General features: G+C 43.5%; 3 protein-coding genes across 12 annotated transcripts; 1 reads left to right on the top strand and 2 right to left on the bottom strand.

The window, feature by feature from the left end:
• Positions 1–72,598: 72,598 nt before the first annotated feature.
• On the top strand, positions 72,599–80,177 carry Ccdc190 (coiled-coil domain containing 190). 2 transcript variants are annotated; one of them, NM_001429864.1, is given in 4 exon segments: positions 72,599–72,834; positions 73,766–74,007; positions 78,782–78,905; positions 79,163–80,177. In NM_001429864.1, coding segments are annotated over 3 exon segments (870 nt in total). In that variant the 5' UTR covers positions 72,599–72,834; positions 73,766–73,820; the 3' UTR covers positions 79,722–80,177.
• A 15,214-nt stretch (positions 80,178–95,391) lies between these two features.
• Positions 95,392–115,270, bottom strand: Hsd17b7 (hydroxysteroid (17-beta) dehydrogenase 7). 4 transcript variants are annotated; one of them, NM_001429540.1, is made up of 10 exons: positions 115,167–115,266; positions 113,409–113,612; positions 111,897–111,989; positions 110,607–110,721; positions 107,263–107,457; positions 106,034–106,138; positions 105,772–105,828; positions 102,002–102,100; positions 99,109–99,250; positions 95,392–98,136 (listed from the first exon to the last, which is right to left on the bottom strand). In NM_001429540.1, exons 1-9 carry the CDS (start codon positions 115,199–115,201, stop codon positions 99,149–99,151), a joined length of 1,005 nt encoding a protein of 334 aa, NP_001416469.1. In that variant the 5' UTR covers positions 115,202–115,266; the 3' UTR covers positions 95,392–98,136; positions 99,109–99,148. The 4 variants fall into 4 exon arrangements, with proteins under 4 accessions (NP_001416469.1, NP_001416468.1, NP_001416467.1 ...); NM_001429539.1 differs by having other exon boundaries at positions 95,392–98,142; NM_001429538.1 differs by having other exon boundaries at positions 95,392–99,025.
• Positions 115,271–118,913: 3,643 nt separating this feature from the next.
• Positions 118,914–243,576, bottom strand: Ddr2 (discoidin domain receptor tyrosine kinase 2). Of its 6 annotated transcripts, none has more exon segments than NM_001443623.1 (19): positions 118,914–124,751; positions 128,113–128,262; positions 130,154–130,388; positions 130,659–130,847; positions 132,950–133,077; positions 134,334–134,557; positions 135,926–136,136; positions 138,950–139,080; positions 139,918–139,980; positions 142,512–142,755; positions 146,250–146,433; positions 149,289–149,394; positions 149,780–149,927; positions 150,220–150,451; positions 151,918–152,020; positions 168,734–168,842; positions 223,057–223,206; positions 242,569–242,825; positions 243,088–243,576. In NM_001443623.1, coding segments are annotated over 16 exon segments (2,565 nt in total). In that variant the 5' UTR covers positions 168,816–168,842; positions 223,057–223,206; positions 242,569–242,825; positions 243,088–243,576; the 3' UTR covers positions 118,914–124,616.
• Positions 243,577–258,961: the final 15,385 nt, after the last annotated feature.

A 258,961-nucleotide genomic window follows, 5' to 3' on the forward strand; every position in this document is an offset into this window, starting at 1 on the left:
TGACAAAGGAACTAAAACCATCCAATGGGAAAAAAGACAGCATTTTCAACAATGGTGCTGGTTCATCTGGAGGTAGAAGAATGCAAATTGATCCATTCTTATCACCCTGTACAAAGCTCAAGTCCAAGTGGATTAAGAACCTTCACATAAAACCAGATACACTGAATATAATAGAAGAGAAAGTGGGAAAGAGCCTTGAACACATGGGAACAGGGGAAATTTTCCTGAACAGAGCACCAATGTTCTCATGTTCTAAGATCAACAATTGACAAATGGAACCTCATGAAACTGAAAAGCTTCTGTCAAATAAAGAGCAATGTCAATCAGACAAAAGAACAACCCACAGATTGGGAAAAGATCTTTACCAACCCTACATCTTATAGAGAGCTAATATCCAGTATATTAAAAAAAAACTCAAAGAAGTTAGACTCCAGAGAATCAAATAACCCTATTAAAAATGGGGTACAGAGCTAAACAAATAATTCTCAACTGAGGAATCTTGAATGTCCAAGAAGCACCTAAAGAACATCCTTAGTCACCAGGGAAATGCAAAACGACCCTAAGTTCCACCTCATACTAATAAAAGTGGCTAAGATAAAAATCCTCAGGTGATAACAGATGCTGATGAGGATATGGAGAGAGGGGAACACTCCTCTTCTGCTGTCAGGATTGCAAGCTGGTAAAACCACTTTGGAAAACAATCTGGCAGTTCCTCAGAAAATTGGAAATAGTTCTACCTGAGGACCCAGCTATCCCACTACTGGGCATATACCCAAAAGATGTTCCAACATATAACAAGGCAACATAGTCCACTATGTTCATAGTAACCTTATTTATAATAGCCACAATGTGGAAAGAACCCAGATGTCCTTCAACAGAGGATGGATACAGCAAATGTGGTATATTTTCAAAATGGAGTACTATTCAACCATTAAACACAATGACTTCATGAAATTCATGGGCAAATGGATATAACTAGAAAATATCACCCTCAGTGAGGTAACCTAGATATAAAAGAGCACATATGGTATGTACTCGCTGATAAGTGGATATTAGCCCAAAAGCTCAGAAAACCTACAATACAACTCACAGACCAAATGAAGCTTAAGAAGAAGGAAGACCAAAGTGTGGATGCTTCAGTTCTACTTTAAAGGGGGAACAAAATAACTATAGGAGGTAGAGGGAGGGAGGGATCTGGGAGGAAGAGAGGAGGGGAAGAGACAAAAGGCAGCAGGATCAGGTTTGGAAAGAGACAGGAGAGAAGTCCAGAGGATGAGGAAAATGAATAGAAACATGTGCAATGGGGGAGGGAGAGGACTGGGTGAAACCACTAGAAAATCCCAGACACCAGGGAAGCAACTGAATCCCAAGACCCAACAGCAATGTCATTCAAGGAAATACCCAATAGAGCCGGGAGATAGACATGGCCCCCAGATAAAGGATGAGGCCACCCATCCACCTATCTCAAAATCTCTAACCCAGAATTGCTCCTGTCTAAAGGAAACACAGGGACTAATTAATAGTGGAGCAGAGACTGAAGGAAAGGTCATCCAGATACTGTCCCACCTAGGGATCCATCCCATCGGCAGACACCAAACCCCAACATTATTGCCAAGAAGTGCTTGCAGACCACAGATGCAGATACTCACAACCAACTATTGGACTGAGCCCAGGAACCCCAATAGAAGAGTTAGGAGAAGTATTGAAGGAGCTGAAGTGGATTGCAACCCCATAGGAAGAACGATTACCTCAACTAACCAGACCCCTCAGAGCTCCCAGGGACTAAACCACAGAGCAAAGAGTATACATGGGTGGGTCCATGGCTCCAGCCACATATGTAGCAGAGGATGGCATTGTCTGAATGGAATGCTAGAGGGGTGAGGCAGGAGTGGGTAGGTGAGTAGGGGAGCACCCTCTTAGACACAAAGGGGAGGGGGAATGGGATGGGGAGTTTGTGGAGGGGAGACCAGGAAGGGAGACAACATTTGAAATGTAAATAAATAAAATAATTACTAAAAAAAAAAAGAATTGAATAGGAAAAGGAAGGTCCTATTTATGTTCCTGTTTAGACACTTAGTTGCAGGGTGTGGAAGGCATCCGCTTTCAATTCATGAGAAAAACACTCATGGCATAAGAATTATTACAGTCTACTTGCTGCTTAATGAACGGCAGATAATGCGTGTGCACGCACACGTGTGGGCATATATAAAATCCATTAAGTTATATGGCACTTAGTAATTCATTGACAGCGAATAATAAAGAGTCTGTGATGTAGGTAGGTGTAATTACCACCATTTAACAAATAAAAAACAAACGAACCCTTAAAAGATTAGTGACTTGCTTAACAACAAACCATGGGACTTAAGTCCAGCCTTAGACCAGCTCTCTTTGCTCTCAGTCTTGTATTTTTCCACAAATCTGTATGTTCAACTTGGTAGTGTGTTAGTAAACTAGACTAAACATTTTTAAATTCTAAGTGTCAGCAAAGATCTCCAAAATTGCTGCCCTTTATGCTTTGTCCCTCACAGGCTCCTACATTGTAAAACTGATTGCCAGTGTGGCAAGGTTGAGAGATGGTGGGCACCTCAAGAAATAGACCTGGGTCAAAGGTGTCATGGTTGCAGAGGCAACACATCTTAAAAAGGTTGATGTCTGTCCAGAGACTGGGTCTGTTTCCTCAGGACTGAATTACATCTGGTAAGAGCGAGGTAGGGCTCACAGGACTGGATTAGTTACAAGAATGGTCATTATTGTATTACATTCCAAGTGAGCCAGCCTCCCTTTGTCTCTCTCACACAGAGTCCTTCCTCCCTTGCTAAACTTCCTCCTTCTGCTTCTATGCCATCCCATGGTTCAGTGCAGCCTGGTCCCATCCCAGAAGCAGAAGCAGATGTTGGCCCCGTGCTGTTAAGCCTGCCTGTATTCAGTCTGTTAGATAAAGTAAACTTTGTCTCTTCATAATTTACCCAGCGTAGTGTTGATCACAGCAACCCATAATAGACTAAGGCATCAAAGAAGCAAATACAGAGGGGACACACACGTGAAGTTTCCTGAGCAGTAGGAGTAGGGCGACCACACCTAGCCACTCCTCTGCCTAGAACATCTTCAGTCCTAAATTCTTTTACTGTCCACCCTACATCCCCACATCACAATCACCCCTTCCTCCAAGAAGCCTTCCCAGGTCTGCAGGCCTGGGAATCTTCTCTTCCTGTATTTAGTGGGGGGGGGGGGGGGGCTCAAGGTCATTGCTGCACACACACCATGTTGTAAATGTCTCTATAGAACTCCTGTCCTTTCCCAGATACAATGTGAGCTCCTAGAGACAGGAAATGTGCCCCCCTTTACTTCGACTTGGCACTTTTGAAATATTCAAAAAGTATTCCTAGTTTGAATCTTCTGCATACGTTTGCTGGTGGGACTGCATGCAACCGGCCAAGGCTAGAAATGAAATCTGCCTCCCTCAGAAAGAATCCCGGCACCTTGCACCAATCCTCTGTACTAAGCCCTAATCTCCTGTGTGTGAGTCATCACCAGAGCAACTGCATGAAGAGGCTTTGCCCTTCTCTCGCAGAGCCATAATAAAGGTTAGTTTACTTTAAGCAAATAGTGTTTTCTTTCCTCCTTCTATTTTTTTTTTTCGGGAGCTATTTTTTCCTTCTATTTACTTAACCAGTGGCGGTAAGAAAAGAAAAATGACTCCAATTTCTATTTAGATATTTGATATGCAGCACACTTAGATAAGGATAGCTATAAATTGCCAGCTAGGCACCATTTGGATACCCGAACTGTGTTCCTTCTATTTTAGATCTCAATATAGCAGAGACAAGGTCTGTGGGGGAGGAACATGCATACTACTTAGAGATGTAAAGGTTTAAAACTGTATCATTCCTGATGCAGTGTTTGAGCTTGTGATCAGCATTGCACACTGAAAGAAATGCACGCCTCACAGAAACTGAAAGATGGCAGCAATCTTCAGAATTCAATGCAGACAGCATTGCCTGAGCACTGGTTCTAACCTAACCACAAAATGGCTATGTGAGCCCAAGAGAGGTGCCGACTGTTCTGGGCCTGCTTTGTCTCTTGGAAAAGGAGTTAGGGGTGGATAAGACTTGGAAAACCCAAGTTCGCTTATTTCTACCAGGAGTTGTGTGGTTTGCCTTGCTCTGTTATTTGGGTGAATCACATGTCCAGTGTTCCGGTGTTGTCTCTATTGGAGATGCACACTCCCACTCTCTGGAAATGTCTTGACTCTGCTCACCACATGCATGCTCTAGTGATCTTTCCCTTTTTTGGAATTACTCAGAGATCAGACATGGCTGCTTGAAAGATGACCCCTTGGATTAATTGTGTTTCTCGGTGCATTGAAAATATTTGATACTTGAACTGGATTCATCTGAGACATTTGATCTTCATACATTTACAGGCAAACCTGTGAAACAGTTGACCCTGGACTTCCTCAGAAATCCCCACTCTCAACTAACAGATTAGCTATGTGTATACACTTCCAGACCTGAAGAGACATCAAGAATCTCACGCGCACACTTTCATGCCAAAGTTTGTTACTCACAAATGGTCTTTGACCTCCCATTGTCTTCAGAATAGAGTTCAACATCTCCTCTTCTCCCTTCCCTTCCCCTCCCTCCCCTCCCTTCCTCCTCCCCCCCCCTCTCTCTCTCCCCCTGGGTAGCATTTCCCCACTGCTTTCTTTTGTGATAAACTATCTCGTGCCCTACCTTTTCGTGCTACACTCTGAGCTTCCCCACCCCCATCATTCAGACCATGCCTTTCTCCAGTGCCTCTGCAGGCAATTAAATGGCATGGCGTCCATCACGATTGTCAGCCCAGCATCTATAACTTGCAATAGATAACAGACTTTAGTGTTCTCATTCCTTCCTGTTTTCTTCATCCATTTGTGGATGACTTCGTTGACTAAGTGTGGCTCTGGTTACACAGAGGGAATTAGAGCAGAATAGCTGTGGAATGTGTCGGTAGAGTACAAAATGTTAGTTTAGGCTTTTGGAAAAAAAAACATAATTTGCAGGTAGTAGCAGTATACATCATAAACACAGGGCCCTGGTAAGTACAGAGAGAAGTACGGAGATTACATACCTTGGCTCAGAGAAGGTCGTTGTTGTGATAGGTAAGTAAAAACAAACTCTATGTGATACATTTAGTGCTGTGATGTGGATAAGGAGGGGACCCTGAGGAAGTGGACGTGGTTAAGAATGGCTCAACCCTTGCTAGGAGTTGAAGGGTGGGAGGTTTCGAGAAGATGTTATGGAAGGAAGTAGCATGTAAACTCACTTGTGTACTTCAAACTGGAATGGAAAAATAAGGGGAATAAAGAGTAAGAAGAAATCAAAAGGTAAATAGCTCAATGCTAAATAAAAACAGGAAAAACACCACAATGTTACTGTGAGACCACATCCTGCCCCACTGCTGGGCAAGGCCACTGGGGAAGTGAAATGCAGGTGGCTAAGCATGTGCTGGGCTTTAGGGAAGCACAGTCTGAGGTGTGAGAAAGCCGGAGCTAGTATTCCCTGGCTCCAAAATTCCTGGACATTCAGGCTCCACTTAGCCGTGAGGAGTTGAGAGCAGAGTCAGGGCCAGCGGGCTGAGGGCAGAGTCTAGCCCAGGGCAGGGTAGAATGGGAAGCTCCGGCTTTGCCCATCAGTGAAGGTCCTTAGCTTGGCTATGGTTGTGGCTAGAAGTATAGAGGGGCCTTCTGCGGGAGGCTTTAGGCTGCAGCTTGGTAGTCAAAGACCCCTTCCGTACTCCCCATGGTGGTTCTTGATGAAAGAGACTGTCCTTGGTTCTAAACCGTTTATTGGTTGTTCATCATGGGAAAAGGATGTGTACAGTACCAACTTCTCAGGGTGGACCCGAGATTAAATACCTTTTGCAAGGAGGAATGTCTGGGAAGGATGCTTATTGGCCAAACCCTCAGGGCTTCTAGTCACCTCATTAGCATGGAGAACTCTATTCTGGGCCTCTGTGACCACAAGTCACATATCCTTATGTGGGAAGTGTAGCTCTCATTCCAGGCAGGAAGCAGGGAGGCGCCTACCTGTCAGGTATGCGTTTCTCAACTCGCTCTACCCACCAATCTTCCTGGCATGGTTACCATCCCACAGTCCAAATTATACATATGCTGGAAGAGTCTCAAACATTTTTGACAGTGGATCACAGAAATAAATGTGCACTTTGACCCAATACAGATTGAAACAAAATGTCACCACACCGCATACAGTATATTTGCTCTTTCATGGTGTTACCTAAATTTGTAACCCATAATATGTATGAATGGCCTTACTTTCAGGACTACGTAAAGTGCCACCTTCCTACTAAGTCACCTAGGCCTCTCAGACTTAAGCTACCTGGATCCCTGAGTTCATGTCTGTGGACATTTAGATTTCTGCTGCCGTACATCACCTATGGTGCTATCATGTAAAGGCAACTTCAGGTGTTTGGTGTCAATCAGGTTCTGGTAAATGCTGCAGGCAGTCCATTGTCCTCCTCAATCTTTATAGCCACCATCTTAGGACCACCAGCCTGCTCTGACTGGTCATTTCTGGCAGCTTACCTACCTCGTTCTTGCTAACGAGTTCAAGGAGAATCCTTGGCCTCAAATGAACAGATGCTTGCCCATGGGGCAGCCTGGCACACACCAACAATCCCAGCAGTAGGGAACTAGCAGAATGGAGACCAGAAATATGTGAACATTTCTTGTCTAAAACATAAATAAATATGGCATTGGGATAGAGAAAATCAGTTTATAGAGTGACACTACGTTACTACACTACACATATACACTATGTATGTTAACTATTCTAGGAAAGCTCTCATGCTCAGGAGTAGTTGGTGTGTGTGTGTGTGTGTGTGTGTGTGTGTGTGTGTGTGTGTGTGTGCTTTTAATATGGTTAGACTGGTGGAATCTTTTGCTTTTTTTCTATCTTTTTCGATGTGGTTTTATTTTGTTTTCTTGGTTGGGGTGGGGGGAAGTTGCATTGGGTTTTTGGGTTCTTTTTAAACAACCTTAAAGTTGGGTGGGTAGGAAGGAGGAGAGGAATATTATCAAGTGATATTTAAGCTCAAAATAAAAAGACACAGGGTAGGGGTACACGTCAGTGCTAAAGTGCTCACCTGTGTGAGGCTTTTGCACTTGTCCTCAGTACCACAAGCAACAACAAAATAGACCCCTTTCCTTGATGCACTCTGGAATTAATATCCAACCAGTCTGATTCTGTGTGATATCTTCTCAGTGCTTTTCATTAATCTTACATCAAATTCTAGACATCTATTTCCAAGACCTCACGGTATCAAAGCAGTCTGTAGAACCAGCCTTTAGTAAAAGATAAATTGCTCTGACCATGAATTTGCATGGTTTAATACTTCAATGATGGAGGAAAATTTAAGAGCCATTAAAAAAAAAACATTGTGTTACTAGAACTTTCACATTCGTGTTGTTATTATGAAGACTTTAAATATATCTATGAAGCAAGGATCCCTGTTCTTACCTGCTCCCGTCTGATAAGTGATCACAGCATTCATTGTGTCTGATTCAAAGGTCACACTTTTCCATTATGCTAATCAAAGGACAGCTCTGACGGGCTGTGCTGAACAAAGGGCCAGCTGAACTGCACAGCCAGCGACCCCACCCTGGGCAGGAGCGTTCATTTACCCAGAGAAAGCCCGTAGCCGAGCACAGCGCCTTGCTTCCTAGTTATACGCTGCTACACAATGACTCCAGGCTCCCTTACTAACTTGGCAATGACTACTTCGCCCTGGTGCTCTGTCAGGGTCACAGGCCTATTTCGGAAGTTACACTGGATACGGAATGTCAGATTCTAAAGGTTAGACATCCCACTTCAGTCATTTATTTGTTAATTTATGGGCCTAGTCTGCATTATTTTCCCTTTAGTGACAGAAGACAAAGAAAAGCCCTTGCTTGCCCGAGGCGGCATGGGGGTCAATAAAAGCTAGACGAAAGAAAGAGCACGTGTTCTCAGAGACTTTGCCCTGTCCCACTGGCTTATACCAACTTTTAGGAAAACAAGAGACCAACTTCCCACCACAGAGACCAGGTTCGCATACCCCTGCATCTTCAGGGGCAGAAATCGCTCTTCTGAAGCTCCACCCCATGTGTGTAATTGAGATAAAATCGCACTACGGGGTAAGCCCGGGTTAATAAGAATGTTACAGTATGGAGGAAAGAGGAAGCTATGTCCAATTGAATTAAGGGTATTTGTGCTAGAGGGTAACATGGGGAGTGGAAAGAACTTAAACTGGGAAGCAGGATGGCTGGTTCCAGTGTCTGCAGAGTGAAGTACTTCTCAAAGTGTAGCTGGAAACGCAGCACCAGCAGGAGGGCTCCCGACTCATGATGCTGAACAGTGAGCTGGGGGGAATCAGGAGTTTCAACTCTTGATCTGGGTAGGCTCAGAAGCTCGGAGGTTCAGAGAAAGAGTTACAACTGCCTATGACCAAGCCAGGGTTACACCTCACACCTTCAGGTAAGAGTACAAGGCAAGGAAATAATGCATGTGGCCTCTAGATACTCCTTACTGCTTATAACTAATATACCCAAACCTTTTTTCATATAAAATAAGGACTGCATTGAGACCTGGGTACGTGTTTGGGACTTTGAGTCTAAGGGAACCTGATATGGATAAGATCCTTCCTAAGCTCTTGGGTGAGAAGTCATGTCTACCTCCTTTGTAGATCAAGACTTTCTTGGGCATTGTTTAACTCTGACAGGACTCAAGTTCCTCCCTGACAAGCTTTGCTAACACCAAACTCCTCATCTCTCCCCAGCAGGCATTGCTCTGTCTCAGCGCACAGCAATTCCAAGGTAGAAAGAAGGGTCCCATATACCGTCACCACTTGCATGCTGCAATCTTTGGGAAGCCCAGATGAGTTATTTCCACAATTATTGCTAGACTTGTAGAAGCATAAGGTACTGATCACTTGTACCTGCAGTCTAGAATCAGAGCAAACAGGAAGTGGGGTGGCTCTATAAACCTTCAAGGCTTACCCTTAGTAATCCACCTCTTCCTAAAGGGTCCACAGTTTTTCAAAGCAGCACCAGTAACTGGGGACCAAGTGTCCAGACACCTGAGACTCACAGAGGACAGTTTTAACACTGAGAATGTGACTTAAACTGAGCAAGTAAGTTCTATAATAACAGCTTCTACAAGAAGCTCAGCCTGTTGCCTTGTTGTTGTTATTGCTTTTGCTGTTGTTGTGGTGGTGGTGGTGGTGTTTTGCTGTTGTTTGCTGATGGTGGTGGTGGTAATGGTGATTGGGCATAGAGACAGGGTTTCAGCATGCAACTCATGCAGGCTTTCAACCTGATATACACTTATCTTACCTTCCCAGTTCTGGTATTCAGGTACGCGCCACCATGCTCAGACCAGTAACTTTGTGTGTTTGGTTTGGTTTTGTCTTTTTTTTTTCTTTTTCTTTTTTTTGGAGCTGGGGACCGAACCCAGGGCCTTGTGTTTGCTAGGCAAGCGCTCTACCACTGAGCTAAATCCCCAACCCCGGTTTGGTTTTTGTCTTAAGTCAGAGGCCTCACAAATTACACAAAAGATCTTGCATGACGTTAAAGCTACCACCTACTTTGAGAATGCCACACCTAACGGCTGTCACCCTCCCCTCCTAACAACACCTGCACACTGGTAAGTTGGATAATTGCCCGAAGTTCCCATATTCCTTTTCCTTCATAACTTAGAAACCTTTAGCCAAATGGGTTTCCACGACGTAAAATATGCAGAAAGGGCACTGAGTGCTCATCTTAGACCAAATATGAATTATTAATGTGGTGTTATCTAAATAATTCATCCAATTCAGTGTAGCTCAAGGTCTCTAATTCAGACGAAATGCAGAAGTGTCTGTGCTTTCCTAGTCTTTCACATCACTTTCGTATTTTGCTTGAGTTTCTTTAGTAAAGTTTCAATACGAACAACTGCCTACTTCTCCATTCAGCAATTACTCATGCCAAGGATTTCCCTGGGCTTCTGCAAACAGAGCAGCGAACAAAGAGACAAAGCCATTAATAAATATTTATTGTTCCAGGTACTTTGCTAGACATGCAGATGGAGAACTGCGCTGTCTCTGTCCTCAACGGGTGCCATAGATGAAAGAAACGTAAGATGCAGAGACTCATAAACAGGAGACGAGACTGCAAATCAGAGGCCAGAGGGAAGGGTTTCAGAGAAAGGATGGAAGAGAATTGACTGACTTGTGTTGTATTGGGTAGACAAGTTACCGAGCCCTGTATACAGGCTTGATTGTGAAAATCTGCCCAAAGTATGCAGACAGATGCTGATTAAATTGGGCAACTGGCGAAGACTTTAAATATTGAATTTTCAGTAAACAAGTGAGTCATGAAAACATGCTTTTATGGTCATTTAAATCAGGAATGTTGGTTTGCAACAACAATCTACGGCTCAGTTAAGCAGAGGGATAATTCAGTAGATGGCTGCCTTAAATCTACAAGAGAGAAAACACAGGAATATAAATATATTGCCAGCTTTGTTTCCAGAAAACAACGGAGTCCTCCTTATAAAAAAAAAAAAAAAAACAAACTGAGAGGTTGGGGATTTGATACCATGGAGCTTGGGTTTAAGGGACAAGCTGGGTTCATTATGAGACTGTGCACAATTAGAAATGGAGAGGAATGAGATGCAGGCCTGCTGTGGTGCATGAATCTAGAGCATACCATTCATACGAATTTCCAACGTGAGTGACAGGCTTAGTTTAATGTAAATGGTACCTCTGGGTAAGAGCATCCTCACCAGCACAGAGGAAATCTGAGACTGGCACACTGGAGGACAACAGTTCAGCAGGAACTTAATGCCAAGGAAAATGTGGTGGCTTCGTATATTGAGTAGAGGTGGCTTTTAATGAGACAAGGCAAGGGCTATATATGTGTTACCCACAAGTAACAGCACTCTTTCAAGTCTTATTTTAAAAGAGACTGACTGTGTGTCATAAACACCAATCACCGATGTCCACCAAATCCAAACTACCCATTCTGGAAACTCAAGTCTAGATATCAGGTGTCCATCAAGAGCTACCTGCTCCAAATGGCACCCTTAGAATGGACAGCTCAGAGTAGCTTTCCCTGTGGCCTCTCAAAACACAAAGAAACTGAATGAGTTCGATTGTAATTGCTTCAGAGATTCCCTAGAAAAAGGTCTGAGGCAGAGTGCTAAGAGAGTCCCAGCCGTGCCTACATTCACATATTTTACACAGGATACAAACTTGGCTGATAAGCTGGGGAGGAAGCTAGTGGTCTTTCTTTAGAGGATTTGAAGGAAAATTAATTGAACAGTACATCAAAAGCACTAATTGGATTTTTGTTACAATGTTGCTATTCAAGCAATGCTAGGTGTTTCATGGTCCTTGGTTTTCTAAAAAGCATGTGGATCTACATACATGCACTGGTGGTGTATGTAGACCTACAGACCATTGCATCATAAGAACTCTGATCTAGTGAGAGGTAGCAAAAGGCAGGAGGCTGGATCCAATTGGAGGAAGCAAGTCACTAGGATCCTGACTGTGGGGCTGAATCTCACACTGACTCCTCACTACCTGTCCTTTTCTCTGCTTGCTGCCCACCATGCTGGAGCTGTCCTTCTCTACCTGGTCCTCCCCTTTATGATGGACTGACACCTCTGCGACTGAGAGACAAATAAATGTGTCCTCTTCTCATAGCTACACAGACGAAACCAGTGCAGCAAGAGCATGTGAGTGTGCACGTACATCCGGGTGCTCATGGACATGGAGGTCATGGGCGCCTCCAAACCCAGGACACCCCCCAAAATGCTCAGGAGCAAGAGAGTAATGAGAGGGCCAACTAAGACAAAAAAGCTTGTCATCGTGCTGGATGTGATGGTCCCTTGCTCTTCATCAGAGTCCCCGTCTATATTTAACCGAGCGTTTCTTTCAGTAAGTTGTTTCACATTATTTTAAAGAACGGAGGATTTTTTTTCTATACATTAAATTGCTGGAATGTATGTCAAGCTGATGTAAATTACATGATATCCTTGGTAGCTGCCACTGTGTTTAGCCCTAATACTCAAAACCATCAAATCAAGGAGTACGGAGGTCACTCTCCACACTCAGTGCAGTCTCAGACATGCTCTGCTGCAATCTGGAGTCTGTCTGTAGGTTTGATGGTTGGTTGCCTTCTCTTTATACTATTCAGAAAGTATTAAGAGGAGTGTGTCTGATAACCTGAGAACTCAGCTCCGAGTAATTATTCTTGGACAAGAATTTTACCCAGAGCTCTCTTGACTCTGAAATGTTATATTGCTATGGTTCTTTAGCTAGAACCCAGTATGGCAGTTCTGGAATGGCTTAAGAGCATACTAAGAGAGAGAACACACACACACACACACACACACACACACACACACACACACACACACACATCAGTCAAGGCAATTCTTTAAAAAGAATGAGAAATATTTGGATTTATTTCCAGAAGTTTGAGCTTTCGGCAGGGTACTACTACCACTGAGATTTCAGAGTTAATGATCATAAATTTAGAAGAAAAATGAAGCAATACAGGAGGGTAGCCTAGAGCAGGAGCTCACAGGAAAGGGCTGGTCTACCTGGGGGACCTTCTGTCAGAACGTTGCAGACTCAGAAGCAACATCACATTGCAAGTGAGAGATTTTTCACAGCAATTTAATGTGCAAAAAGCTCCCTCAGAAACCCTTCAACCATGTGGAAGGGACTGCTCACGGGTGTGAAGGTTGTTTGTGTGTTCTGGATTTTAGAATTTTAGGTCAAGGAAGCAGATATTAAAATCTGTGCTAAGAATCAAATTGAACTCGACTTTAACCCCTAATGCTAATCTTCACAATTTGTGAATGGCTCAGAAAAAAAAAAAGTCTGTGTTTCATTGTGCCACAAACCACAGCAAAGTTGCATTGTGTTGCTCTAGTTTGTAATTGTTTTGTACATTCACAGACAGCAATAATGGCCAACCTAGCAAAGTTTCTCAATAGCAGCCATGTCTAAACTATAAGGGTTTCTTTTCTCTCTCATTCACTGTTGAGATCCACTGGTTTACCCACTGCAAGCCCAGGCCCTTGATCAATATGTTTTGAAGCAAAAAGAGCCCTTATCCCCTCCACAATCTGGATGAACTAAAACTAACAGCCACTCCCCCATCTTTCCTTGGTCCTTCAGCTGCCTCAACTATGCAAACCGCAAAATCACAATTGTCTTTGAAAGTCATCTTGTCACTCTCCTCTGCTGTACCTGGACTAGCGACCCTTGGGCCTGGCCCACAGACACTGCGCTCTCTGTTCATCATGTACACAAAGAAAACTGCCACAGGAATCAGCTCTGGGATTCTAATTACAAGGTTGATAGGGCATTCCCTGAGTTTAACCCATTTATTTTGAGGCTAAAGACCCCTTTCTTTAGACATAGTCATATGTACACCAAAAAGCCATGAAGGAGATTTGACCCAAAGGGACCAAAACGTAACCGCCTCTTATACAAGACGCAGTTGAGTCTTTTTTTAAAACAGCTTCTTTCGTTCCTCAGACTGAATCACAGTTCTTTCAAAGAGAATTTGTCAAGTGGCCCCATAACTATTTTTGTTTGGTGCCTGTACTTGGCTACTCTCATTTTCTGTCTCGGCTGTGTTTCTTAGGTGAATGTGTCTTTTTTAAAAGTGTCATGATCTATAGAAACAACAAGAGACGTTATACGCACTGAAATAGCAGCTCCCCGCCTTCATTCGCCAGGAATGTGGCTTTGACAACACAGCTTCATGTCAGGGCCCCAATTTTCCATCTATAAAAAGAGAGGGGAAAAGTTCTTACAAGGTCTTACAGGAAATATTAAGCTGAAAGGCAAAGTGATCAAATCCTGTGCACTTTTTATGTCATTGAATTTAAATTGATACATACAGGACCCTAGTCTGCCAAGAGATAGAAACTTCTTCAGTTTGGTGACCAACATCCGGCAACTTCCTCAGGGTCTGTCTAGTTTCTGAGGAGAGATTGTATAAAGTTGAGCCATAGTCAGGGTACAGACCAGCGGAGTCAAAAGGAAGAGGAACACCTGGCCTGGGCTTCTGGAGAGGCTCATTCCTAATTGGGTCAGTTAGGTCCCTGCAAACTCCCCAAGCACCGTTCACTCAGGATTCCTTGTGATAGTCCTCAGTAAATGCTTCCGGGTCCCTGTCACTTCAGGGTTCACTAAATCTGTTGAACCCACAGAAGCAGGACAACCCAGGGCCTTGTGTCAAACTTCTGCTTCCTGCTGACTTCACTTTTCACCCCCATATCGTGATGAGCAATGGCGATCCTCAGAGCTTCTCAGATCCAAGAGAATAGACCTTCCTCACAGTTCATCCATCGTGAACCCCGTCCTGGTCTCCGCCTGAAGGTGGAGTCCTGGATTCTTTCTGCAAATGGACCCTCCCTGCTGGAATGAGAGCACCTACTCATTCCTAGCTTCCTCTGAGACTTCTGCCTCCCTTGTCTCATCTCTCTCTCTCTCTCTCTCTCTCTCTCTCTCTCTCTCTCTCTCTCTCTCTCTCTCTCTCCCTCCCTCCCTCCCTCTCTCTCTCTCTCTCACTCTCTCTCTCTCTCTCTCTCTCTCTCTCACACACACACACACACACACACACACACACACACACACACACACACACACACACACCACTATTCTAATAAACCTTAAGTAATGTTAGGCATGAGAAACATACCTGACTCATTTTTGAGTTTTCTGTGTTTTGTCTCAAAGCTTAGGAATCTAAAATTCTAGATCCTTCTCCTCTTCCAGTACCATATTTCCTAATGTTTATAATGTAGTCGCTCAAATGAAGAATTCTGAGAAAATTGGAAGTGCTCTGAGAGAAATAAAATATATCAGCCTTCTACTTTTCTCTGATTTTTTAAAATAATGTAATTAATAACCTTAATAACAAGGCTGAGGTGTTGTTGACTGCTCTCCAAAGATTCTAACCAGATTGTGAATGCCGGTAGATCTTCATATAAAGTAAGAAAATGAAAAATAAAATATGGAGTTCGACAATTAGAAAAATCTTAAGAAGAACTAATACAATCTTTCTTTTCTTTTCTTTTCTTTTCTTTTCTTTTTTTTTTTTTTCCGGAGCTGGGGACCGAACCCAGGGCCTTGTGCCTGCTAGGCAAGCGCTCTACCACTGAACTAAATCCCCAACCCCACAATCTTTGTTTCCAAGCTTTTCCCACTAAGAATTCCCTAAAATTCTCTTTGTTTGAGGTAGCATTGTTGATTTGAATGATAGTATGCACTATCTATACAGGATTTTTTTCTTTTTCTTTTCTTTTTTCTTTCTTTCTTTTTTTTTTTTTTTGTTGTTGTTGTTAATAAATCTGAAAATCAAGGTGTGGCCAGAACTACCAGTACCACTCATGAGAAGTAAGACTAGGTAGACTGAGAAAATGGCTTCCATTCCCTTACATCTTGTGTGAGCCAACCCCTCCCCACTCACCCCTGGGCTACCCCATGTTCTCTCACAGAAGACCCTGAGCAACATCCAGGAGTCTTCATGTTCCTCATATACTGTGTGGCCTTCCCTCTGGAGTTCTTAAGTCTTTCTATAACCATCCCCTTGGCTTGGTCCTCAACCCTATCCCTCACCTTGTTCTGGGTGGCTATTTTTAAAAGCAGGAACATCTACCCTCCTGACCCATATTCCTCCTGCCCTGACCCATATTCCTCCTGCCCTGACCCATATTCTTCTTACTACCAAGGTCAATGATCATTCTTAATCCAGATAATTGACTAAGCTGAAACTCTTCAAGCACGCAGCAGACAAACTTCAGAACAACTCACTTATTTAATAACACCCTAATTGAAGTGTGCTGATTTATAACTCTACAGCATATCTGATCTCATTGCATTTCTTAAGAATTCTATTACATTGGCCTTCTGCCTATCAAAACATCTATCACGGTAATTTTTGTGTCTCCTTTAACAGAGAAACCTCCTTCCAAAGCACGGTTGCACAGCTGATGTCACTCGCCTGGCTTCCAGCAGGAGGACTCGTGATGTTGTAGGAAGAGGCACGACTTTCTAAAGTAAAATAAATCTGAGCTCATATCCGAAATTCACCGCAGCCGGGCTCAGTGATAACCACTAGCTCTTTGGCCTCTCAGAACTCACATGTCTTTATCTGCAGATGATTGATAATGATATCAACTGCAGTGTTGTTTTGAGGATTTAAGAACCGCATCTGTGCTGGCCTCCCTGCTGCCTGTCATCGGTAATGAAAGCAATCCGATGCTTTCAGAATTAGCTGTCTATTGGCAGGATGTAGAACGGGAAGCATACCAAAGTCCTCTATCCTAATCCCGGCTCTGCTTGAATTAGCTTGGTAGCTGGGATAAATGTCTTCCGTTAGAGAAGTGGGTGGTGGTAAGATGCTATTTTTCAGATTCCTTATGCTTGCTTCCATGTGTGGGGGGCCTCTTGGCTCCCTCCCACTTGCTCATTCACTCTTGACCATGGTGTGAAAGCCAACATGGCTTTTCTCTCCCTTGCGTGGGGGATGGGGTGGGGGCATGGTTCTACTCTATCCCTGAATGTGTAGCTTTCCTGCCCCTCGTCCCTGGCCTGGCGTGAGATATATACCTTCATGAGCTGACCTGCCTACTATTCAGAACTCCATAGCAAGAAGTCCATTTGTTCACAGACATGAAACATGTCATACTATGTCAGAGTGTGTCAGCAATATCAGTACTACTTGGACTCCAATTGATTGGCTCTTTCGTCTCATCTTCTTTCAACTATTGAGAACTTGGAAAGAAAACGAAGAAAGTTCGTCTAGCCCTTTCTGGAGTTCAAGCCAAGCATTGTCCATGGTCAACTCTCATTCGAAGGTTGTGATCTGAGGGAGATAATGTATGACTGCTTCTTACACAGGACTCTGTGGAGGAGACTGTTCAGCAAGGTGATGCTTTCCCATCCACAGGTAAGCAGTACAGAGAGCGGAGCTCATCATTGGAACTAGTCTTTGTTTTACAGAACAGAAATCCTTTTCCCCCTAGAGCTTCCCAAAGACCTCAGCTCACAGAGGACTTCAAAAGCCAGCCAAATCAGCGTGTATACACTCTCACTAATTAAACGATTTATGTGTACCAGGGTCTTAAACAAGCAGGCCTTGGGAAGATTAATCTAGTTATAAGATATTCTCCTATAATAGCATATGAGATGTAAGGTAGGCATCTAATTTACTTCTCATCTAAATGGATAATTCAGATGTATTATTAACAACTGAAGAGATAGAAATCGTAGGTCCCAATTCATAGTGGCTAAAAATCAGAGCAGTCAAGGGAAATCAAGGCTGAAATTGTTCTCTTCCTTCAGTCTTTACTCTGGTTGGCTCCTGTCAGAGCTGTGGTGATTTCCCCTCTCGTGAGCTTCATTGGTTTCCTTGTGAGCACCTCACCAGTGACAGCTTCTCCATGTTCTGGAATTCTCACCTCCACGCTCTGCTGTTACAAGTCCTTCCTCTTAATTAAATCTATTTTAGTTGAAACATAAAATAAATGTATTATAGATTATTGTGTGGTGTTCCATGGTATTCGTGTTTAAATTTTAGTTTGTGGAGTTTTACTTTCTTTTTTATTCCTTTTATTGAAAATAGTTTTTTCTCCTCCCATAATATACACCTTCCCTCCCATCTACTCCTCATCTCCTTCCCTCCCAGCCGGAGCCATGTCCTTTCTGTCTTTCATTAGAAAAGAGATATGTTTCTAAGAAATAACAATAAAAGGAAATATAATATACAATTTTAAAAACCCACATTGGAATAGGACAAAACAAACAGAAGGAAAAGAGCCCAAGAAAAGACATATGAAACAGATAAGGATGCAGAGACACACTCCTTCACACACTATGGAATCCCATAACACTAAACTGAAACCATAAAATATACACAAAGGAGCTATAGGGTAAAAAGATATATAATAAAATATTAAATAATTAAAGAAGAAAAGAAAAGGTCTTGCCATGACAATATGAGACAAGAAACCTCTAAAGATGTCACTGAGTTTGTTTTCTCTTGGCCACTTCCGGCTAGGCAGGCACCCTACCCTCAAGAGTAAATTATTTTCCCAGTGTAACACCCATGGAGAAAACTAAATTTCTATTTGCAAGTCCCTATCGATTGGAGATAGCTTCCGGGTTAAGAACACAGAAATATGTATACTTTCTTTTTCAGCTCTAGGACCCCATGTGATGTAGACCTGTGCAGGCCCTGTGCATGCTACCTCAGTTTCTGTTAGTTTATTGAAACAAATACATATCGTATTTGCCTTGCTGGGTCGAGTTTACCTCATTCAGGATGATCATTTTTCTAGTTCCATCTATTTACCTAGAATTTTCCTTTTTTTTTTTTTTTTTTTTTTTTGATGGCTGAGTAACAGTCTATTGTGTTAATAGAGCACATGTCTTTATTCACTCTGTTGAGGGGAATCTAAGTAGCTCCCAGTTCTGGCTGTTATGAATAGAACAGAACTGAACATGGTTGAACAAGTGTCTCTGTGGTAGGATGAAGCATTCTTTGGATATATGGCCAAGAGTAGTGGTAGCTGAACCTTGAGATAGGTCATCTTGCCTCTTCCTGAAGAATCATCACTGATTTTCATAGTGGCTGTACAAGTTTACAGTCCCACCAGCAATGGAGGAGTACTCCCCGTCTTCCATATCATCACCAACATGAGCTGCCACTTGTATACTTTGATTTTAGCCATTCAGACAGGGGTAGGAGAAAATCTCAGTCATTTTGATTGGCATTTCCCTGGTGACTAGGGATGTTGAGCATTTCCTTAAGTGTTTCTCAACCATTTGAGTTTCCTCTTGAGAGATCTCTGTTTAGATATGTAAGCCATTTTTAATTGTGTTACCTGTTTCCTTGCTATCTAGTTTTTGGAGTTCTCTCTGAATTTTGGAAATTAGTCCTCTATCACATGTGGAGTTCAGAAAAATTTTTTATCCCATTCTATAGGCTGCTGCTTTGTCTGAATGCAGTGTCCTGCATGTAGAAGTTTTTTAGTTTCATGGTTTTGTTTATTAATTATTGATCTAAGTGCCTGTGATGACAATGTCTGTTCAGAGACTTTTCCTGTGCCAGTGAGTTCAAAGCTCACTCTTTCGTTGGATTTAGTGTATCTAGCTTTACGTTGAGGTCTTTGATCCAAGTATGGATTCTATATACAGTGGTCCATTTGTGGAAGATGGTCTTTTTTTCTAATGTGTATTTCTGGCTTCTTTATCAAAGTCAGGTGTACATAAGTGTGTGGATTTATTTCTGGGTCTTTAATTTGATTCTATTGATCAAAAAACTGTTTTTGTGCTGATACCAAGCTGTTTTTATTATATCTTTGTAGTACAACTTGAGCTCAGGAATGGTGAGACCTCAAACTATTCTTTTATTATTCTAGGGTGTTTCAGCTAGCTTGTGTTGTTTTGCTTAGTTTTGTTTGCATATGAAGTTGAGTATTGTCCTTTCAATATTTGTGAAGAATTGCGTTGAAATTTTGATGGGGATTGCATTGAATCCATAGTTTGCCTTTTTTTTTTAAAGATTTATTCATTTATTATATATAAGTACACTGTAGCTGTCTTCAGATACACCAGAAGAGGGAATCGGATCTCTTTACAGATGGTTGTGAGCCACCATGTGGTTGCTGGGAATTGAACTCATGACCTCTGGAAGAGCAGTCGGGTGCTCTTAACCCCTGAGCCATCTCTCCAGCCCCATAGTTTGCCTTTAGAAGGATAGCTATTTTTATTATATCAGAGCTACTTATCCATGAGCATGGGAGATCTATTCATCTACTGATATCTTCTTCAATTTCTTTCTTCAATGTCTTCAAAGTATTTATCATACAAGTCTTTCATTTGCCTGGTCAGGATCACCCTAAAATTTTTAATTTTATTTTATTTGAGGCTACTGTAAAAGATGTTGTTTCCATGATTTCTTTTTCATTTTATTTGCTATGTGTATATAAAGTTACTGTTTTGTGTGTGTGTGTGTGTGTATGTGTATGTGTGTGTGTGCACATGCATATGTTTATGTATGTGTTAATTTTGTAACCTGACACTTTGTTGAGAGTACTTATCAGCTGTAGATTTTTCCTGGGTGATGTGAAAGATTCTGGATATGTCTGGTAATGGAGACTCACCTCACGTGGTGTTTTGCTAATACAGACTCATGTGATATTTTGCTAAGGCAAAACCATGGAAGAACACATGTTGTTTGGAGAGAGTATAAGTAGAACTTAACAGACAATGACAGTGTGCTTGCATAGCTAGCTTTGCAACAATCTTCACTTCCTTGAGAGAGGCATACCAGAGAACTCCTGGTGTCCTAGGTGGTCCTAGTTGCTACTGCTGACTAGATCAGATTAGGCAGAGGCCTGGCTTTTTCTGCTGGATTGTGCCACTGCTGCTGATTTGTGTTTGGTATCCTGACACTTCTGAACTGGAATGCTGATATCCTGAAAAACAGAGATTGGAATTTTCCCAAAGAACTACTTCTAAACAGGTCCACATCCCCTAGTCCTATTTATCATCTTTTCTCCACTACCTCTTGACAGTGGGCTACAAGGGGAGGTCAACGCATTTGAAAATTCTTATTAAAAGTTGTCTTTGAAAAATCTAAGCCTACACCTGGGTTTTGTTTTTAGTTGTGTGTGTGTGTGTGTGTGTGTGTGTGTGTGTGTGTGTGTGTGTGTGTACATGAGAGACCAGAAGAGGGCATTAAATCCCCTGGAGCTGGAGTTACAGGCAATTATGAACTGCCTGTTGGGAACAAAATTTAGAGATCCTCTGAGAAACCCCAACATTTCTCAATTTGTCATGATGAAAATATACAAACCCTTTCTTACAGCTTTTTGAAATATACAGTATATGCCACTGTGCAACAGCACACAGGGGTCACTTACTCCCATCTAACTCTAACTTGCTACCCCCTGATAAATCTCTCCTGCTTCCCCTTTCTCTTCACTCTCCCTGCTCAGCCTCTCAACTCCTATCAACACTTTCCATCCCAAATGTAAACACAATTTAGTGGTGTTTATCCTCCTGTGCCCAATGTCCTTCACTTGACAGAAGGCTCCCTGGTTTCATCCATCTTGACACAAATGGCAACATCTTCTTGGTTTTTGCCTGATAGTATTCCGTATGTCTATGAACCATATAGCCTTTGGTCTTCCATGTGTATATGTACCATATTGTCTTTGCTGATGCCCATTTCAGTTGATCATGTTTTTTAATTCTTGGCAATAGTTGGTCAATAAACATGGAGTACAGTTTTGGCTTCTAATGGTCAGGTATGTTGACCATCATCTATGCATCTCGTCTTAGAAATGTCTTTTGTAAGTCAATTGCCCAGTTTCAAAAATCAAGTTGTTTCTCCTTTTCCATTTTGCTACTGAAGCTTTTAAAGCTCATTCCGTTTCCTGGCTATTGCCCCACAACCAGATGTTTGGTTTGCTTTCTGTCACCGTGTAGGTTGTCTGTTTACTTAGTCAGCTTTTTCCTTCACAGTGCATAAACATTTTAGTTTTAGCTTGGCAGAGTCCTTGCCTGTTTTTCATTTTGTCTCCTGTTCTTTTGTATCTTACCCCCCAAAAAATTCCCACCCATTTTAATGCCCTCAGCTGTTTCCCTCATGTATTTTCCTCCAGAAGTTCCACCATTTCAAATATTAAGTGTTTGAATAACTTGGAGTTCATGTTTTTAACTGTCAAGAGATGTGTTTTAATTTCATTCTTTGCATATATGTTAGATAGCCAGTATTCACAGGGCCTTTTATTTAAAATATAATCCTTTCTCTATTGTAGGTCCTTGCACTTTTGTCAAAACTCACGATTCCATAGTCCATGTATAGGTTCTCTGCTCTGATTCCTGAACACGTTTGCCTTTCTGCCAATACCACATGGACTTGACAGCTACATTTTTGTTATTTTTTGCTCTACCTGGTTTTGGCTATTTGGGTGTTTAATGGCTACATTCAAATTTTATGATTCTTAATAGTTCTATGAAAATGTTATTGGCATTTTGATAGGGATTGAGTTGAATCCACTAGGCAACCATTCTACCACTGAGCGACATCTCCAGAATTCATTAAACTTGTAGACTGCTTTGGGTACTAAGGTTGTTTTGTGAATCTTGATTCTCCCACATCATAAACACAGGATGTCTTTTCATTTGTTTGTTTCTTCTTCTGTTTCTTTCACTAATGTCTTCCATGTTCATAAGGACTTTCATTTCATTGGTTAAATTTATTCCTAAGTATTCCTGTAACTTGCAAATGAGATTGCTTTCTTGATTTCTCTTTCAGACAGATAAAAGTCAGTGTTAGCAACACTACTGATTTTTTTAAAGATTAATTTTATATGCAGAAACATTGCTGACTTAATTAATTCTGTCAGACTTCTTGTGAGCCTTTGAGGTTGTCAATGTATGTCACGAGCTCACTACCAGACTTCCTCTCTTTTTAACTTGAGTGTTTTTGAATGGTCTGACTAGGAGTTCCAGCATGATATTGAAGAAAACCCCACCCTGTTTTAAAGCACCCTTTTCTCATTCCAGATAGAAGGAAATTTTACAGCTTTTCTCCACTCAGTGTGGTGTGAGCTGTGGAGTTTTTGATGAGATCTTATTAAGCTAAATTCTATTCGTTCTATGCCTAATTTGTTCAGAGTTTACATCATGAAAGGATGTTGAATTTTATCAAATGCTTTTATGGCATGTATCTGGATGCTCATTGAATTTTGTATCAGTCTGCTGATGTGTTGTATCACACTTACTAATTTGCATATGCAAACCATTAGCTCAGCTATCCTACTCTCCCCTTGGACACAGTGAATAATCTCACTAAGCTGTTGGATTTAGTCTTTGGTGTTTTCCCATTCAGGATATTAATATGTTGAATTCTTTTCTTGAATTCTTGTTTGATTTTGGTTTCTGGTAAATGTCAACTCTGTAGAAGTATTGGAGGGATGCCATCCTCTCCAGTTTTTAAGAATAATTCCAGAAGAATTAATATTGATTCTTTACAATTTTATAGCATTTGGCAGTGAAGTCATCTGGTTCTGGGCTTTGCTTTGACGGAAATTGTCTTTATTATGGTTTCAATCATTTTACTATTGATCTGTACAAATTCCTTTATGATTCAGTCTTTCTAATACTATTTGTGGGATGGATAATAGGACAACAACATGTCTGGTACCCAAGATTTCTGTCAGATGCATCTCAATTGGTTTGAGGAAATGAAGGATACTTCTGAATCTCTTCCAGATAATTCTTCCCTTCCATCTTGCAAAGCTATGTGTGAGCTATTTCTAGATTTAAAATGTCCATCTGATCCACCCAAGATTCTGATTCATAACCCACTATTTCTATATCCTCCATATGGAATCTGATCTTACTGGTGTATTTATCTGATAGACAAATGGATATATAGGGAAAGGGGATGGGTTACTGGGTATCAGAACCCTGGGTATGAACCTGACCATGTCATGATGGTCATTCTTCCTTGGGGATAACAGCTAACTTCTCAGTTGAAATTATTTCCATATAATAATGTCATAGTGACAAATCAATTTCAACTTCACTGGTGTATAAGTTTGGATTTTGACTCAGCAACATAACAGGAAACCTAAGCTAACAGTAGTCTAAATGATGCATGCACCCTAAGTCTCATATAGATGTCTAGGTAGACAATCCAGGAGGAGCTTCTTTTTGTTGCTCTACAATCCCCCGTGGTTTTGTTTCTTAATGTAAGTGAGTTTCAACTGCCCACACACTCACATTATTTCTACCCTTTAGTTAGTTACAGGTAGGAAGGAAGAACCAGGGAAAGAAGTAGCCCTATTTAGAGAGGTATCATTCAAAAGCCAAAAGCTGGGGAATATGACCAGAGAAAATGGTCAAGAACTTCCATAAACTCTTTTGTCCACAACTAAAATGACTTTTAATCCTTTTTGTCCACTCTGGAAATGAGCCAGTGGCTTACACAATCCTGGAAACATCTAATCAGAAGAGAAAATAAAATCCCAAGAAGAGCAATAAGTGTCCTGGTGTTTTAATGCACTCAAACCTCATCTCCCTGTCTTCACCTCCACAGTATCTTTAAAAACTAATAACTTTTGTTTGAAATGAAAACTAGGACCTTGGAAGCTACAGGAGGAAAGAAAGAGAGTTATGGTTCCTTTGAAGTCTCGTTTCCATAGAATCATCATCATTTGTCTTGCCTTGTGGTTCTCTAGAAGGTTCTTTGTGAAAAGCTGTCTGCATTCAATTTGATTCAGATGGAGTCATCCAGGTTGGAGAAAGAAAAACATTTTTTTTCTAGGCTCTTTGATTGAAAGTAATTATAGGCAATTATTTACCTCACAGCAATCTCAGACACTGGGTAACAATTATATCAATCAGCAGGCTAACCAAGAAAATCAACAGGGAATTGGGGAATAAGATGTCAGTGGAGGCTTTAAAGATCTCTGACATCTTTCTAGGAATATAGAAAGCCACTTCCATATTGTCCGAGTTTGATAAATGGGGTCACATAAAACTAAAACAGTGTGTGTGTGTTTCTTATTTTATGAAGCACTGAGTTTAATCGTGCCCGTCTTTGTGACCATGGATCTGGGCACACCCACTGAAGCCTGACATGTTCACTAGTGAGTACACAACAGAAAATGCCTTCTCATCTCCCAGAATACATTAGTTGCCACCAATTCAGCAAGGTCCTCCTCAACCCTTCCTCAGTCCATATCTGACTATTTCAGGCCAATTCTTGTGCAGACTCAGTGCAAGCAACCATAGATGTTGTGATCTCTATGGCTGTGCCCTGCTCATAAGGTGGAGTTTTGCCACCCTGTTTCCTACTTTCTAGTTTATAGATATTGCCACCCCTCTTCTGCAAGTTTCTTTGAGCCCGAAGAGGGAGGTGGATTTGTTCATGGCTGACTATTTAATTGTGAGTTACTCTCAACACCTTGAGCAGTCATGGGTCTCCGCATTCACTGCTGTTTCCTAGAAAGAGGGGCTTCTCTGATTGTGGCTGAGGGAAGCTTCTGTCTATGAATGTAAACATAGATACTTAAAAGATAGTTTAACTGTCAATTTTTCTAGACAACAATAGCATTAGGTTCACCTCCTTGACTATATGACAGGTTCAGACTTAGTTCTTTGATTTACAGTACCAGGCATGGATTCTCTCCTGTGGAGCAGAACTCGAATGCAAAATGCAGTTGGTTACGCCTATAACAGTTACACCACTAGTACACAAATGTGCCCTCATTTTGACTAACAGGTTAGTATTATAGTTTGCAGGGTTCTCGGATGGATAAGACTAAGGAGTTAGAGAAAAGATTGAAGGAGCGGAAAAGGTTTGCAACCCCATAAGAACAGCAATACCAACCAACCAGAGCTCTCAGGGACTAAACCACCATCCAAAGAGTACACATTGACAAATCCATGGCTCCAACTGCATATGTAGCAGAGGATGGCCTTGTTAGACACCAATGGGAGAAGTAACCCTTGGTCCTCCCAAGGCTGGACCCGCCCATCCCCCCGAGTGTAGGGGAATGTCAGGGCAGGAAGGCAGGAAAGGGTGGGTGGATGGGTGGGGGAACACCCTCAAAGAAGAAGGGGGAGGGGAGATGGGATAGGAGGGTTATGGACAGGAAACTGGGAAAGAGGATAACATTGGAAATATAAATAAAAATATTAAATAAAAAAAGTAAAAGAAAATTTAAAAAAAAAAAAGAAGACTGTTCTTTCTCCCCTATCAGCTAAAATACCACCTCCTGCTACTAGGAAAGCTGCCCAAAGAAAGAAAGCTTCCAGTTTAGTTGTGATTCAATTTCTTTATATCTTGAAGTCAAAATAGATGGTATCTCCAGTCGTAGGACCTCATCGACTCTTTCTGTGAGCAACTAAGAAGAAGGGCAGAAGTGGGTATTGTTTGGGGGTCAGGACTTCTGTAGACTAAAACCCCTGGAACTGGGGTTTTTGTTTAATATCCCACAACTTCTAGGAGCAGCATTTCCCATGAGAATATAGGATTGTAGGTCTCTATATGGCTTTTTCATAATCTTTGGACTTAGTTAACTATTCCTCCCACCCTCTTGTCCCCATAATCCCCAACCCCTTCTCGCTTAGACTTTCTCTAATATTTCCCATCTCTACTTTCACATTACCCATGTCCTACTATCCTCCCTTCCTTAAGGTAACCCCTTTCAATGGCCTCTTTCTGGCCTTCTGGCTTCTACAGGTGTTCCCAACTGAACACACTCAATTAGGAAGTCAAAGCTAGGATCCATATATGAGAAAATGTATGGGGCATTTGGTTTTAGTGCCTGGTAACCCTCACTTAATACACTTTTTCCAGTTCTACCAATTTATTTTCAAACTTTATCATTTCATTTTTTATAGATGAATGAAACTCTATTTTCTTTTTTTTTTATTGTACCTTCTTTTTTTTTTTTTTATTAACTTGAGTATTTCTTATATACATTTCGAGTGTTATTCCCTTTCCCGGTTTCCGGGCAAACATCCCCCTCCCCCCTCCCCTTCCTTATGGGTGTTCCCCTCCCAACCCTCCCCCCATTGCCGCCCTCCCCCCATAGACTAGTTCACTGTGGGTTCAGTCTTAGCAGGACCCAGGGCTTCCCCTTCCACTGGTGCTCTTACTAGGATATTCATTGCTACCTATGGGGTCAGAGTCCAGGGTCAGTCCATGTATAGTCTTTAGGTAGTGGCTTAGTCCCTGGAAGCTCTGGTTGCTTGGCATTGTTGTACTTTTGGGGTCTCGAGCCCCTTCAAGCTCTTCCAGTTCTTTCTCTGATTCCTTCAATATGGGACCTATTCTCAGTTCAGTGGTTTGCTGCTGGCATTCGCCTCTATATTTGCTGTATTCTGGCTGTGTCTCTCAGGAGCGATCTACATCCGGCTCCTGTCGGTCTGCACTTCTTTGCTTCATCCATCTTGTCTAATTGGGTGGCTGTATATGTATGGGCCACATGTGGGGCAGGCTCTGAATGGGTGTTCCTTCAGTCTCTGTTTTAATCTTTGCCTCTCCCTTCCCTGCCAAGGGTATTCTTTTTCCTCATTTAAAGAAGGAGTGAAGCATTCACATTTTGATCATCCGTCTTGAGTTTCGTTTGTTCTAGGGATCTAGGGTAATTCAAGCATTTGGGCTAATAGCCACTTATCAATGAGTGCATACCATGTATGTCTTTCTGTGATTGGGTTAGCTCACTCAGGATGATATTTTCCAGTTCCAACCATTTGCCTACGAATTTCATAAACTCGTTGTTTTTGATAGCTGAGTAATATTCCATTGTGTAGATGTACCACATTTTCTGTATCCATTCCTCTGTTGAAGGGCATCTGGGTTCTTTCCAGCTTCTGGCTATTATAAATAAGGCTGCGATGAACATAGTGGAGCACGTGTCTCTTTTATATGTTGAGGCATCTTTTGGGTATATGCCCAAGAGAGGTATAGCTGGATCATCAGGCAGTTCAATGTCCAATTTTCTGAGGAACCTCCAGACTGATTTCCAGAATGGTTTTACCAGTCTGCAATCCCACCAACAATGGAGGAGTGTTCCTCTTTCTCCACATCCTCGCCAGCATCTGCTGTCACCTGAGTTTTTGATCTTAGCCAATCGCACTGGTGTGAGGTGAAATCTCAGGGTTGTTTTGATTTGCATTTCCCTTATGACTAAAGATGTTGAACATTTCTTTAGGTGTTTCTCAGCCATTCGGCATTCCTCAGCTGTGAATTCTTTGTTTAGCTCTGAACCCCATTTTTTAATAGGGTTATTTGTTTCCCTGCGGTCTAACTTCTTGAGTTCTTTGTATATTTTGGAAATAAGGCCTCTATCTGTTGTAGGATTGGTAAAGATCTTTTCCCAATCTGTTGGTTGCCGTTTTGTCCTAACCACAGTGTCCTTTGCCTTACAGAAGCTTTGCAGTTTTATGAGATCCCATTTGTCGATTCTTGATCTTAGAGCATAAGCCATTGGTGTTTTGTTCAGGAAATTTTTTCCAGTGCCCATGTGTTCCAGATGCTTCCCTAGTTTTTCTTCTATTAGTTTGAGTGTATCTGGTTTGATGTGGAGGTCCTTGATCCACTTGGACTTAAGCTTTGTACAGGGTGATAAGGATGGATCGATCTGCATTCTTCTACATGTTGCCCTCCAGTTGAACCAGCACCATTTGCTGAAAATACTATCTTTTTTCCATTGGATGGTTTTGGCTCCTTTGTCAAAAATCAAGTGACCATAGGTGTGTGGGTTCATTTCTGGGTCTTCAATTCTATTCCATTGGTCTATCTGTCTGTCTCTGTACCAATACCACGCAGTTTTTATCACTATTGCTCTGTAATACTGCTTGAGTTCAGGGATAGTGATTCCCCCTGAAGTCCTTTTATTGTTGAGGATAGCTTTAGCTATCCTAGGTTTTTTGTTATTCCAGATGAATTTGCAAATTGTTCTGTCTAACTCTTTGAAGAATTGGATTGGTATTTTGATGGGGATTGCATTGAATCTGTAGATTGCTTTTGGTAAAATGGCCATTTTTACCATATTAATCCTGCCAATCCATGAGCGTGGGAGATCTTTCCATCTTCTGAGGTCTTCTTCAATTTCTTTCCTCAGTGTCTTGAAGTTCTTATTGTACAGATCTTTTACTTGCTTGGTTAAAGTCACACCGAGGTACTTTATATTATTTGGGTCTATTATGAAGGGTGTCGTTTCCCTAATTTCTTTCTCGGCTTGTTTCTCTTTTGTATAGAGGAAGGCAACTGATTTATTTGAGTTAATTTTATACCCAGCCACTTTGCTGAAGTTGTTTATCAGCTTTAGTAGTTCTCTGGTGGAACTTTTGGGATCACTTAAATATACTATCATGTCATCTGCAAATAGTGATATTTTGACCTCTTCTTTTCCGATCTGTATCCCTTTGATCTCCTTTTGTTGTCTGATTGCTCTGGCTAGAACTTCAAGAACTATATTGAATAAGTAGGGAGAGAGTGGGCAGCCTTGTCTAGTCCCTGATTTTAGTGGGATTGCTTCAAGTTTCTCTCCATTTAGTTTAATGTTAGCAACTGGTTTGCTGTATATGGCTTTTACTATGTTTAGGTATGGGCCTTGAATTCCTATTCTTTCCAGGACTTTTATCATGAAGGGGTGTTGAATTTTGTCAAATGCTTTCTCAGCATCTAATGAAATGATCATGTGGTTCTGTTCTTTCAGTTTGTTTATATAATGGATCACGTTGATGGTTTTCCGTATATTAAACCATCCCTGCATGCCTGGGATGAAGCCTACTTGATCATGGTGGATGATTGTTTTGATGTGCTCTTGAATTCGGTTTGCCAGAATTTTATTGAGTATTTTTGCGTCGATATTCATAAGGGAAATTGGTCTGAAGTTCTCTTTCTTTGTTGTGTCTTTGTGTGGTTTAGGTATAAGAGTAATTGTGGCTTCATAGAAGGAATTCGGTAGGGCTCCATCTGTTTCAATTTTGTGGAATAGTTTGGATAATATTGGTATGAGGTCTTCTATGAAGGTTTGATAGAATTCTGCACTAAACCCGTCTGGACCTGGGCTCTTTTTGGTTGGGAGACCTTTAATGACTGCTTCTATTTCCTTAGGAGTTATGGGGTTGTTTAACTGGTTTATCTGTTCCTGATTTAACTTCGATACCTGGTATCTGTCTAGGAAATTGTCCATTTCCTGAAGATTTTCAAATTTTGTTGAATATAGGTTTTTATAGTAAGATCTGATGATTTTTTGAATTTCCTCCGGATCTGTAGTTATGTCTCCCTTTTCATTTCTGATTTTGTTAATTTGGACACACTCTCTGTGTCCTCTCGTTAGTCTGGCTAAGGGTTTATCTATCTTGTTGATTTTCTCAAAGAACCAACTTTTGGTTCTGTTGATTCTTTCTATGGTCCTTTTTGTTTCTACTTGGTTGATTTCAGCTCTGAGTTTGATTATTTCCTGCCTTCTACTCCTCCTGGGTGTATTTGCTTCTTTTTGTTCTAGAGCTTTTAGGTGTGCTGTCAAGCTGCTGACATATGCTCTTTCCTGTTTCTTTCTGCAGGCACTCAGCGATATGAGTTTTCCTCTTAGCACAGCTTTCATTGTGTCCCATAAGTTTGAGTATGTTGTATCTTCATTTTCATTAAATTCTAAAAAGTTTTTAATTTCTTTCTTTATTTCTTCCTTGACCAGGTTATCATTGAGTAGAGCATTGTTCAATTTCCACGTATATGTGGGCATTCTTCCCTTATTGTTATTGAAGACCAGTTTTAGGCCGTGGTGGTCCGATAGCACGCATGGGATTATTTCTATCTTTCTGTACCTGTTGAGGCCCGTTTTTTGACCAATTATATGGTCAATTTTGGAGAAAGTACCATGAGGAGCTGAGAAGAAGGTATATCCTTTTGCTTTAGGATAGAATGTTCTATAAATATCCGTTAAGTCCATTTGGCTCATGACTTCTCTTAGTCTGTCTACATCACTGTTTAATTTCTGTTTCCATGATCTGTCCATTGATGAGAGTGGGGTGTTGAAATCTCCCACTATTATTGTGTGAGGTGCAATGTGTGTTTTGAGCTTTAGTAAGGTTTCTTTTACATATGTAGGTGCCCTTGTATTTGGGGCATAGATATTTAGGATTGAGAGTTCATCTTGGTTGATTTTTCCTTTGATGAATATGAAGTGTCCTTCCTTATCTTTTTTGATGACTTTTAGTTGGAAATTGATTTTATTTGATATTAGAATGGCTACTCCAGCTTGCTTCTTCTGACCATTTGCTTGGAAAGTTGTTTTCCAGCCTTTCACTCTGAGGTAGTGTCTGTCTTTGTCTCTGAGGTGTGTTTCCTGTAGGCAGCAGAATGCAGGGTCCTCGTTGCGTATCCAGTTTGTTAATCTATGTCTTTTTATTGGGGAGTTGAGGCCATTGATATTGAGAGATATTAAGGAATAGTGATTATTGCTTCCCGTTATATTCATATTTGATGTGAGGTTATGTTTGTGTGCTTTCATTCTCTTTGTTTTGTTGCCAAGACGATTAGTTTCTTGCTTCTTCTAGGGTATAGCTTGCCTCCTTATGTTGGGCTTTACCATTTATTATCCTTTGTAGTGCTGGATTTGTAGAAAGATATTGTGTAAATTTGGTTTTGTCATGGAATATCTTGGTTTCTCCATCAATGTTAATTGAGAGTTTTGCTGGATACAGTAATCTGGGCTGGCATTTGTGTTCTCTTAGGGTCTGTATAACATCAGTCCAGGATCTTCTGGCCTTCATAGTTTCTGGCGAGAAGTCTGGTGTGATTCTGATAGGTCTCCCTTTATATGTTACTTGACCTTTTTCCCTTACTGCTTTTAATATTCTTTCTTTATTTTGTGCGTTTGGTGTTTTGACAATTATGTGACGGGAGGTGTTTCTTTTCTGGTCCAATCTATTTGGAGTTCTGTAGGCTTCCTGTATGTCTATGGGTATCTCTTTTTTTAGGTTAGGGAAGTTTTCTTCTATGATTTTGTTGAAGATATTTACTGGTCCTTTGAGCTGGGAGTCTTCACTCTCTTCTATACCTATTATCCTTAGGTTTGATCTTCTCATTGAGTCCTGGATTTCCTGTATGTTTTGGACCAGTAGCTTTTTCCGCTTTACATTATCTTTGACAGTTGAGTCAATGATTTCTATGGAATCTTCTGCTCCTGAGATTCTCTCTTCCATCTCTTGTATTCTGTTGGTGAAGCTTGTATCTACAGCTCCTTGTCTCTTCTTTTGGTTTTCTATATCCAGGGTTGTTTCCATGTGTTCTTTCTTGATTGCTTCTATTTCCATTTTTAATTCCTTCAACTGTTTGATTGTGTTTTCCTGGAATTCTTTCAGGGATTTTTGCGATTCCTCTCTGTAGGCTTTTACTTGTTTATTAATGTTTTCCTGTGCTTCCCTAAGTGTGTTCAGGTCTTTCCTGAAGTCCTCCAGCATCATGATCAAATATGATTTTGAAACTAGATCTTGCTTTTCTGGTGTGTTTGGATATTCCATGTTTGTTTTGGTGGGAGAATTGGGCTCCGATGATGGCATGTAGTCTTGGTTTCTGTTGCTTGGGTTCCTGCGCTTGCCTCTCGCCATCAGATTATCTCTAGTGTTACTTTGTTCTGCTATTTCTGACAGTGGCTAGACTGTCCTATAAGCCTGTGTGTCAGGAGTGCTGTAGACCTGTTTTCCTCTCTTTCAGTCAGTTATGGGGACAGAGTGTTCTGCTTTCGGGCGTGTAGTTTTTCCTCTCTACAGGTCTTCAGCTGTTCCTGTGGGCCTGTGTCTTGAGTTCACCAGGCAGCTTTCTTGCAGCAGAAAATTTGGCCTTACCTGTGGTCCCGAGGCTCAGGTTTGCTCGTGGGGTGCTGTCCAGGGGCTCTCTGCAGCGGCAGCAACCAGGAAGACCTGTGCCGCCCCTTCCGGGAGCTTCAGTGCACCAGGGTTCCAGATGGTCTTTGGCTTTTTCCTTTGGCGTCCGAGATGTGTGTGTAGAGAGCAGTCTCTTCTGGTTTCCCAGGCTTGTCTGCCTCTCTGAAGGTTCAGCTCTCCCTCCCACGGGATTTGGGTGCAGAGAACTGTTTATCAGGTCTGTTTCCTTCTGGTTCTGGTGGTGTCTTAGGCACAGGGGTCCTGCCGCTCCTGGGCCCTCCCCCACGGGAGCCCAGAGGCCTTATACAGTTTCCTCTTGGGCCAGGGATGTGGGCAGGGGTGAGCAGTGTTGGTGGTCTCTTCCGCTCTGCAGCCTCAGGAGTGCCCACCTGACCAGGCGGTTGGGTCTCTCTCTCACCGGGTCTGGGAGCAGAGAGCTGCTGCGGGCCGGGATCCGCGGGTGTGGGACTTCCGGTAAACACAGAACGTGCCCGGTTCTAGAGAAATTCTGCTTCCGTGTGTCCCAAGCTCACCAGGCAGCTTTCTTGCAGCAGAAAATTTGGTCTTACTTGTGGTCTCGAGGCTCAAGTTCGCTCGTGGGGTGCTGCCCAGGGGCTCTCTGCAGCGGCAGCAACCAGGAAGGAAACTCTATTTTCATACATAGCACATTTTCATTATCCATTCATCAGCCAATTGACATCTAGACTAATGTTATTTCCTAGCTGTTATGATTAGCACTGCAGTGAACATGTAAAATGAAGTATCTATAACAAGATATAGAATCCTTTGGACATATGCCTGGGAGTGGTATATCTAGATCATATGGTAGTTCTATTTCTACCTTGCTGACGGACAAGCACACTGATTTGCACAGAGTCCATATCAATTTAAAGTCCCATACATCCTGTTACTGATTTCCACAGAGGCCATACCAATCTAAAGTCCCATACATCCTGTTACTGATTTCCACAGAGGCCATACCAATCTAAAGTCCCATACATCCTGTTATAAATGTTCCTCTTTCCTCATGTCTTCAACATTTTCTGTCATTCAATTCCTCAATGTCAGCCATTCTGACTAGACTGAGAAAGATTCTTAATCGAGTTTTGATTTACATTTGCCTGACATAGTTACTGACATTGAACAATCTTAAATGTTTATTAAACAAAACAAAAACTAAATACACTTTAAAGCAGAATTTATTACTAGGAACAAGGCAGATTTTATAGTTTTTGTTCCTGTCACAAGGATTCTTTTTTCCAAGACCACCTCAGGACCTCTCCTACACTTACTTGGTGCCCTACAAGTCAATTCAATTCCATAGTGACTACTTAGTTTCAGACTCAACAGGTTAAGAGCTCAGACATACCTTCATCCCAGATGCCCCTTCTAAGTATAAAATTCCTCAGTTAACCAAATTTCCTTCTAATCAGGCTATAAATATGCATTTCCCATAATATCCCCTATCCAGTTTCAACAATTTTCAAGAAAATAATCACGGGAAGATGGATTTCTAGACCACCTGATCAGAAGGCAAACAAAATAGGGAGAGTGTGACACAGAGTCCCCATGCACTCTGAGTACAACACTGTCCTCGCCCTGGGGTACAGTCCACCTTTAGAGTTTTTACGGAAGTCTCATTCCATAGGCCTGATTGATTAAGTCACTGGCCATTGGTGATCAACAGACCTCCCTCCTGCCTGGGTTTGAGGTGTATGGCTGAAATCTCTCTTTATAATCAATACTTGGATTTTTAATAACTAACCCCATCCCAAAACTATCTAAGAGCCTGACTGCAGGAGTCACCTGATGTGGTGTCCATTCCTGGTTGCAACTTGACTATATCTGGAATGAACTACAATCCAGAAATGGAAGGCACACCTGGACCCAGATCTTGAGGCTGGAAGATACAATTTTCTGATCTGGGTCTTAAGATGGAGGAGATCTTGAGGCATAGTGGCCATGAAAAGCTTAGGCCCAGGCAAGCTAATACATGCCTTTAATCCCAGGAGACTGAGGCAAGCAGCTCTCTGAGTTCAAGGTCAGCCTAGAACAAAGCAAGATCCAGATCCAGGTATGGTGGTACTTTTTTAATCTGGGTCACACCTTCTACTGGAGGCTTACATAAGGACATTGGAAGAAGGAAGACTCACTCACTCTTCGCCTGCTTGCGTTTACTTGCCGGCACATCTGTTGGAACCTCCTTCTACAGAAGACCAGCTGAAACAACTAGTGTCATGGGACTGAGCAACTGCTAGATTCATGGATTTCCTGTTCCCAGCTGCCCATTGTTGGGCTACAGACTGTAAGTCATTACAATAAATTCCCTTGATAGATAGAGACAGTTCATATGTTCTGTGACTCTAGAGAACCCTGACTAAGACACCTCAGTAGAACAAGTGACAGTTGACAGTCCTGTCAATCATTCAGGATATCTCTGCTCCAATAGGTTAATACAAATCCTGAATAGCATCCATTTACACCACAAGAATGCCTTTTGTCAAGAGGAGATAATATGTCCCCAAAGGTTCCTAACAACAACACCCCAAAACGCAGAGCAAAATTTGTTAGAATCAAGAGGCAAAATAGGTGACTGCACGCAATACAACTATGACTATTTAACAACTACAACCAGACAGAAGACCAACAGAGAAGTAGAAGGTGTCAACATCTATGTAAACCAGCAAGACTAATCCATAAAGCCAATAGCTCCTCCCAATAGCAACGGAACATGCAGCCTTCTCAGGAGTATGAGGAACATCATCCAGACTGATCTTGAGTTAGTCAACCCATGAAACAAAAGTTTCAAATGACGTAAAGAAACTTAAATCAAACAAGGCATATTCTCCAGATGTAAATTTGAGAGACTTCTGCGAGGTGAAAATGAAACAACAAACTTCTAACTAACTACTGGATCACTGTGCTGGCTTGAAGAAAAATGCCCCCCCCCCCCGGTAGGCTCACAGGGAGTAGCACTATTAGCAGGTACGGCCTTGTTTGAGGAAATGTGTCACTGGGGAGTAGGCTTGGAGGTTTCAGATGTTCAAGTCAGGCCCAATAGGTCACTCTCTCTTCCTCTGCCCAAGGATCCAGATGTATAACTTTCAGCCCTTCTCCAGCACCATGTCTGCCCGCACTCTAACAGGCATCCCACCAAAACAATTATGAACTAAACCCTTGAACTGTAAGCCAGCCCCAGTTAAATGTTTCCTTTTTAAGAGTTGACGGGACATATGTAGACAGGACCGACTGCCTTGTCTAGCCCCAGTGGGAGAGGATATGCTTAATCCTGTAAAGACTCGATGCTCCAGGGACATGGGATGTCCTGGGGAGGGCACCCTCTCAAAGGTGAAGGGAAGGGGGGAAGGGGTGAAAAACTCTGGAGGAAGGCAACATTTGGAATGTAAACAAATAAAATAATTAATTAAAAAAAGAAGAGTTGCCCTGGTTATAGTGTCTCTTCACAGCAATAGAAATACTAAGACAAAAGAAATGATAAGGCAATCTTCAGGGCTGCAAGCATCCGTTTCTCCTGTGTGTACCTCAGCATGGATGTGCATAGCCACAACTCCAGTGCTCAGAGGTGCCATCGGTCTGAAAAGCTATCCAAACAATGCAGCTTACATTACTGTGAGGAAACATGAAGCAATGTAAATAGGAAAATATCGATCAATCAACATCTGCCACACTGGATTTTGTGGGGACCAAATACAATAAGACGTAGTGAGACCTTTGCCATTTATAATGCATTACACAAAGATGAGTCACTGCTTCTGCTCGGCTGTTCAGGTTGGCAGACATTCCATCTAGACCCAGGGCTGACTCAACCTCTAATTAAACAAGCTCTGAAAGGAAAAAGAAAACGAAAAGAAAGGAAGAAAAATAGATCATTGTATTGAATTCAATATTTGCCAGCCAACATTTCAACTTTAATCCAAGCACAGGAGTGCATTTCTCCACAAGGCTGAGGAGATTCTGGCTTTGTGGGAGCAGAGGACTACAATGGTAGGCATTACCAAACACAAAAGAACCTTCATAGCACCTAGGTGCCCTCTCTCTTGCAGATGGCCTTGCCTTGATGGAACACAGTTCCTCGTTTTTCTCAAAGATTTTAAGTAATGTCTTTTTATGTTGGAAAAAAAAAGCAATGACTGTAACTGAGATGGGACTGAATAAAATTCCCCAGTCTTGATTTATAAATGCAGGCAGAACACACATGGCGACACACACACACACACACACACACACACACACACACACCTATGATCTCACTCAGGAGGCACAGTGGAGTGAGTTCAAGGCCATTTGGGGCAATGTAGCAAGACCCTGTGTAATATACATGTATTCAGGCAGAGATTTGAAGTGTGCAGAGTCTTATCTTGGACCTATGCCATCAGGTATATAATATCCTCCTCCGAATATGGCATATATACAGCTCATCCCTCAGAGGAAGTGAGAAACAGCTTGTGTGACGTCAGAATGTAAAACAATTTTATATATTGGAGAAAGAGTAAAACTTGAATACTTTCACATACTCCCCTCCAGGATTTCCCATCAAGATATCATTTTAAGACATAACATGGCTCAAAATAGCCTTGGCATTTGGCCCAGTTCATTTACCACAACTGAGAAATTTCTTTGGCATTCCATTTTATTGTAAAATTTCATGGATCTTCAAAAATATTTCTGTATCTATCTTTATGATAAAATCGATTCTCTTTTTTCCTCTTCCCCCTCACTCCCTCCCTCTCACTTCCTCTCCCTCCCTCTCCTTCCCTTTTTGTGTCTGTGTCTGTGTGTGTGTGTGTGTGTTCCTACCCTAGAGACAGGTATCTTTCTCCCTCACTCTCCACCTTACTTATTGAGACAGTCTCTGTTTGGCTAGGCTGAAAGGACAATGAACTCTGGGGATCCACTTGTCTCTGCTCCCCCAGAGCAGGGATTGTAGAAGACACAGATGAATATAATACTTGACAATTTTGTAGGTATCGGGACTCAAACACAGGTCCTCCTATATGCATGGCAGCCACTTTACCAATGGAACCAGCTCCCCAATCCCCTCCTTCCCTGTTCTTTCTCCTCCCTCCCTCCCACTTTAAAATAAAAAGTATTTCAAGTGTCTTCATGTAATAACAATGCTCTGAAGAGGATCAGCCTGTGTAACTTCCAGCAACAGCTTCATACCACCCTGCACTCCCCATTTTAGAACTTTGGGATAGTGCAGCGTGAGAATCCTGCTGCCCCCCTCTCCCAGATCCTCCCCTGATGTAAAGCCTTGTTTAAAATTCTGGGAAAGCATGTCTGAAGGTACTATTATGGCATGCTTCTCGGGGCTCTCTGTAGATTGTTGGGGCTCAGCGTAGCCAGTGTGTTCTGCTCACTGATGTGTCATCCCTCCGTGCTCAGTGCTGGGCTGAGCATATTGGAGGTGTTCTACTGACATTCATTGGATGACTAATACTGTCCAGGGATCTTTTTATCAAATCCTTTGTTCCAAGAAATAATAATGTATCCCAAAATAAAATATCGAACAGGATCTATTGCTTATTGGGGTTTAGGGCTAGGTGTGTACAAATGGTCATCACATCGTTTGTGGACAGGAAAAATGGACAAGCAGTATGGTGCATTGACTGCCGGTTTGGAGTGATCAGCTGCCTCAAGCTCCCTAACTTCCCTTTGGGGATGGCCCATAACCTGAAACTCCATGCACATTCAGGGCTTAAAGACTCATCATCTGTGGCTGGCAAGATGTTCAGTGGGGAAAGTCACTTACAGAATGCATCTCTCTCTCTCTCTCTCTCTCTCTCTCTCTCTCTCTCTCTCACAGACACAGAGAGAGAGAGAGAGAGAGAGAGAGAGAGAGAGAGAGAGAGAGAGAGAACAGAGACAGAGGCAGAAGAAAGGTGAGAGGAGTAAGACCAGGAATAACTGTCTGAAATGAAGGCTCACTCCTGTTAGCCTCAAGGACTCACCTCTCAGGAGGAAATGAAGGCCAGAGATGACAAAGGGATGAACTATTCATTTCTGCAAAACGTCAGAAGGGTTATTGACATAGCTTGACTGAAATGGTGTAGCATTTGAATATCTAACACCTTAGTGGGTCAACCTGGGACCTCCTTGTACCTCATGGCTCTGTAGAGACAACCCAGTTAGAAGCTACTAAGTACATGCGTGGATTCAGCTGAACTGAGTACATCCTTACAGCTATCTAAATATAAAATAACACACTAGACTTTGAAGGCTTTGGAGGAGAAGAGAAATGTAAAATAATCTCAATAATTTCCCATTGATTGTACGTTGAAATGACAACAACCTCGCATTGATCATGTCCGTCTACTCTCTTCTAAACAGGAAAGTGGGCCCAATTAACGTCTAGAATTTCTGCATCTGAGAGAAAATGCTAAGTCACTTTAGGTTAATTGTCAACAAATAGCCTCTGAAGGGATTTTGAAGGGATCATAAGCAAATAAAGTCTTTGTAAATTAAATATATGCGTAAGCATATAATAATCCAATGATCTAGAAGACATGTCACAGTGGCTGTTTGGAGGAGTGACAGAAGATTCGAGAATTAATCTAAAAAGAAATAAACTAATAATCTATGTTTATTACTTTTCTTATTATTACGACAAAATATCCAAGAAATTCACCTTAAGGAAAGAAGTATAGTGTATGAGACAGGGACGGCAGTGTGGCGTGAGGCCCCAGTCACTCTGTGTAGCTGGAGCATGAGAGGAAATGAGTGTTCAGTTACTCTTCTTCTTTCGCACATTTCTGGACCCACCTTGTGGAATTGTGCCAAATGTATCCCAGACTCAATTAAACCAGTCCAGACACTTCTTTCCGGGCATGCCCAGAGACTTGTCACCTAGGTGATTCTAGAGTTGGCCAAGTTGACAGTCAATATTAGCCAGCACGGGACCCTTGCACAAAATGAAGATAGTAGCTTGCCATAAACTAGGGTTTGTCAAACGTTTGCATATAAAGTTCTAGAAATTAAATATTATCATTCATAAAATGTATTGGTCTGCAAGGGCTCCCTGCTCGGTGTAGAAAAGCTGGAAGCACCAAGAGAAACAAATAGATCAGAAAGATGGCAGACACACCTGTCCTTAGGGTCCCAGACAACAACCCTAAATGCTAAGTAACACAAGTCTCACCTGGGACCACAAGCTACAGACATCCAGTCCTTTCTCTGTTCACAGAGCAGGAAAAAAAACCATTTAAAAAGCTTTCTCTGACTTTACATAATGAGACATTAGGTAAAGAATGGACTTTATTTCAGGGATGGTACTGACCAGAGCAAACAGCGATAAGGAGAAATGATTAAAAACATGCCAATCACATTTGTGCCTCGGAGCATACAGTGTGTACACAAACCTCACCCCATCAGTGGTTACTCCAGGCACCAAATCCACTAACAGGCTGGCATTGAAAACAAATCAGGTGACCATCTGAGCATACACTGACTTGCTTCAGGGGCTGGATGAAGGAGGTATTTTCATCAGCACCATCTGTTAAGACTTTGCTCATTTGCAAGTTAACAAAAAAAGCAACAAGATTATCTTGACAGTTGTCTTCTGATATCCTCCGTTGTGAATTACACTGCATCTTCTCAAAATTCATACCTTTAAGTCCTAACGCCCAGCACCCTAGAAAATGACCTTATTTGCAAACAGGTTCAATGCCAGTATGACTAAGTTAAGGTCAAACTACAGCAGTTACTGGCATCATTTTTAGAAGGAATTCAGACAGAGTTGGGGGGGTGAGGAGGATGGGTAGAGGGAGACAGAGACAGGGAGAGAGAGAGAGAGAGAGAGAGAGAGAGAGAGAGAGAGAGAGAGAGAGAACTGTGTGACAGTGAAGGAATGAAGAAATGACAATTCCACAAACCAAGAACCCTAAAGAATGACAGTGAAACACCAGGCACCAGGAGAGGTGCCTGAGGACTAAGTTCTTCCTCACAGCTCTCAGAAGGGATAACCCTGGCAACCTTGATCTCTGAACTCTAAAAACTGTAAGAAAATGTATTCATCTGTGAAACCACTGAGTTTATGATACCCTCTTAAGCTGTGCATAGGAAATGAATGAACATAAGCCCACAACTTCAAATGAGGACTGGTTTTAAAAAAAAAAACTATCTTCCACTGACCCTGAGACACAGCAGACTCTGCTGAAAAGCCAAGTCAGGAAATAGCCTAGCTCCATAATCGCCTGGAAGCTATGAAGCTGAAAAAATACTTCACAGCCTTCAGCACTCCAGTCTTCTGAATTGAAAAGTAGGTGCATTACCTGATGGGATGAAAAAGAGCAATTTGAAAATTCATCTGAAATAACAAAAAAGCCAGGATAGCCAAAACTATCCTCAAGAATAAAAGATTTTCTGGGGAAATCACCATCCATAACCTCCAGCTGCATTACAGAACAATAGTGATAAAAAAACTGTATGGTATTGGTAGATCAATGGAATAGAATTGAAGACCCAGAAATGAACCCACACATCTATGGTCACTTGATCTTTGAGAAAGGAGCTAAAACCATCCAATGGAAGAAAGATAGCATTTTCAACAAATGGGGTTGGTTCAACTGGCAGTCAGCATGTAGAAGAATGCAAATTGATCCATCCTTCTCTCCTTGTACAAAGATCAAGTCCAAGTGGATCTTGGACCTCCACATAAAACCAGATACACTCAAACGAATAAAAGAAAGTGGGCAAGAACCTCAAACACATGGGCACAGGGGAAATTTTCCTGAACAGAACACCAGTAGCTTACACTCTAAGATCAAGAATAGACAAATGGTATCTCATAAGATTGCAAAGCTTCTGTAAGGTGAAGGACACTGTCATTAGGACAAAATGGCAACCAACACATTGGGAAAATATCTTTACCAATCCTACATTTGATAGAAAGCTAATATCCAATAAATACAAAGAACTCAAGAAGTTAGACTCCAGAGAATCAAATAACCCTTTAAAAATGGACTACAGAGCTAAACAAAGAATTCCCAACTGAAGAATATTGAATGGCCAAGAAATACCTAAGGAAATGTTCAACATCCTTAGTCATCAGGAAAATGCAAATCAAAACAACTCTGAGATTATACCTCACACCAGTCAAAATGGCTAAGATCAAAAACTCAGGTGAAAACAGATACTGGCAAGAATGTGGAGAAAGAGGAACACTCCTCCACATTGGGACAATCATTCTGGAAATCAGTCTTCAGAAAATTGGACATAGCTATACTACTCCTGGGTATATATCCGAAAGATGCTCCAACATAAAACACACATGCTCCACTATGTTCATAGCAGCCACACACATTATATTCACACACACACACACACACACACACACACACACACACACACACACACGGTATACAATCACTGATAAGTAGATATTAGCCCAAAAGCTCAGAATATTGTATCTTGGGATACAATTCACAAACCACCTGAAGCTCAAGAAGAAGAAAGACCAAAGTGCAGATGCTTCAGTCCTTTTTAGACGGGCAACAACAATACTTACAGGAGAAAATATGGAGACAAAGTGTGGAGCAAAAACTGAAAGTTCATCCAGAGACTGCCCCACCTGGGGATGCATACCATATACAGCCACTAAACCCAGACAATATTGCAGATGCCAAAAAGTGCATTCTCACAGGAGCCTGATATAGCTGTCTCCTGAGAGGCCGTGCCAGAACCTAACAAATATGGAGGCAGATGCTCGCAGTCAACCATTGAAATGAGAACAGGGGGGTCCCCAATGGAGGAGTTAGGGAAAGGAGTGAAGAAGCTGAAGGGGTTTGCAACCCCATAAGAACAACAATACCAACCAACCTGACCCCCCCAGAGCTCCCAGGGACTCAACCACCATCCCAAGAGAACACAAAGATGGACCTATGGCTTCATTCACTTATGTAGCAGAGGACGGTCTTGTCGGGCATCAATGGGAGGAGAGGCCCTTGGCCCTGTCAAGGCTCGATGACCCAGTGTAGGGAAATGTCATGGTGGAGAAGTAGGAGTGGGTGGGTGGGTGAGGAAGCACCCTCATAGAAGCAGGGTGGTGGGATAGCAGGTTTCTGGAGGGGAGTTGGGGAAAAGAAGATAGCATTTAAAATGTAAATTTAAAATGCAATAAAAGGAAAAAGAATATATGCCCACTGCCTGGCTTATATTCTGCACTTAGAAAATATTAGCTATTCTTACTAATTAGGTACATTGTAAGTTATAAAATCCTTTCTTGTGTATTTTTTCTTTCTTCAGATTCCAAGAGCATCAGGTTGTTATTTATATTTTCCAAGTAGATTGTAAATCTCACGGATTTAACTAGGAATCTGGTGGAACTGAGATACGAATGGTTGGAAGCCTGCCTGACCCACCTCCTCTTTCAGTGACTTTGGACACATTTTCTGACCACATCTGGGTACAAGACCGTTCATACAGTGAGCCCATTGAGTTCTTCATCATCACAGGAGTCTTCTGATGTCTGTGGTAAATGAATGCAATGTGAGGAAGATTGCACAATTTTTCTGTCTTGGAGATAAAGAAAAGCATCTGGGAGCCAATGAATGGAGTCTTCCCAAGGCACTGGAAAGGGGAAGCGAACTAGTTCTTCGGAATTCTGAAGTCTGCAGACAGGAAACTAGCTTTCCGTCAGAAACTGTGCTATCACAGGACCCTTGCTCTCCTGACTTTCAGAACAGTTAGATGATAACTCTCTAATGCTTAAGCCACTAAGTTGGTGACAACTCCTTACAATATGCTGCAAACTAACACATGGCTACTCATATCTACATCTGTATACCTCTTCAAGGGGCTTCTTCATTTTCTCTCTCTCTCCCCCCCTCTATATATCTCTCCCCCTTCCCCCTCTCCCCTCTCCCTTCTCCTCTCTTCCCTCTCCCCCTCCCCTCTCTCTCCTCTCCCCTCTTTCCCCTTCCCCTAACCCCTCCCCCTCCCCTCTTCCTCTCCTTCCCCTCTCCCTTTCTCTCTCCTTCTCCCTCTCTCCCTCCCTCTCTCTCCTACCAGTAAATTGCCCCAAAGTCCATTCCTATTCTTAATATGGGACACATCTCCTCCATATGAACTAAATAACCCATTGTACATCTAAAAATCTGCCCCTCTCCCTCAGTGCTATCACTCAGGGTCCCTCTGGTGAAATAAAACCATGGACCATTTTCTGATCCTCTTACACACTAGGATGACTCATTTGTCATCCCATCTTTGGCTCCCATGACAAATTCACACAAAACAAATAGTCTTAAGTAATAAATATTTATTTTATCAAAATTCTAGAGGCCCGAAAGTCCTAAGTGAACCTATCAGCAGGTTGCACTCCTTTGTTAAAGACAGTCATTCCCTTCCTCTCTCCTACTCAGTAGTGGCTGTAGATGATCCTAGGCATCTCTTGGCATGTAGATTTGCCCACCTCTTCTCTACCTTTCTCTTCAAATTGCCTTCTCCTTAGTGTATCGATCTTCTCTTTTGTGTCTTATAAGTACAAATGTCATTGGATATAAAACCAACCAGGGTAACCCAAGTCCTTTGCTCCATGCTAAACCAACTACCCATGAGCCAATTTCATCCTTTTCTGTCTTCTACCAAAGTGGCCATAAGGATGAACAGAACATGTGTGATGTGACAGCCGTGGGTGGCACGGAAGTCCATTTTCTCTGCTTGCTTGTACCCTATCCCTATTTATACCCAAGTGCCAACGTACCACTTACATATTATGATGAACTGCTGTAGGGGTCATCCAGCACTGTACTTCAAGAGGATTGTCAAAAGCACAGCTCATTTTGGACAATTCTGGCTGCCCAGTAACTTAATATCTTACCATCAGATGGTTTCATTTGTGCCAGGGCTGTAAAGACTGCCAGGAGCTATTTTCAAAAAATTATGTCTAGTTCTATGCTGCAAATAGCTTGACTATATGCCAGAACCCAAGACATCTATGCTGTGATTTTCTTTTTTTTATTGTGATAATTTTTTAATTTTTTTATTTTTTTTAATTTATTTAATACTTAATAATAATTCTTTGGTTTCCGGGCAAACATCCCCCTCCTTCCTCCCCTTCCTTATGGGTGTTCCCCTCCCAACTTTGCCGCCCTCCCCCCAACAGTCTAGTTCACTGGGGGTTCAGTCTTAGCAGGAACCAGGGCTTCCCCTTCCACTGGTGCTCTTACTAGGATATTCATTGCTACCTATGAGGTCAGACATCTATGCTGTGATTTTCTTATCAGCGTTTGGTAGAAACCATGCACATGTCTCAGTGCTACAGTCTATCTCATGATGTAATCCAAACGGAAAGACTGATCGCTGGTGCAGGTTGGGTTTTCTGCTGAGCCTTCTCCTGTTTGAGGCTCCACTAAGAGATGGCAGCCTTTCACATAGCCTGGTAAATAGTTCAGAGCATGTTCTCAAGTATGAAAAATTATAAATATATGGAGAAGTCTACGGGATGGAATACCTCTACCATCATGAGGGAATATGGAAGACATATTTGTCCTTGTTGGGAATGGTTATCTCACCATGCCCAGACTCTTAGACTCCTAGGACTGCTTCTAATGGAGCAGAGAATTTTTGCAGGGTTTATGTCCCGCACTCTAGGACATATTCATGGCCTCATCCTACTTTACACCTCCTCCTTAGCTGATATCAGAAAACTTCTGTGAATAGGTAGAATGGTGTGTGTCGTCCCTTTGGACTGCATCATAACTGGAGGTTACACAGCAAACATGCCTTACACGAGGCCATAAGTATATTCAGTTATAAATGAGAAATGCTTCTACTTTTATATCAAGGCTGATAAAGAACATTGATGTCAGCTTGGTGGCTGACAGCATTTGTATCATGAATTCAAAATTGTGGCAATCTCCTCCAACACGGCAAATGCAATATAGCTGAGGTGAGGGTAGTCCACTGATAGCCATTTAAGTCCATCTGAGTTCTGTAGGAAACAAGCTGAAGAATGCCAATATGATGAAGGCCACCACCCACACATCCTTTATTTCCTCAGAGTGGTAGTTATCCCTCCTAGACTCCAAGCTGGTGTTGGAAGGGGTAGATTAGAGGAAATTTCAGAAACTATTATAGGACCTTCCCCTCTATTGTGGGATAGTTTTAATTCCACAGCTTAAAGACCAAAGTATGTGAATTCTGCTGCAAATATTCCCATTCTAATAACATATAGGGAAACTCCTATCAAGTAGTTCAATAGAGCAACAGGACCCAATGTGTGGCAGACTTAGACTAGCATTTTTTTCATGACATCATCTTCGTGTACTCAGCCATACTGAGGTAATGTAAAATCAACTCATGTCCCTATGTATCTTTCTTCATCCAGTCCCTGCACACAGCCTCAGTGGATAAGGATGCTTGCCATCAAGCCAGAGTTCAATGGTAGAAGGAGAGAACCAGGTCCCACAAGTTGTCCTCTGACTTCTACACTGTACTAAGCATGTACCCCCGTCCTCCATAAATTAAAAAATATACTAAGAAAACTTACTTTATTTTATGTGTGAATGATTTTCCTGCATGTGTATCTATGTACCATGTGTGTGCCTGGTGGCTGAAGAGGCCAGAGGAGGGGGCTGGATTCCCTAGAACGAAAGTTACAGTCAAATGTAAGCCACCATGTCGTTGCAGGGAATCAAATTCAGGTCCTCTGGAAAAGCAGTCAGTGTTCCTAACCACTGAGATATCTCTCTATAGCCATTGATCTTACTTTTGACATTGCCAAGACTTATTATTTTGCTAAACTTTCTTCAGGCAAATTATCCCACTTTTTCTATGTAGCTGATTTTTGTCTTTTACGTAAAGACCAGTCAGTGTACCAACCAATGCTTTCTTTGGGAAGTGTTGTGAGTCATTTTTTTTATGTTTAAAGCTGAAAGCCATCTGCAATTCCAATTTTACTTTCACAGGAAGAACAAGGGACATTTTTGAAGAGGTTTTCTAAAATATTCTGCATTTCATTAAATGGGAAAGAAAAAGACCAAATATTCTAATTCTGTTTCCTTTTGCATGATAATTTCTATTAAATTATAAATGTATCATTTATGGAAGAAAATTTGGAACATACAGGAAAATAGGCAAGAAATTTGGAGAATAAGAAAGAAAACAACCAAAAGATCAAAAGTAAGACCACCAGTAAGAAATAATGACAATGAATGTTACAGTTTATTCTCACCATGTCTAGAAAACCTTTTCTAAAACTGGGATTATACATTATATATACAATTGATTTGTGGTATTATCAATTTATTACCATCTCAGCAGGCTGTAGGTTTTGAAAGCATAGTCTTGAAAGGCTATGTAATATTTCACATGCATTAGTATAATGATAACCATGCCAACAATTTGGGAGAAGATCAATAAAAGAAATTAAGAAATCATGGGCTGGAGAGATGGATCAGTCATTAAAAGCTAACCAAAAATTTAAGAAACCAAAAATTTGTGCATGTTGAAAATATCTTTAAATAACTTCTAATATGTAATAATGATTTTGCTATCTGCCAACTGTACTTAAGAGTATTCTCCTCAAACTGTTTTTTCTTTTAATCTCTGCAAGTTTGAAAGATGGCAAATGGTTTATTGTTAGGAACCTTTTAAATACCATATGATTGCCCAGAAAAATGTCTCCCCAGGGGTGTCCAAGGATTAAAGAAAAAAAAACTTTAAAGTCCTCAAGCCCTCAAATCGTTCAGTTCTGAGAAAAATATAAAACCAGTTTCCTGTGTATACTTTTGAACAAAGAATGCAAAGAAAGAAATGCCCACACCCACACCAAGTGCGCTGTCCTTTGGGTTACTGTGACTCAGAGAAGTTGTGTGTCCTGGTTCTACCTGTCCCTTGAGTAGGGAACCTAAGTTTAGATCCTCTGAATTAGCAGGGGATAATGCAGAGGAGAGAGGAGGTCAGAGGACAAGAAGAAAAACAGGAAGATGTTACTGGGTCTTACTCCTGACTCTTCCTCACTATGGATCTGAAGATGCCCAATGGCTAGAGCTCAGATGAGAGGTTGTGCTGCTTAGATGTTTTTGTTGACTTGATACAAAGCTAGCCATACTAGAGTAAAGATCATCTCAACATAGGAATTGTCGCCAGAGTTTGACCTATCAGCAAATCTCTGGGAGCATCCTGTTAATTGATGATTTATGTGAGAGGACACAACAAACTGTAGACGTGGGGGCATGCTGTGATAACCCCATCCCTGGGCAGGCTGTCCTGGGTTGTATGAGGAGGCAAACTGATCCAGCTGTGGAGAGCAAGCCAATAAGCAGCATTTCTCTAGGTTCCCTCCATTTGTTCCTGCCTCCAGGTTCCTGCTTTGTGTTCCTGTCCTGATTTCTCTTCATGAGGGATTCTAATCTGTATGGTGAAATAAACCCTTGCCTTCATACCCCACACTGCTTTTCGTCATGGTATGTATCACAGGGTTAGAAAGCAAACTGAGGCAGAGACTCACTGGGGGAGTGGCTGTTTGTCAAGAAGGCCTTTATCCCCGCCTGTGATGACGTAAGTGGAGCAGTCATGAGATAAAGCAGCATCAGGAGGGAATAGATGAGGGCCATTAAACAGTAACAACCCCCAAGCTTTCTGGTTAGTAGATCCCAACCCCACCCCACCCCGACTGAGTACAGAAGTCATTCACATCTACTAACCTCCGGGTTTGCACTTATAAACTAAAGGTAAGAAGACAGAAGAGAACGAGAGTGACACACACGTGGGTTTTGTATGCTTGTTATTTTACATGGGAAAGACAGAGGCCCTAAGAAAGGTTAAGAGAATGGATACAATTATAAACTTAGAAAATAAATGACAGGTTTTAAATACTGATGTCTGACTAGCTCCCGAAATTCTAGTCTCATCTTGAGCAGATGGTTTAATTTCTGGGTTCTTGACCAGCTTAGCTTTAATTGGAAGAAGCAGAACTAATCATGTATTGTCCAGGGCATAAGAGGGTGTTTGGAAACTTGATTATAGTGAAGTCCCTCTGTTTGCAGAGTCATAACATGAGAGAGCTCCTGGCTCAACATTTAATTTACCCCCGTGATTACCTATTTATATCCCAGGAAGCCAGCATGATCTATAAATAGAGGATAATAAAATCTTACTGTAAAGCTTCATAAATGTAAATTAATACTTGCTACGTATGTTCCATCAATGATCAGCTCTCCAGTTAAAATTATGTCAATGTTATCCAATGATTACAGCAAACCTCTCAGGACAGGAAAGTTACTGTGGTGGGCCCTGTCTACCTGTTGCCCCTGCCCTTTTACCCCTCAGTACCTCTACCCACTGCAGTTCTGTTCTCCCCTTGCTCACTGATGAACTCTCATAGCTCTTCAGAGACAGAGAGACAGAGAGACTGTATATCTGTGTGTGCCTGTTTATGTGTCTGTATATATCTGTGTGTGTTTGTATGTGTGTGTGTATCTGTCTGTGTGTGTGCATGTGACTGTGGATCTGTGTATGTGTCTGTATATATGTGTTTGTGTGTGTTTGTGTTTGTGTGTGTGCCTGTATGTGTGTCTCTGTGTCTCTGCATGTCTCTGTCTCCGTGTGTATTTAAGTCTGTATGTGTATATGTGTGTGTGCGTGTGCATGTGTTCACATTAGAAGGTGACTTTGGGTGTCTTCCTCTATCACTCTCTACTTCAATGTTTGAAGACAGGAACATTCACTGAACTTGAAGCTCACTGGCTGGGCAAGACTAGCCAGCCAGCAAGCCCTGGGGAACTCTCCTTTCTCTAACTCCTGCTTGCCCAGTACTGAAATTACAGGATGTTCCTGAGGTCTTGGGGATTAAATCCAAGCCCTCCTTGTGCTTGCACAACAAACATTTTATCAAGAGAACTATCTCCCCAGCCCTCAGAATTTATTTTCCACTGGACATTTGGGCTAGGTGTCCCCAGCTCACTCTGGAGAGCACAGCAGCAGAGAACAAGGACAGAGCGGGGAATAAAGGAAAGAAGAGAGATGCTGGGCTTTGTCTATATGCTGACAAAGGCCATACACTTAAAACAGCCCCTAGAATGAGAGAAAGGGAGAGGAGTTAGGGTCTTCTATTCTCTAATGTCACACAGGATGGAGAAAAAAAACAACTCCTGTCCTTCTGTCCTTGAGGCTTTAGTCTAAAGCCTGAGGCAGATCTCTCTCTCTCTCTCTCTCTCTCTCTCTCTCTCTCTCTCTCTCTCTCCACACACACACACACACACACACACACACACACACAGAGAGAGAGAGAGAGAGAGAGAGAGAGAGAGCCTTTATATTCTCAACTACAGACTTGGAGTGCTTACATCACAATTTTTGAGTATCTTTTTATTGTAACTTTGTAGGATTCTAGTATTGGGGATTTTAGCATGTGGATTAAAGGTAATTCTGTGTATAACTGACCAACATACCGGTTACTTTTTTAAACTTTATTTTTATTTGATATGTTTGCCTGTTTTGCCTGTGTACATCACATGTGTGGCCTGCAGAGGCAAAAGTGGGTGCCAGATGCCCTGGACTTCTAGCTGCAGAAGAGTAAGAGTGATCAGTGCTCTAAACCAGAGAGCCCCTCTCCAGAGCCCTAGAACAGTATTTTCAAGACAAGCTCCAGAAGGAAGCATCCCTTTTTCTGGCACTTGGACTGAATCTCTGCAGTCTGAGATTAAACCATTTTTGATTTTCCCCCCAATTCCTACCACCTGATATCACTTCCACTACAACCTGGGGAGACCTCCTAGGGCCACATGCCTTCCTTTCTCACATCACAAGTGGTCTCCTCGCATCAGTGGACAGTCATACGAGACAGGCATGTGCTTTCCTCTGATATGGGGCAGAACACTGGGACAAGAGCAATGGCAGAACCTCACCCTTGGCACAGTCCAGTGGGACATCAAAGGGACCCTGTGTGCAAAGATACATGTAGATTATAAAAGGGAGTTGAAATGGGGGCAAGAAAGAGAAGACACTCATTCCACCAAGCCATTTACTGTTGCTCAATACAAGTTATTGATTATACATATTGATTATATTTATAATACAAGTTTTATCCCACAGTTATTTAACTGGTATACATTTCCTTAAGTCAGAATCTTGCACTTACTAGAAGACTCTTTATTTTCCATTTTCCCATTCCTTTTTACTTTATTGTTTTTAATCTCCATTTTCTCTTGCTATCTAAGAGTAGAGTGCTTCTACCTTTGGCTAAAAAGCTGGTGGTAGTCATGTGGCTTTTCTGTTCAAAATAAATCCCAATTGCTCTTGTGATCTTCCTAGGCAATGACAGGCATCGCTCCTCGTGGTGGTGTGAATAGGAATGGTCCCCTGTAGGCCATATGTTGAATGCTTCGTTATTAGGGAATGGCCGAAGTTGAGAGAGATTAGAAGGTGTTACCCCTGGAGTAGGTGTAGCCCTGTTGGAAGAAGTTGTGTCACTGAGGGTGAGCTTTGGGGTTTCAAAAGACTCAAGCCAGGCCCAGAGTCTCTCTTTTCCTGCTACCTGGAAATCTGGATAGAGAACTCTCTGTTACTTCTCTCTTCCTGATGCTTTTGGGCCCAGAGGTTGAACTCTCGTCTACCATGCCTGCCTGCAAGCTTCCCTGCTTCCTGCCACGAAGACGACGGAATAAAACTCTGAAACTGTAAGCCAGCCCCAAGTAAGGCTGTCTTTGGTAAGAGTTGCCATGGTCATGGTGCCTTCTCACGGCAATAGAATCCTGATTAAGGCTCTCCTTTTGATAAAAAGGCTCCACTGTTCTTTCAGTCACCTGGTGCCATGTGAACTCACTGTGGTCCCATGATTCTGAGGGGTGTAGAAAGAACTAACTCAAAAAAAGTAAGCACTCTATGCCATAGGGTGTGTTTTTTCTGTGAAATAAAATTAGTAACAGCACCTTACTGCTCCATTACATTCTGACAATTATAGAAGATGATCCACTAATGTGCTTCCAAGAGTCTGTCATATCCGCACAGTAATTGCGGAGAACATCCGATTGCTTTGCTCCAAAGGCAGCATTTTAAAAGGAAGAAGACAGGAGGTGGGACAGCACCAGTGGTCTGCGGGCCTTTTGGCTGACCTGTAACATGTGCTGACAGCAAGCAAGCCACACTTGAAACCAGCAAGCATCCTCTAGGAAGTAACACCGTCTCCACGACATGTCGTCGTAATCTGAGTCCCTGCCGTATCTCAAACCACTGCCACCCCCAATCCCTCTGAGATGACACACGTCTACCTACCCTCCTCTTCGGAGAAGCTTGGTCTCCCAGTTCCCCAGGCCTCTCCTTCCCCTGCCCAACAGCTCCAATCACAGCTGTGAAAGTGCGGCTGCTAGTGGAAGGGCGGGGCTTGGCTTCTCTCCCAACATAAACAATCAGGCAAGCATTAACTTCCCTTAATGGGCAAAGCAACATTAAGCATATGGAAGCCCAGACTCGGGTCACTCTGCAGAGAGCCCAAGCTGTGATGGGGGTTGCCGTCTTCGAATATGATCTCCAAATTGAAACTTAATTGGTCACTAATGGAATTTATCTAATTAAAAATACTTGTAATTAAGGATGAAGAAGAAAAGAAGCCTGATTTTGGTCCTGGAAGGAGAACTACATTGGACGTGGTCATTAAGCCCACACTTAAGAATATATTCAATGTTACACTGTCTTTATTTGTGCTTAGCACACGAGGGAGCCTACTACAGTAACCCCACCTAAGCCCTCGGGCTTTCCGTCCTCAATCCAGAAACTTTGATAAGAGAACCAATCCCACAGTATCTCCTGAGCTCCACACACACACACACACAGAGAGAGAGAGAGAGAGAGAGAGAGAGAGAGAGAGAGAGAGAGAGAGAGAGGGTTAAGGTAAGAGACTCAGCAGTCAGCAGCAATCTAAGGCTTTATCGTTATCCTGCTTCGCCATTGCCCAGATACTTGGAGGAATAAACTAAGGCTGGCTAGTGAAAGCACATTGGTTCTATAAGGTACAGATGAATAAGCCTAACTGCATCCTCTTGTGTGTATCAATGGCACCATTAATCCAAACATCACAATGGAACTCCTGTCCTTAATATGAGCCTGAAACACAAGCTCAGGTGTCACACGGTGTAGTAGACTGGCTACCAATGCAAGCTTTGGGGCCAGAATGCATGAGCCATAGCTCGACCCTGCTGTTTATGAACCATGTGATCTTTGAGCAAATTGCTTCTCAACAGGTCAGTTTTTTCCACCTGTGAAATGGAGAGAATAATAGTCCTATAGGTTTGGATTCATGTATAAAGTGCTTTTGAATGGTGCCTAATGCAAACTAAGTGTTCATGGTAGCTGTCATTGTTCATTTGACAAGATCGACAAGTCTTTCCCCACAACCTCCTTTCCCTGAGAGGTCCTCAAAATCTGTGTGCTTAGTGGCATTTGTAATCAAATCCCCCATAGAAACTCTCTCAATGCAAGCGTGGAGTCAACATGCTGATGTCATCCAGGGGGTGGGGTCTCCAGTCTGAAAAATCCTGAATAATTTGCCTTTGTGAGTTTGGCAGGAGAGTGAGCCATGTGCTGGGCATTTGAAGGCCTGTCTCACATAGAACCTTGTCCCCTGTCCTTTGTCACTTCCAAGATCCACACACAGTCTTAGCTTTCTTTATGTCACCTGTATCCTCAGACCGAGGACTTCATCTGCCTGGAATGACTGGACCATTGTGCCATCCCCTCTGCCTGCTTAGTCCTGATATAGATGAGAAGAGAGTGGTGCTGGCATGTGTCCAAGCTGGGGCAGAACAGCCGCCAGCCAGCCACACACAGGCTCGTAGCACCAAAGAGACGTGAAGGGTGAGTATGGAAGGTGGCTTGTGGGAAACAGAAGTGGCTCTGGCTTTATGATCCTGTAACATCCTTGCCCACCAGCAAAGGGAGCACGGGACCATGAGAGGAGCAATTGGTCTTCCTGATCTTTGGTTAGGGTCCATGTTCTCACCATACACTGAGTTAACACATTAGACACTGAGCTCTGACAATTTCTCAGGACCATTGCCCTCGGCAATGTGTATTACGTTTATTACAACTTTGCTCCTACCACTGAGTTATGTTCTACTATGATAATCTCAATACACCTGGGTCTTCCCTTCTATCTGCAACAACCTCAGAATAGCTGAAATCACAGGCAGTCTATGTGGCTTCAGAGTGCTAAAATTCTGAAAGAGGATAACAGGATTCCATCAACTCAGAGTCCCATTGTGGTATTAACAGCAATAGCAAATAGGTCTGAGTGCCACAGATGACCTTTTTCTTCCACATCTGTAACTCATTACTGAACAAGCTGCTTGAAGCAGCTTTGATAATGGGAATGCCAAGAAAATCAGGCTGAGATTCTTGTCAATTCAATCAGCTACACAGAGCCTTGGAAAAACTTTGACCAGTAGAATCATTTTCTTAAGCAGAAAATAAACATAATTAAGGCCAACCTTCAGGTCATTTCTTTGGCTTTAATGTCTAGAGAGCAGCCTCAGTACCATAATCATATTCTGGAAAACAAGACTCAAGCTGTAATCTCATTGGTTTTCCAGTGCTCCTTAAATGTGTTTAGAGTCTGGTTGACTGGAAGACATCTGTACCTAAAGATGTCCGTGAACCATCAGCCATCCTAACCGGACAGGACAGATGAGGGGCTTTCTAAGAAATCGTGTACTTTCCTAAATGCACCATGATCTAACAGGACCATCCCATTCATTTTCTACCATCCTCTTCTGGAAGCTAAATGCTATAATTAAATCCTGTTCTTTTTGTTTTTATTGTTTTCTGTGCTGGGAGCTTAAGAATTCTTTCTGTTGGTTGGGTGGGTGGGTGGTTGTTTGGTGGGTTTATAATTGGTGTGTTTTTGAGTGCTTTTATTTGTTTGTTTTGTTTTAGTACTTTGGGCTTCCTTACTCTTTCTCTAAATTTCTCTAAAGCTCCCCACCCCACCATGAACCCTTTCCCCAAACAGGGATCTCTCCCACCAATTTAAAAGAATTTTTTCTCTGAGATTTATTTTACACACAGGGAGGAATGAATATGGCCATCCTGAGATGCCTCCCAAGTAAGGATCGGCATGCGTGGGTTTCCTTTGGTGTTGCCCTGCTAAATGTGCAGCCAGACACAGAGGAAGCTCAACAGCTCCAGCTGAAATGATGATGCATCAGGCGCTGAGATAGCAGAGGTCAGGTCAACTATCCCTCTCACAGAACTGGACTTCATATGTGAGTTTGGTCACGAAAACCTCAGGCGTCTCAGGAAAAACCCAGATGAGTGGGTCCCTTTGCTTACTTATCAGGAGCTTCCTGTGGCCTCTGGTATCTGTAAGGCCTACAGATCAACCCTTTTTAGTTGCATAAGGGCAAGAATACGCAGACATGCTTGTCAGAACTAACTCCAGGGAACAGGGAAAGGGGACTCAGCCACCCATGTGATGGCTTCCCTTTCTATTCTGTCTCCGTAAAGGAGAGGCAGGACAAAGTTAAACAAAACATTGACACTGACAGCCCAGCCCCCACATTGACACACCCCGCCCTATCACCCCTCCCCTGTTATCAGAGACCTCTGCACTGGTCATAGCAGTTGGCCTGGCCATGCTACCATTTGATTCCAGGAAGTCTCTTGGCTTGAATCCCTCTCTGGCCCATCAGAGAAAATGCACAGACTGACCCCCTCTAATCTCAGGCTGGGTTATTCTTATCAATGCTCTTTGATTGTGGTGCAGACAGCATTCATGTGATCTAGTCTGGGGTCCTTCCCCCATATATACCAGGCACCAAGTGGTTTGCTCAGTAACCACTCTTGGACCCTGATGGGTATCTGTCTCGAGCAGACTCTGAACAAAGAAAATATATGACCATAAGCTCTCTCAAGAAAGATATATCTGGATTTTTAACAACACAGACATGTGAGTCTTAGAAAAACACAAGCCTGTTTTTGTTGTTGTTGTCTTTTGTTTTCTTTTGTGTTTTATTTTTCCTCAGCACAAATGCACCCTTGTCATCAAATAGACGACAGGAAACTACAAACTCCAGCCTAGGTTGCCACTGCTTGGTGGCTCTCTAGTCTCCAGAGGAAAGTGCCCTACAAGCATGAAAACTCAGTTCTTAAATTCTAGAACGAACTGCTCCTTTAAGGGGCATGCATATCTGTTATTGCCCTCACAGATACAATGCAGGTAAATACAACCCGTCACTTTTCAAAAGAGTTTCAATACTAAGAAAGCCAGAGGATTTTACATTATTCTGGTAACTGAAACGTTTTCCCATCATGGGGGCATTTTGATATGGAGGGTTGTTTCACAGTCCTCAGAGTATGGCCCCGAATTATAGACGTATCATACAGACACTGGCTAGAAATAATATATATGTGTGTGTGTGTGTGTATGTGTATGTGTATAAGTATATGTATATGTATATGTGTGTATATGTTCATGTATGTGTATATGTATATGTATATATGTGTGTATATGTATATGTATGTATGTGTATATGTATATGTATATATATGTGTGTATGTATATATGTATATGTATATGTGTGTGTATGTATATATGTGTGTGTATGTATATATGTGTGTATATGTATATGTATGTGTATGTGTGTATGTGTATATGTATATGTGTGTGTGTCTGCGTGTGTGTCTGTGTGTGTGTGTGTATGTGTGTGTGTGTGTGTGTGTGTGTGTGTGTGTGAGTGGGTGTTTTTCTGGGCCCACTTCAAACCATTCTCTTCTAATTAGTGTCAGACATCATCTGGGAACTACAAATTATGAAAAACCCAGGCAATTTTAAAAAATAATTTTTAATTTATTTATTTTTGTGAGGAATACTGGATAATACAATTTGAAGGTGTTGTTTCTCTCCCTCTACCACGTGAGTCCCAGAGAGAAAACTCAAGGCTTCACCTTCATGGCAGGTGCCTTTACCAGATACGGCATCCTACTGGCTGGCCCAATTTTTGTCTTGTTTTTATGATAAAGGGCCCCACATAGCCCAGGCTGGCCTCCAACTCACTACATATCCAGGGTGACCTTGAAGTCTTCATCCTCCTGCCAGTTCCCTCTGAACGCTGAGAGGGCAAGCATACACCAATGTGCCTGGCTCTCCTCTGATTTTAACCACTCAGTTCAGTAATTGATTCCCCCCAAGTCTCCAGTCACTCTCTGTATCCAGCATTTTCAGTCATTTCAGTGTTTACTCTCTCTCGCCTTTCAAACGCACTGACAAGATTCTGATAGGAAGGTTGCCTCTACAGCAAGGTCTGGGTGCTGAGGCCTGGGTTAAACAGCAGTTCCTGCTAGGTCTATGGGAAATGTAGGCTCAGAAGCAGCAGATAATTTGCCATGCAGCAGATAATTATTATTTGAAGATAAAACTATGGTCATTGAAAACTGGAAATGTAGTTTGGTGGTCAAGAACCCACATCAGTTCCCAGAACCCACATCAGGTGACTCCCAAAAGCCTGTAACTCCAGATCCAGGGGATCCAACACCCTCTGGCCACCAAAGGCACCTGCATACATGTGTACACATGAACTCATGGGGATATGTCTATCAAATAAAAATGTGAAAATATCCTTACTGAACCAAGTAAATAAATAGTAGTAAGTGCTACTAATTTCTAACCGTTTGTTTTAAAGTGAATAAAATGGAAAAATATTTGATATGATCTAATAAATTTCCCATTAGCATTCAATTCTCCTAACTCACTCTGTCTTGTGTTTCCGAGACACAAACTTTCTCAGCAATCTAACATAAACTTCTAGGTTCTTCTGTCTCAAAATAATCCTATCTTGCCTCTTCCCAACCATACACTGTGTCCTGTTTCAATCAGGGACGATCCTACCTATGGTTGAGATCCTCTGAGTTCAAGAAAAGGTATCCTATTGGTTTTTTCAATGCAGCAACACAATGGAAACTTCTGAGAGATGCCAGGCATGGGAATGAGGTAAGGGCAAAGGCCTGAGGGAGGTGCACGCATGTGTGCAACAGAGAAGCATGGGAGGAGTAAGTAGGGGAATAGCCCTGGGTTTAGTGTGGAGATGGGATGCCTAGTGGAAGTAGAGAAAAGCAGAAAGGATAAAAGTCTCAAAATCCCAGGAAACAATGCTCCAACTATCGGAGACAAGAACCAGGAGTCTCTGCACCCTCCAAGGAAGAGAACATTGTGATGCATAGATAGATGGATAGACACACAGAACAATGAACCTGGGGATTTAGACTGAGCCAACTCTGAGTGGAGAACAGATCCAGTCATCTGTTCATGTCTTCAATGAAATGTCTCTCATGTTCAGTCTGTTCTAAGCTAGACTTGGCTTCTGCAAGGATAAGGAAGAACATAGAAAATCAAGCTGCAGAGTCCAAGCTGACCTAGTAGAAGGGAAGGGAATGTTGTAAACTGCCATTGCTGATTTGTGGCATAAAAATAGGCTTGAACCTCTTCCTGGATCTAATAGCTTATAATTCTCTACTACTGACCCAGTGTGCGCTACAGCCTGCTTTCATGCTCTCAGAAGAGAACCTAGTATCCTAGCTGAGGGTAAAATGGGACACACCACACACACACACACACACACACACACACACACACACAGAAGAGAGAGAGAGAGAGAGAGAGAGAGAGAGAGAGAGAGAGAGAGAGAGAGAGAGAGAGGAATGAGCTGGAAATCTGGATTTTGATCTTCATCTTACTTTAACTGCATATGAGTGAATCATTTTAAATTATGTTCCCTAAGAGATGAGGTAAACAGGAGAGAAGAAAAGCTCCTGTAAGTAAATCTGTAACCTTGAAGACAGAAGTTCCCCATAGTAGATATTTTATTACATATATGTATATACATATATATTTATATACATACACACACATATATGTACATGGAGAGAGACAGACAGAGAGAGAGACAGAGACAGAGAGGAAGACAGACAGACAAACAGACAGGCAGGTTTGATTTCCACATGTGAGAACACACAGGACGCTCCCTATCTCTAAATTCTGTATGCAGCCTAGTGGCTTCATAAATGTTCTCAAGATCATCATACAAATGGGAAGTAGCCCTGATCTTTTGAACTATTGGTAGGCACAAAAGGACAAGGCTGCAGCTACCCTCCTCAGCAGACTCCGAGGACAGTCTCACACGACTCATGGAGGAATTTTCCACAAGGAAGGCCTGTGCTCTGCCATCACAGGAAGAGAAGCAGCAGGCGCCTCATGTCTGGTTCAAGCTCTGGTCTCTGTGCATTTGGGATGGGGGAGAGAGGAGGGGGTGGTCGGGGAGGCTGAGCACCAGGAGAGAAGAATCCCAGATGCTGCTCGAAGAGTGTGCTGTAAACAGCCCCGTAAGTCCCTTCCATCATCACGTCCCCCAAAGGGACATCTCCAGAACTCCAGCCAGCTACGTGCTTCTCTGCATTCTCAGCCAGATGTAAGCTGGCCAAGGGGTGGCCATCTGGACTCAGAGAGCCCATTAGAGCTATAACAGGCAACCAGTCTGGTTATAAACACCAGCCTCTCTCAAGCCAGCTGTCTCGCGCTTTGCAATTACACCCTTGGGAGGCATCTGGTTTGGGACAGGAGACGTCTCTCCCATGGGCTTCAGAGGCAAGGAGCCTGGGGAATATGGCCCAGGCAGCAGGAGGCTTCTGGCAGAAGGCTATCTCTTTCATCTCCTCCCGCCCTGCTCTCTAATCTTTGCCCACCTACCTGTAAGCCTGCACGTACACAGTTTTGGAATTATTTTTTCAAGAACACTGTAGACTTTAATTAAAATAGGGATAAGTGAGAGATTGGAGGACATCTGGGACTGTCGAGTATAAAGCCATTTGGACGAAGAATAGTCACATCTGTAGGCAGCCCAGGCCTTAGATATAAAAAAAAAAAAAATAGGAGTCTGTCTGGGGTCACTTGGGTGTGAGCAAACACACCTGCACTCTCCCCTGCTGTAGGTGGACAAAATGAGGCAGGAAACCGGTTGAAAGCCACACATGAACGGAAATCCCACCTCACTGTTCCTGTGAAACCCAGAATGAGAGCTGTTACTCAACAACTATCCACACTCTTCTCTTGCTTCTGCCACAGCTCTGCCCACGACTCCTAATTAAAAGGAGCACACCGTTTCTCGGTTATTAATTAGATTCTGTCCCCCTTCCCTTATCCTTAAGCTGCTGAGGGAAGGAGATTGCAGACAGTTGGTTCTCGCTACCTCCATGACAAGGTAAGTATTACGAAACAGGTATGCGAAAATGAAGTCAATCAAATGGACGAGAAAGCCTCGGCAAGTGATGCCTGCCATTGAATGGGTGGTAACTGTGCACTGGGCACGTTGCTAACGGCTTTGCTTGAGCTGTAAAGTGGGGTTTTTACATCTAAACACACCTAAACACACACATTCGCTGCCTCATAAGTCTGCCTCTAAGATTCACCAAGGACAAGAACTAGATGTTGAAGCCCTAAGCAAAGGAAAATGAACTAAGTGGAGAAGTGGGGGCAAGAATGATTCATCCTGTGCAGAGTTTGAGAGACAGAAGAGACAGCCATCTGCAAGGAGGCCAGAAGCACAAAAGAAGGGACCGCTGGGTCACCTGGGCATTTGGGAAAGGAGGCTTACCCTCAAATAAAGACACAAAATGCCCCTCAGATGTCTGAACCCTGAGGTGTTCCTTAAAGTGAGAAACTGGGGTACAGGTGGTTGGATGAACCCAATTCCAAGCTGCAAAACTGACAAAGCTTCGGTTACAGCCAAGGGAAGAGGCATAGAGAGCCATCTAGAGGGAGGCAGGGACCATACCCAAGGAAGCTGTGCTGGAAGACAAAGGATCACATTCTCCCAACTATGGGGTGGGGGCTGTCCCTGAATTTGTTGTCTGCCTGTGGATCTGCTTTCCACTAACTGGGCTGCCTTGTCTGGCCTCAGTGAGAGAGGATGCTCCTTGTCTTGCAATGACAGACGCTGGGGGTAGGGGTGGGGGAATCCAGGGAGAGCTCCCCCTTCTCAGAGGAGAAGGGGATGGGGCATAGGAGCTGGAAGAGGAGGAAACTGGGAGAAGAGGACTGGCATCAGGACATAAAGCGAATAAATAAATTAATTTATAAAAAGAATATTAAAGGAGCAATATTTCCTGTACCAATAAATGCTTCCTGGAGACAACAACGTTCTTTCTACGAGAGAGAGAGAGAGAGAGAGAGAGACAGAGACAGAGACAGAGACAGAGACAGAGACAGAGAGACAGAGACAGAGAGACAGAGACAGAGAGACAGAGACAGAGAGAGACAGAGAGAGACAGAGAGAGACAGAGAGAGACAGAGAGAGGAAGAAAAGACAGACAGAAGGGAAGGATGGAAGGATGGATGGAAGGAAAGAAGGAAGGAAAGAAAAGAAAGAAAGTAAGAAAGTCTTCAGTGACATTAAGCACCTCAGGCTGAGGTAGGTAAATACTACAACAGCAGTCTGCAGGAGGTTTTTTTGTTGTTGTTTTTCATTGGGGGGGGCAATGTTTGTTTGGTTTGGTTTTTTTGTTTTGTTTTGTTTTGTTTTTGTTTTTCAGCATGTGGATATTTTTTAATGGCCTCATTTTTATTGTATGAGCTTCACTCAAAATGACTTCTGGAGTTTAGAAGGAAAAATTGACATGAACTTTTAGCAGGACCCTCTAGAAACAGAATTTATTTTAAATTGGCACTAAAAAAAATCTTTATTTTATTTGCTACTCTGACAAAAGAAAATCGATTCTCAACACATAATTAATTCTGTGTTTTGCCAAGTGAAGTTGCATAGGCTTATGTCCCTGCAGTTGGGACGTTGAAGAAGGAATATTACAAGTTCCAGGACAGCCTGTATTACAAAAGTCCCTGTCTCAAAAGCCAATCGACAGCACTGAAAAAGAAGGGAGTTTAAATGCTTCCAAAGTTCTAGCAGAGTACAATTAAGCTTCCACATAAGAGGTCTTAAAGCATGAAAACCCAACTCTGGGAAACAGTATACTATGCTTTCAGAAGAAATAAATCATCGTCGTAAAGGGAACTGGAAAGGATCAGTTGTTAGGCCAGAGATGGTCTCTTAAGTTTCTGAATGGATTCAGTTTCCGAAGGTCTGTTTCCTCTCCGCTAAGCAGGGGGTACGTGGTTTTGGAGCGCCATCCGGTGCCAGTATCGGAAACTACAACAAACTTTCACAAGGCAGGAATTAAAGGAATCCACCTGAAAATCCAGCCTTGGTTACTTCTGTAGCCCGTGCACCTAAAATTCCAATACAAGTTCAAACTTCAACAGCTCTGAATTGAATGATTTCAAACTCTGTCAAGAAGCACAACAGAATCTGAGAGCTGGGTCTCCGCAGCTTTCTAATGGCAAACTCAACCTAATACAAGGAGCCTCAATGGGCTGGCTTTAAAAAAGTAGAAGCACTCCGTTCCCTAAGGATACTCCTCTTTGCAATTCTGCCATCCTCTCTTGATCCCCACGCTTCAAAGAGCAGCTTACTGTATTAGAGAACTCTGATGCCTCAGGCGGAAGCTGAACCTCTGGCCCATAAGGACGGAGAAGAAGAAATCGGTGGCTTTAGGCTCAGGGATACTAAACCAGTAATTGTGCTAGGGTAGACTAGAATGGAGAGAGGCAACAGCAGGCATTTTACATCAATGTGCCATTTCTATTATTACTTTTTAATTCACCTTAAATGCCCACAGAGACTCATGTAATTCTTCCTTTAAATGTCTGCAATTCTGTATGTAAATCAATACCTTTTGACCTCATTGCTACGAAGTCCATTGTATTTCTTGGCTTTAATTACCAATGGCACCATCACTGACTAGGACGCCACTGCTAATTCCAGAATAAACACCATTTAGGGTGAAGGCATTTGTTCCTAAGTATCATTTTGTTAACACAAGGCCTGTTTTGACCATGTTCCTTGTTCACAGAAGCTTTGACAGAGATAAACAAACCCCTAATACCTTCTTCCTTCCACTGGCTGTGTCCCTGTTGGAGCGCCACTTTTTTGTTGGTTTTATTTCATCCTTCGAAACAGGGCTTGTCTGTGTAGCGTTGGCTGTCCTAGAACTAGCTCTGTAGAGCAGGCTGGGCTGGAACTCACAGAGATCCACCTGCCTCTGCCTCCCAAGTGCTGGGATTAAAGGCGTGTGGCCTACCTCAGTCATCACAACCACCACCACCACCAGCGGCTGGTCTTCACTTCTCACAGAAAGAGTCATTTGCATATCTCTATCTATCTATCTATCTATCTATCTATCTATCTATCTATCTCGATAGTGCAGTGCAATGCTCAAGGCCTATGTGTGGAATCAAACCCAGTTACGATGATAGTTGTGTCTGAAGGATGTTTCTTGATTTTGGCAGAAACAGTTCTTCAATGGATGTTCAAGAGAGAGAGAGAGAGAGAATGAATCCTTCCTTGGCTCTAAGACTTAAGCATGAACAGTTAGGGGCTGAAAAAAAATGGCTCAGTGGTTTAGAGAGGTTGCTTCCAGAAGGCCAAGTTCAGTCCCCAGCAGCTACAATCAGGCAGTTCATAACCACCTGGAACACTAGCTCCAGGAAATCCAACACCCTCTGGCCACTATAGGCACCTACACACATGGGCACATACCCATAAACAGACACACATACATACTCATAATTTAAAATAAAATATATAATCTTTTAAAAGAATGAATGGTTATGAAAAGAAGCAATCAATCTTGACAAAGCACTCGAGTTTTTCAAACAACGGTATCTTCCCTAATCCAGATTTCAGCTTTTTGGCTTAGTCCTTCTGTACCGCGTTCCACAGACTTCCACAGACATGGTAGCTTACAAACAATAAAATCTTATTTCTTATAGTGCTGGAGGCTGAGATCACAGTATGAGCGGATTTGGTGCCAGGTGGGTGGGGACTCCTTTTCTGGTCCACAAATCACTTTCTCCTTGTGTTCTCATTTGATAAAAGGGGTGAGGAAAGCTCTCCGGGTCTGCTATAGTAGAGCTCTAATCCCACTAGTAAACGCTCTGCCCTACTGACTGTAAAATATTAAATGAGAGCAGAGCACGATCCTGCGGGCATCATTACTTCCCGATGTGGTCATGTGACTAACTGCTTCCTGCTCCCATCGCCTTGACTTCCTTAGCATATGGTGCTGTAACCACAAACTGTGCACTGAAGTAAACCCTTTCTCCCTTAAGTCGCTTTGGCTGGAGTACTTTATTACAAGAGAAAAATGAAAAGACGATGTTTAGAAATAGGGTCTTTGTGACTGTGATCTAATCGAGACGACTGCACAAAGCAGTGGCTAGCCAAACATGCCGGGGGATTTTACAAGGTAACAAGAGACAGAAAAACAGACATGAGAGGGAGAAGGCCGTGAAAAGTTCCAAGTAGAACTTAGAATTGTGTTCCCACAAAGCCAGCCTCTAACCCAGACAATCTCAAACTTCTGAATGCTGCAACCCTTAATACGGTTTAGTTCTTCATGTTGCAGTGACCCCCACCCCAACAATAAAGTTATTTAGTTGTGTTTCATAACTGTAAATGTTGCTACTATGAAGGCTATCTGATACCCTCTTTGGGGGATCAGGACCCACAGTTTGAGACCGGTGCTCTAGAGCTACCAGAAACTGGGAAAGATGGGTGTAATTCTCTTGAAAGACTGCAGGTGGCGTAGCCGCTAGGGCGTCTGGGTTTCAGTCTGTGGCTTCCACCACTAAGAAACAAATCATTTTCACTGTTTCAAACCAGCCAGTTAGGGTAACTTGATATGGCAGCCACAGAAAATTCATACCCTTTCTGCTCAGCACGTAGAGCAGGGGGGAAAGGTGGCTGCTCAGTTCTAGGTGAGGTGGGTAGTACAGGACTGTTATCACTATGGAGACGATGCATTATCTAAAGTTACTCATTAAACCCACGAAGAGATTAGGAGTTTGTTAGTTTAATAAATGTGTGTACTTTGTCTGCAATAAGGGTGGCCACTGCTGTTATCTGATCACTATTGACTACAGGTTGAAAGTTGTTACCAGAAACGGAGGCCTGCCTGGTGGCTTTCCTGGCATAGCTATCCCTGGGAAAGAACCAAGGTATCCTGACTCCTTGCTGCACCCTGAGGGAAAACAGCTGGTCTCCTAAACTCAGCAAGGTCCCTGAGCACTAAGGCCACCAGCAGAGAAGCTGGGCTGTGTATCCAGGATGAGCAAATTAGGGGCTTGTGAAATTTGGGAAATGAACCAACCTACAGCCAGTGTGAACTGATTCACAATGAGCCTATGAAAATCTGAGCTACTATGGTTTGAAATCCTTATTGCTAATTGGCATTATTTTAAAAGCACGCTTATCTTTCTGGTTTCATTTACATAAGCACTAGTGAGGGTTTTTGTTTGTTTGTTTGTTTTGCTTTGCTTTGCCTAGCAGTTAATAGAAAATTAAAAGGCTGTTGCATAAGTTTCCAGTGAAGTTTATTTAAATTGCTTTTCTTCTAATACTTCATTCAGCAAATGTTTATTGAACACTTATGAGAGAGACACTGCTCGGTGAAGAAAAATAAATAAATTCCTTCCTTAAAAGAGTTGGCGACAACAGTAGAATGAGTGTGAAGGTCTGGATTTTTGTTTTTTAATTGTTTTTTAATTGTCGGAAGACTTAGTGTGGATATCAATGTCAAATGTGTTCTGTACTTCAGGCATTATAAACGCAGTGCAGAGAAAAGAATATGAGTAATCCCAAACGCCAAAATAGACAGGATAATCAGAAGAGGGAAATAAGCTAGCCTGTGCCATGACCAAGAGTATTGGGGTCCACGTGGTCTTAGGAAAATGCAAATATTTCAGGGGGAAAATAAGACAGAGATCATCTCCTCAAAATGTATTACTCTCTCGCTCTTTTTTTTTTTCAGGCTGGTACCCAAAAGCCAAATGAGGCTACTTTGTAAATTTCGTCTTTACAAGAATATTTATGTGAATGCATATTTGCCTCATTTCAAATGTAATCTTAAAAAGCAGCACAATCTGACCATTTGCTTACCCATCTTATATGTTAGCATATGTTATATGTTAATTTTAGACTTTGCATTCATGTTTTTAAGAGTGCTTGTGTCTATTACATATTAAAGTGGTGAGCAGACAACAATCTAATTGTTATATGCATATGCCAGTCTGTCTGGCAGAAATTTTTCTTCAAATAAAAAAAAATAATCACATTGTTCAGACTCCCTTGCAGCTAGATGTGACCAAGCATCTATAAACTATACACAAATATCTTGGTAGCTCCTGATAACCTGTCTTTAAAGGTGTGTGTGTGGGGGTGTGTGTGTGTGGGGGTGTGTGTGTGTGTATTTAACCTTCAAGTGTCCCACATCCTCACTAATTTTCAGGTTCCCAACTGACTTTGTCATTACTGCTGTAGTAAACCTCCATTATGATTCTGGAAGTACATTTTTTTCTTGCAGTTATTTCAAGTTTCAGTTTCTGTACTTGGAGGTAGCAATACCAGAATATTCTGTATTACCTCAACAGCCACCATTTATCTGGGGGAAAAAAAAAACCTCACACACACTCTTACTACTTCCATTTGAATTTGTATTTATAACCATTTGTTCCTTGTACTGTTGCCTCACATTTTTAACTCAAACTGGCAGTTTGATTGTTCAGCAAAACAATTACTCATTTGCATGAGTAACTATAGAGATATTTGAACTTAAATTTCCGTTCCATCTTCTACACTGTTTTCCCTGTCTCTCCACCTTAGATTCATTGCTTTGTGGGTGTGTTTTGATTCTCTTTTGCCAATTCTTTTTCTTGAATTTAAACTTTGAGTTGTCACCCAAGAAATTATAGCATGAATCGCAATTTATAAAAGTAAAATGTTTATGAATGGTCCTTAGGTTTCTCTTGGAAAATAAAAGCAAAATCTGGCAAACATTTCTGATCTACTTTTTTAAACCACCGTTTTAAAACATCCACGTATTGGATGTTTTACTTTCCCGAGTCCCAACTTCATTAATCCAGTCTTCACTTACACGTCAGCATAGGTGCAGCTCCCACACCCACCATCCCTCTGCACCCCAGCCTTACACCAGAAACGTTTTTCTGTCTCAGACACATCTGTAGGGCATAAGTTTTTCTCAACCTACTTTAATAAGCATTCAATCTCCCCTCTAGCACCCACCAGAGGTAATGTGAAAGTAAGGTTATTAGGATGCAGGGGAATTGGATCTGTTTAGAAATAGTTCTTTGGAGCGAATCCAATCTTCATTGTTCTCAGTCTAGTCCACTAGCAAACACCAAACATGAATCAGCAGCTGCAGTCCAGTCCACCTGGTGGACACCACACACAAATCAGCAAGGGCAGTTCAGTCCAGAAGAAACCTCAAGGCTTGCCAACCAGCCTGAGGCTGTGGAAACAGTGAGGAGTCACGGGAACCTCGAGAGAACTTCGCTGGCAAGTTTCTCTCTATGACATCACCACAAGTAAAGCTCAACAACGTAATATGTCTCTCGCTATCGTCTCGCCAGCAAGAATGCACGCGGACACCAGGATCCTTCTGCAGCAAAGTGTTTATTATCTTGAAGAGGAGACGCCGTGGCCCCAGAGAGCCTTAGCTTTATATCCCCCAAAGCAATGTGTTCCTTCCTGATTGGCCGCATAGCCGTGATCTCATTGGCACGCCCCGGGGTGGGCAAAGACTTGGCACAAACACACCCTTGCGCATGCGCACTGCGTCCTTCGGGGGTGGACAACAGCTGTGCCCTGTACTAACAGACAACAGCTGGTACGGGTGGCTACCAACATCTCCCCCTCTCAAATAATATAAAGAACAAGTTCGATCAACCATTGGGCTCTTGTAGGACCCTCAGGGTTCGAGACCTTGAATGGATGTGACAAGGGCAAGGTACCTTCCTGGGTGCAATGGGACTAACCCTGCAGGGTGCAAAGGCTACCTTTAGGTGTAGGACACCCAATCCTGGTACGATGTCTCAAAGGACTCAGAGTGCATGGGCTGTCTGAACACAATCCCATTGTCAATCCTTAAGCATGTTTAACCAAACCGAGGGAGATGAGCCCACATCAAGTGCTGCAAGGGCCTGCGCAATGACCACTTTGTCACGTTGCTGTTGGGCACGTAGCTTACACACCAACCAGAGCATAAACACTATCCCTCCACACAAAAGCATGCCAACCCCAATTATTCCCGCCCACTCCTTGAAGTGGGTCATGGCATATGTGATCCAGGAAGATAGTCCCTCTGCGAAAGAAGCATCAACTCTTGTGGAATTCACGGTTACAATGGCCACACGCAGCTGCTCCATCAAATTGTCAAATTCACTAGTCCAATTTCTTTGGCTGTCGAGACGGCGTAGGCCCCTCCTGTCTGGTCGGCCACCAGCCAGAAATCCAGGTGGCATTCAGCTTTTACAGGGCCCAGATGAATCCCGTGGCAAATTAAACCACGCTGCAGTCTGATTCTTATCTAACGGCAAAAGGGGCAAACAACTTTGGAAAGCAAAACTGAACCTCCAACAAACAATCTAGTCTCCAAAATCCAGTCTCCAAGACATCGAGTCTATACAAGGTTCGACTGTCAATTCTTACATATGAATGCATGATGGTGCGGTCTCCAATACCTCAACAAAGAGACATTGCCCTTAAAATCTTTTAGAAGCCTGGTTTCTAAGATAAGAGTTCCATAAAAATATTGTCCCAATTTAGACCTATTTCCCTAGACTGGCTCATGCCACATGTTGTCTAGAATAACTCCATCCAAATCAACAGTTTTATGTCAACTTTGTTACCAATGTTACATTTTTTTAACCATAGTGGCAGCCGCAAAATCGAAAACCAAAAGAAAAAGAATGAGCGCTGCCAAAACAATAACAAAAGCTTCCACCGCATCTTCTAATGGGGGAGAGAGATGAGAGAGATCAAGACCAAACATGCCTCTCAGAGCTTACCTTCGTCCTGCAGTTCTGAATCCTCTCCGCGAGCGGAGGGTCTCCTCGGCGCTGGCGATGGTGATGGTGAGGCGTTTGTTCCCGGGTTTCGGCACCAAATGTCCCGTGCTATTGTCTCACCAGCAAGAATGCATGTGGACACCAGGATCCTTCTGCAGCAAAGCGTTTATTATCTTGAAGAGGAGACGCCGCGGCCCCAGAGAGCCTTAGCTTTATATCCCCCAAAGCAACGTGTTCCTTCCTGATTGGCCGCATAGCCGTGATCTCATTGGCACACCCCGGGGTGGGCAAAGACTTGGCGCGAACACACCCTTGCGCATGCACGCTGCATCCTTCGGGGGTGGACAACAGCTGTGCCCTGTACTAACAGACAACAGCTGGTATGGGTGGCTACCAACAGTAATATAAGGTGAACCAATACAGTGTGTGTTCAGCAAAGACTACTGAGGTGGAGCAAGGCGAACCAATGCTTTTGCTCCGACAGCCTGCGGAGTCATATTTATATTCCTTCTAAACATCATGCATCCTCTCACCTGTGTGCCCCAGAAGAGAAAGCATCATTGGACATAACTGACTTTCCAAATAAACCAGAAGTTTCCACTTCACACATCCCTGTAGAAGTTAATTTAGCAAAGACATGATATTTTTCTTCCTTTTCAGTCTTGTCTGAAACTATCTTTGTTACCCAGGTGTAGAATTTTGGGTTGAATTTTGGTTTGGTTTGGTTTGGTTGTGTTCAGAACATTGCAACTATTCTGCTCCTCACCCTACATTGTCACTATTGACAAGTCAGCTAAAAGGCTGTCACTCCTTTAAACACTAATATTTGCCTCTATCCTGCAATCTAAGCCTTTTTTAAATATAGGTAATTTGAAGCATACTCAAAATTAGAAAGAATTAACTATTATATGCATTTGTTCTCATAGTCCAGCTTCAATAATGATCACTATTTTACAACTTTTGTGTCATTTATTCCTGCGTACAAAGTCACGTATATACTTGTTTGGGTATTTTTTTTAATGGAGTGTTTTAGAGTACATTAAAGGTTGTGTTGATTAATGTGTATATCCAGCTGTGAAGGACCATGTTGGCATGACCACAAAGCTGTGAGATGGGACTCTCTATCCTAACAGTTCAGACACTGAAACCTTTTGTCACCGATGTCTTAATCTTAAAAGGTGAAGCTTTCCAAAATCGACTGCATCATGGCACAGGTGACATCATGAATGAGGCAGGTGCCCTTAGGAGAAATGGCCCACTGAACTGTCTTGTTCTTCCCACTAGAGAGGACACCATATGGCTATCTATAAACTAGGACTCCCAATCTGCCAGCATCTTCAATCTTAAGTTTACTGGCATCATCATCATCATCATCATCATCAACAACAACAACAACAACAACAACAACACACACACACACACACACACACACACACACAAGTCCACATACTGTTTGGTTGTCAGTATAAGCAGCTTCTGTATAATCCTTAAGGCTTTTAATAGTTAGCTATTGATTTGTCAACAGAATCAGTTCTCTAAGATGATCTGTGTGTTTTTAACAGGCCTTCTCACATTGTTTATTAATTTCATTGTAAGTCTCTGAATGGTAGTCAGAACCCAGGCTTAGCATAAATTCAGTGTAAGAGTGCTTCATGAGTTGGTTGTGGTGCCACACGCTGGTAGAATTGCTGAAGGAATCAGAGGCAGGAGGATCACGAGTTCAAGGCCAGCCTGGGCTACACATTTGGGGTGGGGGTGCTTTATGTAAGTACATTTCTCAGCCCTTGTCTTTGTGACACAATTAGCCGGTGGGTTGAAGTGGTGTCAGCTGAAGCTTCACTATGAATCTTCCCCTGAAGCTTTCATGATAGGGATGGGCTAGAACTGTTGCCTAGCCCCATTACCTCCTGTAGGTTTGGCATTTACGGGCTTGCCTCTGCACGCATGAGCTACAGGTCCCATAATCTTCCCCTCACCAATCCTTTAACTTAAAAACACAGTTCATGAGGGAACACAAGGCAGATGCTCAGGCCCTGAACTGTTGCCCAAGCAGTCCAAAAGTAGCCAGCCCGTGGTGGCTTTTCATAACAATGCCTGAGTCTCTGCAATACTGGGGATTGAAGCAAGGATTTGCCATACACTAGGGAGGCGCTGGATCACTAAGCTACAACCCTTTAACTATATATTTTGGGTGTTTTCATTTTATTTGTTTATTGTTTATTAGCATTTGTGCATGCACCGATGCCACAGTGTGTGTGTGTGTGTGTGTGTGTGTGTGTGTGTGTGTGTGTGTGTAGGGCAGAGGACAACTTGCAAGATTTGGTTTTCTCCTTCCATCATGTGAGTCCCAGGGACTGAGCCCATGTTGCTGTCTATAAGAAGCCTCAGCCTGCTTGAAAGATCCACTCTCATCTGCAGGTCAGACCTTCCCTCCCTATAGTCTAGGTATGTGGGCAAGAGGGTGGAGAGTGATGGCCTGTCATCCTTCTTCTCCCATTGGTGGGGCAGAGTGAGAATGGGCTCATGCATGTGTGCATGTGTGTATGGGGGCATATATGTTCACCTACATGCATGTAGTAGTCAGAGATGGCATGAGGTGGCTTCTTCAGCAACTTTTTGTCTTACGGTTTGGGGCAGACTCTCTCATACAACCTAGACTACATTTATTCAGCGAGGCAAGATGGCCACTGAGCTTTGGGTCTGTCTGGTTCTTCCTCTTCCTGCAGTGGAGTTAGAGCCATACACCACCATGCCTAGCCTTTTCAAATGGTACTGGAGGTTCAAACGCATGTCCTCATGCTTGTGTGGTAAACACATGACTGAGCTCCCTCCCCAGCCCCAAGATGCTCTTTTTGATGCCCCCGTTCCCTGTCTTTCTGATCCTAGCCAGGCTATGGAACTAGGAGAAGAATCGGAATACAAGTGCAAGGCCTGTTTCTGGCGTTCCTGCTGCATTTGATTGCTTGGGCTTCACAACTCTTCCTCTGCCCCTCTTCTGTTCTGTGTGCTCCTGGCCACCTCTGCTTTAAGATGTGTGGTTCTCTGGAGGAAGTTCATCTTCACCCAAATCCTGCTCAGGCCCTGCTCCTGCTTCTGTGTCGTCTCTGTTGAAGCATTTCCCCTCCAACAGACAGACGTGCCACGGGTACGTCACGGTTTCCACTCCCTCGAATGGAGTCGGTGCCTCCAAGGCACTCTCAAGAGGACCAGAGGATCATGGTACCTGCTACACTAAGGGCCCTTCATGTGGCTAGTTCTGCAAGCTTCTCCCCATCAGCACTTTGTCAGGATGTATGAGAAGTGCCACGATGTCTTCAGCCATAGGAGAAGCAAAGCTATGTACTTCATGGGGTCTCCAGATGGGGAACGGAATGCCAGTTTCCTTTATGTGGCACCCCACTTTCTGTAGTAATTGTCTTGGAGCCTACACCCTATTTGTTTACATCCGGGAGATGAACTTGCACATGGGAGAAGAAGCTCTGGGAAGGCAGAATTTCCTACTTAGAGAACAATGACTCCCCTCCCTCTCTCCTCTCCCCAGTAATCTCTTTAGAATAGTTTGTTTGCCTGGTGGTGACTGTGGGTAGCAGGGGCTGCTTAGCTGCCTTTCAGAAACTCTGAGGGGATTACTGGGCCCCAGTGTCTTTAGACTGTGGGGTATTACTGCCTCTTATTTTCAGAAGGATCCCCAAGGAAACAGTAAGAGTCCCGTCCATTGTATTCTTCTATAACCAATGGTTCAACTCTACTCTTCGCCACAGCTATCCAAACATGAAGACAAAAGTTGATTCAAAAAATATATCGCTTCATTTCGTGCTATGGCCAATCCTTTGAAAATCTAAATAAACGTCAAAATGCACCAAGCAAGGCTGGTAGACTGGAAACACTCGGCATGGAGTACAATAACATCGAATAAGCAAATTAAATGCCCTTCTGTGCAAAATGTGCTCCGTCATGAATGGGAAGGTCAGGGTGCTTTCTTTTCGTTTCCAAGAAGCAAAGTGGGTGGGAGAAGGGGTTAAGGGGGAGGTACAAGAGAAGCAGGGGGAGGTGGAAGAGACTGGTTACAAATAGTGAGGGACTCTTTGCTTTCATTCTTGGCTCCCATGGACACGGTCTCGGAGCACAGCAGGCCTCTCTGGGGAGGGCTGGAAGTTGGCAAGCTTCCTTTATTCTCAAAACACGTTAGAGATGTGGCCTCTTCCAGAGGGATTGGTACCCATGGAGTACCAAGGAGGCGGCATTCCTAACCAGGGGACCCAGGAGGAAAGGGCAGAGCTTTCAAGTGTAATCAGCCTTCTCCTAGCACCCCCCTCCAAAAGCCCTCCTCCCCCGCTTTACACAGGCTCACAAGTTTAATGAAGGAAACAAGTTCAGCAAAGCAGACTTTGCCTGCTGTAGCCCAAGAAACAGGTTCTCCTGGTGAGAGGCTGGGTTTGCAGGTAAGTGCTACCCACCTTGTTCTTCCGTGAAGCTTTAGTCTGTTCTTTAGAATCTAAATCAAGTTGACTTGAATTAGGCTCTTAAATTAGAGCTGACTTGTGTCTGGCCCTCCCACCCCCACACCCTTTATGGACATTTCAATTCTTTTTTGTTTTTACTTATTCGCTTTATATTCTACTGTATCCCTGACCCCCATCCGTCCCTCTCACCCCTCCCACAATCCTTCCTCCCTTCACCCCTTCTCTCTGACTCCCCCCCCCCAATCCTCCTACCCTGACACTTCAAGTCTCTGTGAGGCTAGATGCGTCCTCTCCCACTGAGGTCAGACAAGGCAGCCCAGCTAGAAGAACATATTCCATGTACAGGCAACAGCTCTTGGGATAGTCCCTGCTCCAGTTGTTCGTGATCCACATAAAGACCAAGCTGTACATCTGTTACCTGTGTGTAGAGGCCTAAGTCCAGCCCCTTTATGTTCTTTGGTTGGCACGTCAGTCTCTGAGAGCCCTAATAGTTGACTCTGTTCATAGTCTTCCTGTGGAGTTCCTATCACCTTAGGGGCTGTAATCCTTCCTCCTATTCTTCCATAAGAGTCCCCGAGCTCCATCCACTGTTTGGCTGTGGGTGTCTGCCTTCTTTATTGGTAATCTTTTCCTGAATTACTACCATGAGTGCTGACCGCTACCCTGCACACATTCTATGTAGTCGCCCTGAAGGTGAGTATTGTCAGGGAGTCACCTTAGGTCTCAAACTTAACATCTCAAAGATGTGTCCCTTCCTGGGAGTGTTATTGGGTGGGATTAAGAAGGTAGAAGTGTGGGTTTGGATATGGGGACTTCATCTGACTAGGCAGTTTAAGAGTTAATAAAATTAGATTTCAAACTAATCGGTGACCAATGACCAGAGGCCACCATCTTGGCCTTGCTCTTTCAGGTTGTCTGTGGTACCCGGAAGACCCTTCCTTTACTGTCTCCAACCTGCGAGGAAGATGGAGAGAAACATGGTGAGGGGACCTCTGTATAAGCAGTTCGACTTAGAGAGAAAGGGTGCCAGGCAAGCTGAAGCCAGACTCAGCCTTAGACTGCAAAGGCTCGAGGTCATCTGCCTCTATCACGTGAAGTCGCTCGCCAGGGAGCAGAGGCAGCTTCAGAGAGAACTGCAGCGCCTGCAGCAAGGTGAGGCTCCGTCTTGAGGAGTGATGAGCCCCCACTTCCGTTCCTAAGGAACAATTTACAGGGGGAGGTGGGGGAGGGCAGCAACTCTCACCCCACAATGGGACGTGAAGGGTTGTCTCATGCCAGGGTCCTTCAGAGTCCTGGTTGGCCAGCATGACAACCGTCTCCATATCTCTGTGGATTTAAGCAGGCTCAACCCTCCTGGTCCTCCATGCTGTCCCCAAACTCCACTGCTTCCCCTGCCGCCCGGTCCCCAGTTTCCTTGAGCTGACTTTCCTTAGTTTCCAGGGTAGTCATCTTTCCAGTTTGTTTTCTTTCTAGTTTCCGGCCTTCCTTGAAGAAAGCTTCCAGCTTTCAATTGTTTGATTCTTCACACCGTGATCTCTTCCCTCTATCCAAGCCATCTCTCTCTTTAGGATCTGTTGGCCACTTATCTGACTACTAAAGTATAAGGCACTGCCCTCGCCCATTTTGCGAAAGGAAAGTTAAAAAGAAAACCAGAACGCCTTTCTCTGGGATGTTGACCTCAGGTTCCTCTGATGAGGAATAGTCCTGACGATGACCGTCTGGTGAAGTTATCTGAGCTTTCAATGAGGATCTGGCACAAACGTAAGCCCAAAGCATTTGGTTAGGACTTGACAACTTTAATTTACTCAGATCAGAAATGCAAAGCTATTTCAGAATGAAACCACTCCCGCTGCCTTGTCGGGGACGTTTCTGTCGTGTGGTTTGTAGAAACCAGCACTCCTCTTTTTTTTTCTGTTCAATAATTGGGTTTCAACATTACTTCAGAATTACACTTTTTCAGGACATTCCTGACATAAGCCAGGTTCGAGAACTTGGGATCCTCTTCTGGATAGGGTGTGGCCTGTTCAGGAGGAAAGCCAGCTGACGTGTCCAAGTGCAGGACCCTCCATGTCTACACAGTTTCAATCACAGGCACACAAACCAAACGCAGTGTCCAAACGCTGGCCTGGAAACTAATTCTCAACTATTCCTAATTACGTAATGGTCTCTAGCTTCCTTGAACTTGAACCAGGCTCCTGTCTGAACGAAACTCTGTTTTCCGTTTCCCTGTCTACAACAAGGGTTGGCACCAACTTGGAGTAAGAACAAGGCTTAGAAACCAGCTGGTTGGTTCTCACTTTAATTCTCAGAAAGAAATTCTCTCAGCTGGGAGCAGGCATCCATGTGCCCGAGAGCTGCAGCTGCCTCTGCTGCATAGAGAGGATGTCCCAGGTGCGTGGAAAGGGCCTGGAGCAAGGGACATGAGAGGTCAAGGTCTCCCAGTTCTGTATCCCTCGAGGGTCATGTCAAGAACAGAGAAGGAAAAACTGTGTGTCCTCTGGGGGGTCTCAAAACACAGTATTCAGCAAGAGCTGTCAATGATTTATTCCGTGGGACTGCTATCCCAAAGAGCAACTGTCTGCCCACTAGTGGGTTGCTTCTCGGGCACATTGCCTGCCCTCATCTTGGAGCGTAGGATGAGTCTGTAGGAATAATGTAGGCTTAGGATTGAAAGTCAACGTTCTTTTCACTGATGTTCAGATGAGTTCTTTAAGCTCACTTGCTTTGCTCAACGATTGGTTGGTTGTCTGGTTTGGTTTGGTTTTGAAATTGAGTCTCACTATAGAACCCGGATTGGCTTCAAGATCAGGTACTCCCTGCTTCAGTCTTTGTTGCGTTAAAACGAGAAAAGGGGGCAGAACCGATTCCCTCTTGTACTCTTGCAGTCTGGTTCCCACTAGTTCCCGCTCCAGCGGGCCACTGGGACTAACGCTAATCTATCTCAGAGGCTCCACGCTGCCCCCAAAGCTCTCTCTGAGCCAGATGGGTCCATGCCACGCCAGTTTCACACGGAGACTGCCTATCTCGCAGCTCTCTTACTGCGGACTCTGTTTACATTTCCAACATCTGCCCCCTGATAGTTATGGCGTAAACTCCCAACAGCCCATTAAAATCAAGACTCAATAAACTGTAACCCAACAATCAGATTTATATGTTAAATTCTCAATCCACAATACATCCACACAATAAACTTACAACCAATGAATAAAGATATAAACCGCCCACCTAGATAAGGTAAATTTGTCTACAGAAATTCATCCTAACTACCTTGGCAATTCAAGACCACCAGGATCTGGGTCATCTTTCTCCGTCTCCATCTTGATTCTCCTTCCTTCTCCGTCTCTCCCGCCTTAAAGAAATTCTGTCCCTGCCTTAAATTTTTACTGTCCAATCATGGCCGTGACCTAACTGGTGCCACCCCTCACCTGCATATTGACATCCACCTACAAGTCTCCTCAACTGTGCGATTACAAATATGGGCCCTCACCCCTGGCTATGGGTCACTCTGAGCCTGAGATGGAAAATTTAGAAAATATGGTCTCTCCACGGTGAGATGCTTATTTACATAGTCGGGTAGCCGAGTGTTTATAAGATTGATATAAAAAGAAATAACCTGTGCTTTTGTAAATCTCAAAAAAAAAAAATTCTCAAGGCTAAAATGGAGTTACTTCTACAGGAAGGAGGGAGAATGGGAAGCCTCCGGTCCCTACAGAAAGGCTCTGATGAGCATCTCCCCCACCCCCAAAGAAGGGTTGTGTGACCAGAACCCTAGGAGCAGAGGTGATGCAGGAAAGGGGAAGTCGCCGAGTGAGTGCTGCGCGCGGAGCAGGGTACCAACCAACCATCCTCGGAAAGAAAGGAAGAGTATGTGCAAAGGGATAGAAAGAGTACGGCTTGCCACAAACAGTCCCCTACGGCTGAAATGCTCGTGCTTTCAGAGCCCATGCTAACCAGGCAAGTGGCTCCAGCCAGAGCTCCTCAAGGGCGGAGCCCGCCTTACAGGAACCAGGTGCAGGACGTTTGGCGTTCTCGGTTTAGAGACACGGTTCTGACTACAGTGCTTATGAAAAAATAAAGCTTGGGACACAGCCAGAGCAGACCTGATAGAATTCCAAAGGCAGGGCTTTATGTAACAGGCTTACACTAGAACATTGACAGGAGAGAACAGGGAGACGGGTCTTTCAAGAGATTGGGAAAGTAGAATGGTCAGGGTTCCGTGACGTGAGACGTCCAAGCATAAAGGAAACCAGAGCATATTGCCCAGTTCAAGGTGGTCCATCCAACGTACGGAGATAATCGGGAAGGTACAATGCCATGCCATTGGTGAAGACCGCTGAGAAGGCTGAGGCCACAGAGGAAAGATGTTCTTTTCTGAACCTATTGGCTCTGCTGACTCAGCTGTAAATGAGTGGGCGGAGAACTAGCAAATCCCTTTACTTTATTGAAAGTGGGTCAAAACATAAAAAAATACCTCAATGTAGCCCCAAGGAGACAATAAAGCAAAGGACTCAAAGAGGTAACCCCAAGAGTTTTGTGTGACATTCATGCCCCTTGAATGGTTGGGAGCCCTTATCCCTGCTGCCCAATACATTCTAACCACAGTTGGGTGCTTCTCGGGAGGGCTGTGGTCTGGTTTTTGTTTGGTGACGGTGGTTTGATGTGTGTTTGGTTGATATTCTTGACTGGGATTTCTGGTTTGGGTTTAGTAGGGAGGCAGTTGGCGTAGTGCTTAGGTTTGAATCCGGGCCTTCTGCATGTTTAGCAAGCAAGCAGTCTGCCACTAAACAACGCCCCCAGCCTTATCCACTGTGACCTTAAGTGATTTCCATTGAAACACAAACCAATGCGAGATTTTTCCATTCCGAATGATTCAGTCTTAAATGCCTTGAAAACTAAGAGGGTCAGTGTGTTCTCTTCAGCTGTGACTTTAGAACCCAGAACATCACCTGGAGAAACGGAGAGTTCACTGAATCCTGGCCTCTGGCAGCTGCAAGCCCTTGCCCTGGGTAGAAGGCAGGCAGGCACACAACTGTGGTAAACAGACAAAAAGCTCACACCCGGTTATTTTCTTTTTTAAACACTTGTGTCTGCCAAGTGAAACATTAGAACAAAGCCCACCAGGCCTGAGGCAGTTGCAACATCTGATCTTGGTGTCTAAATCCTCTTGACATGTTCTAGGCAAACAGTCTGGCCTGTGGAACCTTGCTGTTTCCGTCCCCTGTGTCCGAGTATTGCAACACGGGAAGGGAACCCGGCATCCTCATGGACCAGCTCTGAAAGCCCAGACCCAGCTTCCATTTTTCCTCTCCTATTACACTCGTTTTCTAGGGCTGCACAGCAAAGTGCACCCACCTCAACCCAGGCACCTTCATCGTGTCCACCTCAGAAGCACAGACGTCAGCATGGGTGTGTGAGCAGGGTTGGTTCCCTGGGGTGTGAGGCAGGAGAAGGCTTTCTCTTTGGTGTGTAGATGACAGGTCCCTTCATATGCGTGTCTGCTCAAATTGCTGTTGTCGTAAGGACCCCATTGCAATGGTCAGAACCGACCATGACGACTTCGTTTTAAATTGATCATCTCTACAAAGAGCAAGCAATGTCATAATCTCAAGTACTAAGGACCAGGACCCCCCCAAAATGAAATTTTATGTAATTCCACATTAACCTATTTTAAGCTTTATTTTATTTATGTACACCTATGTCTATATGGACATCTGATTGAGTGTATGAGCGCGTGTGCGTGTGAATACTGACAGAGGCCAAAAGAGAGCATCAGATCCCTTGGAGCTGGAGTTAGAGATGTCTGTGAGCGGTGGATGTGGATGCTGGGATCCGGACTCTTGCTCCTCATGATAGAGCATGGAACGCTGGAACGCTCTCAACAGAGGAGCCATCCCCCCCAGTCTATTGTTTGTTGGTCATTTCTTAGCAGATATCGTCAAGAAAAGTTTCTCTTCTTATGTGGGGCGTGAAATTCAGAAGAGATCGGAAGAGGTCACCACATTCTCGCCACAAACAGGACGGAGGCACACAGTCCTGGAGCCTAAAATTAGGTAAGAATATGATGACGCGCTTGGGTATCACACTGAATCCCTCTTCCCAGCCCATCTCTCTTAACATCCCCTTCCGTCTGAGAAGGTCCTTTCTGCTCCTTCCTAGATAAATAGACTTCCATCCTCCCCCTCTGCCCCTTCCCGTCCACTTTACTGACGGGAACCACAGTCTAATAACCAGAAAGATCTAAGGAGGAGCCTCTTAATTTTTCAAAGACATTTATTCTTCCTTTTCATCTCCACCCCCCAACTCCCAGAGTACTGAAAACCAATATTACCCAAGAAGTTAAAAATAAGATTCGGGTGCCCTCTTTACATGACCCTGCCCTCAAAGATGCCCCGAGAAGCCAAGAGCGCCTTCCATCTCAAAACGAGAGAACCAGACGCTGCAAGGAAGGGAACTCACAAGCCCGGAAGGGAGAGGCTGCAAATCCACTCAAGGACACGGAGCTCAGCAAGGACGTCTCTGTCCCATGTCATGACCAAGAGGTTTCCACCGACAAGGCAGAAGACAGCTGCATGTCCAGCTCAGACGGCGAGAGAGGATCAGCATTGGCTGATGAGATCAGATCCGAAAATGCCAATCGAAAGCCACAGGGCGATGCTGGGGTACAAAATCCCCCCAGCTCCGTGGACTATGCAGGAAGCGTCAAAGAAGAGCGCACAAAACCAACCTTCCTAGAGCTGTTCGAAAAGGCCAAAAAGGCCCACTACCTCCGCCACAGGGTGCCGCCCGAGTCTGAGAGATTACTTAGCATCGGGGAGATATTTGGCCACAGAGACTACTCACTACCCAGAGCAGGGGGAAAACTGTAAGAATGGTGCCAAGTTCCTTCCTCTCTGGCTGTGTAATGTCGCCTGGCCAGAAGATAATCTCTAATCACTATGGAAATGTGACCCTTCAAATAGCTGTCATAGCGATGCACAGAAATAAACAGAAATGCATGACAAACTTCTTTGACAACCTCAGGGGCCCCTGCCTTTTTATATGGTCTTTCTCTTAATAAGCAAGGAAAAGAAAGGAGAGGGAAAATATTGTGAAAATATTTTAAGTCGTGAACTTGGGCTTACTTGGAAGGAGATCTCGTTTGCCGGAAGGTCGGTCCTGTGTAGGGGGGGGGGGGGGGGGGGGGGACGCTTACAGTGCCATCTGCTGGCCAAATGGCATAGCTATTTGCCTGATTTCCTTTCTTTGAGGTTTTGTATGGGAACCCAACTGAAATCCTGTACAGTGAGTGACAAGGAGGTTTCCAAATAAAACCTGTTCTTTCCACAGTTCTCGTCTCTTTTGGAAGCATCTCCTCTCTCCTTCCCTTTGTTTCTCTTTCCTTCCCTCTCTCCTTCCTCCCCTCCTCTCCCCTTCTCTTCCCTCCTTTTCTTCTTTTCAGTTGGGTTTCTCTTTCCTAATAAAAGAAATTAATCTGTGTCCTTTTCTCTTTTCCCTAATCAAAATATCTTACGACCCCCAGCACACTTTCAGGTCTATTCGAGGTTCAGTCGATAACTAACCATCTCACAATAAAATAAGAATAAGTTCCATTTAAAAAACCATTGCTTTGGGTTCGGTCCCCAGCTCAAAAAAAAAATTGCTTTAAGCTAGTTGTGATGCCATGTGTTTACAACCCCAGTATCCCAGTATTTGGGAAGCTGATGCAGAAGGATTAACAGAGACCAATGAGAGGTACATAGCAAAACCCTGTCAGGAAAAACTCTCTTAGAAAGTAGGTCAGCATAACCTGGGTCCCACTGTAAATGAATTAAGTTAACTTCGTTCCCCATCCAGATGGCCTGAATTTCACACTTAAAACAAATGGCTTCATCCGTCATCAGAAAAAAAAGCAGCTCATGGCTAATACATTTAAATCCTATTGCTTACCTAATACACACCAAATAAATAATTTCACTTTTATCATTTAATTATTATTTATATTGACTTCATTAGAAAAGCTAGCTTTTACTTTTAAGTCCAAGATCAAATAGCAACTGTTAAATTCACGCTTTCAACCCTATAGCAAACTCGGACAGCAAAAGAATAAATTCAGGACTTATATATCTGCTTTGCACCTACGTATTTACTTTGGATTAGTTTTTTTTTTTTTTTTTTTTGAGACGGCGGTTAAACTGTGCTGTCTTGGGTTGGCCATGAACTCCCAGGTTCAGTGATCCTCCTGCCTCACCCTCCTGAGAACCTGGGATTGGAGACTCTTACCCCCAGAACCTATTTACAATTAGGCAAACATATTTGTTGCAGTCTAGCTTGAGGACATCTTGAAAAAATAAAAACTATTTGTATCAAAAATGATGAAGGACCCAGTCGTCTAATACTAAAGCTCCTAGGGGTTAAATTAATTTGAGTTTAATGACAAAGTAGAAATTAATTGCATTTAGTTTAATAACACTATTTAATTCCCATTTGCAATGCCTGGTGTTTAAATTCATAACTCATAATAGCTCCCATTTTCCAGCATCTCCTGCTGTCCCGAGTTTTCCACAGGGCATCTCAATTGCTCCTCAGAACTCTGCAAATAGTTTCCTTTTGGTCCTCATTTTACAGATAAACAATGTCAAGCAGAAAATGTCCTCTGATGGGTCTACACTCTGTCATACTTGCTTTATCTACCTTGCTACCTTCTAGTTGAAGACAAAAGATTGCCTTGGTCTTGCAAAAATCAGTTTTAGCCCAGTCTTTGGTCTTCAATGACAAGGCAATAGTTTATAGTTTATAGTAGAAATAACATAAAATTTTCCTTTTTAATGTGTTCTTTAAAAAAAAAGATTTATTTATTTTATGTATATGACTGTACTGTCCTTGACACACCAGAAGATGGCATCAGATCCAATTACAGATGGTTGTGAGCCACCATGTGGTTGCTGGGAATTGAACTCATGACCTTTGGAAGAGCAGCCAGTGCTCTTAACCTGTGAGCCACCTCTCCAGTCCTAATGTGTTCTTTAATGGGGAAGGCAGGTCAGGGGCAAAACTCAATGGTTCACAAACAATTTACACTGATCATGAGGCAGGGACTCCCAGATCAGAGAACTACCTTTGCAAAATGCCCAACTACTGGGGAGAGATCTGTTCCATCTCCACTCCCTGATGAAAAAGGAGCTTTCTCCTTCACTGTATAACCCAAATGCCTTCTATGTGGAGGGCATCTACTCTTCACCTGGAGACAGGGTAGTGACTGAGCCCCTCTCAACTTGCCCTAAGCTGTGACACAAAAACTCCATCAGTTCTGCAAGGGAATCTTAAAACTGATCAAGAACAACAAAAGGTGACATCTAAAGGGAAGCTGGCTCAGTAAGAAGCTTGCTGTCCAAGCACGGAAGACAGGGAAGCAGGTCCCTGCCATCTACATAAAAGTCCAATGTGACCAAATATACCTGTAGTCCTAGCACTGTGGGGAACGGGGTGGGAGGGCAGAGACAGATATCTCAGGGGCTCACTGGTCATCTGGTCTACCAGAAATAGCAAGGCTCGGTGAGATTCGAATCGGGGAAGGCACTGACTTCCACACCCTTCCGCATGAGTAAGCAAATCTGCACACAGGTGACAGCTTCATTAAATTAAAACATTTACAGCAAAGGAGTAAGGAATACCAGGACAATCGTAAGTGAAACTGGTGACAGTTACTGTGGGAGAAAATGGGAACCATTGTGCTTCCCCGTCACCAGGCTGAGACTGTTCACTTCCTGAGGTAGAGAGGCACGTGCCAAGCCACAGCCACTATCAAGATTACAAGGTTGAGGGCAACCTGTGAGGCCCTGTCCCAAGAAAGTCCCTTGCTCAAATTTTTAAAAAATTACATGTCTTTAGTACAGTCTTCACCTCACCTGTGGCTTGGAATATGGATCGCTTGAGATTGCTAGGAAAAAAAGGTTTCACCTGATTGGGCATAATGTGAAACACACCCCAAATGTCTCCACTTTCCCACAACTACCGTGAACAGGTTCCCGTTACATCCCCTAATAATAGCCACCCATCAATTACAGTATAAATTAACTTCAATATCATTAGCCATGCTATTTTGAATGGCTTGAGTTTAATTGTATAAAAATTGTTCCATGGAATTGAGCCATAGGGAAATCTCATCGGACTCTAAGTGACACACATGCATTTGATCCACACTGACATGATCACTGAAGAAACTCTTAATTCAAAATTTAACCCATGAAAAACAGAAAAATGTATGTAAGCTATGTAGAGCGATAGTTCATCGCCCAACTGGCAGTGAGAACCTTTTTGTGTATTTTTGTCGAGGACTCTGCCTGTGTTCGAGTGGGAGGAGACAAAGAATGTTAAGTAGGTTGACCAAACAGACTCACCTCATGGTGGGGGGTGAGTGTGTGTGTGTGTGTGTGTGTGTGTGTGTGTGTGTGTGTGTGTATGTGAAGGAACAGACAGAAAACAAGTGTATTCTTTTCTCCAACTCCAGAAAATAGGATGCTAATAATGAGAAGGTCCAGCGGAGTCTGTTGATGGGTCTGTCACTTTTAAATTTAGTTCAACATGAGGCTGGTGATGGATCAGAGGACTGGTGGGTGGGGAGAGGGGCTTCTCCATCTCCTCTCCCTGATGAAAAGAGAGCTTTCACCTTTTTTTACTTCAGAAAGGCCAGCGTATGTGTTCAGAATCTCAGAGGTAGTAGGCCTCAGAAGCAGAATGCAAGCAGGGACCCAAGCCTGCATCAGCATCACCCCACCACATTCAGCTACCCCAGCAGGCTCTGAAAGCCTGTAGCCAGCCAGCCTCAAATACAGAGGTTGTGTTGGGTACCAGACAACAGCCCCAGAAGCTATGGTTGTTGAGCAGATCCACCAAAGAAAGGGAGAAGGCTTGGACTTAAAGAAGCAGAAAAGGGTTAGAAAATATATGTGAGGGCTACAGAGAAGGCCCAACAGGTATAAGAGTGCTGGCCACCAGAGGACCTGGTCTCTATTCCTAACAGTCACAGGGCAGCAAACTACTATCTGTCATTCCAGTTCCAGGGGATCCAACTCTCTCCTCCTCTGGCCTTTATGCACTGCACACACGTGGGGCAACAGACGTGCATGCAGGCAAAATATCCACACACATAAAGCAAAAGTTAAAAAAAAATAGTTTTACAAGCTATATATAAGAGCTCACACCTGCATGATTTCCTTATGCTCAATTATCTTAGGGAATATGAACAGGATCATGCACACACACACACACACACACACACACACACATGCACACATTCAGTACTTTCTTTAGGAATAAAAGTAAAGAGAAGTGCCCCCATGGTTTCACAATGGCTCACTATAAAAGTGCACAGCGGCAATGTTGCGCTAGTGGGAGGCGAATGTGTTGGGATATGTTGGTGAATGGCGATCCTAACACAGTGGGTTTGATTACTCTTGCTATACGACTGAAGCTAGTCTCAAACTCCCAGTCCTGCTCTCCAGCCTCCCGAGTCCTTGAGTTAAAGGTGTGTCCCATTAATATGGCAACTAGATTTTTTTCAAGTTCCAGAAAACTTGGTACAGATTTTGCCCGTGTTTTCATCCACATTCATCTTAAGAATAACAAACTCAGTGTAAGTTGGGTCCTAACTGTAAAGGAAAATGAGACCGATAAGATTTGAACTAGAAAGAAAGGTACACAGAAAGAGAACTGGGCAGAGCCCAGGCTGGCAGCTTCTCTGGGGATCTCTAAGGACACGGGATAGGCTGCCTCACTGCTGACCCCATTCCTAGCAAACCGAGCCAGTGTGCACACAACCTGGCTGCCCCCCAATAGCTTGTGTCTGGAGCAGCAGCATTACCTAATGGGGTCCTATTCAACAGTGAACAAAAACCCTGCTGGATAGAACAGCAGGTGCCCCAACCATAAAGTCAAATCTGTTCTATGATTGTATTCACTGCAGTAAGGTGATTATCTCTTCATCATAAGGACTGATTCTCAGTAGACACCCTTTCACTATACAAGACAGATACCTACTTCCCTTTTACCTGGAAACAACTCTTCTGAGGCTGAAAAGTGTTCACCCACAGGAAAATGTGCCCTATGTCAGCAATCAGATGCCTAGGTGCACAAGCTCACAGCTCATCCTTGCTCTGCCGTTTAATCCTGAATAGCACACAGATAAGAATAACAAGGACAGAAGAATATCAAGGACAGAAGGAATATCTTATTATCCTCCTGGAAGTTTACCGAGGGTCCCAGAGTGGGTAGGGGATACAGAGATTAGTCAGTTCAACCCCAGTTCAAATACGTGAAACGGCCTCTTAAAAGTAGACCATGAAAGTGCTTATTTGGGTGTAATTTTAGTCAGTGAATTTTGTTTTAGAATGGAAATTTGTTCACAGTATACGTTTCAATGCTGCCCCCTAGTGGTAAAGATGGCCCATTCAGGAAGAATTACCATGAGAGTCAAGAAGGTAGCTATTATACTAACATAATTTCTCAAAGGGTTTTTCCAAGAAATCTTACAAAGTGCTATTAGGGAAAGACCTAGAGTTGAAATAAGTCTGGAGAAATCTGGGTTAGATAATTGGAATCGATTTCTCTAGATGGGACTTCTCTTAAGTCTTTAATATGTTAATTTCAGGATGAGCATCCAACGGGGAAATTAAAAGAAGCTAAATTGCCCCAAATGATATGACCAAGGAAACTTTGTCCACACATAATCTTCAGCAACTTTGGTGACCCACTAAACACATTTTAGAAACATTATCTTGGAATAAAAGCTTTTTATGTCATAAGGATCAAATAATCAACAAAAATCTCATACATTTCAGAAGGTAATGACAAGAAAGGGCATTTTTTGAGGGGATGTTTTCCTTTGTTATCCTATGAGTATTCCCAGGAGCACCTCCTACATATATGCAAATATGCTCATGCAAATGCAGCAATAACCCTGTTTAGAAATCTTAGCATAAGAGAGACAGAAATGATGTGGTCAGGAAATAAACAGATAGTTTGCCCATCCAACTGGTGTCAAGGGTCACCACTTCACTTCATTTGACAGCTGAGAAATCTGAAGGGAGAGATCTGAAATACAGGATCCTGGGTAGATTCTGAATAAACAGCAAATAAAACTGGGAATCCAATCTATTTCTGATCATCTCCAAGTCCCATGTTGGACACTGACACCACCTTGCTTCCTTCCACAGGAAAACTAAAGAAAGAGGCAGTCTCTGGTCTGAGGATCCTGATATCTACTGACATAAATGGTTCACAGAAGAAATTCCACTCAGGCACTGAGTCAGGAGTCAGTGTTTTTAACCCATTCCCCAACATCTTTTCTACCGAAAGTGATTAACCAAAGCCCACCACGGTCATTCTGTAATTCACTCCAAATGGGGTGTGTGGCTTGGTCCTTTCCAGTTGGACAGGAGACATCTACCAATTGCTTCTGAGAAAAGTACCCCAATTCCAAAGAGAAAGAAGCAGAGAGAGTAGGACAGGACTTCCTGTCGTGGTGAGGTCATCTTGTTCCAGGCTGAGGAGGAGACACAGAAAGCATCCAGCAGGAGACAAAGCTGAGACACTGGCAGAAGTCAGCTAACAAAAGGATTCCTATTAAGGCTGTCCTGTGATCTCTCGCACAAACTGGAAGGCTTCTGAGAATGGGAAAGATGCTACTAAAAATAAGTTAATCCAGAAGACAGAAAATGGATGAACCAGGCTACATATGATGTAATGAGGCCTAGGAAGCCAAGGCCAGGGGCTGGAATCAGGGCAAAGCTGCAGGTGCGGTTGAAATGAGACATTGACTCTTAACTGAGCCTGAATGCAGAGAGGTACAGTGAAGGGAGGCAGATTACAACAATGGTTAAGAGCAAAATAATAAAAACTCTCTATATAATAATGATATAAATAATAGTTGGGATTATTAAGTTATTGTTAAATATAATTAGGATAAAATAACACTCTTAATTTCCAGATGACTGCTTAGGTCTGAAAGGATGAAATCAATAGATGGCACCTGGGTCCATTTCTGGGACTGGGAGCTCATGAATGTCACCTTACTCTGGGTTCTTCAAGGCAGCAAAGTCTCTGGACAGAATGAAAGGTGCAGTGCCTGAGCCTGCTCAGTGGGCACAGATATAAGAAGCCATCTTGAGAGGCTGGAGAGATGGCTCAGCGGTTAAGAGCACCGACTGCTCTTCCAGAGGTCCTGAGTTCAATTCCCAGCGACCACATGGTGGTTCACAACCATCTGTAATGGGATCCGGTGCCCTCTTCTGATGTGTCTGAAGACAGTGACAGTGTAGTCACATACATAAAATAAATAAATAAATCTAAAAAAAAAGTCATCTTGATGTAGGAAGGAACCTGGAAATGAGGAGTGGCTCTGTCCAGATGAGATCAACAATAAAAGAATCCAATTGGTGCCCAGGAGCCCAGGAGATGCTGTGATCACAGAGAGATTGGGGTTAACATATGTGGGGCCCAGGATGTGTGGAGGAGATAAAAATCCTGCTCCTGTTATCAAGAGCATGCCCCTCCCCGGGATTTAATACCTCATTTATACTTTGTGTTTCTTCAAATTGTTCTTCCAGGAAATAATCTCTATTACCCCCATTTTCCTTCTTATCAGCTTTAATATATCTAGAGGGGCTATGTTTTATTTATCACACTGTGGTAATTGTCTCACTGGTAAAAAATAAATAAATAAATCCATTGATCCTCCTAGAGAAGTTATCCAGTGATATGCAAGGCCTTGTGTACAAGCCTCAATCTCACACACACACACACACACACACACACACACACACACACACGCCTATCCTATCCTCCAGGTATTATGACTTGTACCAAGAATGTCAGCACTGGGGAGGTCTGTGATTAGACCCATGAGAGGAGCACTGTAGTCTGCTACTCTAAGCTTGCCTTTACGATGACCAGGGCAGGATGGCCGAAGATGGGGGAACATGAAGCACTGGCTTCAGATAAACGCTTGAGGCCTGAAAGAAAACTGAGACTCAGTGTTCGGCATGAAACGCTTTTCCTGGATCCCCTCTGTCCAGAAAGATCTGCCCTACATGGAAATTCTCAACCTGCACAAAACTTACAGTGGTGACTTTCAGCTTCTCGCTCCCACGTAAAGGTGCTTTTAGCAGCTGAAGTGTGAGTCAGTTTTCTAGGGTGCTCACCTCGTATGCAAAAAGCCCTGGGTCCCAGCCAAGCATTACCTGATCCGGACATGGTGGCACACATCTATAATCCCAACACTCACGAGGTAGAGCCAGGAAGGTCAGAAGTTCAAAGCTATCCACAGCTGTGTAGTAAATTTGAGACCACCATGGTATACCTGAGCCCCTGTCTCAAGAATATATAAAATCATGGCACTACTAGATCTGAAGTGACTTGCTAGCCACGAAGAGTTGCTTCTGTGTTTTATAATGGTTTAATTTTCAATTATTTGTTATTATCATATGTGGGGCGTGTGCGCACACGTGGCATGTGTGTGTCCGTGTGTCCGTGTCCGTGTGTGTGTGTGTGTGTGTGTGTGTGTGTGTGTGTGTGTGTGTGTAGGGATTCTCATATGCCATGCCACGTGTGTAGAGGCCACAGGACTGCTTGGTGGACTCTGTTTTCTCCTTCCACCTTTATGTGGATTCTGGAGCTCGCCCTCAGGTTCTCAAGTTTGGTTGGAAGAGACTTTACTGGCTGAGCCGTTTCTCCGGCTCACATAAGGAATGAGGTTAAAATTCAGTTTAATTTTGATGACTTACTTTAGTTATTGATCACTTAAGAGCACTTATTTTACACCTTCATTTTAACTTATTACTTTAAAATTAATAATTAGGTATAACCATAATAGAAACTACATATAATATTGCATGTAATTATATGTAATAATACATGTGATTACATGTTATTTTGCACTAATTTATTTTAATGTTACCCTTAGTTTTGTCTTAATCTTAGTTGTAGCCATTTAAGTGAAGAATAGGAAAGGTGCTGCAAACGAGAGTCTATGTGTAGCCAATGTCCCAGATTAAAGGCCTTTGTGGCCCTGCTCAACAGTGCATCATGCAAAGTGCCTTCCCTTTAAGTTTTTACATAGCTAAGCAAGAATTTATGACCTCCGGAGAGGATCAGGTGACTCACCTTGGACTCAATATCACAGCTCTTGGAGACTCATTATTTATTAATTTTTAATTTATTTTAGTAAGCACTAAGAGCAAAATCGTAACTGCCATATACCAGATCCTGTGCTCAGCGTTCCATAAATGCCAATCCAGGACTCATGTCTCAGAAGCAGAACGAGCCTTGTCTTGGGGAATGCTCAGAAGAGCTGAGAGAGCTGTGTTTCCATTTTATTTTTAGAACTAACCTAGTTGAGGAAATTATGAACTAAGTAAGGTCATGTAAGTCAGTGTTGGATACAAAGTAACTGAACGGGCAGCCAAATCTTGCTGGGCCACGCACTATAGTCACACCATGAGTTTAATTCAGAAGAGAGGCAAGATCCTGAGACGTTCCGTGAGGGGCACTTCGCGTTGCATAGCTCTAATATCCAGCCTCTGTGAACCCCAACAACTACTGATAAGGTAAACCCCTCTACGGGAGTTTTCTAGTTCCACTCTCTATCTGGGCCTTTATCAACAGACTCTTCAGAAAGGAGTGTCTTCGCAGGACCTCATTCCTGACATGACAATTAATTTCCACTGTCAGCTACATTAGCTGAGGAAACATGTAGGCAGCCATGGGGCACTCTTGGGTGTGTCAGAGAGGGTTCACTGAAGAAAAAGCTCCACTTTGAATATAAGTAGTCCCATCCCATGGGCTGGGGTCCCAGACCAAATAAACAAAGAAAGCCTGCAAATCTGTCAGCATCCATCTCTACCTCCTGATCTGCCCAGGGTCTCTACCCAGTGCCCGGAGCAGTGCTAGACTGCATTCCCCACAAAGCATTGGCCAAAAGACATTCTTTCTCATCCAAGATGCTTCTTACAGAAATGTGGTCAGAGAGACATAAAAAGTAACAAACACATATAAAAAGGGTCTCCATTCTCCCTTGAGGATTAAGACTCAAATCAAACACAAGATTCCCTCCAAGGACAAGTAACATATTATGACCCTGCCCAATTCCAGCTAAATTTGTACAGAACAAACCAGGATAAACTATATTCAAAGAAGAGTGAAAGGGACCAGCTGAAATTACTCCCCCCACCAGAGTGCCAGTTACATCTGCAGACAGCATGGGGGTCAGCTGTGTTAAATGACTGCAGGAGCCGAAGGGCATGAAAGAGGGCCCGGGATCAGATACAGGGCTCAGTAACAGATGCTTAAGCTAGACAGTGCCCTGAAGTCAAATCATGGGTCTGATCTGGTAGCCTGTGTTCTGCTCAAGACAGCTTTCCAGACTGCTCTGTCCCTGTTCTGTGTGCTTGCTCTCTCTGTCTCTCTGTCTCTGTCTCTGTCTCTTTCTCTCTCTGTCTCTGTCTCTGTCTCTCTGTCTCTGTCTCTCTGTCTCTGTCTCTCTCTCTGTCTCTCTCTCTGTCTCTCTCTCTGTCTCTCTCTCTGTCTCTCTCTCTCTCTCTCTCTCTCTCTCTCTCTCTCTCTCTCTCTCTCTCTCTCTCTCTCTCTCCCTCTCTCTCTCTCTCCCCTCTGCTCAAGACAGTTCTCCAAGCTGTTCTCTCCTGCTATTCTAAAAACTTCTCTGGATAGCTCAACTCTTGCAGACCCTAAGCCCAGTCTTTTATTTTACTTATCAATCCACTCATTGACTCCAGGTTCCCTTTTGATTATCCTGTGAATCAGCATCTCTTGACCTCAGCCCTCCCCCTTCCCCCAATTCTTAAGAGGTAGCAAGCACACTTTTTTTATTGCAAAAGAAAATACAGAGATCTGTCTGCCTTTGTTAAGCACAGACAATAAGCTAGCTGGGTAGGACCCTGACCTGGAAATTACCATTTCCACCATGCCAGGGCCTGGACTCACTGTGTCCCAGTCTGACCTTGAACTCAGGAATCCACCTGCCTTTGATCTTTCTGACAAGCGGGCTTGTTAATGCAGCTGCCTCTGCTATTCCAGATCTGCCAAGCCCCTCATATAATTCATATTGCATTCTTATTTTTGGCATAGTTGAGAAATTATATGTTTTTGAACCCATGTTTTTATAGTTCTTTTCCACAGCCTTATGGGTTGTCTTGAAGGTTCCAGCATTTACCATTTTGCTAAGATATTAGCCACCTCTTTGAACCCTGGACTCATGCTACTCTGATTATCATGGAATCATTAACATTAACGGAGAACGTTCCTTGAAGTCGGAACATGGAAATATGTACATTATTATACAAACGAGCCTTATGCCCCAACAACTGTCAACACTCGTGGAGGCCCACGCCCTGCTGGCTCTGCTCCAGGGGCAGGAAAACATGTCACACTGTCCCTTCTAAGAGCCATGCCAGCCCCCAGCCAGAACAGTACATACATGAAGGACCATTCTTAGAAAATCGCCAGGAGAATAAAATATATGAGAATGACGCAGAAGCCAAGAGATTAGCCAGAACTGAGATCTACCAACAGAAAACTTCCACACACAAACGAGAGGTTAAAAAGGGAAATCTGACAGACATATTGTCTTAGTTAGGATCAGTATTGCTGTGATGAAGCACCAGAACCTTGAGGAGGAAGGGGTTTATCCAGCTTTTGCTTCCATATCACCGTTCCTCATCTCAGGAAACTAGGACAGGGACTCAGGCAGGACAGGGATCTGGAGACAGCCACTGAAGCAGAGGCCATGGAGGGATGCTGCTTACTGGCTTGCTTGCCATGGTTTGCTCAGCCTGTTTTCTTATAGATCTGAGTTTGTAGATGAAGGACCACCAGCTTAGGAGTGCCCCCACCACAGTGGACTGCCCCCCCATCAGTCATCAATTAAGAAAATGCCCTGCAGACTTGTCCGCAGCCCGATCTTGTAGAGATACTTTTCCAGTTAAGGTTCCCTCCTCTCAAATGACTTTTGTTTGTGTCGAGTTAATATAAAACTATCCAGCACACACATATACAAGGATTGGGCCTCATCACATGGTAGGCTGAAGACCAGCTCCTAGGCCTATCAAGGTTGACTCTAAGATAACCTGGGGACAATGGGAGAATCTCCTGATGTATGTTTAGCCAGGCTCACTTTTTTATCAAACCACACTAGGGAGGTCAATACAAACACAGCAACTTTAGCCCGATTGGGAAGAATTCCACCCAGGCATCAAGAGGTCTGCTGCCCTAGGTCTACTTCCCCTGCTCACAATAGCCAAGCCAGTTATGCACCAAGCTGGGGTGAAGGGAGGGAGGCTTATTGGGGTACAAGCAGGTACAATGCAGGTTTTCAGTTGAAGATGAGTGTGAGCTCAGTTTATTAGGAGGAAGAGGGTATTTATGCCAGAGTCTCTGGGGCAAGGTTTGTGTAGCTGTGTACTATTGGCCATGGTAGGGGTGTTGCATAATGCTTCATCTACAAACTCAGGAGCTGGAGCATGGTAGTGATGTGCAAACAAGGTTTGAAGCCTTGTAACCATCAGGGTAATAGATTCTTGCTACAGTTGGTTGCAGGAGGGGAGGGGACTTTCTAGTGCCAGGTTTTAAGTGGGAAAGGCTCTTGCCATCATATTTGAGGTCTCTGAGGTTGAAGCTTCCTGCCTTGACCCTTCCTCCATAACTCTGGGCCAATATGGTCCCTCAGAAGTCTGGGCATAGGGCAGGCCAGGCCATGAGTTCTGTGCTTGGGACAGCCTGTTTCTCCCACATGTCATTAGACAGAGCTAGGTATGGACATGGGGCACCATCACAGAAGAAAGAAATTAAAACTTTTCGAATGGCCTCGGGGCAATGAAGGGAGTTCCATTGGCAAAGGCAAGATTGTAGACTATAAAGGGACAAAATGGAATGCCTCATTTGATACTTTCTGACAGAAAATGGGTTTAGAAGAATCTTCCTCCAAATGGAACAAAGCACCTTACTCACAACATTTGATTGCTTCTGTATGTTTTCTGTATGTTAAACAGCCCCCTGGGGTGGGCCAAAAATGCCAGCTATGCTGAAAATCCAAGGTTTTCTTTCTTCCCTCCCCCTTTACGACCTATTCTTTTATCTCCTATTGGACCCACTCTCTTCTTTCTGGTTACTGCAAAGTCATCCCCGCATGGGTTTTTGTAATTTAAGGAGTGGAGCCTGAAGTTTGCATTTAATGATGCTATAAGGATCCATGGTTCAGAGTTTTTATAGACTTGGGGTGCAAAGTAAGTGCTACACCAAGTCTGTAGCCTGCTCATCAAATAAGCTCTTTATAGAACAGATCCCAAGAGAACTGGAGTTGGATCAACTCACCCAGATTCCCAAGGGGGCAACACTGGTGCAGTGGCAGTGAGGGGACAGCTTAGATGCTGTAGAGAGCGTCCCCAGGCAGCTGAAGGTACGGCCTAAAGTCACAGGCCAAGACAGTAGAGAGTAAGATTACGGGACACCAGGAGAACCCCACTTAGCTGAGATCTACTTGACCAGCAGACTGAGACATGGGAGGTAAAATGGCCAAGCACGTGGTCATCACTCCAGAGTCCTTACTAGGATTTTAGTCTGCAGATACACCAGGTAGAATTCTGAGTTGTTCCAAGGCAAGCATGGTGGAAAGGAGTTCAGCTGGGTGGATCCTCCCCTCTTGCCTTAGTCACCCCAATAAGTGTCATCAGCATAGTGCACTCGAAAATCGACTACTCGGCCTAGAACACCAGCAGAAGTTTCCCAAGTAAGAATCCATGGGCAACTGACCGTAAGCCCTTAACCACAGCTCAGCCATCCATCCCTCAGTGGTACCTCAGAACAGTAAGTAGTCTGGGTTCGGTCCTGCAATCACCCAAAGATGACTACTTGACCCAGAAGCCACAGAGCCAGGGTGACCTCTGCTGGCTGAGAGGTATCACAGAAACCTGCCTGCCACCTGCTATCCTGGACTGTTCTACAAGCCCTACCACTGCTAAATCATGTACACAGGTCTGGTATCACATGAGGATCCGCTTTCCGAGTTGTCAGTCTGTCTCTCTGTCTGTCCGTCTCTTTTGGTGGGCTAGATCTTATTTCATCTGCATTTGGTCCTCCTCTTCCTTCTGCATATAAAAATCTGGAGGTCACGAGTTAATCAATTTCCAATATCATCTCCTTTGCTTTTTCCGCCTTTACGCTGAGCAGGGAGCTGTGCAAACAGTCCTCCCTGGTCCCCTGTTGTTGTTTTTCTGACCCTGGGTTATTCATTTTAGGAATATATTTCCTGGTCATAATTAACTCAATCCCATTATGTCTCTGGGGAACCAAGTAAGCTCAATGGAAGATTAGGTGTGACTAATCAAGACTCTTTATTAAATACACGAGACCTTCCAGAAAGACAGGTTCTACAGATGAAGTGATGGGAAAATGTATGATAAGGGTCTGGGGGATACACCAGTGCAGTCTCCACCACACAGACAATGTGAGGGTCATATTGTCCACTCAGCACATTGTCCTATTCGGCAGGTCCACTCCCAGTCTTCTGGGAAGTTATGCACCCCCTCCTTGTGAAGGAACAGCCCTGTGTGCTCACCATTCCAGGGTCCCCTAGTGCAATGGTCCTCAACCTGTAGGGACTGCATGACTCTTTCATAAGGGCCCCCTTATGACATCTGCATATTAGACATTTACATTATGATTCGTAACAGTAGCAAAATTATACATAACAACAAAAATAATTTTATGGTCGGGGTCATCACAATAAGGAACTGTAGTAAAGAGTGGAAGGGGTTTGGAAGGTTGAGACCCACTGCCCTGGGCTTGTCTGTGAGCACACGAAGTCCTCCCTGCCTTCTGCAGCATCTAGTTTTACTCATTTAACCCAGACAGACCTACCTCATCCCTTTTTACCTTTTAATACTTCTACCTTTAGTGTGTTTTATGGAAACGACATCATTCTGTGTCCAATACCCTAAAGACCGGATACACATGCTTACATTCTTTATATTCTCCTGATGTTAATGGAAAAAGATGCTACAGTGAACATTGTTACACTGGTCTAAAATCCCTTACCTGCAGTTTCAAAGTCCAAACCGCTTAGAAATCTGAACATCTTTTCAAAAGGTTTAGCATACTCCTTGGCAGCTAAGCCCACCCAAGCTGCTAAGCGGCTATTCATAGTTCTTATCCTGCTTTAATGTGAATCCATGTATCTTTTTCGCTGACACACAACTGACTCTGATTATAGGCTGTTACCCCAACTCCCTCTAGGGCTGTTATAAAACATACTGTGTTGTGTGCACTGACGTATCTTTCCAAAGAACAAGCAATTTTAATTTTCGAAGACTATTCAGCACCAAGAGTTTCCAACAGGTGACAGTAACCCTGACACTTTGTATGTATTCGAGGTCTATCTTTAGGTTAAATTTAGAACCGCTGAATTGCTGAAGGCCCATGTGCTTTTAACTTGTGAGTGATAGGTGTCAATTTGTCCAAGCGTTAACTTACAAAATACAGACAACAATGACATGAGAAGGAAGTATATTTATTAGGATGACATAACGTTCTAAGATTGGAAAATAATGACAGAGTCTCGGTAAACTCCAGCTTGGTATTCTGAACGTTATTCCAAAGAAAGATACAGTGTAGCTTTTTGAAATGTGGCATAAGAAAAATCAGCCGGGTCTAAGACAACTGAGCCTAGACCAAGTAGCATGATACTTTTATTCAAATAAATGCTTGCTCAATCAACTGTTCATATATTCATCAAGGAAGTGGCAATCATTGATCAAAGATTAGAAACACAAGGAGGAACAATAGTAAAAGGTCTTGGTGCTGATCCTTTGGAATATTAAAGGACAATAAACAAGTGAGGTAAGCACGAATGTCAGATAAGTAAATGATATTTCAGGCAAGAGCTTCATTCTCTATTATATAGATTCGCCCATTATCAAAGGTGGAAAATCAAATAAGAAATGGTGAAAGACGTGAACACACAGTTTGACACAAAAATAGGTAATTTTTTTTAAGCACCCTCTATCGATACAAGGAAAATAAGTTGTTCAAGGCTGGTATGTGTCTGTAAGAATGAGAATTATGTTCATGGCTTCAGATGTGGCTAGGATCCTGCAGGAGGGATGGAGGGGTACACTCCAGGTTAGCTTGGAACAGGGCAAGAAAAGGAACGGGGTGGGGGTGGGGCAGTAGCCCGCGTCTAATGTTTATCAGGAAGCATTCAGGGCAAGGAGGCAAGATCTGGTGATACGCACAGATTTTAGCTTCATCGCAACTTTACCCCCAACCCCATTAATGGGTTTTATTATGGGTTTAAGACTCAACTTTTACTTTTGTGTGTATGGGTGTTTTTCCTGAACATATGTCTATGCACCACTTGTGTGCCCAGTGACCATGAGACAAGAACACTGGGTCCCCTGGAACAAGAGGTACAGATGACTGTAAGAGAGCTGGGTCCTCTGGAGGAACAGACAGCGCTCTTAAAGGCTGAGCCATCTCTTCAGCCCTCAAATAAGTATTTTGTTTTGTTTTTACAAGGTAGATAAGGATCATAAAACCCGAGGGACATGATGAATTTTTAGATTCAGTAACTATCAAAGACCTTATTGAGGACTGAAGAAAACAAAATTCGAAAAACGAACCAGCCAAACAAAAGCTTTAGTTGACAGGTAAGATACAGTGTTCCTCCCTAGAGAATCAACTACAGGGAGAAGGAAGACAGCTCCAAGGCCCTGAATTCGACATGCCTGAGCATGCAAAATAAATACATCAAAATAAATTAAGAATAAAAGGAATCAACATTTCAAAACTAAAACCAGAAATGGCCACAGAATAATTAAAAGCTGACTGAACACAGGAAAGTGTCGGAAGAGTAAAAACGGAGTAGAAACGGAGATGGCGTAAAGGTGCAAAGGTAAACAGAGCAGTGTGGCCCTTCCAGACAAGGCTTGCCTGCAGAGCAACTGTGAACTCTGCACAAATGCAGAGAACAATCCAGAGCGTTCCAAGGAGGAAATACGAGCTGGCATGGTGTGGAGAAAAACCCACAGACTAATCATTCAAGCACCTGTGGTACCCAGAGAGGCCAGAAGAGGGCATCACATCCCCTAGAACTGGAGTTAGAGATCTTGTGAGCCACCAGAACAAGGCGCTAGGATTACAACCTGGATCCTCTGAAAGAGTAGCCAGTGATCTCAACCACTAAGCCATCTTCCCAGCCAAATATCAATCTTTTCTATCTCTAAAGATATGAACATTAAACATCGCTTAATAACTCATAAAAGGAAACCCCAACAGAAATTAATAAAATAATCTGTGGTTGAAAGAAAGAGAGAGCAGGACAGCATGTCAGCAAATGTGGGGTGCAGTTAAGTCAGGCTAAGAATGGTATGTATGTAATTAAATGCTTATAGTTAAATGCTTCCAGTGGCAATCAAGAAAAATTTCCAAATAAGGAGCCTAAGTTTTCACTCAAGGAACTAGAAAAGGCTTACTTTAAACCAAAGAAAACAAAAGGAAGATACTTAAAATAAGCAGAGCTAAAACTCTGTATGGATAATGTGTAAGTAATGAGGAAGGACAAGAAAAAAAAATGAGGCAGAAACATGGTTCTCTGCAAACATCACCAACATGGGAAACTCCTGCCCTACTGACAGTGGGAAGACAGCAGGATCAGGACTAAAAGGGAGGGAATCACTAATGTAGCCAGCAAAAGAATAAAGATACTCTATGAATAACTTGATGTTTATAAGTTGACAACCCCAGCAAAGGATGTTTTCCCCAAACTCACAAATGAGCAAAACCCAAGCTTTCTCTAAATCCACTCTGACTACCCAGCCACAGGGCCCCTAGAGCTCCCCACACCATCCTGCAGAGCTCTGTGCTGTCTCCTAGAAACACGCGGGGGACAGAGCAGACCCTCCGTCAGACGGGCAGTGGGCGATGCCTAGACCTTGGCACACTGGCTTCCTGATCTCTAAGAAACCTCACCATTCTCAACCAAAATGAGGAATTCTCACGGTTCACTCAGCAAGGATCCAGTCCTCAAGCATGCTGCCCGCGAGGAGGACAGGTCCTCAAGCACGCTGCCCGTGAGGAACGGAGCAAAGAGGGGACTGCTTTGCTTTGCAGATGAGACACATGAGTTCCCCTGGAGCCTTTTCCAAATGGGAGCTCACTCAGGATGAAGAATCTCAGGATGAACCATCTCTTGTGTCCCAGAGAGAGAAGAGGAGTCCGAGGGCGTGGGCTCATCCTCACCTGTATCTTTACAAAAAAACCTCTTGGTCAACAAAATTAAAGAAACTCTAACCAGAAGGTTTTCATACCCACAAGCCGTAGGGAGATTATATTTACGTATCACTTTTTTCTCACTTCCATTCAGACTTTTACTGACTTGATTGTATCCCGAGTGACAGGATGCCTTTATGATATAAATGCCTGGCCATCTCTAGCATTTTGGTTCATAACAAAGGATGCTCAGGTGTGGTTCTTTAAGATTTATGGAGAAAAGGTTTGAAAAACTCCATCATCTTACACATAAAAACGAACGCTTTTCTTCTGTGTCCACTGTGCACTGGATGGCTTCCTAGCAGTTTCTCAAGTTTTTTTTTTTTTAATTTTATTGAAACACAAAGAAATAGATGTTTGCTACAAGTTTAATTCCAGTGAACTATGATCGTGACGATAAGCTGTTCATAATGAATACATCTGTGGATGTTATTAAAGATCAGAAACCATGCTTGTGGCCCAAACACAAACATACTTTGTTCCTGAAAATGACTGCGTGGGCGGTCACGTGGGGCCACGTGCTCAGACAACGTATGAGATTATCCGAAGCAGCATATGAAGAATGTAAAGAGAGTTAAAAAAAAAAAAAAGGGATCATGGAGAAAAGCAAAGGAAGTAGAAGTCCTAGTCAGTAGCATTGCCTCTCCTCGCTGGGACTAAAAGAAGATTCAGGCTGTACTGTGTCCCCATCACGCAAGTCTAAACTACTGGGCTCCGGGTGGCAGAATGCTATCCGAGGATGCTCTGCGGGAAGCCTCTAGCAATTCTGACAGGACACTACTCTGGAGGGTATTCAGCTGGCCCCTCTGCTTTGCGACGCCTTTCTCACAAGTGCACCCACGCAGTCTTGGAGACCATTCTAAAAAGTAGGAGGAGAGATCATCATGGCTTATGGTTTACTACAAACATGTATCACCCAGTATGATAGAAAGCTGCGCGCACCAGGGCGTACGCGGACTGGATGCTCTGGGGAACGTCGCTGTCAGCTGTGGTGATCTGATTTCTGAATGGTGATCCTGACTTGCTTTTCTAGCTCCAGTAAGGTCTTGTAGAACTTTTCTGCAGTGTCTTCATCTACGTCCATCTGGAAAACAAGCACAGATAGAGATGGCTGCAAAAGAAAAATAAAACACACTACAGGTGAGCAAAGGGAGGTGTCCCCGCAGGGACAATAGGAAGGGGCAGGAAGGGGCCATCCAGGGGCTGCTGGGAAACACCTGAGGACATAAATGCTCAAGCAAAAGGTACCTGCCAAACCTCCCGCTGCTTGCTTTAGGCAGAGAGACCCAATGTAAGCATTATTTCCTATTCTGACTCCTTTCATCCAATCAACTGCTAAGGGAACCGGGGAGGGTAGGGGGAGTGGGGGGTGTGAAGGGGTGGGGGTTTCACATCTGAATTCCTGTAGACGCTCACCCCCTTCCTAAGGGCTTCTATGTGCAAGAAACTGGAGATTCATTCTTACATCACTTTTATTTTGTATTCTTGTTTTTCCTGCAGAAACTCTTACTTTAACTGAACACAAGAACCACCTTTCAGCTCCTGAAAACAGGATCTCTTTGTGTTCTAACCAACAAGGGGCCTAAACCTCAAAAAAGCCAGGCTCCTCTTAAACGCTAGGGATCAAGGAAACCTTTCGACATTTTGGAAATGACATTTATCCTCATTTGCTCTTTTTCGTTATTCGGATTGAATCTGCAAATGTGACAGATCTCTCTGGTTCAAACTCACCTTTATTTAAATGTATCCCATGACAAACCTGCATTCTGATGACATTCATCCTCCCTGCCTCTCTCATCCCCCGTCCTACTCCTCCCCGCCTGTCCCGCTTTCAGATCATTTTGGTTTATTTTGGGACACACTGGGTTTATCCAACGTGGTCCAAATGTGCATGGGTGTGGCATTCGACTGCAGCATGGCGGGCTCAGCAATGGATACACAACTGAAGGCAGTGACCCCACCCCCACCCCCTACCTCCCCACCCCCCCCACCCCCCAGCCCCAAGATCTTTGAGCAGCCACTAGCTCCCCTGACCCTTTAACAGAGAGGAAGGATGATTTCCCCAAGTGAATTCAAAGCTAAGGTCTTCTCTTCAATGTATCTCACAGAACATTAATGAAATACTTGGGTTTGTGGAATTAAACATTTTCTCCCCTTGATAAGTAAATTGTTCCCTGTAAGGTTATCAGGTTAAATAAACTCTAAAAGCCCCAAAGTGAGCTTAGTAAGTTGCATCAGAGTTTTCTAAAAGTATATCATTTTGTATATTAAGGATTATAAATTAATACAAACTTGAGTTATTAAAAAGAGAGAGGGAGAGAGAGAGATGCATGGTAGTGGGCATCTTCAATCCCAGTACTCAGGAGGCAGAGGCAGGCGGATCTCTGTGATCTGCCTCTGTGGGTGAACCTGGTTTATAACTGGTCTGTGCTGCCTAATTTCATGCCATCTTGACACAGCTGTCATTTGTGAAGAGGTGACATGAGCTGAGGAAAATGCTCCCCCCACGTTGGCTTGTAGGCAAGCCTGTGGCTCATCTTCTTGGTTGATGAATGATGTGGGAGTGCTCAGCTCACGGTGGGCAGCGCCATCCCTGGGATGATGGTCCTGGTGCTAGCCATAAGGAAACAAGCCAATACCTGGCAGCACTGCTCTGTAGCCTCCGCTTCAGCTCCCGACCCCAGGCTCCGGCCTTGACCTCCTGCCCTGACTCCCCTCACGACAGACTATGGTGTGGAAGTATAAGATGAGTAAATCTTTTCCACCCAAAGTTGCTTCTATCATGCTGTTTTACCACAGTAGCAGAAACCCTCTCGCTAAGACACTCAGGCCAGCCACAAGGTTTTAGTGAGACCTTGCCTTAAAACAAAACAATTCATGCAGGAAAGAACGATCTGTAAACACCCAGATCAACCATGTTGTTTCTGTTTAACTGAAATTTTCAAAGCGATCCTGGGTTAATACACCGCGGTGAGCTAGCCCAGCAAGGGGTAGACAGCCAAGAAGCACCACACGACTCTACCTGCCTGAGGAGCTGTTTCTCGAAAATGTTTTCCAGTCGCTAGTAACCAATACGATGTATTTCAAAATCTCAGAAAGGCTGATTTTTACCTCACTTTGCATCCTCAGTAGGCTGGGTGGAGAAAAACAGGAGGCTACAACAGACCTTGCTTGTGACAAAGCTACAGCATGTTCCTGTAGTCCCGAGAACATGTTCTCATCCCCCCACCTCACCCCGCCCCACTCCCGTGCAATTCTACTTGATTTCTTTTTAGATGAGACTCTGAAAGACTTAATACCAATTTGATTTTCTCTATTCTATTCCCTGACTCTTCAAAATAGCTGTCTGACAGAGCTGACAATTATCTCACACAGAGTGTACATTCAAAGAGGAGTTGACTTCACACAGAAGTATTCTGTGTTCCATACAACTCTATTTATTCATTAGGAGACGGCACACAAGGGAAACAGGTACGTTCCCCCCCCTCCCCCTGCAAAGCTTATCCTGGCAGGGGCATGTGAGGGTGTGTTTCACAGAACAGGTACTGGAGACCCCACCACAGGTCATAGGCCCTGTTCTAAAGAGACAGAGAAGGTGGGGAAGAAGCTGAGTTCTGAAGGATAACGGGCATGAACAAGAACACGGGTGAGAGAGGCTTAGCAGAAAGAAGATATGCCCAGAGCAATGAGACAGGAGAAAGCAGTGAGATGGACCATGGTAACACGAGAGCGAAGACTCAGGCACAGAAGCCACTCGACTGGGTTGTCAACACCACAGGCCCAGAGCATCGTCGGCCGGGCCGCATCTCACACGTGACAGCATCAAAGGATTTACCTTTTGGCCCTTGACATAATTAGTCCCTAATCCTGTGGTGCCGCTCAAGTATTTGGTCAGAGGGTTGAGAGACTCCGGTTTTTGGTGGAAAAGCCACACCTGGAAGAGAAGAGCATGTCAGTGACATCGGTGACATTGCTCCTGCCCCAAGCAGGTGAGATTTGCCATCAGTACTCAATGAAATCGTCAAAGTCTTCTCAAAAAGCACTAGTCAATCTCAGTGCCTTAGGAACCACTATCATATTTAAGTCAGCCTGCTCCAAAGTCGACTTTGAGAGCTAATCTAAGCAAAATAACAAAACAGAACAAAAAAAAAAAAAAAAAAGTCCTTACTTTGGCCATCTTCTCCCTCAATTCCCATATGAATCCATGTCTCATCCACGGGCTTAGTCAATGTCATGCTTAGCACACGCCACAGCAGAGCACAGGTCACTAGGCCAATATTTTACCAGTGAGAAGATGCTTATGACCAAAAGATTTACACGTTACACAAAGGAAGTCGTCCTCTCGTTCCAATTTTGCAGCTACACAGCGGCCATCTCTGAGAGTAACCCACTGTTCTATCGTGTGGCCATGCAAAGAACTCTCTCTTCATTCAGTTAACACATATCCTTCTCTCTTAAACCGAAGTATGCATGACACATGGAAGTTTTCACTTTAACATCATACCTTCGATTTTTCAAACCTATGTATACTGATCTGCTTCATTTGCTTTTGAAAGCACAGAATCCCATCCCGGGCAGCTGTAACTGGTACTTTCAGCTTTTAGTGAAAAAAACACATGCAGTAGACTGCAGCCTTTGTGATTACAAACTAAACCATGGGGGTGGTGAGTGCAACATTTCACAAGAGCCTCACAGAAGCTGCGTAGCTCGGGCGAGGTCTCATGTCCTTATCACTAGCCATCAGAGCCTTGCACCAAACGTCCGAGTCTTTGCTAATCGGAGCTGGGCTCTGAATTATAGATTTAGTTTGCTCCTCTCTTAGTATCAGAGGCCAGGCATCTTTATTCATGGTTGAACCTCTTCAGAGTCTTTGACTCTGGCTTTTGCCTGTGATTCCAACAAATGCTGTTTTCCCTTGCTGGAGTCTTGATTTACTAAGGAAATATTTACCTATTGTGTAAGGCAGATGTTTGTATTCTACTCTGTGCTTTTTTTGTAGTAGAGTTTGGGCTCAGGTCAACTTTATTTTAATTTTCACTTGCTTAGAGATTCCACATTCTGACAAGCAATCCTTCACATTCTGAAACTTCATTTAATTCCCCTATATTTTCTTCTAATACTTTTATATTTTAATTTTGACATACAGACCTCTTCAATTAACTAGAACATTATATATGTCCTTCTGGCAACAACCTCGCTTGAAAAGCCCATCTCTTCCCTCTACTGATGGTCATTCTCATAAACTAAATCTCTGCGTTTGGGCCTTCAAAACGTTCTATTCTGTCCCACTGAGTTGTCACATTGTTTTTGTTATGATTTAAATTCATTGTTGAAAAATCTGACCTGTTACAGAGTCCACCACCATGCCCTGCCTCTGCTCACTGCTCTCCTTCTACACACACACACACACACACACACACACACACACACACACACACACACACACACATATACATATGATAAAAGCCTAGATGCATGGAGCCATGCTCAAGGGTTCCAAGCCAGGAACTGTAGAACTCGGATGGGAATGCTTACTGTAATTCTGACACACTCACAGTGGGCCTATGCTTCAGCTCAAGTTCATGCTCCCCTCATAAGGAGACAAAATGTACAGAGGAATTGAAAGAGATCCTCTGCTCATGTGACGAGCACCACCCTTCATCCTCCCTATCAGCCTCTCCAGACATCAGTGAGTCAGAGGTCTGGGGTGACGGCCATTTACGCATGTACGTTTAGAAAACTGGAGTATCACGACGGGTCTTGTTTTAACTTTTATTTTTGTTCTATGGGTTCTGCCTGCTGAATGTGTGCACCTTAAAAAGGCATTAGACTCCTTTGGAAGCAGAGCTACAGACGGTTGTGAGCTGCCACGTGGGTGCTGGGGACTGAGCTGGGGTTCTCAACGAGGGCAGCAAGTACTATGAAGCCCTGAGTTGTTTCTCTAGCCCTTCACGATGAAGTTCAAACCTGAACACCAGGATCATGGGGCTCACCCTATCCAAATCACCCGGCCCCTCGGAGTCGAGATCTCGTTCCACTCTCATGGAAGTCAGCTCTAACTACCCAGCCCCGGTGGGTCCTAGCTTCCCTGTGCAAAGAACAGTCCCTACCTAATGACAAGATGTCTTGTTTCCTTACCTATTTTATGGATTCGTTACTTTCCCAAACATACTTCTAAGCTGCTTCACAACAGGGGGGTTTCCTCTTTTAAATACACCCCACACCATTGGTGCTCAATATACACCTGACACCTAGACAAGACTTCCACACCACAGATGTGCAGAATGAGGAACCCCTAAGGCACCACATGAATGCCTCATATCTTGGCCACTATACCAATATGGTCTAACAACATGTTTCCACAATCAGTTTGTGTCCTCCCAAAAGAACGATTAGATTCTTTAATATTATTCCCTTCATGTTTCCCTCAAAACTCAATTTGGTCAAGATTTAAGAAATAGCCAGGCCTGGACACTAGAGTACTGGCCGTCAAGTTTCTGGGATAAAAGCCCTGTCTCGGTGGATTGAGTACACCCTTCAAAACTAAGACAACGGATTCCAATCCAATGGCAGCTCTCTTCTCAGGTGAGATTCTGACCCTTCAGAGCTTTGGGGCTAAGTTGAGAAATGTGCAAAGGCATTACTAACAGACAGAAGAGAACAGAAGTTTGGCTCCTGAGTAAGGCCTGTCACAAATGAGGAAACACACACAGCCCAACTGTCAGGCATCCTTTAAGGAAATCCTATTGGTGAGGATGTGGAGAAAATGGAGCACCCCTCCACTGCTGGCAGGAGTGCAAACTTGTGCTTGGTTTCCTAATACAGCAGCTTGATCCTCTAACACCAAGAGAGGAAGAAGAATCTTTACATTTTTTCTTTAGATTTATTTTATGTACCTAAGGGCTTTGCTTGCATGGATGTCAGTGTACCACAAGCATTCCGCGTGCCTGTGGAGGGCAGGAGAGGGTGTTGGATCTCCTGAAACCAGAGTTATGCATACTTGTGGGCTGCCACGTGGGGGCTGAGAATCAAACTGGGTCACGTACGAGAACAAGTGAGCTACCTCTCCCGCTCCAGGAAGAAAAACCTTTACATAAGACACCAGGTCTTGTTGCCCCTACTTTGACTGACTTTTGTAGTGGCCTATCCCTTCTCCTGCAGCTCCTGGTGCATCTTGCTTCTACAGAAGTGTGTTCTCTATATAGTCGTATCGACTGGCATGCTAGCAGGTGTCAAATGCCAAGCTTCTAACATTGTAACATGGTACTTACTTTAGTCTCAAATGGAATTTGCTTGTCCATGAACCTTGTTCCATTATAGCACCGATTCTCAACTTTCTTAGTGCTGAGACCCTCTAATACACTCTCCTGTTGTGGTGACCCATGACCATAAAATTAACTCATTGTTACTTAAGTGTGGTTTTGCCGCGGTTGTGAATTGTGATGTAAATATTTGTATTCTCCAGTGGTCTAGGTGACCCCCAAAAGGGTTGTTCGACCCACAGGCTGTTACCTTACACGCGCCCCCAACACACCATTCACTGCCATCAGTGAGCTTACCCTCCCATCACAACGCTACTATACAGACAATGAACTGGTAACGTACCAATGCCTCTGCACCATTGTACGGTGTCACAGTGAACGCATGTGCAAAAAAGCGAAGCTGATGGGAAAAAAAAAAAACAGTATTATTATGTGGCCGTTTAGAGCAGTAATGACAACAACAACAAATTTCAATTTAAGAGGGAAAATTCAAATTTATGATCGCAGCACATCAAAAACCTCAAGTCAAGTGGCAGTCTGTCTCGACTTGAATTCTTCAATTTCCTAACTCCGCATTAAAAATAAAATAAGTGTTTGCCACTTACGAGCCATATCACCGGGAGAAGCAACGTCCAAACAAAGGGGGGCAGAATCCCATACGTCAGATTGGTCATTACGACCCCTGGACACGTCACACTGGAATACAGACCCTGGGGGCACAGAGCACAGTCACAGTGACATTCCGATTTGACGCAAAGTGACTTAGTTCAAGGATGAACTTAGGGAATGGCAGCGTTTGGACTCTCAGTTGTCCTTGATGCTTAGTAGGACCACTTAAGTCTAAAATCACTTACAGGGGTGAGGGTGCAAAAGTCAACAAGAACTGAGGCTCTAACTCAAGTGGCACTGCACCGAGTACAAAGGCCAGGGCTTGATCACCAGCATCAAAAATACTAAAATAATAATAATAATATTGTTAAAAAAGTAAACCAAAAATTTGGAAAGATGGAATCCCCCAATTTAATTCTAAAACTGTCTTTCCTGGGACACTGAGAAAGAGGAATCGTGAGCTAAAAACAAGTCCCATGTTTTACTTGACAACTAAAATGCAAAAGAAATCCCAGAGCTTTCTATGAAACACGGAACAAATTCAGCTTGACCCTGCCCTCGGAAAGGAATGTCAAGGGGACTTTGAAGCAGCCATGACAAATTCTAAAGACCTCAAGATGTTAGGAGGACAACTCAAGAGTTGGACCAACACTCTGAATCTAAGCTGTAATGACAACCAGAACATGCCAATGGGGAAGCCAAGGATTCTGGTGAAGATTTTGGACCTGGCCAACCGTTCACTCAAAGCGGCAGTGACTCCAGGTGACTGTGACTGGTAAGGGGTATCTTCTCGTTTATATAAAACCCTCGCACTCTGTAAGCTCAGAGACAGAGCTACAGAGCCTCATCATCCACTTCCACAAGGTTTACAACGACTGACAGCCTTTTAGTCATCAACATGACAGAGGCTTGGAGGCGGGAGGCTCAGAACAAAGTCCAAGGGACACGTGACCATTGAGTACACGACTCGACTTTCTCACCTGAAAACCCAGACGGTGTGAGCCACCTAGCTGCAGGCAGACAGAAGCACAGACAGCACTAGAAGTACTTAGTGGCTGTACTGGAGTAAACACGTGTCATTCTATTAGCAGAGGACCAGAGTTCTTGAAGAGTACAGAACAGGAAATAAATGCCATTTTTCTAAAAGGGTGGGTGCTGCTTATCTCTGCCCTAAGGAAAGGGCAACCCTGACTGTTAACATCTGCACCTCCGAGACGGGCCTTGCCTTCTGATTGAAATTCCTGTTCAAAGCTACATTCAGGAGGTCAGTAGCGTATTTGGAAGAGCTGTAAGGTTCCTGGCCTTTGGCGTGCTGGATGTCCTCAAGACTGAAGTTAGACTTCTTTGCATTTCGAGAAGACGTCCAGATGAGCTGAGAGGGGTTGTCACTGTGGCAGAGAAGTGGTTCCAGTTCCCGAATCTGAATGAGGATGACACAGAACAAAAGGTGTCACGATCTGCTAGGGGTATGTGCTAAGAAGTTAAAACTTCTGTCTATGTATACCAGAATCTAACAAGTAAATGCATGGGGCTATGGTAGCAAGGAGCAGGTGCTTTACTGTTGCGAGAGCAAGAAGCTAGAAGGGCTACAGGCAGCAGTGGGTAAAAGTTACAGACATTAGTGTTGTCTCATCTTAGAGCGATTACTTGTATGTATAAATATGTATGCGGTCATGAGTTAGTATACACGCATTTATCTCCATGGTTTATTCGCTGAGAGGACCTGGAGCTATTAACATCTAAGAAGAAACAAGAACCCAGATTGTCGATTCTAGTAACAGTTTGTCTTGGTTTCCATTCTAAAATAAAAAAAATAAAATCAGGAAAAAACGGGCTGGATGGTCACGTGAGTGCACGTAATTACCATCTTATGGCATATAGAATAAGTAGGATATGTGACAGAGACAAAAGGAGAAATATCATTTTTAAATAAGAGACTCTGATACATAAATATATAAGCATGATTCCACATGACTACCAAATGAATTGAATTTTAAAAATGGAAGAGAGAAATTTTCCCGTTGGAAAAATTCCAACCAATTTCTGTAGGTAATCCATCCTTTAAAAGGTGACGTTCAACCCCTTGGTGTGGGTTAGACAGAGCAAGAGTCTTCTGAACACCACACTACGGAGACAGAAGCATGACTTCACAGTGGAGAAGCCTGGCAAGCCGCCTCAACCAGGTGACCAAGGTCAGCATGGAAAGGTCACGGGCTGCAGTCCTTATCATCGAGCCAGGCTCTCACTCTGCATCTCAGTAAGCATAGCACAGGCTAGCTCTGGACTCTGTCTCCCTGCCTCCATACCCCAAGTGCTGGGATTATAAGCGCCTGTCAGACATGCCTGGCCTTGGAATATGCAATCTTGATGTGAGGTGATGACACAGGGACTTTGTATCTACTGTCTTTCTGAAAAAAATTCCCAATCTCGCCATGAGACAACATCAGAGAAATTAACTGAGAGACCAACTATGAAACACCAGGGCAGCAAACCTGAACGGTCAGGGTCACCAAAACCAAAGGAGGTCTGTGAAACTTCCACAACAAAGGACCCAAGGAGCCTTGACAACTAAATGCAATGTGATGCCCTGGATAGAACCCCAGAGCTAAAAACGAGATGTAATAAAACTGGCAACCTTAGTATACGCCTTACTTAATGACTTATCAGTGCCGTATCGCATATCTTCACAACTGCACAGTACTGATATAAAATGGAAATTAGAGAAGATACTGAATATAGAATGCAGAACTCTCTGTACCATCCTTTCAAAAGCTCTGTAAATATACCACAACCGAAAACCATTAGTTCATTAAAAGGAGCTCGACCAATGAAGCTTCCAGGTGTGGCCCATGCTGCAGTGTTTACTAAGACAAACAAGAAAACCCCATACACATGAGTCTGAGTCAGTTACCCACTCCTAACGGGTACCACTTCAAGGAACGTGTAACGCACCGAAAGGATCCCTACTCTTTATAACAACTCATAGCGCCTGGTCATTATTTTTATATGGTAGCCAAACTAGAAGGGGATCCATTTCTTCATTTACACATGAACCATGAACTCAAGTTTGTATTTTATGAAATCTGGTCAGATTCCTAAACATAACTGACGTAGAAGGCATTGTGCTCATAGTTTTGGCATCCTTTTATCGGGTAAGTGGGTTCTGAAACACCCCCCCCCCCCCGATGATACGGTCTACCTAGACGAAGACATGCTATGACAACCGAGGTATCTGCCCCACAGCCACAGTTCTCATTTACGTTCCGAACAACTTAACTTTGTAAACAGCAGATTCATCAAAACGCAAGATTACAATATTATTAATGAATTAATTCTCTATCATTACCAGTTTATTTTATTTTAATATCGTTTGTTTGTTTGTTTGTTTGTTTTGAGAAAGGGGCTCCTCACGCGGTAGCCCTGGATGGGTTTGGCCTTGCAGCAATCCTCCTATCTCAGGCTAAGTGTTGGGAGAAAGGTGTGAGCCACCACTTCTCAATGACTGTCTTACTTAATAATTCAAAAAGACAGCAAAGAAACAGGAGAAGATTCTAAGGAGATCAAGGACACCTTAGATGACGGCCTTTATAAAGTTATTTAAGAAAAGATCAGATAAGAATCCTATTCTAACCTTGTATTTTAGTACATCATTGTCATTAAGGATGTGACACTCCACAGCCCTAAAACCCAAACAGTACTAAAATTCAGAGAATAAAATATGCATCTTCCACTCATTCCTAACATCCTGGTACCTAAGTTCATCGATGGTAACCAGTTCTCCGTTTCATCTTTTCTTGTTAATACAAATGAGGGTACACTATTCATATTATACTTTTCTATGTTTTCTTAAGAAAATACCCAAGGCTACCACACAGGCCCCAAATATTTATCTCACTCACTTCCTTTAATGATTAGTCCATACTAGTGTTCCACATACCAATTTCTAATAAACACATGGTAGGCCTTAAATGGGGTCTAATTAAGAGACTTGGGATCAAAGAAAAGAGGTCAGAAATAAGAGACACAGGTTCTACCCAGACAAACAGCATCAAATTTCTCCCAGCACCAATGAGCTATCATGGCTGGCCACTTACTCTTGATATTCAGGCCAGCCCATGAGAGTGATCCAGAGGCGATACCACAGGACACACTAGACAAGCCACACAGCCTCATGATGACTCCTTCATATATGCCTAGGATTGTACATCCAAGTATGGAGGCTTAAGAAGAAGCCATGATAAGGAAAAGTCAACTATGCGTCAGTGTTTAATGGCAGCACACTTTATCCCAGGCTAGATGATACCAAGCCTAGTTTGTAGAACTACTTAGAACAGAACTAACATACTTTTTCTGCTGCTATGTACATTGTTTTAATATGAGACTGTATATCTGCCAATCTACCTCCTCCATTCTCTAAGGAAGCAGCATTTTCTAAGGCCAGTGATCAGATGTAAATACTCAAAGATTAAATGCTAACCACAAACTAATGAGCTTCACAGAACAGAAATATGTCCACGCACACCCTCATGATCACAGCAGTCAGTATGGAACTAGTATTAGTATTTATACCAGGATAAAGTGGCCAAAGAGATTGGTTTCAAACACCTCCTGGAACCCATCAGCAGTAATCTTGTCATTCTGGGTCAAAAGTCCTTCCGCTGTGGAGAACATATGAATCACATTTCTGAAACAACAGAAGACAGTAGTGACTTTTTAAAGCTCCTGAAACTGAAAACACCAAAGACGTTACACACACCTTCTTTGATTCTATAATGACAAAACACCAATTCCTTGGACATTTGTATTAAATGAGATATCAAATACTCCTCTCCCCCAAATTCCCAGGTGTACTTAACCTACTTTCCCGCACCCACAACCCAGTCAGATTAGAGGGAAACTGTTCTTAGGCAATCACAGCTGTGCTAATGAAAAAGTCTTCGCCCAGATTGAGTGCGTTTAACTACAGAAAAAAGTTAACCAGATTGTCTCTTTCACTAGAAATCCTAAGAGCATTGAACACATTAGCAGAGTGTGTTGCTGTGAGATCGGTTTAATAGTGGGATGGATGCGTGTTTTGTTTTCCTGGAAGAAAAGTAAAGAGAAAGTGAGCAGGTCGCCTGCATCAAAAACCTCTATGAATTAATGCACTGGGTGCAAACACGGCTATTTCTGCGTCTGGCTTGTGGTTAGATAGCTTTGAAAGCCATTTTATGTGTGTGCTGAGAATCTCTCAGGCAGACATTCATTTCCTGTATTCCCTCAACTCACTAGCCAGAGTTCCTGACACAGAGCCGGCCATCTTGCAACACAGCCTCCTAGATGCTGGATGCTCTCTAGGAATGCCGCCTTATCAAGAAGAGTTCTGAGACCAGCACATTCAGCCACATCAACATGAACCATCTGACCACATGGAATGTTCCAGAAACTTAGACCATTATGAAAACCATGACCACATGCAGTGCTCCCCACAAAAACGAATACTTGACTTGCCCGCTGTGGTACCAACTCCTCCTTTCCGTTCATCTCCATCCTTCTCAGCATTCCCCAACTCAACATACACACCAAAGGCAAATGGTAGCAACAAAGTGAATACCTTCCTTGTATTCAGTTAGTGGTTCTCATCCTTCCTAATGCTATAACCCTTTACTATAGCTCCTCATGTTGTGGTGATTCCCCAACCATAAAATTATTTCATTGCTACTTTGTAAATGTAATTTTCTACTGTTATGAATCGTAATGTAAATATCTGATACTCGGGATACCTGATAGGTGACCCCTTCTGAAAGGGTCATGCGCCCCTCCCCACAAGGAGTCTCCACCCACAGGTTTAGAACCACTGATCTAGACTGTGAAAATTACCTTGAAAAGATACCACAGAAAAACGCTTTGAGGTTTAGCTGGGGGTTAGGCATGATTCCGGCGTTCAGGTATAAGTAGTCTAATCTTTGAAACCTGCAAGTAAGATACAAAAAATGGCATTGTTAGGAAAGATGGGACAAAACTGCACTCCACCTCTAGTACACCGAAGGGCCAAGGACAGAGAAACCCTTTCCAAACCAAGGAAGATGACCACAATGTAACATCGGGGTTTCAATGGCTCTTTCTTGGCAGTGTCTCTAGCCACAGTGGGGACCTGAGTATCCTTTGCTCGGGGTGGTTTCCATGGGCTTTGATGTTAAATCTCTAGCCGGAAATCCAACTGCAGCCCACCAATCAAGCACTGGAGTACCCTCAATCAAACCCATCTTCCTCCTGATCTCTTTTTCACTAGTTCGCACCCTCCCAAGTTGGCAAGTTAAAGTCACATAATATCCAGCAGGTCCTGCCCTGTGATCTGGATGGCCAGGAAGCTACCAAAACAGAAGACCCAAGTGGAAACCACTCAGAGCTCATGGCCGGGAGCTATGTACCATAAACTGATGAAAGGTTAACTCATGCCCTAAAACTGTAAATATTCTAGGGGAATTAGGTAGTCTCGGTGGGCTTGCTCTAGAATACGTGTCATGGAGGAGCCAAGAAATGAGTTCAGAAGCCTGAATGTATGTGCACCCCTTTGGAATGGGATCAAGGCCGGCAGTTCCTGCTCCCATGACACTCAGGCGACACTCATTCTCAGTGTCTCCCAGAATCCTAGGCACCATATCGTGTCTTCTATGTGACCCAGGAGCCACAGCTAATAACACCAGACTTTGAGATATATATTTGGTTGACGACAGAGACTGTGCATCAGTATTTCTTGATCATACAATGACCACATGGCTCGAATTACTAAAATGGCCACTTTAAGTAATGACAGTGTTGTGCTTTAGCTGTCATTTGTCATGCAAGTGAAGCCAGTGGGACCTCAGATTAATTAACACATTATCTACTTTACGAACTTTAGCGATAGCAGCTTATTTTGCTAGGCACGAAGAAGCAATGCTTGGTAAAGCGTGGAAATTAAGTTCTGGCTTCAATCAAACAGCATAATTAGTACATTCAAAATCGAAAGGATTGCCATAGTGTGTGTCTATCTCCAGATAAAATAGCATCACAATTTCGTATGTGTTCTAACGGGACGGAATACAGCAGAACACAGACCTCGTGTCAGACAGAATGGTGCTTTTGCCAACTGGAAAGGATATTTCCAAGTTCTCAGGGCTCTAACGCCATTCTGTGCGGACTCCCTCAGCACGACTCGTTTTATATACACTATACCCATTACCTTTTCATATTTCCCTGTCCTGTCCAGTTTGATTAAAAGCCATGCTATGGTACCACATAAGAAAGCACACTCGTTTTACACAATAGCCATTAACTTTCCATACTTTCCTGCCTTTTCTGATTTGACTGATTTTACGATAGGCAGCAATCCATCAAAAAAAGACTCACCTTCGCTTGACTTCCTCTGCTCCCCGGACCACCGACTGCAAGTTGCTGACATCCATCTGCACAATGCTGACCTCGGCGGAGGGGTGAGAGGCCAGCAGGGCATCACGGACAGCTCCTGCTTTGCTCAGGTTCCTACACGCCAAACACAGGTGAAGGTCATCGTCTTCTGCCAACAGCCGACCGCAAAGGGCCAGCCCAATGCCACTGAAAGGACAATTCAGGCACAAGCGTGAGTTCCTTGAAATGGTGTTAAATGAAGGCAGTTGTCTCTGGCTCAGAAAATTGACTGTGTTGATATGAGCTGCAATGAGAAGCCCAGGCAGAGAGAAAATACCCAAACGTTATATGAAGGAGGAATCCCTCCTGATAAGTCACACTGATAAGCAACATCCAGTTGTTCCCCTCTAATACAGTTCAATGACACAGTAAGTGAGGTTTGGGGTACCTGTTGGAGTGTGATTTAACATATCCCGAGAGGGTTTTAGCAACTGTTTATTGTGCCCCCATATTCTTGTGCTGCCAAGGGTTCTCACTGTTGCTACTAGGAGGGCTGTAAATCCTAGTAAGTGAACCAGTGAGGTTTTGATTTGGGGTTTGGGTTGTTTTTGGTGTTTCTTTTGTTATTCAAGAGACTACACAGTAGCACAGCAGAATAACCAACAGTAAGAAAAAAGCCCTCAATGAAAGTAGACAGAGAGCAGAAATAGCAATCAGATGGTGCCAAAGACAGAGAAGCAGAGCCCAGAGGCTTTAGATACACTGGGTCCGAGTGATATCAAAGTGCCCAGCAGATGGGGCCCACTGCTGGCAGCAATGCCATCCCGGGTTACAAATTCTCACGCAGACTGCCAGCAAAGGGAGCCCCAATGTGAGTCTAGAACCCACATAATCTGGTGGCCTGCTAGCAAAGTATCAAACATAGTATGGGCCTAGTCATCCTTACTTCAACTATCAGACCTTTAATATAAGTTGCACACAGCACGGTATATCGAAATCACACAAAATCGGGCCCGACTTTATAGGCACTTTCCTTGTAAGAACCACCAAAAACCAGTTGACCTAAAGGAGAATTCACACTAACAAAAAGCCCAGGGCAGACCCCTTCCTACACTGGTTTAGTTAACGTAGATGTAATTGGATCACTGAAACAGGCTTCGGTGGCATTTAGCAAATCCTGTATTAACTCCTCAAAAATACCAGTGCAACCAGCTGGGGGAATCCTCCATTCTTTGTGAACAAATGACAAGCCTACTAGGCAATAAAGCGGATCAAGGGTTAAGTGGGCAAGCCTGGAGTGACTGAACTGACACCTGGATTAGCACAAGTCATAGCCACAAGACTGATCGTTCTGTATGTTCCTGGGGATAGTATGCGAAATGTACTGCAGTAATGAAATTTCCCAATTGTCCTAAAGTTCATGGGCGCTAACATTTAAACACCCGGAGTGTACGACGCGCCACTGCGCCTAGGGTTAAAAGTGAACTGTGGGCACCTACAATTAATTACTCTCCCGAGACTGACGGTCCCTTGAGAGCATAGGGTCGGCATCACTGCGGGGCTGATCAGTCACTTTCCATTGTCATGTTTAATTCAAAGCGCCTGTCACCGAGCACCCAGTGAGGCAGGCATGACCACACCTCTTGAAAAAGTCAGAGAAGGGAGGGATGGTGTCACTGTGGACCCTACCGAGGTGAGTCACCGACCTACGCTTCTCCAAACCCCGGAACCTAACCTCCAGGGTTCCACGGGAGACCTCACCTGCTCGCCCCGGTAATCAAAACCACCTTCCGCATCATTCACGCCTTGCAGCGGAGTTCCACCCCGTCCACGGTTCTCAGCAGCTCTCAGCCAGAACCACGATCCCTGACCACGCGCACCCCGACCAATCAAGGCTCAACCAGGCCCCACCTCTCCTGCGTCATCCGTTCCCCGCGCTGGGCCCGCCAATCGCAACTCGGCGTCTTCTCTCCACGCCCACACCGGGTGAGGTGAGATAGGCCGAGGGGCGGAGCCACGCGACCCAGGAGCCCTAGCCAATCCAGGAAGTCCCCGCCCCCAGTCTGCTCAAGCCAGCGGGCAGTGGGTGTCACTGTAGGGCGGAGTCTTTGTTCTGAGTGAGGCGAGCCTGGCTCAGCCGGGTTTCCCAGGGAGAGGCTGGGCTGCAGGAATCCAAGTCAAAGGTGGCTCCTTGGGGCGTGTAGATCCACCTTCCTATCCTTTTCTAAAGCTTCGTCTTTGAGAAAGAGAACGTGGATTTCATTGACTTTTATTTATGTCGAATCACTGGTAAATTAGCAATTTCAGTCTCTGAGTGTGGAATGAAAACCAGAGTCTCAAAACTCTAAAGGAATGGGAACTGTCATCTCCTTCAGTGCCTATCAGGCTGCTGTAATGTTTTTTGTTTGGTTGGTTGCTTTTTGTTTTGTTTTTTTGGTTTTTGTTGTTGTTGTTGTTGTTGTTGTTGTTGTTTTTCGTTTTGGTTTGGTTTGGTGGGGGGGGGAACGCCAAACTATCCCAGATGAGGGCTTCGGAGGGGGTGAGGCTAGGTATTGAGAGAGGGAAGGGCAAGTGCATACATAACTCCCAATTTTCATTAAATTCACTTCACATAAAAGTATCCCGCACAGCTGTTAATCGTTATTCCAGCTTTCGCTACTTACAGTTAACCTTGAGTGAACGAACTAATACATAGGGTGACTGAACAAACTTTATGCCTCTTTCAAAGCTGTACTTAACGATGAATAGCTGTGATCCTAAATGACTGATAACACCTTTTCTGGACTTTAATCGATATGTTTCGATTAATGACACCAACGAACTGCTAAAACTTAAGAAAACTGATCATTTCAGCTGTTCGTCAAAGATGGTAACAACACATTTCCTAAAGCCTTGGAGTGAAAAATAAAGATCCTCCACCTTGAGATTCCATGCCCAGATGATCCTTTTAAGCCCTGGAGGTCAGAAGTGGCTGCAAAAGAGCAGCGGAAAAAATGCTCGCTTTTTAAAAGAAACGGGAGAGTGGGGAGTCTAGGGTGGGACAGGTGTATGCACTGCACCCTAGGGCGGCTACCAAAGTGGCCCACCGCCCAACTGTAAACTCAGTGGACGTATTACAAGGTCTATTTTGAGATGTTTTTGAAAGCTGTGTCGTGCAACTGTTTGCATGGATGCCGTGCTTGAAGACCCTCAGGAGGCTGCGTGTGTCGGGGAGGGGTTCAGCCTCTCCACTGTCTCGGATGAGAACCGGTGCAGGGCTGACCGGCTCTGAGTTAGACGAGGCCCGGAAGACTTCAGAGAAAGTCTCTCCTCCTCCACCACTTCTGTCCTAGCCCGGTGAGGAAATCCGGGTGTCTTCCTCGTTTGGTTGTACTCTAAGTTGCTGCTTCCAAAGCTCTGTGACCATCAAGGGATGGACTGGACTGTTAATCTAGAGTGCTTTCTTTTTAAAGTAATTTGTCATAGGAGAGTCACAACCTAGAACAATCGAAATATATTTTAATTCACAATTGAGTGTTGGGTTTTGGTTTTTTTGTTTTTACTTCACTCCAAACTACTCATCTTAGGTTTGTGTTGTTTGAGGGCTTCTGCTGTTGGGTACCAGAACAGTTTGGTACACAGTGAGTCTACCCATCACTGGCAAGCCTTGGTATGAGTTGAGCAGGTGTCAGCAACTCTCTCTCTCTCTCTCTCTCTCTCTCTCTCTCTATATATATATATATATATATATATATATATATATATATGTATGTATGTATATGTATGTATGTATAATAAATCCATATAATAAATCTGTCTCTACACTAAATTTGGACACTGATCTCTTCCTTTTATGATACAGTAGGTAAGGATGTGTCCTTTGCTCTGATAATAAAACTCTACTCTTGGTTCTTAGAAATATTCCCAGAATTGACGGCCTCTAATTTGCAAACAGGACTGATGAATAACTGTCAGTTGGGGCTGTGGAGTTTTTCTTGTTCATATTTTTCAACCCTCTTCCCTCAAAAAAAAAAAAAACCCACATTCAGTCTGGCTCAAAACTAACTCAGAATTTTACCCAACTTATTGATGGTAAAGGGTCACGTGTTGCCCTGTGTAGGATCCAAGGACTGTGGAAGAGAAGGATTTACAGATGTGAATCCTTCAAATAGGAAATGAATATAAAACTATAAATGGGAAACAGTTTTCTTGTTCTCTACAACTTAACCAATCCCATGCAAACTGCTAATGAAAAACTGAATGGACATAATTTCCATCCTCAGTAATGACCTACATACAAATAACTCATCTGTGCGTTTGTGTCTGAGTGTGCACAGATGCAAGGCATCACTCATGTCTGCCTTGGCACTACGTGTTGACAGCGGAATTATCTCTCTGAACATCTCCAATCCCCCTGTTCCCTTTCCTTCCATCCTGCTTCCACCACTCAGGTGTATAAGTTCCTGGTCTTGGGTCCTGAGACAGGAGGCGCACTCATGAACATGTTTCTTTGTTGAGAATTCATACCTAGTCTCTTTCCACGATGACACTGCTGGAAGAAGAGTGCTCATGTTACTCGGAAATTCTGCAGGTTAAAGTAAAATGCAGTTGGGATCCTTCCTCCCTAATCTCTGTTGCGAAGTTTGCATCTGGATCCCAGGTGTATACAGTCTTGTTAATGTATGCTTGTGTGACCAGCTGCCTGAGACAGACCATATTTGGATTTAGCAAGGGTTTCTGTTCCTTTAAAGAAGAAGAAGAGGAAGAAGAAGAAGAAGAAGAAGAAGAAGAAGAAGAAGAAGAAGAAGAAGAAGAAGAAGAAGAAGAAGAAGAAGAAGAAGAAACAGCCCTGTAGGAGGACCAGCAGTCTCAATTAATCTAGACCCCAGAGATCTTTCAGACACTGGATCACCAACCAGGCAGCACACACCAGCTGAGATGAGGCCCCCAACACATATACAGCAGAGGACTCCCAGGTCTGGGTTCAATCAGAGAAGATGCACCTAACCCTCAAAAGAGACTGGAGGCCTCAGGAAGTTTAGAGGTCTGGTGGGGTGGGTGGAGTAGTGACATCCTTGTGGAGATGGGGGAGGTGGGAAGGAGGTATGGGATGTGGAACAGTCAGAGGGTGGACCTGGAGGGGAATAAAATCTGGAATGTTAAAAATAAATATAAATAAATGGATAAATAAACAAACCAACGAAACAAACCAACACCACAGTAATGACAATGAAGGCTCTCAAAATAACCCTGGAAACTCAGCCTCCCAGAAGTGGCCCAATAAGGTGAAGATATGAAACAAGGTTTCTACTCCGTCGGGGACACACAGCCATGTGAGTTAGCTGTCAACTGATATCTAACAGAAGCCTTTTCACGTGGCCCTCTGTCAGACAGCCCTGACCAGCATGTCCGTGCTGCATGCACCCACTACAGCTCTTTTCCTGTGTCTCTCACCACTCCACAAATCGTGTGAAGGAGAAAGATAGCAGCGACCAGAACTGTTGTCCCGGAGACAGAAAGAAGACTGCATCAGTAGCATGACTCTTTAATCACTGGTATTTACAATTTATCATCTGACAGACTTACAGGGAATAAATAAAGAAAAATACAATTGGCACCGCGCTCCATTCCGTTTTCTAATACAGAGGATTTTTATGTGTCCGTTTCAGAATGACTGTGACCGTTTTAAGCAGAAATTAAATCCATCTGCTATTTAGCCCTTGACAAAACACATTACCCACCACAGGCTATTGAAAAACACCCAGAGGTTGTCTCCTCATAGAAGAGTCCACCGTATTACTACAGGAAGTAGCTCCTCAGGAACAGGACATGGGGCAAGAAGAAGGGAATCCAGAAACAGCAAAGAACCATTTTGCACTGAAAGGAATGTTTTCTTGATGGACAGCTGTGGTTGCAGATCAGCCTCGGAACTTAGGTCTGCCCTCCTGTAAGACCTGTAAGGTTACTGGCAAGGTGTCTGTAGGAGAAACTAAATAGCTTTCTTCAGAGGGCTGAGTTTGGAGCCAGAGTCGTCTTCTCTCTCTCTCTCTCTCTCTCTCTCTCTCTCTCTCTCTCTCTCTCTCTCTCTCTCTCCCTTACAAAGACTACAAGGGTATACACTGCCTGAGGGCACTTTTTTCTTTCTCTTTTTAATTGAGAATAAGCCCTCTATGTTATAAAGCACTTCTCCCCCAAATTAACACAAGTGATACATACTTTCTCCATACTTTATTCATTAAAAACATAAAATTCACAAAATATTCACTTGTGAGCTAGGAACTTCATAAGCCACAGACTTAAGGGCTATTTTCCTGTAGTCCTTAAGAAAGTCAGGGTAAAAGTGTCTAACAGAAAACCCAAGGTCTAGGAGATTACAGTTTCAAATGTTCCCCAGGAAACTGTTGTGCTTGCATTTAGTTTAACAGCTAAGCAAGGACAAACAGTTAAGCAAACGAAGTTTCTCTGGTACTCGGAAGACAGCATTTAACCTCACATTAGGGGTTTATATTTGTGTCGTATGTGTCTTATTCCAGCCCCATTAAGTGCTTCCATTCCATCCCATTTAATTCTTGACCAAAGTACTGCTTTCTCCTAGACCCCTCTCACCAACAGGTGTCCTGTTCTTCTGTTTGGAATCCCTTTCCACTTAAAAGCCCTTTATAATGTTACTCTTCTTAAGTTGTTCTTGGAGTGTTTGGGATACCAAACAGAGAGCTAAACACTGCACGTGACTCCTTTGTGATGCTGTGGCCATTCTGGGTCCAGCAAGGAAGAACTTTATTTGAAAGTGGATTCAGCAAAAAGGTGGAGTATTGTTCACTGATAAAAGAGCTTGTCCGTTTGATGTTCTCTCTCATTTGTATCAGTTTGATGTTCTCTCTCAGGTGTAGAGTAATACCTAGACAGACTCTTTATCCTGTATGCCACCAAAGCCAGGTTACAAACCAAGAAAGGGTCATAATAGCCAGTGAGCAAATGGGTACAAGGTAGGAAAACTGGCACAAGCCAAGTCAGGCCTAGAGTTCAGTTTTGAAAATGGGTCAAAACAGACCATGGTTTCAGTGGAGGAAAATAGACTAAAATATTTTCAGTGGTTGGGGGGCGGACTAGATTCAGGCTAAGGCTATTCTGCACTGATTCTTTTGTAACTTATTTCAAGTCTCAGATAATTGCAAATTAAAAAATTTCTGAAAAACTTGGGACAACTAAATGGTCCTTCCCTAGTCTTTTCCTGCCAGCCTACTCAAGTCCTGAGTAACTATCCGGTTTCCTTTCTTCTTAACTCAGGATCCCAGTTAATTCACCAAGCACCAATGACATTCATCCGTTGCCAGAATAGGAAACTTCAAAAAGGATTTCCCAGAGTACACCAGAATGTGCATCTTGCAAAAACATTAGGTGCTTACCTCACATAGTGCCCAAGGGCATAGGCTTCAAAACAAAACAAAACAAAAAGACTATACTGCAAGCGCAGGCCCAAGAATTCAACTTAGCATCAAAGTTGCAAAAACCAGTGGGTTGCAATTCTTTTCTTTTTGTCCTGGATGAAACCTGACACTGTTCAGTTTTCTAGTACATGTCTTTAGAACATCTTCCCACATTTCCTTCATCCTGACACGCCCCCCATCTCCTCTTTACTTAAAACATATGGCCTAGGACCACATCACGCTTTTCTCGTGGGATGCCGGGGTGGCAGATTGATGAACTTGTTTCCAATATGACACACAGCTCGATCAAAGATCCGACAAAAGTTAGTGTTGTCTAACTTACACCTACCGTTCCCATGTTCGCTGTGGCCATTTTAGACCAAGCTATGCTGAGCATTTCTGAAAGTGGATTCAGTACTTCATGCCCAAACAGCACATGGAACACCAAGTCCCGTGCACAGACAGCACTGTCACCGGCCCTAGATGTGGTCTAGAACTCACAGGAGAGCAAACTGCTTTCTGTACCCACTTCTCCAAGACGAGGAGGTCACTCCCTGATGGCTCGGGTGGCTACATGTTTCTATATCCGTGAAGACCATGTGCTCCCTCAACTCTGCAAAAATCCCTTGCATTGCCTATCATGTACCCACTATCGGTTTAATAGATTCAGGCCCCCTCACCCAGCATTTCTCCTTTACTTCCTTACCCTCCATTCTTTCCAAGTCACTTATTCTAGCCTCGCTCAGATCTCTTTTCAGGTATCAGCATTGACTTCATAGCCTCCAGCCAGCCCTGTCTCAACCACGTCTGACTTGCCTCACCCTGTGTCTTCCCCATAACCTCTCCTTGCCTCTCTATATGGCACCTTCCTTTTCATTTTCCCCCCATCCTCTCCATCCAGCCGCACATACACACATCCGTGTAACCACTTTTAAAAAACACTACCCACAGACTTGTGTACAGCCCTCTTTTGTTATACAATTTTGAGCATTCACAGACAATCTTTCCACAGCCCCAACAAGGCATGCTGTCCTCAGGACCCTCGTTTCCATTCCAGGTCACATACGTGACATAGTTACATATTTGCCTGGTCAACAGATCAAGATTTGAACATAGATACTAGGCTATAGATCTATAATGTAGAGAGAGATATCGATCCATGCCTAGCAAATGTGAGCTCTGGGTATGATTCCCTAACACTGAAAAATAAATGGACCTGGCTATTGTATGTATGCATTCATCAACAAAGCTATGAACTGAAATATGACCGTCTAAAAAGGACATCTTGACACAAATGATCCACATGTATTGTGATCACAAATAACTTGGGGAAATAACAATAACCCACAGTTTCTCATCCGTTTCTGCTTTCTTTAGATTTAGATTTGAACTACTTGTAAGTCTTTTGAGTAAGCCCGTATCATCTACCATGGTCGTCACTCAGACCTGTACTGCTAAAGTCTACTACTGTAAATAGAAACTAAAACTGTGTCTATAATACAAAGGTTTCAGTGCCAGAAGGTGGAGCCTTCTTCATACCAAAAAAAAAAAAAAAGTGCCTGTACATGATGATACATATTTGATAGCCATCTGGAATAGATTAGTTCCATAAAGCAAAGACCTGGAAATTTCATTTTTAAAGGGATACAGTGAACTGGGGGCAGGATCTTGAAGAGAATATAGACAAGAGTTGTGAAAGAAGCATGTCTGACCATAGAACTATCAAATGAGATAACATGAAGGCGTACCTGTTCACTCTAAAGCAGATATAAGGCAGGCGGTGGTGTTACTTAAATGATGTCTCTGAGGATTACTATCACCAGCCACAATTCTCTGTGCAGAAACTGAACCTACATCAAGCACAAGTCTGTTCTCCAGCAAGCACAAACCATAGCAGAACTCCAAGAGATTACTAGATCACCTAAGTCCATTTTTCTTGTGAGACAGTTAAGGAAACAAATTCAGAGAGACAGCAAGACTTGGGAAGATGGCATACTTGGCTTGTGGCAGAAAGAGGGCCAGAGTTCCCAACCCAATGCTCTCTCTTACCTCTCTGATCAAAGTTAGCCTCGGGAAAGACAAAAGCTGAGAATGGTAGAAAAGGAGAGATAAATTTGCTATGAGTGAATGGGATCCACGAATTAAGACTTAGGGTTATACCTATGCTGTGTCCTGTAGCCATGCTGAACCAAGAAGCACTCGGGTTTCTAAGAGACCGTGGAGCAAGCTGAAAGGATAAACATAAGCAAGCCACCATTATTATACCTTGACTTGGGAAGCTTATTTGATAATCTTTTTTTTGGTTTCCCTCTTTAGGATTTAAGGGGTTTGTAATCTAGATTTCTGCTGAATCTTAGAGTCTGTGGAGGATGAAAACTTAGGATCTGCTCTAAGATGACTCCTGCTTGATTGTGCATCAGTTCTCATGAATCCTGAAGCCAGAGCTTCATGCTTTGCCACTGGCCAACCTCTCTTTGGCAAAACCACTGTCAGTAACACCGAATGGTCATCCTTTTATTATCCCATATGTAGCCAGTAGTCAAGAACCTCTTCCTTGCATACTTCTTCAGCTAGTATCAGAAACTTCTCAGAGATGAGAGACTCCCCATCTCTGGGGAAGCCCATTCACCTGTGTATGTTCTATTTCTATAATTTCCCAAGTAAAGAGTGGAAATCAGTCTTCCTACAACTTCTTTCATGGGTCTTGGCTAAACTTTTGAGAACACTCCAAACATGTCTCTTGTATGTTGGACATGACTTTGGATACTTATGTTTGAGAAGTTGAAAACCTAGCCTAAAGAGTCCCACAAAGGCATCGCGTATTGAAAGAAATAGAATTGGACAAGAGGAACCAAAGAAGCAACCATTAAAATCAAAATGCTAGGCTTTACTGATTAAAGTCAAGTTGTCACTAAAACACACAGATGAAGACCTTCACATGTTACCAACAAATAGTACACTTGTTAGTCATCCTCCAAGGACCTCCTTTCCTATAACCACAGTCTACTGGGAATCTTGTGCAATCTTTCCCTTCTGTGTCCTTCTGTCCTTCCAGCTTTACAACAGACATTTCTTTCTACCCATATGCCCTGTTTCATAGGTAGGCCACGACCTCTGGCCATGATTGAAGAAAACTTTCATTCCAAGAAACAAGGTAGAGATTTTTAAGTACATGGCACTCACTTTGAGGAAATAGATAGATAGATAGATAGATAGATAGATAGATAGATAGATAGACAGACAGATGGATAGACAAATAGACAGACAGAGACAGAGAAATCTGAGAGTCATGTCCAAATCAGAAAATCACCCATTAGTTGTGGAATGCCAAGTCCTGCAATTCTTCATGACTACTAAGTATTTTCCTTAAGCCTAATCTCATGGTTCCCAAGACATTCATATTCTTCAAGTTTTTTTCTTTCTAAAGGTATTTTTACAGAAAGTGACATGGAAAAATATTGTAGGATCTGCACACTTATAAACATAAGCATAACTTTTATAAATTATCTTGAGTTTCTAGTCTTCATTATCTAACCCTTCGGTATATCAAGTAACACTTCTTTTACTAATATCTGCTCTATATTTTTTCTTTTTTAGTTATTTCATGTAAAAAAAAGTATATATGAGTCAATGGTAGGGAACAGGGAAGTGCAGTGGAGGAGGTGAGGAACAGAGAGGGCAGAGTGACTAATTCTCTGTCTCTCGGGTCCATTGACTGTCCAGCTGGAGTGGCTTAGATGTGGGTGAGCGGTAGGTCTTGTGGGGAGGATCTGGGCCACAGGAACACTGCCAGGTACCGATGGCATCACTCAGCTCCTTGTTGAAGAAGCAGAAGGTGTATTTCTTGGAAGGATGGTCGGTGCTTGGTTTCTCTTCTCCAGCAACTGAGCATCAGCTTATACACAGAGTCGGGGCAAACGGCTGGTTGAGGGAGATAGATCTTTGGGAACACAAATTTGAAAAGAGAGAAAATTATGTATTAGGAGGCAGGAGGAGAATGGGCTATAGCATAACTCGATGTGTACCCTCGGCACTTTATTGAACTTAGTGACAGACATGGGTGCTATTCTCACAGCACAAGAGCTCTATCTCATCAGCCCATTTCTTATCACCTTCTTCTTCTCTAGCCCTCTCAAGCAGTATTTCGTGATGGGCCATCCTGTGGGCCCTGCCTTCCTGCCAAAGGTTACACCAATGCAAAAGGGACTCTGCTCTGCCATCAATGAGGGCAACTCTTGGCTGAGCCAATATGACAGAAATAAAGTACATTTGTAGCTTCAGCTCCATAAAGAATTTGAGGTTTTATTGCAATTTTGATCGGAACAATATTTCAGCCAGATGTAGAAGTTGGGAAGCAGGCTGTATCCTAGCAATGCCCACCATTGCTCTCTGTGTTTCCCCTCCTCTGTTCTGTTCTCATTTAGATGAGATTAGATTGCACTAACAGGCATATTTGAGATGCCCTAATTCCAGCCTATGATGCTACTCTGAAGTTGCCAGTTACCATCTCCACAAGCAAGATTCTACTCTGCTGGCTCCCAATCCACCTTCTGCATTTTATAATTTATTACTATCAGCTCCTTAACTGTACTTTTTAATACCACGCTATATTGACAGATTACTAAACCATACTTAACTTTTCCATGATCCCTGAACCATCAAAGTATCATTGCCTTTGCTGAACCCAATCTCTGTACCTAGTTAGTTCCCATTGCCCTGTCTTATCTCATACAACACCAGCCTGTATTCTGTATCATAGGAGCTGGGCTTTACCCGGAGTCTTATAATCACGTATGCCCATCAACTCTTCACTGACAATAAAAAAGACCAATAGGCAAAAATATTTGACTTCTGCTAAAATAGCAAATTAGATGACTATTAAATCAGATACAACAAAGTTGAAGTCAGAATTACAAAGCAATGGCTACAAAATACCAGGCGTTAGGAAGTAACCATTACTGATAATTGGCATTCTCAGATATTACTGATAAACATAAAATTGCTGGGCTCTTTCTGAGAACTTTAGAAAAAAAAGTATTATAATCACTTTAAGTTCCAGGTGTGGTAGTGGCAGGCCCAGAGTCCTAGCACTTGGGAGGCTCAGACAGGAGGATCTGAATTCAAAATCACCTTGGAAATGTGCAAGACTCAACCTCAAAGGCAACAACAGCAATAACAATTTCACTTGAGAAGTTCCAGTTACATTTCATAAGACTTCTTATCACACATATCCATTTGTGATCTCTTGTAACACCAAAGTAAAATTTAAAGCGATTGAATTTTAGTAACTAAGTTCTATTCATACCGTGAGCAATCAAGAAAAATGCCATCTGGAATTTCTTCACACCTTGTGATTATAAATTGAACACAAAAATGCCAGATGCACTTTTTTTTTTGTTTCTTTTTTTTTTAAATTTTTTCCCCACTTTTAATGGTTGGAATTTTTGCTGCGGACATTTAAGCATTTGAAATTTAGAATTCCTATCAGCCACACTGTCCTCCTTCCGGGTATCTCCTGTGCCCAGGAGGTTGGATGAACTAAGGAAATGGCCGTATCATATTTGTGTAGCTCAGGGACTACAGAAGCCTTGGAGAAGACGATAAAGACAGCACTGTCTATATCTGCTCAGATCAAATTCTAGAACACGAATACTGGAATTTCAACTATAAACACAATAGTAATCAAATTTTACCGAATCTAACACATTTGTATTTAACCAGCTATTTACATTTGACATGCCAAATTCAGAAATTTCTTCCTCAAAACTTAGAGTTGTAACTGAGACATGACCCAGTACGTGATGGTCATATTTGCTTTTGGCCTGGATTCAGTCAAATCCCTGACTCTTGCCCCTAATCCCAGGGAGATGGTCAGATGTGTGTGTGGTACACTGCTAGTACCCTGTAGGTAAAAATTAGTGGTTCTTTTTACATAGACTGCCTAAAACTAAATAAGAAAAGTAAAGTTCTAAAAGTTATTATAAATGAGAATTGCTATCATTTTCAATTGGTTAAAATTGCCATGTTCTTATAAAGCTGCATAACAGAGTTGAAATACCATTTGATGGCTTAGTGAACATTTTTAATATGGTGAACACTAATATAAAACTAACAGAATGCAGGAAAGGACTTGGCCTTCCTCTTGTGGCATGGGTGGCAGTCTTGTTTAAAAACCGACTCTGCGGGGCTGGGGATTTAGCTCAGTGGTAGAGCGCTTACCTAGGAAGCGCAAGGCCCTGGGTTCGGTCCCCAGCTCCGAAAAAAAGAACCAAAAAAAAAAAAAAAAAAAAAAAAAAACTGACTCTGCAGGATTTCTGTTGAGAATCATTTGAAGAAAACCAAGAGGCTCACAATGACCCCACTTTTGCCTATGATTCTAGGAATTACTCGAGCTAAGACTATTATTTCAACGAGTGGGATCCATTTCCTAATTGAGCACACAACTTTTAACTTGACATGTGTGGTTTAAATGCATTAATCTAAGAAAGAAAAGCTTTCTTCTTAGTCCACTGCCTATTTCATAAAGACAAGAGCAAATCTTTGCTTTATCACAATAAGAGAGCAGTTATCTCCTGTGCTGGATAGTTTTCGGTCAACTTGACACAAGCTAAGGACCTTAATTATGAAATCTAGGGGACCTCAATTAAGATAAGATCTCCATAAGATCTGTCTGTATGCAAGCCTATGGGGCATTTTCTTGATAAGTGATTGATTAGGGATTACCCAGTCTACTGTGGGTAGAGTCATCCCTTGGCATGTGGTCCTGGATTCTATAAGAAAGCAGACTGAGCAAGCTATAAGGGGTAGGCCAGCAATCAGCAGCCTCTGAATGAATATGGAAGCATAAACCAAATAAGTGCTGTAGATGAGCATTAAAAACTTAGCCAACCAAAGAAAGCTTGGTATCTCAGGGAGTCAGGACTCTGCATGAGTTTGAGGGCTCAGCTGTCCATCGCCTACAAGAGGATCAATTGGCAGGCCCAGAGGCACGTCCCCAGAGAAGGACCAGGGCACACCAGTCCTTTTGAGAATGTCCAAGTCCAGAAACATTGTTCACCAGCCCAAACCCCCATCATATCTTATTCTGATGGTTTTTTTTAAGCAAACACCATTGACTCCCCTCACTCCTCTTTTTACCACCAAGTAGACTTCCTGGACGATCTAGATTTACAAATAGACTTAACCTAAGATGGAGAATTTTGTTGCCATCCTTGAGCTGGGGCCTTCCGACATAGTCAGGACCGTCCTTTCTCCTTCCCTTGAGAGAGAGCACCCAAGTCCGTATTCCCCACAGTCCGTACCTGCCTCCCCTGGTCTCGGAAGAACTCTCCAGTATTCTCAATAACCTGCTCGTCCGACAGCTGGGAATAGGGCTGCTCCTGGCAAAAGGTGAAAGTCTCCCACAGAGTCACCCCAAAGGCCCACACATCACTTGCCGTGGTGAATTTGCCCTGTTGAAGGAGAGGGGGGAAAAAAGTCAGAGCAAGCCAGGCCCACAAACAAAGAGCCTGTTCCATGCCGGTCATCGGAAATCAATCTTCCTTCCCCCGACAAGGGCGAGCAATGCAGACACTGCCGAGATGTGCACGGAGGAACTAGAAGTGGTTACTGGAAAGCCGTCTGCTCTCCCATCCCTGTGACCTCAGCTTAGGCCTGCTTCTCTTGGACATGTAATCCAAGAGCTGTGAGGATGCAGTTCCTAAGCCCCTGGACTGAGCGTGAGAACAGAGGCCTCTGGGCTACCAGCTCTCTGAACGCTAGAAGGTCACCTGGAGGATATAGACCACTTTGGGAAAAGCCTAAGTTAGCATGAGAAATCGATTGTTTTGATGGTAGGAATAAAGAAAGGCTTTTAAGGGCCTGGAATTAGGCCTGGTGGATCCAGGATTCTCACTTCCCTATTCATTGATGGCCCCAGTCTTGAAGATTACTTTATCAAATAACAACACTGAGATCAGATGGGATCAGTGCTCAATAAACACACATTTTTCTATTTAATAAAGATAGTGGTACAGACATGTAAAGGGTATTGATTTTTTAGATCAGAAAAATAAAAGGAGTGGTTCACTAAATTATTCCAGTTAATAAGTCCATTAACAATTTAACAACTGATTAGGAAACATAGTCCTCTGAAGGTAACCCCATGTGTCTCTTTTGAATACCACACAGCTGCTCCTTTAGATTAAAAATAATGCTTACATATGTTAGAAGTTGATAAAATAAAGGTTCACATATATGGATGAAAAGGTCACCGGGTTTTTATACAATGGCAACTATTATATCATCATTCTTGCTCATTTTCTTTCTTTCTTTTTTTTTTTTGATCCAGGATCTCGCTATCTAAACCATGTGTGTGTCTAACAGCAATTCTCCTAGTTCAGCCTCCCATGTATTAGGAAAACAGGCAGACAGAAGTATTTATTCATCTTCCAAAGGACCTGAGGTCAGTGCCCAGCACCCTGTAACTGCCTGCAACCCCAGCTCCAGGGGATCTGACATGCTCCCTGGCCTTTGTAACCATGTGTCCTTACATGCACATCCCTACTTACTACAAATGCACATGTACACATGTACACACATATGCACACACACACACACACACATGCATGCACATGCACACAAACACACACACTTGTATACTTAAAAATAAAAAATCAGGGTCGGGGATTTAGCTCAGTGGTAGAGCGCTTGCCTAGCAAGCGCAAGGCCCTGGGTTCGGTCCCCAGCTCTGAAAAAAAAAAAATCAAAGACATTACATATAAGACATGCATACAGGAGAAAAACCATCAAAGGCAAGATTCCAAAGCATTAACTTATCTCCGTGGTGATGTTCATTTTTTTATTGCAAAATTAACTTATGAATCCTGAATGATTATCAGGTAGAAATAAGCAGATGAAGTAGAAATGAACAAAATCAAACCGGGCTCAGACTTTTCTCTGATTCTCTGAATATTATGGAAGACAACCAAGGTAACATTGTAGAAAGTGAGAATTTATGGTTTAATAATTGATAAGGGGCATGGTCATAAACTTAATATGGAAAATATATTACAACATATTTTTTAACAGATAAGGGTTTTAGTGCCCAGAATGAAGACCATTCAATGGGGAGAGCTAAAGTTTCTAGAGTGGTACATTACCGTTTCCCAGAAGAAGTAGGCAAGTCTATAATAATAATGACAGCAAAACAACAATAATAAAATGCTCAGAGAAGACCCTCTCAAATCAGGGGAAAATGTCAAAGTCTATGGGGCTCGCCTCCTGCCACCTCCAGTTTGTCCCGCTTCACACCTGAACAGCAGGTCAGTTGCTGGGACGAGGCTCACAGATGTAGAAACTCACCAGCAAGATGCTTTCCCAGGACATCCAGCGGATGGGGAGCACTGCCCGGCCCTGGATCCGGTAGTAGTCACCACTGTACAGGTTTCTGCTCATTCCAAAGTCAGCTATCTTGATGGTGTAGTTCTTGCCCACTAAGCAGTTGCGTGTGGCCAGATCTCGGTGGACAAAGTTGAGAGATGAAAGGTACTTCATCCCAGAGGCAATCTGGGTAGCCATAAACTTGAGGTTGGCGTAACTAGTGGCACACGTAAGAAAAAAGAAAGCAGCTATGGACAGGGCATATACTAAGCAACAAACCAGGGTTGAACCATATCCTGCCTCCACTCCCATAGAATGTTTGATTTCCCTTAAAGGGTAACTGCCCCATCATCCACCGCACATGAATTGATTCCCCATGCTAACCCCACGACGACTGATACCTTAACATTTACCACTCCCCGTTTTCAGGCCCTGGAGTTACTCTCATGGCTGCACAGTAAAGACACAAAGGACCTGACTCATTTACCTGACTGTGGCATTGCTAGAACCAGAACTTAGAGGCTCGTGGCGAGAAAGAAACTGATTGAGGTCTCCGTTTTCCATGTATTCCGTGATCATGCAGAGCGGGTCCTCAGTGATGCACACAGCTAAGAGACGGATGATGTTTGCGTCCTTGAGCCGAGACATAATCTTTATCTCCTTAAGAAAATCATTCCTTTGGAGGGTGTGATTGTAGATAAAGTCAGGGGTTGTCAGAGTCAGGACTGAGAAAGGAAGGAAGCACGGCAGCGCCCCTTCCTACCCATCGCACCAAGCCTGGCTCCCCATTGGATAATCTTTGAGATAACAGACAAACAGGCACCCAGGCCTATCCCAACCAACTTCTCCATGAACGCAAAGGACCTTTATTTAATTGATGATAATGTTTTCAAGGAAAAGCTCTATGACTCGCTTTTATATCCCTAGTATTTGGCAAAATGTCCACTAAATAGACTGTTGTTAATATTACAGATGCAGGTGGGTGTCGCTTAAAACCACCCTGCAAATGGGCTTTCCATTAAAGACCAACTCAAGTGCTTTAAGATATTTGCCTCTCTCTCTCTCTCTCTCTCTCTCTCTCTCTCTCTCTCTCTCTCTCTCTCTTTTTTTTTTTTTTTTTTTTTTTTTTGGAGCTGGGGACCAAACCCAGGGCCTTGCACTTGCTAGACAAGCGCTCTACCACTGAGCTAAATCCCCAACCGATATTTGCCTCTTTCAAAGGCTACTAAGTCATAATCTTAATAAAGTGAAGCCACTTTTTTTACAAAGTGGATAATCACCCTCTTCATTATCTGATCATTATTTTTTTATTTGCTCCTACCGGCTTTTCCCAATACCATCTGCACTGGCAGTCAGCCATAGCACACAGGGGATATGGTAGCCTGCTCAGAGTTGTTTGAAAGCCATTTGGGCCAAACTGGTAATGGTGTGAGTTCATAGCGACAGCCGCATTTGAGTTGTACATTGCCAACATGGAGCCAATAGCCTACATTCCCAAAAACTACATGGGCCAATCAGAAGTCTCCAGTGAGTTTTACAGGAATTCTGCACTGAAAGTCAAATTCTGTCGATATAAATTCTTGGAACCAATGTAGTCCTGATTCAGCGTCTCCCCTGTCCTTTTCCTGTGAAATCCCAGGTCATGGGTTTTGGTGATGTGTGAGGATCCAGAACTTAGGCAATCCATCACTACCAAACAAGAGAGTATAGATAGAATCTGCAAATCTCACCAACCCAAGCAGCCCAGAAATACATTGTCTTATCTCACACAGTGTTTTTATTCCCATTTGCCACCCTCTGCTGCCCTGTGAGAATATTAATATGGAGAAGATCCCATCTCATGTTAATATTCGTAAGACAAAGCTCTTGGTTAACATGCGAAAGCCCACACAGAGTCACTTCCTCACCTTTGTCTCCGCTCCAGTCCACATCCTGCCCACCGTAAGACTTTTAATGAAACCTATCATCACTTTTGAATTTACAATAATTTAGGGACCTAGGAATAATAAACTTCCTCTTGGGGTGCATATCAGCGAGACATATCAAGACAACACTCATGGGAAGATGCATGTGGTATCCAGATGTTCAGGTTTCCCGGGACAAACAATTAGTTTCCCACCGGCATGGCTCTCTGGGTGAGAATGAACTCATCGTGACTGTAAGAGCAAGACTGTCAGAGAGCAATGCAGCATTCTACAAACTGCAGTCTATGTAGTAAAGGACCCAAGAGACCACTAGCCAGTTGGGGACCCTGCTAAAGGACTGTGGATTCTTTTGCTCAGAGGTCCACGGATGTGTTTCCACGTAGAAGTAACTTCTCTTTTGTGAGGGGCTGCAGAAGAAAAGGAGCATTAAAGAGAAAAAGAAAAACAGGATGAGAATGTAAACAGAGATGTGGGAAAATGGAGAATCCAAAGATGTAGGGAGAAAGGTGTTTGCCATTAGGAAAAGCCAAGCCAGAGGAGAGGGTGATGTTCAAGATTATGTCTGGGTTTCATAAGGGAAGAATATATTTGGGCTGTTGTGTGACAGGTGAGGGGACTTAAGTAAGTATATAGCAAATATAATATAAATGCATACATTTGTGTTTGAAAGAGACAGAGAAAAAGATGGGCACTTCTGGTCAGGACCTATAAAGCCTTAGAGTGGGACAGCTTGTGGGACAGCTCACAGCCCTTCCCATCTCAAGAGAGGAAAGAAAAATAAAAGCTCGGAAACGTTCAGGAATATTTCTAACCCTAACCATGAAGCAAGCAAAGGAAAATTCAAAATGCAGACCTGGCATTCTTGTTGGCATCTGCTCGAAGCATTTTCACGGCCACCAGGACAGGCTGGTTAGCACTGACGTCTAGTGCGAAATCTTTGTCTTTGAATTTTTCCATTCCCTCCACTTCACAGAGATGAACCTAGGCAAAAGTCATCCAGTCTTAGCGTCATTCAATCTCCGGGAGATGCCTCGGTATTCTCGCTGGGCATGTCCTGGAGATTAACTCTTATGACTTGGGCAAAATAATCAGTGACCAATAAGAGGCTATGGGTGACATAAATTTGATTCAAGGAATTGTCAGAATTAATAAACAATGCTAAAGGACCCAGCTATTATGATACATCGGTGCCCTACAAAAATGTACATTGAATGGACTATTGATAGGAAAGGAATGAAGCTATAATGTAGTATTTTATCACAGCGTGTCACTAGAAAATAACATTTGACATAATTGCTTCCACTTTGATTTGAGAAAGTTAATCCCTTGATCATATAAATATAATGCAATTCCCTAAAATAATCCCTTAAATGAGGAGAATGGTGTAAATTATGCCTATGAGTTAGAAATAGTATAGTGAGCATAGAATTTCAACCCAAGGGACAGGATGAGTCCATGAGACAGTACAGCCAAATGTCCGGGGTCTCTCTGCCTTCTCTGACACCAAACCCCCCAGAAGGAGAATACTTGACCCATACTGGAAATCAACATCATATTCATTGGAAACCAAGTGTTGCATTTGATGATGTAACACTTAAATAACAGGACTCAAAGATTCCCATTACAGCTGAAAACATTGCTCTGAATTCTCTCAAGGTTCTGATGACTTACGTAAGAATTAAGAGGCAAATGTCTAATATTTCATGCACCATTCTGAGAACTCAGAAGAGGGCTCCTCCTTATCTTTGTGGTGATTTCATTCCTCTGTGGTTAATTCCAGGACCAAAAACAGGGGCGAGGTTGGTTTGGTTTTTGGTTTTTTTTTAAAACCATGTTGACATATAACTCTCATTAAGAGGGAAAAATTGTAGCAAGCAGCTGGGTGTTCCTAGAGAATCCACAAAAGATGATGATATCCATGCTCCCCACCCTCAGAAACCTATTGTAAACAGTGTTTGAAAGCTTGGGGGAGTTTTCAGGATAGCTGAACTCTTGTGGCTCTCTTCGTTTTAAATTTTTGTATAAAAAACGGAAATTCTAGGAAATCTACAGCTCTTACCCAAAGATGAGATTGACCATTAACTATCTAGAGAGCAATGCAGACAAACAGGGAAGGGAGACCTCTGGCTGAGAACCCACTTCTAGGTAAACACTTGTTCTACTGATCCTTTTTATCCCCACCCTCCACTTCCTTCAAGTCATCAAGGACAGGGGTCTCATTCCAAAAACCAACTCACCTCCCCAAACTGGCCTTCTCCCAGCTTCTCTTTGAAGGCTAACAGTTTCCTGGGGAACTCTTCCACAGCCACATCTTTTCCCGAGAGCAGGTCCATGGTGACGGCAGGCACAGAGTAGGTGTTGCCACCTGTTACTCCCTGGAGATTCACTATATCGGCTTCTGCATAGTGGGGCACGCCCTCAGGTCCATTGGGCTGGGCCGGCTTCACAACACCACTGCAACCTGAGAAGACACGGGCCCTGAGTCTTGTTCCCAAGGGTTTTAAGAAGATCTGAGAGGATAGCAAGAACTCAGCCCCATGGCAGCCTAACCGTCTTCATACATACTTACATGCAGACAGTTGTGCTTCCTCTAGACACCTTTCTTTTGGACTTCAGAATGTAGGCTGCTATTTTGTTTTTCACTTTTCCTACAGGGCACTGTCATGAACGAGTTCCCTGACTAATCCTGTGGAATTGTGTAGCTAAGCCTTAGGAAGGTGTATGCTGCTGTATTGGGATGGTACTCTTGAAGGTTGGAAGTTTAAGAGCAAATTTCTTTAATTTCAGAATGCTACCATTAATCTAACAGTCCAGTTTGGGAAAGAAAACATCGTATTAAATTTATAGACTAGTGTTTACCATAATTGTAGAAAGTTAGAATAGAATTGATATGGGAGACATGGATCTTAGGAAATAGGTTAATTACTTTGGTTCTGTTAAGAAAATGAATTCATATGTAGTCTTTAGTTTTGCTGTTTCTAGGAATTAGATGAATTCAGTGGTCTCTTCCTATGATTTTTACCCCATCAGTGATAAGGTGGATGTTAATTTCCCTTCTTCTTTCTGCATATTTATTCCTGAATGAGCTTTTGTGTTTCTATTTAGTCACACCACCTGGCTCAGGCCTTCCTCTCCTGGATATAAGTCCTCTGCTGCTGATCCTGTCACCTCTAGGCTGATGACCATGGACTGCTTCTGAGGATACCATCGGTGACCCAGTACCACTTCTTATGTAGCACTTTTCAAAGGAGACTGGGCTTTGAAGCAACTGGCATTATATACCTTATTCAATACTTTTACTGAGAAGAGCCAAAAACATATTTACTATAAAAATAAAATCTTATACTAGTGTGATGATGATTTTACCAAAGAGAAGTCAACAAATTAAGCCATTCGACTATCCAGAGAGTTACCCAGAGATGTAGAATGCCTTTGGCTTCATGTCTCTTTTCTCTTCCCATTGTAATTTCCAGTCTAGAATTTACCCCCAGTAAAGTCTGCTCTCAAGTGAGCACAGAATGGGCCTTCTCTCCCATTACACACGGAACAAGAAGGTTATCTGGATGAGACTGCTCAACTTCTTCTGGTAACACCTCAATAACGCTTTGACAGTGTGGGGGTCCCTCTGAACATCTTATGTTAAGAATAAAAGAAAGGGTCTCAGAATAGACTAGAAGCAGCTGCAATCAAACCTCAAGGCAGACTGTGCACTTCTCCAGATGCTGGCACAGACTTAGTAGACTTGGTTAACCCGTAAAAAGACTGTTATGCCTCTACCATATCAACCAAAACTTCTCTTTCAACCCCCTGCCTATTATTTCATCCTTACCAGACTCTTCCTCTCCTGGAGCAAATTCTGGGAGCTTTCGGATCAGTCTGGATGGCTCCTGGTAGTCAGGGCGAAGGGGAAAGATTCGATCATAAGTAGAGTTGGACTCCTGTTCACTTGGTGATGAGGAGTGGTTGTTATTGAACATGCTGGACTCGCTGGGCAGGGAAAGGCTAACTGTCATTTCATCATCCAGCATCCTCCGTGAAGCCTGAAAGTCATGGATAGAGAGGGTCGTCACTCATTCTTTCTAAAATCCAGCCCTCCTGCTCAGTTTACACCTTCACCACCACCCCTACCCCCAGGAACACTGTAGCTGGCAGGGAGGCAGGCTGGCACCATGGATTCCCATGTTACAGAAATTTAGCAAAAGGTTCCTCTTTAGATGGCGGACTTTAACCATCTAACTCCTGCGTCGGCAACATTCATAAGCATCTACTGGAACACTCGTCAGCCTCATTTACACAGCACAGTGAGATCCTATAAGTAGCCAAAACTTTCTCCGGTTTTTAGAGTTATGGGAGTTCTATTAAATAACGGGTTTTGTTGACTTGTGCTTTAACCTTTTGATCTGTAGAGCCATAAACTGAAATGTCCATTAACTTGGGAGTTCTAAAACAGTAAATTAACAGTATATCTGATCACCCTAGTACTATCAGTTAGAATAACATGCTAGGTTTCACTAACCCCTAAACAGAATGACGAGTTACATCTAAAACAGGAAGAGACAGCGGCAAAAAACCAGCCGTAGTGGCATACATAGTGTCTAATGTGACTGCCAACGTCTAATGTGACTGCCATCTTCAACGAAAGAAAACCGCTGGCATCTGGTGGGTGTAGTATTTGAATCTGAACATGTAAAATATTCCATTTTACTAAACACACATACACAGCATCTTAGATCTTTCTACTAGACCAGCCAGTTCTGTGTAGCAGTAACATACTCAGAACAAACATGGAACCCAGCACATAGTAGGTTCTCTATCAATATGGGTTGACTTTCTCAAAGAAGTATTGCTGAAGACACCATCCAAAGTATCAACAAAAATTGGTATGGACTAAAAATATATTTAGTAGTGCTGTTGGTATGTGTATGTAAGCTTTTCTACACAGACAAAAAAAATTAGATATTATCCCAGCAAGAAATCCAGAATACCATCCTGGGGCACTGTGAGTCATTCTATAGGGCTATATACAGTAGTAGAAAGAATTTCTTGAAGGATCAAGTTAAAGATCCAAAGGCAAAAACTGCTTCCCAGACTGGCTTGGATCTCCCAGGTGAGGAAGATGTTCAGCAGATTTCAGAAGAAAGACCCGGAGACGGGTGGTAAATTCTAGATCAAATAAAGAGGGGCAAAAAGTCCAGAATAGAGAATGTAGAGTCTCTCTCTTTTTTCCTTCAAGTGGAATGTAGTCCTACTAGACTATTCAGTAAGAGCATATACTAGTTCTCCATCCCTAGCTGAGGAAATACTGAATGGAGAGTCAGTCAGTTTTCTTGAAGGTTATGACTTCTGCTAGGTTGACCACCCTCCATTGGACAGTCCACACCTATGACTACATGAACAACACAACAGGCCCACACAGTAGGTTAATTTTTTTAAAAAGAAAGAAAAAAGAAAGATAAGATCGCTCCTGAGAGACACAGCCAGAATACAGCAAATACAGAGGCGAATGCCAGCAGCAAACCACTGAACTGAGAATAGGTCCCCCGTTGAAGGAATCAGAGAAAGAACTGGAAGAGCTTGAAGGGGCTCGAGACCCCAAAAGTACAACAATGTCAAGCAACCAGAGCTTCCAGGGACTAAGCCACTACCTAAAGACTATACATGGACTGACCCTGGACTCTGACCCCATAGGTAGCAATGAATATCCTAGTAAGATCACCAGTGGAAGGGGAAGCCCTGGGTCCTGCTAAGACTGAACCCCCAGTGAACTAGACTATGGGGGGAGGGCGGCAATGGGGGGAGGGTTGGGAGGGGAACACCCATAAGGAAGGGGAGGGGGAGGGGGATGTTTGCCCAGAAACCGGGAAAGGGAATAACACTTGAAATGTATATAAGAAATACTCAAGTTAATAAAAAAAAAAAGAAGAAGAAGAAGTTGGGGGGGGTTGGGGATTTAGCTCAGTGGTAGAGCGCTTGCCTAGGAAGCGCAAAACCCTGGGTTCGGTCCCCAGCTCCGGAAAAAAAGAACAAAAAAAAAAAAAAAAAAGAAGTTGGGAGGGGTGGGGTGGTGGCATTAGATCTGGGAGGAGTTCAGGGAGGAGTGCAGTGGATAGAGATGATTGAAACATGTTGTATGAAATTCTCAAGGAACTAATCCAAATATATATAGTTTTAAAGAGTATATGTTAGTTTCAAGCAGCCAAAAGAAACCTTAGTCAAGCAGCTTTTTCTGCCACAAACTGCCTATTTGCTGCCTTCCTGTTGGAGTTACCTAGGTAGATAGGAGTGCATTTCAGTCTTCTGAAAAAGGAAAAGTCTTAGCGCTTCACGCTGGCGCCTTGAAACATGCACGTGCCCTTGAGGGCTCTGTGCTCTGCTTTTCGACTCTTTAGATTTCGATAATGGGTTTAGGCTTCATTTTGTCTTTTCTTTCTGATGGTAAGGGCTTTGTGAGATGCAAAGAGATTTCCTCTTCTATGAACTATTCCTGCCCCAAATCCTTAAAACTAACTTTGTGGAGCAGTTCAGAAAGGACCACAGGTGACTTGCTCGATTGAAAACACACACAGGTGCCTTCACTCTACCTCAAACCCAATAAACCGGATTCTTCATGGGAAATGCCCAAGTGGAGGTTTAATGCCTTAGAAAATGTTTCCTAAGATTTCGAGGCAGATTCCAAAATCTTCACTCCGTAGGTGAGAAACTACACTCAGCTAATGCCTTTCTGGGCTCCCTTCACCAGCCTTTCCACACCTCTGTTTCTTTAGTAACTTTTTGGAGTTTGGCCTTTGCTCCTGGTGTCATGGTCACACAGGAAATGGAAGTACAGCTTCCTGTTCATACTGCACATCCTCACCTTCTCTAGCATCTTCTGCCAGAATTGCCTCCACAGGATGATGACGATGACAGCCAGCAGGATGAAGATGATGGCCACCAAGCAGCCAATCAGGATCCGAGTGTTGCTGTCATCGACTTTAAGCATGGGATCTGTGACCAAGCAGAGAAGCAAAGAAAAGAATCACTTCCTAGGGCAAGTAAGAGCAGAAGGGACTAGAGCTGAGCATGGAGACAATCCCTGTTCCTTCAGGAGGATTCCAGAAGGTTCCGTCCTCATGTGTATGCTCTTTATTGCTCATTCTTACTTAGCTCCTATTTCCTAGTGAGCTCCATCCTCCATGGGCCACCCCCCTCCCTCTCTCTGTGTCTCAGACTAAATAGCAAGCGGGTTTCATACACATTCCCACATTTTGCATTCCCATATTTTGTCTGTGTTGTCATGGTGTGGTACAGGCTCTTTTAATGCTTGTGAAGATATAGGCGAGGAATGAGGTGCACTCTTCATTCTGAAGATGGGCCAAGGGAGCTGAGATTCCTCTCAGAAGAAACCCAATCAAGCACATTTCCAGATTGCTGGCTGTTACAGCCAGTAACTCGGCCAAGCAAGGACTGTACTTGGCGCGTTCCTCGACGGAGAGATAGAAAGCTTTTTGTTCCACGGACTCCTTGTCCATGAGATCGCTGTTACAGGTCTCATATAGGAATGCCTCCTTACTTGTTTCTCCTCCAAGCTTCCTAAACATCCATGGAGCAGTTGGAACACTCTAGCTTCTGCCCCTCTCAGCTGAAGAAACTCATGAAGGGTGACAGAGTAACCTTGGGTCCTTCACTTTGGGGGGTGGACCATTCTTCCTTTACCACACAAATATTCATTCAGAGCCACATAGAATCAGGCCACTCATACACAGTGAAGAGTTGTAGTCTCTCTTGTTCTTTGTCCAGGAGGTAACTTCATCTTAATATTGTACAATTATTAATCATACATACCAAAGGTTGTGGGTGCCATAGGAGAGGTGGGGAGTGCTCCAGAGTTATTATACATTGCAGCATCTGTCACAGAAAAAAGAGTGAATTAGAGACTGGGAGCAGACAGCCAGGCAATGGCACATCTGAAGATAGCCTAAGACCTAGTACATTGTAAAAATCGATATAGTGGGTTACCAATAGTGTTTTTAAAAGTTATACATGTATTAACTCATGACACCAAAGCCTGTAAATGCAAAATGTATAATGTCTCTGAAAAACAAAATAAGAAATAGTCCACAAATACATTCAATAAAGTAGAACTACCTGTACAATAAAGACTTTTTTTTCTGGTGCCAAACCAAAATTGTTGTAAATATTATATATTGTCACAATATAAAAAGTTAACACACGGTGTGTCAGAGGGCTTTGGTCATAGATCATCATAAAACGTGCATGGAAAGAAGGGCCTAGAGTCAATACTATGTAGTGTGAATTCAGTGGATATATGGGCATGAAATAAACCTATTATAAAGGCAGTCATTCCTCCCTAGAATTTAATCAATTAAACAATAAAGAAATCAAATGATTTAAATTGTTTTCTAAAGGATTTTTTCATTGTGCTTCATTGTCCTAATTCTCAACTTAAGGCTTCATTCATCCCTTGAGATAGAAAACTGTCTTTGAAGTGTCCTATACTGTGATGCTGTGGCTTTAAAAGAGAGACCCCAAAGTGTAATGCCCATACTGACATTGGTAATCAATTTTTACCTCTCATCTGTCAAGAATTAAAATATGAATTTCTCTTCTACGTGATAGTCTTTCAATAAATCCTAAGTTTTGTTAGCATTATTATACAATTAAAGAGCTTCTGGTGTCATCTGAATATGCTAAGTTCTCAAGAATCTAGAAGAAAATGACATTACCAAGACATACGATTTTAAACTTAAGAGAATCCTAGGAATCTAAAACTTAGTTCAAGCCATACTTGGCCAAAATAAGACAAATGTGCCAATCGCTCTGCCAAGATTACCCAAGAATACAAGTAGGTGGACATCTGTGTGTTCTCCCAGATGATTTCCAAGGATGTGAGTATTTACCTTCAGATTGTTATTACAATCTAAGCACCCCTTCTTTTGAGCATATACAATTCTGCTCTGAATATATTATATGAACCAATTAGTCTGTTTGCTTTTAAATACATTGGCATAGAGAGCATTTAGGCACCAGTGCTTTCTAAATATGCACACACCCTCTTACCCTATTAGCATAGCCTCATAAATGAACCATCGTGACATTTTCTTCTTTAGAAATACATCAAGTCAGGGGTTGGAGAGATGGCTCAGACATTAAAGGCCAAGCTCACAACTAAAATTAAGAAAAAAAAAATCAAGCCAGCAAGGCTGTTATCTTCTAATCCATGGCTGGGCTGCTCTCTCTCTCTCTCTCTCTCTCTCTCTCTCTCTCTCTCTCTCTCTCTCTCTCTCTCATTTTATTTTATGCTTGTACTTTTCGTCAGGTTAGATGCAGTCACACCATTGGCACTATTTAGGAAAGCCCATGGTTTGGTTCCCTGCTCTTCCTGATTGCTTGGGCTTGGTGGCACTCTGGACTAATTCTAAAAAAAAAAGCCATTTTTGTCTTCCAAAGTAAAACCCAGTGGCATAGATGAAGTCACAAATTCCACTTAACTTTTCAAGGCTTGGTGCAGGACAGGGTTTCCATGAACCCTACACTATACTCAAGGATGATTAAGTCATTTTTAGACTGTACTGGCAAATGTTTTGAGTTGTTATAATGAATGACATTGTATTCAAGAAGCTATTTCTTAGATGCATTCCTAAATGCTAGTAATAAAGCTAAATATGTTTCAGATTTGTTTTCTTTTCTTGTAGTATAGAATAGAATTTATTCAGGGCATGGGGAGGGGGATTCAGAGGGTAGTCGGGGCAGAGAAAGGCAGAGAGAGAGTGAGAGAGCGAGAGAGTGAGAGCAAAGAGGAGAGGAGAGGAGAGGAGAGGAGAGAAGAGAAGAGAAGAGAAGAGAAGAGAAGAGAAGAGAAGAGAAGAGAAGAGAAGAGAAGAGAAGAGAAGAGAAGTAGAAGAATAGAGGCTGGCCATGAACACATAGAGAGAAGGGGGGAAGGAAATGGGGGAGGAGAGCAAGAGTCAGATTTCTTTTCAAATATTACAGCAACAAAGAATAAACAAAGATGACAAAAGATTAGTAATGAAAGCGAGTGATAGGAGTCCATTGTTCTCGTTACTTTTGTACATAATATTTAGGGATTTTTATTTGAATTCTTTGATAGTACTTAAATGCTTCCTATTAGTAGTCTTAATTTGTATCGCTTTTGGCACATTTTAACAATCTTTTCCCATTAATTTTTTCTAGACAAACATGTAAAAGAGTCTAATAGAGTTTGTACTGTTCCCCTCTGCTTCCTTACAATTGCATAAATTAAAACTAGAAACGCAAAGGATTCTCTCTTTCAAAAAAAATGTAAGTCATCTAGGAAACCCCGTTCCTCTCCGAGACCTGACAAGAGGCAGCATGGATGCCCTTCCTACCTCCTGTATTAACCTACTTTCTTCCCTGTGGGGCCCAAGGTTTTCTACCTGATTGAAAAGTGATCTCGCTGAACATCATCCATGTGTCGGCAAAATGGTATTGGCATTTGATGGCACTAGCCATTCGATGGTGGAGGGGCACCGTGACAAACCGAGCACTGGGGTTCACATCATCCAGGACAAGGGGAAAGTAGACAGCAGTAGGTTCCCATTCGCTGGTTTCAGAGCGGAAGTAACATTGGACCTCCTTAAAGATCTTCACACCTTTAGCGAACATGTTATTGCAGTGGACCTGGCAGAGAAGGGGACATGTGAGAAACACGCTGGTTCTTCTGGGTTACATAGGAAACCCTAGGCCTGCCCATTTCTCTGAAAACTACCCATAATTCAATCTTCTGGGCAGTGGCAATGATACCTATGTTATAAAACTTAGGATGCTGCCTCGATTTCCATTGCAACTTTGTGCTCCGGTCACCTGGTTCATGGTTCTAGTCTCCAGTATCCTCACTCACCTGTTCAGTGGGGGCTAGATCAGCATCTTCCCAAATCTGTCTGTCCTCCACAGGAATTCTCTTGGCTCTGCTATCTTAAATCATACTTGATATCTGCCCGTACTTGAGCTATTCTCAACCTAACATCCTACTTTCTCCCAGGTACCTTCCAAAACTAGACCATTCTTTTTCAGGAAGGCTATGTGGGACACTTGAAAGAAAATAATATTCAACCAAACACAATTTCATCTTTCTTTATGAAAATCTCACTTGGAATGCCATGGACTGGCACTTTCAGCCAGAGACACAGACTTAAATTTTGTCTAAGTAGAGCCTTTCAGATGGGAGCATCCAGTCTTTCTCATTGATAGTATCTAAGATGAGACAAGAAGTTAGTTGGAAGGTACCCGGCATCTCTCCTGAAGCATGACCCTTTCAGAGAGATGCTTGTTTGGCCTGTGAGGTCATCAAGAGCAAAAATTCCACAACCAGTCTTTCAGCAACCCACAAAAAAAAAAATGCAATGTGCATATTAGCAACTGACTCAGGGCCCTTACAGCAATTCATCTCCATTTCCTCTGACTCACTCTTAACATGGAAAACAGATCTTTCCTGGCCATTGTCCCTCAAGAGCTTCACGGCCTGGAAAGGCATGACTGCCATTCATGGATGGTATTCCTGTTTTCTTAGGCCTGCTTAGGCCCTGAGTTGTACTGTGTGACTCCTGTAAGTCCTCTAGGTAGGCAGTGCAGGACTACCAGACTGAATTCACTTTTTAGATGGAGAAAGAGTAATAATGAAAGAGACATCAGACAGAGAACTGGAACAGAGATATTCTAAGGGTAGACCATGAGAGCTACTAAAGGGTGCAAACGCCTTCTAGACCAAGTCTATGTACTGACAAGACAGGGGTACTCACATATTTTCCTGACCTATGGTTAGTCTGCAACACAATTGGAAGGAGAACCCTAGACATCTAATCAATGCCCTTACACCACACAGAAATGTAGCCATCACCCTAACTTTTCCATTTAGATTTTTTTTCTCCACAGGTTTTACTGATGAACACATGTGTTAATATCTTCCTTGGAGTGAAGTGAATTTTAGTTTATTGACCCCAAGTGGATGGAGTGAGGCTAAAGGAAAATAAAATCAAAGAAATACCATCTCTAGCTTCAATAGGTTTTTCAGATGTTCTGAAATCTGCAAAGAGTTGGATAAGTACCCTGCAGGGAAGGTAATAATCTTTCCTACAGATGGTTCAAGAATTCTTCTGGAATGCAAATAAATAGCATAGGGTTTCACTCCAATGTGAGCTTACATATTTATTTATTAAAATAATATACTTTGAATGCATGAATAAGCTTTAGTGGTATTTTTTAACCATTCTTCAAAGCAAGAGATGAAGAGTAATTTGCCTCACAAAGAAACCTGATCTATAAAAGGTATTAGTGCCCTGGAAGTCATTGTTTTGTTTTGTTTTGTTTTGTTTTTTTTACTTTTTTGCCCAGGAAAATTAAACCATGTGGAGGCCCTGTTTGCCTGGAGAGACTGTGCTGAATCTCCTACTTAGAAACTTCTACTTCTTGATATAAGCTCTTGAATCATTTTGAGCTGTAGTAAACGAGCTAAAAAGAATCCTGGAGTTTTCTGATGAAATGTTATAAGGTCACAGATAGCTTTAGAATTTGTTTAATCATTTGTTAAACTACAAATCCTCCCCACCACGTATAAACTTACAAATCTATGTGTATGTTCACAGGTATATGAAAAAGGAATACAAAAATAATTTCTCCTACAGCATATTTTTGTTGTTATGCATATTTCCTTCCTTTTCCCCTTCCTACTTCCTATCTACAAAAACTCTCTCAGGAATAATGTGTTACTTGTGCACACGTATGCTTTACACTTGCCAAAGATCCTCCAACAGCAAACCAACAGAATAGGCATATGTTGTTCTTTCTGTTCTCATCTTAAATGTTTTGTTCATTTTATGAGTAACTGTTAATCTGGTTAAGAGGTAATCATAGCATCTAGGAGGAATATAAAAGACATGTATTTTTTAAATCTAGTTTGTCTAAGGAATAAAATATTTGCATTAGAAGGAACCCTCAATGATGACTGATGATGTATATTTCCTTCTTCTGGGTCCTATATTACCTTGCACACACTCGCAAATTAATCTTGCCTTTCCTACTGATATTGTGACCAGTATTTCTCAAGATAGGGACTATGCTCTACTCAGAATCTAGCATGCTATGCTCCAACTGTAGTTGTGGAACCAATAACAAGCACAGATGACCAGATAAATTTTAATTATATAATATAATTATTATCTCTTCCATTTAACCAAGGAAACAGCTGTAGTCTGCAGACTACTGAGGAAGGCTTACCGAGTTTTTAGACTACTACTACACAAGACTATAAATATGAAAAAGGGCAGATAAATGAACATCTATGTAGAAGGCCAGATTTATTTGCCCACCCTTTCCTGAGACTTTTATTGAGGTTTCCTCTTGCCTTTTTATAGACTAATAAGAGTTTATACCCAAACCATTTAAGATGCTGCAGCCTCATCCTTCACTGAATACAAAGGCTTTCCTTCACACTCCTGGCGAGAATTTAGATTTAGCATCCAATCCAGTTACTTTTTGCATGAACTTTTTTTCTTCTTTTTTATGCCCTTCTCTCTAAAAGAGACCCAGGGTGGAATGAGGGCAAAGGGGAATAATGATTTAAAGTACACACCAGGAAACCCTTTATGTTATAGCAATGACATTATCAAAGGTGGCATCAGGATTTGGCGCCCAGGTAGGGCCTTACTTCAGAGAAAATGAGATATAGGACTTAAGCTTCCTTCCTCAAATCCCTTCAAATATTGATATTTGAGGTGGTCCATCACACACCAGCCTTCCAGGGCAGCCATGACCAAGCCTTTGGCTTCCATCCCACTACTCAACCATAATCACCAATTTCCACCTAACTGTTCTGCAATAACATACTCATGAAATAACTGTTATGCCTAATTAGATGGAAATGTTTGGCTCTGGTGTTAGGAAAGGAAGAAGCAAAGGAGGGAGGGAGGGAGTAACTCAAAAATAATGGACCTAACTTAAGCTGACACAGAACTAACACGTGAAGGAACAACCTTTAAAAAATGACGTGACTCTGAATTCATCTATACTTGTAGTAGTGGAATATATCTTAAAATCTAGTTCTGTTAACATCAGCACATCAAACATTTCCCCCCCCAATATGATGATTTTGGATTTCTTGAAGAAAATCTTCCACTGACCTTCATGGTGGTAAAATTCCTGACTCGGTCAAATTCAAACATGATCTCTATGAAACCATTGGTAGCACTCTCATTCCGCCATCCCACGTAGTCATAGCCGGGCCACACATGGTATTCATGGGTCTGGGTAAAATCATCCAGGCCAGATACCCCATCAGTCAACTGGCCTAGCCCTTCAGTCATACTGCTCAGGCCAAGGGAAGAGGAGAGAAGAGAAAAGCCTGGAGTCACTCACAGATCCACAGAAGAACTTTTCAGCCCACTGATTCACCGCTGGATTTTGTAAGAGCTGATAGTCTCAGAGGTGGAGGGATTAGGAGAAATCATTCAAATGCACTTTGCCTAGTGGTTCCCTTTTCTGAATTGTGTAGTACAAGAAGGGTCGCAAATGCTTCCCACCAGTGACTATTGGTCACTGATGGGTCAAGGGCTGTGTTCTTTATGCTATTCTCCTATGAATGAGCTAATTTAAATACCGCTGATAATGGTGAACCATCATATCAAGACACCATATTGATAAGTATAGGGAAGGATATAAGGGGAAATGAAGGCTTGTCATAAAAACTAATAAAACCGCACTTCAAAGTTTCATTGCTAACCCAGTAAACACTCGCTATTTTATAACATTTGTTGATGTGAAACTCTGAGTTCTCCATTGATTCAGGGAAAGAGTTCATTAGGGTAATATTAATTCGATTAGATGCTTGTAATCCCCAAATGAATATTTCTTACCTATTTTCTTTCCAAGAGTACCATTGTGGCCTTGGCTATTAGTTCATTTTTACATCATAGAATCTGGGATTTTAAAATATACCTCATTAGAACTTACATCTAATCTCTGTCAGCTGCCTGCTTAATCTGCCTGAAACATAGCTCCAATCACACCCTTCCCCAACTTTTAGAATCATCAATGAACCACTGTATTGATGATGCTGAAAGGAACCCCCGCCCCTTCATTCCCACCCCACTTCTTCATATCCTTCTTACTATTCCCAGTCCTGGCACTCAAGCCTCCACCACCATGAACATTGTTATACTATACCTTCTCCTGCCGAGGAATCATGAACTAAACTGAATCTTTCTTCTCCAAGTTGTTTACTGTCAGGTATTTGGACATAACAATGAAAAAAGTTGCTAATGCATAGAATAATTAATCCACTCACATAGCCACTGACCCGAACTATGAATACCTCAAGCATAAGACCCATGACTTTATTTTTCTCAAACACCCATATCACCTAGCCAACTCTACACACATGGTAACAACTGACTAGCAAAGATCGGTTGATCTGGATTCGGTCGATGTCTCATTTCTTGTGTGCCTTGAGTATAGGCTAGCTAGGGTGTGACCGAGTCAAATGATGTGAAGACGATGTAAGGAAGTGGAGGAGGAGTGAGTGACTAAGTAGATAGAAGGGGACTAAGTAAGACTAGAAGACTAGTTGAGTCGGGACTTCGCACATGGGCTGGCAGATGAGGGCAGCCATTCATTCTTTACCCCGAACCAGTAGAAGGGCTGTCATTCTACAAGATGCATCCTGAGACTCGCTAATGTAGATTGATGTCTTTATGCAGGTGAAGACGGGCACGAGATAAGGCAAGGCCTGTGATTGGGCAGTGAAAAAGTAAGGCAGAGACAGAGATTTTGTAAGACAGGAGAGAGGAAAAGAAAAGAAGAAGAACCAAGTTGGAGGCAGAGAAGGACCACCCAGATCCGTGTGGCCTTAAATGGCCACCGGTAGTTTTGAATATTTCAAAAGGGATGGATTTTTATAGAACAATCGGTCTTATCTAGGTGGGCAGTTTATATCATTATCAATTGGTTGTGAGTTTACTTTGTAGATATTTTGTGGATTGAGAATTTAAGATATAAATCTGATTGCTAAATTACAAGCCTATTGAGTTTTGCTTTTAATGGATTACTGGGAGTTGAGACTATAACCACATGGGGGCAGATGCTGGGAATGTGAGCAGAGTCTGCAGTAAGAGAGCCACAGGGTAGGCGGTCTCTGCATGAAACTGTCGTGGCAGCGACCCGCCTTGGGAACTAGATGGGATTGCTGCCAAGCTCAGAGAGTAGCTGTTGGCAGCATGAGATGGGATGGAACTTAGCGGGCGAGACGCTTGGCTGATTGAGATTAAAATACCCCGCAGATGCCATGTGGCCCTACGGTGCTGGCACTAGCCTGAGTTGGTAGATCCCTTTTGAATATTTACTGCAACAACTAATATGTTTCTTTTTGAACCCCTAAAAACTTTATTGTAAGATCTGAGTTTCACAATATTCTGACCTCCCTCCTAGGCCCAATCAGTACAGAAAAACAGCGAACTAAGAAAGTGGGAGTTTAGGAATTGGGCCAGAAGAAGAATGCAATGATTGAGTGGATAGGCACGTGTCTTTCCCAGCTCTGTACCCCAATGTGTCTGATGATATTTTTCAACCACAGCTTTCCATCCATCCACTTCAGGCCTCTCTGCTGCTCTCACCCGTTACTGCCACGATCACCAATGTTGTCCTCTGTTTCTTCCTCTCCACCCCTCTACCTACAGTTCCCTGCTTTCCTTACCATTGTATCCTAAAAGCTTCTCTTATCTATTATAAACCTCAATAGTCCCTTCTTTTCACAGTTTCCAAAGTACTATATTATGGAGTCCATTGTTTCTCAACTTTGTGGCCTGACCAATCTTTATATTTTGTCCCATAGCTAAGTTAGCCTTTAGGTTGGAATGTACATCCTCATTCCAGGTTCAAAACTATAGCTCCCACATTCATAGACATATCACAAAGTTCAGCTCTCGCTTTGTGTAAGTTCTTCCTGTCTACTATATTACTATTTTGTTTTCCAAAAGTCAGCTACCAAATGGAGATAAGCACCATATAGTTTACTACATCTAAGTTATTTCGCAGTATATCACACGTGCGCATAATACCAGTGGGTTGATTGATTCTTTGATTATTGGTGAAATCCCAGTAACAAAAGTTATTCATTATGGCCATTTCCCCTACTCTGGTGATTATTTAAATCTCCTAGACTTTACCTGTACCCAACAGCTCCATCATAGACAGAATCATTCAGATAAATGATGGAGCCTCCAGGGAGTACAAACTGCTGCCCAGCGGGTGCATTGTAAGATACCAAGCCATCTGCCAAAGGAAACACAGCGGTCAGTGTCTCTGGTAAGGAGATGCACCTGCTGCCTAACCAATTATCCCGGGAAGCTACTTAAGTTTCCAAGGAAGTACAATCGTGTGCATTCTGTCCACTGGGGTTCCATCTGGGCTCATAGTTGAGCACGGTTGGGAGGCACACCTCAATGGCAGTTACCTGAATAACTGAATATATCGTTACCAGCATAGGGTACCAAGCCCTGGGTGGATGAGTGTGATTCATTTTTTCTCTTTTAACCCAAAGGGAAAAATTCCATTCCAAAGGTGAATCGACTTCAGCCCTTTCTGATTGGTTGGTTTTTAGTTTTTAGGGCTTAGAAGTTTCTATGTGGTTCATAAGGTTTCTGTGGTAGAGACTTACCTAGCCAGACACAACCATAAAGCTCGACCCTCATGCACACGTTCATGGAGTGGTCAGTGACTGGGATAAGGCGAACAAATCTAGCTACAATGGGTGGCTCCAAATCCTTCAGGAAAACATCATAAGGGTTACTGTTCCCATCAAGCACCTGGGAGAGAGACAAGAAGAAGCAGAGATCTTATAAAACCATGCCTGCCTTTCTTCTCACATCATACATTTGATGGACACTTTGTTCCTCATTCATGAGCAGAATGAAGCCACTCAGCTCTCTCAGCAGAGCTAATGGATCCTCTGTGCCAACTCCATTGTAAATGGGTCACATTTACAATGTCATATCAGGCTTGAACATACACAGTTTGAACTACTGACTATTGAACTATTGAACTATATTGACTATTATGAGTCCTATATTCCCCCGAACATGGACATTTTCTTCTTACCTGTTTCCCATGTCGGTTACGCCAGGAGATCCAGCGGTTGCCATCCCGACTGTAGTTGATCTTGTACATGGGTGCAAATTCAATGCCATGACCCCCTGCATGGCGTCCCTGGGTCCCCACAAGAGTGATAAAGTGTAGGGTTCGTAAATCAATCTGCAGAAATTCCTTCAGGTCATCGGGTTGCACTGGAATCTCAGGGCACCAAGCTCCATCCCCTTCTTCAGAGTCCAGCCTTGAGAAGAAGGGAAGGGGAGAGAGGGCACAATTGTATAACAAGAGACACTCACCAGCTCACAGTAGGCAGCTGCCCTGCGCCTGATGACAGAGTGAAAACCTGCAGTCTAGACCAGAGGGACTTGGGGGACCTCCCCATGGTGTCTGTCTGTCCTCGTTTGTGGTCAGTTTCCTGTCTCTGAAGCACCACACAGCCCAGGGAGAGCCACCACAAGCGAGCTGGGGCTTTCCAAAGCACATGAAGCCTCGTCTTGATTTAAAGAACTCTAGGGAAATGAAACTCTTTCCACTCATGTTCCTCTGTGGAATTCTTTCACCATCCCCCTTCCATTCCTCAGCCACAATCTTACAAAGTTGGCCGCTTGTGGCTTGGGTATCAAGTTATAGGAGGGAGGAGGGAAGGGGGGGAAGGAGGTGGGAAGAAGGAGGAGAGAGGAGGAGGAAAGGTAGGGTCTTCGGTGTGGGCTGTACAATGTGGTGGAATGCTAGCCAGCAGGATGGGAGTGGTCACCCAGCAAAAGCCATGGGAACCAGGGTGAAAATGAGTATGAAAAAACGTGTGAGGGAATGTCCAATAACCTGGTTTTATTTACTACTCCAGGCTAGACCTAAACAGCCTTGAGAAATCACCCTAAGGTTTGTTGGGGGACCCTCTGAGTTGTCTCCCTCTACCCTAGAACACCCCCTTTCCTCACAGATGTTTACAGTCATTTCTTGCTCCCCACTAACTCCACCAGCCATTACTCTCATTGATCAAACACTAAGACAGGTATGATGAGGGAAGCTACAAGGGTCGATTGCCTCATCAGTGACTTCATTTTAACAAAATCAATACTAAATTTACATGAAATAATTAGCGTCTAGCAAAAAGAGGAGGCATTGGTCAGCAGCATAGCTTCTGAGTTGGGAGTCTGTTCATTTGGGGGCCTTGGGAAATACATACTCCACATAGAATTTGCTCTGTTTATAGATGAGGATGGCCCTTCTGTGTGAGGTTTCCTTGAGGGAGGAAAGAACTTACTGGAAACCTCAGAGTCTGGTTTCACCATAGATGCTCTGCCCAGTGACATTTCAGACACCTCCTGAGGAGCAGGCATCACTCACTGCCAGTATCCTACACAGTCTAAACCTCTCAGTACCTGCACCCTTGGCCTTTCTCCGACAACAGCCCACAGTGAGGTCCAGTAAGGCAAAGCCACTGCTTATCAAGGACCCCATTCACAGTGGGTGGTGTGGCTCTGAGGCCTCTGTGGTTGGGAAGAGGTTTCCAGGCCAGTGACTACAGCTAAGTCTTGGCCTCTCTTTGAAACATTCCAAGCAGCACAAACCCCTTCACATCTCTCTTTCAGTCTCACAAGCTCTCATCAGCTCTAGCCCTTCCCCCCCCAGCATCTTGAGTTCTGGCTGTGTGTCCAGTCCCCCCAACCCTTGGCAACTCAGGCCTTCTTGATAAAGCTATCTCACCTCCCATATTTGGCAGCTGTGGATTCTGACCACTGACTTGAAGCTGTGATGTCCTCATCTGGAATGTGGCCTCCTGACATGCCCAGAGGATAGCGACATATGGCTGGAACAAGGAAACAAAGAGAAAACAGAGAATGTGCTTTCCTTTTTAGCCCAGAGTCCCTCAGAAGGTTGAAACTGGTAACAGAACAGGAACTGGGGTACTTAAAATTTTCCTATATTCCTCGATGACCCCAGTTGAGCTACTCTGATGCTACAGAACTTCTTCCTAACCCTAGTATCCAAATACCTCCAAGATTTAACCAACAACCAAACTTACATTCTGGCCCAAATTCTAATGCCTAATGTAATATAGTTTAATGCACAAATTTCATCTCTTATTGACTAATAACTCCTAATAGTCCCAGCTGTAGTCCCTTACTAGCAGATATTAAATCAATTTCCTAAAAGTAGCTTTATCCTTGTAGCCAGCAGGTAGCCCTGGGTCCATAGCATTCTGGTTTCCTAGGGAGCTGATTGTATGAGACTGTGAAACAACCCAATATACTGACCCATGGTAGTATTGAGCATGCTGGTCCTGGTTAAAAACAATAGTTTCAGGGGTGGGCTTCACTTTCAACAAAGAGAATAAAACAGAACATATGAAATTCCCTAGGGGAAATAATCCAGCTTTCACACAATGGGCACCAGACAACAATGGACCCCCTCTCTGAGAGCTGAGAAACAAGGAAGGACCCAACGGATGAGCCAGCAACTGCCTGATGGCGCCAGTTACGGCAAGCGAGTGAGAACTCAGGCAAGATTGAGTGGACTGCCTGAGTTATAAAGACAAAACAAGTAAATATAAGTACTTTGAAGTCATCACATTCTGTACAATAAAAAAAGACTAGGTGGATAAAACAGAGAAAGGAATTGTTGTGAGAAAGGAAAAGAAAGAATGACTTTTCAACAGTAATTTTTCTAGAAATATGAAGGCACAAAAGACCTTGCAAACAAACAAACAACAACAAAAACCAAACCCCAAACCCCAAACCCTGGACTATTCTTTAAAAAGGAGAATAGCTATTAGGAGTCTAGATATCAAAATATATCACAAAGCTATAATAATTAAAGCAGTCTTACATTTAAAAATATGACCAATGAAACAGAATGGAAAGCCCAGACATAATCCCACATATACAAGGTCAACTGATCTTCAATATAGGTTCCACAAAAGTGCATAGCTCCGGGGAGGGGAGAAAAGTCTTGCCAACCAAGGCACTGAAAAAATTTTAATATTTACATGCCCAAGAGTGAAATTGGACCCTCATGTTACATGTACACACACACACACACACACACACACACACACACACACACACACACAGAATTCTTTTTAGACTAGCTTACATGACCAAAGGCTGGATGATCCCTCAATGCCCATCTGCAGGCAGCAGAGAGAGGAGAACTAGGGGCTGCTCAATTTGAGTAGTGAGAAAATTAAAGCAAAGAAAAGCCAGGGATACAGCTCCCATGTAAGGCTGAAAGCCTGAGAACCCCTTGCCTCCAAAGCCTGACGAACCTGAAGTACGCTCTGAATGACTGCCAACAGAAAGCACACCTGCCCAGAAAGACAAACTGAGAGCAAGAGTTAGTCCCCCACCTTTGCTTTTTCTGTTCCATTTTGGCCCTGAGCCTGACCCATGGTGTTGCCTGCATTTGAAGATTTTTGCCATCTTAACTCTAACGTATCTGAAAGCTAAATCTGGGAGCTGCTTGTTGGTAAAGACGCAGTTAGTCTGCTGCGGGTTTGGGCTCAGAGCTCTACTCCCAGATCCTGGATGGAGAATGATGCTGAGGGACCGTGCTGGCAGCTGTGGAATAGAACATCCACAGTCCCATCCATCATACATCTCCAGATGTGGGGCTATAAATGTAATGAGAACCTCTGTCCTCTGGGACATGTGAGGTAAGCCAGACATTGGGGAGAGCCAACAAGGTGAGTCATGATGTTATCATAAATAACTTCCCACCGTGGGGCCTGCTGGTCTGTGGGACAAAAACCAAGACACTGCCACTGCCCCTATAATGTACCTTGGTAGGACAGTATGTCCAGGAAATCCTTTTCCTGTCATGTCCTAATGGACTCCGTGCAAGAATATTTCCCTATTTAACAGATAGATTAAAAATTAAATAAAAGAAATCGGAAGTATGCTTGACAGGCAGACAGAGGGAGTGATAGAGAAAGACCACATAGGATTCTCTGTGATGTGGTGTCAGAGAATTGCTGAGTTCTTCCCAGAGGCTTAAAGACATCATCTTGGGAATTCATCCAAGGGAAACCTTGAGTCATGCAGACAACCAATCAAAACGGATTCCCCATAATTCTGAGCATTACTTACTTAACTGCAATCTATCCATTCTCACATTAACAGATGTGCCCATTAATGAGTGTTCTTGTATTTATGTAGTCAGTCAGTAGTGAATAAGACACAAGTTGATTTCTCTCCTAGACCTCCATTAGGGTCCAAGAGACAAATGGGAAACAATAGGTTTTCAGACATCGAATAGATTCTACAGTTGCTTACCGCCTTGATGGTTGCTATCATGGTCTCAAAGAATCTGACAAAGTATCAAAAAATGCCAAACTATGGTGTCAGGATACAAGTGACAGGTTCTTTTTTCTTGTGACAGGTTCTTTTAAGAAATACTTTTCATTGTGAATTTTCTTGCACCTCTTGATCTTCCTAAGCACACTGATCATGTTGGATTCCTTGCCCCTTTCAACCTGTTGACTCACAGCCCTGATTAGGTGTTCAACATACATCAGGCAAACAGCTAAGTATGGAAGTCGAAGAGACAGGTAGATAGATGGAAATGTTCAGACAGAAGAATGGAAACATTCAGCTTCACACGCTAGATCTTGAAAGGCACACACAGTAGAGGATTTCTAGAACTTCCCGAGTGAGTTGTCATCTGTGGGGTTCAGCAAGTATTTGTCAGGCAGTAGCTAACCCAGTTGTCTCTCAGCAGGCAGAGACATAGTTCAACAGTAGGGGTATACTATGTGTAGGAGAGGAAGAGAAGCCACAACACAGATTTGAGCGCTGCTGGATACCTAGTCACAAAGATCCACTGGGGAAGAGGTTTGGGTGTTTGGTTGGAAGAGGCTCTGATGACTAGAGACCTGAGAGATGACAAGAATCTTGTTCTGTGCTGGGATGTGAACCCTCAGATCAATGTTAGAGTAAGTGCTGGGCCACAAGGGTCACAGCAGATTCCCACTCATCAGACGGGGATATTTTCCAATGGTTGGCTGAAACAGCTGATAGGACAAAGCCCTCTACAAACTGTTTTGGTTTTCCCTGTATATGCATTCCTATGATGAAGTTTAACTTAGAAATTAATCATAGTAAGAGAGAAACAACACTTAATAGTAAATGGAACGATTATGATATTCCATAGTAAAAGTTATGTGAATGTAGCTCTCACATGTTTTCTAAATGTTTATTTTGTTTATTTATGTTTATTTATATGCACACACATGTATGCAGGTGTGTGGACTTGTATGCACTGAGATCTGAAAGGATTTAATGCCTCTGAGCTTGAGTTACAGGCAGCTGTGGGATGCCCAGATTGCTCTATGGATTTGGATGCAGGTCTTTATGATGCCCAGCAAGGTCTCGTAACCTCTGAGCCCTCTCTCCAACCTCTCTCCCATCCTATTGAACCACACCCACTGTCTGGAGAAGACAACATGGCACTTATATAGGGAGATGAAGTGCAGTGCATGATAGGCACTGGGTGTGACAGAGGAGGAGGGGGGTCAAGATTTAGCCATCTGAGTCCCAACCACTACATTTAAGATTTGTGAATTAGTTCTGACTTAGTCCATCTAATATTTTCAGACTGTGATTGACTGTGAATTGAAACCAAGGGAAGCAAAAACCATAGAAAAGGAGTGGTTAACTTCTCAGCCATCCTAAGACGATGGGAGTTGGGTTAGTGATCTAGAAATCAGATGCAAGGGCTATAATGTGGCTGAAGTCAGGGAAGTCAGAGGCTAGTCAAGTAGCAGTGTAACATAAAATAAGTAAGCAGACTTTCTCCCTGAGTCAGTGTTCCCAGGGGCCTCACGGGAAGGGCAGAGGAAGAGGACGAGCTGATCTTGGATAGCCTTACCCACCCCGCTGGGTCTTTGGAACCAGAAGAAACCTTGGCCCAGAGAACCCAACGTGGCACTTCCCTACAGCCCCAGTGTGGTTTTCTTATTGAATGTGCCTATTTTGGGTAACTCGTGGAAGGGATCCCAGCTATTTGGGAAGATACAGAACTACAACGCTGGCTCAAATCCTAGACGTCAGACCCCTTTCTTTCTCCCAAGCCCCCTTCCCCATTCACTAGATTACAGCCCCCGTCTTCAGCCCACATTCCGAGATGTAAAGAAATATGTACAGAGAGCAGCGTGTCACCGGAAGCAAGAGTCACTGCAGCAACCGATTTTGCTTGCTGAGTTGTCTTGGTGGCTTCCGGATGCTTCCGCTACCCACCAGTCTCCTGACAGAGATGCCAAGGGACGCTTCCCGTTTCCCAGAGTGGAAAACTACCAGCACGAGCCACAGTCGGCCCAGCTGAGAGCTCTGTCCATCCCAAACTCCAGACGGCGTTGGCAAGCCGGCTGAGGAGGAACAGCTGCCACCAGGTCGCAGCTTCCCAAGAATTACTTTTCATACTCTGGAGCCAAGGCTGTGAGGCTGAAAGCATTTTTTGTTCCAAGATGTTTACCACCGGCAGCCGGCTCCAGCCCACGGCCTGCCTGCCAGCGAGTATCCTATATGCGGCTTCCAGGAAAACACGGGGCACATGAATGTTCTAAGCACTGAAGTATGACTCCTAGCTTTCTCCAGTCACACACGTTGGATAGAGGGAGATTATCAGGGTCAGGGGGGTAGGGTAAGCCAGTCTAATGTCTATCTATGACTGCAAAAGTTAAGAGCCAGTTAACTTACTGAACCCTAGAGTTCTATATTCAACATCAGAACCTGTGAGTCCCAGAAAGGTGAACGGACTCGCTCAGAAACTCACAGATGACCAATGTAACCATGACTGAAATCCAATGTTCTCGGCTCTGGTTCTTCTCGGGACACTTCAATCTACTTCTTCCAGTTCTAAAAAGAAGAAGCCCAGTCAAAGGCGTCACGTGGGCCTTGCTTCCCACGAACTGCATACAGTTTATCTGCACTGAGGCTGCCTCCCTCAGGATGGGGTGTTCTTTTACACGTAGGTCTATTTCTCAAAGACTGCTTTCCCTTAGTTGCCACTCCCTTAGGAATAGCCCTTTGGGATTGCCCTGGGAGCTCAAAATAGTTTTTAGAAACAAATATTAAAGACGGGAAAGAAATCTGAATGCATGGGCTTTAGGGTACGGAGGTACAAATTGGATGACATGCTCTTCCTTCGTTACATATGTGAGCCAGTAGATGGGAAGGAATTATGCTTTTTGTCCCAACAAGGAAGGAAAACTCAAAAGAAACAACTGGGTTAGAAATAACATGGAGCTCAGTAGATGGTAGGAAATACCGCTTGTGGCTCAGCATATAATAATTCTCTGTTTCACTAGCAGAGCTTTTGAAGTCCCACAGAAGAAGGGGAAGAAGGATTGTAGGAACCAGAGGGGTCAAGGAGTCAACTAAGCAGGGATCACAGGGACTCACAAAGACCGAACCAACACTCACAGGTCCTGTATGAGTTAAGTCCCCGGCATATATGTTATGGTTGTGTAGTTTGCTGTTCTTACTGGGACTCCTACCAATGGGAACGAGGTCTGTTTCTGACTCTTCTCTCTGCTTTTGGGACCCTTTTCCTCCTACTGGGCTGCCTCATCCAGCCTTGACGTGAGGATTACTACCTGGTCTTATTGCACCTTCTTAGGCCATATTTGGTTGATGTCTCTGGGAGGTCCGCTCTTTTCTGAAGGGAAATGGAGGAGGTCTAGGAGAGAGGGGAGTTGTGGGGGGCAGAGAGGAGAGGATGGAGGGGAAACTACAGCCAGGAGGTAATATATGGGAGAAGAAGAAATAAACATAACAATTCTGTGTTTCAAACCTGATTCTGTCCTTCTAACATGGACGCACAAGGCTGGTTACTACATCCGGTCCCTTTGGGGACTTTAGATTCCTTGTCTTCGGTCATGGATTGACTGTGAAGTGTCCCTCCCAGGCTCTTATATTTGAACACTGCGCCAAACTGATGGCATTGTTCTGGTAAGTTTTAGAACTTTGGGGACTGTACTCTACTTAGCAGAAGTGTGCTGTTAGACCTTAAAGGTAGTATCGACTTCTAGTTCCAGCCAGAGCTTTTTGCTTCTCCATCCTCCGCCTTACAAGGATCCTCTTGCATATGTTCCGACCACCATGAACTCTGCCAGACCTTCCTCACCATTATGGAATGTACCTTTAAAACTATGAGTCAAAATAAATTCTCACCCCCCTTCAAGTTGCTTCTATCAGGTATCAGTCCCAGCAGCATAAAAAATAAGCAACATTTCCTTAACGATCCTTAATAATCCCCATCCTTAATAATAAGCAGGGTTATTATGGAAATTATTAAAATACAAACCACAGCACATTCTATGTGATGTAATGGTGCTCTGCTGCTTCTGATATCCAGAAGGGAAAAGGGAACTGTGTGTTTCAAATACCACACACATCCTTTCTTAAAGCAGCATGGAAATTTTATGGTCTTTTAAGCTCGTGTTCTCTGCTTAATCATAATAATAGTACTTCTTTATGGCAGTGCATAAAAACAGCATTCTTCCAAAGTTAGAGCGATGAAGTTTAGTAATATTTAGGTACTCGTAATTCTCTGGTTATTTTTATTATGACTCCTTCTAGTAAAAGATTGCAACTGGCCTCCAGAGAGTTGCATAGGATAAAAATAAATAAGTAAGTAAGGGGAGGGGAAGAGACTAGGGATAATAATAATAATAAGGTGACGTTAATATTCAAAGCTGCACTTTTTTCGTGGTGTTTGGTGGAGGCCAGGCCTTGCGTGCATGTAAGGAAAGCATTCTAACACTGAGTCCAACCTCAGCAACACTTTGCATTCCCCCCTTGACTGGTGGGAGCTTTTCACTTTGGTTCTGCTTAGAAGTCAATTCAAAAAGTGGAACAGCCGAGTGTGATGGCTCAGGGGATAAAGGCACTTGCTGTGCAAGCCTGGTGGCCTGAGTTCAATTCCCCAGAACCCACGTGAAAATGGATTCATAAGTTCTCTGACCTTTAGATGTATGCCACGGCACATGCAACACACACACACACACACACACACACACACACTTACATTATGTGTACCCAAATAGATAATAATAATAATAATAATAATAATAATAATAATAATAATAATAATACAGTATATGTTAAGTGAAACATAAGAATTTAAGAGTCATAGTGGACTGGAGAGATGGCTCAGCGGTTAAGAGCACTGACTGCTCTTCCAAAGGTCCTGACTTCCATTCCCAGCAACCACATGGTGGTTCACAACCATCTGTAATGGAGTCTGATGCCCTCTTCTGGTGTGTCTGAAGACAGTGACAGTGCACTCATATAAAACAGATAAATCTTTTTAAAAAAAAAGAGGAATCATAGTGACAACAGGAGATGTTAACTTTTGATACCTGTTCCCAGGTGGGGTAGAATAGCTTGTGATAATCAATGCTGACGCCTCCCCCCAAGAGTAGCTGGAAAAGCTGGGTACATTTGATAAACGCTCTACTCAAAAGTGCCTTATTGATGAGGCAGGGAGAGTGGGACAACTAAGACCTTAGAGAAGAGAGCAGTCTCAGAGAGGAGAAAGAATTCTTGCAGTCACTTTCACCCTCCACCAGACTGGGACAGGGACAAGTGGCGGATATTGCTGTGGCACCTGCCGGGGCCGCTATGAGGAAAAATGGCAGTGCCGATAAGGATCTGGAGGGAGCTGCGCACAAAGCTCTTCCGCTCAGCCATGTGCCTGATGCTGAGCCAAACCAAGCAGGAATGAGGAAGCCCAAGGATTCAAGATTTGCCAGGGAGAGAAACTCACGAGGGGCGGGGAGGTGAGGGGAGGTTCTGGAGACGCTCTCAGTAACCAGGGATCCCAGCTTAGGCCCTACCAACTCCGCAGACAGAAGGTGTACCATTCTGCCAAATACAGGTAGATCTAGCTGCTCCACCAATGGCCAATCTGGATTCGGGTTCCCAGTTCTTCCAGAAGCCAAAGATCCAACAGCATGCTCCCAGAGCTAGCCAGCCCAGCTCCACAGGAATGCAGGCTATGCCAGCTCTACCACTACACCACCGGTTTCTCAGTAACTCCTCAGAACGAATGAGGTGCCGAAATGTGCCCAAATCCTTTACTCTCATGTGTAAACCCTTACTCTTGGAAAAGTTCCAGTTCACTCTTTTGGGCGCTGTAAGCTGTTAAGATGTAACAATCAAGTATGTTTTCCGTGTGCAAGGAGTACTAGCAGCTACGGAAAGGCTACCTTCTCGGGACAGAAATTAGGCATTTGTTTGATTTAATCAAGAAAGGCATGATGGTAAACACCTATAGTCCCAGCCGAAGGTGGGGATAGGAGAAGGAAGAGCTCAAGGCCAGGCGTACCTCCACGGGAAGTTCAACCTCAGCCCAGGCTATAGGAGACCCTGCATCAACACAAAATCAAAAAGAAAGAAAAGAAGAGAGGAGAGAATAAAAAGAGGTGGGGGAGTGAAAGACAGACAGTCAGTCAGACAGACAGAAACACACAGGCTTATTTGGTGGCATATACCTACAGTCTAAGTATCTGAGAGGCCAAGGCATGACAATGATTTGTAAGTTGAGGCCAGCCTGAGTTAAACAGCAAATTCCGAGACAGCCTTGGCTATATAGTTTGATCTTGACTCAAAGTCAAACAAACAAACAAACAAAAAAAAAAACCCCAAAACCCAGAAAAACAAAGGAAAGAAACACACCAGTAGCCAAAGATAGAATTGTGGGGCCATCATTAACTTAATTGGCGGGAGGAAGGACTATCTATCACTATCAAGAAAGGTCCTAACATGAAAATTGATTATTAATCTTAAATGTTGATCAAATCTACTAAAAGAAAACAAATTAAAAGCATACTTTTCTAAATTACATTTGCCCCCATCTCCACAGTCAGGACTTATTCCACACCAGGGTTAGTGATAACACATGGGGCAGACTTCTTTGCCTTTTATCTTTACTGTGGTTGTAACCCTCAGCTGTAACAAATGCCAAGAGTCATAGATACCAAATGCAACCAGAGCCTCCTTTATCTATAAACCTCCAAATATTCATCCTGTAGGACCATAGGAGGGGAAACTTGGGTATTTAAGAAGAGGCAGGGGCCTCTCACTCCTGTATGGCCAGGGCTCATCCACCCCTCCACCTGGAAAGAGGGTGTCTCCACTCACACCTGAGGAGACTGGGAATTAACTACAGCTAGGAGACCTCAGTTCACCCTCCCCCATCTGATTTACTACTCTTAGTATCCCACTGTTAAACCTCAGCTTCCATAACGGCTTCCTGAAATGAAGTTTCACATGATACAATTTACATTTTTTTCCCTTGGAGAAAAACAAAGAGGAGCCTTAAGGTCCCTTGACTTTCATTTCTACCCTTGCTGCCCTTGTTACTCAAGTATTTACTGATTGCCTTCATAAGCCAAGCATGGTGACCGGCACCCGTCATGGTCATGAGTGTGTGGGAGATCATCACCACAGAAAAAGAGATAAAAGCCGAAGCCAGAAACGTCTTCCAATCAGAAGGAAAGGTTGCATATTATTTAACAATTTATCACCACCCACATAAGCCCATAAAAAACACACACAAACCTCAAAGATTTAACGACTGTAACTTTGTTTTACTTTAACTGTGCATGTGTCCAAACCACCAAAAACTCTGAAAGGTTTATTTTGCTACATCTTTGCTCTTCAGAGACTTGCTAGAAGCAAAAGCCAAGTCAACAATCGCCCTACCCTAGAACACATACACCACTTTTGCTCTGTCACTTTGGGGTCAGGATGACCACAGCCCAGGGCTGGCAGAGGTCTCATTGCCCACTAACAACTCCAGTCTTTCTTGGAGACCGGAGGCAAAAAAAAAGTGGTCACGTGTATCTCCATTTCCTACCCTGCTATCTACTTGGCACGAATTTTGTATGTAGGGTGTCTGGATTACTTTGATTCCTTTCTTTTCCCAAAGTCACAAATGGCAATTTAATATTTGCATGGAACTTTCCAAGGTCCCTCACTTACTACATTCTCTATATCCCAGAGTTCCCCACCCCCACCCCCAGGTAATCTTGTGAATGTAAATGATAAAGTTACATCCTCCACCTTATAATTGAGTAAAGCCAGTGCCCTTTGGGTTTTGTTTGTTCCCCAGAGGCCTACATAACAGACCAGAAACTTTGACCCCAAAGTGGAAATCTGGAAACTGGAGGAACGTTGAGAAGTGAGGACTCCTGGGTTGTCCTTTGATCATTGAGGGTCCCACCTTCAGAAAGTAAGTTCACTCTCACGGGACCCCCTGGTAGGTTGTTATCAAAGACTGAATTCATTTAGCTCTCTTCTTGAACACTCTTCGGCTAGGTCATCCACCTTGCTCTTGACTCTCCACACTATGAGAACAAACACGTTTTCTTCATAACATCATCCATTCTGCCTCAGGTATTTTATCATACCAACAAAGAGCTGGTGATTACAGTGAGGTACAAAGATTTACTGTAGTGTTTAAGGTCGTAACATTGACCTATGTCAGAACTAGAACTAGCAAACAGTTGACACATTGTCCTAAGCATGATCTCAAAGGTCAGGAAGACCTCCAAGGGGAGAAACAATCTGGAGAGAAAGCTCAAGGAAGGCTATTACTGATTAAAACTTTACAATGCCCTGGAGCCAGAGACATTGAAATGTAATAGCACAAGAAACCTGCCTCTTGCAGACAGGGAGACAGCAATGATCTTAGCCCTAGATGAAGATAAGAACTGTGGTCACAAAATATTTGGCATATGCCAAAGATTTCAAAACTGTTTCTCCTGCTTATTACACCACCCTGGTACACCTTGGCCCTTGTGATGTCTTATTGACCCATTCCTGCCTTCCTATTTTGTTCTTCAAGTGTGCTCCCATGCCTTTCCTTACCCTCAAATGCATCACTTTCCTCTTGTTACCTGGCCTGGCATATTTCCTCAGCAGTAGCTCACTGCTACTGCTTTCAACCAGCAAGACACTGGAGAGTTGACAACCCAGGCACCATGTGAGCATAATTGTAAATATACAAATAAATTAACTGGGCGTGGCAGTATGTACATATCTCAAGTTCAAAGCTAGCCTGGGCTATGTAGTGTGCTTGGAGCCAGTCTGAGCAGTTTAGCAAAGCCCTTCATTAAAACAAATAATAATTAAAATTAGAAGAACTAAAGATTTACGTCAGTGGTTGAGCATTGCCGGCATGAATGAGAACTTAAATTTAATCTTAGCATCACACACACACACACACACACACACACACACACACACACAACTACACCTATTGTATAACTTAATGATACAGGCTTCAAGGTCTTGGAGTTTTTGTCAGTTTTTAGAAAAGCCATTGCTAAGCAAGAATGTTGTAGCTCATTAATGATGCTTATCCCTAGGCACCTCAATGCTACATCCCCACAGTGACCGGAAACACTGACATCTTGTATGTTCCTGGCAGGATTGAGGATCCTCTTGTAGTCTCTTGGCCTCTCAACAAAGCAACCTTGAGTTCTCAGTTGGTGGCAAAGAAAGGAGGCCCATGAACGGAACTTGAAGTGGTGCTCTGATGGCAATACATGCTCCTGGCCCTCTGCCTTAGCCTAAGTCTCCAAGGGTTCTGACTCCATGACCCCAGGAAGAGAAGTTCTAACTTCTCTTGCACTCCAACAACTGTCTGCCTCTTGAAAGTCTGAGACCTGAGTCTCAAGAGTATAAAATAACAAAATACAAGCAACACTTCAGAGTGTTGACAAGAATCCACCAGATACATGGGGGGTAAAATGCTGTTTGCCCAAAAATTGCACTTGGAACTCCTTCATCCTAAGACGCCAGGTCCTTTACATGCATTATATTGTTCTTTGCAATAACCCTAACCCTAACCCCTAACCCTAACACCCTAACCCTAACACCTAACCCTAACCCTAACCCCTAACCCTAACCCCCTAACCCTAACCCTAACCCTAACCCTAACCCTAACCCTAACCCTAACCCTAACCCTAACCCTAACCCTAACCCTAACCCTAACCCTAACCCAATGATTGATAAGAGACTGAAAACCCTGCTATATTCACGCATACAGTCAGGTTCAAAGTTAGAGGGGAGCGGTACGTTTTTCAATGCATGTTACCTCCCATCATTTTGTCTCTGTGAACCTGTGTCCCGATTAATTTTAAATTCCAGTGTGCCATACTCTAGAATCAGCTAGGAAGACAGCCTCATAAAGGAATTGCCTAGGTCAGGCCGGCCTATCCGCATATCTGCAAGGGATTGTCTTGTTTGTTAATTGACTCGGACCACTGTGGGTGGCACCATACCCTAGGCAGTGGGTTCCGAGCTATATAATAATGAAAAAAGATAGCTGAGCAAAAGCAAGCAGCAAGACACATTTATTTCTCTCTACTCTTGACTATGGGTGCTACTTGAGTTCCTGTGTTGATTTTTCCTTCAGTGATAGACTATTACCTCCGACTACAAACCAAACTTGTCTCCTGTGTTCCTTTTGTTCAGAGCATTTTACTACAGACAGAGAAATGATGCAGCCATAACACTCAGTTTCCTCATCTACAGAAGACTAGATTAAACTAGTCTTTCTTGAGCTTTCTGAGAATTGGCCTCAGAGTCCTTAATTATCCAATAACAGAGAAGTTTTATTTTACAAAATGCACTTTTGCCTCCACAAATCAAGCTTTGAGATTCAATTTCAGTGTCTTCTCAGATTCTAGTATCGATGCCCACACAGCTGGCCCAAGACTCACAGACACCTCTACATTGTTTTTTGTTCGTTTGTCTCACTATCTTCAGGAGGCAGTGGAGCTCAAAAGTCAAAGTCTATCATCCCGACCACACTAGATGGGATCCCATCTAGGCTACTCTGATTCCTCTATAACATTTAATTTTCACAGGACATTTGTGGGCCCCCACTTCCCCTCTGTAAGACTAGAATAATAAGACTGCATACTCTTTATTACATTCTGAAGATTACATTGTTAGCACAACTTAAAATAGTGCCAAGAATGTATAGCATGGTCTTTGAATAGCAGTCGATGCTTTTGTTGATCTCTTCAACTAACAATCTCTTTCCCTACTTGGTGTAATCAGAAGAGCTCGAGAGACAGTTGAGTTTCTGCTGTCCCCAGAGGAAGATTCTTTTACTGGAAGAAAGGATACCAGGGGCCAACTGTGGCTAGACTTGACAAACAGACATGCAAGAAAGAAAGAAACCATCTAGCATAGCTCTTGAGAGAAATTCATCCAGGAAGGTCTCTTTTTTGCTTATTATATCCAGGGCTCTGTTCCAATCATCAGAGAAAGAGAGCAAGAGAGGGAGAGAGGGAGAAAAGGAGAGACAGAAATAGAGAGACCACTAAACTCTCAGCATTTCTCTCCAGATATGAGTAGTGAGAACTCAGGGAAATAAAAATAATTTTTTAATTTGGAAATAGACAACATACATCAGCTTTGATGGAAGTCAAGGATTTGGGAGTAGGGGGACAACTTGTTACAGAAGGGACCCAGAGCGTCCCCATTGCTTCAATTTCTTTGGCAGGGTGAACCCGCCCAGAAGGTCTTCTGCCTCAAGACTTCCTCACTTAGCTCGATGAAGAGTCCAAGGTTCCAAGTATGAGCTCTTTGTACCCCTCTTAGCTTTTTGCTATTTTTTTTTGGCTTCAAGTTGAACCTCAAACTTAATCAACTTTTAGTTATAAGATAATTAAATAAATAATAAATGAATGAATAAATAAACACTAATGTAAAGTACTTTTCTAAATGAACTTTACACTGTTCATTAGAATTTTCTAAATTAAGATGTCTGATTCTTTGTGCTGGCAGAAAGACCCAACGAAAATGCCTAACAGCAAGACAGGGAGTAAAAGTGCCTTCTGGCAGCCTACTTCCTACTCACAGCTTGTATTCTAACAGTAGAAGCTGGTTTTCCAGGTTTAATTGCTTAAAAGGGCCCAGGGACACCAGTCTCCATGACATCACCAGCACCTATATTGTGTGCACTCTTCTTTGGAGCTCAGAGAAGAAAATCCATAAGAGGAGATAAGAGGAGACAACCAAACTTTAGAGGGTAAGAGGGATACCCAGCAGAAATATAAAAAGCTGCCAGAGTTATGATCTGAGGTGCCCTCACAAAGCTAATAATAATAATAATAAAAAATAATAATAATAATAATAATAATAATAATAATAATAATAATGGAAAAGGGTATTGAATCCACTCAAACAGCAATTCTTTGATTTTTTTAGGAGTTTTGATCATGTTTCCTATTAAGGGCATAAAGAATAGCCCATGGACATGGACTTGGTTGGAAGAAGCACTCTCACAAATGTACCATTATGCCAGTACAAAGACAAGATGAACGTACCCTTGATAATGTAATTATAGCTGGCTGAAAATTTGAACCCCACATACTATTGTGGGAGGATAAGTGGGTAAAAAAAAATCACTTTGGAAAACTCTATGGCATTATGAAGAATATTAAATGACATGTTACAAGCAAACCCAGGAATCCCACTTCTGCATATAAACCCCAGAAAACTGAGTATATGTCCTGACCACAAACTCTATGCAAGAACATGGAAGATTCTTCACAATAGGCCCAAACTTTAAACTGCCCAAATCCCCATCCTTAGTAGCCCACGTAAATGAAGTATACGCAGTAATATTATACAACAGCGTGGCTAGAGAGTCAACCACGACTTGTAGCCATGCAATAAATGCCATGCAGAAAATGTTCAGTTCAAGAAGCTAGGCACACATGTATTAGGTGTCTCCATTTATATAAAATACAAGCAGGAAGAAGTCATCTTTCTTGCTAGAAAGCAACACAATGGCTGTCACCAGGGCGGGGTTGGAGAGAGCTTTCCACAATGCTTCTGTTTCTTACACATGAGGTGTAGCTCACTGCCAGGGCTGTCCAACCTTTGATATTGCCACACAATGTCATCATCTACAAAGTTCACATTCAGCGACAGCACAATCAAAAAGATGGCATGCAGAAAACCCTCATGTTTTATGTAAATGTACAATTTGTGTTGGCCTACATTCATAGTTAGATTCTGCTTCAAGTTAGACAGGACTGAATGGAATATGTTGGGTTTGTAAAAGTCCAACAAACTGAACACAAAGATATGTGTACTTTCATATATTTATATTTGTGGAAGAATAAAAAATATGACTTAAAATCTTTACCTATCTCTTTACTATATATATTGTTTCGTACTTATGGACTCTGAGCGCATATATGTAACTTACTTCAACCAGTGAGGTCCCCCCTCAGTGCTAGGAATTGAAACAGGGCCATATATATATATATATATATATATATATATATATATATATATATTATTTTAGAGATTTATTTACTTATTTTATGTATGTGAATACACTGTCGCTCTCTTCAGACACACCAGAAGAGGGCATCGGATCCCATTACAGATGGTTGTGAGCCACCATGTGGCTGCTGGGAATTCAACTCAGGACCTCTGGAAGAGCAGTCAGTGCTCTTAACTGCTGAGCCATCTCTCCAGCTCAAAACAGGGTCTTCTTAGTAGGACAAGCACCACCAAGCTACAGACTTCACCCCTCCTAATAAGGTCTTCAGTTACAGCCCTCATCTCTGCTGATACAGTCTTAAAAAACATAATTTGAGCAGTGGATTGAAGGATTGTTGTCATATCCTGCTTCTACTCAGGTTCTTGTGCAATTACCACAAAAACATGGCCAGGCTAGTCTGCTAGAGGAATCCACAGAACACCAACCAAACTACCCTTCATCAGGGCCAAAGTAACTCTAGATGAGCCAATAGCCAGCTGAATCCCAGAAAGGTAAATGCACTGAGAGATCAAAGTACAGTAGACTCACGCACAGCATAAACCATCAAACTATAAGCTTGTGAGCAAAACAAACACTCACTTTAAAGTCACTAAGCTATTGAAGACTGTCAAGCAACATTGTTGTGTATCAGACGGATGATACAATTATACACTTTAGATTAAAATGTGAAGATATATGAACTACAACAATACAAAAATACTGACTTAAAAGAGTCATTTCACACATCAGTTTGGAACAGAGCCACATCCTATGAGAACGAGAGCCTACCTGGGATCCTGGGAACCTGGCATCCCACAGAATCAGCATCCTAAAAGTCTAACAGGACACTCAATTAAAACCCAGACCCAAGGCATCCAATGGATGATCCAACCAAAAGAAGCTCTCTAACACACCTGAAGTTTCCCATTTTCCCCAAAATACACAGCAGCAAATAGTCATTCCTTCTCCCAACCTCTTTTTTAAAATGGCATTTAAATGGCTCTGCTCTACATAAAATCTCTCATATAATAATACCCAACACATTATATAAGGAGAGAGGGACCTATATGATTTTCTATTTCTGACATGGCCACATTTCGCCACACAGGGGAAAGCAACTGACTGTGGAGTTCCTTGGCAGAACTCTTTCTTAGATAACCACTGGCAGAGGTGTGTGCAGGCACCTGGTCCTCAGCATCCAACTGAGGAAGGGCTGTGTTACCTGGATTAACCTGAGCTTTTGCAGAACCCAGGATGAGCAGGAGCAGCAGCAGCACCAGAGGCATTCTGGGAATCAGGATCATTTCAGAAGATGGAGTTGGATCTGGAGTCTGCAGGCCACCAATAATGCAAGGAAACAGAAAGAGGGAAGAGAAATGAGTAACGCAGATTTCACCAGCACACGGGAACACGGTCTTCACAGGCAATCTGGGACTCTTGTGAAGTTTTTTCCATATTTAAAACTTCAAATCCCACCCAGGGATCATTTAATGCAATAATTTTCCAATTCTATTAGATTAAACACTCACTCCTGGAATTAAAAGTCAGCAAACTATCCACAGGGAGCAACATATTACTGAGGCAAATACCAAATGGTAGTAACAAAGTAAAATTTATATTTATGGTGTCAGCTAATATATATTAGCAACATTAATTCCAACATTAAACCAGGGAAAACATTCAGTAACTTTAATCTGTTTTTAAAGCTCTATAAGTTCAACACTCATCTTGATCCATTAGCTTTGAAGTGATATTTGGGACTTTGGGGATTTTTCTTTTTTTCTTTTCATTATTTTTTTAAGGTTTCCTACAAGTGATCGTGTGACAATGGATTAGATACAGACTTACTAATATATATCCAGACTTAGTTCAACAGTGACATAGGTAGTTACATTGTAATTACCTATCTACGTTGTAGCTACTTGTATGTATACAAGTGCATATAATACACATGCACTGGCCTTTCACCCAGTCAGCTGAAAGGCCCTGGAGGCAGCAGCATCCCAGCGGTGAGCATCCATTGACAATGCAAACCTGGTGCCCAGATCTTGACTTCTAATCCCATCTTCCAATAAAAGGAATCAGAGTTCTTTAGAAAAAAATGGTCGATTCTACGACTGGATCAGGAAATACACAAGATGCCTGGAATATATGTCATATGCACACGCATGTGCACACACACACACACATACATGTGTGCACACACATGCACTCAATGAAATATATCAAAAGCACATTGAAGTCAACTGAAAGTTCTCCCAGTAACAAAAGCTGGAACAATTTGATCAACAAAACAAACAGAGGAGTGTTAGATTATAACTCAGAGTATAAAACAAATATCCACAAATCCACGTTGATGTAAATAAATGACTGAATAAACAAACAAGGGAGAACAGCCCATTTTCCATGAAAAGGAATTCCAAATAATTTATGTAGCTAATCCAATTTTAAGCAAGTGGGGTCTCCTCACCACCCACTCCTAACTCCTCACATATAAGCTGCACACAGTAATTTGGTTCCAAAGAAAGCAGCATGAGCCGAGGAAGGAGAAGAGAGCATCTTTTCAGTGGAGAAATCTGCCAAACCACTTGGTGCCAAGAGATTGTAGTTAACATCGGCATTGGAAAGTCATCATGACAGTGTGTGTCCTAGATAGGATGTGATGGGAAGTCACATGAGGTCAGTGGTCCCAACCCACAAACCATGGCCTTTGTCTGTTCCTGGGGAAAACAGCAGACAAATAATAAGTGAGGAACTTTCTACAGAATTCCTAACTGATCCTTGGTGCTGTCAGTTTTCCAAAACAAGAAAGTCTGAGAAGCCATCACAGCTCAGGGGCAGGGGACAGCTAAAGAGAATGTAATGTGTGGCACACTGTTTGGGTCCTCGACTAGAAAAGGACATTGGGAAAAACTGAGGAAGTCAGAGTAAGCTGTGGATTTTAGTAATGAATGTATCTGCCATGTTGATTCGCTCATTTTGACAAAAACATCATAGTAATGAAAGATGTCGGGAACACAGGAATTCTACATAATCGATAATGTTTCTGTAAATATAAAACTGTTCTATCATGTCGATCCATTTGAAAAATGTTTTTATTTGCTTTTATTTGGGGTGTGTGTGTGTGTGTGTGTGTGTGTGTGTGTGTGTGTGTGTGTGTGAAAACTTGTAGGAATCAGCTCTCACCTTCTGTCACATGTGTCCTGGAATTCAAACTCAAGCCATTAGGCTTGACAGAAAGTGCCTTCACCCTTTAAGCCCCCTTATCAGCCCCTTAACATATCTTTTTAAAATGTCTACGTTTGCTCATTCATTCATTCATTCATACACCATTTACTGTGTCCACATGAATGCATGTGGTGGTTGGAGAACAAGTTGCGACAGCCCATTCCATGTGGGTTCCAAGGATCCAACTCAGACCATCAGGTTTGGTGGCAATCACCTATACGCACTGACCCATTTCAACAGCCCAGAAAAAAAATTTAAGTCAGATATTCTGATGGTTTCCTTTAAAGAAAATGGAGCCAAAGCAAGACAAGTGGAAGATATAAATGAGACTCTGCAATGTGCCATGTAGGGCTTGCGAGATCACAAGGGGTGGTGTGCGTGTCTTTATTTCACTGACTCAGGTGTGACAGACACCTTAGTTATTTCTAGGAACTCCTGGAAAATATGCTTTCAAAGAGTCTCCCAGAAAACACTCTCAGAAGGAAAAACATAGAAGTAAGTGTTGCTCATGACCATGGTCTAAGGATGTCCTCCCACAGAGATCTGAGCTCCTGTGTGTAGCCAGCTAGCAAGTGCTGAGGTCCAGATGTATCTTCTCCTGCAGGCTTTTGACTCCATAGCACACACTCTCCCTTTTGTGGCATCTTACTCAAGAGTTTCTGGTCATACACTTCTATTCTCCAGAACCCTTCCCAGTTCTATGGAAAATATCTTCTATACCTCATGTCTCCTTCTCTTCACCAAACCACATGCCAAATTGATCTCTGTGTTATTATAACTTTATCTGTTAATCATTAGCTTCTTATACAAAATGGGTTTTAATTGAACTAAACCAGACTTAAACGTAATATATTTTTTTAAAAAAAATGATGATTTCCCTTTTGATATTGCTGCTTGATTTCAGACTGTGAGTCTCTAAAACCAGTGATGATTTTCCCCTTTTCTTAAAAATCAAGGTGAACAGTAGCTAACCAACAATCACAGAAGGACAAACAGGCCTATATGTCCTATCCTTGTACCAAGCATTTCTAATGTCCAAGGAACCATTTCACCAACATTCGCTGAATGGCATATGCTTTCACTGACAGTGTAGCTGAGGAGGATGTGGCTAAAGCTCCATGTCACAGCATACAGAAGCAAACAGGCACATGGGTCTAGGGTTCTCATGACTCCAGAGTCTGCCTGGGGTCGCTGATATTGTCATCATCCCTTTAACCTGTTATTCTATTTGATCCATTTGCCCTCACTTTCCAGCTCAGTCCTGCTGGAGCTTCTCGTTTATTTCTTCTATTTGCTTTTGCCTACTGGCCTCTGGCAAGCTCTTTCCTCTTTAACTGCCCAAGTCTCTATTCAATGGTTACTTCTGCAGCTAAGTGTTCTGACTCAGTTGCTCGATGCAGTGAAAACATTGTTTTTCATATAGTAATGATCTTAGTTTCAACTAAGTATGATCACTGTGACTATTTAGTGTCCTTTCTATAAGCTCCATGTTACAGAGAGGCTTGATAAATACCATCATAGACCCAAATACTTGGTGATTATACCTAGCTAATCAGAAATGTTTTGCCCTAAAAGGAACTTTCCTCAAGGATGCCAGTGAGCAGACAAAACCCTTTGAATCAATGTCCCAAGAATTCAGCATTTACCCATGTGGCACATGACAGAGCCCAGAGCAATTGTGGAAACATGATAGCACTTGAGAAAGTCCTCCTCTGTGCACTTTTGTGACTAATGACATGAACTCCTTTGACAAACACTTTATGCAAATGTGCCTGGCCAGAACATTGCCTTCTACCTGTTTTTTTAGTGATTATTTTAGAAATGTCATTCGCATGGTATAAAGGCATCCTAAATGTCAGAGAGGGGCTGGGTCAATGGCACAGGCAGTAATGTACTCTACAGAAGCATGAGGACCTGAGTTTGATCTCCCAGTATCCGAGTCACTAAAATACATCTACAGTTACAAAGTCCAGTACTGGGGAGACAAAGACAAGAAAAGGATCCTTTACTCTCACTCTCCAGGGAATCTAGTCAAATCAGTGAACTCTGGGTTCAATAAGAGACCTTGACTCAAAAAAAAGAAAGAGAGGGAGAGGGGAAGGGAAAGGGGAGAAAGAGAGAGAGAGAGAGAAAGAGAGAGAGAGAGAGAGAGAGAGAGAGAGAGAGAGAGGAGAGGAGAAGAGAAAAGAAGAGAAAAGAAAAAATCAAACAAACAAACAAAAAGAGCAAAGTGAAGTGTGATCAAGGAACGTATCTAACATTGACCTCTGATCTTCATACATATATGTATGGACACATAAATAAAAATAAACAAGTCAGACAAGAGAACCATCGTCATAGAGCTTATAGTATAGAAATAAATGAATAAAAGTATGCAAAGATACAGAGACAGAAACTGACAGGCCAAATGCTCTAAACCATTTCTTCCTCTTTTAATCTTATAATAAACAAGACGCTGGAGAGGATGAAGAGGATCTGTGTACAATAAAGAAAACAAGATTGACAACTGCAGAGGTGGGTAAGCTGTTCCAGGAAGCATGCCAGTGGCTCAGAGGCAGATAAGCAGAACAGGGAAGAGGCTGGCAGTCCGAAGCCATTCACGAATAAACAAACATTTGATAAATAGTCCTGTGATCAATCAACGATGGTTCCAGTGGCTCAGTGGCCTTTTCAAAAGCAAGAACAAGGATATATCCACGTCTCAGATGAAAATATAGAGCCCATGGGTTGGGGATTTAGCTCAGCGGTAGAGCACTTGCCTAGCGAGCGCAAGGCCCTGGGTTCGGTCCCCAGCTTTGAAAAAAAAGAAAAGGGAAAAAAAAAAAGAAAAAGAAAATATAGAGCCCAAAATGTAAAGTCAGAACAATGAAAGGACCTCAAGAAATATAAGAATTTTCTATAGACTTAGGAAAGGCTGGCATGAAAAAGACACTAAAAGCAAACTTCCATAGAAGGAAAAAGAAGTGGTAACATTTCCCATAAAAATCTAAAACATCCTAGGAGCAAGAAAGATATTACAAACTTAACTGATAAGCAAGGAACAAAGTTAAACATTTGAAACTATGAAACAAAACAACTTGTGTTGTAAAACGTCACTAGAAATCTGGGTCAAGTAAATAAAGACTATTTGACCATGGGGGCAGTTAATTGCATCCCAAAGTATTTTAATTCGGAAAAATCCAAAAAAATTCAAGCATCAAGGCAGTCACTGAATCAGTCTCACAAGCTTTTCAACCATGATGACGGCCTGACACTTAACAATGGTGTGAAATGCGTGCTCTACAGCTAAAAATGCACCATGCTTCCCACATGTTATGTATCCTAGAAACCAAGTTGCAGGTATATACAGAGTATGTGTATAAACAAGCGCTCTGCAGGATGTTTCCCAAGTAACAAAACTCGGGAAGATGTTGATCAACAGGGGGATGCTATAAACTATGCTGTTCCTTTATGATGGTGAAAAAAAAGAATAAATTCTAGGGGCTGGAGAGATGGGTCAGCATATACCAGTATGGGCTGATCTAACAGAAGACTCAGTTTACCTCCTAGCCACCTCCCCCCACCCCATGTCAACTCACAACTAACTGTAGCTCCAGTTCCACAGGGATCCAGTGCACTCTTCTGGCCTCTGTGGACATCACACACATGTGGTACTATACATACACATGGACAAACTACACACATAATACACACAAAATAACTCATTAAAATAAAAAGAGGGAGTTCCAGCTATGTGTGATCACATGGATTGCCACTCATGACCTGTTTTTAGGTGAACAAGAAGGCCGCAAAGTCTCTATGGAGCATTCTATGTGTTCTTATGGGCACACACATTTATATATTCATAATATATAAATAATATTCTGATAACAGTGAAGCCTTCAGACCTGGAGATGCTAGATAAAGGGCAAATTTTGGCCAGCAGACTTCTGAATGACTGCAATTACGGACACTGCCTTGTTCACAGTAATTCTATTTTTTTCATGTCTGTGTGTATGTGGTGTATGCACATGCATGTTTGTGTACCTGTGTGTAGAGAAGAGAGGTTGGCATTGACTGTCTTCCTGGATCATTCTTCACTTTATCAGCTGAAGCAGACTCTCTCATTGAACAGGCGCTCATGGACATAGCTAGTCTGACTAGCTTTCTTGCTCCAGGAAGTCCCTGTATGCACGGAGATTCCAGCAGGCTGCCACATCCACCCACCTGGAATTTATGTGAGTTCTGGAAACCCAAACTTCAGTCTTTATACTTCTATGAGAAGCCCATTATACACTGAGCCATCTTCCTGGTTCATGATTTGATTTTTTTTAAAGGGGGAATGTGGTTTTGGTTAATGTCACTTATAAGAGCATTTCTGGAAAAAAATGAAAACATTATTCTTGGCATAAGGCTATCAGAATCTTGAGACACTTTCCAGGCAACCCTGCATGTTCTAGAATGGGAGGTGTTGGAGCAGCATGACCTGCATCTCCAAAAGACACTGGACTACTCCGAGATACTACTGGTCAGTATACCCCACCAGTGGGAGCACAAAAATGGTTGAGATTCACCTTGTGTCTTTCTAGTTTAGAATGTCGAGTCGCTTCCAAATGTATAATATCATGGTCATCACGCTCATGGAAAGAGGAATTACCATCTTTCTTCTACAGATCTAGGAAGCACAGTTGCTTCACTCACAGCCTGGACATTCTCACCTGGCCCGGCTGCTGATTCCCATCCACCACTCTGAGTACAGTTCTCTTCTTAACCCATCTGGCTGCCTGGCTGTCTGTCTACCAAGTCAGACTATGAGTCATGTAAGATCAGGGTTCCTGCTTCCTCTGCTTCAAAACAAGGTTGATTTTTACTGCCCTGGGCAATGAAGATAGGAGGAAAGACAGTTAACGTTGATTCACTAACCCTATTGCCAAGGCCAGTACTTTTCTGCCCATGGTTCGACACTTCCTAAGGAGCATCAGTGGGCATGTGGCTCAAAGAGACTACGTAGTAAAGAATCCCTTTTTCCCTTTCTAATTGAACATTTCTAATTGAACTAGAGGAAACCACAGCTCAGGACTTCCCATAAACTCTACAAGATCTTCCAGAAGATTATTGCCTCTACACACAGAAATGAGTAACTCTTCAAGAGGGTACAGAAACAAGAGTACGGGAAGTCCAACTAATTACACATGAACTCAGATGAGCTTACAGAAGCCTCTGTCAACCTCAGCAAGGTCACGTCATAGTGACAGGTCAAGCCTGTTCTACAGAAGGTTCCCATAGATGTCTGACTCTTAGCCAGTCCTAAGGTTCCTGAACTGAAGGGTTATGCACCCCTATACGCATACCTGTCTCTTACAACTGTTTAGTTACGTCAGAGTACCTCACTGAGAACAAGATTCACAGTACTGATCAAGTAAGAGAGCAAAAGAACCTTGATAGACAGCAATGACATCATGATTGAGTTTCTAAGTAAACAGAAAGCTAATGTCACCGTCTTATCTAATGTGTATGTTCCATAATCTCAGAACAAGGTTGGTCTCTCTGTGCTGTTGGGAACCACATTCTTTGGCAGTCCAAGCCACAAACCCCACTGAAAAGTCTATTCTTCCATATAGAACTAAATATATGTGATAGATAATAGGTGAAATGGAAGGGTAGATAGGTGGATAGATGAATAAATGGTAGATAGAGGGACAGGCAGGAGAGCAGACAGGAAGATAATAAGCAGATATATGATAAATGTTGATTGATAGATGATAGATATATACATACATAGAAAAATAACTGATAGATGATAGAGATAGATAGATAGATAGATAGATAGATAGATAGATAGATAGATAGATAGATAGATGGATGGATGGATGGATGGATGGATGGATGGATGGATGGGTGGGTGGGTGGGTGGGTGGGTGGGTGGGTGGATGGATAGATAGATAGATAGATAGATAGATAGATAGATAGATAGATAGGGTAATGTTGACTCAGATGATAGAAAAAATAAATAGTAAATGATGGGTGAATAAAAAATAAATTGACAAATGGTTGATGGATTATAAATTATAGGTAGATAAGAAAGGACAGATGATAGATGATAGATAAGTGGATGATAAAAGATAGAAGACAGATAATAAATTAAGCTAGATGGCATGTAGAAGGCAGGTAGGAAAATAAACCGATTTAGATGATACAGACGTACATATAGTTATAAGCAGAAATCCCTTTATAAACATAGTTAGAATAAGAAACATTGTTTTTTTTTTAAGTAACCTCTTATTTCCAGCCTGCCATAATGTGAAAAGTAAGAAGGCCAGGCAACCGTTGGGGTCTTCTGACCTAACGAAATGGGAAGTTTTAACAACTCTGTCCTTCCCAGGCTAAACCCACAGATGGTAGCATACTTTGTACCTTCCTGAATGAACATTAGCATAACTCATCTTTTTCGCTCAAGCAGAAGTGGAGGTATAGGCATCCCACCTTACGAAATGTCTGAGCATACTTAATGTGAAAAGCATTAAACTCTTATCCCGATCACAGAGGAGTACTTTTCAAAAGAGGGTTGCTGGATGATGTTGAGTAGCAAATTCCACATAGTACATTTAAAATAACATTTGTTGTTTTAAAGTGTTCCATCTACTCATCAAAACTGCAAGACACCGAATGAGTAGCCAACACTGCTAAAACATCTAGGACCTGGTATTCTTAAACAGAACATCCTTTCAGTGCATTCGAAATAATACTCAGTGCACAAAAATGCAATTTATAGCTAACTTTTCGGGTCTACAGCATGTCAGATTTAGCAGACGGTCCTTCTTCCCAAACCCAATAGCTGGGGAGGACCTGAGATGATGCTGGATTTGGTGAAGAATCTGTCTCTGTAGATTTCCTCTAAGGGCCTCAGTGAGGCCTGTGTCAGGGACCACAGAAGTGCTGCCGTCCTGGACAAGCAGCTCGGTCCAGGGTATGGATGAAAGGCCAGGGAATGAAGAGAAATGAAAGAAAAGGACTTGTGACAAGCTGACACTGGCACATGAGCACAAATACAACTACATGGCACCTCTGTGTACATGTGCAGACAATTAGGCTTTGGTGAGGAGAAATCTCATTCTCGTATTCAATTCAGAGGACACTGGAGGTCATTCAAGACTTGTTTTTCCTCTCTGCTGAGTCATTTCAAATTTAACACACATGAAGAGTAATCTTTGGAGTATTTCATATTCAGCATAAAAATATGCAGAAATGACTTTGGTTTGGGTAAGAAGTCCCCAGACACATATATACACACAAACAACAGAACCTCCCAAACATCTTCGTGTTTATCTTGATTCCCGAGGACGTGTCCAAAGTCTTCTTCACTCCCAACTTCCCCCTGGGTCTCCTGGCCTATTCTTCTCTATATGATGTCCTCAACCCTGAGCCAAAATCCTTGAGTGGCCCCACATATGCTTAAGGACTTGAGATGTGACCCAGGTGACCTGGGGTTACCAGCTCTACTTGCACGGAGCAGCAAATACTCCTTCTGCCTTTGTCAGAGGAGGAATTTGTTTCCCTCTACCTCTGTCTTTCCTATCTGTAAAATGGAGACAGCTAGAATTTGTGAAGTAGTTGAAGAGTGATCTGGATGGCGTGCGTCACCTCATTCTCCTCAGAACAGGAGCTGGTAAAGAGCAAAGTCACCGTTGTGGAAGATGCACCCTCTTCCGAGGCAGAGGGTGGTCACCAACCACACACCGTATAATACCATTCACCTCCTTCATTTGTACATTACACCCCACTGGGGCGTTAAACCTAAATGCTGTCACAGGATTTCCAGAAGGAAGAGGTAGATAGCATAGGTGCTAAACAGAGATCTTTCCAAACATACAACAGTGGTCAGCAGTACACACAGTGCACTATCCCAAGACCTTAGACATGACCTTGCTGAGTTTCAACAGGCCCTGGGTCACACACACACACACACACACACACACACACACACACACACACACACACACACACACATACCCCTGACTCCCAAACAGGATTCCACATGTGTATCTCCCACCTACCCAGTCTTTCTTGTTTAACCACCCCACCCCTACCCCAACTCCTCAGCCCTTCAAAGCATGAGCTCATGAGCAGAGGGCTGTCTCTCCAAGGCTTGAGACACAGGAGATTCAGTATGTGGGATGGTGATATGAGGGCTTAGAAGGTGCCAGAGGAACTTGCTAGTCCTCCAAAACCACAGAACCACAACAGTGAAAGCTTTAAGGGACCCGAGACCTTGTCTTTCCCAATGTTTTCTTGTTACATGATCTTTCTCTGGGCCCCAGAGGCGGGGTCAGACTTCTAGTTATCTAGTTCAGCAGTCCTCTGTTACTCTGTCTCTCCTGGCCCAGCTACCTGATCTTCCTTCCTAAAATGTAAAGCCATACACAAGATGTTTAGGTCTGGTCTGTCTGTCTGTCTATCTGCCTGTCTGTCTTAAAACCAGCAGAATAGTTACTAGGGAAACCTCTATGGCAGTTTTAAAGAATCTTCACAGATAGTTGTTACATTCTAGCGCCTAACTGTACATAACTTAACTGAGTCAATATAAACTTAACTGAGTCACATCTAGCAAAATGAAAGGGTAGAAAATGATGCTTGTGGAACAGTATCTGGTCTCTCCCCTAGGACTGCTGCCCTGGAACCCCAGGCACCATGCTGTGACAAAGCCCAGACCACACAAAGAAGCCCTATGTAGGTGTTCCTGCTGGCCATCCAAGCTGAGGTCCCATGGGACAACAGATTCCATTCTCACACTTTGGAAAGAGGAGAGCTTCCAGCAGAGCCCCACCACAGCTACTGCCAGGAACGTCAATGTAGGCCCCGAGCGAGGACAGCTGAGCCAAGTCACCCACGCAGAGCCAAGAGAGAAACGGTGGCTGTTGCTTTGTCTCACTAAGCTTTGAGGTGACAGAATGTAAAGCAAAAAGTAACCGCAATGAGCCACACAGGCGAAGCTTGCCTCTCACAAACTGAAGTGCCCGTTTTCTTTGCCTGGTGTTTGGTTGACCAGTCTGTTTGTGCCCTTGCAATGTAGCATGAGGACTTGGGTCATAGGGTAAAGGAGTCAAATGGGAAAGACTGACAAGCAAGGACTCTTGAGTGAGGTGACAAACTGCCTTTCTCTCGAGGTCTCAGAAGTGACATTTTTCTCATTATTTTATTTGACCTCTGGGCTGTGCCCTTGATGCCCCCTCTCCCCCTCCAGGCTGCTCTTCTTAGTCATCTTGTGTTTGCCAGGCTCTGTGGAGTGTTATCTCTACCTCACCAGCTAACGGGCCTGGGCACACCTGAGCCTTGGCACCTTTGTCCTCATCTGTGAGAATGAGAGTAATAATGGCACTTGTCCCTCAGCAATGTTGTAAGGACAGCACACAAGAAGGGATTTAGAATACTGTGTGTGAATGTGAACAACTATTTTAATCTCTCTCATATATAGACACACATGTGCAAGTTCCTGCTTGCCAATATACGGTGTCTTACTCATGCTCCTCCTCACTATTGGTGAAATGAAGCTTGTTGATTCAGCTAACCTAGCTAGCCACCAATCACCAGATATCCTACTATCTCTGCCTCCCCAGTGATGGGATTGCAGGCATGTTTTAGTCACTCTTCTATTGCTGATAGACACCATGACCAAGGCAACACTTAAAAGAAAGCATTTAGTTGGGGGCTTGTTTATAGTTTCAAAGGTTTGATCCATGATCATCATGGCAGGGAACATGGTGGCAAGTGTGGCACTGGAGTAGTAGCTGAGAGCTACATCCCAATCTTCAGGCCAAGAGAGCAAGACTGGGTCAGGCCCACATCCTGTGACATCCTTCTTCCAACAAGGTCACGCCTCCTAATCCTTCTAATCCTTTCAAACAGTTCCATTCCCTGCCGACTAAACACTCAAACATATGAGCATACGGGGCATTCCTATCCTCATAGTAGTACAAGCCACTCTCTTTTAATGTGTGTGTGTGTGTGTGCATGCGTGCGCGTGCATGCGCGTGCGTGTGTGTGTGTGTGTGTGTGTGTGTGTGTCATATAAATGGGATATATATATACTATATACATAACATATATACATAATATATGTATATATAATATACATAACATATATACCATGTAAATAACACACAAACACACATATATAACATACATATACCAATATGTACATATTGGTACTAGGGGGTCAAACCCAAGTTCTACTAAAGGAAGATAAAACACAATCATCTTCCGTAAATTCCCAGTGCAGAACACCGCGTATGATGATAATCAGTGAATGTGTTGGGCAGATGACAAGATGGTATGGGGTTCCTTGATGATCTGAAATATCCGCTGGCCTGTTAACCTCAATGCCAAGAAAGGAGGAGACAGAGAACACATGCTTCTTCCATGAAGTTCCTCCCTCCTTGTAGGCGATCATAGTATATCTCTTCCATTGCCAAACCCATTGACTCAGCAGATAGCCTCATGGTAACCTGTACCTTACAACTTCCCAGTTGTGTTCATGTATGACCATGAGTGTTATGAGTCCTCAACAAAACTTTAACCATCTCAAGGGCACAGATATCTTGCTCCTCTAAGTTTTTCTTAGAGTGATGATACATGATAATTGAGCACTTACTAAATACCAGGCAGTGTACTAGGCCTTGTATACATTTTTCTCATTTCATGCAGAACCCCTGAAGGATCCTGGGCCAGTGAGGACAGAAAGAGAAGTTACCAGCAAACCCACCCATGGGCCTGAGTTCTAGCTTCAGCCCTACCACAAATCCCCCTAGAGTCTGGGCAGTGGTGCAGTTCCCTTAAAGGGCCAGCTCTCTCTTCACTGAAGGAATTGGGATCAATGAGAATGGAAGGATTCCAAGTTGTCTCTCAGCTCCAATGTTCTACATTATTAGAGTAATATTTTAATTTATTTTTTAATATTCTTATATGTGTATACAATATTACAATATATCTTTAGTATATGAACCCCAACCCACCATCCCATTTCTCCTGTCCTTCCTTGTCCCTGCTCCCACCCTAATGTCCTCTTCTTTCTTTATAGCCATTGATTCAAATTAGAGCTCCTGCATGCATGTGGTTGAGGGCACTGGGATATATATATACATAATCTATCATCATGTAAACCTCTCCAAACAGACACCCCTCTACATCCATCAACTGCAACTGTGGGTGGGGTCTCACATGTGCCTCCCCCATTCATGATAAAATGCTGACCGGCTTGATCTAGTGCAGGTTTTATGCAGGGGACCCTAGTTGCTGTGAATTCATCAGTGTGACAGCCATGTCCTATCTAGAGGATAGCATTTCATAGCACTCCCTCCACCCTCTCTAGCTCTTAGATTCTTTCAGCCCCTTCTGTGATGCTCCCTGAGCTTAGGGTGAGGAGCATCTTGACATAGATGCCCCATTTAGGGATGGCCACTCAACAGTCACTTATTCTTATCACTTTGACCACTTGTGAGTGTCTGCATTACCCATTGTCCATTGGGAGCAGGGGCGGGGGACGGAGCCTCTCTGACCGAGGTTGCTGATACTCGCCAGGATGTCACTCATGGTTCCAAACACTGCATAGGAGCCACCACAGCTTAGCAGAGCTGTCCCCAACTCAGGAGGGATACAGTTGCTATACAGCCCAGGCACATGCCATCTGAGAGCAATAAGAGCTCTACATACCACAAAGCACCGGGACAGCCTGGTTTCGTCAATACTCCTTGGCCAGTTCACAGAGGAAATCTCTGCCAGACCCAGGCCAGAGTGGAGACGGTGAGAGACGCCCACTCATTCCATTTCCGAAACCCATTGGCTCCCGTCTGGAATGAAAATCACCAATAGTAAAGGTTGCTAAGAGTCTGTCTGCTGGGTGGCTCGAAAGGTTACTCTGGGACAGAGAGGAGGCCCTGGCTGGAGTCAGATTTGAGATCTGAACTCACCAGGGAGAAGCTGATGCCAAACCTGAGGCTTTGAGAACCACAGCCTCTCACCTCTGGGAGAGACAGCAGAAGTCCAGCCAAAGATCTCCACAGAGACAAAGCTATCAGGGCTTCCTCTGAGTCAAAGTAGAGCCTACATCAGAAGAAAGCGAGGCAAGTGCAGAAAGGACTGGAATAGGAGACTTGCTCTCTCCGAGCTGTGCTCCAGGGCATGGCTTCAAGAAGCTGTGGTAGACCTAGAAGCAGAAGCTAAAATCAATGCCTTTTGGTTCGCCATAGAGAGCACATAGTAAATTCATCCTGGAGACTGGCCATTCCGAGGTCTCATAGACAGGGTTAAGTGTTGATGTGACTCTGAAATTCACGGTGAGACGCTGGCCTAGCTGTGCAAGTATACTGAAGCGGGTGCTAAGTTACCCCTTTGTGACAGAGATCTTTCGGTATCTTTATAAAAGATAATAAGTACTTTCATTTCTCTTTCAAGAGACTCCAAAGCCAGGGCTTGGTGGTGCCCAGCTAGAATCCCAGCACTTGGGAGGCTAAGACAGGATGGCTGCTGGAAGATGAGGGCCAACTAGGCTACCCTGTGACCCCGTCTGAAAACCTTAATAGAGAACACAACAAGACCCCATAGAGCTCCTCTCGCCATGCCACACTATGTGAGAACAGTGAGAAGGAGCCATCTGTAGTGACACCATAACAGCCCTGAACTAATGAGACCGCCTCTGTTGTGCTGTTTCCTCCCTGTGTTCTGCAAGCACATGGTAAAGTGTCCCTATCCTTCCGGTTCTTTTTCCATGCCTCAGTTCTGAGTCCTGAATGATTCATCAGGGTGTTGACTGCTACTGAAACACAAGTTCCCACTGCTCGGCGTTTCTCTGGTTTCTTTTCGCCACCCCATACTGAGTGATAAGCTGCAGAAGAGAAAGCAGTTGGTCTAGTTGCAAGGCATAAAGTTTCCTTCTCTGCCTTGAACACTAGCTATAAGCGATTATAGGGGCATGAGCCGTGTATGTGTCGTTCTCCACTGTGCCCTAGAAGTGCTCCCTGAGCTCAGGTAACATGACAGTGTCTTCTCAGTACTACTCCTTCCAATGCCTTGCCATGACCCCAAGTCTCAAAAGTCCCAAAGCATCGAGAATTTCTGCTAGAGTATGCGTTTTAGCATGTTTGGCAACAGAACTGTCGTACGCTCATGCTTCTGGACAAATACACCCTATTGTGTAGAAGTTCACCTGTACATGATGGATGCTTAGTTGAATCATGTGATTAAAATCTTTGAAAGCTTGATGCTTTCCTAGAGTCCTGGCACTGCCTTCACAAGAAAAGAACTTCTCCTCTAGGCATGGATCTTCAGAAAAACTGCATGATGATCCTGACCCACACCCTGAAAGGGGGTGTAGTATAGGAAATAGGGCCTAGACCAGTGTCCTAGAGTCCACAGTAGCCTGGTAGGCATGGTGTTCACCATGACCTGAACCAAGGTATAAGATCCAGCAATGGGGAGAATGGCAAACTCAAATGATTCTGTCATACAGAACGTTATGCCAAATGTCAAGTGAGAGGTAGGCTGAGCCTAAAAACGGGACTGAAGATCATGTGGTTAGAATCTCATGATACTGGAAAATTGATAAGCGATGGGCTCCAGGCGAATGTCATGGTCACCGCTATGATGATGGTTACCACCTCTGCATGCCCTCTGCATAGCCTGTGGCTGTAGAGTGAAGCACTCTCCTGAGTAGCCATGTTTGTTTGCAAAGAGAGCATAGAGGCTTCTGCTAAGGTTAAGGCTTGTGTAGGACAATACTCTCCTAACAGCTTCAATCAAACTGATGGGACATGGTGAGATGAGAGCACCTTACCTTAGCTAATAGGATTGAAGAGCTCTTTCCAAGGCTTGTCTAAATCAAGCGTGCGCAAACCCCATGCTCTCAGCATTTAGGTTTAAGAATTTTAAAAAGAAGTTTGACTCTCATGTTTTTATGTGTAGGTTATGGAGCTAAGCCTGGGTCTCTCTCTCTCTCTCTGTCTCTGTCTCTGTCTCTGTCTCTCTCTCTCTCTCTTTCTCTCTCTCTGTGTCTGTCTGCTTGTCTCTCTCTGTGTGTTTCTATGTTTCTGTGTCTCTCTGTCTCTGTCTATCTCTGCCTCTCTCTGTCTCTGCCTCTCTCTACCTGTCTCTGTCTCTGTCTCTGTGTGTGTGTGTCTGTCTGTCTGTTTGCCTATCTCTCTCTGTGTGTGTGTGTCTTTCTGTGTTTCTGTGTCTCTCTGTCTCTGAGTCTGTCTATCTCTGCCTCTCTCTGCCTCTCTCTCTGCCTCTCTCTCTCTCTCTCTCTCTCTCTCTCTCTCTCTCTCTCCCTCCCTCCCTCCCTCCCTCCCTCCCTCCCTCCAGTACTCAGCAGAGGGCTTTGTTTAGGCAAGCATACGAGCCTAGAACACCCACCATAGTTTTTCATTATGCTTCACTTTTAGACAGTATCTCATTAAGAGACCCTGGCTAACCCTGAGCTCACCCTTCTGCCTTCGAACTTTTGATCCTTTTGCCTCTGCCTCTTAAATGGGTAAAAAAACAGGCCTGTGCCACTGGCCTGACTCAAACTGGCTTTCACTTTCACAAAACTGATGGTATTTGTAGGAATAACTAATGATTTTTTTTACAGAAAGGAAGTTGAAATGAACTTATGAGAAACACGTTTTAACAAATACATTTTAACAAAATATAGTAACAGCTCGATGTTATACAATGTCCAGATGGATAGTTTGCAGAGACCAGATCACAGAACCACAGTCACTCTCACACAGTTCACCAACCATAAAACCTCTGTAGTTTTCAAAACCATCATTTAAAACAACTACTGCAGTCAGGTCTTTGGGAGAGAGTAAACCCTGTTTCTTACTTGAGTGACACTGAGAAGTAGGAACAGTATTTATCCAGGAATATAAGACAGAATTAAGCGAGCATTAGCAACACCATGCCTGGCCAGCCTCAAGTGCGCACATCGCACCAGCAGAGGACCAACCCTCAGGACCAGCAAAGCATCCACCTGGACAACTTCTGCTTGAGCGCCTTATCCCACCTACCTCTGCCATCTGATCCTTCTGCCCTCCAACTCTCCTCCCTTCTCATTTTTCTCCTTAGTTGACGCCAGTATCCTGTTTCATCAGCAACATTCTAAGAAAGACCAGTCTCAGGCAGATAAACAAGTGGACAAGTTACAAACATCGGTGACTAATGAAAGAGAAAGTTCTCTTTTCAGTCCCAAAGGGGATGTCCTTAGTTGGTAGTTGTCACTATTATCGATAAGGGAAGTTCATGGGGTTAGGATATAAAAGCCCAGCCCATCTGAACCTATGACAACACACTGCACATCATAACTCAGCGGTTGAGATGCAGGCTTTAGAACAAGCTACCTCACCTTTGACTTCAACTCTGGCCTTGACTGACTGTACGATTGTAAGCAAGTTGGTAAATGGTTATGCCTGAGCTTTCTTATCTAAAAGTGGAAGCTAATAGCAGTCCTGTCTGAAAAGACCAGCCTAGGGACGAAACGAGTTAATCCTTAAAGCACTGCTTGGCATCAATCCTCTCAACTATTATTACAACTGGAGCTGTTTAAATGACTGGAACCAATCTCATTTCACAGCAAATGCATTCTGATTCTCTCTCCTACATGGCGCGGAGGTTCATACATATTAAACAATCCTGACATTACAACACACCTTGGCAGCAGAAACAAACACACCAAAAGCAAACAAAAAAGCCCATCCTCCTCTGCTCTCATAAGAAGCAGCCCAGGTTAGCATGCAGAGCTGTCAGACTAAATCTCTTACCGGGACTTATTTTCCAAGTGTATCTAAGCCTACGCTCATTAGAAATGCGGAATACTTCCATTGTCAGCAGACGCCCTCGGGAGACTCTATAGAGTTTTACTTTTGCCTGCCAAGGGGTTCTTAGGACCTGGATCTTATGACTTCTCTAGCAGACCAGTTAAGCCCAATATTTGGGCTGTTTTCTAAACCGCTGGGGCACGTGGGGGCCGGGGGGTCTTGGTTCTTTTTCAAATGGTCTGGAATTCCACCCTTTCTAAGGAATATATCTTCTAGCTGGTAATCCCAGCCTATAAAATCTCTGAAATTCAAACGTGGAGAGAAGGAGCTGTCACAAGTGGGTCCTTTACTGAGCTCCCCTGATGAGACATTGACTCAAGATCTTGGTAAGATGTTGCATGAGAATGGGAGACCCACAGAATAGGTGGGCAGCACAAAGAGAAGGGCATAGCAAGACAGTGGAGATACTAGGCCCCCAGTAGAGCTGGGGCATGTATTCAGCAATAGGATGGGAAGAAGATCTGTACCCCTAAACAGAAGACTCCACAGGTAGGCCTTTTTAACACAGAGGAGGCAGAAGTGGCCAAGTGAGAAGCAGGGGCAGGGAAAGAGGCTTGGAGGGGCATAGCTACCTTGGGTTTCTGCAGAAAGAGCTAGGCAAACAGCAGGGGTGTCAGGGAAGAAGAGTGGAAGGGGCCTCTCTGAAGAAGGCTGGGTCTTTGCTCCCATCAGGAGGGTACACCTGTCAATTTCATTTGGGGCCAGGGATCAGTGAGTTGCCTGACCACCCATCACCTCCACCAAATGTGCATCCAATCAGTGTCATCTTTCAAACCCTTGCCCAGATCTGGCTAGAAGGGCAGCCATGCAAGCCAGAGGCTCAGACTAAAGCCTGCAGAATCCCAGAGCTCTGTGGCGGCTCAGCTCATGAAATAAGACACCCAGAAAGAGAAGTGGAGGGGAGAGTCACAGCCAAGCAAACACACCCTCAGCCTGTGAGCTCTGAGCCCAGAGGCCTGAGAGGGCGTAGGGACTACAGGGAAGGGTGGCCAGATGTTCCCTCTCAGTTCCTCTACAGGGTCATCATTTGCTCAGAGTGTTGTACTGCCCCTCCCACATTTCCGAGTGCTTCAGTCGTGAACTTCAGCTAGGTGAAGCCTATGTTAGTGTTGCCTGCTATAAGCGATGCTGTTTCTGTGTCCCCCTGTGGGTCAGATGCTCTGCTGTATCCATGGAATTCACCGATCCCTTCTCCCCTGCCCTTTAAACAGCACTGGAGGACAATGGCTGCATGACGTATCCATAATCTACAGCAATAAGCAGAGGGAAGATGTGCATAGCTCCAGAATGAGTCAGCTCATATGTTTTCAATATGAGAGATGTAGAACCTACTGACATGCGCTCTGGTCCATTTCAAGCCAGAAGCACTGGGTTCATTAGCTCAATGCTACTACTGACCTGCGGCATGACCCAGGAGAGCTCACTCAAACTCACTCAGCCTCAAATAACCTGTAAGATGGGATGATGACATGGACCCCAAATGATGACTATTAGAATTAAATAATACAGTCTGCTTCAAGCTGTTTGACATCTGGAGCATAGCAGTTGCTCAATGAATGGTGGCTATGGACAGAGAATCGGATACTTACGTCTTTATAACTCTCCAGTTAAACCTGTTGAAGCGAACTTGCAAAGAGTTTGATGCTAGCTCCAAGACACCATGATAAGCTCCTACTTAACTCTCTCCCAGTCTCATACCTCACAGTGATTGAAAGCTTCGTCTCTCACTCAATACAAAGACTTCCTTCTGCTCTCTGACCTCTGCCATTCTCTCAAATGTGAGAAGCATCCATTTCTCGATGAAGGGACAGTGACAAATTGGAAGGGATGTCCACTTACCTTGCCAAACACAAACACTTGACAGACATTCAGAATACTTTTTCTAGAAAGAAATGAGACACTGAACAATATTGTCCTGGAGGCAGAGTGAGACAAGTAATCTCTTTGAATGAATTACTCCTCACAGATACAAAGTTCCATAAACTAAAATTGCATGCCTGTGTTGGAGGAGGGGTATGATTTATGCACATGAAAATTTAGAGAACACACAATTACCAGGAATAAAAGAAAGGCATAAAAATAGTCTGGTTTTTCTAAATTAATAAACAATGTTTGGATTGTAGATATTTCTATCAGCTATGAAGGAAGATATTTCTAGGCCCTTACCAAATAGTTAATACTTAGTGAGCAATCGCTCAGGGCCAGTAACTAAGTACCCAGGATACAAACTGAGGCAATCACTGCCTGTTCAGCCCTTTAGAGTGGAGGGTTCAGAAAAATAATTACAGAACGATTTGAGGAGGTAGCACTGGGGAAACGCTGCCAGTCCGTTGAATATCTGACTGAGTTCAGAAGTGCTTGTTAGAGTAACTTTCCGGATGAAAAGGGCACCCAAGGTAAGCCCTGGGGTAAAACTAATGTCACAATGTGAGGCAGGCAAACAGTATGTATGTATGGGTCTAGGTTTATGTATGAATGTACACACACACACACACACACACACACACACACACACACACACACACACACACATATATATACATAAACTTTTGCATATAAAATTTTTTACATGGTATTCTTTTGAGTCTGGCCCCTCTGACTCACAATTACCTCTTTGAGATACATTCATATCACCGTACAGAATGACACTCGATGCTTCCTCACAGCTGTATGGCACACCACCATACACCATGGTCCATGGTGTATCTCTACTATAGATCCACACACGGCTTTCCCGACTTGGAATCATTGTTAATGATGGACTATGAATGGGCATTCTGGTATAAGCCGTAGGGTAACACCTATGTGATCTTTTTTAGCTACATAAGGGAACAATTAGTATGTACAAGCATAATTTTAATAAATGCTACCAAAAGGCTTATGGAAAGATTGTCCAATCTTCCCTCTCACTGACGCTGTTGTTATTGTCACTCTATATCTGTACTCGCTCTTGCCTGTGAGGTTGGGAGCCTTCTCTGTTATTCTGACCTCAAGCCCTTACTGAAAGGATGAGCATCGATATCTCCCCTGATTATGCTGTCTGCCTTTCCCCTTTCGACAGTAACGTGACGAACCCAAATGATTGACTTTACTGTAGCCCACTGTGGCACTTTCCTCTCGTGGCGGTGCTGTCTGAGAGTGGGAATTCCATGCACAGGAAGGCTAAACAAGGCAGGGAGGTGAAAGGAAACCACCCCTGAGGGAGGAGCCTCCAGGAGCAAGGGAAGGACAGGTAGGTCTCAGGACTGGAAGCAGCACTCTGGGCTGGCCAGAGTAGAAGGTCTGTATCAGCCAGTGAGGGAATGAACCTAGGTTGGTAGGATGTAGCTGATAGGCCAGGAACCTTAAAGCCAGTCCAAGGCCTTTTCTCTTGGCTTAAAGGCAGAGAGAATGTTTTGAAAGGTCACTGACTGTCTCCATCTCCCTAGAATTCTTTCTTACTATCCCAGCTGTGTTAGTCTGAACTACCTGGATATGCTCGCCACAGAGACGAGTCACTACCCCTTGGAGAAACTTTCTATCTGTTTGTCTAGCTCTGAGAGCAAACACTGGAAGAAGTTTCGGCACCAACTTTTCTACAGGCTCCTAAGAGATGATTCTCATATGCTCAGAAATTTTGGCCGGCAGCAGACATCACGACGGTAGTTCAAACCACCATGATAAGAGCATGTGCACAGCAGATTTGTCGGGAGCTACACATTGGGGCTGAGTACCTCTTCCATAGGAACATTAGGAAGCACAACCCTAGGTATGGATCTCACCCATATCGCGGTGCTTCTCACAGAACACACTGCCTATGTCAGTGTTTGTTGAGGAAATTTCTAGAGAGAATCTCTTGGGTACTATATGGAAGCATGACCTGCCTATAAAAACCTGTCGCCCTATTGGCAAACGGCAGGAAATAGAGGGTAGGACTCTCTATTGGTCCTCTGTGAGCTAGAGAGAGGTGGGAGGATTCACCCAGAACTCCGAGGAAGTCAGATGCATGAAACTGAGAAGAGGTAGCCAACAATGTGGCAGACATAGACCACCATAAATGAGTTATGGATGTTACATGCTAGTGCAGGGGCTGTGGAGCCTAAGTAAGTTTGGGGCCATAAGCACTGTAATTATTGACAAACCACTGAGTCATTATTTAGGAAATGGAGCACAAGTAGAGAAGCTTGTGTTTACAAAAGCTGTATTCTTCACAGTTCATAGCACTGTTTTTAAAAAGGTAGGGAGTAGAAGGATTACTCAGCATCTTGAAGCAAGCTCTGCTTTTCCAGAGGACCCAAGTTGAGTTCCGAACACCCATCTCAGGGACTCACAAACACAACCTGTAACTTCAACTCCAGGAGATACAATGCCCTTTCTGGACGACACAAGCACCTCCCCTCATGTGCTCACTCCCGTGAGCGTGCATACACCCGCACATGTGAGGGTGCACACACACACACACACACACACACACACACACAAACACACACACACACACACAAACACACACACACCGCACACTTAAAAATTAGTAAAAATTAAATCTTTAAAAAAGCTGAAAGCCCAAGTAAAAAATTCTTCTAGTGATAACCATGAGGCCCCTGTTTGTCCCTCCTGCAATGCAATCAGGATGTCCTGCTCATTTATGGTACACGGTGATTGGTTCCTAACACTTTACAAGGGAATCTATGAGGACTTTCTAGAACACCACGGAATTATGCATAACTAAGTGCAAAACCCTGTGTGAGGGGCCCAGACCTCCCGAGATATTTATAAGCCATCTGCTGTCACTAAGAGGTCTATGAAGCAGCATTTCCCATGAAAATCTAGAGTAAAAACAGCCCAGGCATTTCCTAGAGCCAAAAGCACATCTAACTCACAAGGCTCTGAGGAAGGAGCCTGTGAGCCTGCTGTGTCAGATTCCTGGGCATGTCCCTTGCTGCTCCCTCCCCAAACAGGATGGGGAAATGTCAGATGGCTCTAAAGCACATGATTCCCATCACCAAGGTCCCATGGGGTAGATGAGGTTTTTCAGTAAAAAGAAATGAGCAACGCTTTATTTGCTGCCCAATCCCCAAAGCTAGAACTGGGTGAGAGAATACATATAAATTAAACAGACACAACCCAAGCGTCTCAGAGCAGCTCAAGCTCTAACTGCAGATCCCTTTGTTTTAAAGTAGGAGTTAGCGTCCAGGGCTTCTTAACGGAAGGAATGAGGGCTGTGACGGGGAGCAGAGGAAGGGCATCTCCTACGGAAGAGAGAAGAGGGCCTGTGTGATTCAAACCAAAATTACTCAACATTATAATTGTTTTCGTTTTATTTTTAGCCATCATGAGCCACTTACTGGGAAATTAAAGAAGCACGTTAAGGAAGGCGTAAGCCATGTTTATAAGTATCTGTATAAATAAGACAGGCACGGGGTTCCAAAAGGATGAGAACTACTCATCTGTTTTCATGTTTTGTCTGTTACGGAGAAGGGAACTGAAAATCCAGCTATGAGATCTGGAAGGACACAGACGGAGTATTCATGCATCGCAGTAGTGTATAGCCAGAACTAACAAGCTCCAGCACACAGTAGGTCCGCCAGAAGTAGCTATTGGATAAATGAATGAAGCGGCATGAGTCAGCCTCAGGAAGAGCCTTCATGTCCTAAACCCAAGCGCAGGAACCCTCCCACCGGAGAGATGAATGGCCAATTAGGAAGTTGGCGTCTGGAGCCAGACTGCCTAAAACAGCTCCCTGCTTGCCAGCTGGATGGCTTTAAGTGGCTTTCATAACATCCTTGAACTCCAGTTTCTTCTTCCATAGGATGGAAGCCATAATAATCTGGCTCACAGGCAGCAGTCAGAACATATGACAACATGGGAACTACATCCTGTGTCCTGTGTCCTGTGTCCTTGCTAAAACCTGTTGAAAACTTAACCTAAGGACAAACCTTGGACTATTGCTTATGGATGGTACTGTATTTTTTCTAGGAGCCTATCAATTTCAATAAAAACCAAAGTCTACCAAAAATGTAAATAACCTAAAAGTGACAAGACATGCTTTAGAAAAGTGCTTTGTCTGCACTATAAAGCCCAACTGCCTACCAAGGTGAGCCAGCCTGGCAGTCACGAGCACAGAATCTACGCCTTAACTCCCTCTACTTAAGCTCTAACTCCTGTCTTTATTTATTATCAGATTCAATACAGGGAACTTTCCCTCTCCACTTGTGTTGCTTTGGCTGTCAATGAAACTTGTAATGCTCAGTAACCCCACAGAGCCAAGGCAAGGAATAAACACTGGTGATTTGTTAGCAGTACGAGCATTAGCCATCCCCAGTATAATAAACATCCACACAAGGTCACATGAGTTTCCATAAACCCAGTTGCATGAGGAAGAATGGAATTGTCTTAGGATTGACTGGTCATCCCAACAGACCACATCACAACTGGAGCCAGAGCCACTGTCTCAGTGTACATGCAGCCCTGACCCTGCGCTGAAGCGATGACCAACAAAAACCAATACTAGTTACTGGAATAAAGTCCTGTGACAAGAAGCTTGAACTATGGTACTTGGGCCACATATAGAAGTAGAGGCTATTATCTGGAGAACATTTGAAAGGAATCTAGGGGCCTCGTGTCTTCAGAAGCAGTGGAAACAACTTATTATAACCCACTGGCATAAGACTGCATCATCCAGATCCAGCCAAACTAAGATGGGCAGGCAAGCGCTGAGGGACCTGCCAGGAGGAGATGGCTCTCATGCTACCCCTGCACTCTTGTTACTTTCCCGAGTCTTCTCCAGCCAGAGCTCTGGCATAAGCACAACCCAGTTCAGCCCAGGACAGCTATGGGACTCGTGTCTAATGACGCACCCCGAGCCCCTCCTTGGTGAGTCATAGCAGTTTTCCTTGCAGGCAGATTGAAAACCCACGCGGATTTATTTTAATAGAGATAGTGTGTAAATGTTCCCCAGCTAACAGAGCCTAAAAATCAGTAAACGTGGAGATTTTATGGAGCCAGTGTTGTTTGTGGTCAAGAGCTTAGAGTCTGGAACTGCCTTCCAATCTTGCCTGGTCTTGTTTATTTTGAGGCAGCTCTTTAACCGAAAAGTATCTCGGGTTGCCATCTCAATAAAATATAGCAATTGTATTTTACCACACATGGTGTTCACAATATTGAGTTAACTAACATGTGCAAGTGCTTAGAAGGTACCCAGAAAACAGATAGACTAGCTAGGATTGCCGTATCACTTACGTTGGGTAGGAAAGGTGTCCACACAAAGGATGTGGAAGAAAAAAACAGAAAAGAAGTGTTCCACTGGACAGAACAAATGGACAGCCATTTGTGTATGCTGGTATTTCCACTGTGAAAACATATAGTCTCATTGGTTTTGTTTTCATAGGCTATTCTTATTATTATTTCAAAATTTCACACATTGTGTTTTGATTACGTTCACACCATGTCCGACTCTTATATTCCCACCCCTCCCAACTTCCTGTCCTCTTTGTATTTTCTTTAATAACCCACCAAGTACAATTTATACTACCCACATACCCCTAGGTGTGTGGTCATCCACTGGAGCATGGCTCAAACCTACCAGACCAAAAAAAAAAAAAAAAAAAAAAAAAAAAAAAAAAACAAACAAACCTAGTTCTGTCTCCTTCTGAAGCCATCAACTGTCAATAGTTTCTCAGCTATTGGTAGCTTATGAACCTTCAAGATAAAATGTTGAGTGCCTTGGTCTTATGCTGGTCTTGTGCAAGCAACCAGAGCTACTGTGCATTCATGAAAGCAGTGGTCCTGTCATGTCCAGAATAGTTTCCCCCCTGTCCTCCTTAACCTCTGGCTCTTATAATCTTTCCATCTCCTCTTCAGAGATGGCCTCTGAGCCAGGGTGGACATGGAGAATACAGATACTGCATGTATGGCTGGGCACACTACTGATACTCTCGACACTCTAATCAGACGTGGATGTCTGCTTTAACCACTGTCCACTACACACACGAACACCGCTGATGAGGTCTTACTCAAGTTCTCCCTTTACTAAAAGCCCCTGAGAACCTGTCCCAAGGCAAAGACTTTGTAGACTGCCCACAGGCCTTCACAGTTACAATACTGAACTCAGCCTCTGAGTGTAGGTTTCCAAAACAAACACCTTTGGACTGAGTTGCCCTGGAAACACGGTACACTGGGTTGCAGTTTCAAAAGACTGTGAATAAAAACACCAGATGGTTAACTAAAGCTGATTGCACTACCCAGAGAAAGGGCACCCACGAGAATGATGCACCCCGTTAGCCCATGGATTCTTCCTGTGCTGCCCTGACTCCTTCCTATCCAGTGAGATCCAGTTCTCAGGTCCTAACTGCTGGAGACAGTCTTAGAATACAAACCCACTCTCACCCCCATGATGGGTTAGGCATACCCCACTGGTTCTGGTCTCTAGCCATCTCCTTCATCTCCACTAGAGATCTCAGTCATACCAGCACAGGTCACAGCGGTACCCATCTCTTATGCCATCCCTGGGAGGGCAAACAGGTAGATATAGGTGGAGTAAACTGCAGATTTAGTGAGATAATCTGTCTTGAGAAATAAAATATGTTGGAGAGCAACTGAGAAAGATACCTAACATCAACCTCTGGTAACCTTGAGTACATGTGTGAGTGTGCGCAGCTGCACATAGCTTCACATACATGCATGCACTACACACATATCAAAGTAGTGATGATGGTGATGGCGGTGGTGGTGGTGGTGATGATGATGATGATTATGATGATACCCATAAAACTATAGTGTATAAACTATAAATAGATAAATAAAACCTTAGAGCATCCTCAACCTCAACACATTCCACAGTCACTTCAGGAATTAACAAGCAAGTTCTCAATACCTTATGAAAATAAATCTAAAAAGCAACATAGACCTCCCAGAACCTGGCAGAGACAATCCAAAGCAGTAGACCATTTTGCTGCCATGATGGCCACAGCTGTTGTTCAAGATAAGGCCACTGGGTACACATGGGAGAGCAGAACTTTGTGAGTGTTCCTGGTTCAGATAATACCTTGACTCCATTTCCCCTGTCATACCTAGCATTAAAGGACATCAGAAAGGTGTATGTCTGTCCTTATAGGGACACAGAGATCACTTTACTGAACATAAAAGGACAGTGACAGCGAGAGAGCCAAAGAAACCCAAAGCCTGACAACCTTGTTGTTTTCCTCTGACTCGACTCTACCACTTCCTGTCCAGCCAGGAGCTCTGTTCTGTCCCTAACTCAGACCCTTGCTTTGTGAGGAGCATATTAGCAAAACAAAATTAGCCTTACTGTGGACATCTTGACTTATACTCCTAGCAACCCAGAAGGCTAAAATTGGTTTAGCTAAACACACGTCTACGATCATCAGGGATGCTAAGTGTCAGCTGGGAACCACTGACAGCTATGGATACGCTCACAGGACTATGGAGGAAACATAATAGGACCCAGCCCTTTGGTTTGCTTACCGGTCACTTAGAACTGTCTGTTCCAGAATAGAGTTTCTGGTATACCAAATCCCAGTTCTGCCATTTAATATCATGGAACCTTGGGCAACTCAGCTTCTGTCCACCTCATTTTCTTTATTCCTAAGTGAGGATGAGGATGTGCCTTCATCACAGTTTGCTCCAAGGGTTAATTAATGTAAAGGGCTTAGAAAACTGTCTGCTAGATGGATGAAGCAAAGAAGTGCAGGCCGACAGGAGCCAGATGTAGATCGCTCCTGAGAGACACAGCCAGAATACAGCAAATACAGAGGCGTATGCCAGCAGCAAACCACTGAACTGAGAATAGGACCCCCGTTGAAGGAATCAGAGAAAGAACTGGAAGAGCTTGAAGGGGCTCGTGACCCCATATGTACAACAATGCCAAGCAACCAGAGCTTCTAGGGACTAAGCCACTACCTAAAGACTATACATGGACTGACCCTGGACTCTGACCCTGTAGGTAGCAGTGAATATCCTAGTAAGAGCACCAGTGGAAGGGGAAGCCCTGGGTCCTGCTAAGACTGAACCCCCAGTGAACTAGATTGTTGGGGGGAGGGCGGCAATGGGGGGAGGATGGGGAGGGGAACACCCATAAAGAAGGGGAGGGAGAGGGATTAGGGGGATGTTTGCCCGGAAACCGGGAAAGGGAATAACACTCGAAATGTATATAAGAAATACTCACGTTAATAATAAAAAAAAAAAGAAAAGAAAGAAAACTATCTGCTGTTGACAATGTTTTCAATGGAAACTTGGTTCCTAGGAGATCCCATGGTAACCCTGTCAGTAAAACTGCTTTCCACCTCAGAAGCATGCGGCCACTTAGGAAACAATCACAAAGGACCTCACCAGCATCCATTAATTCCCTTGATATGTAGATGGGCAAGGGGTTCAGGGATCCCAGTTCACTTATCTACAACTGTACATCTTGTTACTAGGAGCCCTGGGAGGAGATCCAAGACCTGAGCTACACATGAATCTAATAGATTATAAATCATTCTGTTAAGTGGCCTTGAGACATGCTTGCATTTCAGTGACTAACAGAAGGGGGATGGGCATGGTCACAGTTCCACCATGATGTGATTTATGAAGACAGTACTTAAAGGCGAAAGCCTCCAGTTGTCTTACTCCATTCATACATCATACAAATAGAATAACTGCATTCGTATACCCCCCCCCTTTGTTTCATGCATAAAGGCTGGGTAAGCTGACTCCTTTAGATTTCCACAGCAATCCTGTGAGATAGATATTACAGTGAGCATACTGTTGTTGAAGAGAAAACCAAAGCACAAGCTGGTTAAACAAATCAAGGAGCGCCATTAACAAAGGTTGAATTTATTATCTAAACTCCAGCAAAGAGACATACTTCTAACCATCCTGCTATCCTGCCTTGTGAGCGTGACCTCATTCAGATTTAGAGATTGCTGTACCTTTAAGCTTCAAATTTCCTTGCTTGATTTTAACCATAAATATTTATTATAGTAGCTCCAGAAGAGTAGTACTGGTGGGCAGAGAGCTGGCTCTGTGTGTGTGTGTGTGTGTGTGTGTGTGTGTGTTCCATGTCCCTGTGTGATTTGCTCACATACTATGAATTTACATGTAATCATCTTTGGATGATAGGCTGGTTTTGGATTGCTTCAAGATCTTTCTGCCCACACAAGCAGAAGCAAACCTCTTTGAACCTCCCTTCAACTGCTATAAACTCTCTTGTTTCCAAACATTCTCAGAAGTTACCTAACCAACCGACCCATGAGCGTTGGTCTTCAGGAATTCTCAAGGCAGCTCTCTCAAATGAAGCCTCATGTCCCACGCTCTGCAAGAAGGCCCTTGGGACTAAACCACTACCGAAAGACTATACACGGACTGACCCAGGGCTCCAACTGCATATGTAGCAGGGAATAGCCTTGTTGGGGCACCAGTGGAAGGGGAAACCCTTGGTCCTGCCAAGGTTGGACCCCCAGTGCAGGGGAGTATGGGGGAGGAGCTTAAGGGGGATGAATGGGGGGGAATACCTGTATGGAGGAGGGGAAGGGGATGGAGGCTAATGGACAAGAAACTGGGAAAGGGAATAGCATTTGAGATGTAAGTAAAGAAGTATATCTAATTTTAAAAAAGGGCCCTTATCAGTAAAGAAGAAAAGAATGAAAAATGTACCCCAAAGCCCTTGGCAGAGAAGCTGTGTGAGACTATGTCAGGTGACTTAGACTCACCAGAGACAGAGACTTACAGTTGATGTTTACACTAGAGAGCTTTCTGAGCACATTCAGTAGCTCAAGCGGACAAAGTGGAGCAATGCTTGATAGATTTGGGTCGGGGTATGTAGGCAATTACATTATCTTCAAAATTAGGGTTTCTCTCCCTTCCTTTCCAATCTTTATTCTTTTTCATAATGCCTAGAACCTTTGGCAGTGTGTTGGGAAGGAAGCACGGGCAGGTGTTGTCTTTGTACTCCAGTCTTAGGGAGAAAGTGTCATTACTATGTGCAAAGTGAGCTGTGGACTTTTGAAGAAATTCTTTCTCAAGTAACTCTCCTCTATTCCTGACTTACTGAAAGGTTTTCACTGAACCTTCCAATGAACGGTTGTTGACTTCTGGGAAATTTTTTTGTGCATCATTTAACCAGATCATATAATTTTTATATTTAGTCACTATTGTATACTTGGAGCAAATACTCTGAATGTGTTCATTCTCTGTCCACATTCAATGTGCTAATATTTATTGAAGATTTCTAACAGTGGCTAGTATAGCTACTCCAGCCTCCTTTTAATTAATATCTACATGATAAAAACATTCCTTTTTGTCCAACATACCTGTAACCTTATAGTTCAGAACTTTTCTCATATACAACACACAGCTGGGTCACATTTTAAAAGCATTCTACTAACCTTTTCTGTCTCATAAATGAAAGCAAGTTTCTTGTCTTTTAGTTTTACACATTAGTACATTTAATCCTCCAAATTATATCATCAAAATACAATCATTTCATAAGGGAAATTGAGATTCAGAGAACTAAAAACAGTTTCAAAGTTAACCTCCAGGAAGCAGTGGACTCTTAGCCTAGACTGGCTCTACAGCCCTTGCCTACGTCTAGGCCAGCCCAAGACAGCCAGCAAGCAGGGTTGAGTTTGACACATGCTGCACACAGGGGTCCACCTGCTTACTGAACTCCATCCCCATGTCAGAGAAAAGTGAAGGTCCATTCTCCAGGCTTGACAGTGCCTACAGCCATGGATTTCAGGATGACTACCCCGTATTACTGATCCGTTTAAGCAGGAATAGTAACTGTGCCCTTCTCCCTGTCCCAGAGGGCCTGAACATCTGGCCTAAAATCACCAACAGGCCAAGTGATTGAGGTTGAGTCTCTGGCCAAATAAAAAAAAAAAAGGAGGGACCAGACTTCATCCTGGGCAAACAGAGCAGTGGAGTCCAGCTCAAGGGAGGCCTACCAAAATAAACACTGGCCCCTCGCCTTGCAGCCTCACTGTGGATTTCTCCAGGAAAGAGGAGGGAGGGGCTCACACAGGAATCAGGGCAAGGCCTTGGGCCTGATCCAAAGCAGACACACAGACCCAACCAGGCACCTCATGAGGTTATAGTTCTAAGTTATCCTGGATTTGGCAGGCATTGCCTAAATGTTTCAAGAGGACCCAAAATTAACCCTCCTCCCTTGAAATGAAGCCGCTCTTAAAATGACGGAGAAGAGAGGCACGGAGATCTGCATACAATCCATGGCTCTCCTCCGCTGAAAGCACGCCCCGTGCTGCGCACGCGCATTTCACTCCAATGTTTGTCTCTACTCTGGAAGCACATCTGCTATAGAAGACACTAGAGCTGCAGCCTTCTGGGGATGATTAGGGGGACAAGGGCAAAGCCGCACTGAAAAAGATTAAAGCAGGAAACCAGAGAGCTTCTTCCTGGTTGAGGGCTCTATCCTTCAACCAGGAGGCAACGCCGGATCTCACTAGATACCAAGTCCCCTGGCACTTCGATCCAGAAATGGGAGAAATGTGTTTCTGTTGTCGATTGGCTACAAATCCCAGTTGTTTGTTATAACAACAAAAATAAAGAAAAATGCTGTCCTCCAACTCCATCTCCACGCACAGTCTTTGCATAGGCCTGAGCAACCAAACTCGTGAAAGAGAGAAGGTCAGAATGATCTGGAGACTGATGTCTGTCATTAGAGGGTAGGGGCAGGACCTGGAGGTGCACACGAGGCAACTCAGTCACTCAGTCTGCTCACAGCGTAGAAATCTGTCAACCACATCACAGACAAAGTTCATACGGCGGCATCTGACCCTTGAGAACATTTTGCTGAGGACAGACGGCACGTTAAGCAAGCTGATGGGCAGTCCTTTGACACCAGATCCAGGAAGGTTAAGACACTTGTGTAGGGTCATCCAGCAAGAAGGGAAAGCAGAGCCCAGATGTTAGTTCTGGTTTCAATCTGGATCTCTTGGCTGCAGACAGTGTCCTGGTCTCCTCATCCTACCATCCTCGATCACAAAAACAAACGGATGCAGATTTGGGAAGGGCACAAGACTCCTCCTCTCAAAAAGACTCAATCACGTCTGTGAGGTTAATCAACAAGTCCCTGGGTGACCTTGAGTTTCCTTAAAAATATCTTGCCTTCATGGTCTCGATTTTGCAAACACAGTGTATTTGCAGAAGATGACTAGATGCATTAGGTGTCGTGGCTGTGAGCAAAGTCCTCCCCTGTCACCAGAAAAAACCTTCTCAAGGTTTGGGTTTGTTTTTACACATTTTTGTAAACAAGTTCATTGTTCTGTGCGGCATCCCATATGATGTGTCTAGGGCCACAGAGGCCACTGGAAGTGGATAAAGCCATCCACAATGGGCTGATAAACGCCACTCTAACATGTCTCAGCCCTATAAGAGCCAGCCTAACAGAAACATGTCCACGCTCCTGTCTTTATACACTGGTCATGTGTGCTCCCGTGAATACACATGTTTCTCCTTCTTTTCCACATTACCTCAAGATATCTTGGCTCTGCACCCAGCCCAGCCTGGAGAGCAGGAGACAGTCTCTTTGGGCATAACTCACATTATTATCTGTAGTACTATAGACAAAAGTTTCTCATAGGTGAGGAGGTGTCTTTACGGGAGTGCTAGACCTCTAGAAGACTGACCCATCCGTCCTCCAGGCCATGCACATGTGGTTTTGTGAGAAGAAAGGTATTCCAGGCAATCAATAAAGACTGTTTTGAATTCTTCAGTGAGGAGGCTACTCTGTGACCCTAGGCCTATGTGTCTTCATCTAGGAAAGAGGAGTAAAGAAAACTATCTCTATGCTTCCTCCCAGCTCAAAGTTCTGCAAGGCTCAGCTTCTAGCAATAAACTCAGAGGATTTATTACCAGAGTGCTGGCGCAGGAACAGACAGCAGTGCAGCATCTCAGTGTTAACAATAGCTCGTTTGAAAGCGTTTACAGTGTGTCATGTACTATTCTTAGCATTCTACATGCAAGGCCTCGCTTAATGCAGCAGCCTTAAGACAGGGATCTTATGATCTCTGATTTATACATAAATAAACTATGGCCAGAGAAGTTGTTTGCCTGACCCAAATCACATGACTCTCAGCTAGTCTAGCTCTGGAGCCATGATTTTTAGAAAGACCCGTCCTTGTGGCTATGTCTCTCCCTAAAGTGACATATACTGATTCGGTGTTTCACCAGATTTATTCAAGTGCCCAAATTCTTCATGGCTTTATTATTTCCTTTGAATGATCTTTTAAAGTCTTTGCTCAAGCACCATCTTGGTTACTTTTCTTTTCCTGTGATAAATCACCATAACCAAGGGAACTTTAGCTGGGCTTAGTTTCGGAGGATTAGTGTACAGAGAATCTTCTATAAGCACCACCCGTCAGTTAAAGAGTTGATGGCCAATGAGCTGAGGCAGGAAACAGGAGGTGGGACACTGGTAAGAAGAGAGAGGATTCTGGGAAATAATGAGAGTATAAAAGAGAGATTCAGGTCAGAACAGGAGAGATAGACCCAGGAGGTGAACATAAACCAGCAAGTAGATGAACTCGGGGAGACACTGCGTGAGATGCAGAAGAGAGAAGGAGGGAGTGGGCAGAACTGAAAGAGAGATAAGTAGCTAAATGGTAGACTTACAATCATTTGAATAGGTTAAATAAGCTAAGAGCTAGTCAGGGAATGAGCCAAAGCTTATGGCCTATGCATTTAACAATAAATAATTAGTCTCAGAGTTGTCATTCTAGGAACTGGAGCTAGAAAGGGAAAACGGCTCTTAAGTTATGTTATAGTTAGAGTCCTTGATGGTAAAGCAAAGGAATGTTGAGAACTCTTGATGCAAAAGTAGGAGGCAGAGAGGGTGGGGAGAGAACACTGGTAATTGCAGAAGTCTTTGGAAACCTCTCTTTTGAAACCTCCAAGGACACTCCCAAGGACAAACCTTCTCTACCAGGGTTACACTGTTAAATCCTTCCCAAACAGTTCTGCTAACTGGGGATGAAGTGTTTAAATCCATGAGCCTAAAGGGACCATTCTCGTTCAAACCACCACAATCACCAACTTATTAGGTATAAAAATGTAAATTGCCAGAAGCTATGGATAGTTGTATTTCAAATACATATGAGAGCTAAAAGGTGAGGGGTGAAATTCATATTGAGCACAAAGGGAAGTCTTAATAAGCAAGATAACTCCTAGAGAACTGAAGTTTGTACCCAATAATCCTTTCTTAATTTAGTTAGCTCTTTGACAATTTCACATTTCTATAATGCATTTGTGTTACCAACTCCCCTTAACCTCTCTTATCACCAATCCATCCCCACCTCCTCCCTACTGCCCCCTTGCCAGATTCATGACTTTCGATTTTGTTCCATGTTCCATTTGCGTTAATCAGAAACATCTATGTTTCCATTGCATTGGAATTCTCCACTGGAACCTGTTAAGGTCATAAGGGGGTACACAGTGAAGTCAATGACTTCCCCTTTCCTGGAATCTCTTGGTAGGAAATAGATTCCTTGGTGACAGGTAGGACTTCTCAAGTCCCACCTCCATCAGCTAATGATGGGTCTGTTCTTGTACAGACCCCATGCAGTCACCTGCAACTATTTAGAGCTTAGGATTTCAGTGGTTGTATATTGCCTGAAGCTGGTATTCCATGGTCCCTCTCCCTGTCTTCTTGTCCTTATGCTCTTCCCTTCCCCGTTCCCCTCTTCTGCAACATTCCCTTGGCCTTAAAGGGGATAATATAAGAGTCTTGTTTATAACTGAGCATTTGTAGCAGTTTATACAGCCATGAGTTTCTGCATTCACCACAGTTCACTCTTGAGAAAGGCTTCTCTAAGAGGGCTGAGCCCCATACTCTTGCTGCTGCTGCTGATGATGATGATGATGATGACGACGATGACGATGATGGTGAATGAGGTCGAAGGTTCCTTGGGAGGTGCTGTCCAGTTCCAGGGTGTTAAATAAAAACCATGAGGGTGAATCATGCAACTTGGAGAATGGTGGCAAGTCAGATGGGGGGAAATACTACATGTGGAATAGAGTCCTCAGAGTTCTCTCCTTCTCCTGAGTTGCCCATGAATGTGAGAATCCTGCTGGGAGAAGACACCAAGAGCCCAAAAACATCAACTGAGACGTATTCATAAGGTTTATTTAAGCCATGAGGAGTCAGCTAAGATCCTTCAATGAATAAATTATTTCACTGAATGTTAGCCTTGTGAGAGGCAATTTGGAGATGGAGGGTCTGTGCTCTTTTGTTTAAATTTGTCATAGTAGCTAACATAGAGCTGAAAGGAATGAAGTCTAGACATATTTGAAGTGTCCCTCCCCCCCACTGTGTAAGAGCTACATTTGCATGTGTCTTCCTCTGGCATAGAATGTATCCTGTCTGAACTCTTGGGGAATGAAAAAGAAAGGCAATAGTTTAAGGGAGGAGAATCTCATCCCACCATGGATCTCAACTGAGATATTATCATTCCCATGTGCCCCTGGGTCCAGCTGACATTAAGATCAAACCCAAACTATCTGTGACTCTGGGATAATGTTTGTGGTTTGCTCTATGAGGTTGACTGAAAAACCTTTGTACACAGAGAAAGCAGTTCCCTTGTAACCAGATGGTGCCCTTTGATTTCCAAAGAGAAATGCACGGACTTTTCCACTTAAGCAGGAAATAGAGAGCTAAGAGTGATGCATCATGGGAACAGAAGCTTATGAACATAAATGGTAGCAGCACAGACATTGACATGCAGCCTTAGCCAAGCCATGTGACTTGGACATGGTTTAACTGTAGTGAGCCTGACTTCTACCATCTTTAGAAGGGAGGTGACAGTATTTTCATCCTGGCATTTCTTAAAAGCTTTATATCTGATGTCCTTAGTTCAGTGCCCAGCACACAATAGGCTAGTAGCAAGTATTAACTGCTAAGTGCTATTGTTTCCAAAAGGTATGGGAGGTAAGAATGAGACTTACGTTCTGACTTAGTGAGCTACAAACATCCAAACTAAACTTAAAAACGTTAAATGTATTCAACACACATTAACTGAAACTGTATTAAGAACATGAGTAGGTTAGACTCAGGCAGTAAGGGGGACTGTAAATAGCATGCTTTTGACCCACGCTGTGGAGCAAGAAGGAAGCACAATATAAGTAAGAACAGGTCATCATGGAGGAAAGCTCTGTGTGAGCCTAAGGCATGCTTTACAGCTGAGTCAGTGTGGAAGTGCTCTGCCAGGTCCTGCCCGAAGCATGTGATCAAGAGTGACACTTAAATAGTATTTTATGAGATGTTAGGCAGAACAGATGAGTATTAGATAACTCTTGAATTCTCATCTGTGACTCATTCAGGCATCCACACATCCACACACTCACACACACACACAGATACACATACACGTGGAATGGGATGTAGAGTACATTCAACTTACATACCTGTGAGATATACACATTTCATGTACAGATTCACTCCAGCTTGCACACACACATACATACACACATTTATACACACATTCACACACACATACACATATTCACATATACATACACATACATGTGGAATGGGAAGTAGGGTACATTCAACTTACATACCTGTGAGATATACACATTTCATGTACAGATTCACTCCGACTTGTACACACACACACACACACACACACACACACACACACACACTTCAGTTACCCTCATTCTCACATTACAATCAATGCTTACATTGGGGTCCATCTCCAATTTTGCCTTCCTACCCTTCCCAGGCCGCAGACTTCTCCTGAGTTCTGTAAGACTGATCACCCTTCCTGTGTGTGCTTTCACGTCCCTCACAGCTCAGCTGCCTTCCCTGTCTGTCTGTGCTTATAGCTTCCTGTCATTCTCATCAATCCCTTCTTTGTTCTGTAAAAAAAAGGTGTTGTTTCTAAAGTCCCAACTGACCGTGACCTTTGTCCTAGATAAAGGAAACTCAGTTATCTACCTATCACTTACATGTCTGCCTGGCAAACATGGCAAACAAAAAGAACATGGGGTCCCTATGACTCCAGTCCTTCCAGCATCCCAACTTTCTTTAAGCCATTTTTATCTGTTTATTGAATGGATATCAGCTAGTGTACAAGCCTTTGGGCCTGGCTCAAGCTTACCAAAGCAAATGGAAATAACCCGTGTGTCCCTGGGTGAGTCAACAGACCTAGGAAATGTGGTTCCTTAGAGTCACCAGTCACACACACACACACACACACACACACACACAGAAGCCTTCCTGTAGACAGTGACATGGCCATGATCACCGCCGTTCTCATGCATCATCAAGCCCCCTGGGGAATTGACCAAATGTTTCCCATGATACTGCTAAGCCTGGTCCCTGTCTTCCACTCACTGATCTTCCTGCCTGTCCTATGACTTGTGTGTCTAGCACTCAGTGTGGCCCTTCAGTCATGAGAATCTTTTAGGATGTTCTTGTTGAGAAGGGAGCATTCCTTCTATGACGGCACTCACAGCTACAGTGATCATAGAGAAGAAATGAGTTGTGATGGTTTCTGACATTGACAGGAGATTTATTAATCATTACTGCAATGTAATTATCAAATAAGAATCATCTCTGTGCAGTGCCCTGCAGTCGTTGACCTTTAGTAAGTAGCAGAAGCAGGGCTTAAACTCTAGTCTATATTTATAAGTTTTACATTATAACTTATATTAAACTATGTGCTTACAAAAACTGATAAAATATGGAAATACCACAGAAGTCCCTAAAAAACTAAAACCAGGACAACCAGCCAGAGCTTCCAGGGACTAAGCCACCCAAAGACTATACATGGACTGACCCTGGACTCTGACCTCATAGGTAGCAATGAATATCCTAGTAAGAGCAACAGTGGAAGGGGAAGCCCTGGGTCCTGCCAAGACTGAACCCCCAGTGAATGGGATTGTTGGGGGGAGGGCAGTAATGGGGGAGGGTGGGGAGGGGAACAACCATATAGAGGGAGAGGGGGAGAGGTTAGGGGGATGTTGGCCTGGAAACCGGGAAAGGGAATAACAATGGAAATGTAAATAAGAAATACCCAAGTTAATAAAGATTAAAAAAAAAAAGACTTTAAGATTTAGGATATGAGAAGTAGACAACATAGGGCACACGAGCAGTCAAGAAGGGAGAAAGAAAATCACAGTGAAACCTCACAAGAAAAGAAACTAATCTAAAACGGCTGAAGAGTTATTTCAAATGGCATCTGCAAAATCAGTCAGATAAGAGTGGAACTGACCACTGGCATTGGCAACGTGAAGGTCTTGGGCACTGAAGTCTGGGGTCATATCAAAGACAAAAGTCAGAAGACAAAAGAGAAAATGTAAAGTCCAGAAATATGCATAATATAATGAATAAATTAGACTATAGTCCTATTTCACAGATGTGAGTAAAAAAAATTATATATCAAAACATATAAGAACAATAGATAATTCAAATACTGAATAAAAAACCAAAATACTAAAAAACCAAAAACTAAAACCAGAACTACCTCATGATTGAGTTATCTCTCTACTGGGTACCCATACAAAGAAAAAAAAGGAAAAGGAAACCAGTGTGTGTTCAGACACTATACCTGTGGATTGCAGCCCAACAGCCAAGAAATGGAGCCCCAATGTCCACTGGAGAAAGAATGGATAAAGAAAATGTAGTACATGTATGCAATAGAATACTCTTCCATGGGAAAGAAACCCTGTCATCTGAGGTAACCTGGATAGATAGAACTGGAGGACATTAATAAAGAACAGGCCAGACACAAATACTGCTCGTTCCCCCTCACAGGTGGAAGCTTTAAAAGAAAAAAGTTAGTTGCATAGTTTAAAGGGGTCACTGGAGTCTGGGCAGGCTAGATGACAGTTGGGGGAATGGGCGCATATGTAGATGATGTAGATGAAACAGGCCCTTTAGTTTCCCTTGTGACTTGCTGCAAAGCCTCAGCTTCATGAGGTCGGCAGGATTTTTATTTGCACATGGGCGCAGTTGCCCTAACTGTTCTTTCCTTTCCGCGTGGTTCATCAAGTTTTGATGTCACTAAGTTTGCTGGTCATGAGATACAGATTCAATATGAATCGAAGAGTTCTTCTCTGACCAACTGGGCCTATCAGAAACAAGGCAGACAATCTGTAGGGAAACGGAGCCAAGGTAAGGATCTCATGTCCTCCCTGAATCCATTCCTCTTGTGTGAAAACACCCCCAAGCTCCTCGCAGCTGCCCTCAGGAAAGCTTTTTCCATGCACAAATTTTTATGGTGTATTAATTTTCCTTGTAAGGTAGAATATGGGAAAGAATTTAGAAGTGCATTTGAGCTGATTGTTATGTCTCTGAAATTAATGTCCTCATGTCTAATTACAGAACTAGACTGGACTATTAGAGCCCATAATTAAAGAATTTATGTAACAATGAAATTATAGTGGGCAGTGATTTGAGAAAGGTCCTAATTACACTCTGCGAACCTGAAGTCCCCGGCACACCCTCCCATCGCTATTTTCATTACAGAAATCGCTCCCATGAGCTCATCTCTGAGGTTTACATGTCTCCGAGCCTGGTCATTCCACAGGACAAAGAGGCCCTGAGATCAGGCCCACGGCAAACTTTCACATAAACCCACCAGCACAGCACACCTTTATAAGAACAGGCTGTATACTGGTGGAAGGAATCTTCTTGGGCTGGGGTAAAAATTTTGCTGAGCAAGAGTGGGAGCCTGCCCTGGAATCCTCCAGAACTCAAAGACGCCAGTGGCGTAGCCCCTCTTGTGGCAAGAGAGAAGACTAAGAGGGGAAGTCCTAGAACTTGGGGGCCAGCTAGTCATGTGTATGCCATGAGAAACAGCAGAAGAGACCTTGTCTAAAGAAGATAGAATGCAAAGGCTGACACCAAGGATTGTCATCTGGTCTACACTCCTGTGTCAAGGCAAGCGTGCCTTGTAATCACATACACACAGAGTAAAAGTAAAGGCTAAAAGCAGTTCATCTCTCATTATAATGACAGACTGGATGTAGATTTACCTAAATCTTTTCTTTAGAAACATCATTGAAATGTTGATCTGATTAATAAACTAAAGAATATATACAAATTATGTCTATTCGTTTAGCATAAATGGCACACGTGCAGTGTGTGTGTGTGTGTGTGTGTGTGTGTGTGTGTGTGTGTGTGTGTGAAGAAAGACAAATCCTATGGTTTAGATATGAAATGTCTCCCCTTGGGCTTGTATGTTTGCACACTTGGTCACCAACTGATGACACTGTTTGGGGATGTCTTAGAACCTCTGAGAGATGGGGGCTAGCCTTGGAATGGGTCCCTGAGAGAGAGTGGGCCTTGAGGTTTCTAGCCTGGCCCTACTTCCTGCTCTAGTTCTGCCACCAGATCCACTGGGATTGAATCAAGCAACTGCCACCACAGAGCCACCTGCCAGCATGCCTTCCTTACTACTCACTCACTGGAGTATTGGCTTGCTACTTAAGCCCTGAACAAAATAAACCTCACCACATTGAAGGCGCTTTCACACAAGCATTTGGTCATCGAAATATAGTGCATAATCAGTCGTAAAAGCAAAGATGCAGGGTATTAGGAGTGTCCGAGCTAGTGGTTTTGGGGTTTTGTTGTTTTTTTTTTTTTGTTTTTGTTTTTGTTTTTTGTTTTGTTTTTGTCAAGTTGACACAAGTTAGATTCCTCTGTAAAGAGGAATCTCAGTTGAGAAAAGGCCTCCACCAGACTGTAGGCCAGTCGGTGGGGCATTTTCTGGATTAATGATTGAATGGGAGGACCCAGCCCGTGGTGGGCGGTGCCATTTCTGGACCCGTAGTTTTGGATGGTGTAAGAAAAACGGATGAGTAAGCCATGGAAAGCAAGACCACAAGCAGCATCCGCTTATGGCCCTCAGCTCCTGCCTCCTGGTTCCTTCCTTGAGTCCCTGCTCTGCCTTCCTTGGATGATGGACTGCATTGTGGAACCACACAATGAAAAAAAAACAAAACCCTTTTCTCCCCGAGTTTCCTTTGGTCACACTGCTTTATCACTGCAGTTGAAACCCTAACTAAGACAAAGAGGAACTGCCCCCACGGAATGCTATGACATCAGACACTTAGCTGCACATGTGCACATTGGAGAGTGATTTCTTCACTGTTTCTACCTTTGACACAGGTGTCCAGCCAGCAGTTGCTGATCCAAGACAAGCGCCTGAGGGAACTTTCAGGCCAAAGAGGCTGGTCTGTGAGAGAGACCTTTGAAAAGAAGGGCCAGAAATCTTGGGCAGCCTGAGAAGGGCAAGAAAGGGGACTTGGAGGAAGAAAAGAGGGCGCTTAAAAGATTTGACTCCAGGGTAGTATTGGCAATTTGTCACTGCCTCCAGAGTTGACTCCTCTAGGCCACTCCCCACTTTCTCTATCACAGCCACGCACTTGGCAGGTGTTAATGATTTGATCAGTTGGCATTCATTCAAATTGCTCAATAATTAAGCTACAAAGGGTAAAGTTCACATGTGTCTAGAACACTACCGAACTATAACAGCCCTGCACCTGGCCTGACACTAAATTAATGTGTCCTGATTGTGGCACAAATAAGGACAGAAGTGGGAAAGCTGGGATTATGGGATGGCAGGAGCTAAAAGATCATTCTTGGTCCTGTTCCCCCTGCCTCCCTGTACCCACACCTCAGCCCATTTCTCATGGCAGCTCTCTCAGCTCTAGAGACCACCTCTCCATGATGCACACCTGCATTGCAGAACACGTGTGTGTGTGTGTGTGTGTGTGTGTGTGTGTGTGTGTGTGTGTGTGTATTGACAGGGAGCAGAGAGGTCAAGCCACAGCCACTCTTCCCTGAGAGCCCACACCTCTCATTTACTGTGAACCTCCTGGCACTCAAATCAAAGACTCAGTCCAGCATTTCAACCACCATACCAAGCATAAGATGTTTACTAGGGCCAAAGGGAAAAAGCAACATCACACCCTCGGGCTTTGTACCAGAGTCAAATCCCTAAAATTAGTGTTCCCACTCCTCCGCTAACATAACCACTTGGTTCTGGCAAAGCAGGGAGAAGCTGCCTAACCCTCCTAATCGTGTGAGCCAGTATCAGCAGATGATAGAAGAAGCCAGAATTCTGCTCTTGTCCAAAGCAAGAGTGAGGGGCATCAGCACAGCTGACTTCTGCCAGTATCCTTTGAAGTCTTCTGATTCGTTAGCCAAGTTGTTGGTTGTGATGGCAATTCTGGGTTGTCAACTTGACTACATCTGGGATTAACTAAAGTCCAAAAAATGTCGTAGTGAGGGGTGTGTGTGTGTGTGTGTGTGTGTGTGTGTGTGTGTGTGTGACAGAGAGAGAGAGAGACAGAGAGAGAGACAGAGACAGAGAGACAGAGATAGACAGAGAAAGAGGCAGAGAAAGAGAAACAGAGAGAGAGAGAGAGAGAGAGAGAGAGAGAGAGAGAGAGAGAGAGAGAGAGAGTATTATGAGACCAGAAAGCTTCTAAGCAAGGAAGTAAAGAGAGGGTGGGGAAGAGCAACCCTCAAGCACAAGGAATTCTGGGGAAGTAAGTCAGAAACCATGGAAGGACACAGAAGGGCACCTTATAAACTCTTCTTCCCCGCCAGTGCCACTGAGTCTAGATCACATCTTCCAAGCTCTGACCCCAGCCATGCACAGCTAAGTTCTCTCCATTCATCTTCACAGACAGGATAGAGGAGATACTCATCGAAGAGGATACGTTTTACTCAGAGAGAATCAGTGTCGGAGCTTACAAACTTGAGGGAGCTATGGTTTAGAGGATGAAAGTCCCCTTCAGGTCCACATGTTTGAACACTTGGTCCAGCTCCAGGAGAAAGGTAAGGAACTTTTAGGAGCCTTGCTAGAGGAAGTGAACCACTTCAGGGGAAGACCTTTCTAAGGAGCTACTGGGAGCTAATGGCTACCTACCATGCTCACTTCTTGCAGTCTAATGAAGACACAGAACCTTTGCTATGAACGATATGGTTAAATACGTAAAGAGTATGAGACTACAAAGAAAATCAATTAAATTGAACTGCAATTAAAAAATCAGAACTATGCACTGTACAGGCAAGATGTGGGTAACCTATTTAACAAGATCCAGCCAAGGACCTAATACTACAAGTTTTAAGCCCCAGTGAGTGCTTCCTCAAAGTTTAGCACTAAAATACGGTACGAAATGCCTTTGATTTCTATTTATTGGAGGAAATGCTAAGTTTTGTCTACAGTTTAAAAATAAATGTATAATCTTTTCTTTCAGAAATCATGGACAGTCCCCACTTCAATTCTTTCACCTTGGGCTCTCAGATTTGAAGACCCTTACGTCATCCCACTCACCCCGCTGTCACTGAACAAGCCCAGACTTAACACTAGTAAATAAATGTTGGGCATGTAAGTAAATTTCCCGAGATGGGAAACCCAACATATCCTCCCTGCATTTACCTAATCCAAATTCTAGAGCATTTTAGTTCCCTAAATAGTTTTTAAAATTATAGATTTATTTGGATTCTGCTTATTTGCAGTTTGCAGTAAGGAAAAAAAACTGAATTAAGCTACGGTGAGTTCAATTTTACCTTTCTGCTACAAATCCTTTCAGAAAGCAAATCATTTATATAAATGAGGTTGCAGGAAGACCGTGAGGCATTTTAAGAAGGCAAACTGTTTCTAGAAGCTTGAACCAGCCTCCCAGGTGCAAAAGCCACATATTGTGAACTAAAAGCCAAGGTAGCAGATTTGACAGAGGACATTTTATGCCAGCTGGTGAGTTTACATTAAAAAAAACCAATTCTGAATGTTATTACACTGAGTCGTAATAAAAATAATTTAATAAATTGTTTGCACTCAAAGAAAAATAACAGGAGAAATGCATAATTTAGTATAAATGCCTCCCTACCATTATCAACTGAGTACTTGAAACAAGATCTCACAGAATCCTGGGTCCTTCATGTCAATTATTGAGACTGGAAGGGAAGCACCCCAATGGGCCTACCCTCCATTTCGATAGGCATTTAAATCCTGGAAGGTCTGTTTCCCCGATCCATCACCACTCCTGCAAGCCAAGCATAGGTTTCTGCATGAAGCGAAATGTCCCTACCTAATAGTGAGCAGGTTGAGTGTGCCCTCCACCTCAAGAAGGATTCGTTCAAGTCCTGACTCTGCCTACACTTAGGACCTGCTATGCATGTAGGGATGTGGTAGATGTTCTGACCTTTCACCTTTTGCAGTAGATACTATTCAATGGATCTTTATAAGAGAAAATAGACAAACACAGGGAGGAGGCCAGGTGACCACACAGGGAAGACTGGATGGGTTCAGGAGGCATGAGAAGAAGCCAGATGGTGGAGGGGGGCTACCTCCCTGGGACCCCCAGAGCAACCTTGGCTCTGCTTACATCTTGACCTTGCATTTTCCCCAGATTTGTGACCTCTGTAAGTTTCCTTAAACACTCAGTTTCTGGTGACGCATTATAAAATCACTAGACAACTAACTTGCAAAAATAATCAAGTCCATTGTTCTTTTTCTTCAGAAATACTTTCTCATAGATCACAGGCTAAGGTTTCCTGAGTCTCACATTCGGGGGCCTTTCTCAGAATTTTAAATATCAGGGCATAAGCGTGACTCTCCTACTACTGACCTGTCACTCCCAATGGCTTTTCCTACAAAATCTTACTTACAAACAGGCTTTTGGCCACAGCTTGTTAGCTGCCGATTGATATACTAAGTTAAAGCGGTGTTTATCTTGATTTCTGATTTTCTTTTTACTTTGGGCATCTTTAAATTTGTACCCAAGGTTCGTGACTCACCCACATCCCTAGTCCCACCCCAGGCTCCCTAAGATTTTCCCACCGTGTCCACACTGAATTGTTCTCCTTTTGTCTACCCTCCCTCCGGTGCTCTTGACCTCTGAGTGATCATGCTTGGTCTCCGGTGAGTGACCACTCAGTGCATCTGTGAACTTTAATAACAAAGCTGGTATTTCCGGTAGGGAACTGAGAAAAGTGCCCATTAGAGCTGATCCTAACCACCTGCCTACAGACCCCCTAAAACCCTTCCCTCAGGGGTGTGAATGGTGGCTTTATTAGTGTGCACATCCTTTGACAATTCTCCTGCTGTTCCTATGCAACCTAAGCCAGGCTCATGCCCTTTGCCTACCACATTGGAGACATTGCCAAAGGGACAGTCACTAGTTAAAAGATAAGTCAGCCCACACTGGCCCCTCTCACCACTAATGTATTTGCTCCTAACTGTGTCTTTCATTTGGCCTTGAGATTGGTGGGGGAGGGGTTGTATATATTTTTTAAACATGATTTAATGCAAGCGTCTTCTTACTGGTCCACCCCTCTCTGCATGGTTTTGGATTTATTCAATAAAATCTTTTGTGGTTTTGTTGGAGTGAGATCAAAGGAGGGCTCAGCGACTATTTAAATCATCAGGAAATCTGGATCTGGTGCAATCGAGCTACGAGTCTGTTTGTGTATCAAGCAGGCTCCTCCTCCCACATATTTACTGTGTTTTCTTCATCTGTAACTAAAGTAACAATCTCTGCCCTCCTTCCCCACAGTGTCGGTGAGTCAGAAGAGTAGTAAGTGCTCAAACAACTTGTCAATAAGTCACTTCTTCCCCAAGGCTTATGGGCGTACACGCATAAGGAGGCCACAGAACGATGTTTGTAATCACAGATCACCAGTTGATGGTGACAAGTGATAAGTTATAGTTCACTCAAACAGTAAGTAGTTTTGCTTTCTTTCAAATGATAGTTGATTTGGAGAGGGAAAGGGAGGCAGAGATGGTTCTATTTTTAAAATAGCGTATGTACACATAGCTATAATCTTTGTAACTTTTGGGAAGAGTCATGCTAGGAACTGTAAGGTCAAGGCAAGCAGCATTAGAAGAGATGCCTAGGAAGAGAATTCACATTATATAATGTTTAAGTGGTGGGCTAAGGTTCCTATGACAGTGACTTTGGGATTTTTCAACACAAACAACCAAAACCCTAAGGGGAGTGAAATACTGTGAAGTGTCAGGTCTCCAGCCGCAGTCATGTACCAGAGGATACATCCACACTCCCTCAGACAAGAATCAGCACTGATGATCAAACCAGGTTGTCAAGCAAGCTAGACAAGTACTCTACCATAGAGCTATTTCCCCAATCTCCCTTTTACTTTGTATTTTGAGAAAGGGGTTTGTTAGTGTATCCAGGCTGGTCTTGAACTTGCTCTGTAGCCCACACAGGCCTTAAGCCTGTGATCCCTCCTCCTCAGTCTCCAAAGTAGGAGGACTTAATTAAATGGTCTTTAGGACTTGAGCTCACAAGTGTGTATCACCAAAAGGGAAGCATTCTTATCTGCTAAGTCTTCACACACACACACACACACACACACACACACACACACACACACATGCACACACACACATGCACTCACACACACACACACTCACACACACACTCACGCACACACACTCATACACACACGCACTCACACACACTCACACTCACACACACTCACACACACACTCACACACACACACACATACACACTTTTAAACAGCAGGAAGAACTAACTACGTGGTGCTTAAAGATGAACACTACGAAGTCTAAACGGTGACCCATCACCCAGCCCACTATGGCTGGAATCCATAGTCCACAACACCCCTGTGCCATTAAAGCTGTCTGTCCTTTTCTGCTCATCCATTCATCTTACAAACACTTAAGGAACGCCCACCATGTGTTTGCACAGTCTTTGGCTCCAGAAAGACGAACAAGAAATTCAGTCATCTGTGCTGCTAACGAGATGAAAGATTTAAAGACCTCGAATCTCTGTCCTAAAAACCATTTAATTAAGTCCTCCTACCCAATTTGGTGCTGAATTCTAATCCAAGTTTTATTGTCTGCTATATTCTTGGCATGTGCTATGGTTTTAAATTTAAAAAAAGAAAAACAGTCTATGTGAGTGGTCAAATTTTCGCACATGGCCACTGTTAATTGAAGCCACTGGGGACAGATTAAGAAGGAAATGGGACGTGACTCAGGAAGTATGGTGTTTGAAAGGTGGAAGGGAGGGAAACGTCACTCCAGGTAGTCATAGCCCGTGAGTAGGTATGGATGGGGAAGCTGGAAACACGGCTGGATCAGCTGTGAAACCATTGGGCAACTTGGTGAATGCCCTCAGATTCCCTGACGCACATTGTCTGAGAAGGAACTGATCTCCCAGATCATGCAGATGAGCGAACCTGGTCATGATGTAATTAGTACTGGAGCACAGCGCTTAACACATGCCCTCGGGACACGCTGTCCCCAGGAGCAAGTGCAAGTTCCAATAAGGGAACATGGTGGAAATAGCAAATCTGAAAGACAACGAACAGAGGGAGGGAACTAAGATCCCCTGGGATTCGATTCCCACTATGGCCAGCAAGCCAAGCAGTGTGGACTATGTTTTTCATGGAAGTCACAGAGCATCCAATAGATTTGAGCAGAGCATAAGTATAAACCCTGCTTCTTGTTCTTGTTGTTGTTGTTGTTGTTGTTGTTGTTGTTGCTGCTGCTGCTGCTGCTGTTGTTGTTCAGCTAGGATTGGATTGATATGTGGAAAGAATTTAACTTTCAGCAAGGAAGATGTTTCAAATCCTCAGAATATGAAAAAAAGAAGAAAATTCCCAGGATTTTTAAGCATTCTCTCTAGAGGGATAAAGGATACTTTCATAACATCTTCCCTTCTTCAAAAGTTGTATAGGGTTAGATAATCCTTGTCTCAGACAAAAAAATAATCCATGCACATTTATGACAGTCTGATTATGTAAAGAACCAAAGATGCACCCCTAACCCTCCTCTGGAAGCAAACAGACGTCACTGGGAGGGCTGTTCTCGACGCACCCAAGAAGGATCCTCGATTGAAGAATTACCTCCATCACGTTGGCCTGGGGATGTCTGGGGACTTTTTCTTGATTGCTAATTGGTGCTGGAGGGCCTAGCACCTTGTGAGCAGTGCCCTTCCAGGTGGTCCTCTGAGGTATAAAACTGGGAGTTGAGCGTGGGCCTGGGAACAAAGCGACAAGCAGCATCCCTCCAAGGCATCTGCTTTAGTGCCTGCCTCCAGGTTCCTGCCCTGTGCTCCGGTCCTGGCTTCCCTCAGTGATAGACTCTAACCGGTAAGCTAAATACATCCTTTCCTCTACAAGTTGCTCTCTCTCATGGTGTTTTATTATCTCAATGGGAAACCGAAGTAGAACATCAACATTTGGGGATGCACATGCATTGACTTTGCACTTTTTGTATAACTTTGTAACTTCTGTTTTTATTTCCTCTCAAATTACAAAGATTGTCTCGTTATCTCACATTCCAAGAGACCATCCCTGAAAGGTTTATCAAACACGTAAAATTTTGACCTCAAAATCGGCAACTTACATTATTCCCTTTTTATATATACAAAATGTTGTAATAAGTGTATTTATGTATAAAGCCGGCTCCTTTTAGGGTAATCACTTGGTGTTTTCATAAAACTAAAATTCTTAAACAGTAATGGATATTTTTTAAGGTCACTCGATCTTGTCTGGTTGATTTCTACTTTTTATTATTTAATATATTAAATAATTATGCGATTTTAGGATCAGAAAGAATAGGAGATTTTATTGAATGAAAGTAACTTCCATTTTAATAGGGTTTTATTAATTAATAAATACTCCCCATGTTTAAGAAAAGAAAAATCTCCATGAAGTTAGTTCATAGCGAGGGAGGAATGGTTGAATTAACTTTATCTCTCACTCCTTGGCTACTCTTCCCATCCCCATGTTCTGCTGTCTTCTGGGCAGTGTTACATCTCCTTCCTTTTCTCAGAGCCCATCCCAACCTCTCCAATTCTAGGATTTATGGAGGGGAATTCCACTGCGCATTTCCTAGCACAGCATCCAAGTGCTCATCCTGAGACTTCTGCATCCTTGCCCAAGACTTCGGAAAGTACGATTTTGCAACAACAACAACAAAAGATTAATGGTGTTTCCCCTGATCCAAGTGGCCTGTGCTTTTCCCCATTGTCTTCCCTTGGATGCAGTCACTGTCACTTGTTCTGTAGCCATAGTAGGCTGTTTCTCCTTCCCCCAGAGTTACTGCAGCCACCACACTCCAGTGTAGGCTGAGCCTCTTCCTCTCTCTCTGCTTGGCATTGTTAGGCTGCAGCCCCCCTGCTTCTTCACTTTCTCACTGGGCTTTCCACTCAGGTACCTGCAGCTCCAGTCTTTCTTACACAGTGTAATGAAATCAAGTCTTCCTACAGCAAAACATCCCATAACATCACTCAAAAAACTACACCACGTCTTTGACACCTACATGGGAGCAGAGGTCTAGTATTTTCTGTGTGTGTGTGTGTGTGTGTGTGTGGTTTAAATATATATATATATATATATATATATATACATATATATATATATATGGTCTTCTTGAGCACTAAAGCGGAAATAAGGAAAGTTAAATATTTTAAGGAATTCCCTGAGGGCTCCCTGGAAGATGTCATGTAGCTTTCCAAGCAAGAAGCTCTAACTCATCCCATAATCTCTGAGAATTGGCAAGACACAAGTCAGATTCTAGAACTGAAGTGAAGAAAGACTTCCTACTCTACTGTCTCAAAAACTCATGTGAATGCTAAGCTATGCAGACGGGGTGGGGGTGGGGGAGGAATTTAAACTCCCAGGGCTGTTACAGATTCCCCGAAGAATCCCACACAGAACCTCTTGGGCTCCAAGGAACTCTGCTTCCTCCTATGTCTGCCTCCTTTGAAATTTTGTTCTTGAAGAAAAGCCAGGCCAGGACCCTCACGGTTTGCAGATCAGAGAAGAGTACCCACATGCTAAAATGACTCAGCGGGGCCCTGCCTCCTCCTCCTCCCACAACCTCCGGATTCCGCTGTGAGTTTGTGCAGCAGATGCCTGGTCCCAGCCCCTCTGCTCTTCCTTGCCCTAATTCCTGTCTTCCGTGGTTGTGCGCCATCTCCTATGCTTGGCGTACACATGCAGCTATTCTAGGAACTGTGGGTGTCATCATCTCACAGTTCAAAAGCCCCAAATAAGACGCAGGTGGTGGGATTTTTCCCAGGAAATTAAAAGAAGGAAACATCTGAATCTGGCTGCGCAGAGGCTAGACCAAAAGTGGGTGTGGACCAACACTGCTTCTCCAATGGAAAACACAGGTGATGATGAGCCCAGGTAAGGACTGTGGGTGTGTGAGTGCACACACACATACACACACACACATGCACACACACACACACATGCACACACGCACGCACACATGCATACACATACCTCAGCACACTTGTGAAAATCAGAGGGTAACTTTGAGGAGTCAGTTCTCTCCTCCCACGGTAAGGTCTGCGGATCAAACTCAGGTCACCATGCTTTTGTGGCAGATGCTTTTACCCACCAAGCCCAAACACACTTCTGCTCATAATTTCTTCTCGGTTCAACCCCTACCATCTATGTGAGGGAAGGAAACAGGAGCCCTGTGCCCCCAGGGAAGCAGGGACTTCGATTAGATTCAGGCTCCAGTAGCAATTCAGTGAACATTGCCAGCAAGGGATGCTTAACATTATCCTCCACCGCCCACAGATTGGAGCTCAAATATTTAATATGATATGAAAACTTATAAGACAGAGAGTTGAAACTATGAAAACAATATGTCTCGCTAGCAGCCCATGTTCTGCTCAGAGAGCAACAGAGTTTGTGGCTGATTCTTAAAGATCAAAGCAAAACTAACAGATTGAAATCTTAGAAAACACTGGCTCAAAATAGGCCATGTGCATATGTTTTTTTGGCCCCCGAGTATACTCTTTACCTTGAAATTTAACTTTTATGATACCTCATTCAGAGCACCTTCACGCAACAAGACAGACATCAGGAATGAAGAACTCTAGAGGTGAAGTCCCCCTCCCCATCAGAGCAAGGACAGTACAAATGCTGAGTTCCCAACATGCCATCCAGATGTCTTACCCCAGTCAGCAGTCAGGGCTCTGCCCCTCTGTTAGCTCTTCTCCTCTGCAACCTTATCCACCACTCCTCCACCCTCCCTCTGCTCCAAGTAGACTGCTATTTCCTCTCTCTTCTCCACCTCACGTGCCCAGCCAGGTCTCTCTGTGTCCTTATGGCCCACGTCAGCTCCAACAATAACAACTGATCATACCCTCCCTTCTACGTGTTGGATTTCTTCCTAGCTCCGAGGTTTAACTCCAGCTCCATGCCTTTCAATCTTAGGGCATTTCTTCTATAATATTCAGAAACAAATGTCATTGTCACCTTCTTTCTATCTCTACTACCCTCCTGAGCATCTCTCTCTCTCTCTCTCTCTCTCTCTCTCTTCCTCCCTCACTGTCTCCATCTCTCTCTCTGTCTCTCTCCCTCTCCCTGTCTATCTGTCTCTTTCTGTCTCAGTGTCTCCTTCTCTGTCTGTCTGTATGTCTCTCTCTGTCTCTCTCTCTCTCTGTCTCTCTCTCCCCTCCCTCCCCCCTCCCTCACCCTCTCCATCTCTATATCTCTATCTCTCTGTCTCCCTCCCTCTCCCTGTCTATCTCTCTCTGTCTCTGTTTCTGTGTTTCTCTCTTTCTCTCTTTTCCTCCCTCACTGTCTCCATCTCCATCTCTCTATCTCTCTGTCTCTCTCCCTCTCTCTATCTGTCTCTGTCCATCTCTGTGTCTCTGTCTCTGTCTGTCTCTCTCTCTCTCTGTCTCTCTCTGTCTCTCTCTCTCCTCATTTTTGCCCATGAATAGCTTAGCTAGGATTGTCTCTAACACAGTTCTACTTCTTTCCCTTCCAACCACGTCCACAATTCCTAGATCATCTCAGACATTCAATACCACTGTTCCTGTTTTACTAAGTGAAAATATCATTCCGAGTTCCTGAATCTCAGCAACAACAGAGCCTACTGGCCCCCAGACGCCAGTGCTTTGCTTATGGTGCTGGCATCTGCCCCAAGCTGATGCGTTTGGTAGCATTGCTGGAGCACTGTTCATCCAGAAATGTCTAAGTCAACCTGGGTATGTTTTACTTCCATTTCCCTCTGACGGATTTGCTTGCCTCCATTTCTAGTCCACTCGGCACTCCCTGGCAGCACACTTATGGTAGCTGTGGGTCCTCTAATTATTTAAGCTGCGCCTTTTCTAAACTAACCCTGATACAACTAACTCTCCATCTGTATGATCGCAGAGCCTCATTTACATCAGCCATAACTTACTCGGTAGCCAACACATGGCTCCTCGGTTTGTTTCTATTCAACCTTCACGGTTGCCACTTCCAACACCCCAGCCAGTGCTGTCTTCATGTCCCAGAGCACATATCTTCTAGGACATGTGGGACCACTGTGTCCCATCACAGATGAGTCAGAGACAGGCCATGCTACGCCTCTCTGATAGGAAAGAGCATTGAAGTTCTGATGGAAAATCAAGCTGAAATTGAAAACTCAAGGGGAAATTCTCGTTGGCAGAGTTCTCAACCAGAAAGGACACAACTGTTTCAGTCTGCTTAGAGCTTAACAGTGATCAGACGGGGTTGGGGATTTAGCTCAGCGGAAGAGCGCTTGCCTAGCGAGCGCAAGACCCTGGGTTCGGTCCCCAGCTCTGAAAAAAAAGAAAAAAGGAAAAAAAAAAAAAAACAGTGCTCAGTTACCTATGAGTACCATGACCTCAGCCTCTGACCTGAAACACGCAGGAAGAAGAGTGGGCCATAGGTCATCTGGAGCTCCAGGCTTAACCTGGGCGGCCACCTGCTTTCTGACAGGCTTACATGGTGGGCTCTGACAGCAGACGTTAACTGCAGCCCTGGGCGATTAAACTCCTTGTGCTCTGCTTGCTTACGTGGTCAATGTGCAGGCTTCATAGCACAGAGCCTGGTCCACAGTGGATTTAGAGCTCCCAGGGAGATGCTGTCAACTGTCTCAGGACTGTGGTCTTTCAGGTATAATTGGTCAGCTTGTCTTCCTCTCACCTGTCCTCTCTCTTCCTCTATCTGCTCACTTTCTCCCCATGTCTTCCATTTTCACTCTGTCCTCTCTCCTGATTCTAACTTCCCCATTGTCCTTCTCTATCCTCATTCCCCAGCCATAACCTCCCCCCACCACACACACAACAAATAACACTAGCTCTCTTATTGTTTCTGGCAGCTCAAAAGAACTTGGTGACAAAAAGGGCTTATATCTGAAGGGGCCAATGTACTTGAGATAGCTCCTAGTTTCAACACCATGAAAGAGATTGGGGTGGGGGGGTGACACACATGACCCAAACCAAGTCTCATGTCACTGAGCTATTTAGGACATGCCTTCGATAGTGAAATAATGGCTCCTGGAAGTGGTTATTTCAGATGGGGAAGAGGAAGTAGGACTACAATCATAGTCTCTGGAAGGTAGAGCAGAATGATTCACAGACAAATAACTCCAGAAAAACCTATTGGAATAGAGAAAGCCCACAATAACTTCTGATTAGTGGTTAAGCATAGCTATGAATGACTTGTTCTGAAACATCCATCCCCTGTGAAGACTCCTGTTAAGAGTTTATCAAAGAAAGAAAGGAAAAGAGAGCAGGAGGAAGACTGGTGTGGCAATCTGTGGAAAAACGTCATTAAACCATGACATCATCACAAGGGAGGCAACAAATACTGAGGAGTTCCTTTGATCAGAAACAGGAAAGTGTGCATACTCAAGAATCCCTGAAACAGAAGAAATCTTCTAGGGTCAACAGGAGAGGCATTGAATTTTCCCTGTACTCGGGAATCACTCACTCCAAAGTTGGCCATGCTTTGCTCAGCCGTTCACACACTCAACAATATTCCAGAGACTGTATGGGATACAGGCAAGTCTAAGGCCATCCCTACTGAGCAGCCTCCTCATGAGGTGAAGACACTTGGGGCATCTTAGTTCAGTGAGCTCCGGGGTGGGAAGGTCTCAGAATGAGGTCTAAGTCAAGGCTCTGAGTCTTCACTGAGCATTCGCCAGCTCCTGGGCTAGGTCCTAGAGATATAACTGCAGGCTTCAAAGAGACATGATTCCGATGTCAGTGAGCCCTGTGCTAGAAAGGTCTCAGATCTGTGACGCTTCCGTGCTGTTAGATTCGCTGGTGAACTCTGACCTGTCCAAAGTGTGAAATGAGAAGGTTCCATGACCAGAAGCTACATCTGGCAAATGAGGAAACTCTCGGGGAAATCTCTGCAATGTAGCACGCTTCTCTTTATGCCTCAAGTCCTGAGTCCGTGTGTAAATCTGCAGCATCTCTGAGGTATGTATTTCAGTTATTTACTCTTCCAAAACTAGTACAGATGACTGCCCTGGATCCCAGTTTTGGTGGTCCTCAGTATCATTTTCTTGTGAGTCACTTCAAATTATTGTTGAAAGAAAGCAACTTATAAAAATTACTAAGATTGTAATATTAGAAACCACACCCAGGAATCCAACATTCCCAGGAGTGCTCGGGTGGGTAAGCCCAACTTTAACCAAGATAGATGAGTTTCAACATGAGCCACACCCTGACTTCCAATCCCATGTGACAACAGAGCTCCAACGAGCGACTACTTACATCAATGAGCGCAGAACATTCTCTGTAGAACGGAATCCTCCAAAACAGAGGGCCCCTGCTCCTCCTCAATTATTTCAGTTTCTTTAGAAGTGAAGCAACGAGCCTCAGAATGTTCTAGAGCATCAAATGCCAGGCCACTTGTAGCTTTCCCTTGAGGGGAAGGGGAAAGAAAAGCAAGATTTTATTGCAGTTTTGCTTCATTCCCATTTTGTTCCTTCTTTGCTGCTCCATCCACAGTACACAGCAGAGACCCCAAGCATCCCAGGCCTCTGATGGGATTGGACACATCCCAGACAACCTCTAGGGGGTTTCAAGTCTATCTCCTGATATTGACTGATTTATAAATTAAAACAGCATTTAAAATTATTGCATACTCCTTGGTGACAATTATGTTAACAAAAATATTAAATGCTACAAAAAATAATAAATTCTTCCCAGGAAGCATTATGAGAAGAACAACATCATTTTACACTTTTGATATCCCAAACATCTGGCTTCATCAAAAATAGCTGGATTATCATATCTGCTTCTGGATTCAATTTGTTGTAGTATCACATGCCAGTTAACCTCTGGAAAGCTCTTCCAGGTACTCACAGCAGAAAGAGAGGAGGGAGAAAGCAAGAGACGTCTTGGCACTGTCCTGAAAATAACTGTCATGTGGAGAACTTAAAGGGATCCCATATAGCATCCCATGTTACAGAAAGTCTCATGTGCATCTCAGACTATCATCCTCTGCCCTGGATGCTGGATGCAACTGCTTATCTATTGTGAATTGTTTTCTAGGAATATATATATATATATATATATATATATATATATATATATATATATATATACATACATACATACATACATACATACAGAGAGAGAGAGAGAGAGAGAGAGAGAGAGAGAGAGGCACGCATGCACACATGTGTGTTTGGTATGAATGTACAGATTTAAGTTTAAGTTTATGAGATCAAATGGCACCAAACTGTGTACTTCCCTTGGTTCCTCTATTTTACAAGTTAGGGCAAATTCTAAGTCATCCTTTTGTGTAGCTGCCTCTCTTCCACCGATCCACTGAGTCTCGCTGAATGAATCTGAGTACACACACATACATGGGTCGGAGGGGTTACAGAATGCTATGTAGCTAAAGACAGCGTTCTCCATCTTCTGGTTTCCTAACAAATCACACGGCTGAAATCTTCCAGCTCTGAGAAACAGCTAAACTTCGCCTTAGACTCCTGTCTTTCTATGACAGGACTTATTACTAAACATGCCTTAGGACCTGGGCACAGGACTGTTCACAAATAGAAACCCCTCTTTAGACATACTCTCTCCTCAGCATCATGTTGACATGAGGGGAGAGCAAGGTCCTGCTTCTGAAAGCTACTTCCCTGCAGCACAAAGATGGCAAATGGGTGATCCTGTTGGCTTACAACTTCCCTGATTTAGAAAGCAAAGGACGCCCCAACTCATACAATTAACTAGGTTTCCAGTGGATCCCTCAGACAGTAAATTCTGCACACATCGTCAGTGACAGATAAGAAGATAAAGCACTATGCTGTCGTCCCTAGCAGCCGAGGGACTTCCTTTCATCTTTTAGGGACCTCAACTCAAGTAAGTGGCAGCAAATAATGTCAGGTCAAGCCAGTATGGAACAGGGTTTGGGTTTTATTGAAGATATTGTAATACAGATTTGAAGCCCAAGGCTTAAGAGAAGAAAAGCATTTTGGAAGAGAGTAAGACCCAGCCAAGGCCATAAGTCAGAGTTCCACTTCATTGTCTTTATGTATGGGGTTTCTGTAGTTCTAAAGCTATTATCTTCAAAGTCTTGCCAAGATTGTGACTGTCCCTGAGAGGCACCGGACAGGATAGAGGGTTTGCTAATGGAGAGTGAAGGTGTTGTTTAAGCTAACTCTTGAGATATTACTAGGACGTGGTTGGGCAAAAAGAATAGAATAAAAGGTTGAGACGTGATCAATCTGGATAGACAGGTTATGAGCTGAAAAGATCAATAAATGGTTGGCTAGAAGCCAGGAACAAGTAATGGAGAGAGCTGGAAGGCGGTCAAGGTGGGGACAGGACTGTGAATGCTGACAGCCTGAGTGGTTCAGGCAAAGGCTATGGGAAACACTGTGGGGCTGGGGCTGGCATGTGAATGTCTTTAAAAGAGAGACAGGGAGCATATGTGGTTACATAGAGCCTGACCCATGGTAGTGACAGAATCAGAGGCAAGAAATAATATAGAATATAATAATAATGTAGACATAGGTGAGAGTGGGCCTGTGATTAGTGACAGGAGAACAAAGGAGGAAGTCCCAGAAGCCTGAGCTCTTAGCCTGCCTGAGATCAGAAGCTGGGAAAACAAAAGGAAGGATGTGTTCATAAAGAAAGGTTGGATATAAACAATTAGGTTTCCTATGGAGATAAAAAGACATTGCATGCAAAGAGACACAAAATCGAGCCTGGCAGTCTTGAGCCTGGCAGTCTGGTGAGTCTGAGGCCATTCATACATGTATTAATCAACTACCTAAGGTAGGCATAGACATTTGAAGCGGATGAGAAGACCTAAGAAGGAGAAAGCCAAGAACATTCTTAGGGTTCACTTGTATCAGGTGAGGAAAATACCTATGTACCCTTCATAGCTTCCACGAACGACTTGAAACCATTTAAAAACAGTTCTTTCTCACAGAACATCAGGGACTCTGACCCAAACATAAGTCAGATGAAGAACCCAAATCCAGAAGGCTGATTTATCCAAAGTCACACAGCACCTCCATAGAAAAGCCGAATCAGTGTGAGTGACCACTGGGAATGAGCATTGCCTTAGCATCTAGGATGCTGTCCCATGCAGCACATGACGCCGTGGTGTGACAGAGGTCTGGGAACAAGCTACAGACTCCCTTTGTCTCTGCCATACCAGCCAGCAGTGTCGGGCCCAACCGTATAATCAGCTTAGGGGCTCAAACCACATCTTGCTCATCGTCTTGTCACTGTCCCCATTGCTCTCCTTCCTGTTTCCGCTACCGGTTATTACAGAGCAGAAAAATCACAGATCACTCCTTCTTCTGGATATACACATGATCTCAGACCTCCTGAAAGGACCTTGAAGAGTCATATAATATTAAGGGAGAAAAAAAACTACAGATACTGGGGTTGAGAGGAACCCAATGACTTGCCCCAGGTTGTCAGTTTGTAGACTCCAGACCCAAATCCCAGCCTCTTGTTTCTCTCCATTCCACACAAACTGCTCGCATCGAGAGGCCTATTTCTAAGATGTCCTTCCCAGTGCTGAATTTCTCTAAGCATATGGTCTGCATTCCTTTTCCCCTGGGGTGTTCCTTCCAAAAGGAGGCCATGATTCAGTAAGCTTGGGACATGCTACAATCTACCCTCTATGATAAGTAACACTCTGCGTGTGTGTGTGTGTGTGTGTGTGTGTGTGTGTGTGTGTGTGTGTGTGTGTGGTGCAGGTATATTGTGATGCTCAGGCATGTGTGCATGTTCACGTGCACATATGTGGATGTGCGTGAAGAACCCAGAGGTCAGTATTTAGTTGCTTTTTTTTAATCACTCTCCACCCTGTCTTACAGACAGTCATTGAATCTGGAACTCACTGAACTGGCTAGCCTACCTGACCAGCGAGCTCAAGGGATCCTGTCTCAGCCTCCCCAGTGCTGGGATGACAGGCATCTGGCACCATGCCTAGCTTTTTTCTTAGGGGTTGGGAACCAAGACTGGGTTGTCCCGGTTTCACATCAGCGCATTACCAACTGAGCCATCTCCCCAGCCCCGAGGCAGTGCATTTGTTACCGTATGAAAAGAAAAAAAGAAAACTAATTCTCTCACGGTATTTTCCAAATTCCCTTGACCACAGGACTCTCACCTCGACTGCACCGCTTTGTAACCTATTAACGCGGCACAGATTTCCAAAGGTTGTACTCTGGAAAGCACAAACCTCATTAACAAGAATTCCTTTTGCTATCCTAAGCAAAATGTTCCCATGGAGTGGTCTTCCTTGTGAGGTCCTAGTAGGGAAGCCACGAGATGCAAGGGAGGAAAAGGAAAAGAGTAGAACCATGTGCACCGCCAGCAGCAGAGGGTAAGGTGGCCACAGGGTCCCCTGGGACTCTCATCCTACGCTAAAGACACTCAACTCCATGCCCAGATTCCCATGTGCGCAGCGTCAGCAAATGTGAGTGTCTCCTTCTGCTCTCTGTTAGCAAAGGCACTGTAGGGTCAGGCCCTTCCACATCTTCTGTAGGTTTTCACCGTCCTAATCTAAAACCTCAGGACTCAAAGTCCTGCCTGAACCACTGAAAGAAGCTTTCTAATGAACTCCCCTACCTGACTCCTTCTCCCCTGCCATTTCCCTTACAAGATGCTATCCTGTTAATCCTGTTAATCTGTATTTGCTTTCAGAGAAAGGAAATGTTCAAAACTCTACAACAAGCATGGTCCCTCACTGATGTCCTATCAGTGCGACACAATGCACTCCATCCTCCCCCAGCAAGTTCCCCATCTGCTGACACCCTAAGCATCTGTGCAGCATGACTGCTGGGCTCTGCATGTCTGCTGCCTCAGCCTCTCCAATTTCTTCTGCTTCTTACCTTCCAGTGTCCGCCAGCAGCCCTGAGGTGAAGCAGTCGCTTCACCCTCTCCTACTCTCACAGACATCGAGTCCTACATTTGCATGTGTTGCTCTTTTACAGGGTCTTGCATTTCTTGACCCATACTAAACCCGGGAAGGGAAAACATCATGCTTCTCAAGAATACTTAAAAAGTACCCAGAAATTTCTCTTGGTGAAAGGGTCAATATTCATCTCATGACATAAGTTAAGTGGGCAGCATTAAAGCCTACAAAACCTCAAGTCAGAAGCCAGGAACACTAACCTCTTTTGAGGACTCAAAGGCATTTACAATAGCTCTCTATAGTTCAATTGCCCTTAGCCTTTGAAAATAGCAAGGAAAAAAATATTCTAAGTCCTCTTGGAGGACCCAGGGAATTCCACTAGTTTTCCTAAACACAGAGCAGAGCTTTCCGCCAATTCTCCACCAGATTCTTGCTATGCTCGAGGGGGCAGGGTCTAGACAGGGTGTGTCAGGTGACGTGTCTCCAAATGGTCCAAAGAGGCTGATCAACAAAATTCATCCCAAGAAGACTTTCTTTCTTGGCAAGTATTATTTCCTTTCTTCATTCTTTTAATTGTACCACTCTCAGTTTGTAATCAGTATATTAATATACAAATATAGATTCTTTTTAACAACTACAAAACAAACAGACCAATCCTGGTACTTGAGTCATGCCGTCAAGTGCTGTTGTTTTACTCACAGTGTGTGAGGACCCGCCTGAAGGAGGCTGCTAAGACAAATAGTGGTCCCTGGACACCAGGTGGAAATTTCCTATTCATCGGCTGGAGCAAAGCCTGATATAATTTTTTAAAGCATTCTGGGTGACTCTGAAGCATATTGCAGTTTGAAAGCCAGATGAAAGACTGGCCCAGTTTTTTAAAAAGAAAAAGAAAAGCATCTTAGGGTTAATGGTAAAACAGCTGTGCTTGGGAATGGGGGTGTGGCTTGTCCAGTAAATCGTTTGCCAGACAAGCAGGACCTAAGTTCAGTATCCAGGATCCACATAAACAAAGGTCAGGACCACTGGTGTGTGCTTGTAACCCCAGTGCTAAGGAGGTGGAGACAGGGGGAATCCTGGGGTTTGGGGACCAGCCAGTCTCATCTGCTTGGTAAACTCCAGGCTAGTAAAAGAAGCTATCTCAAAAAGAAAGAAAGAAAGACAGAAAGACAGAAAGGAAGGAAGGAGGGAAGGAAGAGAGGAAGGAAGGGAGGAAGGAAGGAAGGAAGGAAGGAAGGAAGGAAGGAAGGAAGGAAGGAAGAGGTTCTTGAAAAAAGACACCTAAGTTTAACCTCTGGCATCCACATGCAAGCTGCAAGCACATACATGAATATGCATGTGAATACATGAATATGCATGTGTGCATGGATATGCACGTACACATAAGAATATGCATGAACATATATAAATATGCATTACACACGCACATATACACACACACACACCAAGTCATTATACCTATTTGTAGTAAAAGACTCACAATGCATAATGAAGACATACAGAGAACAAGTAGTTAGCAAAATTTGTATAATTCGGGGAGAAAAGTATAGGTTCAAATTCTGTATCGGCCACATCCACACTCTGTGCCTGACATTTTCTAAGAGTCACATGTCCCAAGGCAAAACAGGAAAAGTCCCCACCTTGCCATACTCGATGGTTTCAAAGAGACTCTTTATGTGAAGTGCTTGAATTAACCTCAGAGCACAACAGCACTAATTATTAGCAGCACGCACCAATGATCAGTGAGATTTGAAAGCAGATCAAGAAAGGCTTCCTGCAAAGTAGCAAGCCTGCTCAAGTTTGCTTTTCCGGTGCTCTGAAAAAGCAATGGCCAAAAGCAACTTGGGGAGCAAAGGGTTGCCCAGCTTCTAGTTCATGCGCCATCCCCGGGGGAAGGAAAGGTAAGAACTCAAGGCAGGAGCCTTGAGACAGTAACTGATGCTGAGGCCATGAAGAGATGCTGCTTCCGGGCCTGTTTTCTCTCAACAATCGGCTCACCCTGCTGTCATATACAACATAGGACTATCCACCCAATGGTAGCACCACCCACAGCGTGCTGGGCCCTCCCAGGTCAATAAAGAATCAAGAAAAGTCTGCAAGACATTCTTCCAAGACACTGTAATGGAAACATTTTTTTTTCAGCTGAGATTCCTTCTTCCCAGATGACTGGCTTGTAGCAGGTTGAGAGGGGCAAGCCACTGTGGAGCCCAGCATTAATTTTCTTATAATAGGTTGGTGTCAATTTATTCTTGAAGTCCACGAGATTCCTAGAATTTTCAAAATTACTATATCTTTGGTTCTCTAATTTGTCACTTGGTACAAGAGATAGCTAAGTGGTGACATCCACTCAAGCTTAGCGCTTAGCACTTAGCATTTCGTTTCTGTTTATAATTGTACAAACACCGAACAAAAGCCAGATCAAAGCCAGAACCAATCTGGAAAAAGGAGAAGCGGTGGAGAAACTGAGTCTCTGCTGGACCTGAGGCAGTTTAATCTATTCGGCCACAGCTGCCCTGCTGGGGGCTGCGGAGAGCTTTGGAATCTGACATCTTTCATAGCGTCATGTACTGGTTTATAAGCAGGGAGCCAGGGCATAAACACACACAGCAGAATGATTCCGCCAGCTTCTATTAGCAATTGGGTTAAATGCCCAGGGAGTACCATGTTAATGTCACCACAAGGCTAACCTTGCCTTCAAGGGAGTCAAAACAAGTGTGATACTTTATCTTAATTGTCAATTCCTCTGGATTTGGAATCTCCTAGAAGATATACCGCAGGCCTTTCCATGAGAGAAAGTCCAGGGAGAGTACGCTAAGGAGGCAGATCCTACCTTGAAGATGGTCATTGCCATCCCATAGACTGGGGTCCCAGACTGAATAACAAAGAAAAATGGAAAACACTGAGAACCAGCATCCATCACTCTGTTTCCTGACTGTGCTTCCAACGTAACTGGCTGCCTCACCCTCCTGCACTGCCTCTGGAGCCACACTCTCCACCATGCCTGCCCTGCCCCCCGCCAGATGGTCCGTATCCACTAACGGTGAGCAAATATCAGCCCTTTCTTTAAAGATATTTTCCTTGGAAATTTGGTCACAGAAATCAGACCAGTAATTAATACAGCAGTTTAGTAAATGGTCAAATGATATCCTCTAAAACGAACACTTGATGACCAACTGCTACTGAGTTTCGGTTGGGATCCAAGTTTCCTGCGTTTATAAACCCTCGAGGCTAAGACGATGTATCCAATGTGCCTCTACCAGCAAGCCTTCTCTGCATAAGTATTGATATATTCAAACAATAAACCTGTTACAAGTAAACGGCTATTCAATCCCAGCCACTAACTTCCTCATGTGTGATGAATTCAAGCAGAGCCCCATCGTCTGTCACATCACAACCATGCTCTTCATTGAATTTGATTTCGCCAATCACTTGATTCCACCAATAAATTGACTTTTTAGCTTGCACTGGTAAATTTATTTTAGCTTTATGGCTGCCACTGAGCTATAAGCACTAGAAGCGTCTACAGTGCCTAGTTTCTCACTTTTACATTTCCAAAGGATTTAAAAAATTTTTTTATCGTATCTGTATGAGTGTTTGCCTGCGTGTGTGCATGCACACATGTGAGTCCTTGGTGTCCACAGAAGCCAGAATAGAGCATTGGAAGCCCTGAAACTAGAGTCACATATGCTTGTGGGCTGCCATGTGGGTGCCAATAATTGAACTCATGTGCCCTACCCAGCCATCTATCCAGCCCCAGATTTATACATGCATTAATAGCACATGAATAACTGACCGTTCAAGAAGCTGAATTGTTTCTTACAAATCAGATTCACCAGTATTCATGTAGTGATGGCAAGTAGATAGTCCTAACAGAATATTTCTTGAGAACCATGTCTACCCCTCTGTTGACCTGAGAGAAGGCTCTGTCTCTCTTCCTTTATTAAAGCATAATTTTAATATTTTTATAACATAATAATTTTAATAATTTTGACATATCCATGAAGACACTGGTATTTTTACAATGTATAAGAGATAGAGTTTGAACTCAGAGCTCCCAACAGCACACTCAAAGCTTAGTCCATTTCCACATGACCTGACTCCTGATATGGCAGCGTAAGCAATTAACAGACATCGACTTCTTTTATAGTCTCAAAAACAGAAATGAGAGGCTTTCATCGCTCCGGTCTAAGAATTTTCCCAATAAGTCAGAACTGTGGTAGGTATATTTTTAAAAAGCCTATTTGAAGGAGCCAGTTAAGAACTCATTTATGGGTTTTGCTAAAAAGTGATTTATAAAGACCACCTAAGGTAACCGGGTGATCCTGACAAAAATTAGAAAAAAATCCTTGGAATTCCAATAAATAAGATCTGAGCTGCACATACGTAACTGTTGTGCATCTGTGTCTTCATGGCAGACTCCAAATGCAGAATCTGTCTCTGACTACACTGCCTGCCTTGGGATCCCTTTCCCCTAGCCTCAACAGAAGAAGATTCAGATGTGCCTAGTCTTCCTGCAATGTGCCAAGGCAGATTGATATCTATGGTTGACCTCCCCTTTTCCGAGGAGAAAGGGAGAAGGGATAGCTGCGGGGAGGACGGGTGCGAGGGAGGGACTGGAAGGAGAGGCGGGGAGAAGAAGTTTCCATCCAGATGTAAGTAAATAACTGAATTAATGAAAATGTATATTTAAAAAAAAGATCTGCACTGCATGAACAATCTGAAACTGGAGCTTGCATTTTAAGAAGAGGACTTTTTAGTTGAGGTGCAGGGAGAATGAAATCTATTCAGAGCATAGCCCGTATGACTCCAGGTTTTACTGTGAAATGACTCCGGGTGTGGGTGCTGGTTCAAGACCCTGATTAGCAGAACCAAACTGGAAGATGGAGAGATTCTGGAGTGTTCTTTATAGATATGAACATTGCGTTTTTACACCAACTTATTTACTGTGTGTGTGTATGTGTCTATGTGTGCACACATGTGGACCACAGCACGGGTATGCTCCTCAGGGAACAATCGCCAGTGGTCTGGTTTGGTGGCAAGCATCTTTATTTACAGAGCCACCCTGCCAGTCCATAAAAGACATTTTAAGTGCAAAGAAGTAAAACAATGATTGTACAAAGTCTCACTGTTAAAAGTTTGCAAAGTAAAAAACAGAATGGTAGCCTATTAATCCTTGGTCTACTGCACTTTCAACCATAAGACGATATTAAGTGAGTTTGTCTGTTGTTATATCTAAAATACTGTAAATGATGGCATTTAAGTAATAGTTGTCATGTGACAAGAAGATTTTTATCTTATCAAATATCCCCTGGGGTGCTTCAATACCTGCGATGAACCTTTATCGGTAATTTTTAAAATTTCTGCTTGACATAGCTTTATTAAGTAAAGCAATAATATTCAATTTTAAAATATAATTGTTACAATGATGCCATCAGAGACACCTAGTCCTTTTGAAATAACTCAGCTATTAATATAATAATATTATATATATTATTATAGTATAATGCTTTCCTTCAGATAAGAAAGAGCTAAACATAGAATCATAATGTTAGTTCTTACAGGCTTGGAGGAGAAATGTTTTCTTAATTACACTTTTTTTTAAAGAGCAGTTCTAGGTTCCAGAGAAACTGAACAAAAACTAGGGTGTTTCCCATCTGCTGCCTGCCCTCACAGGAGGTGACCTCCGGTGCCATCAGAGCTGTTCCCCACAGAGGTAGATGTCACTTCTGTTTCTTGTCTACTCCAGACTCAAACAATTATGAATAAAACTGCTGTGCAGATTCCTGTGCAGTTTTTTTTAATTTTGTAGAGAAGAGATTTACTCTGTAAACATTATTATTATTATGTGATTTCTTTCAAAACTCTGCTTAACCGTGTGAGGTTTCGTGTTGCTACAGTCAACTCATTTAAGCAAATATTAGAGTGTGTGCATGCTACAACCTATATGAAAGTATATGTAGCTCTACAGGCATTGTGTGTGTGTGTGTGTGTGTGTCTGTGTGTGTGTCTGTGTGTATGTCTGTGTGTCTATGTGTCTGTGTGTGTCTGTGTGTATGTCTGTGTGTGTGTCTATGTGTCTGTGTGTGTCTGTGTGTCTGTGTGTGTCTCTGTGTGTCTCTGTGTGTGTGTGCATGTGTGTGCATGTGTGTGTGCATGTGTGCGTGCGTGTGTGTGCGTGTGTGTGTCTGTGTGTGTCTGTGTGTGTCTGTGTGTGTGTCTGTGTGTGTGTCTGTGTGTGTGCATGTGTGTGTGCATGTTTGTGTGCATGTGTGTGTGCATGTGTGTGTGCATGTGTGTGCCTTGTGTGTCTGTGTGTGTCTGTGTGTGTCTGTGTGTGTGTCTGTGTGTGTGTCTGTGTGTGTGCATGTGTGTGTGCATGTTTGTGTGCATGTGTGTGTGCATGTGTGTGTCTGTGTGTGTGTCTGTGTGTGTCTGTGTGTGTCTGTGTATGTCTGTGTGTGTGTCTGTGTGTGTGTCTGTGTGTGTGTCTGTGTGTGTGCATGTGTGCATGTGTGTGTCTGTGTGTGTCTGTGTGTGTGTGTGTGTGTATATTGCCGTAACCTAACTTGCAGCTCCTTAGTGGTCTGTGCAGTTGGACACCTTCTCACCTGCTCACCTGCCGTCTGATCTCTTGAAGTGTACTTCAACTATTTCATCGTTTTTTTTAAGCCTCTGTCTGTTTGCTTCTCAGTTGGATGTTTCCTTTCTTTGTGTTTCTTAGACCACGTCTTTTGCAAATATTTCCCCCTAATCTGTGGCTGATATCCCCATTTATCTTGACATTGTCTTTAACAAGAAGGAAGGTATTATAGACTATCTCCTTCGTGTAGTTTCAAATGTACCGTTGGGTCTGGGATAGCCTTTGAGTTAACTTTTGTGAGGGATGGCAGTGATTGTCTAGATTCATTGTGCTTGCTAAGAGAAAAGACTTCCTTGTCTTTGCCGGCTCTTACTCCTTTGTCCAAGACTCTCTGAATATATTTGTGTTGGCCTATTTAGGGCTCTCCATGCTATTACACACAACTGTTTATCTGTTCTTTGACAGCACTGTACGGCCTAGATTACTGTAGCTTCACAGAGAACCCTAAAGTCATGTGGTACCAGCCCTCCAACTGGAATTCTTTATCAGTACAGTCAGCTATGCTGGCTATTTTGACTCTCCATATAAACATTTTTTAATGAAGCAGGATATCACTATATGTTGACCCTGAACAGAATCCTTCTGCCTCAGCCTTCCTAGTGCCAGGATACAGGTATGCACCACCACACACACTCAGAACTCCGCATAAGCTTCGCCACCAGTTTGTTGATATCCACAAAATAACTTACTAGGGCTTGGGTTGGGAATTGGATTTTTTTAACTTGGAAAGGCAATTGTTTCTGGGTACATCACGATTCAACCAGGCTAGCAAGCAGCAATGTGTGTTTCTCTTTAATTTCCTCTCACGCCACTTTTACATTATCATCAACCTCTTCATTTTAAAGCTATGGAATCCACACATTCTAAGATTAGAAAAGTGTCAGCTCCAGGTACGGCAGTGCACACTGGCCAAGTCTAGCACTTGAGAAGGTGAGGCAGAAGTATCATTCTGGGTTCATGCCAACCTGAGCTATATAGTTAAGTTCCAGGCTAGCCTGGGCTACAGAGTCAAAGCCTGACTCAACAATGAACAAGCAAGCAGAGCCGCAGCTGGTCACGAGTAAGAGTCGACACTTCTTGAGAGACCGTAACTCCCACCCCCTCTCCGTTAGACTGGCTGTTGCCCTGTAAGGATCTTTGTAACACTGACCTACCTTCTCAGCTTTATTAGCCTCTGTGAAGCTACAGGATGGCAAAGCTTTTAGAAGCAGCTCCCATGAGGACTGCCAGGGTGGGAGTTCCTTTTACAGACCAAAATCTTAATTCATTTTCCCCCCAGTAAGCAATGTGAGGGGTGTGTATTGGAGTGATGGTTCTTTAAATCTGGCAAAATCACACACACAATCACATTCACAATCATACACAAACACACAATCATACACATACACATAACCATACACACAACACATACATAGTCACACACAATCATATACACACATAAACATACACAATCGCACACATACACAATCACACACATAATTACACATACATATACACACACAATCTTACACATACACACGAAATCACACACACACACAAAATCATATATACAATCACACATATACACAATCACACACACAAAATCACCCGAACACAGTCACACACAATCATATACACAAACACATACATTCACACACACAGAATCACCCACACACAGTCACAGACAATCAGACACACAAAAGCACACAATCACACACACAATCACACATGTATACACTTACACACACAGAATCACCCACACATAGTCACATACAATCATACACACAAACATAATCACACAATCATATACACAAACACAATCACACAAACACACACAATCACACAATCATACACACAATCACACACAATCACACAATCATACACACAAACACACACAAACACACAATCACACAATCATATATACAAACACACACAGTCACACAATCATACACACAGGCAATCACACACACAATCACACATGTATACACTTACACACACAGAATCACCCACACACAGTCACATACAATCATACACACAAACACAATCACACAATCATACACACAAACACACACAATCACACAATCATACACACAAGCACAATCACACAATCATATACACAAACACACACAATCACAATACACACAAACATACACAGTCACACACACACAATCACTCAATCATACACACACACACACACACACACACACACACACACACACACACACACATCCCACCTTGCCATGAGCTGGGAGAGTTTGTTTTTAGTCTTTGATATAGATGTGGAGTGATGAGCATGACTTGTTGCTGATGGAGAGGACACAAAAAATAGAGATAATAAGAAGCACAGCACTTGCCCTTGGTCCTCCCCAGCCAAGGCGCTGGCCCTGTGGGTGTGGTTTGCTTGCCTGTGCTGACACCTGACCCCTCCCCCCAGCTTAGGAACTGCTTTGTATTGATTTTGAGATTTTCTTCTGCCACTGCTGGGTGTGTCTGTGTCTCCTAAGTCCTGAAGACATAGATAATGTTTGACTTCCAGATCCTTCTTCACCTGTTGCCATAGTCATCGCGCATTAGTGGACAGATGCCTACAGTGTCCCACCCCTAGCACTGCTAGGCATGTACCGAGGGCACAGCAGCTGTTTGAACAAACAGGACTTTAAACTACGAACACGTAGCATTATACATGGTTGGAAAGAAATCAATGTGATTTATTTCTTTTATACTTCTATAATAACTAACAGAGAACATGAAATGTTTAATAAGTGCATAATGAATGATTGATAAAAATAAAAAATTACCAATGCAAGATGGGGCCGGCAGGGCAACCATGTGAACAATAGAGGGATAGGAGAACTTGCTATTCTGTTCTCAATTACTCTGTAGAGCCAAGGTTGCTATAAAATATAAAACCTAGTAATTTTTAAAGGAAACTGTGAATAATAAAACACAAACTTTTCAGTCTTCTTGTAAAACATCTGGCTCTCCTATCACGTGCGGGACCCATTTCTGAATTCCCATTGCTGAGCTATTTAACCAAACTTCTGCAAACCCGAAAGCACAAACATGTATTACCTAACCCTGGATAACAATTTTCCAAATCAGCTTCTGTCCAAATACGTGAGCTATGCCCCAGAACCTAAAGCAAAGACTGTCGAAAGACATGGAGGACCAAGCAGTGGTGATGGCCCCATTCATTGGTGTGTGCTTCCTGAACAAGCATAAGGACCAAGGTTGGAGGCCCAGAGTCCATGTTTTAAGAAAGAAACTGGCATGGTTGTACGTGCTTACAATTCTCGGTCCTGGGGAGGAAGAGACAGGCAGACCTCTAGGGCTCACTGGCTGACCAGGCTAGACTACTTGAGGAGAGAGAGATTTACCCACACATGAGTATGGACATACACATGCAAAGAAAGAAAGAAGTGATAAAATTATTCTAATCACTAAAATGTAGGACTTAGCGGATAGATATGGAATAAATATTTTTGCTGAAGAATTACTAAATCAATAGAGAAAACCAGAATTAGGGTAGATGGTGCCAGAATGCTACATAATTTATGATAGATAGAAACATGCTTTTATGCATCAATTAACATTTTCATAAAATACACCCGTGGCTTTTAAAGAATAACACTATTTGGGAAGAAAAGTTAATGAGAAACTTTTTGCCTTAGGGGAGATAATTCAGAGATTATCTGTTTCTTGTTTTATAAATTCCTAATGTACTAAATTTAAAAAGAAAACACTTTTTAAAAAGCAGTAGATTACTCCATCTCCCATCTCAATTTATCCAAGTTTCCTATGCCATTAAGAAGACCCTAAACACAGAGGTTGGAGAGGTGGCTCGGTGGTTAATAACACGGGCTGTTCTTACAGAGGATCTGAGTTCAGTTCCCAGAACATGCATCAGGCAGCTCATCACTGCCTGTAACTCCAGCTCCAGGGGATTCAAGGGCCATCTCTGACCTCAGTGTTTACATACAGACATGTACACACACACACACACACACACACACACACACACACACACACACACTGTGATCAGGTCTTTACAAAAGACCCTAAACAAATCTTCAGCAAAATTTACTGGACAGCTTCCTATGAAAGAAACCAAAGGGCATCCCCACCTCCCATCTATGTGTAAGCAATGCTTTCCAGCTTTTCATTCATTACCTTATCTGACCCACCCACCCCCACCAAAGGGAGAGAACAAAAGTGGATGAGTAAGACAAGTGAGGGTGTACCTCAGTGAAGATAAGGCTTCCCAAGTAATACACGTGAAAATAATGGTGTTGAGACCAAAATCTCATAATATGAGAGACAGTCACCTGGCAAGCTCTTCTCATTGCATGCCTCCCTCCTGTCTCTCACGGTAGAGCACCAAGCAGCATTAGCCTCTGAGTGGCAAGTCTAAAGGGCTCACCAAAGGTTTAAGGCAGGCTTGAAACCCAGTGACAAGAATGTACCATCCACAAAGCTTAGTTTCTAGAAGAACCATGGGAGCTCAGCCTTGTGGCAACAGTCTAACCTTATCTTTGCAATCTCTTTATTTGTGCATTCATCTTCCAGGCCAGGACACTACTCAAAGCTGACCTTCCCCTGTGTTTACATGATGAAGTCAGAGTCCGGCTAGCAAGTACACAATACGTCAAATGACAGGATTCGCCATCTCTTAAGAATTACAGAAAGTTGGAAACACTTGATGGTTCTATGTAAGACAGTAAGAACAGAATACAAAATTTAGAATGACCATCAATACAACAGAATTGTTTATAGCCAAAATTATTTATAAAGCATACAGCTTTGGTTATAATATATTCAGATGTATGCAAATACAAGGAATGAAAGAAACAGCTTAGAGTCCATCGGTTTCACCATCAGGTCATTGGAGTTCCAGTGGCTATCACTGGACAGTTATCTAGATGGCTTTGTTGAGCTGTTACTTTGGGGAAAGAAAAAAAAAATAGAATTGAATTGAAATGCCTTAGACTCACGCCAGCACGAATCCTTATCTCTGCTTCACGTTAGAATCACCCGAGTAACAAACTGTCCACTCTTGTTTTCCACCTTTGGGTGTCTTGATTTAACTGATCTAGAGGTCCTTAGGGCCTACCTGAGGTTCGGAATTCCTGCTGAGCGAGTCTATTAAAACATCGTCTTCTCAGCTGTAAGAACACACTGTGAGGATTTTAATCCAGTTGCTCTAGGATGCCTGGGAAGATTGGGCACGTTCATGGCCTTGTGGGGAAAGAGTCAACCAATTCATATGCTACACAGCTGTCAGCAGGCCAAGCACATAAAGAATCTAGTGTGCTCGCATTGCAGACAAGTCCGCATTGACGTGAGCCAGCACACCTAGCATGTAGTGGTAGTCTATTTTTAGCTGGGCCTCAGCTTGGTGTTTGAGGTGATATAGAATACCAGAAGGTGCATCTTCCAAAGGAACTTGAGCTGGATGTCTGAATTGAAGGTAAATGTATGTGACGTGACATTGATAGGCCGGAGGCACTCTGTCTTTATTAGAACATCTGTTAAAAAATGCTATCATGTGGAAAGGTTAGAACTAAATCTCCGGTGCGGAATACAGATCCAAATGGCTTCTACTCCCAGAAGTGACTGTGTAAGACAGGAAGAAAGTGATATAGGAAGGCTGTGGAGGAGAGACAATGAAGGACTTTCTCTGGATGGCGCTTCCACTTGGCCCTTGGACAGGAAGACTGTTGACCCTAAGATTCTAGAAACACCTTCTCAACTTCTCTGATTTGTGACATTTATACAAGCAATTCTATCTTAAGCAGAAACAGAGGAGGAAGCTTCCACATGCTAGCCTTCAACTCCTACTTCAGGAAACACAGCAACTTTTCTGATTACAGGCTCAGAACAGGCAGTGTGAAGTAGAAGACGAAGGGAGATGCACTTGCCAGTGAGAAAACGTTCCTGAGCTCAGGACCTGTCCTCAGCTGGCTATGAAGCTCCTGCTGACTAAACCTTTCTCACCCAGAGACAGTGCAGATCCAGAGATGCTTAAAGTAATCTATTGACCTTCATCCTACTCCACTTGGGGTGAGGAAACATAGACAAACCAGACCTAAAAGGAAATTTTCAGAGAGTAAATCCAAGAGTATTTCCCCATGAGGCAGGATTGTTTCTATTAGAAGAGGGCATGAAGGCCTGGGGAGATACCTCAATTTGTAAAGTACTTATCACATAAGCATAAGAACCCGAGTTCAGTCTCCTGAAACACACATTCAAGTGCCGGGTGAAGGCACACACTCGGAATCCAACAGTGCAGAGGCCGAGACAGGAAGATCCCCAGGGCCCAGGGGCCAGCTAGCCTAGCCTACTCAGTGAGACTGGGCCAACAAGGGATCCTATCTCAAAAACAACAACATTCCTGAGGATTGACACCTGAGGCTGACCTCTGGTCTCCACATAACACAAACACACCTGCACACGTGCACATGTAGACACACACGTGCACGTATGCACACACAGAAAGATAGGAATGAAGATAGAGCCCCTCGCCATTTCAAAGCTTTGCCTATAGTCCCACAGGTCTGCAGCAACTGTCAAAGGATGACTTCCAGTGCATTCAGTCACATTTCAACCATAAGAGCTGACCTAATGAAGCCCTTCATAGAATGTGTTCATGTCTGAGTCTAACAGTAACACCCAAGAGTATTCTTATTTCCATGTAGTGAACACAGAGGCTGAAGTGCAGAACACACTAAACGGTAGAGACAGAACCTAGCCTGGGTCTACCAACTCTAAAAGTCCCCAGCTCTCTGCCTCACCAAGCTAAAAGGATATCCAGTACCTGGAATTTAACCTACATTGGATACCCAGGTAAGTGTTTCTCTGAGTGCGGGTCCAAACTGTTCCCTTAGCCTGGCATGGGTACCTCCTGGTCACCCAGTGACTCCAAAAGTAAGCAAGTCCACATGTGGAGTGGGAGATAGGAGAACTGCCCACAGTGAGTCGGAGTCCAGGACTCCAGATGTAACAACGTTTTAGCACAATTCATTTCACTTCTCTGTCTTAAAGTCCTTTCCTATAAGACAGGAATGATGCCTTTACAGAACCATGGACAATCAATCAAATACCAGGTAAATATCTGGAGGCTGGTTAGAGCGAGGACGGAAATGTTAAAAAAAAATTTTTGTTTCGTTTTGCATACACACGTGCACACACATGTGCACACACGCACACCAATATAGACACACACACACACACACACACACACACACACACACACACACACACGGACCACTAGCTGATGAACCACGTCTACCATCTTTTTATTGCTGATAAACGTCCTTGAGATGACTTGCCCCCATTGTCTCTTCTACATCTTAAAAATAAGCCTGAGGGCAGAGGCGTGGAGGGCAACAGGCACTCTGGCCGCGCTATCGATTCTGAAATCTGTGCCATGAAAGGGTCAGAAGTGACGGCGGCAAAGACCCTTTTCCAGACTCCAAGGCAAGAAGGATAAGAGAAGCTTAATAGTTAAAATGGTGCTAAAGGCGCCACTGCCTTGAGTACTCACGACTCTCCTCAAATGGCTGACCTGAGTACATCTGCCACTCTCAGAAAACTTGTCCCTTAGATGGGTAGGCCAGAACTCTGGGTCCCAACTGCAAGCAGCCTGGCCCTCTGATAACAAAAAGAAAAGCCCCCAGCGCCAGGAAGAAGAGTCTGGGAAGTGATTGATCCGTGTCACCCACTACAAACCCTCCAGGCGGCTGGACTTCCTGCCCAGCCACCCAAGACCAAAGGTGAAGCCACCCCTCATCCCAAGCCCTCCTCCACAGTCGCCCTTCCCACAATTAAATCACAAAAGGTGCTAGGCCGTGTTCTCACCCAAAGTCAGGTCCCTCAAACACCACCAACTCAAAGCCTGAAAACACAGCTCCTGGCTTGCCTCTCTCCAGCAGCTTGACTCTGCGATCGGCCTGTCTTGCCTGCCAACATTTCCAACTCTGCTAAAACTGTTTATTGTACCTTGCAGCTGCTATGGAGTCCTGGACTTCGCTTCAGCCTTCTTTGGATATTGGCGCCTATTCTTCCCTCCCTGACACAAATCCAGACCCAAAACATGGGATCTGCCTTGGTCCTGAGTCTTGTAGAGCCCAGCTCCCTGCCCTTCCGCCCCGATTCAAACTGTCCTCCGGCCGCTTTTTAAAACTTTTCCTGACACACCAAGAGAAGTACACTTAGAACTTTCGTTTTTTTAGAAAAGAAAATGAAGGTCGGGGGAGGAGGAAGGAGCCACATCACTTACTTCCAGTCCAGGGACGCCCAGTTTTGAAAGGAAGAAAACGGTTATAATCCAGTACGTTCCCCCAACGCAAAAGAAGAATTTCTCCTGAACCACGTCTTTTTCCACTTTGCCGGTGAAGGAGCCCCGGGGTAGGCATACATCCACAGGCTGATGCAAGATGCCTTTGAGAGAAACCTCACATTCTGAGGATTCCTGGGCCCAAGCCAAGGATCCCAGCATCCAATATATTGCACATTTGCTTTCAATTAGGAAGGGGGCTGGGGAGGGAAGAAGGCAAGTCACCAATCAGAGCTGTTTTCTGTTTTAAAGACTATTTCTTTTGACCCAAGGGACCACGAGCAAAGCTATAATTTACAGCGAAACCCATTCATAGAAGAAAAATATGTATAACCATAGGACAGACTTAAAGATGCAGTTCCCTTCTGTCTCCTTGCCGCACCCCCCCGGAGGGGGGGCTTCTCCATGCCTTTCCCCTGCACCCAAGACCGTGGAATACTCCCCTCACCTCATTTTTCTTACTTGAGCTGAAGCTATAAGCACAACTTCAGGTTTGGAGTCTCTTGCGATTCTCGTTTCCTGGACAGTTAAGTCACGCACATGGAGCTGATCTTTCGTATTTTGGCCATGAGAGCTGAGCCCTCCTCCAAAAAGTGTGTTTTAATCTCTTCCCCTCACTGCCTTCTCTACAAAAGAAAGAAAGAAAGAAAGAAAGAAAGAAAGAAAGAAAGAAAGAAAGAAAGAAAGAAAGAAAGAAAGAAAGAGAGAGAGAGAGAAAGAGAAAGAAAGAAAGGAACCTAGATGCTTCTATCATCCAGAATTTTACTTAAAAAAAAAAAAAAATTCAACCCTCAACTGGCTACTGCTGAGAGTCTGTTTCTACCCTAGATTCCTGCTGCTAAATAAAAACATAAGGACTCTCTAAATATTTTGTAAAAGGAAAGAGAAATTCTCTTCTAATCCCCCTGCCTCCCCCGACCCTCCTTTCTGTGGCCAGAGTGAAAGAGACATCATGTGAAAGTAATATGTGGCCAACGGGGGAGGAACCCCTGCCGGGCTCTCCAAATGATAAGTAATAACCCTGTCCATCCACCCAGGTTCTGCTCTTAACTCTTCAGAGCCCGGATCAGTCTGGACGAAGCCTGGGCCCTGGAAACCCAGATTCCCTATGTGGATAGTGACCACAGGGTGAGAGGAACAGTAGAAGGAGGCAGATGGCACAGGTTCCTTAGGAAGACGGCCTCCTTTTGAGAGCTAGCCTCCTCATAACGGTACCTCTGCCTGTGGGCTTCTGAGCCATCGCCAACTCTTCCCAGTCCGAATTTGAGTAGACAGCGTCCCAGAAGAGCAGCAGGAGAGGTGGAGCTCCTGGGAACGGGTCCTGCAAACCTCAGTGAGTGTGGCACTTGGCACACTTTCCTCAGGAGGCTGGTGACACATGGAAAGCCCTGGTTGGGCTGGCCATGACATTAAGATCTCTATTGTCATCGGTGAGTCACCAAGGGTCATAAGCCCACCACAGGTCAGAGAATTAGAAAGCAGCTATGAAAGTCTCGCTCCACTGAGGAGAGGACATCGGGGATGAGGTGGCTGTGCCGAGGCCAGCCGCACAGACAAGGGTGGACAGCAAACCCAAGCAGGGAGAAGGAAACTAGAGTGAAGGTTAATTTACAAAGACAATGGTAGAACAGACAACGACTCTCCTGAGAGGATCCTTCAAACAACGGAGGGCCTACAGTGTCACGCGTGAGGATGACCAGAGTCAAGATGTTTCGCTCAGCTTGATAAATACCCATAAACCATTGGCCAGACACTTCACTGCGTGCTTGCCCATCACATCCACGAACATCTGGCCAAAGACACATGCTTAGCCGCCCCATGTGGATGGACCGTGTGTGGTGAGGTCACAAGCTAAAGCTAAGAAGCAAGGGAGTAGCTTTGCAAAGACCGAGCCTAACAAAAGACAAGGTACCTGTGGATGCATCGATCCACCTGATGCTGCTCCCCGGGCCGGGGTGTTTGCTTAGAGATGTATATAATTATTCTTGAGCCGACATCATGGCCTTCGAACCCCAAATTCCCTGGATCTGCCTGAGGAGGGATGGCCTGCCCCATGAGGAGTTCATTTGTGTACAGACCAAGAGGACTTCTGGGGAAGTGTGCACAGACTAGGAAGAACCAAGAGGCTTTGTAAAGTGCAAGTCCAGTACCAGAAGAACTGGCCCTTGCCACACAAGCATGAAGATCGAATTTACAGTCTATCCCCACATTGAGAGAGAGAGAGAGAGAGACAGACAGACAGACAGACAGACAGACAGACAGAGAGAGAGAGCTGGACCTGCCTGTACTTATTACAGGAAGGCCTGTGTAGAAAGAAAGATCCCCAGGGCTTAGTGGCAGGTCAGTCTAGCTGAATCAGCAAGTTCCGGGTTTAGTGAAAGACCCTATCTGGCGGGGGGGGGGGGGGGGGATCATTATTGAGAACAAAACTAGACATCAACCTGTGGTCTCCATACCAGCATTCACACATTATTCCCATGCATAGGCGTGAACACCCTCGCACAACAAACACACACACACACACACCATCAGGAAACATAAGCTCAGCCAAGCTTTGCTGAAGGTAAGAAGTAGCTCGGAGAAATAAACAACATGACTGCTGTTCTAATACCGCGTCTCCCCAAATTCCCTGTTGTTCAGGCTAATTTGAGCCACAGTGCAGGTCCAGTCGTGAATTCTAAAAATCGGATGCTATCAAAACAAAAGCAAGGAAAAACTAAAAGTAATATTTCACTGAAATACTTAAATGCCGTTTACGGCACATGGGGGGAATTGTTTTTAAGATTTTTTTATGCATATGAATGTTTTGCCTGCTGTTTGCCTGTGAACCACATGTATTCCTGGTACCCCCAGGCATCAGCAGACAGTGGTTGAGCCCCTGGAACTATGCTGGGGATTGAACCTGAGCCCTCTGGAAGAACAAGTTCTCTGAACACAGAACCAGCTCTCCAGTCACAAAAAGAATGGTCTTTGGGCCTCAGTTTCCCAAGAGCTCTCAGGTGGAGCAGTGAGAGTCGAACCTCTCTGGCATTTGGATAGTCCTTGCTGGATGCGGAAGAAAAAGAGATAGCGACTGCTATGTAAAGCTTCGAGCACCAACTCAACAGAACGTGAAAGAAGCTGGCAAATTGTTAGACAGTTTTGAGCAAGACTGGAATTCCTAATGCTGTGGAAACAGATGTGGAGAAATAATGTTTTATTACTCTTTTGTGTGCAGATTTTACCCCCCCCCCTGGTTTGTTTGGCCCGGGCAACATGAGTCACCGAAATCAGAATTATTTATATTCCATAGAAGGTAATATATCTTAGTTATGAGTGCTTTTTTTACACTGAAAAATGAATTAACTGAGAAGCAATACGGAATTCCACTCGTAGGGTCTTACTAAAAATAGAATCTATGTGGGAAGGTGAGGATGCAGTGTTCCAGGTGGGGGTGTAAGTCAGTGTAGAGCACTTGTCTAAGTGTAGGCAAGACCCTGGGTTCAATCCCTCACCAACTCCCCCCAAAAAAGAGCACCAACTAAGGAAACATGCAAATGACAAATGACTTTTCAAGAACTTGTCGATTTAGCCTGAACTTGAGATCCCAGTAAACACAAGTGCTGAGACTGACGTAACTATGGCAACTGTAGCATTTCACCTGGCAATATGGTCGGACACTGTGAGACTGCAAAAAGAGCGAAGGATGCTTGAGATACCCTTAAAAGGATTTGAGTTTTCACGGAAATTCTCTGCCAGTGACCGAGTCCACGTTTGCTCGCTGCCTTCCTTTCCTTTCTTTTATGTACGTCCATTTCTTCCCCTCTCCTGCAGCAAACCAACGGGGTTGTTTTCCATGCATATTTAAAGGTGCAAACCCTCAAATGGTGCCTTAGTTGTAAAATGTGTACCTCTCCACATTAACGTGGCTGGCGGAGTAGTCAAAGCCGGATTCCAGAACCTAGGTGTGAAGAATCTGTGAAGAAGGTCAGGGATGCTTCATGTGTTCATTTTCTATATCTGAAGTCAGAGGTGAGGGCTATGTGCTAGGGATCCTGCTCCAAGGGTCCACATTCACAAGTAAATCAGTTACCAGAAAATACTAGAGTAAGCAGACCTCCAAACGGTTACTATACGAATAATTAGTAAAGACCGACAATGCCTAGCTTGTGAAAACATTACACCTTGCCAACGTGAAAACAGAGAATACTGTATACAGCAGAGCCAGGTGAGAAAGACCAAAGGAAACATAGGTTTTCCTAAAGCCAGGATGGTCTAACCATCCAAGCATCGACAGAGACTGCTTTCAGTTTCCTTGGGAAGCGTTTGCTCATGATTAGCAAATCTTCATAGACTTAAAGATTATCTATAGACCTGCATACAGCAAAGCATGGGTACTGTCTGCCTAAGTTAAAGTCCTTCAAAGATAGAACTAGCTTTTGGGCCTGAGTCTTAACTCTGTGCACTAACAGATGTTCTTCTCCTTACTGGGAAATGATTTGAGTTCAGACACCTGGAGGGAAGCGTCACCTTGTGCAAGTCCTTAACTGCTCATAAAACGGGGAACACTCTGAAGAGACAAGTTACTGGGCTGTGAGGATCTGATAAGATAATAAATTAAGTATTGTGTATTATGTATAGAATTATATGTAATATAATACAGATGTAGTAGTGTATAATATATAATATTTTATATATCATTATATAATATATAATACATATTTTATATAGCATTGTATATAAAATATATATTACATATATAATATGTATATGTTACATATATAATACATATAACAAAATCTATTAGGTGCTCACAATGTGCCAGGCAATCCTTTAAAAACCTTACTTTTATCCCTTCTTATGATGCACACAGGATTTTGTTGGGCAGTACTCAGACAATAGGAGCAACTAACGTACCAGATACTGATTTGCCCAACTCTGTGCCTTATGGAGCTAGTGTGTGTGTGTGTGTGTGTGTGTGTGTGTGTGTGTGTGTGTGTGTGTGCATGTGTGTGTGTGTGTGCATGCAACGTGAACACATATGCTGTGCTAACAGTAAAGTGTGCCTACACGGTGAGTAGAAAAGATTGGCAAACCCTTGGAAAATCTTTTTTTAGCTTTTCAGAGAGCCGTGCTATCCGTGTGGTAACTCATTTCCTTTCCCATCCTTCCACCCCTGGACCCATCACTGACTGTCTCTTTTCCCAAGCACTTCTTCCAGAGAATGGGATGAGAAGTAAGGAAGATTTTCAAATTGGCCTGTCTGCTGACTGTTCTGTGGAGTTAAGTGCAGAACAAGTCAGGGTTAATGGTGAGAATGAGATCCCTTTTTGCCTTTGTTTAGAACAGTGCCACAAAGAGTATGTGACAGTTTAAAGAGTGCCTTCGCAGACATGACTTCATCCGATCCTCAGACAGCCCCAATATATACTCAATGCAGATATTAATATTCTCGTGTTACAAATAAGGGAAGGGAGTCTGGGAAGCAGTGGCTCATGGGAAACAGTGGTTCGTGGGAAGCAGTGGCTCAGAGGAAGCAGTGGCTCAGGGGAAGCAGTGGTTCAGGGGAAGCAGTGGCTCAGGGGAAGCAGTGGCTCAGGGGAAGCAGTGGCTCATGGGAAGCAGTGGCTCAGGGGAAGCAGTGGCTCAGGGGAAGCAGTGGCTCGTGGGAAGCAGTGGCTCAGGGGAAGCAGTGGCTCAAGGGAAACAGTGGTTCATGGGAAGCAGTGGTTCGTGGGAAGCAGTGGCTCATGGGAAACAGTGGTTCGTGGGAAGCAGTGGCTCATGGGAAACAGTGGTTCGTGGGAAGCAGTGGCTCATGGGAAACAGTGGTTCGTGGGAAGCAGTGGCTCAGAGGAAGCAGTGGCTCAGGGGAAGCAGTGGCTCAGGGGAAGCAGTGGCTCAGGGGAAGCAGTGGCTCAGGGGAAGCAGTGGCTCATGGGAAACAGTGGTTCGTGGGAAGCAGTGGCTCAGAGGAAGCAGTGGCTCAGGGGAAGCAGTGGTTCAGGGGAAGCAGTGGCTCAGGGGAAGCAGTGGCTTGTGGGAAGCAGTGGCTCATGGGAAGCAGTGGCTCAGGGGAAGCAGTGGCTCAGGGGAAGCAGTGGCTCATGGGAAGCAGTGGCTCATGGGAAACAGTGGTTCGTGGGAAGCAGTGGCTCGGAGGAAGCAGTGGCTCAGGGGAAGCAGTGGTTCAGGGGAAGCAGTGGCTCATGGGAAGCAGTGGCTCATGGGAAGCAGTGGCTCAGGGGAAGCAGTGGCTCATGGGAAGCAGTGGCTCATGGGAAGCAGTGGCTCATGGGAAGCAGTGGCTCGTGGGAAGCAGTGACTCGGGGGAAGCAGTGGCTCATGGGAAGCAGTGGCTCAGGGGAAGCAGTGGCTCAGGGGAAGCAGTGGCTCAGGGGAAGCAGTGGCTCAAGGGAAACAGTGGCTCATGGGAAACAGTGGCTCATGGGAAGCAGTGGCTCAGGGGAAGCAGTGGCTCAGGGGAAGCAGTGGCTCAGGGGAAGCAGTGGCTCAGGGGAAGCAGGAGCTCGTTTGAAGGTTTTGGCCAGAGAGAGGCAGCATCTGAGCTTATGTCCAGCCCTTATGCCGTCCAATACTCCCTCTGCCCATTGGGTGTCAACAGCAAACCTTCCCAGAGCCTCTAGACCGGACGATCACCTGATTCTAGTAGACACACCCTGCCTTCTGCTCATTTTTTCCTCTCCTACCTCACCTCCAGACTCGGTGAAAAAACAAAACCAGGAAACTCAGAACCTCAGCTTGGCTGTGGATTCCTGAAAAAAATGATGGCTACAAAAGTGTTGAAACCACGTGTTTTATAGCATTATCCTGGAGAATATGAACTTCCTTCTGGTTATAAGGCTGGAGCACGGCACTGTCCTTGGCTAAGAGACCAGCCTATTTTAAACATCTTCGGGGAACAACATTTTCAACAGCGTGGTTGTTTATCAACACTCTGTCTGCTTTAGATATATCTTGATTCGCTTCCCTTCTGACATTCGTACCTTATCCTGCCCTCAGCGACATCTACCTCCCAGCACCTCACACATTCGTCTGTCACAGCAAAATAGAGTCTGAGGAACAGCAGCGTCTTCCTGACTCTGTCACAGTTTGGAGCCCTCCTTGCACACACAACCATAACCCTCTTTATGAGTATAAAGACCCTTAGCTGCCTCTCCTCCGGGATGGGGTTTTTTCAGTGTGTTGCGGAAGAACGGTGGTCTCCACTGTTTTGCTTGGATCCAATTTTGTAAGATCCAATTATTTTTACTTTTTGGAGGCTTACCTTTAGAGATTTTCATGACTCTCCTCATTTACGTCCAAGGGGCACTGGGATGCATGCAGGGATAATATCTGTGATTATCACTTGGGTGGGAGAGCTTCTAAATAAGTATTAAAAGTCATCTCAAGTCATCGAAATAAGTATTAAGCATCTCAATTCAAGGACTTCATACCACCCTCCTCTTTTACAGGGCAGTCCATCCCGTTGCCCAGAGTTACGCCAGAACAGTATCTCCTGGCTTCTAATATACAAAGTACTTCACAGCAGGAAAGAATTTATAGCATCGACGCTAATGTTCTGTGTGCAAGTCCAGTGTGGAATGATCAGCAGCACTCAAAATCCCAGTCAGTTCCTGGCCTCAGGCTTCTAGGAAGGCTCAGACGTTACCCTTCCAAATGGAATCTGTATTCTCCAAGGCCCTTCATGTCCAAGACAGAACCTAGTAGCAGAGAATGCTTTCTTTTGAACCACTGAAAAGATTTGCTGCTAACAAAAGAAAAAAAAAAAAGGAAAACCCAGCAAAATATCCCTGGACCAGTAAGAAATTGTGGGAGTGGCTTGAGGAGGGGTTTGATCTTGGGCATCTTATTGCCAACTTGACGACATCTGGAATCAACTTAAACCATCACAGCTGAGCACACCGGCTAAGGATTTTTCCTGCTTGCATTATTAGAGGTCAGATGACCCATCCTAAATCTGGGCCACACCTTCTGGTGGCCGACTACACAGGGACAGGGAAGAAGGAAGCTTTTGCTGTTTGCCTCCTGACAACTTCCTCAATCCTGATGGTGAGGTGTTCCTTCACGGTTATTAGAACCGACTTCTTTGAGGTCCCAACAATGACCAGCTGAGCATCCAGTCTTGTGGACTGAAGAATTAATGGATTCTTGGCCTGGACCACAGCCTGTGAGCCACTCTCACTAATCCTCATTTAATCCAGAGTCAGTATTCCGTTCTCTTTCTCTAGAGAAGCCTGACTACTATAAGAGAAATGGAGTCTGGGGAACGTTATCCCACAGGGTGTCAGCAGCATGGGAGAGCTCTGAAATCTCGTATTGTTGCTGTCAATGGGAGGCCTCCATCTCTTCAATGGTTTGAAGATTAAAGGTAAAGTTAATTTTTTTCATGAGAAATCTCGGATGTGCTTGAGAGGTCTAAGGGAGAGGAAGGATAGGATATGTCCTGAGTCTTCAGCTCCCCTGTGCTCACTGAAGCTGGAGCCCCTGGGTCCTTACCTGGAGGCTCAGTTCCCTTCCTTCCCCCATTTCCTTTTAAGAATCAATCTGAAAAGAACACCAATGTCAAAATCTGGTCTTGACTCAAAATCCAGGTTTCATCGTCTTTACTAAGACCAAGCCTGACAGGTTGATGCCTGAATGTCCTCTCAGTGCACAGTGATGCTGTCCTCACTCCCATGCAGGTTGGACCGCATGAACGTAGGCTTTCATTAGGGAATCTCTACTTCCAGGGCCATACCTGAAAAGACCGTGAATAGAAATCTAACTAAGCTGCTCTTGGGGTGCTGTTTTAAAAAATTTAAAGCTGAAGCAGAGAAAAATCCTACCCAGTGCTCATTTTCAAAGAGGAGATATCAACCCTAAAGCCACAGGCAGAAATACTCTCTGTATCAGACAGACTATGGGATCAGGCAGAGGAAGTAAATCCCCAGGAGAAGGAATGAAGGAACCCACATGAAAATGACCCTGGCCAAGATCATGGTGGTTTTCCAGTTTCCAATCTACGCTCTTCCCAAGATAGAGCCACAATTCCTGCCCCGGGATCCACACCCCCCTCTGGATCCTTAGAACATCAGTATACTTCTCTTTGCTACTTAGACTGTGACGTGTGAGCTTATGGAATGTGCAATTAGACTACTTCCAACTCTATCCTGGTGCGTTTCCTAACATTCCAATAAGAATAGAAGGGAGACATCACTACCCCACTGAAGGAAGATAGCTGGAAGACTCCTGTTGCCGTTGCTGGTAAGGCTTTGGCTACCCGGTGCCTAGACTCCCAAGTGTTTTTCTTGTGACTTCACTCTACTTCTGGATTAGTCAGAAGGTCTAAAGGGATGAGTCTGAAGTTAGGGGTGACTGTTATTCACTCAGGGGATAAAAGTTCATCTCCAGAACCCACGTTGGGTGGGTCAGAACCACCTATAATACCTGCTCCAGGTGCTCCAAAGCCATCTTTTGGGTTGGGCACTGCACACATATGGCATACACACACACACACACACACACACACACACACAGAGAGAGAGAGAGAGAGAGAGAGAGGAGAGAGAGAGAGAGAGAGAGAGAGAGAGAGAGAGAGAATAAAGATAACAAATACTTTAAATAAATTTAGTCAGAAAGGGGGAGCTGGAGAGACGGCTCCATGTTTGAAAGTGCTGCCTGCTCCTACAGAAGACCCAGGTGTGATCCCGGTACTTCACGCGGTGGCCCACACACATCTGTAACTCCAGTTTCTAGATCGTCCAATGCCCTCTGGTGACCTCTGTGGCCAACAGGCAAAGCAAATGCTACATACGCATACATACAGGCCAAACACCCATACACATTACATACTCCCATAAAACAACAACAACAACAACAACAAAATTAGTATTCAGAACAACAGCCACACCCTCCCCACCCTGAGTATTTCAACAGAAATTGAAGAGTGTCGTTGTTGTTGTTGCACAGGTCTTGGAAGGCTAACCAGGAGAAATAAAAACTTCACACAGTAGTTACCTCCCTAAACCTCAGAGAACAAAAGCAGACAGGTCAGACTGAAAGCATGGGAGGAGGGGACACCGAGAAATTAGAGCTTGACGTTTGAGGCAGTTCACACTGTTTCTTCTGGACCGGAGAGCTGCTACACTAGGGTTCTGCTAATAGGGAAGGAGCTGGAGCAAACTGCCACCATGGTGTGGAATGCCACTGCTGGGGGAAGGTGTCACGTCCGGAGCAGCGACGCTAATATCAAGGAACAGAAAAATGAGCTCTTTCTTGTCTTTTTCTGCCTTTTGGCTCTGCCTCTTGTTTCCTATGGTCAGAGCCCAAAAGGAAGCCCATAAAGGGAGAACTGAGTTTGGTTTGCAAACTTCCAGCTCTTTCATCACAGAACAGGGTACAGAAGGACAGATTTAAAGTTGAGACAATAGGTAAACTTCGGCAACTTGAGCATGCCTTCTCCACCCCTTCCCCAGATTTCCACCATATAAGACCTTCCTTACAGGCTATGTTTCTCTATGCTCGCCAAGCCATCTGATACAATGTTTCTAATACAATGTTTCCAATACCAGGTCCCCTCACAGAGTATTCATAAGCCATAGCCCATCCAGGGAGCGCTATCTTGCTCCAACTAATCAGATTGAAGTGGCTGATTGTGTGTGTCAACTTGACACAGCTGGAGTCATCACAGAAAGGAGACTCCCTTGAGGAAATTCCTCCATAAAATCCAGCTGTAAGGCATTTTCTCAATTAGTGATCAAGGGTGGAGGGCCCAGCCCATTGTGGGTGGTGCCATCCCTGGGCTGGTGGTCTTGTGTTCTATAAGAAAGCAAGCTGAGTAAGGCATGGGAAGCAAGCCAGTAACTAACATCCCTCCATGGCCTCTGCGTCAGCTCCTGCCTCCAGGTTCCTGTCCTGTGTGAGTTCCAGTCCTGACTTTCTTTTGGTGATGAACAGCTATGTGGAAGCATAAGCTGAATAAACCCTTTCGTCCCCAACTTGCTTTTTGGTTGAGGTGGTTTTGTTGCGGCAATAGAAACCCTAACTAAGCTACGGATTATACCAAAGGCCAGGTGATGTTTCCCAAGCATTAAGTGCCCCAACCCAAAAAATACTAGAAGATATTTTCCAAAGCAATTACATGGCTCAAGTGTCTCCAGCTAAAAATGACCTAAAAAGAGAAAAAGGAGGACCCTTCTTACAGGTCAGAGGGTAGTAACTTCCCAGGATGCATTCTTTCCCCATAACCCCCGACAGAGGCACATTTGCTCTGTCTGGTTCTCCTGTCTTCTATCACAGGCATGTTTCACGTTCTCTTCCTCCCTCCACTTCATGTTGATTATGCAAATGGGCCCACCCTCGACCAGCCTCTAAGCTTCGTTTCCCCTAATGTTTTAATTGACGTGATTGCATATACTTATGGGATATGGTATAATGCTCCAGCATATGTATACACTGGGTTATCAAAGAGCAGCATTTGCCATCGCTAACACCTCAAACGCTTACCATTCCTTTGTGCTGAGAACACTAGCGTCCTCTTTTATTATTTTTTAAAGAATCATTCATTTATTTTAGTTATGAGTACACTGTAGCTGTCCTCAGACACACCAGAAGAGGGCATCATAGCCCATTCCAGATGGTTGTGAGCCACCATGTGTTTGCTGGGATTTGAACTCAGGTCCTCTGGAAGAGCAGTCAGTGCTCTTAACCACTGAGCCATCTCGCCAGCTGCTACTGCTATTTCTGAAATATACAGCTTGATGTGAGCTGTGGTTGGCCTGCCCACGGTCTGACCAGACCTTGTTCTTCCTATCTTACGGTTACTTTTTGTTAAGAACCTCTTCCCACTGTTTCCTCCCACCTCCTCCAATGACTGTTCTTTCACTCTGTACTCTTAATGCCTACGTGTTTTTTTAAGATTACTTGTTGTTGTGTGTGTATGAATGATGTGTACACTCATGTCATGACTTTGTAGTGTCAGGTCTCTCCTCCAACCTTTACATAGTTTCCAGAAATAGAACTCAGTTGGTCAGGCTTGTATAATAAGCACCTTTACCCACTGGGCCATCTTACCAGCCTCGTGTAACTATTTTTTTTAAGACAGCACAAGTTAATGGAAGCATCCAGTCTTTGTCTTTCTATGTCCGGATTGTCTCGCTCAACATGGTGCTCTCCAGAGTCACCCATATTGATATAAATGGCAGGCTCCTGTTCTGTTTATGGCTGCGTAGTATTCCGATGTGTGTACATAGTCAAGCATTAGGTTTATGCTCCACCTGTCTATTCCACTATTTTGGCAGCTCATAGTAGATGTCCAATCATAAGCACAGCCTTGAGCACACATAGTAGAGAGCAGGTGCCCTCACTGAGCCTTTGGTCCAGGATTTTAATGAAAGGTGAGAGGACTTCCTTGTTGGATGGGTCACAAAGCCTTCATGGGGAAATATAATTTTTCCTGGTCTTGAATAACGAATGTAGGTCTGGAGAGGTGGCTCAGTGGTTAAGAGCACGGGCTGCTCTTCCAGAAGACTTGGGTCCAATCTCTAGCACTCACATGGCCAATTGCAGCTGTCTGTAACTCTAGTTCTAGGAGATCTGACATCTCACGCAGGCAAAGCACTAATGCAAGGGAAGTAAAATAGATAAAATTGAAAATAATGAATGTACTTTGAAATTCAAGTCAGAAGGAGCCAAGCAAAGCCATCAAGGCTGGGAGAGGCAAACCACACCTTTGAAATAGAACAAATGGTGATAAGGTCGCAAAGACTGGGACCTGTGCATGACAGACACAGGAAAGGAGGAAGGCATTTGGGTTGGCAGCGGCAAGTGGAAGAACAACAGTGTCTACCCGTGGGCACAGGAGATAGTGCAGGGATGAGGAAGACAGACGACAAGATTGCATGCTCTGGTCCTTAAAGAAGATGGTATATGAAAAGCTTGCACACAGAGCCAAGAAATGAATGTGAAGAGGCAGAGGAAACAGTGAACGAAGATGAGTATTTTATTCAATTTTACATCGAAAGGCAAAGAATAGAAAGCCATCAGTGCGAGTCTCTGTTAAGAAGAAGGAAGCATAAGGCTAGCTCTTGGGTGACATGGTGCAGTGGTCGCCATCACGATTCCTAGTGAGTTTGGATCTTAGTTCAGCTCTGTGCTGTCACCTGATGGTGAGCACAGCGTTCTGTCTCTTTGTGCCTCATATCCCTGATGCACACACCCTGGATGATTGCTCTGAGAGATAACTGGACTCATCAATATTTGGAAGTAGCTGCAACAGCGTCAGTATCATACTGATCACTAAATAAATGTTAATAAGGAAGAATGTTACAAATGGAAGGTACATGTTATGCGCATGTGCATTCATATGTATTTAAATTAATGAATATTAATTATCTATAAAAAGGCACAGAATAGGCATAATCAGGAAATTCAGAAAATTTAAACACTGGGTAATTTAGGTTTCTATTACATAATCAGAAAGATGTCTTCATGGAGCTACAGAAAAACATAAATAAGAGCTTGAAGAGGTTTTCAAGCTCATTGGGTCCAACTCCTCCTCCCTCCTCTGTCCTCCCTCCTCCCTCCCTCACTGTCTCATCCACACTGTAGAAGAGGAAACTGAAGCTTGAGCCAACATGGCCCATCCCTGTGACCCCAGCACTTGGAACCCTGGGGCAAGAGGCTAGAGTGCTAGAGACCAGACTGGCTACATAGTGAAGCCCAATCTCAAAAGGAAAAAGAGGGAGAAGAAGGAGGAGGGTGGGAAGGAGGAGGAAGAGGAAGAAGAAAGGGAGGACAAGAAGGAGAAAGAGGAGGAGAAGAAAAGAAGGAGGAGGAGAAGAAAAGAAGGAGGAGGAGAAGAAAAGAAGGAGGAGGAGAAGAAAAGGAAAAGAAGAGGAAAAAGAATGCCTTTCATGTGAAGTACACACACACACACACACACACACACACACACACACACACACATTCAGCCTCTCAGAATGGCCATTCAGAATCCAGGTATCTTGATTTCCAATCTAGAATACCGCATCTATCTCAGAGAATGTGCCATAAGGGGGACCTGGTCAGTTGACCCAACTCTGAAACTGCTTACCAAGAGAAAATAAGGGAAGATGGGGGAGACCGCTGATGCCATGCGAACAGGCTGCCGAAACACAGCTACGCCTCACAGGCGCCCGTCTCTCAACCCCGCTTCGCCAGCCATTTTATTTCTGTTCTGGAATCAGTTTAAAAGACTGTTGCTAGAAGAAACCCACAGAGTATTTGATTCTGAAACATGATATTATATAATCAGAATGGTCTCCAAAATGTATATTCAAGGATAATGAAAAAAACTGAGCTTCAAAAAAAATTTTTTAGAAGTAGAAAAAAAGCAACCACAGCAAAAAAAAAAAATCTGTGGAATGATAAAAATACAACAGAAATATGGGCTACACTTTTAATTTTCCACTTTAGGACTTTATTAAATGATATAATTTTGGTGTGTCCTAAAATGGTCTCTATCGTATACAGGAAGCCAGATGAGGTTTCCACAGGGGCTGGCTGTACTTGCTCTCAGATATGTTAAACAAAAATTGGTTACCCAGTAGGTCAGATTGTGTTTCTGAATAAACAGCTTGCCGGTTAAATACAGGACTTGAAGAGCATCACAGATGACCGCTAGTTTGCTATTGTTTGATCTTCACAAAGGAGCCATTATTTTGGGGGAGGAATGGTGGAAGGAGTAAAGGAAGCCTGGGTTTTGGAATAATATAAAAGGACTTGATTTGCACTTTTCAGGGAGGGAGCAAAAAGAATTGAATGGAAATAAAATTGGTGGTCTGGGCTTGGAGACCTGAGCAGAGCCATTATTGATGAAAGAAACAAAGACTTGACCTCATAGGTAGCAATGAATATCCTAGTAAGATCACCAGTGGAAGGGGAAGCCCTTGGTCCTGCTAAGACTGAACCCCCAGTGAACTAGATTGTTGGGGGGAGGGCGGCAATGGGGGGAGGATGGGGAGGGGAACACCGATAAGAAAGGGGATGGGGGAGGGGGATGTTTGCCCGGAAACCGGGAAAGGGAATAACACTCAAAATGTATATAAGAAATACTCAAGTTAATAAAAAAAAAAAAAAAAAAGCTTCTAGAGGAACGTGAGACTGTCATCAAAACTTCAAATTAACATCTGATAAAAACAGTAGGAGAGAAAGTACCTCAGACAGGCGCTTTCTCTCCTCACTGACTGGAAATTGAGAGTTGCTTTAGGTTTAGTTTGCTGGTCCTGTGGTGGACTTCCGCTCTGTATCTTGAACAGCTTCCCCTTTGGGACTCTGTTGCACGTAAGGAAGAACAGACTATGCTGGGAGGCTCTCTCTCTCTCTCTCTCTCTCTCTCTCTCTCTCTCTCTCTCTCTCAATCTCTCTTTCTTCTTTCTTTTTCTTTTTCTTTCTTGGAAGCAGCAGAAACTGCAATCTCTGGGATATATCTCCCATAGTCTTACAAGGATGTTGGGCAGCCCTGGCTCCCACTTAACCATTCATTATCCCCCTCTTGCTATACTCTGCAAAATCAAGTATTCTGCACCAAACCTCAAACAATCACATTGCTTAGATAAGCATAGGCTATATGACTTGGGTCTAAACTGTGAAATTCGATGCCTGAGTTTACCCACCAATAAATACAAAAGGCCTGTGTGAGTCTGCCCTGTGTATGTCTAAGGGGATCGTCAAGGGAAAACAGTGTTTGTATCGTTTAAGTTGTTTAAGCAATCGCTATAAAAAAAAAAAATCACTGGATCAACCACAAGATGTGTGCTCTGTTGTAACTAAGACACAAGCCTTGGAAAATGTCTAAAATAACTTTTCTGTGCTCTGTGTATTGTAGATAGCATTTTGGATTAAAAGATGTGAAGTCTTTAAGACAAAAATTTAACTGTGTTCAGGACGGCCAACATCCATGAGTTTGTGCCTTCATCACCTGAGACCACATGTGAGAAGCATCTGCAGCCTGGCAAAGGTAAAGACTTGTAAAACTCTGCTCCGTAAAACCAGAGCACTGAAGAAGTCATTACAATCAACCTTTTTTCAGACACTTGCAACAACTGAAGGGACGTTAAGGAGGAGCCTCTAAAATGAGGTTAAAAACGAAAACCAAGCATTGTGGGTTCTAATGTGCCCCGGTTTTGCCCTCCAATGCTCCGCTCAGCAGTAGCCTTATAAACCAGACAGAGAAACACATCATCATAATCTTGGCTTGCAGGAAGACGAGGCAGGAGGATCAGAAGGCCAAGGTGATCCTTGTCTACGTGGCAAGTTTGAGGTTAGCCTGGGCTACATGAGACCCTGTATCAGAATAGAAGTTGGAAGGTGGTGG

The sequence above is a fragment of the Rattus norvegicus genome, chromosome 13 (assembly GCF_021556685.1).
Source record: "Rattus norvegicus strain SHRSP/BbbUtx chromosome 13, alternate assembly SHRSP_T2T, whole genome shotgun sequence".
In the NCBI taxonomy this organism is placed as follows: domain Eukaryota; kingdom Metazoa; phylum Chordata; class Mammalia; order Rodentia; family Muridae; genus Rattus; species Rattus norvegicus.

Excerpts from the sequence above, each read along its gene's own strand:
- Ddr2 (XM_087581663.1), bottom strand. The coding sequence starts at position 168,815 with ATGATCCTGATTCCCAGAATGCCTCTGGTGCTGCTGCTGCTCCTGCTC. Across the intron at positions 150,452-151,917 it reads ACAGCTGCCAAATATGGGAG|GCTGGACTCTGAAGAAGGGG; the intron begins GTGAGATAGCTT and ends CTTCTTCTCAAG. Across the intron at positions 139,981-142,511 it reads CGAGATCACTTTTCAATCAG|ATGCTGCAATGTATAATAAC; the intron begins GTAGAAAACCTT and ends TTTCTGTGACAG.
- Hsd17b7 (NM_001429540.1), bottom strand. The coding sequence starts at position 115,201 with ATGCGGAAGGTGGTTTTGATTACCGGGGCGAGCAG. Across the intron at positions 111,990-113,408 it reads GCAGAGGAAGTCAAGCGAAG|GTTTCAAAGATTAGACTACT; the intron begins GTGAGTCTTTTT and ends TCTTACTTGCAG. Across the intron at positions 106,139-107,262 it reads ACAGGAATTTCAATCAGAAG|GGTCTGTATTCCAGTGTGAC; the intron begins GCAAGGCCCGTC and ends CTGTGCCCCCAG.